Below are 288,358 nucleotides of genomic sequence, written 5' to 3' on the forward strand. Positions count from 1 at the left end.
CTTTTATTAGCAGGCCTCTTGCACAGAGTGGGTCCCTTTGGCTACATCCTGGCAGCGAGAGATTTCTAGTCCCCAGCCCTCATAGCCTGAGCGCCTAACGAGTCCCTTTTCGGTGCACCAGCTGGTCTGAAATTTTATAGTTCTTACTTCTGTTGAGCTCCTTCCCTACCAATTCATAATCTAGTCCAACTTGGCAGGCAGAGTAAGAAAAACAGTCTGCTAAACCTGACATTCATCACCCCTCCTCAGAGCCACTATCATTATCCTCATGATGATTGGTGCAAGGCAGTCAGCTTCCATGGCAAGAAGAGCATTACCACCCTCAGGAAGGGCAATTCCAGGTTTTATTGGAATTATTATTTGTTCCAACATGGTTCCTCTTAAAACATATTTTTGTAGGTCCTGTGATTGTGGCTACTGACAGTTTATCTGAAAGCATTTTGTAAACTGTGATGACATATTATACAAAGGTAAAATGGAATGGATATAAAAGTAAAGAATTAAGTTGTATTTCCTATTTTTCTTTCTCCCCAATCTTTTCAAAAGTTACTTTTTGATTACAGAAATAAAAAATGAATATATTCTCCTGGATTCATTTTTCTTCTGGCTGGAGTACATTCTCTGGTAGGTTTTCCTTTGTTCTTCTCCTTTCTCCACCAGAGAGTGTCTGTGGATAATAAATTTTCCTGAGAATTTATTTTCATCTCCAGTGTTAGTTTGGCTTGTTACGGAACTCTAAGTCCAAATTCATTTTTCCTGAGCATTTCTAAGCTATTGTTCCATTATTTTCTTGAAACTTCTGTGGTTGATCTCACTCTCACTCCTTTGTAGACTCTTTTAGCACTGTCTTTTCCACCTTGGTGTTCTGGAGTTTTATTATGATGTCTCTATGTGTGAGTTTATTTTTTAAGTTTATCCTCTTTGATACTGATAGGCTCTTTCAATCTGAAGGCCCACACCTTTAGTTCTAGGATGTGGGGTGGTGAGGAATAAACCAGAAAGGTTAAATTGATGTATATAAAAGTTCTGAGGAGGAGAGAGAAGTGGCTATGTGGCCTGAACATTGGGCAGAACTTTAAGGGGTTCTAGAGAGAGTGAGAAGAGTAGGTTTGGAGGAGTTTGTCAATGAGGTGAGGAAAATGTCCTAAGAAGATCTTTAAGATCTTTGGATATACATCAAGAATGTACTCCCTTCTTTGGTGTTTTACTTGAATTGCTGTTAATTATATTTTTTCTGTGGGACTGTTTTTCTGGGATTTGATGCTGAAACTGAACCATAAGACTGCCTTGGGTTAATATGACTTATAGAAGACATGATTATTTTTATAAATTTTTAAGCAAATATCTTTGTTTCATTCTGTCTCTCTCTCTCCTCTCTGACCTTCCCCCACCCCGTACATGCCACGGTTTCTTCTTTTATATAATGAGGAAATGAAACTAGATGCTCCAAATTCCTGCCATTTCTCTGTAACTCTCATTCTCTCTTAATCATCCTTCAACTACCTACCTAAATATTCCTTTTTATGACGAATAGCTTACAAGAGGCATAGGCAAATAGTTTGTCCCCTCATTCCTGTAATCTAATTTGTCACTCAATGAGCTGTCCTGAATAGATCATACATTTGGACAAACGTGGCAGAACAGCGACCAAGCTTACAGCAGGTCAGGACCGTTGGCTTAAGGTCTGGTGTACGAAGCTCTGCCGTCCCCCGCCTCACCGCCCCACCCCCAGAAGCTTACTATTCTAGCCTGAGGAATTCATTCCATAAATTCTCTCAGTCCACCCATTGGAGTTTGTATGTGGCATACAGGAGAGAGGTTTAGGAAAGGCTCAACCCAGAGTATCTTTGAGCAAAGGAAAAGCAGAAGATGCAAACAAAATTATTCTTCCTGAAACATAATCATTGGGTTGGTTTTTACTTACCATGTGCATGTCTTACCTTTTGCAAAGGACTACAGATAGTTATTAAACGTTTAAAAATATGAGGAATGCAGGTGTTGACATTGAGGTTCCGAATTCTCCTAGGAGATTTGGATTGCATGGGGGCCGTTTCTTCGACTTCTAATATACACACTAAAGTGTTTGATGTGAAGAGACAGTAAGAGAAGAGAATGTAATCTGAATTACTCACTCTCCTAACTAAAAGGTAATTAGGGCTTGAGTAACCCCAACTACCACGTAGCCTCAAAACCCCTGACAGATACAGAGCTCCTCATTGATAGATGCTGGCATTCTCACTAGCATGTGAGACAGGCCTAAGTAAGTACGAAAGCAGTATATCCTATTAATATCGTTTTGATGTGTCATGTGGCCCTTTTCAGATGACTCCATACGTAGCAATTGAACTTTGGTAGGTGGATGGCTGGTGGTCTTGAGTTAGGGCCAAGATGGGAATAAACTCTCAAGTACTGGAAGCCCATCGGGGTCGGCTCTGCTGACCTCCGTTATTCTAGACTGAGGAATTGTTCTTCAGAGATTCTCTAGGACTCCCCACTGGACTTGATTTGTGACATAGAGGAGAGAGATTTGGGAAAGGTTCCAACACAGCACTGATAGTCAACCAACAGTAGCACCTTGGAGCAAGTGAAGGCAGAAGATGTGAACAAAATTAAGCTCAGAGTCTTCTGAGAATATAGGGCGGGCAGATGAAAACGGTCCGCATGGATCCTCAAGGGAATCAGGCATTTCTTCAAGCTGCCATCAGCGTTTCTTCTTTTCTGGAGTGCAGGGTTTCCTCCTCTTTGTGTGCGACCAGTGTTCCATCTGTCTCCAGAGACGGGGATGTTTTCCAAATTATAGATATCCCCCTGCCTTCCTGCAAAAGAGTGACAGTGTGAGGTTTTTAAAACTGCATTAAGAACCATGCATTTACTTTATATTTTCAGGATTCTGTATTTTCAATTTTTGGTTCATCTATAATTGTGTCTTCTCTTTCCTACATTTTCCTTCATCTTCCCCTCTACATTTATGTTAAACAATGAATGCTCTATACATTTGCAGGTATATACTCTTCTGGAATTTGGTACCCAAGAAGAGAATTCAATTTTAAGGGGAGAGGTTCTGAAATAATCACTACCCCTTGTTTTGAAAATTTAAGTTTTCATATAATAGCATTTGTACAAGCTGGCCCACCTCTAGAGAAACACGTGATAAGTATCTAGCAGATGTCATGATGTCATTACTGCAAAGTACTCCCCTTAAAAACCCTTCCATTTTCACTTCCTCTGGATTCACTGCTTTAATGGAAGAGCCCGCCAGGGTGACACATACACTTTGCTTGTCAAAGTGTGGTCTGTGAGGCCCTGCCAGATGGTCTCCTTCAGAATAAACGCTTTCAATATGATAATATTTATATTTGTGTTTCTGGCATGAATTAATAATTTTCTCATGATATTTAATAAGAAACAGATTATTTCACTTCCAGCTCATAAAACCCCATACCTTTCTTTCCATTATGTCTGACGAGGGTTATTTTTTTCCTGTTGGTGAGTTGGCAGCAGGCATGGGGGGGAATCACTGAGTTGTAGCTCTTTTAGCCCAGCTGAGTGGTGTGCATCCCGGAAGGGTTGGAGACCCACTGCTCTCCACAAAGGTGGGGTTTGCAACGCATCAGAAAATGACAGTCAGGGTAGCGTGAGACCAGGGCTCCGACATAAACAATCACGTTTAAGCTTCAGGATTTACCCCTGAGGTCTAATCTTCTGGAATTTGGTGACTGAGCCTGTCCTCTCTGGCCATATATATCACGTGGTTTTTTTTTTTTTTAGTTGGGCTGCACTGCATGTGGGATCTCAGTTCCCCGACCAGGATCAAACCTGTGCCCCCTGCAGTGGAAGCGCGGAGTCTTAACCACTGGACCATCAGGGAAGTCCCCCCAACATGTCGCTTAAGAGACCTATCATATTCCTTTCTAAGCCTTCATCTTTTCACACTGGAATCCTTATTATTTGATCATTCTGGCCACAGTAGTGGGGGGTGGCTTTCCATCCCTTGACCATTTTTCTTTTTTTGCAATTCTCCAGACTCTTGTATTTAGGAGAAGTACCACTAAATTTCACCCATGCAGCCCTTTTCCTGCAGATGTCTTTGACTGACAGAAACTGGTCCAGGCAGATAGCAAGAGCAGGGATGGTGTGAAGACAGAGCACATGCACTTCACAGGATGAATTATACCAAAAATGATGAGGAAAATTGGTTTGAAGCACGGCTGGGATTGTAAGGTCAGCAGCTTTCTCTTCTCTTCAAAGGACTGTGAAGTAGGGATGGGGACAGGTTAGATCTCCCTGAGAGGGAAGGGATGGTTTGACATCTTTGGGCAAGTACGAGGCATGCATGATTTTTTTTTCTTTCACTACCAAACTTCATACAAGAGTAGACTTTTCTCCTTGTCACCAGCTGCTCACCATCAATTCATTCTTTAACCTGTTGGAATTTGGTTTCTACCCCCAACCTGTCACTGACACTGCATCCTGAAAGATCACCAAGGACCAGCACATCGGTAAAGTCTGTGCAATTCAACCTCGGCCTCCTCAACCTTCTGTGGAATTGCACATGTGGCCCTCTTCCCGCGGCTCCTTCTAAGTGCTATGCTTGGCCGTGACTTCTCTGATCGTTGTTGCTTGGTCTCCTGTGTGGCCTCCTCCCCCTGTAAAGTTGGCGTCTCCCTGGGTTCTGTCTTTGGTGCCTTTGTTGTTGTTGCTCTTGCTGCTATCGTGTAGTCACCCTCGCCGCTGGCTCCAGATACCACCATTGTGTCTACAAGTCTGATCATGAACTTTCTTCCGATCTCTAGAATACCTTCTTCACAGGCTTTTCTACCTGAGAATGTCCTGTTCAGAGAGGAGATTATTGTGAGACACCTCGCAAGGATGCCGAGGACCTGCGCCAGGATGTGAAGAGGGGAAATACAGGAGAGATTCATACAAGTCTTGGCAGATAAAATGAACAGGAATTTGATGGATTCGCGGTCCAAAGCAAGGGAGGAAGAGAAAGGAAGAGGAGAGACAGAAGGAGGCAAAGCTGACCCCAAGTTTTGGAGCTCGAGTAACTTGGAGGGTGGGTGTGCCCTTATTGGTCTAAAGAACACATGGTTAAGGGGCAGATTTAAGGGAGAACATGGTGGCTTCAGTTCAGGATATTTGAACCTACCACATCTCTCTGGTTCATTTTTGTCTCTCGAGTCCTCCTTTTGCAGCGCTGCTAGAATTATCTTCCTAAAACACAGGTCAGATCCTGCCATTCTCCTCCTCAAAATGTTTTCTTAGCTCTTATTAACTAGAGAGTCGTTTAGATGTTCAGGCTCCTTAACAAGGGATTCGAAGCCCTGCACAAGCTGGCTTTGTTTGGTTTCATTATAATCTTCTAGCACAACAGAACCCACCATGCAGTTTCTCACCTTCTTGCTTTTCCTCAAGCTGTTCTCTCAATCTGGAATGCCTTCCCCACTTTTCCCGCCTCTGAGAATCCTACTCAGCCTTCAGATTGCAGTTGGCATGCTCCGTCCCCCACAAAGCCTCCTGTCACCCTGGTTGGAAGTAGTCACTCTTTATTCAATATTTCTATAGCAATTTATGAGTACTTTTTCCTGGTATTATAATGCATTTGTTCAAACGTGCATTTCTTCTATGGGTTGGTAGATGTCTTAAAGCTAGGGAATGTATCTTACTTTATCTCTGTTTCTTACCAGCTGCCAGCACATGACTTTCCGCATATTGGTTGCTCACTTAATAATGAATGAAAAGGAGAGAAATTGGTCAAGGTTAGAGTGGAAGCGGAGTCTGGGGTTTGCGGGGAGAAGTGATTGGTCGGATGGGCTTGGGCTTGCTATAGAACATGGCAACTGGGGTGGAAACTCTGGGTTGTGGAGAACAGGTGCAGAGAATAATAATGAGGGAGGCGGTGGATTATGGGTAATGTGAGGAGCTCATATTTAAAGGCAGGATCCCGTGACACAAGATCACATGTAAACACAATTTAGCCTTCCTCACAGGCAGACACGCCAAATTGTAAAGTCCTTCATCAATGGGAAATTATTATTCTGCCCATTTAAAAAGACACATTGGCCTCTTTGCATAACCAAGATTCCTGCATATTCAGTGATTGCTGCCATGTCTATTGTCTGATGCCATAAAGAGACGGGACCTTGACCGATAGTATGGTGATGACCCATTGCTATGCCCGTTTATTTAATTGTAGAAAAGATGGGCAAGGGCATATTCTGATTAACGAGATTTCTTTGACTCTTAATTATTCTTTTCATATGTTACTCTTTCATCAACCTGTATTTATTTTCAGCAGTACAAAGGAAAAATGAAAAGTACTATCTTTTAATATTGTGAATTCCAGAATAAGAAAATTCATGGTCTTCCTTCTGGATGCTCTCACACAAATGCATATCTATAATGTTTATATCTGTACTGTGTGTGTTCTCTATGCAGTCTCTCTATGTTCTATGTAACCACGCTTAGCCAAATCTTCCATTAGTGAAAGGACTGCCAGTTGTGGGTTAGAGATGGAAAGAAACAGGTGAAATATCTGAATATTTCAATTTTCAGTCAGTTGTTTTCCATGAGGACAGATACCTCACTGTTCAGCCCCAGGTTCCCCTGGGAGATACAAGTACAAAGAAAATGCCAGGCGAATGTAACTTTTTTTTCCTCAATGAGTTCCGGCTACCAACCCCTTTGCTGGACCTGCATTCACGAGAAGTTGGGACCTAGGAGAGCCACCAGGATGCCTTTTGCTTGGGCTTGAGGTGGCCACCGAGTCTGGGGGATGGCCCCTCGCCGCTGGCCTCGTTCTGGGCTCTCACGGGGCTCTCCCAGGTCAACGAGGCTCTCTGAGGTGGGAGACAGCCCATGTCCCTGTCAAGTGATTTCCCCTTAATCAAGTCCTAGAAGGGCTCAATCTCGTTAGAGAAATCAAAAAGCAAACCCCAAAGGAGGGAGGATTCTAAAGAGACTGCGCCATACAGGTGAGAGGGCCTTTATCTGCTTCTCATATGCCACATCTTCCCTTCCGTAGCGCCAGGACCCAACACTGCCTTGTCTCTGCCCAGCTCCCAGTGGAGGAATGGAGAAGAGCTTCAAGCTAACCTAATAGGTTGGATGTGTAGCCAACGTTGGTTTAGAGGCTAAAGTGACGCCAACCTTTAAGCCAAATATGACCATTTTATAAGACACCTATTGTTCTGCGTCTCACAAACTCACCTTATGACTCCAGCCTTTGCTGTAGCCACCAGCTACGGTCAGGTGGGATTGACAGCACCTTCCCTCGGCTTCACCAAGCAGCTCTTGCTTTCTGCCCCACTGGCTTCTTGGCCAACTCTGTGGCTGTCTGTGGGGACCGACTCAGCCACTGCAAATCATGGGCAAAGCTGGAAGTGCAAGGGAGTTCACACTCTCTGTGGCTACTCTGGCCACTTCTCCCTTCTCTCCCTTGGGCTGTCAATTCTGAAATACATTTACACAGCTCCGCATGAGGTTTCCCAGACGGGTTGCATCCCAGTTGTTCACAACGATGACTAGCTCACCGATGTGCCCTGGGATTGGCTTTCCCCTCTTAACTTGCTTCACTCATCTACTTTCCCACCTTTATCTCTGGAATTTCTTTCCAAAATAAATGTCAGCGTTCAGCTTTTTAGTGGAACCCAGAAAAGAGAGAGAGAGAGAGAGGCTACAAATGCTGATTAAACCCATTGCATGGAGAATGTTCTAATAGACATTCTGTTTGAAGTGGGACATAGGGGAAAGGGGACTTGATGGTCTCTTTTTTTTTTTTTAAGATTTTTTGATGTGGACCATTTTTAGTCTTTATTGAATTTGTTACAATATTGCTTCTGTTTTATGTTTTGGTTTCTTGGCCACGAGGCATGTGAGATCTTAGCTCCTCGACCAGGGATCGAACCTGCACCCCCTGCATTGGAAAGCTAAGACTTAACCACTGCACCGCCAGGGAAGTCCCTGATGGTCCTTTGTAATACACACTGAGAAGTCTGTAGACCACTAATTAGGAATTGCAGTTAAATAAATATGAGAACACTGAAGCCAAGTGATGGCATCTCTTATCTAGAAATCTTTGAGACTGGAGAGACGTCATTCTGGAATTCAGGCTGGAGGATGCCTAGATAAATTCCTCAGGTCCTAGCCCAGTGTTTACTCTTTTAGTTTTGCTTGTCTGATGACGGGGACCGATCAGTTATTTTCCTGTGTCTCTGTAAGACACATGGAGCCTTTCTATTCAATGGAAGCACCTGGAAGCTTTGATAATGTGCTTAGAGTTCTTGGGCTGAGAGTCCGTCTCAAAAAGTGGCAAAATGAGAATAGTGTCAATATATTCTTTCATTATGTTAAAACTAAAATGTCTTTCATGACCTGTTAAAAGAAACCATTTGCTCTTCCCCAGAAAAACATCTGAAACATGGTCGGCAGGAGCTTAGCGGGCACAGCTGCACTTGAGGAGGTTGGAAGCAGGTGGTGGGAGAAGGAGGGTGCAGAGTTAGAGAGATGAAGATGGGCAGGGCAAGACCTTTCCATCCCCGCCTGGCTACCCGCAGCTCATCTCACCAGATTAAGTACCCATAGTTTGGTAACATATGTTTAAGCCACCCTCGAGATGACTACAGGCAATCCAAGCATGATGACTTGGTGTTTAATCAGAAGAGACACATTTTAGGCCTCCCAAACTCTGAAGTGGGCAAAAAAGTATTTTTAGTCATTGTTTTCTCCCTTAAGTCTGTTGTGGCTTGAAAATGTTGAGGTACCATTTTTCGCTATAACTGCCCTGCAAGGATTCTGCTTTGCGACCACTTTTGCTTCAAAGACTACTGACTTTTGCTTGTTTAGAAAGAGTAGTGGAATCTGCGTATATTAGATGTTATCTGTTAGGGCGGAAAGGGGTCTTAGAGACCATTTAGTTCAATCTTTCTTTTTATAAGGTGCTTTCGAGTCAGACTTCAAACTCAGGTGATCAAACTCCACGGGAATGTCTTTTGTGGTTGGATAACATTATCTGTAATCCAGATATTCTCACTAAATAGGGTAGAAAGCCACCTGTAGGGGAAAATAATTTAGAAGTATGAACTGAGATAGATTCTGTGTTCTAGTTCTACAGTTCTATTGAAAACTGACAACGAATTAACTATACTTACCTTAACTCCATCAAAAAAGGAATCCTAAGGGGATACAGCAATTGATTTTCCTTTTCTCCTTTGCAGCTCCTATGAACATGAGCAGAATTTACATTTTCCTCTTTTACAGATCCAGCTATCAAGAAAGAATGATGGGGCTTCCCCGGTGGCGCAGTGGTTGGGAGTCCGCCTGCCGATGCAGGGGACGCGGGTTCGTGCCCCGGTCCGGGAAGATCCCACATGCCGCGGAGCGGCTGGGCCCGTGAGCCATGGCCGCTGAGCCTGCACGTCTGGAGCCTGTCCTCCGCAGCGGGAGAAGCCACAACAGTGAGAGGCCCGCGTACCGCAAAAAAAAAAAAAATAAGAAAGAATTATGAAGGGGAGAACTCCTACCTCATAAACAAGAGGCCCTGATTGATAACCTCATATCATTCAGACCTTGGACGGGAGAAGAATGGGCCCCTAGGTCCCCAGAGCCACATTTTATTTACTCCAGGGCCTGCGTGATGGGTATTTGCTTTCGTAGTGAATTGTAATTACTTGCAAAATAAACCTCACTTTGAGTGAGATTCTTGTTTTGAGAGAGTTCTATAAGTCAAAGAGTGTTGGCTGGGGTCTCTTGAACATCTGTGGTTGACGGCTCCTTGGAATGGAGTCCGAATCCCAAGAGTATTCTCTGATCCTGCGATTTTGCTCACAGGTTCTAAGTCACCGTTGGGAAAGATTCCAGCTTTACATTCTCTGAGTGAAAAACTGATGAGATCTTGTTTATTTTGCACGAGCCCCCTGACCGTTTATGTCCCACTTCAAACAGATGAAATCACTCAGCTGCTGTCCCTTTCCGTCCCTCCCTCCCCTTTTGTATGAGCTCCTCCCCACGGACTGAAAGCACTGAGGTGACTTGATTCTGTGTTTTGGCCACTAAGGAGACGTGCCTTCCCCTGCAAGTCCTTCATGAGCCCCACGTGACCTTTGGCAAGCGAGGGTTCTAATGTGACGCCCTGACTGTGGGTATGGATGTACCGGTGCTCATCAAGCCTTGAAATTTCTCCTTGTTCCCCTGTGACCAGCACTGCGGCTCTATGAAACGGTCAAGGATGGTTTCTGGTGTCCGCCAAATGGGGCCAATCAGCCGTAGAGACGTTATAGAAAACATGGCCTTGAGTCTTCGCTTACAGTCTTATTTATTTAACAAGACAGTAGGAAAAGTATATATGATCTGGTATTAGATTCAAACAGGGGCCGCATAACTGCCTTGGAGTCCACATGCAGCGCTCTCTGGGTAAGTGAAGGAGGCGGATGAGGTCTGTCTTCTCATGGATGGCTCCCATCCCAGCCACTCCTCAACGCCACTGGAAGCCCATTAACAGGGGAAACAATTGCCAAACTGATGATTATTTTCTTTCTACTTCTGGCTTTTTTCCCCCAAAGGGAAAATGTGAGGTAGGTGTGGAATCTAAGGGAAAAGAATACGTACACAAGATGAGATGCCATGCCTGCTGTAGTGCTAGCAAAAAGCCAAGAAGTCTGACTCACTTTAATATTTTCAATAAATACCAGCCATCCCCAAACAAAGTGAGTATTTGAATCGAGTGAGAGAACTTGATTCAATCACTTAAACACAGTTACTGGATGAACAAATGAAGGGGAGAATAGTGTCTGATAAGTGACTGGCCATTTTCAAAGTGGGTTCTCCTACATTATCTCATTTTATAAAAAGCAAATTTGATCTTTGTGAATGTTAGAGTGAAGCAGTTCATAATTTCTTCCAACAAGCCAAAGACGTTATACTTAGAAGCATGCAAATTGTGAACCAGGCAACGTATTCTCTTTTGCTCCTTTGTATGTTTCACCGGCCATCAAGGATTCATGGGGAAGTTCTCTAAGGGACAGAACTTTAAAATGGATTTAAAAAAAAGTTGTTTCAATGTATCAGTGTGCTTTCTCACTCTCTCTCTCTCTCTCTCTCTTTTGGGCTGAGTTTCTTTCTCTGGTACCTTCCTTTGAATGGGGAACTCTTACTTGCATTTGGATAGATTATTATTTAGCTTGCAAAGCATATCATTTTCCCCCTCATTACAGTCTCACAGTTGCCAGACTTCATTAAGACAAATGGAATTACTCATCTGTTTTCCCCCCGCTATGGCTATGGGGTCAATAAAATGCTGTTAAGCAGGAGAGGGTAAGGCTGGTGAACACTTTTAAATGTCACTAAGTATTTTCAGGAAGGAGCCGGCCTGCAGCTGTACTGATTGATGGATTTGCTCTCGATCCTAATGGCCATGAGTGATTTACATAATACCAGTTTGCATGAGAACCATGGTTGTTCAAAACTTGCATTTTGCAATAGTTATAACTAGTAGTGGACACTTCCTGAACGTATCTAAAATACACTGAAATGTGAAAATCAGAACAAAGCCAGACAAAACCGTGAGATTAACAAGTAGCCAAGGATGGCACCCAAGAAAGAAAAAGAAACAAGAGTATAGCCAACCTTTTTTTTTTTAATTAGAGTATATTATACTTCCAAACTGGATACACTAGAAATTGGCAATGCAACATAAGATGCAAAGGAATATACCAGTTACTGTCAAAATGACCCTGTACAGCCTTGTAATGCAAAAAGCTTTATACAATACAAATTTTCAGTAATGTACATAAACCTTGACAGTATGATCATCTGAACGTAATATGAGGAGTTAAAAAAAGGAGAGAAGAAAGTGCTGAGAACTCTAACTGCATTACTATATGGAAAAATAAGCTAGCTTTCATTGAAGAATGCATAGTGAAAACAGAATTGAAGTTAGTTGGCAGGTGACTATCTCAAAGACATTAGTGTTCTACACGGAAAGGATATCTATGGAATACATCCTTCCCTGAGTATCAAACTGCAAACCAAATTCAGGGGTACATATTACTTCGGTGGAGTCTGAAAAATGCTGTAGATTTTTCTTTATTAATAACAATAATAATAATATAAAAAGTCAAACAAACTCCAAACACACCTTTTCTCACTCAGAAAACTTTTATAATTTACCAGAAAGATTGATGACTCTTTCCAAAGTGCTAAAAAAGTTGCCCAATTACATTAAGCATGACTAAGTCATTCAAATACAAGTTCAGTGGCAAGCATCTGAGCGGCAATTGTCTCCTTCCGACACCCTTCTTGATCTTGAAAGTTTCACCCTAGGACCTCGTATTGCACAAGTGGCATGCTGTAAAATCCGCAGTTTTAATTGTCAGGGCCACCCTTCAGGTTTTTAACCTGCTGGTGCTCGCGTGGGATTCGCCCTCCTGCCAGCCTCTGTGGGATCACCATGGCCCTCTTTCCTGTCATCACTGAACTTGTAATTGTGAAAGCACATGATTAGCCAGGTGGCACATTCTCCATCGTATGGGAAAAAGGACGTGACTTTAAAAAAACCAATCCACCCATAAGCCCGGTATTCTTGGAGTGTATCGTCCATAACTGTCTATAGTGTCTTTTACTGAGACATTGATTACGGCAACGTTGAATGACGTTTCAAACGTGGCCAAGAACAGATGTCTCTGCTGGAAGATGACCCAGGGTACGGGAGCTTCCTGCCCTAGCTGGCTCAGCCTCCCTGCCCCTGGAGACATCTCCTTAGTGTAAACAGGTTGCCAGGGCTGGATGACTGGCAAGGGAAGTGTAGCACACCTGCTAGGTCTGGGGGAGGAAGGGTGGGTATAAGGGAGGACCATGGTGTGGACAGAAGACTTCTGGACTCCTTCCTGTAGAACGGTACCAATTTCAAGGGGAGCTTTCAGTGAAGCAAACTGACTAGAGGAAGAAAATTAGGGATGCTTTTATTTTCCCCCGGTGGAATAGATGAAAAAAAAAAAAATCCCAACCCTAGGATAACACATGATGGAAAAACAGCAACGCAGTAAGAAAGCATTCCTCCTGTACACCAGTTCTTCAATAGATAAATAATATATAAACTTTTATATTCCAAACTTCTCATTATTATACAAAGCACATTTCTTCCTGCTCTTCAGCCTGTTTCATACTGGAAATTCTGTTGTCTTAAAAAATACAAGCCATTAACATGTTTAGCCAAAGATGCTTTTCCTTTTCTTCTTTTTAAATCACCCATTACTTTTTAAGAATAGCAAAGGGCTGTACAACCAATCCATATCTGCTTCTTGCCGCGATAAAGTGCTGCACATAAGTTGCCATTTTAATGACCACAAAATAAGAGCTTTAAATAAGTATAAAGTTAGCTTCCTAGCAGGTTATATCTACCAGGTGTTAACAAAATGGAATACAGAATTATTAATAACATGGAGAATACCGCTATAGCCTGACGATCTGCAAACACAATGGAAACGTCTCAGGGGCATAAACTGAACGGTAGGACAAAACAGCACCTTTTTGTTGGGTCATTATATGTCAAAGAGGTTATGACAAAAGTTTCAAACATACAGTCTACTCTTTCCATAAAAAAGGTACATTTTCTTCCTTTTATTTTACTTTTCTTTTTTGCAGATGAGAAACAAAAACTAGTGCAAGACCAAAAGCACTGTGCAAAACTGCCATTTCTTTTTTAGTCTGAGCATTTATACCCAGAATTTATCCAAACCCCTTTTAATCTCCTTGGCTGGATTTATCAACCATAAAAATTTTCACTCATACAGTTTTTCTTTTCCTGCAAACAAATGGTAACCACTGACTTAATACATCACATACATATATATATATATAATCTGCCCTTAAAAAAATGATGCACTGTGTGTGTGTACCATACACACTGCATACGTATGGACACACACACAAAACACACTTAAGTTTTGTGATGTCGGCTGCAGTGCTGCAAGCTATTTCTCCCAGATGGGGCTCTCAACGGCTCGCATCTTCATAACCAGAGATGCGCGCACAAGGTCTCCAGGACTCTGTCGGAAATCTCAGGCAGCACTGAGATGTCTACCATTCCTTCGTCGCCTTAGCACCAGGCCCTACCACTCTGTAGCCACAAGATAGAGAGGGAAAGGTAATGAAGGAGCTCGGGGTGCGACTGTAGTGGATGAACCACCCAGGAGGGCCAAGAACGTTCATCCCCGTGAAAGAAGCCGGTACGAAGGATGTGCAAATGTTACGGCACACGACACACGGCTGTCTCTTTCCAAATCCACAAACGCCCACACGCCCCATTCACCCAACAGAAAACAAAATGCACCGGTACAGAAGCTTACAAGTGCTGATTGCTATTAAGGACACTCTCTTTAGGGTTTAACAAGACGAATTTCCTTTCAAAGTACGGAGAAGGGCTGAGGGTGGGAGTGTGTGGCTGGGGAGGCATGCCTCTGAAGGTAGACGGATGCAGTAGGTCACCTCTCTGAAGATTGGATAAAGCAGCTTTCAGGTCAATGCAATAGGTATACACACAGAGCCAATTCTCTATTCCTCACTAAAGATATACAGTACACGTGGTCAGACCCGGGCGGGTCTGTAGGTTTTGCAGCAACGTACACCTGCTGGGGTTGTGTTTAAGTTTTGTGAGTTTTGTGTTTTTGTCTCTGTCTCTTGGTTTTTGGTACAGAGCCCGGCTGCCCTCAGACAGTCTCCGCTCTCTCTCTCAGTCCGAGATAGGCGAGGAAGGAGTGTTTGGGGGACGGGATGCTGGGCGGCGCAGTCTGAGGTCGGGGAGGGTGGAATGTGAGATCCAACTGGTTCTTGGGGTATAACATCGTCAAGGGAATGAGATGGGCGAAATCCGAGTTCCGGTACTTGTCAAAGCGCAAAGGGGAGCCATTCAAGGGCAAGGCCTTGAGTGCCAGGTTGGGCTCGGAGCCGCCGCCACCACCGCCGCCGCCACCGCCACCGCCGCCGTGGGCGGCCGACAGGGCCACGGTCTGCAGAGCCTGCGAGGCGGACATGACCGACAGGGGAGACAGGAGGTGGCGGGCGCTCCCGACCACGAGGAGCGGGGCCCCGGGGCCGGCGGCTTCCTTGGGGGCCGGAGCCGGGCCCTTCTTGTCCTCCTCGGGGCTGTCCGCGCTCTGGTGCTTCTTGACGTGGCGGCTGAAGACGAAGGGGTGAGTGGTCTTGAACAGGCACTCTTCGCAGCTGAAGGTCTGGCGCGGGGCGTGCTTCAGCTTCTTGTGCAGGTTGAGATTGTCCTTGCGTTTGCAGCTGTAGCTGCACTGGTCACAGTGGAAGGGCCGCTCCCCGGTGTGCACGCGCACGTGCTCGATGAGCTTGTTGGCGGTCTTGGACAGGTAGCCGCACTGGTCGCACTTGTAGTGGTTGCCGAGGCGATGCTCGCGGGTGTGCGTCTCCAGCTCCAGCTGGTTGGCCTTCACCGTCTGGCAGATCCGGCACTTGTACTCCATCTTGTAGTGGGTCTTGAGGTGGCACTCCATGGCGGCGGGGCGGTTGGTGGAATAAATGCAGAATGGGCACCTGTAGGCGGGGGGTGGGGGGGAAAGCAAGGACAGGGGAGGGTCAGCCACGCGGGCTCGGCGGCCGCCCGGCTGCTCCCCGCCTCACCAGCCTGCCCTCGGCCGCCCTCCCAGCTCCGAGGCCCGGCCTGCCCCCTGCCCAGCCCGGCCCTGCCGCCTCCTGCGGGGGCGACGAGGACCCTCTTCTGGAGCCGTCCCTCGGCCTGCTCGGGGTCTCCTGGCTGCGCCCGCGGACGCCGGCCCCCAGGAAGGGGAGCAGAGCCAGTGCGGGAGGGGGCGCCCGGCTAAGCTGTTCTCCCCTCCGTCCTCCCCGCCCGGCCCCTCGGAGCCCTCCCCGGCCCCCCCCCAGTGGCCTCGGCCGAGGGCTAACCCTCACGACCTCCCCTCGAGATGGGAGCAACACAGAGAATCGACTTTTCATGCACCACACCAAGCACACGCAGAAAGGCTAAGAGTTTTGAAGAACAGCTTATAGGGGGAGAGCTACCTCCAGCAAACAGAAAGTCGTAGGGGTCAGAATCGTGCTGATGAAAGGGTGGTTAGGACGAGAAGGCCTGGGTGTGTGTGTGGGAGTGTGTGTGTGTAGATGCAGAGACCTGTGCTCCTAAAACCTGCCTCCTACAGCCCTGGGGTCTCCATCAGGGAAGGCAGGGGAGGACCAGGGGTGGGCTCGGCAGAAGGAAGCCCACCCACCAGCCCGGTTAGGAATGGGGGATGGCGGGAGGGAGGCGACTGCTATCTGGCGCTCGAAGACATTATTAATGCATTATTAATGATTAATGTTATTACATCATGGAAATAATCATCATCCAAAGGGATCATAAACTCTCAGCGGGCAGGACCGTATCCCCCTTTTCTTCTGCATTCTCTGCAGTGCTCGGTAGAGTACTCAGCACATGGTGGGCGCTGATTCATTACTGGACTGGTCTCTGCAAGTCATTTAGGCGGAGTCTGTCTAGAAGGGACGGTTTCAGTCCCAGCTCTGCCACCTTATCGGGCTGGCTGTGCCCTGGGACAAAGCCTGGGTCTCTCCATCCTAGGCAGTGAGGCTACGCTACCCGCGAGCCTCCCGGCTGTCCGGAGGGGCGGGGAGAACAGAGAGGGCAGGTTTCGCTCTGTAGAAGCTGCCGGGCTCGAGTCGGTGGCTGATACGCTAGCTGTAGCCTGTGTGTGCTCTCTTTACCAAAAGAATGCAAATGCAAAAGTGGCTGCCTCGGCTCTGGCCTGGCACCTGCAGGGCAGGGCCTGGGAGGGAATTGTCCTCGGAGGGTTTGGAGAGGTTTTCAGCAGAGCCCAACACACCCAGTGCCCGTGCGCTGCGCCTCAGCACCAAGCCCGCCGTTAGCCTCGGAACCTCAGCTCACAGAAGAGTGCACACGAGAGAAATATAAAGCCCATTCCCAGGTCAGGTGCACACACAACCCCTACGCCAAGCTGGGCCTTACCTAGAGGAGTCTGAAACTCACCACTGTCCTGAGCTACGGCAAAAGAAAAATAATAGTATAATCTTATTTGATCTGCATTATGAACAGGATATAGAGTACAAGCAGTCCCATCACAGAAAAGCAATTTAGACATCGGCAGTCTGTTTCACGTTAGGGACATTTCTGTGACCCACGGCTCAGTCTTTCCTTCGCTGCTCAGGCAGAGTGCTAAGGGTTTTCCGTGCTCCCGTTACTTATGGTAAAGACACTCTCTCAGGCAAATTAGAGCTCTGATACGGCCAAGGGAAAACAAAACAAAACAAAACAAAGACTCACTGTACAGCCAGAAGGCTTTAGCAAGTTTTTCAAAGTATTCTTCTACTTGGTCATCCTAGAACATAAACTATTACACAGGGGACCATTAGTACTGTACGGGAAGTGTCTATACCCGCAAAAGCATCAGCGTTCACTCTGCATCCTCCCCAGTGGGTCGGAGGCTCGGGACTCCTTAGGTCCCCGAAGAAAGGGGGCCTAACTGGCAAAGCCACAACTGGCAGGGGCCGCGGGTAATGGGTGTGACTGGGCTTCTGGGCAGGGCAATGAGTGTTAGTCTAACCACGGAAATACATGGCTTTTTTTTTTTTTTTTAAACATGAGTACACAAATATTTAGAAAGGGACAGTGGGAATAAACCAAATCAAATTCCCAAATAAGCTCGTGCTAGGCATTTCCCATTTACTGGTGGTCGGGAATGATAATCGCCCCTCCCCCATCCCACTTACCCACCCCTCCCCCTCCCACCTAATATCCCCAAGGGTGAAACAAAATGGGATCCAACAGTAGGTGCTGCTCCTCTGGGCAAGTTCTTGAGGAGGGTCCCCCTGACCCCGCAGGAGCCCGGGGAGTTCACCCTGCAAGGAGCCCCCCGGACTCGACTCCCAGGCTCCTTCTGGGTCTCTCCACCCCTCACCCATTCAGGACAGTCATGCCACTTCTCTGGCAAGTTGTGAGTTTCAAAGATAAAAATGTTAAAAACAAAAGGTTTTTTGTTCTTATATTAAGTACAATGTCAGTTTTCATTCTTTTAATAACAGGATCATTTCAGCTAAACATGAATAATTAGGCTTTGAAAGTGGTATGTCTTTCTGTGCCCAGTGACAGATGCTTTTCTCTTTACTAGACCATGAGTGCCTCCTGAACAGGGACTCTGATTTCAGAACCACTGGGAAGATTAAACTCTGGTTGTGCTCGGACGTACATTTCCCGAGGGTGGAAATTATGTTTTATTCCTTGTTTGCCCTTTAGCACCTATTATCAAGCCAGACACACAGTGCATTTGATAATAACGGATGGGTCTCTCTTCAGACCAGAGGGCTTGTTGCAAATATTGGTTAATGATGATGCTCATTGTCTAGGTCTTTGGGGATCTGTGGAGAACATGTGACCGGAAATGTCAGATCTCACGAAGGCTACACCAGGGAGATCCCAATGCCAGCTCCTGGGAAGGCGTAAGGCATATGTGCAGGAAGACACGAGGCACATGATCTTTGCATGAAAAACGGTGCCTCTTGCCTGTTCACACTGGCAAGGATCCGATATTTGGGGGGTGGGTGTGTGTATGGGGTAGCTGTAATGCTTATTTAAAAGACTTGCGGCAAATCATCTAAAAAACAGAGGATGAAGTGCAGTGTCAGTGTAATGATTTATACCTGGGGACACTAACCCCCAAGTCCCTTAAAATCAAGTCTGAGTGAAACTCAAGCAGTGTAGGATGGGTCTACCCTTGCGTGCCTGTGCCGAGCTGCTTCAGCAAGTCGTCTTGTGAAATGGATTCTCCGGCTGATATCTGCCAACCTCCTGGGGGGCAGATCTAATTCCTATCCAGCTAAAGGCAGCAGAGGTGCCTGACTAACCACCCCCCATGCCAAGTCCCCCTTCTGCATGACCCCAAAACCTTCAGGGGAGGGGATGGGGTAGGGATGGGGAAAGGGTGTTTAATAAACAACACAGTAAAAGGTTCTGTACTTGCTTTCCTTACTTGAGCCCACCGGTGGGGACAGTGTGGCATTTCTTATGCTCCAGCAGCTGTTCGGGGGTCTTCATGAACTTGTGGCACACGTCACACTCAAACATCCGGGTGATGAGGTGGATCTGCAGGTGGCGCTCAAACATGTTCTTCGTCTTGCAGACAAAGTTGCAAAAAACGCATTCGAACCCTGAAAGGACCGAGGCTGGGTGTACGGGTGCATGGGGCAGAGGGACAGGAGGGCAGGAGTAGGGCAGAGGGACAGGAGGGCAGGAGTAGGACAGAGACCCCCCACCCACCAGCTGTACCCTTCCAGGCACCGTTCCCTGCATCTCCGGGCTAAAAGGTGTTAAACATACAGCTTCAGAATCAATGTCACACTCCCCATCTTTCCACCCCATATACAGATGCCAAGCAAGCCAAAAAGCACACGTAAATTTTAGATGCTACGTACTATACTGTTCCCAGGCCTAATATCTGTTTTCCAACATCACTTCTGTCAAGGGCTTATTCTCAAGACTGGGTCATCCCCCCCAGAGTGGGTAGGGTTGAGAAGACCAGCCCACCTCCTCCCTTACCTTTCTCTGGCTTTTCCTCACTATTCAGTGAGGGCTGGCTCCCAGGCACGACAGAGATGACCAGCAGGTTGTTTCCGCTCTTGTTTTTCTGGGAGCTGTCTGAATCGTCTTTGCTGTTGGCTGAATCACTCAGAGCTGAGAGGGAGGATGAAGAGGGGCTGTTTGATTCACTGGGGGTCTTCCTGTCTTCCCCTGAAAAATGAAACAAACAAACCCAGGTCTGTTATTTAGGAGATGAAAACCCTAGAATAATAGCAATTATGGGTGGGGGATTTGGGGCCTCATGTCTACATCATCATTCAGGGAGCACAAGCTGAGGTTTCCAGCTCTCCCAGTGCTGGATCCCAGGTCCCAGTCACCTATGGTGATGACACTTGTGGTTCTCGGGCCAAGAGTAGATATTCAGTTGGCAAGTGTTTATTGGCGTCTTATAAGAATTAAAATAAAATGACAACAATAGCTAAGATGAATGTGTTACCAAGTTCTAGAAACTTTAGATGCGTTAAATAGGTTATCATGCTTTAAATGCGCTATCTCATTTTCTCCTCTCAAAAATCCAATGAGGCATGACTATTATCACCCCCATTTTACAGACTAAGGAAGGGAGGCACAGCCAGGTTAACACGGCCTTGGTCACGTGGCTAGGAAGTGGTGGAGCAGAGATTTCACTAACGTCCATACTCTTCATCAGGGCACTGGACTCTCCCTCAAAACCAGGAGTAAACAAGTCAAGAGGCCATTGAAATCTAGTGTCAGGAGACTTCTGCTACCATGCAAGATGGAGTGTCAGAGACGGGATTTACCATTGCTATTTATCAACTGACAAAAAACAGACAAAATTTATCAAACAATAGTTTTCACAACATTGGACATGAGGCAATAAAGAGGAGTGACCCCTGAGAGAGAGGAAAGAAAACAGGCAGGCTCTAGGTTTAACCTGCTTCCTGCCTTGAGAGATTTTACTTTCCAGACTGCAGTACAGGGTTGGGGAAGGGCCTGGCAGACTCACTGAGTTGAGGAGATAGAGCTGAGGGTCTGAGGAGATTGGACTTTGCAGGACAGAACACCAGAGAGGAAAGAGCAGCACAGGAGAGGAACCCGGAGACCTGCAGAGGGTCCCTCAAGGACATTCAGCAGAGTAGGGGTCAGAGCATGTGTGTGAGGAAACTACCCAAAGCTAGAGGGAAAAAAGCCATCTGAAAGGCTTAGAGAACAGTGTCTGTTTCCACTGGCCAAATTAGAAAAACTTATAATTCCCAAGGCATTGAGTAGAAAACTGAGGAAGATCTTTGAATTGTGGGTAATGATTAGCCCTCCATGGAGCACTGCTCCAGACCTGCCTAACAAATCATAAAAGCAAGACCCCAAAAAGGTCAAAGTTGCCAAGTAATTAACTGAATCCTAAGACAAAGGTCAAGACTATTTATAGGGATATAAAATGTACAGCACCTGACAAGGTAACAATCACAATGTCTGACATCCAAACGAAGATTATCAGCATGCCAAGAAACGAGAAAACACAACCCAAAATGAAAAGAATAATCAGCCAATCAAAACTGACCCAGAACTGACAAAGCTGTTAGAATTTGCAGACAAAGACATAAGAGCCGTTATTGGAACTGTATTCCACATGTTTGGAAAGTTAAGTAGAGACATGAAAGATACAAAAAGATCCAATCCAAATTTCTAGAGATGAAAATTACCATGTCTGAGATGAAAAATGCACTGGATGGGATTACCAGCAATTTAGACATGGCAGAAGAAAAGATTAGTGAACCTGAAGATATAGCAATAGAAATGATCTGAAATGAAACACAGAGGAAAAAGAATCACAAAAATGCAAAGGGCATCAGTGAGCTATGGGACGCCTGCAGGTAGCTTGATATAAGTTCAACTAAAGTCCCTAATGGGGTAGGGAGGGCAGAAAAAATATATGAAAAGGCCAAAATTTTCCCCAATTTGAGGAAAACCACAAACCCACAGATCCAAGAGACACAATGAACCGCAAACATAAAGAAATCTATACCAAGGGACATCATAATCAAAATGCTCAAAATGAGTGATTAAAAAAAAAAATATCCTAAAAGCAGCCAGAGGAGGAAAGCTCCTTTACGTGCAGAGGAACAAAAATAAGCATGACAGAAGATTTCTCACTGGGAGCAACGCAAGTGAGAAGTAGTGGAGTGACGTCTTTATAAAGTACTGAAAGAAACAACTGTCAACCTGAAACTTTATACGCAGTGACGATATATTTCAAAAATGAAGGCAAAAGAAAGTCAAAAGAATTCATCACCAGCAGACCCAAATTACAAGAAATGTTAAAAAAGAATTCTTCAGGCAGAAGGAAAGTGACACCAAATATAAAAAAATGGATCTACACAGAAAGAATGAAGAACACTGGAAATGATAACTGCATGGGTAGATAGATGAATTTTTCTTTCTATTTAAAATCTCTTTAAAATATAATAAAAGTAATTTTGTTTAAAAAATAATAACAAAGTATTATAAGGTTTATAATAGGTAAATGTATGACAACAATAACGTAAAGGCTGGGAGAGAAGAAGTTGTTGTGATGTTCTTATACTACATATGAAGAGGTATAATATCACTTGAAGGTAAACTGTAATAAATAAAAATGGACATTATAAACCCCAAATAACTGGAGAGCTATCCATTGTAAATGTTCAAGAGACTCAGTATTGTTAAGACATCGATTCTCCCCAAGCCAATTTAATCCAATTAAGCCCATAGTTTTAGGCTAGGGTTGAAAATGTAGGGAGACTGTGCTTCCATTCCCTTCAAATCAACCAATTAAGTAATCTAGTGATTGTAAACTCTAGAAACAAAGTTCCTTTATTAGGAGATTAAAAATATAAATCATATTTTATATCTAGGCATAAAAAATCCAGAAGTAAACAAAGCTGTAATGGTGGCTACATCTAGCGTATGAAATGATCAGCCTTATGCCTGTATTCTCTTATTTGGGTTTTCAACATTTTCTGGAGTGACCATAAATTACTTGTCTAATTAAAAAAAGTTTGTAAAAAGAGGACGGGAAAATATTTACCGGCTTACAATGTTTTCAAGTCCAGTTCCTGTCAGAGCTGCACTTATGCCCAGAGCATCCAACCCTTACTTCAGTTGACAATTTTAATTTTCCTTTTTATTTTCCTTTTTGGGCATGCCCCACGGCATGGCATGCAGGATCCTAGCTCCCCAACCAGGGATTGAACCCGCGCCCCCTGCACTGAAGCTCGGAGACCCAACCACTGGACTGCCAGGGAAGTCCCAAGTTGACAATCTTTAAGATCTTGTTCCTTAGCAGAAGTGAACTTGGTTCCTGGACAGACAGTAGGTGATCTCACTTACTGACCCACGAGAAGGGATGGAACACGCCTTTAGGATACATTCCTCCCTTGGTAAAAGGAAAGCCAGCACCATGATTGCCAGTCTCTTATCTAAATATTGAACCAGTTCAGTCACAGTTTGTAGACAAGTAGAATATTTTCAGTGGGGGCCCTGAGTCCCTGACATTGCTTCACCAAATCCATCCTCTAAGACTAGTCTTATTAACAGAATATTATGAGTGATTATTTTAAATGAGTTCTTAGAATTAAAACAGATAATTTTAATTACCATCTTTAAGAATAGCTTCAAGTACCCTCAGGCTTACGGCACTGGGGAGAGCTCCCTAAATTAATAAATGTATAAATATAGAGGTGCCGCGGCAAATGCTCTGGGCTACAGCATGGGGAAACAGCCCAGCCCACGCTCTTTATAATCCCTCATCTACACAGCTTCCTCTCCCGTCAGTTCACATCTCCCCTCGCTGTATCTGTAGGGAGTGAGCCAGGGTGCCCTTGTCAACCCAATCCAAGGCTTACTGCAATCCAAGCCATCACTGATTTTCAGCATCGCAAAGATTTTTGGTGAAGGACACCTGTGCACAGGTAATGCAACCTCAAACACTGGGACAGCCAATTGAAGAGAACGTTAAAACCCTAAATATTTCGTAATTTAAAATGACACAAATTGAGAGATTGAGACCAGAAAAAAGTACCCACCCTCTTGCTGCCTCAATACAAACAGCATTACATTTTTGGTGTTCTTTTTTTATTTTTGAAAAAGTAAGCATTTTTACTTTAAAACTGTTGTTGTTAACTGCATAGTGGTTAAGAATAAGTATTTAAGACAAATATCACATGATATCACTTATATGTGGAATCTAAGAAAAAGGGTACAGATGAACTTATCTACAAAACAGCAGTAGAGTCACAGATGTAGAAAACAAACCTATGGTTACCAGGGGATAAGTCGGGGGAGGGATAAATTGGGAGTTTGGGATTGACATATACACACTACTATATATAAAATAGATAACTAATAAAAACCTGCTGTATAGCACAGGGAACCCTACTCAATACTCTGTAATGACCTATATGGGAAAAGAATCTAAAAAAGAGTGGATATATGTATATGTATAACTGATTCACTTTGCTGTACACCTAAAACTAACACAACATTGTAAATCAACTATACTCTGATAAAAAAATAAATTAAAAAATAAAGAATAAGAACTTAAGATCCAGAATACCTGAGTTTGAATGCCATCTGTTCAACTCAGTAGCTGTATGACCTGGGACAAGGTATGTACTTTGTGCCTCAATTACCTCATCTAAAAAATGGGGACAATAGCAGCACCTGCCTCATATGTTTGTGGTGAGGCTCAAATGGGTTTTTACATGCAAAGCACTAAGGACGATGCCTGGCTCATGGTAAGCATTATTGAAGAATATATTATTATATTATAAACTATAACATATAATATTTATAAAATATAATAATAATGATAACTAACACTTTGTATTTCCCATGCTGTTTTATATACCTGGCAGACAGTTGGTGCTCAAAAAATTTATGAAAATAATTATGAATTAATACTTTTAAATGATATTATTATATCCATGGGGTAAACTTATCCTACTCTACTTATTTCCTTAAAATTGCATTTGAAGTTAAAATTAATATTCCACTGGCTGGTTTTTTTTTTTTTCCCCCTACAGATAAATTCCCAGAAGCAGGATTACTGGGTCACAGCGCATTACATTTTCAAGGCTTTTGGTATATACTAATTAGTTTTCAAAAGTTCTACCACTTTGCAAGGCCATGGCCACAGGCGGATCAGCAGCTTCTGGTAACAGTGGGTAACATTATAAGACGTGCTCCTAACTTAACAGGTGAAAGATAAGCCACTTTTGAGTTTTAGTTTGACGGCTAGCGAGGTTGAACATTTTTCCTGATGTTAGGTCATTAGCTTTTCTTTGTTTTATTGTGACTTGACTGTTCATGTCCTTTGTGAATCCTTTAATTGGAGACTTAAAGTGTTTCTTACCAGTTTATATGAATTATCCATGTTGTAAATAGATTAACATTTTGTCATTTTTACAAACACATTTTTTTTCAGACTGGGGGTTTGTCTTTTCCTTTTCCTTCTCTTTTGCTTTGCTTTTGCAAACAGGAGAAATTTTCCTGTGTCAGATCTCTCGATTCTTCTCCTTCGTGATTTCTTCTGTCACTTAAGCTTGTACAAATCCTTCTCACTCTGGAAGTTTGAAAAATATTCTATTTTCTTCAAGCCTTTCTAGGGGTGATGTGTAAACAGGGATTGGGTAAGTCATGTGGCATTTATTTTGGTGTCAATGTGGCGTGACATACAGATGGTTGTATTTTCCAAATAGCTATTCAAATTCCTCAGTGCCATGATTGCAACATTTAAAGACTGCAGCAAAATTTGCATTTAGGAAGCACCAGAGGGAATATTTTATCTTGCCGATGTTCTCTGCAGGGACAAGGAGCCGTGGAGGAAGAGGGGAAGGGAGAGTCACTGAAGAAACACTAAACAGAGGACAGTTCCTCAGATACCCGCTCAGCACTTCATTCACAGGGTGCCTCGGGTAAGAGTAGCCAGTAAGGAAGTATGAAGAAGGATGTGGATTCTAAGAGAGACTGAGTAAAAATCTGCTGTTCATGAAAGCTCATCCCGTAGATCACAACTTTACTAGGTAACAAGAAAGCACTTCAGATCTCCTAGGGTACTGAAATAAAAGATGCCCATTCCTACGACAGGTAAGGCAAATGAGGGAACAAGGCTCACAGAATTAGAGAATCTCAGGCCTGTCTGGCATCTCCTACTCATTAAAAAACCTCAGGGAACAGATGGAGGCCCAGAGAAGTTAAATGAGTTCTTACATTCCCAGAGCTATTTACAGTAACATGGGGTCTAGAGCCAGGATCTAGAATTCAACGTGTGCTCTCCTCCATCCCAAGTAACGTCTTCCACATAGAGTACAGGCAAACCTCGGAGACATTGATGGTCCGGTTCCAGACCACAGCAACAGAGCAAATATTGCAATAATACAAGTCACATAATTTTTTTTGGTGTCCCAGTGCGTATAAAAGTTATGTTTACAGTATACTGTAGTATATTAAGTGTGCAACAGAACTATGTCTAAAAAAACAATGTACATAACCTTAATTTAAAAAGACTTTACTGCGAAAAAAATACTAACCATCGTTTGAGCCTTCAGCAAGTCTTGATCTCTTTGCAAGAGTAACATCAAAGATCACTGATCAGAGATCACCATAACAAATATAACGATAATGAAAAAGGTGGAAATATCGCAAGAATTGCCAAAATGGGACACAGAGACATGAAGTGAGCAAATGCTGTTGGAAAAATGGCACCATTAGACTTGCTCGACGCAGAGTTACCACAAACCGTCAATTTGTTAAAAAAAAAAACCCAAACCTGCAAAGCTAAATAAGGCAAAGTGTAGTAAAGCGAGGTATGCCCGTATATACGTAAGTTAGTGGACTCTAAGGTCAGGCAAGGGCCACGTTTCAGTAGTTTTCTTACTTGGCGTGCACATGTGTGTGTAGATGTGCTTGCACACTTATATTCATTCACTGGATGAAGGCTTACTCCCCACCTACACTGTGCAGCCACTGCTCCAGGTGCTGGAGACACAGCAGTGCCTTACATAAGCTCCTTATTCTCAGGAATATATATTGTTATCTATATTATATCGCATACATACTGCTTTATATCATAACTTTGCAATTACACAGCTTACTGATTACAGATGTAGGCTGACATACTTTGGGTTAAATTCTAACCTCAAAGCAGCAGCTAAATACGAGAAACCCAAACTGTGGGGCCATAAGCTTATAACTGGGGGTCAGCAAACGATAACCCTTGGGCCAAATCTAGCCTTGAGTTTTTGTAAAGCAAGTTTTAGTGGAACACTGCCATGCCCACTCATGTGCATATCACATAGGCTACCACGCCCACTCATTTGCATATCACCTACCGCTACTTTCCATCCAATGGCAGAGTTGAATTGCAGTGACAAAATCTGTATGGCCTGAAAAGCCTAAGACAGTTACTATCTGGCCCTTACGAAAACCTTGCTAGCACCCCTGGATTATAAAATAGGATAGAACCTTATTCCTTAATAGCAGCAGCACTAAAGGCTTCTACTGTGTTACAAAAGAAACTTCTTCAATGCATTTCACTCTGGGCTCTCTGTGCTAACAAGCAAGAATGTTCTTCCCAGCTAGAGCAGGGGTCCCACCATATCAGAGGGAACAAGATCTTCACCGTGTTCCCTGTGGCAATTAGGAGGTCAGTGACTTTGCGTCGGTTGCTTGTGAATGTGAAGTTTCCAGTGATGACAATTAAGTGGTTCTAAGTCCAACATCTTTCCAGCCATATGTTTTCTATAGTTTCCTTGAGGTGGGGTGGAGAGAGCTGTGGATAGGGGAGGGAGGAGAAAAGTTCTCAACTGGGTTTAGGCATACTTTGGGGTGGAGAGAGTTAGAAGAAAGGAAGTGTAGCAGACAAGAGAAAAAAAAAATCTGAAAGCCAGTGGAAATAGAAGAGAGGCTGGCCTTTCCCTCCACTGGCTACTCCAGAAATGCTGAATTTCATTTGTCTCCACGTGGGTTTCCCAGCTCACCCGCGGCCCACAGTGCTAACATGGTTATGGTGAGACAAGTGACTGTAAAAACGGCACCTCCTCACTCAGCATAACGGTTCTCTGCAGACCTCCGAGTCATAGCTGCTCCACTTACTGACAAAAGCAAGCGTTTATTGCTGCTGGTACCACGGAGCCAAAGCGGCCAGTAAAGCACAGAGAGATGCTTCTCGGCCGTGCACATTGTCAGCACAACTGCCAGGGAATTTCCCCTTCCCGAATCCTTCAAGGGCCGAGGATGCAAGGGGCCGATCCACCGCCCAGGGCTGGCAGCCAGCAACGTGAGCTCATGACTTGTAAGCAAAATGCAGGGGGAGCTCCTCTTCACTGTCACTTAATGACGCCACGCTGGTGTCATTTGTAACCATTACTTGGGAGAGGACGATTGCGTGGTGAAGTCCAAATGTTAACATCATGAAATGGATGAAGTTCACCAGTATGGCCGGAGCTTTATAGGAAAGGAAAAGTGCTGGCAAAGTCTTGGCTGCAGGCTAGAGAGCCACTGAGTTGTTTCAGGAGAAGCTGGCTTTCTTTGCCCCTGAACAGAGCCGCCATGCATCATTCTGGAGGGGGCCAGGGCTGCAGTTTCAGGGAAGAGGGGCAGAGCCTGCAGAACTAGGTGCACAGGGCTCTGGCCCCGCAAAACAGAAAGGGGCAGCCCTCTGCCCAGGGTTGCCTGGGGCTGTCAGAACAGCAGGGTCACAGAGAGTGGCTCTAGCATGAAAGTGTTCTGGTCTGAGTATCTGGAGTCACTTCCTGGTTGTAGACCTTGGAGAGAATACCTGACCTCTGTTAAGCCTCCGTCTCTCACCTATATGGTATGCCCACGATGGTACTGACCCCGGAGGGTTGTTCTAAGGCTTCAATGAGATCTGGGGCACAAAGGTGCAAGCCTGGGGCGTCCTAAAAGCTCCATGACTGTTACCTACAATGACGATATCAGGATGAGGAACAAGCAAACAGCCCTCGCCTCTCCACCGCACCTGAGCCAGTGAACCTGTCAGATGGGCGAGGCGTAAGCCGGGCCAGGCAGTGGCCTTGTGGATACAGAGGGATGTGGCTCTGCTACCCCGAGAAAGTCCCTCCTTCGGGAAGGAAGTGTCAGTGTCGCATGGCGATGAGGACGCCCATGCCAGGTGGGGCGGCGGGGGACGGAGAAGAGACGGGTGAGAAGGGCAGACAGGGAGGGTCACCTGTGTGCTTGGTGCCGATGTGCGCCTTGATCTCCGTCTCCTCCATGGTGACGAAGTCGCAGGCCGTACAGCAGATGGAAAACATCCACTGTTCCTTGTCCACATGGAGTGACATGTGGCTGACAAACTGGACGTTGAGCTCCGTCTCAAATCCGCACACGTGACAGCTGTACGGGACGAGAGAAGAGTGAGCTTCTAAATGGAGGCTACCCAGTTGCACACGGTACACTCCGAAATCTGGACCTTGACACGTGTCTTCCTCCCACCAAAGGCTTTGCGTTAGAAAATTCCTCCACTTTCTGGGACACCTCTGAAGTGGTCACTGTGCCAGACAGGCTAAGTGCCAGCATGATGTAACAATCCCATTCATGCTATAACTATGCTAAATAACCATAAAGTTAATTAAAAATTACAGATTCCAGATGCTGTACATTAACCTAACTGACTCCTTCGGGCAAAGAGATGCGGGGCAGCCTTGCCAAGATATGAGCAGAGCTGGTGCGCTGATACACTCGGGCAGGATTCGAGAGCAAGCCTGAAAACTCGGGATTTTATAGCAAACAAACCAAATATTGATTCACGGTTGAATATGGAAGAGAAACATACCATTCCAGGTACTAAAGGATAGCACAGCCAGGGGAAAGTATGCAATACGTCCAGGGCTATTCCCTCAGGGTTCTCAGATTCATTTCTCCTTAGGATAATTCTCAGGAAGCAGCGAGGTGCTCAGTGACAAAGGTGGGCGCTTCCCAGCTGCCCAGACCTCACAGCTCATCACCCCTGAGCCCTGCCACTCTCTGGACTCCGCTCCACAAAGCCACCTCTAAGACCTCCACCCTTTTAATTAACTCTCCCAGGGCCACCCAAGCCAGGAAGGAGGCAGTGCAACACAGGGTTCAATCCAAGCAAAGCCAATATTAAAAGGAAGCTCAGCCCTGTGACTGAGAAAAGACACTTTGTCATGTGTGCCCTCGCAGATGGGCAGGGAGCGTTCAAGAAATTCTGGGCAGCCTGGACCAGCAGGTTCCACTGGCGGCTCACCTGTAATAATAAGGGTGCTTCTTCCCATCACTGCCTTCAGAGGTGACGGCGCTGACGATGTCCTCGGTGTCCGTACTCACCAGCTTCACCGAATGGACGGTCAGGTGCTGGTTCAGGTTTGCGCGGCACTTAGCAGCATACGGGCACAAGTGGCATTTGTATTTTCTTTCCTCTGGGGGAGAAGGGACAGGAAAAAACCCAAACCACTCTCAGAAATGAAATCCCAACACCTTGCCAAAGACCACTTAAGGGTGTCAGGAAAGGAGGGTTCAAATCTCATTTCCAATGGGGACAAAGGGAACACTTTGGAATTTTAAATATCTAAAAAGTCTTCACATGGCAGGTCGCTTCTGCTTTCAGACTTTCAAAGATGAAAGAAAGTTCCGGGGCAACTGGACCACCTGCTTTTTCCTGGGTACCTATAGGCCCCTCTTCCTGATAACGTGAGCTCCATGCAGGCTACAAGAATAATTTGTGTGTGTGTGTGTGTGTGTGTGTCCAAGCCCCGACATGTGTCAGTCCAGGGTGGGTGCTGAGCTGAGGAAGGGGATGTGATCAGCCTTCCCAGGACTGGTGTATAAGAGAAGCCCCTCATTCTTCCTAAGCTCCAGGCCTGAGTTAGCCAAGAAATAAACACTAATGACATTAAAGGGACTCCAGATGACATAACTTAATTGGAAATTTTCATGCTACAGAAATAAAATAAAAAAACTTTAGTTGATTTCTTAATAGAAACCCTTTCATAAAACTGACGATGTTTCAGGGCTGTTTCCAGAGTGGCATTCTGAATTCATTTGATTAATTAAGGAAATTAAAGGAGCAGGCTTTGCTTTTAGGTACAGATCAAGGTAACAGATGGTAGCAGAGGAAGGAAAGAACAACTTCCTTTTCTATCCTTAGTTCTGAATTTGTAATAGTGGGCTCACCTTAAAGAAAACACCTGTCTTATCTACTTCACGGGAAAGAGTGTGGAAAAAAATTTGTCTGCAACAAAATGTAAGGCATCATTATTGTTATAGGTGGTCCCCAGCATCCGAGGTGCTGGTGGCCTGGGCTTTGCGGGGTTGGGGAGGAGCCCTACGGTACAGATAGAAGAGAGTCTTTTCTTTAGAATTTGTGCATTTGTATTAATAAGTGAGGTTGTTAAGTTTTGGTGTTAAGGTTATGATTTCTTCATAAAGTGAATTGTTGAGCTTTCTTTTCCTATCATTTGGAAAAGTTTAATAATATCAGAATTTCCTAGTCTCAACAAGTTAAAAAGAACCCAGTTGGGGGCTTCCCTGGTGGCGCGGTGGTTGAGAATCTGCCTGCCGATGCAGGGGACATGGATTCGAGCCCTGGTCTGGGAAGATCCCACATGCCGTGGAGCAACTAGGCCCGTGAGCCACAACTACTGAGCCTGCGTGTCTGGAGCCTGTGCTCCGCAACAAGAGAGGCCGTGATAGTGAGCGGCCCGCACACCGCGATGAAGAGTGGCCCCCGCTTGCCGCAACTGGAGAAAGCCCTCGCACAGAAACGAAGATCCAACACAGCCAAAAATAAATAAATAAAAAAACAAACCAATGAACTGACATTAAAAAAAAAAAAAAAAGAACCCAGCTGGGAAAGTTTCTGGACCTGATGCTTTTATTAATAGTATCTCCATCATCTTTCCAAATTCCCCTTTGGTAACTGATTTACTTAAGTACCACCACCTCCCCCCGACCCAGCTTGGGTCAATTTTGGAAATTTTGCTTAAATTATCTATGTCTTCTAAAGTTTTCAGTTTTTGTTTTTTTTGCCATAGAGTTGCCCTTATTCTCCAATAATTCTTTAACAGCATCTGTATTAAGAATAAGCCTTCCCAACCTAAATGTCCATCAACAGGTGAATGGATAATGAAGATGTGATACATATATACAATGGAATACTACTCAGCCATAAAAAAGAATGAAATCTTGCCATTTGCAGCCACATGGATGGACTTGGGGGGCATTATGCTTAGTGAAATAAGTCAGACAGAGGAAGACACATGCTGTGTGACATCACTTATATGTGGACTCTAAAAATACAGCAAACTAGTGAATATATCAGAAAAGAAGAAGGCTCACAGATATAGAGAACAGACTAGTGGTTACCAGTGTGAGCGGGGAGGGGCAATACGGGGAGGGGGAGAGGGAGGGGGAGGTGCAAGCTGCTGGGTGTAAGATGGGCTCAGGGATGTACTGTACAGCACAGGGAATAGAGCCAATATTTGGTAATAACTGTAAATGGAAAGTAATCTTTAAACATTGTATAAAAAGAATTAGGCTTCCTTTTTCATTGCTAATTTTGAATATTTCAGCCTCCTTTTCATTTCCCTTTTTTTTTTTTTTGCTGTACGTGGGCCTCTCACTGTTGTGGCCTCTCCTGTTGCGGAGCACAGGCTCCGGATGCACAGGCTCAGCGGTCATGGCTCATAGGCCCAGCCGCTCCACGGCATGTGGGATCTTCCCGGGCCGGGGCACGAACCTGTGTCCCCTGCATCGGCAGGCGGACTCTCAACCACTGCATCACCAGGGAAGCCCTCTTTTTCCTTTCTTAATCAGACTTAAAGTGATTTATCTATTTTATGGTCTTCTTCCTAGATTTTGTTCTTCTACTAATTCTTTAATATGAGTGCTAAGTTCCTTTATTTTTGTTTTTCTTCCCTTCCAATTAAAATGTTTAAGTCTATAAACGTCCCGTGGACCAGAGCTGTAGCTATTCATTCCAGGTTAAGGATGAATGTTCCCCTTTCATTCCTCTTAGATGTCTGGAATTTGTGATCCTTTCCTTTGATACAATTAGGACATTTTATGGATCCTTGGTTATTTTAAATTTCATTTAAGTATGCTCAGAGAATGTGGCTTATAGAACCTCTACTCTTTATTTATTTATTTATTTATTTTTTTGTGGTACGCGGCCCTCTCACTGTTGTGACCTCTCCCGTTGCGGAGCACAGGCTCCGGACGCGCAGGCTCAGCGGCCATGGCTCACGGGCCCAGCCGCTCCGCGGCATGTGGGATCTTCCCGGACCGGGGCACGAACCCATGTCCCCTGCATCAACAGGCGGACTCTCAACCACTGCGCCACCAGGGAAGTCCCTACTTTTTATTTATTTATTATTATTATTATTTTTTGCGGTATGCGGGCCTCTCACTGTTGTGGCCTCTTCCGTTGCGGAGCACAGGCTCCGGACGCGCAGGCTCAGCGGCCATGGCTCACGGGCCCAGACGCTCCGCGGCATGTGGGATCTTCCCGGACCGGGGCACAAACCTGTGTCCCCTGCATCGGCAGGCGGACTCTCAACCACTGCGCCACCAGGGAAGCCTCCTCTACTTTTTTTAACATGTGAAAGTTTTCTTTGTGGTTAAGTATATGACTAAATTTTGTCTTTAGTGGTTTAATAGTTAAGATTAAAAATATTAAAAAATATATATATAAAAAGAAATTAATCTTGCCATACTAATACTGTCTTGCTTTTTTTAACTTTGTGTGAGATACAAAACTTTTATTTTCTTTACCACTTTGTTTTGTGTTTCCTGTAAATAAGACACATTTGAATTTTTAACAAGGCTGATCTACAGTGTAAAAATTGAAATAGTTCATTTTTTATTTTCCATCTTGCTTTTTGTTTGCTATTGATTTTACCTCACTTCTTATTGTCCTTGCTTATTATTGCTGCATTGATTAAGTTACTATTTATTCGGGTTTCTGCTTCCCAGCACTCAGAATCAACCACATTTCTCCATTATTATATGTAAATAAAGACAGAGACTGTTTCTCCATCAATGTGCTCTTTTCCCCTCTCCTTCCACCTACCGCAATGAGATGAAGCCAATAAGATGGGGTGCAGCCCCATGCCCTGCACCCTCAAGGTGACAGCAATAAACTCCTCAGAGTTCAGAAATTTTACCTGAACACACCTAAACATGTGTATCTTTTCTCATCAATCATCCTTGAACTCAATTTCAATACAAATAAAAAACCCTTTCCAGAGGCTTATTTGAACATGCCAGGTAAAATGGCTTGAAAAGGTCCGGATAAAAACATTTCTACCACTTCCTGATTTAATTCTCTTAGAGACACAGCTTCCTGCTCATGGAGAAGCTGGTGGTCCAGGGAGGGAAGGCCCAGCAGGGAGACCCTGACTCACCTGTGTGCAGAGACAGATGTCGGGACAATGTCTGCTGTCGGCCAAATACTTTCCCACACACGTCACAGGGAAAAAGCTGGTCGTTGAATTTCCAAGAGGGCAACCCATTTCCTGCCTCGAGGACTATCTTTTCTGTTTCTGGGCCAAAAGAACAAAGCAGCGTGAGGAATAAACAAGGCAACGTGAACACATTTCAGTTTAGTCAACATTCAGGACTTAAGCAAAGACTTCCTTCTGAAGAATGTGGCTGGTAAACTGCAAGTATTGATAAGTCCAAGTAACCTCTGGTCTTCACGCTCAGCTCCTGTCTCTAAGAAGGCCATTCTTGAAAGCTGTGGTGGCACATGGATTCCAATTTTAGTCAGGTCTCCCGTGGTTTCTCTCCTTCCTCACTGAAGGTTAGTGGACCTAACCCTCCAGCAGGTTGACAGCTTGGTTTAGCACTGTGCTCGGTATACAGTTGGCACTCCATAAATAGGTGCTGAATGAGTGAATGGTTGAGTTGCATGTTAAAATTCCAGAAATGCAGACTCTCGCCACCAGACAGTAAATCAAGGGGGCCGAAGCTCAGATTCTGATGTAAAAATAGATGCTTCCATCTCTTGAAAGGAAATACACTTTCACTGCCCTTTATGAAAACAGGCTTTGCCCTATTTTCTGGGTTGTGCAGAATCCTTAATGAGGAACTTAATGTTACACAAACTCAGGGATGACAAGTGCGTACTGCTGGCTATGGTCTGAATGTGTGTATCCCCCTGAATTCATATATCGAGACCCTAGTGCTCAAGGCTGTGGTTTTTAGAGGTCGAGTCTCTGCGAGGTGATTAGGTCATGAGGGTGGATCCTCATGAGTGGAATTAGTGCCCTTAAAAAAGAGGCCTCATGGGGCTCCCTAGCCCCTTTGCCACGTGAGGACACAGCAAGGTGTAGGCAGTTTGTGTCCTGGAAGAGGGCCCTCACCCGACCATGCTGGCACTCTGATAGGGCTTCCAGCCTCTAGAACTGTGAGCAATACATTTGTGTTGTTTATAAGCTACCCAGTCTATGGTATTTTGTTACAGCAGCCTGAACGGACTCAGACACTACTCCACATAAAACTCCCTAATGCAAGAGTACACAACCAGAATTTCCCTCAAAGTCTCATCATATTAGGGAAAATGACGAGAACCACAAGGTCTTCTGTACCTAATTCACAGCCATGAATGCTCTAAGTGGGCGTTAATACCTTCTCCTGTCATCTTAAAAAGTTTTTATTTTCTTGTCATCATTCATTGAGTTACCTTTAATTTTCTCACGCTTATTTCTTCTCCCTGAACTGTAATGGATTCTACAAACATTCCTTCTACAGTAAGATAAGGAGAGAGATGACAGACTACCAAAAAGAGGGAAGGGGACACTTCCACGAGGACACTTGTCTGGGCCACTAATAGGGCTTTTGGCCTCAACTCTGAAGAGAAAGACAAATAACTTACTGAGTCAATATCTTGTCCTTTACCTCAGTAAATTCTTGTGAATGTTCCTACAGCACGGTAGTGCTTTATAGAACCGGATACCACATGGAAAGAACTTTTCATAAAAACCAAGCAGATGAAAACATTCAGACCACTGGGCAGAGACAGCATCAGAACAAAGAATTTGATTTCACACAATTTGGTTAAAACTGCTTCCCATATACAAATACAGGCTTCCACCTGGATCTGGGTGAGTCAACTGGATCAATTTTCATTTGAATTCAGGCTTGCCAGATAGTGTGATCTCAGGAAAGAAGTAAATACGAATGTATGTTTGGAACGGGGTGGGGGATTGATGATGAAATTGCAACAATGTTTGCTGTGAGGCACCTGCCAGCAATCCTAACACTGATAAGACACATTTATCGATTTACCTGTGTTTGTTAAACGTAGCTTTTTGGGCCTCAGAGAGAAGAGCTAGTCTTCTTATTAGAGTAGGAATGTGTGACTACAAATGTCTTCAGGGGAAGGGGCGGAATTCTGGGGGAAGGAAGGTGAAAAGGGAGGTACAGGGCTCTGAGATGTGCAGACAGGAACCACTCTCAGACGACTGCCCTTGAGTCCAAGCCATGGGCATTTCCACCACATGGCTCAAGAGGGTATTTTAGCAGCTCCTTTGAAGTGTGTAATCAAAACAGTGCTTCAAAGGAGGATGATAGTAATAATTATAAGGAGAGATCAAGAGGGTACAGGGTCTTCCAATACATTCACAACAAGAATGAACTAATTGGGTCACAGACTGCAATTAAAAAGAAAGACATCTCTTAATAATATTAGTCACACGCTTGAGACATTGAAGCATCATGAAAAGTCCAATTCCCTCCAGTGGCCTAGAAAATGGTTCGAACCATGAAGGCTGTGCTGCGGGCAAGCAGAAGGCCCACCTGCAGCCGCGGAGGCAGGAGAGGCACCACGGGGGCGGCCAGGCTTGGTCAGCCACACCCCTGGGGCCTGGACCCCAAGGCTCACCCCGCTTGCTGTCTGCATTTGCTACGGCCGCCCGTTGTCATTTCACACGCAGGAGCAAGGCAACCCGGCCATAGGAGCCTCATCCCAGAACACGACCTTGAAATCACAGCGGGGTGAGGCTGGAGGTGGAGGTGCAGGGGCGAGAGGGGAATTATTACTGCCTAGACAAGTACTAAAGTAAAAGGCCTGCTCTTCTTTTCCCGGAGCTGAAATGGAGCTCAGCAGATGCTACGTTCTCCCACATTTCCTGGAGATGGTGTCAGCCACATGCCATGGGAGAAAAACACAGAATTTTTTGATTCTTCCTGTCTCTGTGTATGTACCACCAAAAGCTGTCCATCTGGTTCCAGAGTGATATCTGAATGTGATGGACACCCAGCAAGGCCAGGCTTTAGAACGACCACAGCCTGCCTTGTGGAAGCTGGACTGGCCCCATCACCGTGGAGGGCTGCCAGCTGGGACACCGGCTCTCCAGGAAGCATTCTGGAAGACAGCAGCGCACTCTGTCTGCAGCTCTGGAGGATCGAAAGTTGCCAAAAATACTGAAAACTATTTAAATTGTGAACCTATTGATAAATGTTTATAAAAACAGATGCGTAGGCCTGTACTAATCTCTAGGCGTTAGCAATACAGACTAAGCCTACATTAAGCAAATCACTGCACGGACAGTGGCGAGTGTCCCCAGGGTGTGCATCTTAAAGCTCAATTCATAGTCACAGGTACTGTTCTCCATCTCCGTCTCAGAGGAACCGAATGCACTGGCCTGGTTACCTCTGCGGTCACATGCTACAGGTTTAACAAAAAGATATCACGATTTGATCTGTGTGTGTGTGGACACTGTGAAAGCTAAAATTGCCATATTTTAATGTAAAGTTTTCCTGTTCTTTGATTTTTGATAAACTTTGGAAACCAAAAAAAAAAAAATAAAACAACAACAAAAAACCACAAAGACCTCAAAGATCTTTCTGGAATCCCACTGCCTTAACTGAGTCATCATTACTCACCAGGACTTGCAAAAGCCTCCTAAAGAGCCTCATGGGTACCATTCCAACAGCCCCTCTCTCAATTCCAATAGCCCCTCCTCACGGGTTCCAGAATGATCTTTCTGAGGCCCAGGTCAGGTTATGCCTCGTCCTGTGTTCTAATGGCTTCCCCAGGCCAAACTCCTGTGCATGGAGCCTGAGGTCCTTCATACTCTGGCTCCAACCATCTCCCCGCTTCAGCTCCCCACTTCACCTCCCACCATCCAAGGGCTCCGCGGAGTGAGCGACTCGCCTTTTCGGGAACAAGCTAGGGCCTTTGGAGTCGTCAGTGCTTTTGAACCAAATATGCCCCCCCCGCCAGCAGCCACTCCCCACCTTGGCACCTCTTTCTGCACACAAACTCCAGCTCATTTTCAAGCGCTATCTCAGACTGCATCTCCTCGGTAAAGCCTTCCCCAGTTCCCCAGGTAAGGAGTCGTTTCCCATTCTCTGTCCCAAAGCACTTTTATGAATACTCTATTGCACCACTTTACCTGTTATATTATTTATTTACGTATCTTCTATATTATATGCTTTTTTTTTTTTTTTTTTTGCGGTACGCGGGCCTCTCACTGTTTTGGCCTCTCCCGTTGCGGAGCACAGGCTCCGGACGTGCAGGCTCAGCGGCCATGGCTCACGGGCCCAGCTGCTCCACGGCATGTGGGATCTTCCCGGACCGGGGCACGAACCCATGTCCTCTGCATCGGCAGGCGGACTCTCAACCACTGCACCGCCAGGGAAGCCCTATATGTATCTTTTTAATACGGAGTACCCAGCAAGTCCAACATGCGGTGGTGCTCAGTAACGATGTTCACTGGCCTCCTCTTCCTGTTCGAAGGTGACTCATTGAAGGAGGGGGTTCTGCAGGATTTATTTGTGCATCCTCGGTATGGGCACAGTGCCTGATACATAGCAGGTGGGTAGTAGATAGTTGCTGAAGAAATGAATGACTGAATGAAAGGATCCAAGTGAGGCAGGGAATAAACATTATTCTTATTTTATAGTGGGAAAGACTGAGCCCTGGAAATACCATTAGTTAAGGCTAATGGCCAATTCAGGGTGAAAAATAAGGCTGCTTGCCTTCTGAATGGTGTCTTAACTCAACCCAAGAACGGTGATTTTATGCTTTTATTAGTGGAAATGTTTGCAGTCCTGAGCCGTATCCCCAGAGGTCTTCTGTCCTTACTTCCTCCCAATAACAAGCCACAGGAGTATTCTCTTCAAGACAAATTCTGTGGCAGATGCTGTGTTTTGATTAACCCAATAGTCATTCTCAACTTTCCTTCTCCCCTGTCTATTCCCACTGTACAGGCAGCTGGGGTGGTCATGTGCTAAAATTCTGACCAATGAGAAGGCTTTTGCTTTCCTGACAAAGAGAAATGTAGGCTTGGTGTTGGCCCTCTTCTCTCTTTTTCTTGCCTTGATCACAGAGGAAATGCCTGGGATTATGGAAGCCATTTTGTGCATATGAGACCTGAGGATGAAAACCAACCTGCCAAGGATGGAGGAAGGGAAAGATGGGAAAAGTCTGGGTCCTTGATGGCATCTTCCAGTAGCTGAAAAAATGGCAGAAACTACCGCTCTGGACTTACTTCTTATGTGAGGAATATAAACCCCTGTTTCTTTCAGCCACTGTTAATTGGGTTTTCTCTAACTTATGACATTCTTAATTGAAACCCTCCTATGGTTACTCTTGGTCTTGGGACTTTGGAAGTTAGGTCTGGCCTTTGACAAGCTTTATTCCAAAACACCTGCATCCTGTGAAGAACTCTCCATGTTCACTGTCAACAGCAATAAGTTTACAGACATCTGAGCCCATTTCCATCTTAATTGTCTTTTGTTCCGCTCAAAAAACTTAAAAAGTTTCTTTTAAATTATTAAGGAATATACTTTTTAAAAACTTCTGATTGAAGCATAACACATCACAGAAAAATTCACATAACACTAACTCCTTTTCAATCAGTCCAAAGTCACGAAAAATTTTGGAATATAGGTATTATTTTTTTTAATTTGCTCTTCTTGGGCTTCCCTGGTGGCGCAGTGGTTGGGAGTCCGCCTGCCGATGCAGGGGACGCGGCGGGTTCGTGCCCCGGTCCGGGAAGATCCCGCAGGCCGCGTATCGGCTGGGTCCGTGAGCCATGGCCGCTGAGCCTGCGCGTCTGGAGCCTGTGCTCTGCAACGGGAGAGGCCACAACAGTGAGAGGCCCGCGTACCGCAAAAAAAAAAAAAAAAAGAAAAAAAAATTGCTCTTCTTCATCTTTATTCCCATATCCTTTAATATTTGTTTCATTATCTTAAAAAGATGCAAATGATTTTCTTCATTTCTTTTATAGCAAAATACTTATTTAATGATTATATATTTTTTATACAGTGTCTCAGAGGGTTCTGTCTCCTACAAAGCATTTTATTTCCCTTTATCCTCCTATACTTTGATTCCTGAGATAGCCATAAATTTTTCCCATAAATTCCTCGCTACTTGGTACTATTTCATTAGATGTTTTTCTCTCTACTTTTCCACTCACGGTCTTTGCTTTGAATGCCATTTGGGTCTTTGCCTCTTCTTTAAATACATTTTTGTTTTAAACGAAGTAAATAGGTGTGCAGGAGCAAGCACTTTTTTTTTTTTTTGTCAGTACGCGGGCCTCTCACTGTTGTGGCCTCTCCCGTTGCAGAGCACAGGCTCCAGACGCGCAGGCTCAGCGGCCATGGCTCACGGGCCCAGCCGCTCCACGGCATGTGGGATCTTCCCAGACCGGGGCACGAACCAGTGTCCCCTGCATCGGCAGGCGGACCCTCAACCACTGCGCCACCAGGGAAGCCCCAGGTGCAAGCACTTTTATCCCCTACAGTACAGTCGGAAATATGGGAACAGGGCATTTGGAAAGTCACCTCATCTTAGTGGTCCCAATGCAAGGCTCTTAGCTCCTCCCCTTTTTGGTGAACTGAGGCCCCTCATTCATAATGGTGAGGCCCAATAGCCAAGAGACAGGATGCCAAACTCCTCCTCTTGTGACCTAGTCATCCAAGGGGAAAGGTCTCATTTCATGCACAGATCCTGGGAAGATGAAACCCATCCATCAAGTATTTCTCCAAAAACTTCCATGAAAGAAACCCATCTGGTACATTTGCAGAGGGAGCTTCATCAAACTCTACGTGACAGAACATTGGATCCAGTAGAGGACTCAGCTTGTTTTTTGAATCCAACTCCTTCATTTCCATAAGGATGAAACCGAGGTATAAAATTCCAGGACCTCTTCCACCTCAGTGCACCCCACAACCTGTACAGGGTTGAATAATAGAATCAAGGTTTCCAGAGTCACGAAGGCTCCCTCCTGCCCCAAACCTTAGTTCAGGGAGGAACCTGAAGGATCGTCTTGTTCAATGTTCTCTTCCTACATATAAGGAAACCGAGACCCAGAGGACTGAATTGATGGCCCAGGTAACCTGGCTAGTGACGCTGGGAGAGGAGAGAGCAGACCATGGGTCTCACTGACGCTCCTCCAAGCCATATGGGATCACTGCCAAAGGTGACCACAAACAAGGAAGGGACTTTTCTTTCTCCTCTTGTGTTTTGGCCCTGAGTTTAATTTCTTGGTTACAAGTGGACATGTGTAGATTTAGCAAAAATTCACAGACACTAGAATTTCTTTCCGTCTCTCTTCTTGAAGGTGTCAGCCTAGAGTATTTCCAGCCACAGAGAAATTAGAAACTGTAATATGTCATGAAGTAGAATAAGGAAGGAACAAGAGGAAGATCAAATGGGAAAATCCTAAAAGCCAAGCCCCTCTGAGGTAAACTAGTTATTACTACAGAAAGTTCCCTTGGGCCTTTCATTGACATTTGGGGAACATTTTTGTTAAACAAACAAACAAACAAAACGAGGGGCAAAGGAAAGGACTTGAATTTGCTTCTTCCGGTTTTAACATCTTTTAGCTCCCTGACTGGTATATCATCTGGCTTTGTCGCTGTGTTTTGCTGTGTGAGAAGATCCCTGTATCTCCTGCCAAAATAATCCTCTCAGAGAATCATCTCTCAACCTGACTTTGGCAAGAGAAACGTGGAGAGAGAAGGCTTTATTTGGTTAAAGCCATAAGCAAAAGATTGGCCAAAATGTGACCTCAACACATAAATAACTGTCCAGATTGACTAAATCTGCATCAGCTGCTCAAGGAGGAAGAGGCTTTGGGGCCACATGGGTTTTCCATTATGACAGATGGTATTTTGAATCTTTCCTTCTTTCATCATCAAGCCTGGAGAGTTTCGAGGCGTATCGCAAATGAACTTCTGAAACCCTCGGCATTTAGAGTCAGTACTCTTCTATAGGGTTAAAACCTAGCCAATCATTTCCAGGCAGGGCGTGTGATTTTTCTGGTTAGTCCTTTCCCTGCTGGCTCTATCCTTTGGTTTCAGGGGCTTAAGACAAGCTGCCGCCCTCTGAGGGCTGCTTGTGAGTTAAGGAGTCAGCTGTGGTTTAGGACTCTTTGGGGGTTAATATCTTTGCTCTAGTGTTTGCGGTTCTATATCCTTTACAAATTCCTTTTCTTTTTAAGGGTCACTTCAACTTAGGGGAATATGGCAGGTCCTAACACAACTCTTAGGTTCCCTATGACCACCTCTCTGCAGGTCTTAGTGCAACCAAATTCCCCTTTAAAGACCATTCCAAACACTCTGCCAAAATATAGGATTTTCTGCTGGTTAAGATGTCAGATCAAGGAACAGCTAAGATCGCAGATTTTAGTAAGAGTCAATCTGTGCTCAATTAAAAATAGTGGGTAGAGATTTTTAGGCATAAAAGAGTTCACAGCCTTGATCTTTTTTGGCCTCATTTCAAACTTTAATGCTTAACATACTTAAGCATTAAAGTCCATGCATAGGTCCAAGAAGTATTTCTCCAAAAGTTTTCATGAAATAAATCCATCTGGTAGAATTTGGGAGGGAACTCTATTAAACTCTACTTGACAGAACATTGGATCCAGGAGAGGACTCATCTTTCTTTAACCCTAACTGCTTCCCTTCCATGAAGATGAAACCAAGGCATAAAATTCGAGGACCTCTCTCACAGCAATGCACCCCACAACTTAAAACTTACACAGGGTTGAGTAACAGAGTCAAGGTCTCCAGAGTAACTACATCTCCATCCTGCCCCAAATCTCACCTCAGGGAGGAACCTTAACAATTATCTTGTTCAATGGTCTCTTCTTATTCAATACATATAAGGAAACCAAGGTCCAGAGAATGGAAGTAACTGCCCCACAGTCTCACTCAAGCTCCTCTCAACCATAAGACTTATGCCGTCTACAACCAACATGGGTTTGTGGAATTGGTTATTAGTAAACATCCTGGGATCAACTTAGAAAAAGTCTTATGGCATTTTTGGCATAATTCTGGGCAAGAGTTAGCCTCAAAGAATCCTTACTAATGGACTTTTAATTTGGTAAAGAACCATAAGTGTTTTCTACACCTGCTTTTTTTCATTTAAAATCAATAGAAGAAAACAGAACCTGGATTCCTCTGGTAATGGAAAATGGCTAGGACTTGGTACCCCTAATTCCAGTGAGGCTGATCACATGAGGATCTTAGGGAACTTCTCTAAGCATCCAAACAGAGAGAGTCACTGGCAGAGTTTAGCCAATAGATGTCTGTCATCTCTGTATAACTTCAACTTAACAAGAAATCCATTGGGAATTTGGATGTTGCTTCTATATTTTCCCTCTACTTGTGCTTCCAAGATCAGTGGACCTTCAATAAATGCTTACTGAATAAATGAGACAGTCACATCACCAAGATCATGATTGGTGAACTAAATGGCAACCAAATTTTACATTGCAACAGGGAAGCAAACTGACAATATTGATTCAGGAGTGACATCTACAGGGCTTTGGTTATTATCTTGCCACTTACATACACCAGTAACCACTTCTCTTCTTAATGATGATGGTAAGATTTAAAGTCTTAGCAAATGCCCTCAGAATGTCCCAATGTTGAGAACATTTATAAATCTTTGTTAGAAAACCATTAGGCCTGGGACCTGTGTCATTCTTATGTCTTTGTGGCAGACGCTGCTGATTACTTACTCAATATCCAACAGAGTGACAACTTTTTTCCTTAGGGTAGCACTGTGCCTTGTTAAAAATCATGCACTTCCCTTCACAGCTTCCACTGCTGTTAGGGCCTTGCCCTGAAACATAGTTCTGGCCAATGAGATTCACCCCATTTGGGCAGCATATCTCCATTATGCAAAACAATATCAGAGTTTCTTAAAAGTATATTAAGGATTTAAGTTTAATTAGGTCCCATTTGTTTATTTTTGTTTTAATTTTCATTATTCTAGGAGGTGGGTCAAAAAAGATGTTGCTGTGATTTATGTCAAAGAGTGCTCAGCCTATGTTTTCCTCTAAGAGTTTTATAGTGTCTGGTCTTACATTTAGATCTTTAATCCATTTTGAATTTATTTTTGTGCATGGTGTTAGGGGGTGTTCTAATTTCATTCTTTTACGTGTAGCTGTCCAGTTTTTCCCAGCATCACTTATTGAAGAGGCTGTCTTTGCTCCATTGTATATTCTGGCCTCCTTTGTCATACATTAGGTGACCGTAGGTGTGTGGGTTTATCTCTGGGCTTTCTATCCTGTTCCACTGATCTATATTTATGTGTTTGTGCCAGTACCATACTTTCTGGATTACTGTAGCTTTGTAGTATAGTCTGAAGTCAGGGAGGCCTGATTCCTCCAGCTCCTTTTTTTTTTTTTTTCCCTCAAGATTGCTTTTGCTATTTGAGGTCTTTTGTGTTTCCATACAAACTGTAACATTTTTTGTTCTAGTTCTGTAAAAAATGCCACTGGTAATTTGATACAGATTGCACTGAATCTGTAGATTGCTTTGGGTAGTACAGTCATTTTCACAATATTGATTCTTCCAATCCAAGTACATAGTATATCTCTCCACCTGTTTGTGTCATCTTTGATTTCTTTCATCAGTATCTTATAGTCTTCTGCATACAGGTCTTTTGCCTCCTTAGGTAGGTTTATTCCTAGGTATTTTATACTTTTTGTTGCAATGGTAAATGGGATTGTTTCCTTAATTTCTCTTTCTGATCTTTCACTGTTAGTGTATAGGAATGCAAGAGATTTCTGTGTATTAATACTGTATCCTGCAACTTTACCAAATTCATCAATTAGCTCTAGTAGTTTTCTGGTGGCATCTTTAGGATTTTCTATGTATAGCATCATGTCATCTGAAAACAGTGACAGTTTTACTTCTTCTTTGCCAATTTGGATTCCATTTAGACAGCCCTCAGAATGGGAGAAAATATTTGCAAACGAAGCAACTGACAAAGGATTAATCTCCAAAATATACAAGCAGCTCATACAGCTCAATATCAGAAAAACAAACAAAACAATCAAAAAATGGGCAGAAGACCTAAATAGACATTTCTCCAAAGAAGACATACAGATGGCCAACAAACACATGAAAGAATGCTCAACATCACTAATCATTAGAGAAATGCAAATCAAAACTACAATGAGGTACCACCTCACACTGGTCAGAATGGCCATCATCAAAAATTCTACAAACAATAAATGCTGGAGAGGGTGTGGAGAAAAGGGAACCCTCTTGCACTGTTGGTGGGAATGTAAATTGATACAGCCACTATGGAAAACAGTATGGAGGTTCCTTAAAAAACTAAAAACAGAACTACCATATGACCCAGCAATCCCACTACTGGTCATATACCCTGAGAAAACCATAATTCAAAAAAACACATGCACCCCAATGTTCATTGTAGCACTATTTACAACAGCCAGGACATGGAAGCAACCTAAATGTCCATCAACAGAGGAATGGATAAAGAAGATGTGGTACATATATACAATGGAATATTACTCAGCCATAAAAAGGAATGAAATTGGGTCATTTGTAGAGACATGGATGGACTTAGGGAGTGTCATACAGACTGAACTAAGTCAGAAAGAGAAAAGCAAGTATCGTATAATAACGCATATATGTGGAATCTAGAAAAATGGTATAGATGATTTTATTTGCAAAGCAGAAATAGAGACAAAGACATAGAGAACAAATGTATGGATACCAAGGGGGAAAGGGCTGGGGAGGGAGGAATTGGGAGACTGGGATTGACACATATACATTATTGATACTATATATAAAATAGTCAAGTGATGGGAACATACTGTACAGCACAGGGAACTCTACCTAATGCACTGTAGTGATCTAAATGGGAGGGACGTTCAGAAGGGAAGGGATATCTGTATGTGTATGGCTGATTCATTTTGTTGTGCAGTGGAGGCTAACACAACATTGTAAAGCAACCATACTCCAATAAAATTTAATTTTAAAAAGTATATTAAGGAGATAATGCATAATTAAAACCATAGGCTACAGGTACAGAGGATTTACCATTGTGCCAGGCACTCTATTATGCATGTACACATATTATATTGAAACGTATAATGGCACTATGGTTAGATACTATTGTTACCACTTCCATTTTACAAAAAAAGACGTATCAGGCTCAGGGAGGCTGAACAATGAATTCAAAGTCACGCAACTGGTAAGTGACAGTCTATCCCAAACCCAAGTCTGACTCCAAAGCCCAAACCCTTAACCATTCGTTACATGATACTACTGTACAAGATCAAAGCAGAAAATCCAAGAGTTCTGATTTATCTCACCAAAGACAAATTTATCTGCTACAATCTCGATCTGTTCCAATTTAAATTTTCCTATATTCACCAGCCATGAAGAAGAAGCATCCGTGATTGCATAAATTTAAAGGAGGCTTTACTGGGGCGACCCAAATGCCTACCCCAGGACCTAGATGGAGAGAGAATGGTGGAATTTGGAGCCCGCCAACTCCCTTCTCTTGCCTGATTCCTCTCGGGTCTCCTCCTAGGTTTTTACGCTGGTGGGTTGCTGGATATCAAAAATCTGAGCACCAGTTATGTAAATTTTAATTAAATCCTTTCAGGTCAGCTTTCATTGGTCTTAGAAGAAGCCCCTCTAATGACTGTTCTTTCAACTTTTCCCAGCGAAGTAAAAGAACAGGCATTCAAGTGTGGAGCTACCCCATGACTGTATTAGGTAATGGTGAATCTTTAAATCAAAAAAATTTTCTTCTACAAATTATTATAAAGTATGGGCACATATGAAAACACCTTGAGGGAAAACACTACCACTCCTTGGGCGAATGGGAGAATTCTCTCTTTTTCCCCTTGTAAATTGCTGAACTCGGTGCTCCATATTTATTTATTGAATAAAGGAGGGGATGAATAAACTAAAAGCAAATCACCATTGTTAAAAAATTTAAACTTTATAAAATATTCTAGACTGTGAAAATTCAGACCTTCTAAACTAACTTCTAAAATACTAAAAATGTTGATGTTCATTTACTTCTAATATTATATGATGTGCTATGCACCACACCTATAGAGTATTTTTAAAATATTTAATATGTTTCTTTTAAAATTCAAGTCACAGTCATTTCCAAATATTATTCAAGTAAGCCCCTAGGGATTCTGTAGTTCCCTTCACTGAATTGGAATCCGCTGGTATTCTCAATTATTCTAGTTCTCTTTTCTTATGGACAAGCCTTGATCATATCATCCATTCCTTTAAAGATTTCTAAATTTCCTTAAAGCCCTTATCAGCTCCCAGACACTGCAGTATTCTTGAGTGACTACATCCAGTTTCAAATTTTCAGTCTTCTCTCTCTGTTTCCTAATCTATTGAATTCTGTATTAACAGAAAATATAACTCTTCCAGTTTGCCTTTCTCTTGACCTTGGGTTTTAGCACATTATAAAATTTGCAATAGTTGACGGTAGATTTAACATTTGAAGGCAACACTCATCACAAATATTTTTCTCCTGGACCCAGAAATACTATCTATTTGATTAAGCTGAGCTGTATGTTTTTATATGGTGAAGATTTCTGCTTGTTGGTTTCTTTAATTATTTTTCCCCAGGTAGGGCACACCAACATGGGTTTGGGACATACCTTGTTAATATTTTCCTATGAAAGTGTGTCTGAATGATTGGCAACACTGATAATTTGTTAACAACAATAATAAGTAACACAGCTGGCAAACATTTTATTTTTAAAATAAATAAAACAGGCCATCTCCACAATAATATTATTGTCAATTATTTGAATATCCACGTACTTTCTTTAATGGGGGAGAAACCTGTGGATTTAGATGTAGCTGAAAGAGGAATTATACATACAAGCAGTTAAAATTTACTTAGCACTTATGTTGTTCTAGGCACTGTGGCTAAGTCCTTTACTTATATTATATCATTTAATCCTCAAAGCAACACATTAAGGTTGGTCTCACTGTTATCCTTATTGTACCGATGAGAAAAATCAATGCTCAAGACGCTTAAGGAATCAGCCTGTTCTCACACAGCTGGTAAGAGGTGGAGCTGAGATCTGAACCCAGGATCCCCAACCTGGAAGAATATGTACACTGGCTTTCCTCATACTGCACGTAACACTCGGTGTGTCCATGGGATGCGTCACCCCTTTTTTGTGAAGGATCTTTAATCTCTGTGTCAAAGTAGAAAAAGGCTGATAGCGGATTTGGGACTGGGTCCTAAGGAGGCCAAAGTTGTGTGTTTAATTTTTCTCTTTCCTAGATGGCAAGTGTCGCTGCATTTTATGGTTTCAGATGAAAGTATAACCTTATCAGCTGCCTTAAACACACATGTCCCTGTTAAAGAACAGAAGGTAGCTACAGCACGGAAGGTTTAATGTAAGTTTAATCCTACTCCAAACACATATCTTATGGACAAGGAGTCTGAAGAATTGAACTTGAATATGAAAGTTAAGGCATTACTATTATCAATATAACTAAATGAAAACTCGAAACCACTTCTATTTAATCATTTAAGGTTAGAGCAAATAGAGGATTTTCAGCTTACAAACCAAAAATGCAAATATCCAGTAGCCTAAGGATATGTTAAGGAACAGTAAATACTCAGTGATACAACTCCAAAGTAGCTGAGCGAGAGGAGGAGAAATCTAAAAAAAAAAAAGATGTTTTCCTTCCATTTCAATTTTCAAACTGAAAAGGAAATCAAATAAATTAAATACAAAAATATCAGTGCAATATTTTGGTTACAAATCAAAATAGAGAAAGATCAAATAATAAATTTGGAAGTGTGGAGGCACAACCTTAGTCCATAGTGGAAATGCAATATATTTTAACTATATGTCCTGTATTACTGAAGGTTGTATGTATGTATCTTTCTCATATATTCTGACTTGGTCATCTTTTTTTTATTCTTTAATTTTTTTTTATTTGGTCGTGCCACACAACATGTGGGATCTTAGTTCCTCGACCAGGGCTCGAACTTGTGCCCTCTGTACTGGAAGCATGGAGTCTTAATCGCTGAACCTCCGGGGAAGTCCCTGACTTGGTCATCTTTGAAAGCATCTCTTCCTAGCTTCTTGTTTTACATAGATCTTAAATATAATAGACAATCGATAAATATTGGTTGATTTGATTAAAATTTCACTAATTATAGGCAAAGGAGAGAAAAGCATTGATGCATGATATATGTAAATTAATGTAAACCACTTGCAAATAGATAAGGCTGAGAAGTCCTAGCCTGACCCATGTTGCACCACTGCCTACCCCATAACAGAAAGTTACTACCTCAAACTATGATGATGGAGGTTCAACTTTCTTTGGAGACTTCGCCTCAGAAGAATCTTGGCCTCACCTTCTGTGAACCAGGGAGAACTGGGAGAAGGCTTCTATTACTGCTTCTAATTTATAGAGAACCTGAGGTGTGGGCCAGCTAATTGCCTGCCTGGAGTCATACAGTAAAATCCAGATTGGGAGTGAACCAGTCTTAGCTCAGTGCTCTCCTCACCTCCTCTCCCTGCCTCCCCACAGGCTGAAGTTCAGGTGCTTAATCACACTACCTACCAATGGCTTTGCATAACTAATCAGTCTTCAACCTGTACACTGCCCTATAGAACACATACTACAGTGGAGAACAGACGTCACCATGATAATATCATTTTCTATTTCCCAGTTTTGGCATACGCGCATCTGTAACCTTAACGTTGCATGAACAAAGATTCTTACATTTAATCTTAATATGGGAACTCACAAATGCTCCTCCCATCGGAATGCCGCCATATTCTGATTTCAACAGTGTATGAGCATATGATTTGCCTCAAGGTCCTTTCAGTGTTGTCTGAGATGAAAATGTGGTCACAGTCTAATCTCACAGGACATAATGTCAGGTGAAACTCCTAGAGATCTACATTTCTCATTTAAAAAACGTACACATACCCCAAACCCATAAAGGCCAATGGGAAAGCTCTTTACCTGTCAAGACACAATTCACAGAACTATTTCTACCGTTAAGGAAACCAGTAATATCTCCAGGAGAACAGAGCACTGAAAAATGTCAAATCCCAAATACTGGTCTGGCGGGTAACCATGGGTAAAAAGCGAGTTTCCAAAGGCTTTCAAATGGAACGGCACACCTCTTTCCTCTTCCAAAGTAAAGGTTTAACCAAAATGGCAAACTCTGATACCTAGACTAAGCCTACTCACCATCTGTGCGTGTCAAAGGATGTCAGAATCACTGCTTATGGGGAGTGACTGCGTCTGCTTCTCTCTCTGTGTTACTTATAGATAACATAACCCTATTACTTAGGCACCAGGATAATCAGAAGTATGCCCTTTTAACCCAATCATTTTTGCCCTAATTGATGGAATGTGGAAGAGCTAAATCTGATTTGACTAGGTTCATGTGTGGGGGGCAATGGGAACGATTGAAAGAAGGGAAGTGGAAGCAACCGTCATTCTTCTGAAATTCTTTGCTCTATCTGCTCAGCTAGAGTAGGGTGTCTTACACCACTGACTACTCCACTAAGGCTTCTAATTCCCCGTCAGTGTAATTTGGAGCCAGTCAGCTAACAAAGCATATAAAAATATGTAAAAGAGAATTGGTTGTTGACTCTGGGCACCCACATATTTGGCCCACATGCTTAAATGATCATGTCTCTACGTGGAGATAAAATGGCCTGCTGAATGCGGTAATAAGCTCCAGTGTGAACCACCCTTTGGGGCCTCAGTGTCTACCCTGTCAAAAGGATCCTCTATATCCAATGTCCTCTTTATCTTGTTAAATCAAGAAGGATGTAACCACTGGATTCCACAGGGTAGAAAAACTTGCCATTTGCAACCATGCAGGGAAGAGACTCTTAACTTCGTTTCCCTACTTCAATTATCAGCTTGAAAGGAGGTTCTTTATCCTTTCAAGTGGAGGGCTGTTCAAGAATAAATGTTCCAAAAATAAATATGGATACACGCAGATATACAGATACATTTTCACTTGTCTGTGCGTATAGTATCTCTGGAGGGATGCCCATGGAACTGGTAACACTGGTTGAGTGGCGGAGGAGGGGAAAGGAGGGGGAGAAGAGGGAGAGGGCAGGAGCAGGGAGTAGTGAAGTGGTGGTGGGGAGAAGGGTGGGGGGATACCTTATTTCATCAGTGGCAAATCGAATTTCTAACCAACTGTGAACATTTTTTTTTTTTTTTTTTTTTTGCGGTACGCAGGCCTCTCACTGTTGTGGCCTCTCCCGTTGCGGAGCACAGGCTCCGGACGCGCAGGCCAAGCGGCCATGGCTCACAGGCCCAGCCGCTCCGCGGCATGTGGGACCCTCCCGGACCGGGGCACGAACCCATGTCCCCTGCATCGGCAGGCGGACTCCCAACCACCGCGCCACCAGGGAAGCCCCAACTGTGAACATTTAATATCATGTCTCCGTTTACCCTCTTAACACCTGGGCAGGAAATATGGCGGCAGCACCAATAATAAAATTTGCTACTGAGAGCTAGCAATGCATCAGGCGCTCTGTAAAGTACCTGAAGAGAATTATATCATTGGCTCCTCCCAACAGCCTCTGTGGTAGGTTCTGTCCCCTTTTCACAGATACTGAACCAAACCACGCATTCTGGGGGTGTCCTCCCAAGTCAGGGCAAGGTCAAAAGGCAGGAACCGTGTAGTGTTTGATCAAGAATTTTGGTCTCTTAGGGGCAGTGGCCCTGAGTCACACAATTCTGGGACCACATTTGCAACAATTATTAATCAATGGAATCCTTATATAATAGCTCAAAACAAAACCCAAATGTCTTGAAGAGTATCCCGCAAGCAAACCATATCTGGCTCAAGCCACGGTGTGCTGGGTACGATCTCTGTACTGGATAACAGAGACCCTACAGACCAAAGTACAGATCTTGCTTTTAAAGGTAAACTCTTTGCCTTTAGGTAAAATTATTGTGGAAAGCTTCACATTTGACCTTTACAGACACTCCGTCTACTGCTTTGATATAATAATAGCCAGAGGATTATCTTTTAATCAAGTTACAACTGTTCACCTAGTGACTCACATCAGTCTATGCTTCGTTCCAGTTGGCCAAGGAGAGGTTTGTGAAGTCCTTGAACTTTAAGAGATTCACAGCGGCTACCCCTGCCCCAAAATGCTCCATCACAGGAAAAGTTCTTTGTCCCCTTTTTCTCTGGAGCTTGTTCACCAGTAAGGCTATTAGCCCTCATTCTCCCATGTTCCTTCTATGCCTTTCTGTTTCCTGTATCCATTTATTTTAAAAAGAAAGAGAAAAAGAGCGGAATCCTTCTGTTTGGAGGAACCTGCACTCTAGGGCTTGCTTCCTTAAGTCCTGAATAATTTTTTAAAGTGTTATACTGTAATACGCTGAGTTTTAAGAAACCAAAACTTCTATGGCAGAAATGGAAATGATTTATTCTGGAAATCGTTGTTGTTGTTGTTGTTTTTTTTTTTTAGGGTTGGGCATCATTAGCTGTTGTATATTCACATTGTTAAACCCACACGCCCTCTTGAGTGCTTAAAGTTTTAGCCTGCCTAGTAAATATTTTGATACAGGTCAGTCTAAATAACTTCCATTTCAGACTTCCCTGGTGGCGCAGTGGTTAAGAATCCACCTGCCAATGCAGGGGACACGGGTTGGAGCCCTGGTCCGGGAAGATCCCACATGCTGCGGATCAACTAAGCCCGTGCACCACAGCTACTGAGCCTGTGCTCTAGAGCCCACGAGCCACAACTACTGAGCCCAAGCACCTAGAGCCCGTGCTCCGCAACAAGGATGAGAAGCCCACACACTGCAACGAAGAGTAGCCCCCGCTCACCGCAACTAGAGAAAGCCCCTGTGCAGCAACAAAGACCCAACTCAGCCAAAAAACAAACAAACTGAAAAACCTTAAAAAATAAATAACTTCCATTTCCATGCGATTGGGTGAAATTGTTTTCTTTACCATTTTCTGTTGATACGATAATAAGAATTGCTATAATGAGTCACCATCATTCTTCCTCACTGAATTTAAGAGTAAATGGATGTAGAATCATCCATTAAATTTTATGTTGTAAGGACCAAAGGGACTTTGAGAAGAAAATCAAGACAAATGTTTGTGTACTGGAGTATGGCTGCCCCCACTAACTCTATATTCACATCAGAGTATGTTATAGCCTATGGAAAATACACCCTGCATTCCATAAACAATATACATGATTTGCATTTCTATTACTTCATATAGAGGTAAAATACTAATCTGCTTTCAAAATTTATACTAGTAAAAAGTAGGAAATGACCTAACAAAGAACATGTGTGTCGTAGGGGCCAAACTATATTATCACCCGCAGAGGATTTGCTCTAATACACACACAGATACGTATGTACATTCATCAGCTTTAAAAATGTTCTAACCTTGGTCTTCCCTGGTGGCGCAGTGGTTGAGAGTCCGCCTGCCGATGCAGGAGACGCGGGTTCGTGCCCCGGTCTGGGAAGATCCCACGTGCCGCGGAGCGGCTGGGCCCGTGAGCCATGGCCGCTGAGCCTGCGCGTCCGGAGCCTGTGCTCCGCAACGGGAGAGGCCACAACAGTGAGAGGCCCGCGTACCACAAAAAAAAAAAAAAAAAAAAAAAAATGTCCTAACCTTAATTTTAGTGATGTGCTCAGAATTCAGGGACGGATATCTGCTGTACGATGTTGACACATGAAATACTGTAGAAAGCATGATAATTACTGCCATTTGTAGATCTTCTGAGTTGCAATGTTTTTGCTGTGAGTTCGTGAATTCCTTTACTGAAAAGAGTTACCTCGAGTTTAATGAAATTGATCGGATCAAAGCAGAAATCTCTGACATCTGCAGAGAAATCCACAGGTAATTGACAAAGCCACAGAACATTAGTTGTCTACTCTGAATTTCTAGCTTGTCCACCGATGTGACTCCGATGTAACGTGCCGGCAGTCTACTAGTTCGTGAGCTGGCTCAAGCCCACATCAATCCTGGTCAGCTTTATTTTCATCCCAAATCAAATCCCACGTTTTGATAACTTTATTGGGGGTGGGAGCTACGACTCAAAATTAGGTCAAAGCAACAAATCTGTATTAGGATTTTAAAACCAAATGTAATTGACAGACATGTATGTGTTTACTAAGTTAAGGTTCAGATCAGCAGATAGGAAATCAGCTAGTCGGGAGCAGGGATCCACCACAATGATAACAGTGTGTAGAAATCTTAGTAGGTCACTCTGATGGGCACTGGTCTGAGTGCCTTATGTGTATGACTTCACTAAACCTCACCCCAAGCCTGTGAGTTAGGTATTACTACCATCAACAATTTACAGAGGAGGAAATCCAGGCACAAAGAGTGGAAGGAAGCTTGCTAAAATCGACTCAGCTGGCAAGTGGCGGAGCTAAGATTTGAACCGTGGCAGTTCAGCTCCTGAGCTAGTACTGCCCTACGTGTGATTGAGGATTGATGTAACAGAGTGAAATAACGAGCCATTGTAGACATCATCACAGTCTGTGCCCTCTATCCTGACCAAAGGCCAGCTGGAATCATTAAGCAGTCTTTGGGTTCCTTGACCTTGAATTAACCGAAGACAAGATATCTGAAGCAGAGGCTGCTAGCTGTCTTCCCACACGCATGCTTTTCTTCTTCCTTTAATAAAGGAACCCCTGAGGTTTTGCTGGGCACATGTCTGCCCAACAAAAAAACTTTGTCAGTCTCCCTAACAGCTACATGTAGCCATGTGACTAAGTTCTAGACAATGAGATGAGCGGAAGTGATGTGCACAACCTCTAGTTCATGCCCTTAAAAGGAGGGCCATGCCCTTGACTTTCTTCTTGCCTTCCTGCCGTTGAGGATGTGGGCGTGATGGTGGGAGATGGAGCCGCCATCCTAGGTGGTGAAATGGAAGCTATATACCAAGGTTGGCAGAACAAGACAGAAGGAACCTGGCCACCCTGGGGCCACAATAACAGCCCCAGATTGTTCACACTCTGGCTGACATATCAGAGAGAAATAAACTTCTACCTTATTTAAGCCACTGTTCCTTTGGCCTTTTTTACAGCCATCAAAACGTCATCCTAACTGATACATGTAATTTTTTTTTATCATTTAAAGTAGGCTCAGGTACTTCACAGGGAATAGGACTCCCGTTCCATAATGCATATCCTCCATTTCCTGAGATTTTAAGAATTCATGAGCAAGGTTCTGTTCACGTTTGATGCTTGTTTTTCAGGCCACTGTTATAATGAAAGAGTGTCACCTTTGCCCAGTTGTCTACTATGAAACAAGTGCAAGTGTTCATAGAGCTATTAAACAACAAAACCCTAGCTTAGAAACTTGAAAAATTTCCAGAAGTCTGTGTTTATACACAGTTGAAGCAATACCACTTAATTTGTATATCTGGTCTATGACTTTTAGTTTTCAACATGCCCTTTAGGTACACACCCGCCAACAGCTAAGGTGGGGTTTCTCAACCTCAGCACTACTGACATCTGGCCCAGAAAATACTTCGTTGCTGGGCCTGTTCTGTGCATTGCAGGATACTTGGTAGCATCCCTGGCTTCTAGATAATAGGTGCCAGTAGTACCTGCCCCCTGGTCATGGCAATTAAAAATATCACCAGGCACTGCTAAATGTCTCCTGCGGGGGACAAATCAACCCCAGTTGAGAACCGTAGATCTCATCCAGCCTAGGTTGCAGATTTTGAGAAAGCAGACTAGGACTTTAAATTCTAGCTGGGACACAGACAGGTAGGTCCTTAATATACCTTCAATGATAGTGGTACCCTGGTGATTACCAGGGGCAAGGAGCATGAGCTGATTCTTAAGTTTTGAATTAAGAAGTTCACTGAGCTTTCGATAAGAAAATTCACAAGGCAGTAAAAAAAGTCATAGGCATAATTCCAATCACATTTAACTATTAGTCCAACTTCCTCTATCCAAGGTTAAGATGGAAATAATTGCCTATGTGAAGTAAAAAAAAAAAAAAAAATCCTCCATGTCTGAATGGGATTCTTTTGTAGAAACTCTAATGACAGAAGAAAATTTGACCCTTTCAGAATGGAGAACATTGCCCTATTAAACTTCCAATTCCTTTAGCCTTTCTATGTTGTGGCACCATATTTTTCAGACATTTGGACACTGAATATGTGTAATAAGTGAGAATTATTTGCAGGTATCTTCAAATATGTAAGCCTTTTTAGCCCTACCAGTCAAGTTCTTCTACCTTAATAGCCTTCGCAATACTTCACATACATATGGACCTATTTTTAATTTTATTTTATTTTTCATTGAAGTAGAGTTGCTTTACAATGTTGTGTTAGTTTCAGGTGTTGTATCTATTCTTTTTCAGTTTTTTTTCCCTTACAGGTTATTACAAAATATTGAGTACAGCTCCCTGTGCTATACAGTAGGTGACAAATAGAAACTTTTCTATGTTCCACGGAATCAGCTCATTCCAAGCAAATAATATCTTCAAAATCTCTTTCCTATTAGAGAGAGTGAGGAGGAAGTGTACTGTAAAAAGATACGTCAGGCCCGTCACCTGTCCTGAGATGGGGCTTCGGGGGTGAGGTGAGGAAAAGGCTGTCACCTTACATTTCTTTCAGATCACTGCACTCATTAGGAAGGTCCCCAGCACCTTTGGCATAACTAATGATTGTCAGGGCGTGGGAAGCCAATCAACTTGATGTTCATTATCATCAACAGAGCAGAAGTAATACCCCAAGGGTGGGATGAAATTTCATTGTTTTAATTGAGAGAATTCTCTCTTTGCTGATTCCTGGAGTGGGTGGAATCCAAGACATATCTTTTTCTCCCTTTCAATACACATGCTTTAAAAAGCTTAGCTGATTACTGTAATCCATCATTTCCAGCAACCGAAAAACTCCATTATTTCAATCTGAGCCTTTTACCATTCATGGGGGAGGCGGAGGAGTGGGGGGAAGGCAGGAAGGGTGATCTGCTATTCATAGGAAATTATTTTTAAAAATGGGAACTAAAGGCAACATACTGCGGAGAGGGGGTCATTCAGCCCTGTCTAACACACTGAATAAGAATCAAGGATGGACACTGTCACAGCTACTTATATGCAAGAAGGTGCAAAACCAAAGACTGGTTTCAGATACTAAGGACTAGATTCAATTAATGGCTAAATGCAGAATTCAAAATTTTTCTTCTATCCTTTTCCTCCCACTTAAGTTCACTTTGCCATTATTTTAAAATTTTGAAAAGCAATCTAGAGACATTTGTTATTCAATGAGATTCACTCACATGCAAAACATCATTACTTTCCAGTTCCTACTGAGATACAAAGACCAATAGTACCAGACCACTCTGGGAAAGGTTTGGTTTCTCTTCTGTTTTGTTTGTTTTTAGTACAGTGGGGCACAGCTTCAAAGGTCTGGCTCAGGAGTGATCCAATCATCTCAATAGGATGGGAGTTTGGATCCGCAAACTGTTTGGCACAAACCAGCCTGTTGAGTCAAGACCGAAGGATTTGGGACTTCCCTGGTGGACCAGTGGTTAAGAGTCAGTCTTGCAATGCAGAGGACGCTGGTTCGATCCCTGGTCGGGGAACTAAGATCCCATGTGCCGCAGGGCAGCTGAGCCCGTGTGCCACAACTAGAGAGAAGCCTACACACGGCAACAAAGAGCCCACGTGCCTCAACTAAGACCCAAGGCAGCCAAAAAAAAAAAAAAAAAGACTAAAGGAGTTGGCACCTAGTTGGTCCTTCTTGACTTTGCCAGACGGGAACTCAAAGGAGGAGAACACTCCCGTTATCCTTATCGGTGAGCCCAGTGATGATAAAATTGCTGGGTGTGACCCACCAGCAGATCATGAAATGAACTGGGCTCAATCAGCACTTTAAAAAAAAAAAAGGTGAAATAAAATAGGATAGACTAGAAAATACCAGACATGGTACATGGTGAAGATTGTGTCATTTACCTATCTTAATCGATCAACCAACCTATCTCTATATATTTTACACTGTCATTTAACACACATATACATACACGGTTGTAAACACATGAAACTTACTCTGGGTTTCTGTCCAAAAGTTTGAAGGCCACCAACTCAGTACACGTTTCCACCTATTTTGTTATGATCAAGCATTTTACGAGTCCAAGTCTATTAAAACCAATACATAACATAGCTGCACATATCTTTTTCCTTGTGCATATTTAAAATTCTTTCTTTAAAAATCTCTTTAATCCCATCAACCTGAGCAATTGGAAAACAAAACAAAAAAGAGTCCAAGCTGGTTACCACCTTCAAGAGGGTAAGATAATCACTTCTTTGCTAGCGGTGTACTGGGATCACTCTCGTTCTTCAATTGCACAAATAAAGGTAGTCGTGTTGGAATTCAGCTGTTTGCAAAAGGATTTAGAAAGCGTCATGGATCTAATCTGAGAGGAGTTGATAGCATCACCTTGAGAATGTCAACCACACAATCTGACCTATGAGACCTCTCTGTCCTCCTTCCGAGTAGAGAGAAGTTTTTCCAGTTGATCAAAGGAATCCTTATGAATCAGTGTATATCACTCCCCAAGACTCCAAGACTGTACTAGAGACAGCAATATCATTTAGCTTGAGCCAGTAATGATTTCCCAAAGGTCTAACTGCAGCTTTATCCCAGCTCCCCAGTAAAATGAAAATGACTTAAATGTATTCAGTGCGCTAAGCACACAGGAACATCCTGGTTGGGTTATTGATGCACACACACAAAACAATCCAGTTTCTCAAAATGTATGCAGTTTTTCTCAAATTCATTTCCCTTTGTTATTACTTGTTCTAACCTATGGTGTGCTACCCTGAAAAGGGGCCACCATGGCTAGGGAACAATGAGTCAATTAAGAACTTTCTAACTATGAAATCTCTTAAGTGGACATTTCTATTTAAAAGAGCAAAGCCCTTAAGTCAGATGGAGAAAGACAAATATGGTATGATATCACTTATATGTAGAATGTAAAGAATACAACAAACAGTGACTATAACAAAAAAGAAGCAGACTCACAGACATAGAGAACAAACTAGTGGTTGCCAGTGTGTGTGTGGAGGGGCAACGTAAGAGTGGAAATTAAGAGGTACCAACTACTAAGTATAAAATAAGCTATAAGGATGTACTGTACAGCATGGGGAATAGAGCCAATATTTCATGATAACTATAAATGGAGTATAACCTTTAAAGATTGTGGATCACTGTATTGTACACCTGTAACTTATATAATATTGTACAGCAACTATATTTCAATAAAAAAACAATGCTTTAAAAAAGTAAAGTAGCAAAGCCCTTTTAGAGATTTTGACCAGTTTCTTCCCACACGCCAAAAGAAAATGAACACACACACACTCATGAGTGTAAACAGATGTAAACGGACCACTTGTAAAGGTTTCTCTTGTCTCCACCCTCAACCCTTCCCCCAGTGAATTCTGAAGCCTGCATCACCCTGGAGGAAACTGTAATTCAGACTCACTCTTCAGCTCAATATTAAGTAGTCAACCTCACAGCTTGCCAGCAAGAAGTGGACTGCTTTTCTATCACTGAATCTTATTATCTCATTCCCTATCTCAGCAAACTGTCTCTGAACGACTCGGCTGAAAAATTGTATGGTAACAGGTCTAGTCTAGACAATCATCTACTCTATTCTGGTGGTTGGAAAGCACTTAAAACAAAAATTTAGCCAAACAATGTGTTTATATGATGCAAGTCTCAAAAAGTCTAGGAAGAATCTCCATTGCCTCAGATATTACAGATGACAAAATATTGTTAAAAAGGGATTTCAACATTTGAGGATTGCTGGAGAGAGGTGGGAAGAGGCACATATTTAGCGGGAAGGTCATCTCGAACCTGAGCTTTTTTTTTTTTTTAAAGGGAATTCCTTTATTTTTATTATTTATTTAGTTATTTGTTTATTTTTGGCTGTGTTGGGTCTTCGTTTCTGGGCGAGGGCTTACTCTAGTTGCGGCGAGCGGGGGCCACTCTTCATTGCGTTGCACGGGCCTCTCACTGTCACGGCCTCTCTTGTTGCAGAGCACAGGCTCCAGACACGCAGGCTCAGTAGTTGTGGCTCACGGGCCTAGTTGCTCCGCGGCGTGTGGGATCTTCCCAGACCAGGGCTCGAACCCGTGTCCCCTGCATTAGCAGGCAGATTCTCAACCACTGCGCCACCAGGGAAGCCCGAACCTGAGTTTTTGATGGTTTAGTACTTGGTCGTGTTTCTGAGAAATTTCCTTATTAAGTGCTATTTCCTTGAATGCGGAAAGGCACCCTCCCTGCTCCACACACACCCCGAAAGAGTCATATTATGTACTAGCAAATATAAGCTCTTCTGCTTGTCAGTAATGTATGTAGGTAACAAACATTTAGGATTTCTGTTGTAAATAACGGATGTTATTGTCTTACACAATATAATTTGGTATAACATTTGTAAAGAACCATCATTAGTGGTTTTACGACTGTACATCACCTCTCCAATGGCAGAACTGGCAAGACACACACATACAATAGCCTCTAGGCATGCTTTGTGAGCATCTGTTTGAGTAATTTGCAGTTTTTATTGGTGAATTCACAGTTCCCTGACATAGCTCTTTATAAATAATGCTGGAGCAATTCTTGGTGAAGCTAAATTCCTCTTTCTTATGAAGGCATTCTCTTTTCTACAATGAATTCTAAATAATGGATTTGTCTTGTCATTTTAAAAAAGAATTCTGATTTCAAATTCTGTGAGTTTCCAAGCGTTTTATTATTATTGAGTTTTGTAGACTTTTTTCCATAAACATTCAGTTAACTATCTAGATAGTCATTTTAACTGATTAAGAAAAAACCCAAAACATTCAACTAAACATAATAAAATAAAAATATTTTGGGCTTCCCTGGTGGCGCAGTAGTTGAGAATCTGCCTGCCGATGCAGGGGACACGGGTTCGAGCCCTGGTCTGGGAAGATCCCACGTGCCGCGGAGCAACTGGGCTCGTGAGCCACAACTACTGAGCCTGCGCGTCTGGAGCCTGTGCTCCGCAACAAGAGAGGCCGCGACAGTGAGAGGCCCGCGCACCGCGATGAAGAGGGGCCCCCGCTCGCCACAACTAGAGAAAGCCCTCGCCCAGAAACGAAGACCCTACACAGCCAAAAATAAATAAATAAATTTATATATATAAAAATATATATATATATTTTTGAGTTTTTAATTAAAAATTTATTTTAGTTTTAACAAATTTTTATTTTATTTTTTATTGCAGTATAGTTGATTTACCATATCGTGTTAGTTTCAGGTGAACAGCACAGTGATTCAGTTTTATACACACACACACACACACACACACACACACAGTGATTCAGTTTTATACACACACACACACACAAATATATATTCTTTTTCAGATTCTTTTCCTTTATAGGTTATTGCAAAATACTGAGTATAGTTTCCTGTGCTATACAATCTCTCTTTCATAACTTAATAGTAAGAAGAATGAAATGAGATAAACATTGGGCAATATTCACCACCAATAATTAATTATTACAGGGATTGCACAGATTCCATCCACTATAAAAAGAATATCCAGCAAATTAAATTAACTTTCTCTGCCTCTCTTATCTTTATTCAGGGCCTCTCTGTTTCCATTAAGCCTTTCAGGGGACCTTATTAAAGGCTTTAAAGATTAAACAAGAAGTCAGATTAACTTTTTAAAATGGAAGTGAGATTCTGTCATTTCTCTGCTCCAAACATTCCAGTGGTTCCTAGGATACTTGCAGGAAAGCCCAAGCCCTTGCTAGTCTCCTCCAGCCTCTGTAAGCTCTTCTCCCTCCCTCCCCTCCAGCCAGCCACTCTTCCTGCTGTCACTTCCCCAAGCCAAGCCCATCCTCCCCTCTGGGGCTTGTAGTAACTGCTCCCTTTACCCAGAACTGCACCTTCTCAGGGAGAACTTTCTCTGACCATCCTACCTTTGATGGTCCCTTTCCAACCCCCCTTACATAGCTTAGTTTTTTCATGTTATTAAATAATATAGAAATAAAATTATATATTCCATAAAAATATATATTATATACTTCTACAATGTTATTATATATGTGTGTGTATATATTATATACACACTGTATAATTATTTGTATATCATCTGTCTCTATCTCTAGCACATAAGCCCCATAAGGACAAGGACTTTGTTCTGTTCACTGTTGTTCCCCAGACCTAAAAGGTACTCAGCGTATCATAGCTGCTTCATAAGTGTTTGTTGAATGAATACATAAACTTCCTTTTTACCCCAGGGGTACATACACCTCATAATAGCTCCTCAGACTGCTCATCAAATACTTAATGCTCTCAGATCCTTTTATATTTAATCCCCATTTCATAGGATCTCAATGTCCTCTGACGCTAATGGAGAAGAATGAAAATTATCTAAGGGGCAGTGAATCTGTAGTCACGAAGATCGTTTTTCTAATTGACCTCTTCTGTTAGGAAACTAAACAGATGCAACAAAAATGTGAATGCTCATTTTACTTCTTGATAAAACTACTGAAAACATTCTCCATCAGCAGCTATTATTTTGTTAATTATACCTAAGTGAATGATATTTATGAGACCAATAGTGCAATGTAACGTACAAAGGGCTGTTCTATTAAACACCGTTTTCAGCGACCAGTTAAATAAGATGGTGTGCACTTCTTCTCCAACAGCTGGTGCCCTAAGATAAATTTAATTCATTAATCTCCCTTGTAAGGTTGAAAATAAGGAACGATCCTCAAACTTCAATCATTCCTCAAGTGAACTTAGTAAGTAGCCAAACTGAAATATGTACTTAAAAGACTACGGTCATATTTGTATCTCATATGAGGATTTCACAGCCCTTTGTTAATAACTTACAGGATACGTAATTTAAAATTTTTGAAACAACTCTACCAATATTTATTCATTGTAACACAAGATGTTTGGGAGCCTTGGACAAAGGCCCATCTTGTGTGTGACCATGAGAATGACTATAGTGCAACTCAAAGCATCATGACTCTTATCTTTCTCCCTTAACAAACTTACTCCCTCTAATAAATTTGATTTTTTCTTTATAAGTGTTCCATGCTCATTATAGAAAACTAGAAGAACACAGACAAGTGGGGGAAAAAAAAACCCCAAACCACAACGACAGTTCCCATCATTACCCAAAGACAACTGCTATGAACATTTTGGTGAACTTTCATTTTATTCCTTTTTCATGTCCAAATGCCTTTAAAAAAAGACATTAATTACTATGAAAGGCTTGTAATCCAAGGCAAGTCTTAGTATGACACCAGTGATGATATTTTTAAAATACCACATTTTCGAGTGATAAAAGTAACAGTTGGGAGATAGACCGGAGTGCTTTAAAAATTAACATTTTTCATAAAAATGAAAAACAATTTGGCCAAAAATAGTGTCAAAAATAACTTTCACATACCGAAAGCATGCCTACATGTTAAAAGCATTTGCAAGAGTACACATTTTTTTTTTTCCTGAGTAAAATTTTCCCCTGCTTTTCTTTTGGCAAGTACCTACACAGTACATACAAAATTAGTGAGCAAAAAAAGTAATTTGTATGAGTCATCTTGCCTTTAAGACAAAACAGTTACCTCAAATCCGCATAACCCATTAATTCCTGCCTCCACACTCCAGCAAAGATTGACAACCAGAGTTTGGACCTAATCTTTTTAATTAATTAATTAATTTATTTGTATATCATTCTACCTCTGGGTTATCTGACTCCCTAATTATTCTGTTTCCTGTTCCTATAATAGAGCTGATTTCCCTGATAACCTCACCACTGTTTTTCCTGGGACCTACTGATTCATGAATCTTTCAACTGAACATCCCAGAGTCTAATTCCATTCAAGTTAAAAGAGAAGCAACTGATCTGAGTGACTCATTCCTGGATACTTAAGGCAAGGACCTAGAATTTGCAGATGGATGAGTCATTTTGACTGGAAAGCCCTGCATCTACCTTGGGAAGAAGGTACCCAAGGATGAATATAACAGAGGATGAGGAAATCATGAAGGCAGTAGTTGCCAATCAGCGCAAGACGTGCGAATGGCTGGTATCCCTTAGTCTGAAGTGCTTTGATACCTTAAGATAGGTTCTACGTTCCAAACATCCCTTACAAGACTTTTTCCAACATTTTCATCTCTTGCAGCTGAAAATATCTGCGTTCACTTTTGTAGGTCTACCATTTTTTCTGGGGTCACATCTGAACATGGTTCTGTTGAAGTTGGTCTCCTTGTCCAAAGCTCCAGGCATTAACCTCATGATAAAAACTTCCAAGTGGTGTCAAGCATTCAGTATCAGAACAAACAAGATAGCTTCACCTTTGTTCAAATGATGTGTCTGATGATAAAAATAATGCATGTTTATGGTAAAAATGGAAGTCCATAAAATATAAGTAAAAGTCACTTGAAATCCTAATTACCCTGAGATAACAGTTAACATTTTTATCCTTCCTGATTTTTCCCCTGTATGCACACAGTTTTACAAACCATGCGGTCACACCATTCATGCAGATTTGTAACCTGATTTACATTCTCATGAACTGTATGAAACACTCATTTAACTCTGGCCTCTAGCTGGGGGAGTTCACCGAGGGAAGATGGCTAAGAATCATTGCTTTATCCATATTTTTAGCAGTTCACTTAATTTAGAGATTATTCATTAGGGCTCCAAGTCATCATATGAATCATAGAACGATGGATTCTAAAAAAAAAAAATTGATTTGAACAATAAGTATCTCACTTTACTTTTGATAACTTTAAAAAATTATAAAAGTGTAAATTAATGGTAAAAAAATAGAACAAAGGATACAAACTGAAAAATGAAAGAACGCCTCTCATTTACTATCCCTCTTCTCCCAGTCCTCTTCACTCCTGTGCTAATCACTGTTCAGAATTTATCTGTGGGGAAATTATCTCCACACATGCAAGCATTTTGTGTGCACATAAAATGTACCACCTCTGGCTACCCTGGTGGTGCAGTGGTTGACAGTCCGCCTGCCGATGCTGCCGATTCAGGGGACGCGGGTTCGTGACCCGGTCCGGGAAGATCCCACATGCCGCGGAGCGGCTGGGCCCGTGAGCCGTGGCCGCTGAGCCTGCGCGTCCGGAGCCTGTGCTCCGCAACGGGAGCGGTCACAACAGTGAGAGGCCCGCGTACCGCAAAAAAAAAAAAAAAAAAAAAAAAGTACCACCTCTTTAAAAAATATATAAATGGGATCATGTCACACATATTGTCTGTAGCCAGCTTTTTGTTTTTTAAAATCTAACAATATATCTTAGACATCTTTTCATATAAATTCTCAAAGATCTCCTTTACCCTTTTTTAATAGCTCTGGAATTTTCCATCGAATGTCCTATGGTTCATTTCACCAGTTCCCTACCTATGAACATTTAATTTGTTTTCATATATTTATGTGGAGAGCACAGCCTTGTCCATACACCTTAGTGTTGCTTGCTCAAGTTTATTGGTAGATTAAATTCCTAGAATGGGACGTGAAGGTTAAAGTTCACAAAATAACAGGGAGCACTGTATTTCTCTGTAACTTAGAGAATTCATTTCTTATTGACATCTTTAGTAGAATATTTAACATAGGGCTTGCCTCATGTAAACCCCACAATGGCTCACGATAGAAAAAGAGAAGGAAAAGATGGGGATGAGACAGAGTGCCCTGGAGAAGACAGGTAGCTGAGGGCAGAAACGGCTGTGTATGTGTGGGAATCTCCAACTCCAGGGGGCTCATCTCAGTTGATTCTTGCAGAGGTGAGGAGAAAGGTGTAAGAGTAGGGAGGGGTGTAGCCTGACAGCTGTAGAAAACTGTTTCTCTCTTCAGGTGTAAGAAACAACTGAGGAAGTGTCAGAAAATTTGGGGGACATTTCCCAAGCAAGAGGAAAAAGCCATGTATCATTTTTTAATAATTTGCAAGAAAAAAAAATTTCCCTTTCATGGGCTGCCCAAATTCCAGAGAGCTTCAGGCCTGAATTCAAATCTGTCTCACACAGTTTCCCCTTAGTATGAATGAAAGACTCTTATGTGAACTTTTGCCCTATTTGGATCAAAATATAACACTGTCTCTCAATAAAATAATTTACATTAAAAGAGAAGCTTATCTCATAAAGCGGTTGGCTCACGGATGGGAAAACAATTCTATCTGAAATAATTCCAAACTTTTTAATATGAGACTAATGACGTAGGGAATTTTATGCCTGGGAAGTTTTATTATTATGCATGAAAATCAGTATTGGGTTTTCACATTAATTCCCGTGTTAACCTTTCACATCAAACCATCTAGTCTTCTTGGACCTCCACCTTCCACTCTCTGCCCTCAGAAATTTGTGGCAGTTAGATCTATACCTAAGGTGAAAAAAATGAACACAATAGCCCTGCAATCTTTCTCCTGTCAAGCTTAACCGTTTAATTCTAAAAAGACAATTATGTCATGGCAGTTACCCACATTAGCTAGGGAGACCAACTGTATTTGAAAAAAGCTTTATTGCACACCTTACATTTATAAAGAGGTCCATTTTAACCTACAGTCAAAATCGGATCTGTGTCATAATCAAAGTCTCATCAGATATCTCTTAGAACATTTAACACTAGCTCTACAAACAACATAGTTGTTCAACAATATGCCTTCATCCAAGATTGATGAGTGATTACACTTGGTGGTGGCTTCTGGGAGATACCATGGTCAACAAGGCAGCTTATGCCCACCAAGGAGTTTACAGCTAAGGGAGAAGGCTGATGCTTAAATAAACAGGAAATTCTAAATACCCCAGGAGATCAAAGGAAGCAGCACCTAATCCAGTTTTGGAGTGGAAGGGGAATGCAGAGGCTATTAAAAAAGAAAACAGAAAAACAAACCTATAGGGAAAGACTGCAGGTGTCAGTTAAACTTTATCCTGAGGGTAATGGGAAGCCACTAGGCCTGAGAGTGAGATGATGAGATATGCCTTCTAGAAAGATTACGGCTGCAGGATGGGAAGACGGGACCATCAGGGGTGACACTGGAGACAGGAAGACCTGAGAGAGGCCACTGTTGTAACCCAGAGGACTAATGATGGAGACTCGAACAAGCTTATTGGCAGTTGGGAAAGAAAGGAAAACGTGCATTTAGGAGAGAGGTAAGAGGCAGAATCGTGCAGGGTAACTGGTTAGAAGTGGAAGGTGGAGAAGAGGCAGTAATGGAAAACGATGCAGCAAATACTGTCATTCCTGCCCCCTCTCCCGCCATCGCCTTGCCTTTATCACTTCAGCACCTGCCTTCCCACTGCCAGCATGTGCCAACATTTGCCAAGGGCTTCCTCTGGCCATGGGAGCCTGCTTTGACCACCTGTGTAGTAAGACCAGGGTGTTGGGGAATTGACTCTCCTGGGAGAAGCTTGAATCTCACCTCTCTCAGTCCCTCCAGTAGAAAGTTCTGAGGTGTGTGTCCTCCATGGCTTCCCAGAGTCCCCCAGTGACATTAATCTCCAGTTGTCTACATAGGTAACCTGTTTGAGAAGGAACCTTTTGTTGACTGCCTGCCGTTCCCTGGCCCGCTTTCCCGTCCCTCTCCCAAGCTTTCCTGGTCTTGCTTCCTACAAAACTCCTTGCGTAAATCCTTGCCTTGGGGTCTGTTTCTGGAGGAATGCAAACAAATGGTATCGAACCTTATGATTTGTGCCATGGGAGGCGATGATGCTACTCAGCAAGGTAGGAAAAAAAGACAGAGCAGAGGGTTTTAATCAGTTTTAATTATTTGGGGAGGGGAGGGATGGAGACAGCAGGGGTCGGGTGGGGAATATGTTTAGTTTGGGACCTGTTGAATTCAGAGAACTTGCGAGACCCCTGTGCGGGACGTCTCAGTAGAACTCCAGAGGAGGACGTGAGGAACCAGGGATCTCATGAAGCCAGTGCAAAGACTGTCCATACTTTTGCGCTTCTAATTCACACCTTCCTTTTCTGGATGATAGATGGAGAAGAGAAATGGTAAGGACTTTGCTAAAGGAAACACACTGCATGAGAGAGAACAGCCCCTAGCTGAAGCCCTGACAGTCATTCCAACAACCACATGGAGGAAGGGCTGTGGTGTGACGTGGGGCAGGGGTGTCTCTCTCACTGCAGAGAGGTCCCCGTTGGGCCTACATGTGGGAATACAGAATGGATCCGTTTGAATGAAAAATAGATGGTCTAGTCTGTAAGCGGAATGGCTTTTCTTTTTTCTACACTGGTTACCGGAGGGCAGTTGCTGCCCTGCAAAGGAATAAACACAAAGAAGAAATTGCATGAAATGAGAATATGTATCTTTGATAGCAAAGGAATGGAAGAACGTATTGTATATACAGAAAAGGCCTTGTAGTTTGAATTAGCCGGTCCCAAACTGAAGCCAGGGTCACCACATGGCAATTTTCAAACAAATATTCTCCATCGTCCATTACACATACTCAAGAATTTGACCTTTTACAGCACTATTCATTCTCCAGGCATCTCAATGGTCTCTGCAAAAGTAAAAACACAACCACAGGCACCGCAGAGGCCTTATAAATGGCGTGCAGAAAATTTTATGTTCTGCTCACAGGAAGATATCAGGCCAGGGCCGAAGTGGTCACAGCCTCAGGGACCTAACCTGAGAAACACCTGAGAAACACAGTCCTCAAACTGGAGTTTTTCTTTTCCTGTATATTTTATTACAAGATATTGAATATAGTTCCCTGTGCTATAAAGTAAGTCCTTGCTGTTTATCTATTTTATATATAGTAGTGTGTATCTGCTAATCTCAAACTCCTAATTCCACCCCCCTTCCCCTTTTGTAACCACAAGTATGTTTACTTAGCCATAAAAAAGAATGAAACAATGCCATTGGCAGCAACATGGATGGACCTAGAGAGTATCATACTAAATGAAGTAACTCATTCAGAGGAAGATGAATATCGTATATCACTTATACATGGGATCTAAAATATGACACAAATGAACTAATTTACATAACAAAAACTGGCTTAAAAAAACACTAATTTATTTTATTTATTTATTTTTGGCTGCATTGGGTCTTCATTGCTGTGTGCCGGCTTTCTCTAGTTGTGGCAAGCGGGGGCTACTCTTCGTTGCGGTGTGCGGGCTTCTCATTGCGGTGGCTTCTCTTGTTGCGGAGCATAGGCACGCGGCTTCAGTAGTTGTGGCTCGTGTGCTCTAGAGCGCAGGCTCAGTAATTGTGGCGCACAGGCTTAGTTGCTCCGCGGCATGTGGGATCTTCCCGGACCAGAGCTCGAACCGGTGCCCCCTGCATTGGCAGGCAGATTCTTAACCACTGTGCCAGCAGGGAAGCCCAAAAAACTGGGTTTTTAAAAGGGCTTTTGGATGTCACCATTTCCCGCAAAGTACAAACACGAAAGAGTTGATGATTATCTTCAATACCAAGTGACTCAACCCCGGTGCTATCTGGGCATAGATAAAGGGACTTAGCACAGCGACCACAGTTTTGTCCTCTGTCTTCGTGGCTTTCCACAGATAGCTCAGGTGAGGCATCTAAACTGGAGATAAATTTCTCCTCTGGAAAGGTTACCACAATTAAACCCCTTCAGTATGTGAACACCACAACCGCTGGTCTGCAGAGACCTGATTAGCCACATTTTTGAGAAGGACTAACTTGGACACGAAGACCTTTCTCTTCAAAGAATTTTTAATGGAGTCAACAGCTCCCCTTTGGAATTCACCTACACTCTGACTGAGACCAAACTAGTCTGCTGAGGGACAGATGGAACTAGTTGCGAGCACATCATTTTTAGCCTCAAATAACATTATCTGGGTCAGGAAGCTGTGTAACAACAAAAACTTCTCCCTCTAGTAAACAGCTGGACAGACTACATAGCTCACCTTTTGTAAGTACATCAGAGAAATGCTATAAGCAGTGCAGAATACTTTCCCAATTTGAAACAGAACGGGAATCAGAGATATCAACCTATATGTCACTTAATTCGGGGCAATTTTGTGCTACAAATGGAAATGTTCCTATAAACTAAAAATTGTCTACTTGAAAGACAGCTGGCGTCATCATCACTTTCGGTCTCTGAAGTGAAGATGCACTCGTATTGATGGCCTGGAGGTGGCCACGTGGCATCGAGACCCACCTATTTGTGAATAAGACAGTTACCCTAACACAGCTTGATGAATTTTCACAGAATTACCCATGCATGTAATCAGCAGCCAGATCAAGAAATGAAATGGTCCATCTTCCCAGATGCCCTTCTTGTGCCCGCTTCTCAGTCACTACCATCCCCAGTACTGTCCTTCAAGGATTAAGTCCCTTCCCCAACTCTTAGTGGGTGTGGTAGAATTTCTAGTAGACTAAACTGCTGTTCCCCTTACCAGCATATAGTTTTAGCTCCACAAGGAAAATAAAGAAACCTGAGTTGAGGTCACAGTACCACTACAGATGGCAGTTTTTGAAAAAGAGGGGATGTGGAAGAAGCTTGAAGCTCTTCTATTCTCTTTCTGCTGGAAGCTTAGCTAGGGCTAAACCCGGGTTCTCCTGATTCCCAGTGGAGAACTTTTCCTTTTCCATCGCTGATCAGATCACCACTCACTTCAGTGTTATGTGTCTTATTTAACCAGGAGGTTTTAACCAGGTTCATGAAACTATTTCTATGGCTCAGACAATCCATTAAAGGTTACTGAAAAGCGGGCTTCCCTGGTGGCGCAGTGGTTGAGACTCCGCCTGCCGATGCAGGGGACACGGTTCGTGCCCCGGTCCGGGAAGATCCCACATGCCGTGGAGCGGCTGGGCCCGTGAGCCATGGCCGCTGAGCCTGCGCGTCCGGAGCCTGTGCTCCGCAACGGGAGAGGCCACAACAGTGAGAGGCCCGCGTACCGCAAAAAAAAGGTTACTGAAAAGAAACATTGTTTCTTTAAGTTTCTTGACTGAAAGAAACATTCCAAGTGACTATGATTACTAGATATCGAGGCATTAAGGGAAGAAAGAAAAGAATTAAAAGGCAAGAGGACAAAATTAGCATTATATTAATAAACAATACATTCTTATCTTGTCACTGCTTTGAAATATCTTATTTAAAGGACTATTTTTTATTCCTAACTAAAAGAAGGCCATCCATCAGTAATACTTCAAATGTCAACTGGGAGTACGTATGGGCAAACCCTGGAGAGATGTGCTTCTTTGCTGGTGACGCATATCTGACTTAGGAGGCAGTGTGACAGGGCAGAAAGAGAGAAAATGCACTGTGGAGTTCTGGGTTTGAATTCATGGGCTGCCACTCACCAACTGGATGATTCTGAACAAGTTATTACAGGCATATCTTGCTTTATTGTGCTTCGCAGATATTGCTTTTTTTTTTTTTTTAACAAATCGAAGGTTTGTGGCAACTATGCCTTGTCAGATGATGGTTAGCATTTTTTAGCAATAAAATATCTCTTAACTAAGGCATGCATGTTGTTTTTTAGACATAATGCTATTGCATACTTAATAGACTACGGTATGGTGTAAACATAACTTTTATACGTACCAGGAAACCAAAAAATTTGTGTGACTCACTTTATGGTAATATTCGCTTTATTGTGGTGGCCTGGAACTGAACCCACAATATCTCTGAACCCATGAAATCTGTAATGTCTCCGCAAAAGGTACAAACTTCCAGTTATAAGATAAATAAATTCTGGGGATGAAATGTACAGCACAGTGACTGTAGTTAACAATACCACATTGCAGGTTTGAAAGTTGCTAAGAGAACAGATCTTAAAGGTTCTCACAAGAAAAAAAATTTGTAACAATGTGAGGTGATGGATGTTAACTAGACTTATTGCAGTGATCATTCTGCAAAATATGTGTATCAAATCATTAGGTTGTACATTTTAAACGAATACAATGTTATATGTCAATTATATCTCAATAAAACTGGAAAAAGGGTATTAAATCTCTCTGAACCTCCATTTAGTCACCTGTAAATTGAGCATAATTCCTATGTCTCAATGGGTTGCTTTCAAAATTAAATGAGATGACACAGATCCCGGGCCTGACAATTTAGCAGGTCCTTGATAACTATTAACTTCCTCCTCTGTACAGGATGAATCTGTTTAATCAAAAAGGAGCTTAAGCCACAAAATGATACACACCAAACAACACCCAATGTTCTACTGTTTATCCATGACTTAGTCTGAATTTTCAAAGAATCTGCTGTGTTTGAAAAAGGATTGAAGAAAACACTTTGCTGTAATCCAGGAAAGCTTGGTATGTCTCTCTCTCGAGATATGAGTCGGGAAGTCTTAACATAAACAAAGGTGACATGCACATCTTTTAAACCCACTGCCTGAGAGAGGTCATTCCTATCTGGGCAGCTGCACGGCAGGCCAAGAGTTAGTCACTGGTGGCACTCTAATGCAAGGCACCATTAATTTAGATTTCAGAAAAGTGTATATGACATGGTACCACTTGTATTACAGTGATCGGCAGAACAGATAGAGGAAAATGGATCAAGAATTGGCCTGGGGACAAGGCAGACCATTCTAAACGTGCCTTTTTATTTAACATCAAACCTGATTGGCATATCGAGTCTTGAACTAAATTTTGCCCATGTTCTTCTTGTTTGGATGTTATGAACAATAACAGCAAAAAGAGTTTCTTTTTTTAAAGGGAGTTTAGCAAGTAATGGGTGAAGGGATTTACAAATACAATTGCTGATATGTTTTACATTGTCTGACTCTAAGCTCCATCTGAAATAACAAACAGAAGCATCGGTGACTCCAAACACCGTGAAAGAGTTCCACGGAGACCTGCATTTTCCTTCACACCCGCTCTGCTTGTGTTTTTGTTTTTTGGCTTAATACAGAGCAAACATACTGTGACTTCAAAATCATAATAAAACAGAATTGAAGCTCCACACTGCTTAAAAGCAGTGCCGAGACGTAAATCCTTCTCTTAATAGCCTTTGCTTCGGAAAGACGACGGGAAAACAGAAATAGCTGCAGGTACATGGCAATGGGTCTACTCCTTATACAGAACTGCCCTTCGTGCCCTGAAACACACCTGACCTCAGAATCTCTCCTCTATCAGTGTAAATCTCTTACAAAGTGAGACAACTATAAATTAGACAAAGTACATTAAATTACACAGAGTCTGTAATTTTATCTCCCCCATAATAGGAAATCTCTTTTATTTCTTTTGTACAATCACCCACCAGCCCCGGCACTAGCCAGGGTGCACTCAGTCATCTATTCACGGCCTTCAGGTTATTTTGTCCTCACATCCCTCCAGCAGACGATGACAGCAGCTTTTAACTCATTGTTTTATTAAGGATTCCTGGTGTTACCTCCGCCTAAGACATTCACAGCAAGTAAAAATGTTAGGTCTTGGCTCGTGAGCATTTTTTGGTTCACAGGAAAGTCAGTCTAGAAATAGTGGCAACAACCGGGTCCAGGACACCGCGAAGCTCTGTGTTTATTCTGTTTCTCTGGGATGGTGGCAGCTGTGTGTCTTAGAGACCATCTGCCGAAGGCAAATGCCTAGTTAACAGTGCTATTCTCAATTTTTCCATGATCCGTGGTGCTACCACCTCTCCCCAGTTTGCTCTCTCCCACACCGCTCGCTTCGTGCTCCACAGGCCTGAAACACAATCACAACCCACCGCGAGCGTCGCTTCGGCCTGGAGCTGCCAGGCCTTCAACGATACTCTCACGTGGTACGCTCCCCTGCCCCGTGGTCTCACTCCAAAGGCGAACGGGAGAGGATTTCATCCCACTGATACAGGTGTATAAATAGATACCAATATCTATTGTTGAATTAATGCTGTGGGTTCTCAGCATTTGCAAGGGCTTTCTTGGATCGTAACTAGGCACATTAAACCTCATTAATTACGGTCTCCACTAGTTGGGACTCTGAGATCATTCTCCAGGCTGACATTTTTCTTGACATGATGTGTGGCAAGAAGTTTGCTAAGTAAATAAAGAATGGAAATAATATTTTAATGGTGACATTTAAATTACCCAAGAGAAGATGTCTAAGGATGCTGACGCTTTGATTTATATACTAACAACAAATGATTTTCTGCCTAGTCACTAAAGCCAGCTATCTCCTTCCTGGCTTCCCCATTTCTGCACAGCCACCATAGGTCCCTACTTCAACCTGCTGATGACAAAGCTAACCAAACTAGTCAACTAGCCCATTTCCTGCCTGTCCTATCCCCGTCCTCCTTTTCTCGAATCCAGGCCCTCATTAACGATGCTGTCGTAGTACGAGAGCATCTGCCTCGGACAACTCGTTCTTGCCACATCGTCAATGATTCAGAAATCTGCTGCCCACTTGGTCTTCCGAAATCTTCTATGGGAATTTATGATTCTTATATCCTAGAATCTTAAGATCTTTGGCTTCAAAATTTCTTTGTTCCCAGCGCTGCATTTAGCAGAGTCCTGGAACAGACGTATGTTCACCGTATCTATCTAAGACCCCTGGGGCCTGATGTATTTTGGGATTCATACTTTTTCTGATTTCAGATGATAATATGGTGCATAAGGTATTATTTGATGTAACACTCCGATGGGCCTTCGTAATCAAGCACATTGATATTTCTGCAACAAAAATGTATGGATTTCATCGTTGGCATAATGCATAAAGGCTATAAATAGCCTCCCATTAGGTTTTGCCACCAAACAACTTATTCAAAAAATTACAGGTTTCAGAATTGTGGGTAAAGGATTGGGGAGCTTGAGTAGGTAGTACACCATGGCCGTTTATCACTGCCATTAACATGTCAAACACATGTTTTCTTGAAAAGTCTCCGTACTGCAGTCTTTTGTTAGTTCAGATTGGTCTTCTCCACAATTCGTCCAAATTATCAAGGTTTTCCTTACAAAATATATCTTCGGATTACGAGAACTTTGTGATCACCAGATTGTCCTTACCGCTTTTAATTTTTCTAATTTTAACTCCATTTCTAAAGCATTTTTACCTTGCTTGCTTTAAATAGGCCCTTTTTAGTTGTCTATTTTGGCAAAATTTAAATCTAGTCATTTTGCCTATCCTCTGCCTAAAGAAAGGCTTTTTCAAGAACAGAGACTGATCACCCCTCAAGAATGGTGCATTTACATTAAAAAAAAAATCCCGGTTATGCTGACTTCTCCCCCCAAAATAAGAGTTAACTTTTTAAGGGTGAGTTTATCTAATTTGTAATAAAAGTCTGTGAAGTGCATCATAGCAAGTTCCCCACCCGACAACACAACACACATAGTTAAACATATTACTTTTTGAGGGCGAGCTGTAACTTGACCAATAAACCCTTCGTAAAATATAGCCAAGCCGCACATTAAGCCAGCAGTGCAGGGTTTCTATATACATCACGGGATGCTTGGCTGTATGGGTCACAGCATTCTGACAGGCAATTACTAGGCAGTTATTTTGACATTAGAAAGTCACAATCCATCAACTTAACAGCAGGGTGATAATTTGGGGAACAGGGAGATGGTTATTCAAAAAGACACTGTGGGAAGTAAACAGCAGTTCCAATAGCCCCTGTCTGAGAATGAAGGCATCAACTAACCAGAATTTCTTTCCACCTCCAGAACCAGGTATTATGTAACGTGTTTTTGTGTAAGCATGTTATTTATGGGGTTTGAATAGAAAAGCCCTGCCAGGCTAACAAGGCTGCAGGTACCTGGAACTCTTTGGAGATGAGAAGAAATGGATCTGCCATCACAAGACTAAAGAACGACAAAGAGTGGCCTCTTCCCCACTGTTTGTCACGGACCACTTCCAACGACCTGTGACATCCACAAGCCAGTATCTCAGAAGATGCTCCTTGGCTCTTTCTGAATCGTAAAACACTCAGCTCTGCAGCCGTTTGCATCTGTGACACGGGCTCCTTGCGTGTGAGGGGGACACTGGACTTTATTCTTGCAGGAATTCCTGGCCAACAACCCTGCTGTGAGCCCCTCGTGCACACATGTGGCCTTGGTCTCTCCTGGACACGTGAACGGGTGTGGAGGCCACCAGGAGCCTCTGAAATTCTCTTAGTGACTGGGAGCTGAAAGCTTCCTGGCAGCTGGACGGGTGGCACTGGGGTGGGGGAGGGGTGGGAAGGGAGGAGAGACTCCAGGGCAGGGGTTCTCAAACGTTCTCATTTCATGACCACTCTGAGATGCACATGTTAAGTCCTGAGGGATGGCCATGCTGTTGGTAAGGGGACAGCAGGCACGTCTTTCTTTCTGCTCGGGAAGGGAGCAATGAAAAAGGAAGCGTGGATAGGAAATTGTGCATTGAGGCTGACGTGGCAAAAGGAAGTGGTAGATGGATCTATGCGGATCCTCTCAGAACAGAGGTGATATCTGGGTGGCAAGACTGTCGTAACAAGCTGTGTTGCTGCCATGGAAACCGAAGTGCTCTTTGTGGTGGCCCACCCCCAGGGTCATGATCTTCCCGGTCTGCGACTAGCGGTCTTGCCACCGCCCTCCTACATCTTCCTGGCTGCCTGCCTAAAATACTGACAACGTGGAAAGCAAATTATTTCCAGGTTATACTTCGCTATTTCAAAGGAATTCACTCTGCGAATGAAACATCAGCCGATAAAGAACAATAAGCCCCCCGCAGCGGAGAGCTTTCTTACTGTCTGCTTTTTCTTTTAACAAACTTTTGTGGCTATTTAAATTCTCTCTCTTCTCAAAAGCCTAGCTTCAGATGAGTAACTTCAGCCTATAAACTGAACCAACAGTACCTGAGAATCCACGCATTCCAGAAAAGTAATTTTTAAGCAACCATTAGTAGAAGCAAAATCGACCATGTTTCCATACCTGGAGCTGATATTCTTCCGTGAAGCACAGATTCACTGGGCAGCAGGTCTTTTGAGTTGGAGGTGAATGGTGATTGTCTAAAGGTATCTTCTGAAAAGAAAGGGCTGGGGGTGGGGAAGGAGGAGGGAAGTTTAGTAAATCAAAGTTATTTAAGATACCCAGAGCATCTGGCCCCAAATACATACGTATACACAAACAACATGTGGGTCAACGTATTTTTAAAATGCTGTTTAGAGACTATAAGATTGTGCTTAAAATGGAGAAAGAGAGACTATATTACATCAGACAAGTACCATCTGCATATTCTGCCGCTTGGTTGTATACTTAAGGTGAACAGATGAAACAACATCTTTGATACGTTGTTGAACCCACTGTCAGGACAGCTGAGCAGTAAATTTTACTTTTGCACTGTAGGATCTGGGAGGGAGTTGTGCCTGAATGAAGACCAAGCACATGTGTCAGATCAGAAAAGCCTGTTTTGGAGGTCTTTCCAGAGTGGTGACAGGTTTGCCCCAGCTCGCCCACACTGTGTCACCTGACCCCTCAGGGACCCATGGCACCCGTCCGAAGGGCAGATGGCTGGAGTCAGGGTCCGCCGAGCCGATGGAGACAACTCGCTGGTCCCCACGGGAACTGAGTCTGCATCCTACAACTGTCTTGGTTTGGAAGGAGTTAAAGCCAGCTAATGGGGCTGCCAGAAGGGACCCCGGGGAGCACTTTCATTTTTCAAGAAACTGAGGCTTTGACTTGAGTGATTCTAAGCTCCCCTAGTGACTCAGTGAGAACTAGACACCAGACACCCAGGCAGGGTTTTCCCCTTATACCACAGCCATAGTGAACACAAACACTTAGGCTGCTTTTAATCAGCGGATTTTAACCCAGTCATAGCCTCCATCTCCCATGCCTCTAAAGAAAACTATATTGCGATCACGTGTGAGAATACTGGAATACACAACAGAGTCCAACATGCAGCACGGGAAGCCCTATTGCTGTACAACAGAGCAAATTTCACTCGGTGCACAGGTGGTGGAAGGTTCATAGGTGCCAGCAGTGCAGCCCAGAGCTAGCAGGAAGCCACCAGCACGCTGAGGCTGGAGAGACAAAAGGCAGAGGTAAATGGAGCCCAGGGAACTGAGGTCACCTGGTGGAAGCTGGAGGCAAGGTGAGCCTGCCCAGCAGGGAGCTGGGACCACAGAGGTGCAGCCGTAGCAGGAGGCAGACAGGAAGGTCAGGGAGGGAGGGAAATACCCCGCCTCTTTCTTAAGCCCCACCCCCACCACATCAAAGGCTCTGATTGGCTGAACCTTCCCGGAAGTCAGAGACGTACAGCCTGCCGGATCGGCTTCTGCAAAACTGCAGATGGGGGAAGGAACAGATCTGGGGTCACGCAAAACTAGGACTCCCATGACTGGTGCTGCTTTTCTAAACATGCCAAGAGGCTACCGGTTACTGTTATTAAATATTAAAAAGGAAAGATTACGATAAAAATGGAAGACATATCCATCTTTTAAAAATAAAACACACAGTTAACTGTATAGTTTCACATGACTCAGGCTAGATTTGATGCAACTTTGTGTGGCATGCTTTCTGGGTTTTTTTCGTATTGTTTCTGATAATAAAATTTTAATCATTACCCTTTCCTCAGACTGTTTTATCTCTTTTTTTTCACACACACACACTGTATTTTATTTTTACAAGAGATAAATAAACTGACACCAAGCATTGTAAATGGATGACCACAACAGAAGCAACAATGATTGCAATTACCAAACACGAAACACACCCATACTATGTCATAATATTGACATTCAGTCCAGTAATCCTCCACTGTAACAGCTCCTTTACTTTGCAGTGAAAACTGATTTGTATATTTTTTGCCTCTGAGTCCTTGTGGGATTTTTTTTTTTATACAAACAGAAAGGTCACAAAAATTATAATCCTCATCAGTTCACTCAGTCCTATGTAATTCATTTTTTTATCTTGATCTTTTGTTAGCACCTTTATGAATTCATCAGTTTTCCATTAGAGTTTTAAAAATGTGTGGCATGCTTTTTATTTGTATCTTACACATAAAACAATTTAAACAGGCTTAAAAAGTGAACTGGCTGTAGGCTAGTCAGTGATGGGGAGTGGGGAGACACGTTGTTTTGTGCCAAACAACTCAAAACCTGCAAGTGATACAAAACTCGTGAAAGGATAAGGCAAGGCAGCATGGAGGCTAAGAGAGTGCACTTGAGAGTGGGCAGTTCTAGGTCCAAACTCCAGCTCCACCACTTACGGCTGTGTGACCTTGCACAAATCGCTTAACTTTTCTGAGCCTTCATTTCTTGTCTATAAAGTGGGATGTTAATAGCATCTATACCCACTCTAGGAGGACTGAGTAAGATGGTTCATGGAATGTGCTTTTCACAGTGTCTGGCAACCAGTAAGTGCTCAATCAGCATAAGCTGTTTTTATCTGTATCTCTGTCTAGCTCAAAAGGGAGCATAAATTAATCAACCTTTCCTCACGAGTCGACAAAAAGGATAGAGTTTCCTTGCAGAAAATGCATGAAGAAAAGGTCACTCTGATATTGAAGGGTCCGTTGACCGCTGGAGAGATTCGGTTAATTTCTAGCTCTTCCACAAAGAAAACTGTTTAGAATCAAAGAACTTCTAAGGAGGTAGAGCCCTTGGAGGATTGTTGGTCAGACCCAGAGTGTGAGATTTCTCGAATCCCACCTCCTTAGCTCTGAAGCATCTATACAAGGTGACAATGACATCCTCGTGTTTGAGTGGACAGTTCACATGGGAACCACCCCCGGCTGGCCCAAGGGCACAGGGTAAACGTCAGGCAACGGGCCTTTGGTTACCCTGGAATGACGCTAGAATCTGAGAGTTCAGGAAGCTCATGGAACTGTTTGGTCTGAAATGTGGAGACTTCCTTTGGGGACACCCAGATCCCCTAGAGAGGCCCCCTAAGGTATCTAGGAATATCACCCTTCTTGCCACAGAGAAAGGTGTGCACTGCCCTCCTTCCCTCAGTTTCACAGTAACCATTTAGTGAGTGCTTGGACGTGCTAGGCACTGGGAACATAACGTCAGCAAAACTGGCTACGGCTGCAAATGTTAAGAGGGCTCAAAGACCTGCGTGGCTACCACAGCTAGACTAACGCTGTGGAAGAGAGGGGAGTGGGGTCGCAGCGCGGGCCTGGCCAGGAGCGGCTTTTCCTGCAGAAGCCACAGCTGAGCTGAGACCTGAATGGAGAGCAGGGTTGTCAGGGTTCCCAGTGGCTGGGGGAAGTGTCCCCTGCACAGTGAGAGGACACAGCCAGTCTGCGGAGCTGGATGAGGCTGGAGTGCCGGGCAGGGTGGGCACACCGAGTGCAGGGATCCCGGCTTTGCCCTAACAGTCCTGGAAAGCCCGGCGGTGTGTTCAGTAAGGCGGGGACTCAGTATGATTTCAGTTTCAGGAAGCTCTGCCCGGTGGGTTGGAGAACCCAAGGCAGGTGGCCAGAGCAGCAGTCCATATGGGACGTGGTGACTCTGGTGGCCAACACTGCAAAGCGGCAGCGACACAGGCAGATTGAAAAATAGTTTAAGAAATAGGGCAGGTAAAGACCACAGGTATATTTCCAACCAACCCGAAGGTTTCCAGGTGAACCAGGCAGAGGCGGCCACGCTACGTGCTGGGAAGAGCACCCTAGGTTTTGCTAGCTCTGCATCGTCACATGTTCTCTTCAACAGGTTTTCACGCACATGCGGAGTGAAGCCCTATAACCATCTAGCCGCTCAGAAGAAACGGAGGCAATCGCTGAGGGAAACAACATTGCAAATAATTTTCTACCCTGGAGGCCAGCTTTCTCCTGTATAGAAAAGAAAAGATTTCTCCTGAAGAAGTGGAGAATTAGAAGGGAATCAGGCTGGATACTAGAAAAGCACAAAAGGACTGGCAATGTTAGGGGCAAAGAGTCAATGGAGAAACTTTGACAAGTCAAAGCAGCTTTAGACTGGTGTAAGTTCTTATCTATAAAGAGAAGATACTACGTTAACAGAGCATGTCTCAGACCAGACAGCCCGCTGCGATGCTCCGCGTTCGGATCCATTCACGCTGGGAAGGGAGAGTGCAGGGGTTTAGCACTGAGTTTGGAGTCAGAAGGATCTGAGTCTGAATTCCATATTGGCCAGTTAATGGTGAAGTGATCTTTGTCAACAACCTCCCTAGCCTGTTTCATCATTGGAAAAAAGCTTTTAAAATACCATCTTTAAAAATAAATAAATAAATAAAATACCATCTTTATAGGGGAGCTGTAAAGGGTTAAATAAGATATTTCATGTTAAAGTTCTTAGTACCTCATACATGCTCAATAAAAATGGCAACCAACACGTGTATTGCTTACTAAGTATCTGGCCCTGCTCTAAAGGGCTTTGTGTATATTAACTCCATTGGATCCTCACAAGGACCCTCTATAGGGTGTTGACAATTACTATTATCATCCATATGTTGCAGATGAAGAGACTCAGGTACAGAGAAGGTAAGTAGTTGTCCATGCCCGTGGGCTGAGACAGGATTTGAACCCAGGCATGTTGGCATCGCATTTTGCACCCTTGCCCATTAATCTAAGCTACACTGCCTTTTGCTTGGTCTCTTAACATCTAGGGAACACATGGACAATACAAAGTCATGGATCCTTCTTGGAACGGACAGAACAAAAGGAAGAGACAGTGGAAGAAGGGAGGGAAGTGGGGTGGGAGTACTGTTTCAGTACGCAGGATCCTAGGTCACCAAAGAAAGGCTTTTTCAATTGAGAAATAGAAGATGTGAAAAATGATTTGGTTATCTTTAACTTTCTGCCTGTGTTCTGAGAACAGAAGACGCTGTACTTATAACTTGGCCCCAAGCACTGTCATTCTCAGAATGTGGAGACGGTCATCCTTAGGTCCCCTTTCTTTTCCTGTGCCTCACAGGGTCTGTGAAGTGCAGAAGCCCATCTGCTCTCAGAGGACGTCCAGCTCTGTGGTGAACAAACCGGCCCCTCGTTTAGGCCACAGGGACTGTGGGTGATGGGAGAGGGTGGTGGGCAGAGAGGGGAGGCCCCGGAGGTACCCGATTCAGGATGAAGCGGGTCTGCACTTTTCAGGGAGGAAAAGAGTCAATGAACTGCAGATTTTACGACGTACTAGACTCTGAAGCGTGTGTGTACTGTCCTTCAACTGCTTAGATAGTCACCAATTCTTCCAGGAAAAAAGGAGCAAGTTTGCGAATGCCGCATGGTTCGTGCTCCCTGACTCAATTTAGTCATTTTAGTGTGAAGAAGCCCCTCCACCAGAAAGAGAGCTTAGGAAGTGGAAAAGGCAAAATCTGTCCAGAAAATGATTTATTTCTAGTCCACAGTTTTCGGTAAAAAGTTGGTAGAGAAGCAGCTTGACTAATAGCTAATGGCGGAAGGGACTGTCACTTATTCTCATTTAACAAAATCACCACCTACCACAGTGGCTCCCCTTTGGTCCTGTACAATGACAGGCCACCTGAAGACTAGCTAACTCGTATAATCGATAAATACTCAGACACAGCACCTGGAAGATGTTGGTGTAGACTTAGAACTGCCAAACACCCCCATTACTTTTCCTGCCTTTTGTTACTTGGAAAAGACAAAATGTTTATTTATTCGAGTTTCTTTTCTGAATAAAAATGAAACGGACAATGAATGCGTATTTTGATTTTTCTCCTGCAGAAAATCTAAGGGTTAAAATATGAAGGGGCACTGGTGTCACAGTGACTGGACAATTCCAGGCATTGGATGGCATGCGCTGTGAGGTCAACAGCTCAGCGCTGCAGAAAGAAAAGATTTACAATAAATAATAAGAGTCCATAAAAGATTATGGCTCTAAATAGGGATACATTTTGCTAACTGCTGACTGTGGCACAAACATTTCCACCTTTAACATCTGAGTGACGACAGGGAGTTCGGCTTCCTGCAAAACAGAAGGCCCATCTACTTACAAACCATCCCCCCCGGGGTGCCACCACTGAAACCAACACGTTACGGGAATTCTTGTTTTGATGGCAATAGCAAAGCAGAACAAGACAAAAAAGGAAAAGAATAAGGTGGACATAGTATGTAAGAGAAAGTTAAGAAAAAACAACTTTATGCTTAGTAGTGGCACTATAATTTAAAAGGAACACCAAAGAAGAAATCATTTTTTTTTTCCTTCTAAAAGACAATAACTTTTAGGACTGAACTTGGGGATGGCAAATAGAAAAGAAAGATTAAATAAGACAAAAAGACTTTGCTCTGCAATGAATTTGTCCTCAGACTCTAGAAAGATCTACATATTTCAGAGTAGAATGAAATTCTAGTAAATGTAAGCGTTTCGGGCAAATCATCCTGAAGTGATATTCTGACTTCAATTCGCACGTAGACAAAATTTTCTTTAATCAGTAAAAAAGATGGTGTTTTTTTCAAGTAAAAGTACTTAATTATTTATTCAGCTATGTATCATATAACATAACAGGGCTTCTGGATTTTTTTCTAAGAGCTGGTTAAATACGTCCAAAAGAATGTTGGTTAATTTTTATTTCATTTCTTTTTATTTTAAGGAAATTTTAAGACCAAATTATCTGACTTAGATATTTCGGAGAAGCTATATATTGCGGAAGGAGAGCCACAGCCCCCTTCTGGGGTGGGAAAGTTCTGTGGAAGCCAATGTTTTCCCTCTGCAGCCGCTACCTGCCTCCCAGCAGACCCCAGCCCCTGGGCCACCGCACCAGATGGCCATCTGTCCGTCCTGGTAACAGGACTGCCTCAATCTCTACTTAGCCCCAGCTCTCAAGTCAGGACACTGAAATAATTGTTTTCTGTATGGATGTATCAGGTTAATTTTTTTAAGAACTGAAATTCCATACATTTATCAACAACCATTGTACTGACCTCTGAATCACTTAGACCCAGGAGTGACACATTGCATTAACATTTTGAAATAAGCAGGAGGCGTTAGTCAAGAAAACAATCCTCTATGCCGCCAAAAGCCTCAAGCAGAGACAGGCGACAGACTAAATTCTTCCAAGAATAAATCTCACTCTAGTCCCAAGACTTTCTGACTACACGTTATACGAATGTTGCAGATTGAAATGGATACAGGTAACTTCCACATGGGATCTCCAGGTATACATCTTGCAACCAAAGGAAATGAGAACAAACCGGAAACATTGTCTTTGAACAAAACTACACCTTGCTAACAATAACAGGTTATAGTCCTTGACACAGAACACAAAGGGTTGCGGTTTCCTTTTTTTTTTTTTTTAAAGCTTTTCAAACGTATCCAGATAGGATTATTCGAAAATAAGGAACAGGGGAAATATTTGGATTAGTTATAACTATCTTCTCAAAATTTCTTCAAGTACTTTAAGGTCAGAAGAAACTTTCTGAGAAGCTGTACTAGCTTGCATGAAAATATACTCACAACTGAAAAACAAACACACTTTATTTTTAGATATTCCATTTTTTAAAAAAGATCAAATAACATTATTTCAAGTTAATTTTCACGATTAATGCAATTTTCTTTAGGTGGTGCTTATTTTTTTCTCAAATGTTACTGTCCTTGGGTATTTGCTAATAATTTGTAATAGAATAATGGATGCTGACTCTTTCTTTTGTATATATTTACATATCTGTATGTTCTGAAACATATTTATAAATCATCGTATTTGAAATATATTAACTGCTTAGGTCTATCGATTTTTGTAAAAGGATTTTGAGCTCTCTTTGCAACCCGGGTAAGGTCCTTTTGCTCCAGTATAGAGATCTCTATGTGTCACTGCAGACAGCAGGTGGTCATCCTACCTGCCCGCTTGGGCCCTCATTTCATTTTGGATGAGATTGGGTAGCTGCTTCTTCTGAAACGGGCCCAGATATCAACATTTTAGATATAAAAGTCAGTGCCAGTTTCCCTGTTAACTTTCTTGCAGTCAGTTAAAAAGGTGATCTATAATGAAAGAAAACACAGCTTTAGTGGCGCTCATGTATACTGTCCCTCCCGAGGACCCCTACTCTTGAATGATTTTATTTATTTACTTTTTTTAAATTATTTTTAATTTTGCGGTACGCGGGCCTCTCACTGTTGTGGCCTCTCCCGTTGCAGAGCACAGGCTCCGGACGTGCAGGCTCAGCGGCCGTGGCTCACGGGCCCAGCCGCTCCACGGCATGTGGGATCTTCCCAGACCGGGACACGAACCTACGTCCCCTGCATCGGCAGGCGGACTCTCAACAACTGTGCCACCAGGGAAGCCCTATTTACTTATTTTAATAAAAGAACCCTGGGTGGCAGCTCAGGGGATGTGGCGGTGCAGCAGAGTGCTCGAGATTAAAAACAACTGCGAGTCCCTGACCTGAGGACAACCCTGAGCATCTGAAACAGCAAGTTCCCTATTCAAGCTTAAAAGGGACACAACAGAGAAGCCCTCTCATGACCCCAGGGGGCTAGGCCTGGAAACCCAGTCATCCATCATGTTGGGGACACACATTTTCAAAGAAAGAAGGACTGTAGTGGGTAAAGCTTGAATGAATCGTTATACACTGGCAAGCTTCAGCCGGGGCATTTATCTACAAATTGAGACTTGGCATTGCAGATTCAGTGGGTTTCTAAATGGGGCTTGTGGGCAGATGGAGAACCAAGGTCACTCCATCATTCGGCTGCACATATAGGCACCAGATTTTCTTTAGTTTTTGGAGGTCATAAGAAAGCCAAGATGTGCTTCTCCTCCTAATTGACAAGGCTGTACACTTGGTTGGTGCTGATCAAACAGAACCTTCTTAGCAATTAAAAACCAATCGAATGTGTTGTTAATTTGTAAGGTATACAATGGTATTGCAGAAAATGTCCTTATTTTTTAGAGAGATATATATCAAAGAATGTGGGAGTGAGTGTCATGTCAGGGATGTGATCTAAAATATAAGGAAGAAAAGATTGGTGAAATAAGTGTAGCAAACATTTGTTCAGTCTGGGTGGTGGGAATATGGTGGCTTATTGCATTATTCCTTTCACTTTGTTTTAAAATTTTTCGTAATAAAAAAATCAATATCAACAATCAAATAAAAAGTTCAACCCAGACAAACCACCATACAGAATAATAAGTGACGATTAAAAAAATACAAGGAGCTTCCCTGGTGGCGCAGTGGTTGAGAGTCCACCTGCCGATGCAGGGGACACGGGTTCGTGCCCCGGTCCGGGAAGATCCCACATGCCGCGGAGCGGCTGGGCCCGTGAGCCATGGCCGCTGAGCCTGCACGTCCAGAGCCTGTGCTCCGCAACGGGAGAGGCCACAGCAGTGAGAGGCCCACGTACCGCAAGAAAACCAAAAAAGAAACCAAAAAAAAAAAAACCCCAAAAGAACAAATAAAAATGTCTCTTCATGAATAAAATGCTTGATATCACCAGGAATCAATAAATGAAAAGGTTTTAACTATAAGATATACTTTTTAACCTCCCAATCGGTAAAAAAAAATTTTTTTAATGATAAAGCACAGAGGCCTTTAAAATATTCTCTCATTAGCTTCTGGTAAAATTGTAGATTCAACCTTTTTGAAAGTCAATTAGACAATTCATAGCAAATGCCTGAAACCTGTGAATGCTTTCTTGAGTCAATTTATCCCAGAATTAGCAACAACTTGAAAAACAAAACCAAACCAAACCCTTGATATCCAATAATAGGAGACGTATTAAATAAATTATGACATGCAAATATGAAAAGAATAATATTGGGTTATGTTTACTGACATGGAAAGAAATTCTTAATATATTACTAGGTAAAAGAGAACATTATAAAACTGTATATATAGTAGGATCCAGTTTTGATAGGAAAGGATACATCTATAAATAGATAAAAATTCAGCCAGGATACACATCACCAGCTTAGCAGTGGCTGCTTCTAGGTAGCAGGATTGATTATAAGTGGGTATTTTTTCTTCTTTATGTTCTCCTATATTCTCTGAAAATAAAAGTTTGTTTGTTTGCGGTACGCGGGCCTCTCACTGTTGTGGCCTCTCCCGTTGCGGAGCACAGGCTCCGGACGCACAGGCTCAGCGGTCATGCCTCACGGGCCCAGCCGCTGCGCGGCATGTGGGATCTTCCTGGACGGGGGCACGAACCCGTGTCCCCTGCATCGGCAGGCAGATTCTCAACCACTGCGCCACCAGGGAAGCCCTAAAAGTTATTTTTTAAACTTAAAACAAATGATTAAGATTTACTGTTCAGTATCCTTTATTTTTTAAAGACTCTTAGTCTTTTAAAGAGTAATCTGAAGGATGATATAATTGAAGGCAGTTGTAAAAGACACAGGCGGGGGCAACTGTATCTAAATTCTGATCCCATTCATATCAGTCAACTTCAGTTGCAGAAGGCTGAGAGCCACGGAAGAAAAACGCTGTTTAAAATACTGTAGAAGAAAAGTAGAACATTTTAGGGAGAATTCATTTGGGTAATGTTTTTAAATTTTCTTCTCTGAAAAGTACAGATGCCTTCTATTTAGGGCTGTCCTAGAGGCAGGCCAATCCGTACAACCTAACACCACGTTTTCAAGGAACAATTCCTGTTGCTGCAGCTCGAGCATTCATCCACCGCGGAGCCAGGAAACTTCTCAGGACAAGTAGCACAATGCCAGGTCTTGTCGAGGGCGGCTGCGGCCGGGAGGCCAGACCTCGGGGAGCTGGAGCCAGGCGCAACCGCGGAAGTGAACCTCCACGTCAGGATCCGTGAAATGTCAGCTCGTGGAGGGACCTGGATCTCCCGCAGGAATCTGACTTTGTACATAAACGAGGACAATGGGCTTCTGCCGAGGCGAGCAGAGCACAGATGAACTAACTCAGTCTTCTCTGCAGCGATGCGAGACCCTTTGTCCCGTGGAAGTTGAAGGTGACCCCAGTGAAATGTGGATGGGCCCTGGCCTGCTGCATCATCCACCAGGGCTTTCCCTGCTAAACAGAGGTCAACCCTGGAATATTGGAGATATTTCTAGTAACAACCATGGAGACACCCTTGAGAGAAAATCCCAGATTAGAAGAAGCTGGCATCTGAGCCACATGTCACACGTCACCTGTGCATGACCTGTCAAAGGAGGATGTCTACTTACAGAGGCTTACACATTTCTACCTCGTTCCTGACTGTTCTGAGCTGCACAAACAGATGGAACACAGTTTTAAGCCAGCAGAAATAAAGGTGGGAGAACCCAGGGAAATGAAGAAAAGAAAGGCACAGCCCTCTTTAGATCCTTGAAAAGAAGATTTAAACTCTTCACAGTGACACCGTATTAAAGAGTTCCGGAAGCACAGTGTCTCAACTATAACCATTCAACGTAGAGGTCATGGGTGGGAGGAACAACGGCAGAGCGTGACACCTACAGGACAATGGCGTATAGAAATAGAGAAAAGTACTGAGGAAAGTTTGGTGTGATAAGAAGGAAGAAATCTCAAATGGCAGCAATGCACAAAGTAGTTTGAGGCTGTATGTATTTAAAAAAAAAAATCCACTGTTTAAAGGATGAGTTTTAACTTCTTTGAAAACTCAAAGATAAGTTGAGAAGGATTGACTGCCAGTGAAAAACTCTCCAGTCAACACTTGTGTCAGGGCAGCTACATACAGTGGTGCAGGCTGTGCACTGCACAAAGGTACCTTACTGGGTGGGTGGGGGGGGGTACTTAACATCACAGACAACAAAGATTTACATATTTATTCTGTCAGTATTCCAGTAGATGGCAGTGTCTTGAGCAAAGGCACTTTTAAAACTTTTCAATGGCCCACCAACCAGCTTTGACTTCACCAAAAAAGCACTGAATGTCTTAACTGGAGGGATTCCATGAAATTAGTAGCAATTTCCATTTTTTAGAAACAAAATTCTGTGCCTTTAATTTTAACGTTAGAAAATATAAAGGAAAAAAAAAAAGAAAATATAAAGGGTAAAGAGACTATAGGGAGAGCTACTCCAAAATCACCAATTTCATTTGCTCTGTTTCCTGTTTATTTTCTTAATTGCTTCCATCTAATCCAGTGTTCTTTATGTGTAATCTTTTACTTCTTAAGGTAATGGAGCATGGTTCTCTTATGCCTTCTAAAAAATGAAAAGGGGAAATTGCACAGATTGAAGCCGCACATCACGCTCGTACAAATTTGTGCAATTTCTATTACTGACTCATAAATATTTAAGGACAGGCACCCAAACAATCACACCGGAAAATTCTATATTGGACACTTCCAAGTACGTATGTCTTTTAGTAAACTCTGTAAGTGTCATTATCTAAATCACAGAAAAACATTTCAAATTCTGAAAATTGGGCAAATTAAATATTGGTCGGCACAGCATGATAGGACTCTACCTTTCTGATTTTCCCACTTCTGCTTTCTGTCTAGTAATGGAGAAAAAAACCAATTCAGGTAAATACTTCCTTGCTTTTGGAATAGAGCAAGCCAGGTGTGAGAAGTTTTTCTTATAGGCCTGCAATCTTATAGCCCCATGGACGCTGAATTATTAATGGGGAAGAGAGAGAACAAATAACCAAGAGAGGGTTCCTGGCAGCCACTGCTTGAAGTTCATGGTGTTACACAACATCGAGCATGTCCAATTCACCTGCCAGGAGCCATCTGATTCTTACTCTAGGGTTCCATTTTCCTATTTCGATCTTATCCAGCATCTGACTGGGTGATGGTCCATGTCAGAAGATGTAGATCTTCTTTTTATTCCATTAAACTTTGGGATCTGGTTATGATATCATGCCTCATATATTTTCATCTACAAGTGATCATATTAGCTGGTTATCTGCTCCCAGCAGAACCTAGGGTTGTGCTGGGAAAGGAAATCGAAACATCAAGATTGCATTAGTCTCTTAAGCATTCAGTCCTTCTGTTCTCATGGGACTGGGCGGACCTTCTCCCCATCTCATTTGTCAGGTAGAATGGCATTAAGAATGCCACCGGCTATCTCAAAGGGGACGCACAGACTTCTTTACACTTAGGTTGAATTTTCTAGACTCTAAGGTTAAACAGGCAGACGAACTGCCGTTTAGCATTTATAGTGAAGCTCCAGCTGAAGGACTGATTCAATGGAGGTGCTCCTAGGAGGGTACAGACAAGGGTGGAAGGAAGGGAAAGGTCAAGGCATTGGTGAGCAGGACCATGGGACCCAATCATCCCGGCTGCTAAGTAGATTGATTTCTCTGCCTGGCCACATGGGATACCCTGGTGGATGGTTTTCTCTTTTACTTTTGGGAAGATGATCCTAACTGAAGCAGCTGAGTCTAAGCTCTTAGGATAATTTTTTAAAAAGGTGTTCTCAAACCAGTTCTTCCAATGATGTCTAGGATTTGCTTCAAAATAATCTACGGGGAAGAAGAACAAAAGGAAGGGATGGATGAAACATGAATTGCTAATTATTTAAACTTGATCATGGGTACATTCTCTATTCTTGTATCTGTTTGAAATTTTCCATTGTAAGAGTTTTTGAAAAATGAGGTCAAGAGCCAATGATCCAGAAACTTGCTAGTTATTAGTTTCAACCCTTAGCTTTACCTAGAACTTCTTTTAAAAAATGGCTAACGGGGCTTCCCTGGTGGCGCAGTGGTTGAGAGTCCGCCTGCCGATGCAGGGAACGCGGGTTCGTGCCCCGGTCCGGGAAGATCCCACATGACGCGGAGCGGCTGGGCCCGTGAGCCATGGCAGCTGAGCCTGCACATCTGGAGCCTGTGCTCCGCAACGGGAGAGGCCACAGCAGTGAGAGGCCCACGTACCGCAAAAAAAAAAAAAATGGCTAACAAGGAATCAACATCATTTTCTCTTTCCATCTTATAATCGAGGAATTAACAAACAGCAGAATGGCCAATGAACAGCTGTGACGAGGGAGGACTGGATGAGGACAGAGGTGCAGTCATCAGCCCTTATGGGATGGGGAGTTACCTGTACGCATATCCATGGGCTTCCTGTTGCCTTGGTGCCCGGGCATGGAAACAAGCACCCCCATATCTCATTGGTAAGCACACATTGGAACTGCCAGACACAGAGTGTTTCACACTTGGGTTGCTACACTTTTTCTTCATTCTTGTGTTTGGCATAAGAGTCAAGATTAATAATGATTAACAACAGTGGGGAAAGTTGTGGGTTGATAAAGGACAGAGAGAGAATTGGAGAGAATCCGTTTCTTTTTTCAGCATCGCACATCTCTTTTCTCCTCTGGTTCCCCTGGATCTCCAGATCCCAGAGGCAGATCTCACTGAGTGGAAGGGCTCAGGCACCCATCAGCATTTGGAAGTGCCTGATCTCAATACTGCGCTGAGGCCGGCATCCAAGGCTGCCCTTCACAAGTCAACTGTCTTAAATGTGCCCAGCAACTCTGAAACATGGACAATTCCGAACTTTGATTCCCATGATGAGCCATCGCTCTGGACAGTCAGCTTCTTCCAGGAAATGAAACGTGGGAGATCTGATAACTAACCAAACATCCCACTAAGGACTTCAAAAATCTGGAGGTATGGGAAGTTGGGGGCTCGATGTAAATCTTTCTGGAAAGTATCACAGATCGTACCTTAAAACATAACCCCATTAGCTGACCTTGTGCAGACCTCTTCCAAAAATAAGAGTTTCTTCCGAAACGGGAATCAAAAAAGAAGAGAGTTGGCGTTTTTTCCCCTTATTTCTGCTATCGGTTAACTCGGGTTAAGGAGGATTTCCTGGCACAAGGCAGCTTGATTCTATTCCGCCTGAAGTAATGAGGTGAGAAGGTAAAAAGAGATCTCTTTGAGGAGAGGCTAATTGGGCAAGTTGCCCGCTCAAAGGAAAAATAAAAACACACCAAGGATTTTGTAGAAGAAAAATAAACCAAGAAACCTATAACACGGATTTCTGCACACCACACTGTAGGGGTGGGGAAGCTCATAGGAAGCACCTCTTGTGTTGCATTGGGCAAAAGATCTGATTTGGATCTCTTCTTACGCATAATCTCCCAGCAACAGGAGAATTTAAGGATTGCTTCGTTTTTTGCCAAATGGCTAAAAAAAAACCCCTCTCTTCTACCCTGTAATTATGCTTCAGCTCCAGCCAAGGCAACCGAGGCTAGGAGGTATTGTACATTTCACTTGTTTGGGGCTAGTTCAAACCTCCTCTTACCTCGTCCCAGAGAACACCTGAAAAGCATAATAACAGGGTCTCGCAGCATACCTTTCTGCTAGGTAAATATGATCGTGTAATCTTAAAGATCCGGCAGAAAGCCTCCATAGGAGATGGGGCTGGGGTCCTGCCCAGATCCCCTTGACCGCACTGGTGCACTCACCCCGCATCCCCAGGGGTGCCGGCTGCTCGTAGTGAGAACTGCCCTCCCCGTTGGAGCCCCCCCCTCACCTGGCAGGCTACACATCCCCTGATGAAGTCAGTGGATAATGAGGGGGGACCAAGAGCTGGCCCCCTTACCTCAAGGCGGGATTTACTCTGTGGTGCAATTCATGCTCCAGAATTCTCTGCGGGAGACAACCTGCCCTAGAATCCTTGCTCAGCTCCCCTTCCCTCTCCAGCCCCATCCCATCCCTGCAGGTCCCTCTGAGAGCACGCCCTCCATAACACACCCGCACAGGGATCCCTGTCTCGGGCTCTGCTTCTGGGGAACCTGACCTGTGACACTTCAGGAAGCCTAGGGAAGCAACTTAAAATGGACACCTCTTATTTTTAATCTGCCGTCTTTCGATGTCTACCAATCTGGCCCATTTCATGTGTTTAGACTCACGAACATAAGCATAGATAGCAAAAAAAAAAAAAAATAGCCTTAGGATTACATGGAGAAGGCTGCTGGAATCTATAGTAGCTCACATCTCCTATTTGGGCATCCAACTGAACAAAGTCCCCTCTCCATCCCCCAGACCCATTTCCCAGCACAACGCACAGACCAGATGGAAAGACTCATTCCCCATCTGCGTACTTGTACACGGAGGCAAGCCTAACACCATGCTTGGGTTAGAGTCAGGTTCTGTCCCTAATACTATATGAACCCTGTGCGACTCTGTTTTAATTACTGTTTAATATTTGATAGTCCCAAACGCCGATTCACAGAGTTAAAAAGAAGCAAAGACTCGCGTTAACGGTGTTCAAATGAACACCGTTCATGTGCCCGGTGATGGTCCGAGGTCGACTCATATCACATCCAAAGGAAAAACACTGTTGATCTTCCGTCGCAAGAATTAAATCACAAAACCAAGCAACGGCTCCCAGGAGGAAGAATCTAAGTTTGCTCAGGAAAGTGAAGTTCCTTGACTTAAAGCCTGCCAAGGGGGAGACTGCCTCTCCCCTGAGCTCCCTTTCCACAGAGGTGGGTCTGCACTTGTTGGCACCTGCCTGCAACAGTTCAGGTCTGGGTGGTTACGAGCCTCAGGATGGGTGGCAGTACTGACCCGTCCTTTTCCTTTCAGGCGGCAGACTGATGGGCAGCCCACCCTGGCTGACCTTCTCTTAAACTGCCTTTGGCAAATGGAAAGCTTCCTTAACCTACAGTTGTTAGTGATGTCAGCTTTCCTGCAATTTCTGAAAGCATTGTCTTTCTTCTGCTTTTTACATTTTTGCCCTCCTAACAATGCAGTGAGTTAAAAAGCTGGGATGTCCCTGGTGACAAGTTATCAGTCCACAGCTGCAAAGCTACTTAGGAACACAGTTCAACCTCGGTCTACCCACCGACTGAGGCTTTCCTGAGATACAGACCCAGCTCCCAAATACAGCCACCCACTTCAACCCTCCGGTCAGGAAACTTCTGTCAAGAGGATAATATTGTCTACTTCACACAATCATTGTAAGGAATAAACAATAATAGCATAAGGAAAACTCTCCAGCAAAGTGATACATTTAGATGTTTAATAACTGTGAATGGCCTTCCCCCTTGGTGTCCTTTGCGTTTTGTGTTGTTTCCACCAACCAAAGTTCAAACATAAAATGATGATAAAGGGGTGACTTTTGAACCCAGTGGGAGAGAACGGTTTGAGGAATGTTGCTCAAACTGTGACGTGGGCCTCAAGGCCCCCAGAGGGAGTCTTCCGAGGGGACTCCACAGTGGCCTACCTGGTGGTCGTCCGGATGGTGTTTTCTTTCGTGTGAGTGTGCTCTTTGCTCACCTTCTCTGTAAAGAGAAAGGATGAAACAGACACCTCTTAGGTTGTTCTGACTCGATTTGTGTGTTTAAGACTGAAGCAGAAACATCCTCCACATTCCTCTTTCTCTGTTGTGGTTTTCTTTTGGTTTCTTTTTTAAACATTCAAACCATTCCTGTCTTACTGGTAAAGACAGGCAACAAAAGCATGTCGATAGCATCCACCAAAATAGTTTATTAAAAACCAATCAAAGGGAAAGAATTACTAACAAAGTACAACTGTGTTGTCTGATTTTCATCAGGCCTCAGTAAGTACATGTCCACACACACACACACACACACACACACACACACAGAGATGCACATAAAGATAGTTATTTCTCTTATATTTTTCCCCAGCTGAAAATGTCTGCTTTTCTCTGATTCAGCATGAAAACTGCAGTTGTTGCAACTGTTCCGCTTCTGACTTGGATGACAACCTTTAAGCATTCTGTATTGTCAGGCCCCTTTGTGAGACGGGATATAAAAACAAACGTAAGACCTCTGGGTGCGAGAGTCATCGAGTGCACATTCTGATAAATGTCACAGGGGACAAAAAGTATCATTAGACAAGAGGAGGTAAACTCTGTCTTGAGGTCTGAATCTACCAGCTGTCAGAAATTATTTAATTAGCTTTCAGGAACACAGAAGTTGACCTCTGGTCTTCCCCGTCCAGTTCAAACGTGAGCATTCTGCCCTGACGTTCACAGCTCTGGGTGGCTTCTTTTAAGTCTCCAGAGGAAACCTGGCCACCTCTACAAGGGTTTCAGATTTCAACAGCAGGGCAAGTGAAAAACTCCTAATCTTACGGATTTGGGGGACAATTTTAAACAAAGATATACGCTGTCCCGTGTTTTTTAACACTGGTCTGAAGCTGCTGTGTGCATATTTGCGTGGACAATTCCTTTCTGTCCGTTCAACAGTGACAATGAGGGTGAATCTGGATTCACAGGCAGTGTTCTTTCAGAGAGCAGGAAATCGGGGCTAAATGACTTGCTTGAGGTCACCCAGGCAGTCAGTGACAGCGCCAGGGTGAGAACTCTCAGACACAAAGTTTTTAGCTGATAGTAGACCATGATAATGTACTGCTAGAGACAGAGACTTTTTTCAAAGAATCACACTGGCCTCACTCTTGCAGATTTGAACTGCTAAATCATTTTCAAAGTTATATTGTTTTTAGAGATGCTTTCAGCCTGTTTTTTTTTTTTTTTTTTTAAAGCAAAGCATCTTGCATGTTTGGAGTTTTTTGGAACTTGCAAAGATCTATGTGGCCTATTCAGTTTACTGACTTAACTCTTTCCACCTCTCTGAGCTCTGCACAAACACAGTCCTTGTTTGAGAACTCCGAGGCTGCCATTTTCGGCACCGACTGATAACTTTACAGCTATGGGGGCGTGTCATGAGGCCAACGAGAAGGTGAGCTATCACGATGCCTTGCAGATTCTAGCTTCTTTCCTCTTTTCTGGTATTTTTCTTAGGGGAGAATAATGAGGCATTTAATGGGTGTTTTAAATCTGTTAGCCATAACAAAACAGAGTTTATCAAATATCAGTAACAAACTCTACGGATGCCTGAATTTCAGTATGTAGGCCAATGCTTGACCAAGGACAAAGTATCTGTATTTCTATTTAAGTCTGAATCTTATATGAGTCTCTTTCATCCATCTCAATCACATTCAAGCAATAACGGCACATTAAATTTGACAAAGAGCCTGCAGCTTGAATGAGGTGATAAAGAGAACAACTTAGGTTCTAGAACCCTCACCTATTCCATCAAGACACTTAGCTGAGCTAGAATAGGTGATTCCTTAGCTTTTTAATAGGTGATCACTTAGCTGATTCCTAAACTTTGACTTCTGAGTATTTGAAGTAGAAAAAGTTGGTTTACAGGAAATGTTCTACTATGTTATAGCTGGAAAAGAGTCCTCACAGTTTCATCTTTTGCCTTCCCCTTTCCTTGATTTTTTTTTTTTTTGGCAAGCTACCGTAACATCTCATTAATTCCGACCACACTAATTTGGAATTCACAGTAACTCAGTCACTGTTGGAGTAAACTGAAGTTTATCTTTTGCACATTAGGAAAACAAAAAAAAAGGCTGTTAATCAGATCAACTGCTAAACAAAATTAGAGGTGAGACGTTTAGTCCAGGCAACAGGGACCATTTGCACGCAGTTGAATAGGTTCCAGTTTCAAATGATTCTTAACTATTTACTAAAGAAAGTCTGGCAGGAGTCCTACCTGGCAGCCTTTGATGAACTCTTCGTTTGAGAGGTCGTATACACGTTAAAGTAACAAAATGGATTTCTGTCTAAAAAATCCTATAATGCTGGTGTTTTCACTTCGTTAGAGTGGCTTTCCCTCCAATTAGTCCCCATTATTGACTTTTTTTTTTGTTTTCCTCGAGGAAACGTACCTGACAGTTGAAAAAGAAGCTCCGAAGCCATCTTCACAGAGATGTCCTGACTGAAGAGGTTTCTCTCTGGGGGGACTCTGCTTTCTGGCATCTTCTGTAAGGGTTCAGTTTTCTCTCGCCCAATTAAAGTGCTATAGCCAACACTGCGGCTGGGTGATATTGAGGCCTGCGAGTCCTGGATGTCCACCTCCATGGGTTCCTCTTTGATCTTCACCATCTGAGTGTCCTTGTAGCTTTCCGCTGCAAACAGGTGAATGAAGAACAAAAACGCCAGAGTTTCTTAATTCTGAACCAAACCCAGTTTCTAATCACAGAGAGAGCTACGAGGCTTGAGTCAGGGAGCAGTTTAGAAGACAGCGCCGTGGCACACTGGAACACAGTTTGAAAAACTTCTACTTTAATCGATCTGGTTTCCAGAAAAGGAAGGAACCTGAAGCTCAGAGAAATCAGGGGACTTGCCCAAGGCCACACAAACGGCAACAGAACCAGGCCTGCTGCTACAGATCTAGAACCAGGTTTCTTGACCAAAGTCTCCCAGTCACTCCCACACACTCCTTCCTCTCTGCCATGATGCTTCCAGGACTTACAGAGGACACAGCGAATATCGGTCCTTGTTTTATAATGTACTCAATTTCAGTGAATCAGTTAAGAGCCAGCATATTCATACTATGATTTTCTCCCTCTATTTTGAAAGCTCTGATCAATGTTTTTTCTTTCTCTTCTAGGGCACCTAAATTAATAAAGGATAAATAGGGTTGATTCAACTGAGATGTTTACACCTTGCTGGGAGCTAGTAATCCTCAAGACCACCTAGGATGTTAATTGCAGCGCAAGGATTAACACTTAGAAAAACAGCGATCTTACAAGTTATAATAACTGTTCAACTTACTGACTGCTCTGGCTTTAGGTGTGGCCATTGAACGTTTGGTCTTTAGTTTGAAACATACGTTTACTTTGCAAGGCTGGAGTGTCTTTATGTTCATACATTCCTTAGAGCTAATGAGAGAACATCTTGGAAACAAGGTGGGACAATTAGCACATTAATTTGGGTCACTTTAAAATAAGGCCACACTTTCAAATTGGTAAGCATTTATTAGTTATTACTATGTCCTCAGCATTCTGGAAAACACAGAAACCAAAAAGGATCTGATAGATAGACAAGACAGACAGATAGATAGATAGGGTAGTGGGTTGAATCGTGGCCCCCCAAAACGATATGACTATGTCATAACCCCAGGAACTTGTGAATGTGACCTTATATGGAAAAAAGGTATTTGTAGATGTGATTAAGGATCTCAAGATAAGATGATCCTGGATTATCCAGGTGGGCCCTAAATCCAATGACAAGTGTCCATATAATAGACAGAAGAGGACAAGACACAGACACAGTGGAAAAGGCCACGTGAGGACAGAGACAGTGCTGTCAGACTGACTGTCTGTGTCTCCCCTCCAAATTAATATGCTGAAACCTAATCACCAATGTGACGATATTTGGAAGTGGGGCCTTTGGGAGGTGATTAGGTCATGAGGGAGGAGTCCTCAAGGATGGGGGTTAATGCCCTTATATAGAAGACCCCGGACAGCTCCCTCACCCCTTCCTGCATGTGAGGACTCAGTGCAGAGATGCCCGACAATGAACCAGGAAGAGGGCTCTCACCTGACCGTGCTGGCACCCTGACCCTCGACTTCCAGATGCCAGAACGGTGAGAAATACCTCTCTGTTGTTTACAAGCTACCCAGTCTGTGATGTTCTGTTACAGCAGCCGGAACGGACTAAGAGAGACTGGAGTTTTGCTGCCACAAGCTAAGGATTGCCTGGTGTCACCAGAAACTGGAGGGAGTGGGGAAAGATACTCCCCTAGAACCTTCAGATTTCAGACTCCTGGCCCCCATTTCTGTTGTTTTAAGCTACGGAGTTTGTGGTAATTTGTGACGGATGGATGGATAGACAGACAGATATAACTAACTATAAGAGGCAACATAAAGCAGGCGCCGATCTTGGGACAGTTAGGAGATACGACAGGGGAAATCTCATTGCTGTAAGCTGGGTAGTCAGAGAAAGCTACGCTCTCCTTGCCAAGGATGAGACAGGTGAAAGTCAAGTACGTGCGTACTTTATTGATTTGCAATAAAGAAGACAGTGGAGTACTTTAAATTAAATGATTAAAATTAATGTGGTGCTATCCGTAAGATCTCATGTAAGAAGTGTGCTAATTGTGCTTTTTTTCTTCCTGACATATTACACATGCTTCTCAGAGAAAACGACTTGTTTTTTGTCAGCAACTAAACTTCAGGCAACTGTTATATTTAATTTAAATCCTTTTCCCCTCCCTGTATTCCTGCCAAGCTGTTTTTTTCTTTTTTCTCTGCATGTCTGTGAAGCTCAGAAAAGCCAAGTCCATTGATTCAATCATGCTAAAAAAAAAAAAAAAAAAGAAGAAGAATATAAAGCTTTCCAAGTTACATGCCTGGCTTCTCTGCCTTTATTTCTAGTCCCTGATTCTTTCCTGAGTACTGACGACACCCCCTGTCCACGTAGGGATTTGGGGACCTGACAGCCATCCTGACCTTCCCTTAGATCACCCATAGGTGCAGTCACCCCACACAGTGCCCTGTTTGTGTACCCTCAACCTACTTAGGATTTGGAAAATAAACAGTGGGGTCAGTGTCACAGGTACATAATGATGTCTCTGAACCTTGCAAGTCATTCCAAGGCCTGAAGACAAACACAAAGGGATACTAGAAAGAGATTCATTTTGTTAAAAAAATTAAAATCTCAACAACATAAAAAGAGCAAAGCTAGAAAGAAGCTCCATTATTTATATCCCCCAAACCCCCTTTCCCCCAGCTTTGCCCCTGGATTAAACACCACCTGGCTCCCTGGTGGCACAGGGGTTAAGAATCTGCCTACCAATGCAGGGAACACGGGTTCGAGCGCTGGTCTGGGAAGATCCCACATGCCGCGGAGCAACTAAGCCATGCGCCACAACTACTGAGCCTGTGCTCTAGAGCCCGCGAGCCACAACTACTGAGCCCACATGCCACAACTACTTAAGCCTGCACGTCTACAGCCTGTGCTCCACAATGAGACAAGCCACCGCAATGAGAAACCCGCACACCGCAAGGAAGAGTAGCCCCCGCTCTCCGCAACTAGAGAAAGCCCGCGTGCAGCAACGAAGACCCAATGCAGCCAAAAATAAACACATTAATAAATTAATTAAAAAACCCCAAAAACCAAAAAACCCACCTGGCTATTTGTGCCACCGGATTTAATGAAATCTGTTTTTAAAAGCTACTTGGGATAATTTCAAATATGACTTTCCATGAAGTGCTTTCTGCTCTTCCTATGACAACTCTTGACTTTTCAACTATGCACAAAACACTGATCACTGAGTGAAGTAAGTCAGAAAGAGAAAAACAAATACCACATGCTAACACATATATATGGAATCTAAAAAAAAAAAAGTTCTGAAGAACCTAGGGGCAGGACAGGAATAAAGACGCAGACGTAGAGAATGGACTTAAGGATATGGGGAGGGGGAAGGGTAAGCTGGGACGAAGTGAGAGAGTGGCATGGACATATATATACTACAAAATGTAAAATAGATAGCTAGTGGGAAGCAGCCGCATAGCACAGGGAGATCAGCTCGGTGCTTTGTGTCCACCTAGAGGGGTGGGATAGGGAGGGTGGGAGGGAGATGCAAGAGGGAGGGGATATGGGGATATATGTATATGTATAGCCGATTCACTTTGTTAGACAGCAGAAACTAACACACCATTGTAAAGCAATTATACTCCAATAAAGATGCTTAAAAAACCCCCCAAACCCTTTAGCATTTGTAATCTACCCGACAGACTCCAGACTCACCGAGAAGACTTTTCAAACTGACATCTCAATGGGCAAGTGAGACATGATTCAATAAATATTTTTATAGTCCTTGCTCTTGTATGCAATAGCGTCATTGCCAAGTGTTTTCTTGCCTTTTTTAAAAAAGCAAGTTTCTCAACCTCAGCCCTATGGACATTTGAAGCCAGATACTTCTTTGCTGTGGGAGGTTGTGCTGTGCACTGTAGGGTGTTTAGCACATCTCTGGTCTCTACTCTCTACAAACGAGGAGTGCCAGCCCCCTAGCTGTGACAACTACAAGTAACTCCAGACATCGCCAATGTCCTCTGGAGGGCAAAACCACAGCTGTAAAGTTTTTGCCACACTCTTGTTTTCACCCCTTCTCCTCTTCCCGCCCCCAATTAATCAGGACCCAAGGCAAAGCAGAAAGAGGCAGCTCCTCCTAAGTTCCAACTTGGTTGATCACCATCTCAGGCCAGTTGGCCGAGGATGCGGGAGGCAGCTGACTTGGGAACAGAGTTTCTGCTACAGACCCCACTTGGTCCCCAGGCCAGCTCACTCCCTGTTGCCTGGGGCGTCCTAACATAGCAATGGTTGAATACCTCACTCCACTCACTCTTAGCTTTGACTCCCAGGCCACAAATAGGAATTCAACTCCAGTGGGCTCTACTGCTACTTCAAGAGAGAACCTGGCATGTGGGAAGAGATGAGAGAGTGTTAACAGTGCCTGATGCCTGGGAGGGGGTGTAGGTGACTGTTTACTTCAACGCTTATTTGTCTTCTGTAATTTTTCTGTGATGAATATGGATATCTTGTCATTCACCTAATTTTTTTTTAAAATGGAAAACACATACACCCATAAAAAGATGCTCTTTCCTCTTTAGAAGTGTACAGAACAGTGTGCATGTCTGGTAGCATTGGAAGAGTTGGTTCGTGGCTCCAACAAGCCCTATTCAAACTCTGCTTGGCAACAGAAGGGGAAGAAAGCAACAGGAATGCCATAATACTGTTTTCTTTCCTGCCTTCATAAACACAATATATATTAGCTATCAAACTGGATTATTTCATTCATCAGTCACTTGGCCATTCTGTAATCTTTTTTCTTTTTTTTTTTTTAACATTTTTACTGGAGTATAATTGCTTTACAATGGTGTGTTAGTTTCTGCTGCATAACAAAGTGAATCAGCTATATGTATCCATATATCCCCATACCCACTGCCTCTTGCGTCTCCCTCCCACCCTCCCTATCCCACCCCTCTAGGTGGTCACAGAGCACCGAGCTGATCTCCCTGTGCTATGTGGCTGCTTCCCACAAGCTATCTATTTTACATTTGGTAGTGTATATATGTCAGTGCCACTCTCTCACTTCGTCCCAGCTTACCCTTCGCCCTCCCCGTGTCCTCAAGTCCGTTCTCTACGTCTGCGTCTTTATTCCTGTCCTGCCCCTAGGTGTAATCTTTTATCAATGTCTACTATGTACTCAGAACTATGATAGATGATTCATGGGATTCAGAGACAAGTAAGACAAGGTTCTTGCCCTCAAGCAGTTTAAATCCAAATGAATGTATGATCAAGACAAGTATCAACAGCCCTCTCACACAAGAAGTGAAATTAAAACACAGTGTGGGAAGAGGGGTCGAGGAAGACCACGGACCAAAGCACAAAGGTGGAATTGTACTCGACCGGGGGCGTCCAGGGAATAGATACCACACTGTCCGTTCGGCTGGAGCGCCAACGTTGAGAGGTGGCGCTGGCTCCGTGGGTGAGCGGGACTCGTGAGGTGTCAACGGAAAAGCAACTCTAGCTTTGTCTGCCGTTGTCTCTTTAAACCTGCCTGGTAGGAAAATGTTCCTCGCCTGGTCCTGGGTGAAATCTCAGTCAGGCCCATAACCCGATAATTCTTAGGTAATACAAAGCCTTACAGCCCTTTAAACAGCAAAGGAACGGTCTTGATTCGGAATCCGGAAGGCCCAACCCCACAGGTTAAGCCACAGTTCAGCCTTTCCGCGAAGGTGATCCCAGCTCTTCCCTGGAAGGGCCCACAGGTCGCCTGTGACTGGGGGGAAACAGTGGGTTCTGCAGCCTCTCCTTGTTTTCTCACACCTTCCCCAGCACTCTAGCTGCCCTTCCTGAACCTACAACTGGAGAAGCAGGAGAGGGGAGGGGAGGCAAAGCTCTTCCCTCGCTGACCTGATCTAGAATGGTTTTAGCCGCTGGAGGCAAGCAGACATTTCTCTCATGGGATTCTCCCATCGGGTCTTCGGAGACCTTTAACCTGGCGGTGATCTCTCCCTGCGCCTCCTTTACCTGGCTGACCGGCCTCTAGCCTGGGCTCACTGATTTCCTACACCACCTGTGGGGATCCACCTGTGGGCCTCCATCTCAAGGCAGGCAAGGGTACCCTCAACTCTCTATGCAGCACCCCAAGACAGCATTTAAGACAACACCCCTGTTGGCCCACCTGTGGGAATCTGGTCCACACTGGGGCCTCCTTATTTGATCACACAAAAAGGGTGAGTTCAGGTCCCATGCAGCCCAGCAGCCTCTCTCTTCCACTCAGACACCAAGGCAATTTGCCCTCTCGATTCCCCAGGCTGACATCAGGCACCAGGCCACCAGGCTCCCAACTGAGGAAAACATGGGACAAACTTCCCGGATGATGTCCCTCAAGCCATGCTCTCTAGATTTGCGATGAGAGACTGGTACCCTTTCCTCCATCCCCAGTACCCTGCAGTGGGGGAATCACAGACCAGTTCTCTCCAAAAATCCCCTTGCCCAATCTTCAATAACCTCTCACTTTTATACTCTCTCCATTTGACCACGAGGTCCAAGAGGTGTGTGTGTGTGTGTGTGTGTGTGTTCAAATCTATATAACATAAGATGTATCTTTTTAACCATTTTTCAGCACACTGTTCAGTGGCATTAAGTAATTCACATTGTTGTGCAACCTTCTCCAGAATTTTTCACCTTCCCCAACTGAAACTTTACCCATTAAACACTAACTCCCCATTTCCCCCCTCTCTCAGCCTCTGGCAACCACCATTCTACTTTCTGACTCTAGGCCAGGAGTTTTTGTATTTTTAAAAATATTCTTCATGTGGTAACCTTGGTGCCGAAGCCAGATCTTCCATTTAACATACTGTTTAACAAAGAGCGTCAGATTATATTCCAGAGAAATTACACTGGAGAGGTAGGTAAGGGCAGAATATGGAAACTAAGATGCTGGGTCCAGAAGCCTGTCCTGAATGGGGAGCCGGCGGGGACCCAGCCTTTGGGGGGGTTTGCTTGGAGAAGCAGCATGATCAGATTACATTTCAGAAGGACAATCTGGCAGGGGCACTTGTACGGGATGAAGGGACTGGAGGAAACGGAAACGGGGCTGTTGATGGGGACTTGTAGTAATCCAAGCAACGAGATGCTGAGAGCCTGAACTAAAGGTCATGAGGGTAGAAAAGACTCACAAGATATTCCAGAGGTTGAATGCAGAGGCACTGGTGGTGGACCGAATAAGAGTCTGAATCAAGAATGAAGAGACCAATGTGAGAGTAATTGTGAAGAAACCTTGCGTATGGTCTGGACAAGGGAGAGGTGATATTAAAGGAAAATAACAATTCTCTGACTTTTAAGCCTCTGAGATTTGGAAAATGCTATCAATAAGAGTAGAAAAACAGAAAAGTTCGGTCGGGGAGAAACATGAAGGAAGATTTTCATATCTATTTTGGCTAAGTATCTGTAATTCCTGCAGGAAGTAGAGGTCATGATGGCTTAGAGGCAGTAAGATAAGAATCACTAGTGACAGACAGATTGGAAGTCATCTGAATCCAAGGGACTGGGTGAGATCAGCAAGGGAGGTTGAGTAGAGAGCGGTGGATGGGGAGGAAATGTTACCATTTACTCCTACAGAGGAGGAAGAAGAAAAGAAGCAAGGACAGGGACTTCCCTGGTGGCGCAGTGGTTAAGAATCCGCCTGCCAATGCAGGGGACACGGGTTCGAGCCCTGGTCCGGGAAGATCCCACATGCCACAGAGCAACTAAGCCTGTGCACCACAACTACTGAGCCTGTGCTCTAGGGTCCGTGTGCCACAACTACTGAGCCCGTGTGCCACAACTACTGAGGCTGTGCTCTAGAGCCCGTGTGCCGCAACTACTGAGCCCACGCACTTATAGCCCATGCTCCGCAACAAGAGAAGCCACCGCAATGAGAAGTCTGCGCACTGCAACGAAGAGTAGCCCCCGCTCGCCGCAACTAGAGAAAGCCCGCGCACAGCAACGAAGACCCAACGCAGCCCAAAAAGAAAAACAAATTTTTTTTAATTAAAAAGAAGCGAGAAGAAGCGGAGAGGGAGTGGTCCAGCACAGCAGCTGTGTGCATAGAAAGCCAGAGAGAAGGGGGGTGAGGGCAGAGGCACAACCCACTCCTGCCCCTGGGCTCCTGCACCCCTACAGTGATTCCTTAGTTCCTGCCCTATGTAAAAGCCCAGCCCCACTCTCCCTGCAATACTGAACTACGCCAGCTGCCCGAATACGCCCGGCCATTCCTCATCTTATTCTCTCTTAAATACCCGGATAATTCCCTATATAGATTTCAAAATAACTTAGACGTCTCCTCTCTGAGCAGCCTTCCTTTATTTTCATCAGATGACACCTTTCCCCCCTCAGTCCTACCTCTAGATTGCTCAGATCTTGCCAACATTGTACTGCGCTGCGGTTATTGTCTACAGATTTCATTTCCCCTGTGGACTGAATGCTCAGTGACAGCCTGGTTGTGATTCATCTTTCATCCCCAGACTTTGCACATCTGATGCGATTAATAGCTGTTTGTCACATGCATCACCTGAGTCAGAACACACAGTAGGTGTGCAATGCTCCTCTCCCTTCCCTGACTGCCGGAGACACTCTGTCTGCTGCAGACACTCACGTATGCTATGAACTTGAAACAAAATATGAAAGGATGCAGCATTGGCAGTGGCACTGAAATAAAAAACAAACATTGGCCATTCTCTCTCTGAACTGCCATCATGATCCTGAGCTGGTGTTTCTGAATAACAAGAAGCTTAAAAGAGCCTCTAGAAGCAATGCCAACAATGCCATCTGGAAACAATTCACTTTCTAGAGTGATACCCCTGTCAATCAGATAAATTAAAAATCTTTTATCTCCAACTTGCCATCCTGAAAGATACAAAGTTCTGGGTTGGGCACAAACACATGGTCCAGGTAAAAAAAAAAAAAGATTCCTGGAGGTGTCGGGTTCATTACTTAACACTTTGTGAATGACAATGCAGGTCAAAAGACCAAGTAAAGGGAAACAGATGACCAGGAACAAGAAAAGAGACTGCATGGTAACACCAGCCATGGCAGTGCTTGGCTCACCGCTGGAATCTGATGAAGGCGAGCTGCTGTCTCCCTTTGCTTTCTCTTACTTAACTTTGTCCTTGCTAAAAACAGCTGCTCCATACTCTGTAATAACCTATATGGGAAAAGAATCTGAAAAACAATGGATATATGCATAGGTATAGCCGAATCACTTTGCTGTACACATGAAACCAACAGAACATTGTAAATCAACTAGACTCCAATAGGAAATAAAAATTAAATAAAAAAAATAAATACCCTTCGGACAAAGAGCGCATGAAGAGTTGGGCTGGGTTTCCTGGGTGGCACAGGGAAAAGACCGAGCCCCAGCCCTGCTCGAGCAGAAATGGAAATGTTATTTCCCAGAAGTCTCATGCTCTCCATCATGCTTTGCATTCTCAGAGAGCAGCAAGGTGGGAGTGAAACAGCCTCTGGGCAGCCACGCCCTCACCCTATAACTGGGGCTGCGTCCCCAGTGCAAGGCACATAAACACAGTTCCGTTCTTGTTATGAAAATTAGGAACCTGATGCATAGATGCTGAGTGTGATTCTTCCTTCCCTCTCTCTTCTACGCTGTCTCTCTTCAGGAGCCATCACATGGAACAGAAGGACATGCACATTGAGACAGGTCTGGAGTTCTTTAGAGGACTAGATTGGTACATGCTTCTGCATGGGAAGTTATATATTAAACTTCATTTGTCTGAATGGATAAAGGAGATGTGGTACATATATACAATGGAATACTACTCAGCCATAAAAGAGAATGAATTAATGCCATTTGCAGCAACATGGATACAACTAGAGATCATCATACTATGTGAAGTAAGTCAGAAAGAGAAAGACAAACACCATATGATATCACTTATATGTGAGATCTAAAGACACAGATGAACCTATCTGTCCACAAATGAACAGAAACAGAATAACGGGCATAGAGAACAGACTTGTGGTTGCCGGGGGAGGGGGCTGAGGAATGGAGAAGGAGGCTGGGGTGAGCAGATGCAAACTATTATATATAGATGGATAAACAGCAAAGTCCTACTGTACACCACAGGGAACTATATTCATTATCCTGTGATAAACCATAATGGAAAAGAATATAGAAAAAAGAATGTATATGTATGTATAACTGAATCACTTTGCTGTACAACAGTAATTAACACATTGTAAATCAACTATACTTCAATTAAAAAAAATAAACTTCATTTGTCTCTGCAGTGGTCCTTGGGGAGGTAAAAGGAAGGAAGGAAACCCATGCCTGGGGCTTATCCACGGCAGCTGCCACATTCCAGGAGAGGCAACACAGGCTCCTACTGTCCCTATTGGACACATCGGTCATCTGTTCCTGGGGAAAAAGAGAAGAAACGCTCTCCACAAAAGAAAACAGTGGTGCAGCAGTTTTTCTCTAGTTTTCCTAATACACAAGAACTTTCAAGAACAGCATTCCACTGCCTCTTCTTGGAACAGCACAATGGGAGACATTCTCCGGAATGAATAAAATGCATGGTCTCCGGACTTGAGGGTAACAGGCACAGCTGAGGGCACAGCTGCTAAATGGTGTGAGGTAGGGAATTGAATTTTTCCCCCTCAATTAAAAAAAAAAAGGAAAAAACAGTATTTTTCAACAGAAGAACCTTACAATGACCTCCACTACACACACACACACACACACACACACACACACACACGCACACGCACACACACACATTTCACCCAGAACTGCACAGAAGGAACTGAGCAAATCATGAGACCAAGCCAGTATCTATGAGGAAAACACGCAAAGCTCTACACAAACTTAAATAATTCATTAGATAATTAATTGATTAATTAAATCAGACCATCTTTCCCAGGTGGTGAAACCAATCTGCACAGTAATCTAAACATTAGGAGAATCTTGTTTAAAATGATGAAACGATGGGTCTAGGTTTTTTGTATGCTTCTTCCTTCTTCTCTTTCTCTTTCTCTCTCTCTCTCACACACACACACACACACACGCACACACCCCACATTTTTTATTCCTATAACAATTTCAAAGACATTTTATCAGAATTGGCCCTTTGAATTGGATCAGCAAAACCATAAGAGAACTTGCATTTCCCCTCTTTATCAGTACACTACCTGGCAACTTAGGAAGGAGAATTAACAAATGTCTGAAGAGTGAGCTGTGCACACTAGAATTCACAATTAAGTGGACAGGGGTAAGCAGGAGGTCAACCCAGAAAGACAAACTAAGGAACACCCAGTGTTCCATTTTATTAGCTGTTCTGTGTCTGCAAGGAAAAATCTGCCCTAAAACAAACAAACAAAAAAACAACAGAACTCAAACTTTAAAGATCATAAAGAGTGAGTGAGACCTGGAAGTTCACTTTCAGGGATCCAAGAAACATATCATTTTCCATCAGAGCAAAGCACTTGAAGTTTATTCTTCTGAGCATTCTTCAATTAGTCTTCACCTCCCTGACATCAGCAAGCAACGTAAGAGGTCCTCGTCTGAGATAACTCAGCTGGGCGTTTGCCAGTGTTTTCAGACTGGCCATAAAATGGGACCCAGAGCTGCAGCACAAGTTCTGGAATTGATTCAGGGTATGACACTGCCCAGGGTTAAACTACACAGGGGGCTCCCTGACGTAAAGGAAGGTCCCTCAGACCGGCCATGGGGAAGGTGATCACAAGTCAGAATACGTCCATCACACATAACAAATGCTGCCTTCAATTTCACTTTTGTCCCAAGGACAAGAATTAAAATCCTTGAGTCACTGGGGGCTCCGGGAGATCAGCTTCTCCAACCAGCAGACGACGTGGAGGGGTCCAGTCATTATCTGTTGAACTCTGAGTGTCCCGGTGTTAAAGTAAAACCTCTCCCAATCGTCTTGTTTTCTTTTCATTTGATGATTTCACGAGGAATTAGCTAAAGATGTGCATTTAAACTGTAGGTCTGCCATTTGGTAACGTTCCAAATGATCTCATTTTTAAAAAATTAACCTATTTTTCATCTAACGTCCAGAATATACTCTTCTTGTCTCACATTAAAAAAAGAAAAAAAGAAAGAAAAAGGGTCAATTAAAGTATCTGATCTAAGCCTAAAGCGATTTAACATCATTATCCTTTGCCATTTAATAAATCTAAGTCCTGTCCACCTCATCTGTTGTGATTAATAGGCCTTTATATATCTTTCTATGAACTTGAATGCAGGAAGGGTGGGGGGTGTGTGTGCATGTAGATTTTAAACAGAACTTCTGAAAGATTCAGCAGAATTCCTGCTGACATAAAAAAATGACCAAAAAGCAGGATCCATCTCTGTCCGGTGATGGGTTGGCCATTGCTTGATACTCAGGGAGGAAGAGGGAGTCTTTAATGCCCAAGGAAAGGAAGGAGCAAATGAAGAGTTTTATTTCAATAACTGAGAGTTTTACCAGACTTTTAAATATTTTCCACTAACAGATGGTAAAAGGGCTTTAGTATATGCAGACAAGTTTAAAATGCTTTTCTTAGGTGGTGCTAAATATTACTGAATCGTGTCCCAAGGATATCTCTGTTGAGAAGCCCTGACTGCTTTTCTTCCATCGGTCAGTGTTTCCAGCAGGCAGGGAAGGGCTGGTAAGATGGTGCAGAGAGCAGAACACTGCATAATAACAGAGACTGGGACCCAGGCACGACCCAGAGTAAGCACGGGCAGCCGTGGATGGGGTGGGAAGAGAACGCAGGCTCACGCAGGAGAGGACACTGTCTAGTTCACCTTGGTGTCCCTAGTGCCCCAAATGGGGCTTAGAAAATAGTAGGGGCTCAATAAATAGTGCTGAATGAATGAGTACATGAACGAAAACAACAACAACAAAAAGAAAGACCATAAAGAAGAAAAGGAAAGCTATGATGAGAAGTAGAGAAGAGCTAAGGTACAGAGTTCATTTAACCCCCTTTACAAACTTTTGCCAAAAATCAAAGCCCTCATGGCCAATGATACATGAGCCTCTGCTTACGGTGGGGCAACATCCTTGGTACCATGCCTGTGGGAAACCTTGGAGTGGGGACCAGACCATGTGACGGTGGGAAACGTTCCCTCTGGGCTCTAATTCCTCATACTTCTTGGAGACATGGAGTACACGGATAGTCTCCGAATGCATTTTAGCTGGGTTTCAACCTTCTTTTCCAAATGTTTGAAAAATCAAAGCTACTTGCAAGTAACGTAAGTGACTCATCTCAATGTCCCTTCCTCTCTCTGTTCCTGTGTCGTCTCTAGTGCAGGTGGTGAAGAGTGACAAACAGTGAACCAGGAGCATGGGGACAAGAAGGCGGGACCCCTAAGTGAGAAGTAGGCCCTCATGCTTGATCTCTCCCTGTTACACATGGGCTGAGGACTTCAGCCCTGGGCATCTCCAAGAAAGCTGAGGAGTCACGTAGGAAAATCTGTCTAACATGAACAACGTTTTGTAGGTGAAACTATGTTATACAGTATTAGGGTGGAATAAACATACACACTACAATGTATAAAATAGATAACCAGCAAGGACTTACTGTATAGCAGAGGGAACTTTACTCAATATCTTGCAATAATCTATAATGGAAAAGAATCGAAAAAAGAATAGGGCTTCCCTGGTGGTGCAGTGGTTGAGAGTCCGCCTGCCAATGCAGGGGACACGGGTTCATGCCCCGGTCCGGGAAGATCCCACGTGCCGCGGAGCGGCTGGGCCCGTGAACCATGGCCGCTGAGCCTGCGCGTCCGGAGCCTGTGCTCCGCAACGGGAGAGACCACAACAGTGAGAGGCCCGCGTACCACAAAAAGAAAAAATAAGTGCAGAAGAAAATTATCTACATAACACACAGTAGGTTGGCTGTAAGCACTGATGGCTGTAAGCACTGATGAATCCCAAGTGAAGATTTCTGCCACTATTTAAAGGTGGAGTGAGGCACAATGATTCTGCTTCCAAGGTAAGTCCCACAAATCACTGCCATTTCACCTTTAGTCCCATTAATCCTTCAGCTCTGCTAAGGGTCTCTCTCCCTCTCGACCAGAGGGCGATTAAATATACATTTGGCAACGTGGACGTGGACCACAGGAAGCCTCCAGAAAGGCTGTCCCCCTGATTGCTCCGACTCCAAAACAGTAGGAAGAGTTTTGGTAGCGACAGGAGACAAGCAAGTGTGTGTGTGTGTGTGTATGTGTGTGTGTGCGTGTAGCTGGGTTTACGGGGCTAAGGTTGGCAGTCAGAGGACATAAGGAAACACATTCGTGATGTATTCTTTAAAGAGTGATCCTCACCACTTGATTCTGGACATAAGATAAGAGATGGTGGGTCACACGAATATTCTAACATTGCCCCCCACGTCTCCAGCTGTGGAGATAAGTGATACAAGCATGTGGAAGCCATGAGAAACCAGGAAATGTGCTCGAATCCAACTGCAATCCCATATTTAGAAAACAGGAAGTAAATCAACTCACAGCACGAACTCAAGATGGCCTCAAGATGGGGAAATGGATACATGGGTGGAGTAAATAGAAGACTTATTAGGAAGAAGACCAAGAATGTCATAGGTCCTCACACTTTGATAATGAGAAAATACCACTCTTCAAGCCTCCATCTTCCTATCAGAGTAACAGAAGTCAAAAGGGAGAAATAGTTCTCTTCAGGAAAGTTTTCCATTCTTGGGCTAATATAGACACTCCCCGGCCCAATGGAAATGGGTTCCATCAGTCTCACCCTGTGTGTATCTTCCGGTGCTCAATGTGGCTGATGAGCCCGAGTACCATCACCCAGTTGGGCTCCAGGTGGGATGTGGCCACTCAGCAGCAGACAGAGGATTCCCTTCTCCAGAGGTAGGGCTGTGATACCAGCCTGTAGCCAGATGGGCACAGAAACCATGGGGTTTAATTATACATGCAAATGTTCCCCTTCTTTGACATGGATAAGTTAAAGGTTAATATGGCAATGAGAAGAAAAACCATCGTGGAATGAGAATGTTTTAGATCTCTCACTGAGGAAAATAATGACCGTGCTCTCCCTCACAAGACCGTAACTGTGGTAATATATAGCCAAAGAGTCTGAGGGTAGGGTAGGAGCCATAAAAAGCAAAGAGTGGTGTAAGAGATTCTAATGCAGTGACAAGATGCACAGCTTCTACCTGGCAGGGAAATTTGTCCTCTGAGAGAAAAATGGAACAGAATGTTTGACTGGTTACACAAATATTTGCATTCACACTGCAATCGGCTCCCTCAGAAAATAAAGCTTCTTGTTAAGAGTTGTCACCATCAAATAGTACTTACTAATGGCCTCTCTGTGCTACTGTTTGTGTCATGTCTGTAGAAATGTTTTTTTTATTTCTATCAGAAAATGACACAGGAATACAGGAGACGGGCACGCTAGGCCAACTGCGATCACATCTCCTAGGTGCCATTCTCAGTTATTTTGCTCAGTATTGTAAAGGACCTGGAACCCCTTCACCACGCCCAACCCCACCTTGCACCCCTTGCCTTACAGCCTTCCATGCCCCAGTCCAGCCAAACAGAAACGGCATCTGTAATGAAGCTGGAGCCTATGAAATTCCTTTCTGAGCTTTTGCCTGGTTTCTGAAACACAGGCCAATACAAATTTTTGTAGCTATATTAACCTATGTGCTCTGCACCGGGGAGATGATAGTAAAACAAGAGCCCTTTTGAGTCCGGCCTTTCTGAGGCCCAGGCCTCATTGTGGGAGGTGAAGGAAGCCAGGTCAAGAAAGCAAAAGGGTGGCCAAAGGGTGAGGGCTCTAAGGGGAAAAGGAGGCGCAGAGGCGCTGGCCTGGGGTGTGAGCCCAGAGAGCTCCCCGGGAGGTGTGGGAAGCAGAAGCCACCGCTCAGGTATATGGGCTCGGGGATTCGGAAGCTGTGTGTGGAATCCCAAAATAAGTAGAAGGGGGCTTACTAGTCAAGGAGTGAAGGTAACACCAGTTATGGTGGGAGCTTCTGTTAGAAGCAAGTCCCCTCTTCTTGCTGGGAAGAGAATGGCCCTTCCAGAGCTGCATACAGCTATTTCCCACTCTGTCCTGTCTAAACAACCAGATAAATAACACCAAGGTATACCCTCTGAGCTTAACAAAATCTAGACCTTCAAGAAAGGAATTCTCTGGATATATACACAGGTTACATTTTTATCTTATTAAAGTGATCTATTCCGTTTATGTAAGAGTTTCTGCACTCCAAACATCTGCAATTCTCACTGAGTTTTCAAGCGCTAAAAAAAAGAGCCTAATTGCTTATTTATGATTTAACTCCCCCAGTTATGGGTTGCTGTGTGTGTGTGTGTGTGTGTGTGTGTGTGTGTGTGCGCACACACACACACACGTATATCCTGAGAGTAGGTTAGGATATATATGGCAATGACAAAGTGATCTCCTCATTAGTTGTAAGACCACTGTTGGTTATATTCATTAAAAGTCATTTAAAAAGTGGACATATGGATATCCTTTGCCATCAGCTGAAGTACAGAATGCTATAGCAAAAACAGAAATCAGGGAGGTCAAGTTAGCTTTCATAGGCTTTATATCTGAAAACTAAATATGGTGCTAATATACATAAAGACAGGTTTTCATGTTAATATTAAACAAGTCTTCATTTTTTACCCAATTTTTGGAATTATGGAAATGCGATAATTCCTTAATTATCACAAGCAACAAGCAACAAAAGGAGAGAGAGATAAATTAAAACCTTTTGAGCTGCAAATACCATCAAGAAAGTGAAAAGACAACCAGCAGAATGAGCGAAAGTATAATATTTGCAAATCGTACATCCGATGAGAGACTTACATCCGGAATATATAAGGAACTTTTACAACTCAAGAGTAAAAAGACAAATAACTCAATTAAAAAGTTGGAAAAGAACTTGAGTAAACATCTCTCCAGGAAATATATACAAATGGCCAATAAGCACATGAAAGTATGCTCACCGTCATTAGTCATCAGGGAAATGCAAATCAAAATCACAATGAGATACTAGCTCACACCCAGCATGATGGCTATAATAAAAAAGACAGACAATAACAACTTTTGGCAAGGATGTGGAAGAATTCAAACTCCCGTCCATTGCTGTGGGGATATAAAATGGTGCAGCTGCTTTGCGAAACAGCTTGGCAGTTCCTCAAAATGTTAAACGTAGAGTTACCATTTGACCCAGGAATTCCACTTTGAGGTATATACCCAAGAGAAACAAAACATATGTCTACACAAAAACTTCAAATGTCCTTATCAGCAAAAGTTGGGCAACAACCCGAATGTTCAACAATGGATGAATGGATAAACAACATGTGGTATATTCATTTTATACCATGTATAAAATTAGTATTGCATTATTGGTATATCCCTTCCAATAATATCCGATGGAATATTATTCAGCCTTAAAAAGGAATAAAGAACTGATGCATGTTACAACATAGATGAGCTTTGAAAACATTATGCTAAGTGGAAGAAGAGACTTCTTGGGTAATTACATTCATATGGAATGTCTACAATACGAAAATCTATTGAGAGGCAGTAGATTAGGAGCTGGGAGAGTATTTGGTGTAGATGGGAGGTAAAGAGTGAGTGCTAATGGGTATAAAGTTTCTTTTTGCGGGGGATGAAATGTTCTGTAATTAGATGTGGTGATGTTTGCACAACTCTGTCAATATACTAAAAACCACTGAACTGCACACTTTAAATAGGTAAATTTTATGGTATGTGAATTATATCTCAATAAGGATGTTGAGAAAGTGGGATGGTATTTAAAAAAGCAGTCTAGAAGTCCCCTCTGAAACATAACTATCTGAGATATGTATATATATATATATATATATACATCATTAGAAAATTAGAGTACAGGGTTCAGTAGGTTTCTCCAGGTGCTCAAAAAAAGCTGAAGTGAAAAAAAGCATTTTTCAATTGCAGACTGATTAGACTAGGCCATTTTGACATTTTCATGCTTTCAAATTCCTCAGCACCACCTATTTGACAATGGGATAAATAGACAATATTAATTAAATAAAATACTTTTTTAACTGATGCTTCTAAATTACTCTTTAACTCTTTTATAGTTGGCTGACGTGTCCACCTGTTCACTTTAGGAGTGTGCTCTACTTTCCACCGTAAGCAAGCAGAATCACAGGAACTAGGTAAAACGAGGCCTCCCATGTTCCTTCCACCGTCCAATTAAATAACCCGTAAGTCTGAAGCAGGGAAACGGGAGATGACATGAATATAAACTGAAGACACCTATTTTCCATCCTTGCAGATAATTACTGAAGTCATAGCTTATAAAGTTTGATAGACTACGATTTTCCAAGGGAGAAGTATCAAATAGAACAGTGAATAGTTTGTGCCCTGAGAACTTATTTAGCTAAAATCTCTACTTTATCTCAAGGAATTCTTTAGAATAGCAGAGTCTCTTGTTGGGGCTGAGGGCGGGAAGCTTGTCCCTCCTAGAGGAATGCACACGTTGCCCAGGAATAATCCTGAAATTTAACAGCAAAGCACATGGGAAAAAAGCAGCATTATCTGAGGCTAACAACCATCGCTATCTTGATTTATTAGGTACATGTGCCCTTCTAAAAAAGGTTCCCAGATACCATTATTTCCTAATAAATGAAAAAGAATCTCCACTGAAGACAGATGATTCTTTTTAAAAGGCAAAGTGTGCATTTAAGAGAGCTTTCTTCTCTGTCAGTTTCAACCCAAGGCACTCTGTTTTGGATGGACCAAACTTATTTCTCTAATTAACCATTTCCTCAGCACAATGTTTCTCAAAACTTAGCTTTCAGAATCACTTGTAGGGTCATAAAGAACTCGAGAGTTTCAGCTGGGTCCACAGTACAGCTCAAGAATTTGCATCTCTATCACTTCCCCATCTTCTCCAACTCATGCTGATTCTGCTGGTCTGGGGACCACACTTAGAAGCAGGGCCTCAGCACATACAGAGTTGCTGCTGGGTAGGCTGAGTCCTGGCTGGGCCGTCTTCTCCACCAGAAAGGAAAGGCAAGCATCACCCAAAGGCCTAAACACATTTACATTCAATATTTAAATAACAGCAATGACCACAATCTGCTCCTCGAACTTTTGGGGTTCAGACATATTGCTTATCTTCCTGGTCTCACACTACCCTCACTCTTGCCCATCCAAGGTGTGTTTCTGGGGATTCTTCTCCTCCCAGCAATCCTACATGACAGCAGCCACGTCTGCTCAACATGCCCTTATTCGTAGATACAGTGGAAGTTTCCACTGGTAGGCCACAATTGGAGCTGAGGCAATCAGCTGGAATTTGGGATTGGGACTAAGAAATTTCTGTTTAGGGACTTCCTTGGCGGTCCAGTGGTTAAGATTTCGCCTTCCAATGCAGGGGGTGCAGGTTTGATCCCTGCTCAGGGAGCTAAGATCCCACACCTCTCACGGCCAAAAAAGCAAAACATAAAACAGAAGCAGTATTGTAACAAATTCAATAACGACTTTAAAAATGGTCCACATCAAAAAAATCTTAAAAAAAAAAAAAAAGACATTTCTGTTTAGCTGCTCTTTTGAACAGGGGATATACTCAGAAGCCGATGGCAACTGTCATGTTCCACCATGTGGGCTGGATATCAGAAAACGTCCATCTGTATGTGCAGAGAAGCAGGGATGAGCAGGGACCTCCTGGGCTCCATTCGGTCTTCCAGTCCCTGGCTTCAGTGGAGGCCTGACACCCTGCTGCATCCCTACCTTTGCGTTCATTCCAGAAGTTAACCCCAAACCTGCACCTTCTATTAAATTCCTCTTTCCTGCCTAAACTAGCTGGAGAGGATGTGTTACTTACAACCAAAAGGGCCCTAATTAAAACTGTTAACAAAGTCATTCTCTGGGTACCTTTCCTCTCTGCTTCAGTTCACCTCGGAGATTGAATTCACCTTAAAACTTCATCCTAGCCAAGTTACCTGCTTCTAAATATCTCTGCACTAAAGCCCTTTCTTACGTAGGTGATTCCCTGAACCCTACATCACTATGTATTTCAAATCCAGGACCTGCCTGGATTCCTCTACAAGAGGCAATTATAATTTATATTTCTCTCCAAGACTAGGTGGGAATAAATGAATATAAATCAGCAATGAATATAAATCGATGCACTTTCCCTCTGTGAGCACAGAAAAAGGAAAACCCATAGATGTGTTTTGAATCAAGGTCTAATGTGAGGTTTTATTTACCATGTTCGATCAATTTAAATGTTTAATTTTTCATTAATGTTTCTGAATAGCTCCAGCTTTCCAGCTCCTTATTTTTTGTGGGATTCATCTTTTTAAATGGCATTCTTATCTACTACTTCTTGGTTCAACCATACATGTGGTACATTTTATATATGCACGACCGAGGTAGAAGAGGGCATTTCTTTGTTTCTTTGAGCGTAGCTACTTCTCTTTTTTTTCTTTATTGAGGTATAGTTGATTTACAATATAGCTACTTCTTTTAAAGCACAACAGAGACAGAGCAGATAAAACTTTGGGTCACTTCGAGCATTACGTCATATCTATGATAACACATTTGTTCTATAAGTTTTCAAAGTCACTAGACGTTGCAAAACCAGAGATTAAGACTGACTTGATTCTCTTAGTCTGTCTGATGTTACCTAGCCTCTCTATTGGACTGCAGGATCTTGGCCTCCTTAAATCAAGCCTTCTGGGAATTATCTTTGGCAAATATACACTTAGCAGAAAAGTCTGATTATCTTGGCTTTCTCATGTCAAGGAACAACAGGTAGTCCCAGACACCCAGTGGTTTCCTTAGAGTGGGTTGCTTTCTTTATGGTAATCAATTTACTTGGCCCAGCTGTCAAGCACTTGACTGCCCAACTGACAACTGGAAATAGGAAGGAAGAAACCTCAGATTTTCCTAAACACACAGTTAATGAAAAATTTCACCTGGTTGTTAACGCATCTGTGTTTTCCCCATAAAACATAAATGTTAATTCGGAAAACAATATGCCTACAGAGGCTTCTCCACCTAGGAAAGTTTCACCTGATATTTGACCTGGCCATGTGCCCAACATCCATCGTGAAGGAGTTAACATAAATGAATTTAAAACCGGAAATGAGGCAGCCAAGTTGTTGACTAGTTTCCTCTTGTTAATTCAAGGAAAAGACTGAAAGGGCCTAAACTACGACAGGTCGTAGCATTGAATCTCAAGGAAATAAGTAAGAGAGATGAAAAATCCTCTTATTCCACATGGTAGCTATTCTTTGGGTCAAAACTGAAAGAAGGAAGAAAAATGTGTGAGAATACATGGGACGTACTTTTCTCACCTAGCTCTTCCTAACCATATGGATTTCCCCCAGCAGGACAGAAGACCATAAATGAAAATTAGCAAGGCAGGGACTTCCACCCACAGGAATACCTGCATCAGGGCTTTGGGGTATTAGATGGGGAGCAGCCCTGACTACCTGCACAGATGCTTTGAGAAACTCATGACTACTCTTGTCTATACAGAGACAGGAAATAGCATGGAAAGGGGGGCTTGAAGACACTGACAGGTCCTTTCCTCAGATGGCTTTCAGGGCATAAACATGGAAATTGTTAAAATTATAACTTGAGGAAAGACAGCATAGGTGTTTTTTTCCTAACATCTTCCTTCTTCCAAGAGCACCGATCCACCCGTGATTAGAGACCCTAATATCCACTTTAAACCTAATAAAGGGTGAGTCCCCTTTTACCTTGCGGCTTCAGAATGAAAAGACATTTGTTTTTTTTTTTAAGTCACATTCCTATTTTTAGGGCTGACTTGGAAACTTCTTCGCAGTTTAGTGACCACAGTCTGCTAGACTGTCGAAGTATGAAGTTCCAAGGGCAAAGCACTGATTGAATGAATTCCATTGCCCTGGATGACTTCTGACTAGACCACAAGCATCTAGAAGGTAGGGTCTGTGATGCATATTTCTTTGACCTAAGTCAAAGCATACGGAATACTGGAAAATTTTTTCAGGGCAAAACAATAATTATCTAGGTCTTCAAACAAGTTTTCATTTCCACAGCATGAAGCAGGGCAGATGCCCTTTGGAAATACGACCATGTCATCCATTCAACTATTGCCTTTCTTGTTTTGTTTTTGTGTTTTGTTTTTCTAATTTTTGGTCACGCCACACACCTTGCAGGTTCTTAGTTCCCTGACCAGGGATGGAACCCGTGCCCTCGGCAGTGAAAGCGTGGTGTCCTAACCACCGGACGACCAGGGAATTCCAGATTCAACTACCGTCGAACCCCACAGCACGTGTACTCACTAACACCCAACATAAGCATTTAGAAGAGCCATTGCTGACCACAAATATCATTAAATGTGCATGGCTGCTTAGCTATATTCTATTTTGGGAATCTCTTATTACCTAGGAAATGATTTCATACTTCATTGTCTCAAACTGCATCATCCAAAAGAACCAAGATAAAATGTTTTCCTTCGAGAACATCTTTCCTGAAATCTCATTATTGCACATCATCTTTTGGTGCCACCCTAGTTTCCTCTGCTCACCATGCTGGCTGCACAGTAAACTCTGAAAGAGAAATACTGCACACTGGAATCTTACCACCAGGAGGGGATAGGAGTCACTGTTGGAAGAGCGTGAAAGTCTATGTTATGGGAGAAGCATTAGAGAGCTGTGTAACCTCTCTGAATTGACTGGAAAACCAACAGACAGATTACTGTATGTCACCGAGACCTTTTGACACAGGGGGAGGGTTCAAAGTATGTGGGCTCGAACATCATTTTTTTCAACTTGCAGCTTTTAGCAATTAGCACGATCTTGCTAAAACTCCCATTTACATAGGAGAAGCTGCGTTATCACTGCGAAGTTTAGAAAAATGGGGCGACAAGGTAACAACGGTATTATGCTTTATCTGTAACAAATCATGTCCCCCGGAGGTTCCAGTGTATTTTAAATTAACGTCAAAGGAAAGAATTCTTCACCCCACCAAATGGCAAATACAGGAATTTCAACTGTTCTAATACAACAACCCTAAGTAAATAATTATTAATTTCTTACTTTCCAACCTACTGGTCGACCAGAAACACAGAATTGCTGATGAAATTACACTGGGAAGGAGTCTCCCTAATACATATCTTGCTTTCATCCTCCAAGCACACCAAGTTACAGAACTGAAAACAGCTTTTGATTCATATTAGTATTTTGAGTAGAGTCTCTAAAAATTATTTTTAAGCAGCAGCGAACTAAGGATGGGATATGACTTGGTAAGTACTATTATTTACATAACTTTTCTTTCCATGTTCTTAAAGTCATACCTTTGAATTTTAAAACACACTAAATTTCTATCTGTTCTGAAGGGCATGGGGCAGATAGGAGACTGGGTGGGAAAAAATCCAAAATACATGAATTTCAAATTATAACCCATTTTGCCAACATTTGATAGGCTGAAATGACATTTGGATACTAATACAAATTATTTGTTTGCCTTAAGAACTTAGATTAATTACTGTAACATTCCATTATGAGATTTTTCTATTTCTAAAATCTTATTGCTATTCTATTGGTACAGAAAAATATTTTTAATGGTTCTTAAAGAATATAGTACAAAAACACCAAACAGTGCAAGGTCCTCTATTAGGAAAGAATGGCTATTTCGATCAATTAACAGAAGTGCTTTGAATGTCATTAGAACCCATTTAAAATTATGACCTACAGCATCTTAGAAAACAGCACTGTTTTCCAACAATTTGCAGGCATAATCAGGAAAGGGGGAGTGTATTTAATAAGACAGGTACACGGCTAACATCCGCAAACAAACTCACACACAACACAGGAATTTTAGCCAAGTAATCCAATCATTCCTGAATTCACTGCAATAATGTGATATTGCCGCCATCAGGCTAATTATAACCCATGCAGGAAGCAGCCCAGGTGGCTTGCAAGTGATGGTATCAGAATGTGAATATTTTAGAAGAAATCAAGTACCTGATAGTTTCATGAGAAGTTCAGATGCTGCTTTGACTGACATATCCCGCCTTAGTACGTTGCCCTTTGCTTCCTGGGGCTTAAGTGTGTCCTCAGAGATGCTCGGGGCTGGTACTTCAGACTCGGGGCTGAACACATAGTTGGACCGAGGCAACGTGGCACTTAGAGCCTCCTCTTCCTTAGGCTCCTCTTTCACTTTAAAATTAAGATTCATGGGTTCCTTCTGATTTGCAGCTGTCAAAAGAAGAAAAGGATTACACACATATACCTGTATGAAAGGCCAGTCCCACTCTTAGCTGCTCCCAACTTAATGAAGGATGTAATGCATGATCATATCTTGCTAACACAGGAGGGACCACAACCCAATCAAAATAGGCTGAGCCCTGAGCACAAAAATACAAGTCACTCCATGAGCGTGGGACTTAGAAGAGTGCGGGCTTCTGAATCTTCGGAACCTATCATATTTTAGGAAGTGCTGCCTCTACAAAGTGTTTGGGCATTTTCTCTGTGGTTTCCAGTGTCTTCTTTCCTGTATACGCTGCTGCCTCTCTGACCTATTAGCACTCTCCCTACCTAATCCTATTATAGAATAATGCTTTCAGACAGTTATTCTGCCATAAAATATCGAATATACACATGAGTCAGGGGCAAAAACCAAAGCAAAAACCTAGAATGCGGTGGTCAGGTGAGGATGGAGAATTTGCCAAAGAGAAAAGCTCAGAATGGAGATATAACACTTTTGCCTTATTATAAGCTGATGCCACTGTCCCACAAACAGTGGGGCATGCACCTGTCATTGTCTTTCTGGTCACTGTCTGTAGCCCAAGTTATCTCCGAGTCCACAATGGGCGTGTTTAAGAGAAAAAAATTTTATTTTGGAATAATTTTAGATTTGCAGAGAAGTTGCAAAGAGGGGTCAGAGAGTTCCCAGACACCCTTTACTCAGCGGTCCCTAAAGTGAACACCTTACGTAACACATGGAGCATGTGTCAGAACGAAGAAATTCACATTACTAGGATCTAAGATCCAAATTTTATTCAGATTTCACCAGTTTTTCCACTAATGTCCTTTTTCCATTTCTAGCATGGTTGGCTGGTGTGGAGTGTGTGGTCAGGGCAGAGCTAACTGGCCTATTATGGGATAGATTCTTTCTGTGGCTTGGCTACACCTTACCAGCCCTTCACTCACTGAGCTACATACTACTTCCTGGTCTTTCTTGGGAAAAACCAAGAAGGAAGACTAGCAGCCGCTTTTCCCACTTGTCACTTTCACAGCCATCTTGCCCCTTTAAAGGGCCACATAGTAGGACCTTTAAGTTGGTTGATTTAGGTGTGCTGGTATTTTAAGAAACAAGATCTCATCCTAATACAGAGTTCTTAGAAAAGCTTCTTAGAATGAGCCTTGGGCTTCCCTGGTGGCGCAGTGGTTAAGAATCCACCTGCCAATGCAGGGGACAAGGGTTCGAGCCCTGGTCCGGGAAGATCCCACATGCCACGGAGCAACTAAGCCCGCGCGCCACAACTACTGAGCCTGCGCCCTAGAGCCCATGAGCCACAACTACTGAGCCCTCACGTCGCAACTACTGAAGCTCCCATGCCTAGAGCCCATGCTCCACAACAAGAGAAGCCACCACAACGAGAAGCCCGCGCACTGCAATGAAGAGTAGCCCCTGCTCGCTGCAACTAGAGAAAAGCCCGCGCACAGCAACAGAGACCCAGTGCAGCCAAAAATAAACAAATAAAAATAAATAAATAAATTTATATATATATAAAAAAAGAATGAGCCTTAAGCCCACTCTTGCTTAACAACAACAACGACAAAAAGGATGAAAATAAAGCCCCAAAGGGTACACCTATCAACCCCCTGCCCACCATCTACCTCCAGCCAATATATAGACACAAAGTCCTTTCTTTATACCTTACGCCCTTCTAAGAATGTCCCTGCTGGAGTCACAAGTTCACACAGACCAGCATATTTGGGAACTGGACCCCAGAGGGCTAATGGTGACACTTGGACGTTTTACTACCAGAAAGATGAAGAGCTGAGACTAGAACCCACGTGCACAGGCTGCCCACCCTGTGTCCCCTGCCTAGCTCCACTACACCACTCCTCCATCTCCGGTCCCTGTGTTATAACAACACCTGAATGGAACTTGACCTTCAAGTCTTTGCTAAAATACCACCTTCTCAATGAAGACCGCGACCATCCTGATCAAAACTGCGACACCCACCCCACAGTACCCGCAGTCCCCCAAACTCTCTTACCCTATTCTAATTTTCCTTTTTTTTTTTTATTTATTCATTCATTTATTTGGCTGCGTCGGGTCTTTGTTGCGGCATGCGGGGTCTTTCGATGCCGAGCATAGGCTCTCTAGGTGTGGCACGTGACTCCGGAGCACGTGGGCTCAGTAGTTGTGGTGCGCGTCTTAGTTGCCCTGTGACATGTGGGATCTCAGTTCCCCGACCAGGGATCGAACCTGTGTCCCCTGCATTGGAAGGCAAAGTCTTAACCACTGGACCGCCAGGGAAGGCCGTAATTTTCCTTTTTACCCAAAATACTTATCACCAGACAACATCTTGTTATGGATTGAACTGTGTCTGCCCCACCTCCCCAAATACAAATGTTGAAGCCCTAACCCTCACTGGGACTGTATTTGGAGATAGGGAGAAAATTAGGTTAAACGAGGCCATTAGGGTGTGGCCCTAATCCAATATGACTGGTGTCCTGAGAATAAGAGAGACACAGAGGATGTGCAAACACAGAGGAAAGACCATGTGGGGACAGAGCAAGAAGGAAGCCGTCTTCAAGCCAAGGAGAGGCCTCAGGAGAAACCAAACCTGTCAGCACCTTGATCTTGGACCTCCAGCCTCCAGAACGGTGAGAAATACATTTCTATTGTTTAAGCCACCCAGTCTGTGGTATTTCGCTATGGCAGCCCCAAAGACTAATCCATACTACATAATTTTCTTATTTATTATGTTATAGTCTATTCCTTCAACTCAAAGGTAGGCTTCATGAAGGCAATAATCTCTGTTTTAACGCTGATGTGTCTCAAGTGCCTAGAACTGGGCCTGGCACGTAGCAGGAGCTCAACATATATTTGTTGAATAAATAAAATAGGTTGGTCACAAATCAGTGACATCTGTTGGCACTCCATTATTACCTGTGGTAAACAAAAGCTACGAATCCCAAAATATTCCACCAAAGGCAATCGGAAGTGCTTTCCTCAAGTCTGATCATGAGATTGGGGATAAGACCTTCCAGATAAAGTTAAAAGCTCTGCTACTACACCACAGCGCTTACTGAGGTGTCTCTGAATGATCACTTGGACTCTGGAATTACTAAAGGAGGAACCCAGAAAAATCTCAAGGAAAGTGCTGAAAATCTAGCCCTCTGGGGACAGTGCCATTAGCATCTGAGCCCAAGGGAACAAGGACAGTCTCTAGAGCAATCTTCAAGCATGTATTTTGGACCTCTACAGAAGGTAGCTCCCAAGAGGATTCTGTTTATCTAGCACATTTCTCCCCTTTCAACCACTTCCAGAGGGAGGGAGTCGTTGCTGTCCACCTCCTAAACCTTCTCTCACCCTAAGCCTTTCTTCCAGAATCCTTCATAAAACCCTTTCCAAGAGCATCCTAAGTTAGTCACGATAGAGTAATTAAATGGTGTGCTGTCGGGGACTTCCGTGGCGGTCCAGTGGTAAAGAATTTGCCTTCCAATGCAGGGACACAGGTTCCATCCCTGGTCGAGGAACCAAGATCCCACATGCTGCGGGGCAACTATGCTCACGTACCACAACTACTGAGCTCGTGTGCCTCAACTAGAGAGCCTGCATGCCACAAACTACAGAGTGCACGCTCTCTGGAACCCATGCACCATAACTAGAGAGAGAAAACCTGCACACCGCAACTAGAGAGAAGCCTGTGCGCCGCAACGAAAGATCCCGCATGCTGCAACTAAGACCCAACGCAGCCAAAAAAATAAAGAAAATTTTAAAAAATAATAATAATAAAAAAATGATGTGCTTTCTATTAAGTCTTTAATTTTGATTCTTTGGGTAGGAACAATATAAAGTGAATGGTTATATATTTTTAAAAATGCTTCAGGCTTGCATCTTTTATTTTTGAAACTTTAAAAAATTCTAAGGTGAGCCTAGGAAAGAGATAAGAAACTACTGAGGCCCTAGAGGCAAATCCTAACTGCTGGAGAGGGCAACCATGAAGCCAATGCTCTCTGAAGATATGAGTAGCTTCTGGGAGCATTAGTCAGAATATGTGCTACATAAGACTTAAGAAAAAAAAAAAAGATATTTGGCATTATTGGTACAACCCAGATTTAACAGAACTGTAATAAGACACTTTTAAAAAATAATAGGCAAGCTGTATGTTGCTGTTTTATAAATTTGCAAGGTACTTCATACCGGGTTTTCATTCTGACAATGTCAAGAATGGCATAAAACCAGTCATGTGCTAGGGAAATGTAAATATGGTTAATGACATATCAAGAAATATCTGGGAAACACTCATTTGTCCAAGTTTTAGTTTCCAAACATTTGGATCTAAATAGATGATGTAAAAATAGCAATAAGAAGGCTACCCTGCTTTTTTTCAATTACCAGAAATATTTACACTGAGAATAGTGCATAAAGCCCTATATTTTAAAATTAATATGACTGCATAATTGCCATCTTTTTTTATCTTTAAAAAAATTGTTTTTCTACAGGGAAAGGTGAAACTAAAGTTGTTTTCTCTTTGGGGAAATTGCTAAGAGAAAAGCAGTAATTTATGACTCACTGCCTGGTCTTTACTTCATTCTTACCACTAACAAGAAGATCTGTGCACATATGGAATTCAGTTTGTAAAGGACTTTTCACAGCAAGTACCTTGACTTCCGTTTATGTATCGTCAAGCTTCCAGACACTCCACTTAACTCAGTGAGGAAGTCCCACTAACCAAGAGGTCCCTTCTCTCACTGTTCAAACATTTTGCGACCTGAGAAAATTATGATTAAAAATTATGTACATCTGTAAGTTCATGTGCTCGATGGAGTTGGGCTGCCATTGAAAGGAAACAAATCAGCTTTTTCTAAATCAGGATTTAGAAAGGATTCAAGACAAAGGCTAATATGGGAAAGGAACGGGAAAGCCACTGGGATAAAATGATTCCAAGTTTCTAATTCTAATAGGCCAGCATTAATGAGTTGTAAAAGGAACCCGTCTTTCCGGCGAGGTGTCCTCAGTACACTTCGAGATTCTGTCTAAGCCCCTCTCATCCCCACCCCCAGGACAATGCTGTATAACTTCCTTAAAGACCATTATTTGCTTCAATAACGCACACAACTAGCATTTGAATAGTTATACAGGAATTGATCCTTCCATCAACCACAGGACACAGGCATTGTTACTACCTTCATCTTGCAGGGGAAGGAACTAAGGTCCTAAGAGGTTAACAGACTGACTTCTCCAAATCAGAGACACTGGACTTCAGGGCTTCTGGCTGAAAATGCACCCAAGCTCTCTCCTTTCTCTCCAAGATAGTCCAAGCGCCTTTAAGAAGGAAACTAACTCAAGCAGTTGCACTGTGGGCTCTGGGCAGAAGTGATACGGTGTGAACTAAGTATCGTGAACGAGAAATGAGGAAGGGTGGCGTGTAACCTGAAGGAAAGGCATGTTTTCTGGTAGGGAAGAATTTTATGAAGATTTAAGAGGGTGGAAGAGAAAGCAGGGACTGCGGCATGACTGTTCTGCTTTGTCTGTTTCCTCTGGGGAAGGAAAACGACACTTTCCTTGAGTTTAATAAGACCGAGCTCTCTTTCAGTTCAGAGTCTGCTGAACTGGTACATGAAAAAGCTAGGCCATTGAGAAGTTTACTTACTAGCTCCCCCTAAAGCAGAGCCAATGACCCTTGGACCTGGAACGGACCGCAGATTTGGTGGTTTTCAACAGTGTCCCAAGGAACCAACCCTAGGATAAGCTTCTGGGGTTCCAATAAATGTCGGTTTCCAATGTAAGCTTTTAAAATTATTGAAACTAATTTAAAATTTTAAAATGTGGACCCTCAGCCCTGTTATATATAAAATGTCAACTCACTGGAAACCACTGATGGGTTAACTTGAGTTAACAAGTTAATTCCGTTTTGTGTATCACTTGTGATGCAGTTCTCCCTGCCTCTTAGGAGTGGCAGAGTTCTAGTAATGTGTCATTAATAAGGAAGTGCTTGGCTATACACTAATCTTTCCAAAAATTCAGGCCTGTGCATGTTAAAACTGTACAGTTATGGTACGACTAGGGTCTATAGGTATGCCTCAAATCAGGCTTTCTCAACCTCAGCACCACTGACATTCTAGGCTGGGTAATTTGCTGCGGGTGACCATCCTGCAAACGGTAGTACGCTTAGCAGCATCCCTGATCTCTACCTACTAGATGCCAATAGCACTGCCCAGTCGTGGAAACAAAAGTTTCTCTTGACATTGCCTTACTCTCCCCTGAGCACGCCTCCGGTTGAGGACCACTGCCTTAAATTAGGTGCCAGGGTAGTTTCAAGTGTATCTGCTTTGGTGAAGCTTCTGATCGTGGCTAACAGCCACACAGAAATATGTAGATATACACATATTTGGTTCCGTTATTTATAGAGCACATAATATGGGCCAGGGAGTATGCTGTTTCCTTGGATTAATTTATCTGATCCTCTCAACGACCCTCTGAAGTAGTTACTATCATTATCTCCATCTTGTGGGTGAAGAATCTGAAACTAGCAAGATTAAATAAACTTCCAAATAACGGTTAACTGAGTGATAACCAAGTAGCTGGAATAGAATTATCGATGGCTTTAGTACCTGCTGAAAGTTTGGGGTGCTTTTGTCTGCCCTTTATTATGATAAGGAATAAGGGCAATTGCTAAATGTTGTCAGGTTTGAGGCAAAAACTTTTTATTATTGTACTCTTCTTTCAAGCAGCTGAATACATTTAACTAAAGGGATCCTGAGATTACAAGGTGAATTGTTAAAAATCTTATCTCATTTGCCACAATGTCCCTGTGTAAATGGTATTTCTGGAAGCTGCAATCAGCAAAATAAATTTAGAAATACACTAGATGCTTATACTGCTGTAAGACCCCATCTTAACATAACACTAATTTCATGTGTGTGGGAGTATCACTTAGCAACTTTTTTCTAATTGCTGGACTTTTAAAATAAATAAATATAATACGTGAGAACCTAAAACTAAAGTTAAATTTAAAAATACATTAAACTACATATTCTTCGTGTTTTGTATATTGAGTCTGCCCTTAAGATTTTGTTTGGAAAAATATGGGTTTAATGTTTGAAAACCAACCAACAAAATGAAAACCATTACTGTTTTCCACTCCCTTATTTTACAATAAGAAAACACAGTCTCAGAGAATGCTATGACCTTTTTAAAACCACACAGCTCATTCATGATAGAATCAGAATCAGAGCTCAACTCTCCCAATTACAAACCAGGGCTGGTATAACTACCCAAGGTCCCTTGTAAGTGTATGTAAGGATGTATGATCCGTCTGGGGACCTGGGATTTTTTTGACAACTTGATGCACTTGGGGTGAGAAGAAAATAAATTGCCTTCGGAAATCATAAGGAAAGCCGAGATTTCATTAAATAATAATTAATAACAGTGAAGCATATTATATTCAAATAGAAAGTTTAAAACATTAGCTAAATATTTTCAAACCTTGCTCTCTCATAAGGTAAACTACTTAATTGGCCTTAAGTAGTTTTATACTTAGTGTTTAGTGGAGTTTTAACCATCTTATATTTCTCATTATATTTCATTATATCTTGCATCCCCACCTGAGCTGATCCTCGGTCACACTTCAGTGTCTATGTCTGCAGACCAGGGCCGCGCAGGTCTCCTGTGACAGCTACTGAGATTATAGACATAGCGACAAAGGGAAGACAAAAGAGCCTTTGGAGCAGGGAGGGTAATAACGATAAGCAGCGCCACCGAACTTTAAAATAAATAAATAAGGCTTTTCTCCATGAACGAAACTACTAGAAGCCGCACACAATAAGCAAGAGCAGCTATCTGCTGGAATCCACTTAACAGACAGGATATCTCCCTTGTCAAAAGCAGGAAGGACCAGTCCTGGAAAACCGATCAAGCCTCTAGCCGGGAGGAGACGGGAGAGAAAACTGCATTTGAAATTCACGCTATTAACACATCCAAAGAATGAGCTGTAGGAACAGCCGTGGAGTGATTTGCATGTAAGAACAGCTTGAGGTGACTTGAGACTGGAAAAAAAGAAAACCTAAAGATTGGATCATATATTTCCAACACTCTTCAGGGAAGTCGGTGACCATCTGCCCCAAATGACATCTGCTCTTGATCGTTACACTTGTCATTTTAAATGACTGTACTGACATTCTGGTTCATACATTGGTATTTTAATGCGTTTTTGTCTTTGTGGAACACCCAGTGAGTCTGAGGCACTCTGGGCATTGCAAGGAGACTGCAAAATGGTCCTCATGGTCCCTTCTGCCTGCAAACCCACCCCTTTTGCCATCTGACTCCACGGCTCTTCCCATCAAGAGGTGGAGCAGATTATCCCACCCTTTGAATCTGGGTTGAAGTGGCTGGAGTTGGTCACTGGAAGGTGGTGGAAGTGATGCCGCTGGACCAGCTTTGAGCCCAGCCTCCTGGAGCACTTCTGCTCTCTCCTTTGGAAGCCAGCTGCCATGTGGGCGAGCCCAGGCTAACACACTGAAGGATGGGACACCCTGGGGGACAGAGAGAAGCCCTCCCACCTGGGACCCACCTAGACCAGCCATGCCCTGGCAACCTGGCAAGGTGCTGCAGATGGATGAGTCAGCCCAGAAGAGACCAGAAAAAGCACACCGGTCAGCCATGCCCAACTGCCAGTTCCCAAACTCGTAAGCTAAGTAAATGGCTATTGTGTTGAGCTGCTAAACTGTGGACCGGTTTGTTACTTAACTCCCTGTGTGACCGACTCTAGTTCCTAGATTTGGCCCCAGAAGCTGAGGTCCCGGCCAACGCCAAGGTGCTCACACCCTTTGAGGCTCCCTTTGAACAGCCTGTTTTCTTCCCATGGACCACCTCTTTCTTCCGTACTCTTTATGGCACTAGGAGCTGGTTGTGACTTTGTAAATCTTTTTTTTAAAAAGTTAAATCTTTATTTATTTATTTTTGGCTGCGTTGGGTCTTGGTTTCTGTGCGAGGACTTTCTCTAGTTGCGGCAAGCGGGGGCCACTCTTCATCGCGGTGCGCGGGCCTCTCACTATCGCGGCCTCTCTTGTTGCGGAGCACAGGCTCAGCAGTTGTAGCTCACGGGCCCAGTTGCTCCGCGGCATGTGGGATCTTCCCAGACCAGAGCTCGAACCCATGTCCCCTGCATTGGCAGGCAGATTCTCAACCACCGCACCACCAGGGAAGCCCTTTAAATCTTTTTTAAGTGAAGTAATACCACAACCTCCGAAAACCTGCCTCCCAGAGTATATATGACTAATGGAATACCTTTCTTATCATCTACCACAGAATACATTGTGGATGATACAAAGATAAAGACATTATAAAGGAAACATCATCCCCTGCCGCTGCCCCTCCCTCCCCTTAGCAATCTGAAACATAGTTGAAGAGGCAAGGCTAAGACACAAGCAGTAATGCAAGGATCAACTTGGATGTTAAGATTCTAAGTATCATTGGAGCAGGCAGTAGCGGTGGATATCACAGCAATAAGGTGCAATGTTGCTAGAAATTCTCTACAAAGATACAGAACCACTGGGGGTCAGAGGCGCATTAAACTAGTTATTTTGTGGGGTTTTTTGGGCCACACCGCACAGCATGAGGGATCTTAGTTCCCCGACCAGAGATCGAACCTGTACCCTCTGCAGCGGAAGCGCAGAGTCCTAACCACTGGACCGCCAGGGAAGTCCCTAGTTATTTTGGTTTAAATAACATTATTAATTCTTTTTAGAACCCCCCCCCCCCATTTTACCTAACAGGAGGAAGATTTATGGAACTCCATGGTTCCAGTGACCGGACTCCTGGAACATGAGGGAAGGCAGGTAAATGGAAATGGGGGGCAGGGGGAGTGAGTACCAGCTGGTGAAGACTCAGCATTTTTCTTGAGAGGAGTGGGGATACCATTACTCAGGAGAAGGAAGCCAGGCAGGGGCACAACCTGATGCCAGAGGTATCAGAAGAGTCCATTAACACCTTGGAAGCCTGGCGGAGGGGAGGGAAGGTCCTGGGGTGGAGGAAGCATCCGGGAGGGAGCTGGTGGGCCAGGAAAGGCCGCCCTCGAGGGATGGATTGTGGGTGTATTTTGAAGACACACAAAAATTTAACCGGATTAGTGACTGAATTAGCATACATTAAAAACGATGTCATGGTTTGAAGCCAAGGAAAATAAACAGTGAAGCAGACGGAGGTCAAAAGACAGTTCACTCAATTGACAAAAAAAAAAAAAAAATTAGGTAATAGCTTATTAAGTGGTTAGGAGCCAAGCTTCACAGTTAGGCAGCGCTGAATCTCTGCTCTATCCCTCGGTCGCCGAAACCTACTAAGCCTCAGCTTCCTCATCTATGAAATAGGTTTAACATTAACAGGGCTGTTGGGAGGGTTAACTGAGAAATTACATCAAGTTGTTGGCACCGCCCCTGGCTCACTGGAAACCCATCTGATTAGTAATAAGGTAAGGCTCAGGATAACAATAGTAGAAGTTGTAACAGCAGTAACAACAGTAGTGAGTGGAAGAAAAGGTACTTCTGAGGGAAGGAAGAAAATGACCTGGATTCAGTTGTGCAGAAACAGAGAGTTTGAACAATTTTCCCAAGAGTCTATCAAGATTAAACAACCACTGTGCGGACAATTCTGGAATGAGATGAGCTCTATCCAGCACGGTGAGGAAAGAAACGTCTGGATTCCAGTGGCAACCCTTCTAACACTACTGACTTCCAGTCTTGGTTTCCTCAACTACATGCTTGTTACGAGCCATTGAAGACACACTGTAACTGGCTTTACTGTTACTACTCTATCTGCACTAAGCAATGCCTGAAAAGCCCACAAGTATTAGCACAACTTCCGGTGGCATCTAACATACGACGTTCAGAGAATGGCTCCCTTGCTGGGGACTCTGACTCTACAAACACAAGGGCAGAGAACAGAGCCAACTTCCAGTTTCACCACTTCCTTACTTTGTGATTTGGGGGAGGGGATGCTGGAGCCTGGCTGCCTGGATTAGAATCCCGGTCCCACCATTATTAGCTGTGTAAACGTGGGCAAGTTTCTTAAGCTCTCTGTTTTCATCTGTGCAATGGGAATACCAACAGTATCTTCCTCTCGGGTTGCTATGAAGTTCAAACGGGTTAAACGGCAAGGAGCAGGCACTATGTAAGTGGTTGTTAAGGAAAAATCATAAACAATGAGTCAGTGTCACAAAGTCTCCATCCCTGGAGGCCTGAGCACGTGAGTGTGTCACTCCAGGTCCCACTTTCTTGTTACGCCACCTGCTCCCTTCTGTGACTCAGATCAGCCCTCAGCCCGTGGAGGAGCAAGTCACTGAAAAACAGGAAAGAGTCACACTCTCCCTCTCATACGGATCACCCACCAGGTTCGGTAAAACCCAGGATTTCAGTAGGACATTCGGGCTGCCTCACACATGAGGGCCCACAATGTGGCTTCTGATGCCAGGAATTTTAGTCAAGTGATCAGTGAGTGCCCATCATGAGAAAAGCCAGGCAGGGTTAGAAAAGGGCCCAACTGAAGATACAGAGGAAGACTGCCAAAAATAAACCCACTGCGGGAAGGCACACTTGGGCGTGGGGAGGGCCCCAGCTAATGGCACTAAAGCCTGAGGGCGTGAATGGCAGAAGGCCAGCACTTCCTTGGTAGAAGGATGCTAAGATGTCTGACAGAAAGCCAATCAGAGCCACCCGGTAATAAGGATGCCTAGTTAACGGGCATCTCCCGGCCCCCTCCTTCTTCAGCAGCACAAACAAAGGTATCACAGGATAAGGAGCTGCCCTTTACAGACAAACCGTAACTACAGATGCATAACATTATGGGAAAGAGATGGAGGTGGCAGAACAAAGGCCCACGGGAAACCGCAAGATACAACACAAACATTCACCAGCTCCCCTTCGTTTATTCAAGAGAACCTTTGCCATTTTACCGCTGAGCTCCTAACACATTCGAAACAATTCAGCTTGGACCCATCTGCAAGTCACTGTTTTCCGAAGTCCACCTCTCATGGTTAAGATGTTTCGGCCCCAATTTTATGAAATTAATAGAATATGGGAGACAGGATACATTTTTTGGGCCAGTTTCCAAACTAAAAATAGTTGAAATGACTTGTTTCTTTTATTTTCAAAAAACCAAGTACAAAAAGATAAAAAGATATTCCCAGCCAACAACTGAGGTGCCAAGTTTCTGTCAACTGCTTGGTTCTAATTTGGAGAGTTAGACTTAAATGTGATATCTTGAAAAGTGTAGTTTTCAGAAAGAGAAATGATGTAAGCCCACAGCAGGCAACTTTTAATCAGGCGTCTAATGATGATACTCCCAGTTCCTAGATGTTCTAGATGAGTCTCGAGACTTTCTAATTCTAACTGGAGAACATCAAGATGCTTCTTTTAATTCTCCTGTCATGTGGCTCCACGAGGCAAAACATGGGGCTGAATGACCATGACTCACCCAGGCCTCCAGTTCATGTTAACCTTGACCTATAGTGAATGCCTCAGACCCATCCCAAACCACCAGGCACCTTTTCATGGTCTTGGATAGAAAGTGAGGGAAGAGAGTTGCACTGAAAAACTATAGGTGCACTGAAAAAACAACAAACACAAAAGCAGGTACCAAATTTATCTTCCACATCAGTGGTCCTTAGTCCTGGCTGCATTTTAGAATCGTTTGAGGATTTTAAAGAAAACACCAATGTCTAGGGACTTCCCTGGTGGTCCAGTGGTTAAGACTTTCACTGCAGGGGGCGCAGGTTCAATCCCCGGTTGGGGAACTAAGATCCCGCATGCCACGCAGTGTGGCCAAAAAAAAAAAAAGAAAAAGAAAACACCAATGTCTAGGTCTAGGTCCTATCCTAGACCAACTGAATCATAATTTCTGGCAGTGGGGTTGGACCCTGGCATTTAAAAAAAAAAACAACTCCCCAGGTAAGTCTAATGTTAGTCAAGGTGAGAACTGCTACTGGATAAAGGAGAGAAGGCACAGAAACAGTAGGAATTTAATCTCCTCTCCCCTGCATAGCCCCAGTCACGCGGCTACTGAATCCCTTGCCCTGACATGCGACAGTCTGCATCTGCCTTTTGGCTCTCAAGAAAGATCGATGCAAACATGCAGGGCTGCGGCCCTCAAAGGCCTGCCTCCTAGGCTGAAACTTGGAGCAGAGTTTGCAAAATTATCTTTTCCAACAGTCCAGAAAGCCAGCAGCAGGGACTGTCCCATCCCCTTCCCTGAATCAATTATGGTGCTGAGCCTGGAAAGCCTTGGTCCTAGGGAACAAGGCTAATCTTGAAGGACGAAGGAATGTTAAGTGTGGGCTCAGGCAGAAGAAGAGTAGACGGTTCGGGGAAGGGGTTTGATTTCACAATCACAGACACTAGGAAACCTCAAAACGGGGGTAGGGAGGGAAGGATTTAGAGTCCTTTTAAAAGAAGATTCCAGGGCTTCCCTGGTGGCGCAGTGGTTAAGAATCTGCCTGCCAATGCAGGGGACGAGGGTTTGAGCCCTCTGCTGGGAAGATCCCACATGCTGTGGAGCAACTAAGCCCGTGTGCCACAACTACTGAGCCTGCGCTCTAGAGCCCGCGCGCCAGAACGACTGAAGCCTGTGCACCTAGAGCCTCTGCTCCTCAGCAAGAGAAGCCCGCGCACCGCAACGAAGAGTAGCCCCCTCTTGCCGCAACTAGAGAAAGCCCATGTGCAGCAACGAAGACCCAACGCAGCCATAAATAAATAAAATAAATTAAAAAAAAATAGTAAGCATCCTTTACACATTTATAAGGTTTAAAAAAAAAAAAGAGGATTCCACCAGTGATTTTTAATCCAGTGGGAGCAAGAAAGACTCCCCTTAATCACCAAGCAAGAAAGAATCAAGTGTTTTCCATCTCTCTTTTGGAAACAAGAAGGTATGGACACGCTTGAATTTGCCACTGTGCTCCGGTTCTGCAGACTGTGATGTGGCTGGCACAGAGACTCCCAGCCCCCGTGTCCACAAACAGCTGCACCCTAGAGTCCCAGCAGGTGCACACACAGAGCCCAGCTCAAAAATTCATGGCAAGAACAATGGCGCCGTTATGATGCCTAGGGACAAGGCCTGATGCTAACCCGACATCTGATAAGGGAAAGAGCTAGAAACTCAGGCACAGCTCCCCGGGGTCTGGCCTTGTGGTCCCGGGATCACAGTCACAGACACAGCCAGGTAGAACACCACAATGACGGGAGCTATCAATTCTAGAGCCTGACCCACGAGAGAGTGAGTGGAAGAAAAAGAAATAAATAATGCCTCCCCACCTCCGGAAAATGTATTCCTTTCCTTTTCCCGTGGGCTGCGTTGCCACTGTCACCAAGTTTACATTTACATCCAAATACGCACACACACAAAAAAATTACCAATGCATCTCACTCCCCGGTGACTTTGTAACAGGTTGCTAGGTAACAGTGCACACAAGTCAGGTTTCAGGACCTCTAGTAAGCCACCATAAAATAGCTGCGCAGGCCTTTTGCATAAACAGCGTGCATTTGTTATCTGTTTTCTTATGCCAACTGATCAGTCAGTAAATACTGCGACTGCCAAACCCGTAAACAAGTCCCCATCAATAGCCGACTGAGAAAACAGATCACAGTATAAGGCCTGGGTGCACAGTTTTTCACCCCAACCTACCGACTGGCTTCTCCTCTTGTGTTTTTCCTGTCTGCAAGCCTGGCTCCCAGAAGCCACAGGCCTTATCTTGTGCTCCCTGAGACTGGGTCTGGGGCTAATTACAGCCTGATGCCGGGCACTCACAGCTGAGCTCAGCAGGAATTGTGTCCCATCAAACCTTCCTCCACCCCCACTCACCTTCCTCAGGATTAAAAACTTTCTGGAGTCCTGGAGTAAAGGGAGTACCCTCTTCCTAAGAGTTACTAACCCCATCCTGAGTTTCCCCTGTCTGCTAAGTAAGGAAATGTCCCCGTTTGTTTCTAAGCTATGCTAAGTGAATATGCTATTGCATTCCTTGGGAAAGTGCTAGAAGAGCCCAGAAAAGGAGCCCCTTTTGCTCTGACATTGGTGGGAGAGACCATCAAAGAAGAACCAGAGATCTCCCAGAAGTGAAAACTAAAGGATCAGCAGCGAAAGGAAAACCAGAAGCCTGAATTTCCCCCACGTTTTCAAAAATGTTTAAATACAAAAAGCAGAGTCTCAAAGATCACACGTCCCCCTAGGTTGGGATACAAGAGGAGAAGACAAGGGAAGACCATTCTTCACTGCCACGGTTGAATTTCTGACACCCGATCATTTCCGGTGTAGGACGAGCTCACTCATCTTGCAGGGTGGGATGCCTCCCTGTAACATTTCCATCTCAGTTCTTTCTGCGGTGCCTCATTTCCATCCCCTGCCTTTCCTCATTTCTCCCAACCAGCGCTGTGCACTCCTGAGGGGCAAAGACCTGGGGTGATGGGGACATTCCAGAAGACCTGACTGAAGTGTCACTGAGCAAAGGGACTTCAGAGTGAAGCAGAACCTCGAATTCACCTGGCGATGACATTTAGTGAAATGCAACTCACAGTCCATTTAAAGGAAGGTGGTGACCAATTATTCTCCATTTAAAAGGGTATTGTCAATCTCCAAAGAGCTGAAATGGCATTTGGAAATCATCCTGGGGACTGCCATCTTCACTGAAAGATAGAACCAATTCTCAGCCGACCTTTCCCCACCCTCCACATCTCTTTTAAAATTTAAAATCAGACATTAAAAAATATAATGAGTAGCAGCACAGACCCACAACATGTTTTCTCATTCCAAAATGTCAGGAAAAACAGCGCTCCCTCAGCATCTCTACACCCCCTCATTCAACTCCACAACTTAAGGAATTGAGGGGAAAAAAAAGAAAAAAACTAAAAGAAACATCATGCATAATCTGATGGTGAAAGCGATATCAATTAGTAATAAGTTTTGAAAACATACTCCATCTTTTTTCTAAAAGGCACTGGGGCAGTTGCAAAAGAATGTTTAAAAAAATTTTTTTTGTTTTAATTACACTTTACATGAGGTACCTGGAGTACTTATGTTCATAGAGACAGAAAATAGAATAATGGTTACCAGGGGCAGAGGGGAGGGTGGAATGGGGAATTCTTGGTTAATGGGTGCAAGGTTTCAGTTTGGGAGGATGAAAAAGTTCCAGAGATGGATGGTGGTGATGATTACACAGCAATGTGAATGTACTTAATGCCAAAGAACTGTATACTTAAAGATGGTTCAAATGATACATTTCATGTTAGGTATATTTTACCACGATAAAAAAAACTTTCCATTAGAGAAAACAAAATTTAAAGATAATTTTATCAGTTGCTCAAATTTTAAAACTCTATAATTCCTAATAGTAGTCTCTGTGTACATGTCCTTTAAAAATCTTTTAAATCAAGGCAATAAAGAACTTGAATAACACAACGCGAGATGACCCGTACAAGCACTTTAAAGAACCCAACGGAGAGACAAGTTAAAATGACTCAAGGTCACACAAAGAACTGTCACCAACCTGGCTCACGCTGTGGCCTGTCCCCCACAACAAGAACTCATAAAGGGGGAAAACCAGAAAGAAATCAACAATCCCTGTTGTTTTTAGACCCAAACCACAGCCATGCCTACTTCCAAAGGACTGCAAAAAACAAGTCTCAAGGAGAAAATGTATGAGCGTGCAGACAACTGGAATCTCAAGTGACCTTGAAATCACTTAGTCCTACCAGCTCATTCTATAGATGAGAATACTGGTAGAGGGATAGAGAAGAGAGAGAGAGAGAGGACAACCCTCTTCAAGTACCTGACAGCTTCATGAGAAAATCAGACGCCATCTTAACAGAGATGTCCTGGCTGAACAATGCGGACGCACTGTTGGCTGCATACTCGGAGGGCTCTCTCAGCTTCGTGTGGTTGGCCGGCCTGTCGGTAGCATTCAGAGTAAAGGAGGTTGGCAGGCCATTATCTTCCTTGGGCTCCTCCTTCACCAGCAAAGGCGAGACGCCAGCCCCACCCTGGCTAGTCCTCTCTGGAGTGCTGGACGTCATCATGGTCCCCACTAGCTCTGTCCCTCCTCCTTCCCTTTGCTGCCCCAGGCAGGCACTGTCACTGAGGTGGGGAGATCCCTTGACATCGGGGTCTGGGATCTCCTCCTTCACCTTGGCTTCTGTCCTCAGGAAGTGCTGATGGCAACGCATGTGGAGTTTCAGGCTGAAGTGACGGGAGGAAGTGAAAGGGCAGAGCTGGCACTGAAAGGTCTCTCCCCGGTCCTGGTGCTGATGAACCTGGCGGAGAAGCAAGAAGAGTGAGCTAGCCACCGTGTGCTGATGCAAAACGCCCTGCTGTACATCCGCGCTACTCAGCAACAATTTCCTCACGGTACAAAGGGCCGGCCCAGGGAATCTCATCGCTAGAGGAGCACTTCATTATGTGCTTCAGGTCGTGAGGGCCATCCCTAAACACAAAGCAGGTCCACGCAGGTTAAGAATCCATTAGTAAAGCCATACTCACGACTGAGGATGCTGTCTGCCAATGGAGGCCGTCTGGGGTAGAATCCTCCTAATATTCTAGTCATCCCATCTCGGTTGATGTCTTCAGAGAAAACATTATAAACCCAGCACAATTTGAACTTACATACTTACTAGTTGGGGGTCAATAGAGGTAACCTGTCAAGTAATATAAATACACTGCAGGGACCCAATTATTACCACCCAGAGAATTAGTTACGTTTTGCAAACATAATTTCCATTTTCAAAAATGCTTCTCTAGGTAATTAAGAATGTGGAAAATAATGCCTCCAGGGTATTCCCATTTCATAGACAGAGAAACTGAGACCCCAAAGCACGTGGCTAGAGCAAAATGACATATAAAGGAAGAAGAGGGGGACAAAAACCAGGGGTTGATGCCCACCAAGCTGTCTCAGCAAGATGGAACCAGTGTTTCCAAACGTGGTTCTGTCTGCAATGAAAGAATGCAGACTTTTAAACACAGTTCCAGCCTGGCCTGCACAGTACCTGTAAAAATGGCTAGAAACCTTTTCTTTACTTCCTGTCACAATCAAATTTAGTGCTTGAAAAAGTGAGGAAATCATTGCATTGGCCCGAGCTGGCAGGTGCTCATAAGCTTGTAACTTCCCCATTCATCTCTGCCAGTGTACTTCAGGGCTGACCTGCTCCACCCTGCTATTTCAGGACTGGCCCTCCCTTGAGTAGAAACTGCCAATGGTGGAGATTTGGGCCAAGAGATTTGGGGAGCTGTGTGATTTTGGACAAACGAGTGGTTGGAATTCAAAACCCAAGTCAAACCGACCTCTCATCTTTGAGCGGTGATCTAGGCAGGATTTGAATCCAGGTCTAAGGAAGGTTAAAGGTTAAAGATTCCTTAATCCACTGGGCCACCTGGCCCCTCTGCGCGGGCTTCCTTTCCAAGAGTGCAAGTTTTACTACAGCCGTTTATGCGTTCTGAGTGCAATCCAAAAGCATTATTCACCAGCCAAAACATACTTTTAAATAATGTTGAGTGACCAACAAAAGCAAAGAAATTAAAAGTTAATGGTGAGATCCTGTCGCTACAGCACCCCACTGTGGCTTTTTGAAAAAAACAACAGAAGAGATTCTGGGTCCCCCAAAGCCTGAATTTCTCCACAGAAATAACCGTATACACTTAAATTCAGTTACAGCAAAGCCGTGCTCATTAAAAGGCTTCCCCTCTGCAACCTCGGGAGGGGCTGGAATGGGGGGACACACAGTCTTGGTCACCAGCTGTTAACTGTCTCTGTTCTTTCTCAACAAAGGGACTTCACTCTGGAGCGGAGCAATTCATTTACTTTCTCACTCACAGAATCGGGAAGATTCCCCACCCTCTCCTCCAACCAGTTCACACAGGAGCAAGCACCTTGCGGGGGGGGCCTCAGGTCACAGCCCCAGGGGACCCTGACAGGTGCCAGCCACAGCTCGCCCCGGAACCAAGTGGCAAAGGTCATGAGGCTGAAAGCTTCCGGCGTCCCTGGGAGCAGTGCGGTGGGGCAGATTCCATTTCAGGAGTGTCCTGACATCTATTGCCCCGGGAGAGGACAGGAGCTAATCCAAGAACAGAAGCTCCGGAGGCAGCTTCTGGAAAAAGGAAAAGGACAGAGCCCGTGTTCTAAAATCAAACAGGGAGCCCTGGATTCAAAAGCGTCTGTGCCCAAGTCCTGTATGCGGTTCCTCTTCCACCCGATACTGGCCTGGCTGTATTTAGTGGCAGAAAAATGAGTGACCGTTGAAAAGAAAAACAGTGGATGAAGTGTTGACGGTCACACTTAGAATTTTATTAGAGCTAGACCTTCCCGGAGGGGCGAGAGCTCGCATTTGGCCTTGGAGGGAAGGCTCTCCCCTGCTCTCCCGACAGAAAGGGATCATCTGTACTCTCTTTAGCCCGACATCGGCTTAAAATCCCCTCTTGGTCGGCTACTGTCAAGAAACACTTGACTAAAGCGTGTCATTCTTTCCAGGTCCCGTAGAGACCTGCTTTCTGCAGGTCATCCTTCACAGAGAGAGCCTGTCACCACCCCCAAGAGGTGGGAAGTATAAGGGCTATTGCATCACTGGGTCTACCTCCTGGTAGCAGCTGGACAAACACGAGGACACTTCGGGAAACATCTCCACCTCACTGAGGGGACAAGGCAGGCCGGGAGGGGGCTTACCTAGGAGTCAGCTCCTTAGCTGGCAGGCCTGAGACTAGAAAAAGTCGGCGCCCTGACCCTTGCCTATTTCTTGCCGTTTCTTCACCCATGTTCCCGATCTCAGCCCTCCTCACCTTCTCTGTTCAATTTTAGCTTATGAATTCCGCATTTAATTCCTGTACGCTCGCTCATCCAGGAAAGTTGTAAAAGACTTAATGGAAATCTAAGATAACCCCGAGGAAGCTGGAGGCATTTACAAGCTCCTTCCGCAGCAAGCCATAAAAACATTTGCGTGATATATGGAGGAGGAAAGGCAGGCTTTCAGAAAATTGTACAGTGCCTGAACCCAGTAAGTACTGTAGTTGTTGAACAAATAAAGTAGAATCCCGTTCTTCCTTAGGTAGCTTTATGTAATCAATATAGAAGGATACAGATTAGGATGATAATGGTTATTTCTGCGTGATGGGATTAAGGGCCAGTTTCAGATTCTTTTTATCAGTTTTTCTAAATTCTCAACACGAAAGCTATGTCATGAAGAGAGAAAAGCAATAAAATTTAGAGTAATTCTTTCATGCCATGTCATCGATTTATTTCTAAATGTAAATATATATTCAGATGGCTTTCGGATAATAATTACTACAGTAGCTGCATTTATTGAGTGTTTCTCCATGCTGGGCATCATATTAAGTGCTTTGTATCTGTTATCTCATTTAACCCTTATAACAAGTCCGTGAGATAGATCGTATGATTATTATCTCCACGAGTGGAAACGGAGCCTTGGAGAGGTTAAATGATTCACCCAAAGCTCCGCAGCTACTGAAAGTCATGGAACCGAGATTCTAACTGAGGTGTTTTTTTTTTTACAACACAGTTTGAGATCCTAATCTATAGGCTATACTGCCCCTACTTCTGAGGTAGGACTTGTTTTAGAAAATCTATCCATCTCGTAGCCTCTGGTGCACAGAGCAAAGAATATGTATTCCTAAGGCCACAGCTATTATGTTTCTCTGTAGACTATGTTTTCAAAATCTACCAAAATGAAAGTATGCCTCATCAAAATTAAATCATGAATTCTTTGATCAAAGCAAGAAACACGGGCCCATAAGTGAGGTGGAGAACAGAAAAGAAAGCGGACACCATCTGATGAAATTAAACTTGCATAAGCCCCTCTCACACTCCCCTCCTCAAAAGCTCAACAGGTTAGGACACCATGAGTTTGAAGAAAGTAGTCATTTCACACCACTGCTTTATTGTACTGGTTATTGATTTGTTCTGAAAGCATTCTAAGACCCCACGACCCACAGAGCCCTGGCTGCTCTCATCTGCAACGCTGTCATGGCCGACGGTCTGTATCATCAAGGCACCCAACTCATCTCCCTGTAGTTTCAGGGTCAGTAGTTCTTGCTATTGAAAACCCAGTTTGTTTGTTTTTTTCCCATGCGTTTATAAATAGGTTGTTTTAAGTGACCCTGAGCTGAAAACAGGCTTACAAGGTGTCAGGCCAGATGCAAGTTTTCTGCTCACTGAAGCTTTAAATTTGCCAGAACTGATTTCTAAACACAGAGTAGGACACAGTAACAAAAACAAATTTTAGTTTTAAAGGCATTTCTTTGGAAGGCTCATCCTGCTAATCAAATCCACTTTGCAGGTGTAAAATACAAGATTTTACGCTGGGAAGAGTTGACAGAGGATGAGAGGGATGCAAGTAAAACACTGAGTCAGCTCAGTAAAATTCAACCAACCAGAACCCCTGGTTAAATGGATTCTGAAAATGAAGGGCCTGCTACTCCCTGGAGACAAAGGCAAATGGTAGAAAACAAATTATATCATGGCTTTAATTTATTTTTTTAATTTTCCAAGCAATTTCCTAAAGTCAGTAGAGGTTCTGTCTGATCATACATTTTTAGATCCACAATTCTAAACAGTGATTACTGATCTATTCAGAAGGATAAGACTGCAACATTTTGAAAAAAGCAAATACCTCAATTATGTACACATGCTCTTACGGCAGGAAAGTAAACGCTTTATAAGTAATGTCAACAGTGAGACAATATTGCAAACATCAGTGAAAATGATGGTTATTATTATTAAGGTGTTCAACAATAGCTATTGAAATGAAATAACCACCATTGAACACTTCTGTGTCAGATACTTTGCTAATACCTCCTTAAATATTAATGATATCCCTTCCAGATGAACATAATCATTCCCACTTAACAGATGAGAAAATTAAGTCTAAAGACTCATTTGCTCACCACTTAGCTAGTAAGTTATACAATAAGATTTAAAGGCAAGCCTGTCAAATTCAGAAGCCATGCTTTTTTGATCTCTTGGGTTTCCTCTTTGCATTCCTTAGCATTAATAGGGTCTGCTAAAAAGACTGCTAGATGACTAAGTTTCCCCCCAGCTCACATAAGAGTGACACATAGTCTAGTCAATTCCCTATATGCTCATTACAGGCGCAAGCCCCCCAGTTGCTCCTAATAGGACACTGAAAACAACGTCTTTAGATGTTTGCTAAGTGTGATCCCGGGAATTATGACGGCTCAAACATTGTCAGCCTCAAGGGGACTCAGTTTGTCAGGAGTGGCCCTCAAGCCTCCCACAGGGTGAAAGTTAAAGCCCAGGTGTCTTTCAGTGTCCTCACGCTCCCTATAAGATGTCTCTGGGTGTGTAAGCTGGACGGCAAAGCAACAGCAGAAGAGGGCATTCCTTCCAGGAAGGGGGGCAGGTCCAGCAATCCTTCCTGAGCCCGTCTTTCCCTGCTTCTTGCTCTTCCCCAACTTTTCCACCTAGTGCCCCAAAATGCATCACCGTGCAAGGCCAGTTAGGCTGTTGCTTCCCAATAGGAAAGGACGGTTCTACACTACGTATATTATTTGGATACTGAAGCTGCTCTCTGCTTTAAGTTCTGGGTTGTCAGATGGACTTGAAGACGCTTATAATGAAATCCTTTACAAGATCCTTTTCAATGGGCTTCATTTGCATTGCAATCTACCTTTCAACACGGAGCTCTGGGCATGGATTTGTGCAAGGGCCCGGGCTGTGCCTGCCTCTCCGTGAGGCCCATCCGCAGGTGGCTTACCTTCATGTGGGATTTGAGATTGTCCTTGCGAGCACACCGGAATGGACAGAGCGGACACTGATGGCTTTTTAAACCCGTGTGAATCACCATGTGCCGCTTCCAGTAACTCTTCCTTTTTATAACCAAACCACATATGGGGCACTGGAAAGGTTTTCCGCTTTCCTCTTCTGAAGCTTGGAAGAAGGAGAAAGACAGGAAAATTAAGGAAAACAAACAGGCACATTGCGTCCAGCGCTAATTCACATGCATTGCTCTATAAAGAACACTAAGAAGGAACTGGGGGGCTTGAGGGGGTTTTTTGTTTGGTTTTGGGGTATTTTGGGTTTTTTGGGTTTGGGGGTTCTGTGGGGTTTTGGGTTTTTTTGTTTGTTTGTTTTTGCTTCGTTTTGTTTTGTTTTTTGCCATTCCAAGACTTTATATCTATGAGGAAGCTTTATTACTGCTTTTCTTCAGGTAGAAACCCACGTTCACCTCATTACGTCCATCTGGGTTCCATTTTTTTAGAATCTGATCAACCTGCCTGGGGAAAGCCCTGCTTCCAGAGGCCATCCCACGCTTCGGAGGGCATCTGTCCCAGCTCAGCCCAGAGAAGACTGGCTTCAGAGCCTTTGTTTCCTGAAGGAAACTGCCAGACTCAAGTTCACATCTGAATTCCTGAACTTGGAAAAGGGTAAGAAATAAAGACAAGTCAAATGGGACGGAGAACAACACCACAGTGAAAACCAAACAGCCGTCATGAACCTCACAAGCCCAGCTCCAGTGGAGACAAATTTCAGGCTCCTACTGCTGACTTGTTTAGTTTCGGCTCCAGTAGATGCTGCTGCCAATTTGGCCATCAGGGGGTCTTAAGGTCAGGGGTTGTCACCCTCTTGCTTCTGTCCCTCGGGTGGCCACTAAGATGCACTGCCCTCCTCTGCACAGAGACTGGGCCCCACCACTCACTTTGGGAAGAGCTACAACCAGGCAGCTGCCAATGCTTCCATTTTTCAGGAAATCCAACAAACCAACTACTTCCTCCAAGGAAAGCTGAGATCACTCTCTCCTCCACCAGCCCCCAAGGGGAGGGTGTCCATTGTGACACTGTGTTGCTACACATCTAGTCTATCAACTTATACTGCTCAGGGCCACACTAGCCTCTGCGATTTAGGGATATAGGAAAACGAGTAGAGTTAAGGACTCAGACTGTCTGTTCTTAATAATGAGGAATCAGGAATATTTCCAAACTGATTAAATAAGTTGTAATACGCCCATGAAATAGAACATGAGAAACCATTTTTTAAAATGAACTAGATCTATAGATGCTAATATAGAAACATGTCCAAGCTATTACACTTAGTGGATAAAGCAAGAATTGAAACTATGTATCTAGGGAGATTCTATTTTTATTTTCTAAAAAATGGGAATCAATTGCTTCTCAGACCATTAGGTGAAAGGTTGGTAGGGGACTTTCTAAAGGATGAATCAAGCTGACAACACCTAAAACCATTCATCTCAACAGCACTAAAAATGGGACAGACATTGTGTGCCCTCTGATAATCCATCTATGAAATATTCTTACAAAATATTTAATCAAGCTTCGACATAACTAGTAAATTTACTGGAAATACAGGTTGTTTTTTAGAAATGTTAAACACACCAAGAGGGATGGAATCAGACACATTCAGAATGTGGGACATTCTGTAGGACAGATGACCCAGTTTCTTCAACAAGTAACTGGCATTTTAAGAAGGGAAGAGGTTATAGATGAAAAGACACTTAAGAGACATATAAAGCAAATGCAAGGTGTGAAGCTTATCTTGCTCCTGATTTGAACAAAGCATTATAAAAAGACACTTTTGAGATAATTAAGAAAATACTGATTATAGCCCGGGTGTTCCATAATATCATGTAGCAATCGTTGATCCTCTTAAATGTTGTAATAGTTATCGAGGCTATTTGTTTTTAAAGCCCTTATATATATGTAAATATTTACAAGCAAATGAATATGAGGTCTGGGATTTGCTTTTAAATACTTGAGCACAAAAAGAAAAAAAAGAGGGGAATAGGAAGAATGGGATGAATAAATGAAACAAAAAAATGATATCTTATTTTTAAAAAATGATATTTTATTTGTATGAGAATTGTCTAGAAGCGTACCCAGGAAAACATTAAGCAGTTCATTTTAAAGCACTGTGGATTAAAGGGAAGGGGTCACGGTGGGAAACTTTTGTTTTCATTTTATATTCGTCTGTACCATTTGAATTTTTTAATATACACATTACTTTCATAATTTTAAAAGGAAATATTCCCAAGTGTAAACTTTAAAATAATCATAAAATGTATTCATGGAGTCAACTGAATCTCCACATGCAAAGAGCCACTTAAAATGGATGGAATCAGAAGAGTTCTGGAAAAAAGTCGGGGCACTCCCAAGATGCCGTTTTTACAGGTGTAGGCAATATTGGTTAGCTCAACCAAGCCCCTGGAAAGAGAATCCTCTACCTGAAAATATACCCTTCAAGTCTGGAAATTCTCCTTGTGATGTGTTCCATCACAAGTATTTCCTTTTTTTGATTGGGGGATGGGGTGGGGACTGAGGATTTCCTTTTACTTTAGGAAAAGCACACTTTGCAGAGGTCTATAAACACGCTTTTTATAAACCCACACGAGCTTTCCTGCTGTGTCTCGTTGTTGGTGGCCTCTGCTGACCTCCCTAATTCGGCCTCTCATTTTCTATCCTGCATTGTCATTCCCTCCACTCTGATATCCTGATCACAAAGATGACATGTTGACCAACAGATTTGAGAGAAAAGACTGAATCAGGCCCCTAGGTGAGATTAGTGTCATAAGCCAGAGGGGGGGAAAATGATGACGATGTCTACTTGGGGTTGTAAGAACATCAAAGTAGGCTTCCACTAATTCCCATCTTCAGGAAGTATTTCCTACCGTCTAAACCCTAAAGGGCCTAATTTTACACGATTGTCTGGGAGAGGAGAGAAAAACTGAGATGTCCTCCACTGACCTGAGATTTCCTTGCACATCATAGGAAGGCCATCAAAGGCCATTTACTGACAAGAGGAACACTGCTGGCTTCCCCCAGACAACTTGCTTTGCCTAATGTGATCTATAGGCTTCCTATTTTTTCTGATGCCCTCCCAGCCCCTACCCTAATCACCTATTCGACATAGCAAATGGATCACAGACTACATACACTACATTGAACCCTGCATATTCATATTTCATATAAATATATTTTATTTGGGAGCTATGCTTCCTGAGCTTTAATTAATATCAAAATATATATGCATCGTGCACAAATTAGGGTGTCCTTGGATTGACTGGGAAAAAAGAATTCAAATACTCATACTGAAGAGAAACTAACAGCAAGATAGGTGGTCAAATAGCTACACTGCTGTAACTCTTTGACATTTTTAACTGATCGCTGCAGGAAAGGAAGACAGAAGCCAATGATAAAAGTAACCAGAATACAAAGATCGAGTTTAAAAATTGGCCAGTAACTTCCCCTGGTAATATTTGCATTTTTATTTATTAAAAAAAAATCATATTTTAGTAGGATGCCCTCCACACGTATACGATGTTGTTAACTACTTTAGAGAAAGGCGAAGTAAGGATGGACTCTATTTTGTATGCCAAAATATTTTCAAGGAACGGATAGCTGTAAATTTCACTCAAATTTCGAGCCTAAGGAAATAGGACCACTTCCTCAGAATGAACCACACATTCTCGAGGCAACAGGATTGAAGTGTTCATAATTTTACCTAGTTTACAACTGTCCGATGAACAACTTCCCCCAGATACACCACTAGTTAGTACCACTGCAAACAAAACTAAATTCCACCAAATGCTACTAGACCTGGTGGGATGGATAGCTGCTAATTTGCTCCCTTGGAGAAAACATTTTCTCTTTATAAGCAATAATATTATTGGAATAAAAAGCAATACTAAATGTGTATAAAAGGCCTGTCATGCAGTAAATGGAGGCTATCCGTAGTAGCTATGCTAAGAATAGTAGTGACAATAACTCTTCCCTCCAAAGCAGAACGCTTACCACCACAGCAGATGTAAATTTTTTAAAACTAATTAATTAATTAATTTATTTTTGGCTGTGCTGGGTCTTCGTTGCTGCGCGCGGGCTTTCTCTAGTTGCGGTGAGCGGGGGCTACTCTTTGTTGCAGTGAGCGGGCTTCTCAATGCGATGGCTTCTCTTGTTGCAGAGCACAGGCTCTAGGGCTCACGGGCTTCAGTAGTTGTGGTGCAAGGGCTCAGTAGTTGTGGCTTGCGGGCTCCAGAGCGCAGGCTCAGTAGTTGTGGCACACGGGCTTAGTTGCTCCGCGGCATGTGGGATCTTCCCAGACCAGGGCTCAAACCCGTGTCCCCTGCATTGGCAGGCGGATTCTTAACCACTGCGCCACCAGGGAAGCCCCCAAGCAGATGTAAATTTAAACACTTAACATCACATGAGAAATATGTAGCTCAGGGCTTGGCCCAACATGGCAGATTATTCCTGGAGCCAAGAGGAAATAAAATTCAGCAGCAATCCACTGTGCTATTCAGGTAGGTCCAGCTCAGCCTGTGCAGAACTCTGATGGTCAAATTCAGCTCAGCAGGGGAAACAGAAAGATGGAAAAGATGGAAGGAGAAAAGAAGAAGGGAGTGGAGGCAGGAACTGGCTAGGGCAGAGCTGGAAGTCCTTACCTAGTGTCTCTAGCATCCAAAACAATGCTGGGGACCAAGTACAATTCAGTCATTGTGTGTTGGGCCATAATGAACTTAAGTGGAAAGGGCTGGGTCAAGAGAGTATCAGAACATGAAACATGGGTTGGAAATGGAAGAAAAAGGTCCAGGAAGCTGCCAGTAAGTCCCAGCGGAAGTATGTTAACCCGAGAGCGCATGCCTTTCACAGAGTATGCCAATACACATCTTGAAAGAATGAGTATATAAACCATGATGATCACATACTTATAGAGATGTTCACATACTCATAGCTCACTTATTTTCAAAATGAATTATGGAGCAACTAATGTTAACAATGCATGGAGTGTGACTACCTCATTAATAAAGTACAATGATATATGTCATCTATTTACAATGGACAGGATCTGTCCAAGGCAGAGAGACAATCTTGCAGAAGGTTTGATAGGGAATTTTAAGAAGCAACATATTTCATTCAAAAACAGGAAAAGTTTTATTTTGAGTTGATAGACAAATAAAGAAAGTAAGAGCAAGGAATTTTAAAGCGGGGAACAGTCTTGGAGGATAAATTCCGAGCAGTTCAGTGTACAGTTGAGGAAACTGAACTAAGATTTATGCTTAGCATGGTCCCTCTGCTCATTAGTGGAAGGGTGGGGATGACAGCCAATCCCTTCATGTCCGGTTGGTGCTCTGCCCTATTGTCTATACATAAAAACTTCATTGGGTTAAAAAAAAAAAATCATGGAGGGTTTTAACTAAATTGCTGTAACTCAAGGTAGGTAATTTTTTAAACAAATGTAATTGTTTTGTAGGCTTTGAAATCAAACTTTGCCTTGTTATATCCTAAGTGGCAAGATAATTTGCAAGTGGGTCGTTTCCGCAAACAGACCTTTCCATACACATCGAAGGAGTTTAAGACGCCAGGTGGCCCTGGGTGTGTTTAATCCCTGCACCATCCGTCCCCACTCTAGGCCCACTAACCTACTAGTGCGTATCTCCGTAGGATGAGCCATCATCCTCCTTCCTAGCAATACACATGGATTTCACATCTTTCCATGGAATTTCTTGGGCATGTCTCTCAACTCCTATTTCAGGGAAACAAAACCTATGTTGGCAATGGATGTCACTGGGTCTTTCTGCTGTTACTGACATCAAGATAATCGATGCATATTTTAACAACTGGTAAGCATTCAGTAAAACTAAGAGAGAAGTCTGATATCTTGAAGCAGTCTAAGTTTAAATCACTGGGGAAATATAAGTGAGATCGGTGACAGATAGTTCTGAATCTTGATTAAAAAGTGAATTTTCTAAGGCAGTCCCTCTATGCCATCATCCCCAGATTACGGCTCTAATAACGATGAACCTAAGGGGAGTATCAGAAGAGGTGACCTGACTTTCTGGACTTTCTCTGCTTTTGCAATAATGTTAATAACATCTCATAAACAGGAATAAAAACAGCAGCCAGAAAACCATATCTATTGACCCAGGAAATATTCTTAGCTCTCAGCTATATGAGACCAGCTTGCTTCTAAGCATATTTAAATTTTACTCAGGAAAATAAGATGCTTTGGAGACACTCTCTCGGAAACTCGCCTAGTGATTTCTTTTAACCAGGAGCCTGGCATCCTGGGAATCTTGTCGGGCTTCTACAAGAAACTTTGTCTTTAAAATAAAAACCATTTATTTTGTTCTGAGCTGCAACAGAACAGTAGCTTCAAAGAGAATTGAGTCAATGTGTGACATTTATCTTTAGAGCAAATGGACATGATCTTCTCTCTATCGTGTCCCCTTTCAGAGGAGCAGTGTCACATGTGCCGGGGCGCAGGGTCACATGAAAGAAACCTCCTCCTCCAGTGTCACCTCTCCTTGCAGGGGGAAAGGCTATTGAGTGGTGGACTCTTTAAGGAATTAAATACACCATGACCTGGCAACAACCGAATCCTGTTCAAAAAAGACAAATAAGGGCAGACCTAAAAGACACTTTCTTTTTTTCATGGTTTGGACTTCCCTTGACCTAAAGAAGGTCAAAGAAATGCTAGTGTCTAAATGACTCAAGACAGGACTGGCTTTTCTAGCACATCTCCCTTTGTAACTCCAGAATCAACTTTATGTGCCCTTTCTGCAACATTCTGAGAAACAGCTTTAAAATGTAAAGCCCCACTTGAAATCGGAATGGTGTGTAACTTATTTCTGTGGTTATTATTTGTTTATTTAAGTAGTAGGCAACAGAAACCCTTTCCCTGCTGTGAGAAGTCGGTCCACCTACCTATTTTGAATTAAACTAAGATTTCTTTCTAAAGTAAAGGAAAAAAATAATCACGAGAACTGTTTAGAAGCATGGATGACAGCTCTCACTGCATTCCCATAATGCTTTTTAGGTAAAGTCAAGTCACATCCAAATCCAGCCCCCAGGTGGCCCTGAAACCAACAGTACCATGTGGAGAAAGGGAGAGGAGGCGGCAGACAGAGAAGACCCACCTTCCCTTCCACTCCTCAGATTCAAAAACCAGTGATTCAAGTGACCCCAGCCAAATTATCTCTCCATGGTACAAAGTAAATAACAAAATCAGATATTCTATCACTTCTTAACCCATAATCCAGTTAGGATGCTGGGAGGCGATGACATTCACTTTAAGTGAAAAGTGCACAGAGGCACCCCCTCTCCTATTTCCAGTCCATGCAATAAGGAACAGAACTTGTCCACCAACCTAAATGTCCATCAGCTGATGAATGGATAAAGAAGATGTGGTGTATGTATATATATATATATATATATACACACACACACACACACACACACATACATACACACACACACACACACACACACACACACACAATGGAATATTACTCAGCCATTAAAAAGAACGAAATAATGCCATTGGCAGCAACACGGGTGGACCTAGAGATTATCATACTAGGTAAAGAAAGTCAGACAGAAAGACAAGTATCACATGATATCGCTTATATGTGGAATCTAACTTATTTACAAAACAAATAGACTCACAGACATAGAAAACAAACTTATGGTTACCAAAGGGGAAAGGAATGGAAGGATTAATTAGGAGTAAAGGATTTATAGATACACATCACTATATATAAAATAGATAAACGACAGGGATTTACTGTATAGCACAGGGAACTATATTCAACTTCTTGTAATAACCTATAATGGAAAAGAATCTGAAGCTGTACACCTGAAACTAACACAATATTGTAAAGCAACTATGGTTTAATAAATAAAAGTTTTAAAGAAACATAACTTGAATTTAGGATGCGCCCACATGGACACACAGGGGATCATTTCAAGAGCCCTCGTGTTTCTCTTTGCAGCGATCTTTTCTCTTGCGTGAGTTTTACAAAATGAATGTTTTGTTTTGTTTTGTTTTTTAATGCAATCACTCAGTCAATGGAGCCACTTTGCCAAGTCTTGGACTGTGAACAGAGGCATGTGGAAAACAGGGGACACAGGTCCCTGTCCATCAGCAAAAGGGGTGGCAGAGCCCCATTCTGAGAAGTTCTTTTCCCTCCTCTTTCAGTTGGAACATGTTCATTGATTCAAATATTAAGTGTTTCAGCAACAGAATAAATTCAGTAAAGAAAAAAGAAAAAATCAATTTCGTATAGATCTCCATATTCAATTCCGCTGAGAAGCCTGTGGAGGTATGGGCATGGATTAAGTGCATTTAAACCAAAAAGGAAGCACATCTCATCCCTAGAGTGTAGATCCTACAACGAAACAGGCAAACAGTCTATCGCCCACCCTGGAAGCTCATGACCTTTCTTCCATCTTCACGTGCATCTAGTCACTTGAGTGAAAAGATCACACTTCATAACTATTGCTGGTTACACCCAAGACACTTGAAAATGACAAAGCCATTAGAGTCTGCCGTCAGGAGACAGTTTTATCAGTTCCCTCTTTCCAAGCCTTTAGCCAACTAAAGTTTATTACTAAATTTGTGTAAGCTTTTCCTAGTAACTAATGTCCAGGTGAATTTACAGGAGAAACATCATTAATACAGTTATTTAATAACCAGATGGAGAATACTTATAAAGTGACATTTTACACAGATAGCCATACCTCTCTTTCTGCTGCTACCCCTAAATGAAATTTCTATAAACCAGGAGTGATTTATTCCCTTGCAAAATTACCCCACTCCCTCTGCTTGTCCCCCTTTTCCTAATTTTAGCCATTTTTCTCTTTATTTCCCCAGATGGCGAGTGAGAAGTGAAGAGTAGGGAAACTCAGAATTGATCAACATTCCAGGATTTTACTGACACTTCAGAAACCCTGGACTGAGCAGTTTGGATCACTTAAAGAGTCATAAAAGTTCCACATATCCATTTGCCTAGTTCTGTTCTGCTGTTTACACAAGTTTTCCAGTAATTATAATGAGTGCATATAGCTCACTCAGCAATTTAAATGGAAATTTGTCATAAATGCATCAAACTGATGTTAGCTGTGATTGTTCAGTCAATTATTTGCCATTCTAAGCCCCTGTCATCAACATGGCTGCAAATAATCAAAAGTTGGCTAGACGCACACAATGGCAGCGTTTCTACTGATGAGGACACACATGGCCCACTTCCTGTTCCAGTCTGGCAGGATATCCTCAAGAGACATTCGAAACTCCATATATCCATCTCTGGGGCCCTGTACTTACCATGGGCATAATTTAGAAACAAAGCAGTACAAGAAATGATGTTTCCACTGTGAGGACTCAAGTGACTAAGTTTCTCCCTCAGATGAATAACTGTGAATGTCAAGGCTCTATAAAACGGCCACTTCTCCTTTGGAAAGACCGTCTCCACAAGAAAAACCCATGATTCACATTTTCCACATGCACATTCCTTCAGAATCTGATTGGACTGGAATAAAATAAAGCATTTGCAGGAAATGCTTTGATTACATCTGAATGACAATACTCTTTAGAGTTCTTGTGTGACAAGATATTATGGAAGAACACGATAAGTAAAGGCTTACATTCCACGAAAAATTAATATAAATACTAACATGAAAGTATACAGTGTGGTAAATTAGGGCAGAATAGCTACTGATGATACAAAAGTCCATTTGTCATGGAGGCAGTAGGACGGTAAGCTCTCTCTTGTCAACTGTTTCAAAAGCAGTGAGTTTTTCTTTTCCCCTCTGTTCAGGGATGCCATGCACTCCATGACAAAGGTGTTTTGATCTTCCCCTATTAAATATATCTTGTGTGGACCTAGCCTGAACTTGGTAAGAAAAAAAAAAATCATTTCTATGCAACGGAGGAGTACCGTATGTCTCTAAGATTATTCATTACCTTTCAAAACTAAAGCTATTGGTGAAGTTTTTTGTGTCACACATACATGAAAGAACCCCCTAGGCTGCTTACTTAAAGTATTCCTGCTTTTTTCTTCCTGCCTCAGATCCGATGGGGAACCCAAGTGAAGAAGGCAATGAATTAGATGTTGCAACTGACAGGTTAAAAAAAAAAAAGACTTACAAGATGATGGAAATGAAAGCATCCATACCTGAGTTGGAGGGTTTAGACACTCTTCCCTTAGGAACTGGGAGTAACAATAATTCCAAGGATTGTGGCGGAGGTGGCGGCGGGGTCACTTTGTCTTGCTTCTTCTCTGAAGGCGGTGGCGGGAGAGGGTCCTCAGGCACCAGTGATGATTTCTCAGCCAGAAGGGTCCCGGCAGCCCTTGCTGCGACCTCTTTCAGAAGGGCCGCCGAGGAGGTCATGGAAGCCAGGGAAAGGAAAGAGCTGGCCGGGGGCGGGTGTTCCTGGCCAGGAGTCAAGCTTCTCTCGCTGACTTTCTTGGATAAAGCTGCCAAGGTGGAGCTGGCAGACTGGGAGCTGAAAGGGGAGGAAAAGGACTCAAATCGCATGGTCTCCTCCGTCCTGGTCAGCGATTTGTCCTGCAGGACAGCATTGGCTGCAGCTTTCAGTTTGAGGATGGCTGAATCCGGGGACAAGCCGCAGGTGGTGGTTGAGTTTGGCAACCACTTACCTTGATTCCATATGAAACGGTTACTTGGAGTGTATTGGTCATTCTGTTCCTGCTTCTCTGCCAACTTCCTGGCCAGCACGCTGAGCTGTTGGGCATGGTGGGACGGTGGGGAAAAGGAGAGATTCGAGCCGACATTGACAGGGGACTCCACCCTGCCGTTGGCCGTGGCCGTGGCATCGAGTTTGAGGGACCCGGCCTCTAGCAGCCGCCTCAAGTTGCTGCTCAAGGGCTTGGTGGAGCCCGCGGGATCGTCATCACACAAAGAAGACACGCCGGGGGAGAGGTGATCCGGACACTGCAGTGGGTCTCGCAGGACCTCACCGTCAAGGGCCACCAGCTCCAACGTGTGACTGCTGGGGGTCCCGCTTCCCAAGGAGGTGTCGGGGGAAGTGGACTGCTCCTGGATCCGGTCCTCCAGGGACAGCTTATAGTTCTCCTGGACTTCTCCATAGGATGCTTCCGACGGCGTCTCTGAAGAGTTCCCATACCAGTGTTCTCCTTCACTGAGTTCTCCCTCCGCCTCGTCCTGCCTACTAATATCTGGGGGAATTAAGAAGATCAGGTTTACTCCCAAAGCGAGCAGCAAGCAAGCCTGAAGACACTCACACGGAGTCGTGGACATGCTTCCTCTGCCCTTCCACCCACGAACCACACGAAAGACAGACACAATTTTAGAGCACGTCAGGTGCTGGGTCAGACCGTCTCGGCCTAAGCCTGAAAGGATGCTGAACAGGCCAAGGTAAAAACACACCCACCTTCTACATGTGTTCATCGTTCTCATAATTATTCCAGATAAAGTGAAATGGAAAAGGAGGAAAGAGAAAAATGGATCTGGTAAAGAAGAAACCGCTACTTTCAATGATGGGGGAAACGGGAAGAAGCTTGTACCCTGGTGAAAAATCCCAGCATGACATCTTGAGGATTGCGTGGGAATGAAAGAGGCAGACTGGCAGAAGGAGAAACACAGTGTGATGAGACCCAAGGCAGTGGGAAGCCGCTTCTCCACTTTCTAACTACGAATCACTTCGCTGGCTTGATACAGTAAAATGCAATTAACTTTAAGTTGATCAAATCATGTAAATAAAAACCTGCCTATTAGCTATTATACCAACTTCACATAGTCGTTCTGAAGCCTCCATCATAATAAACATGTGACCATGTTTTGAAAACAGTCAAGTACTATATAAAGATGAGATCTCATTAGCAAACACTATTCACATTCCTGATTTCTTAAAAGGGACAATCTCTCCCTGATTTCTTAAAGGGACAATCTCTCCCTGATTTCTTAAAGGGACAACGCATGCTGCTTGTCTGAGATTCCAACCCCCGACTCGCCTGCCCTCTCAACATGGACAGTGATTAGTAATTTGTTCCCTCACTCCACCCAGAGTCCCCTTTCGTTATTCTTCTATCCATTAGTTTATCTGTCCACCTGTCCACCCTTACTGCTCTCACTGGCCCCCGGCACCGGTCACTTGGGACTCTTTGCCGTTCCAGGAGCACAGGTGAGCTCTGCCACTTTTCTGCCTTTGCTCAAAATATGCCTTTGATCTGGAATGTCTTTCCCCAGAAAACCCGACGGTCCAACTCTGCCCATCCTTCAACAGCCAGCTCAAAGGATTCTTCCTCATGATTCTGCCTAGAACTCTCAGTCAGCATTAGTCTCTCCTTCTCATTCATTCACTCACTCATTCAACAAATAATGAGGGAGTGCCTGCTGCATGTCAGGCGTTGTTCTAGATTGTTCTAGACTGAACAATGTTGAACTAAACAAAGATCCTGCCTTCTTGGAGCTTACATTCCAGTGGAGAAAGACAGATGTTAAACAAAATGAATAAATGAGTAAATCCTACAGTAAGCCAGAGGGTGGTAAGTGTTATGGGAAAAGATACAGAGCAGAACAAGGAGGGTTGGAGGTAAGGGGCAGGAGGTGAGTTGTCATGTTAAATAAGGTAGTTGGGGTGAGGCTTCACTGAGGCGGTGGTGACATTTGAGCAAAGGCTTGAAAGACGCCAGCAGCTGGTCAGGCAGCCATCTCTGGGAGAGGGGCCCAGGCAGAGGGGGTCACTGTAAACGCCCTGACGTGGGAACTTGCCTGGTATGTGCATGGACCAGCAAGGAAGCCAGCGTGGGGAGAGTGGAGTGAGTGAGTGAGTGTCAGAGCAGTAGGACAGAAAGAGAAATAATGAGAGAGACAGAGACAGAGAGAGACAGAGACAGAGACAGAGACACAGAGAGAGAGAGGGAGAGAGTGTGTAAGTTATAAAGGAGGGAGGCCATGCCTATCAATCAGTAGCACATTGTAAACAACTGAAAGGTCTTTTGCATCTGGTGCAACTGGGAACCACTGGAGGGGGAGGGGCAGGGCAGTGACATGCTGTGACTCAGGTTTTCAAAGGTTTGTTCTGGCCGCATGTGGAAGAGAGCGCAGGTACAAGGTGGGAACAGGGAGGCCAGCTCAAGGTGATCGCAGGTGGGGAGAAGTAGCCGGATTCTGTGCATATTTTGAATGCAGACCCAACACTCCCATTTTTTAAATATTGGTGTTATATTACTCTAAATGAACTGTCTGCTACGGACCTATCTTCTAAAAAATTAAGGGGTGGTGTTCCTTGAAGGTGGGGATTTTCTTATTATGTACAGATCCCACATATGCCTAGCACAATGCCTGGTCCCTAGTAGAGTTCCGTGAGGGTTTAGGGATCGAGGCAAAATGCCCCACTGTGCCCAGCTTTACTGTATAACATGCTGTTTCCTTTCCCAATAGAAATAGCTGCAACTACAAGCTAATACACTGATCTTCCCCTGCTCTTTAGAGGAGAAATGTCACAAATGACAAATTCTCTTTCACTAAGTTAAAGTTCTGCAACTCCTTCCTGAGATTCCTTATTAAGTTATCAAGAAGATATAAAATATCAAATGGAATTTGCTGGAAAAAAGCAGACAAAATTGAATTTTCTCTGTTAAGAACAGTCCGGCTCCTTGTGATTTGCCACATTTCCTTCTTCCCATTTGATTTCAACATTTTTCATCTTTCCTGAAAGCGGCGGGACACAGAACGACCCATCTCCCCCACGGCTTCTCGTAGGGACGCTTTTACCAAACACCAAACAGTCAACATCCATTTCAACAATAGGGCTAATTTTACGTTCCTTTGGCAAAGCCCCTGTCTTGATTTCCGATTAAATACCTCATCCTTCAGAAAAATCACATGGGAACCATCTTATAAATAGTAAGAGAGCTAAAAGATTTAAAAATCACTCCGGTAAGAATCCTTGAAGATCTTGTTCAAGGATCTCTCCTTTGATCTTTCTTAACACTCACTATATGAACTAACATAGGAAAATGTATGTTTCAAAAGGCAATACTTGTAGATTACGTTTTTTGTCAAACTAGAGTAGCTCCAGAGAGTCAAGACTGGTCTAGAACTTTGTAGTATGAGGCAATTAACAAGGTACAGAAAATCGGGGTTTTGAGAACCACAAAGAATTACAACCACATCCGTGTCCAGTCTTGTCATTTTACTGAGACTATTAAATACTGGAAAGGTTACCTGGTTGCATCAAAGGCACACAGCTAACCTACTGCTAACACTGGAACCCAAAACCCAAATCTCTCAACACCCGGCCCAAGGCTCCTTTTCAAAGCCCCTGCCAGATGCCCTCTGAACAGCAACTTCTAGAAGGCTCTGAGCAGCTGTCCTCCCACCCCCAGCCAGCTATCCTTCCACCCTCTGGAAACAGAAATCAGCAAGAGAATTCTCAGTGATAAGGACTGTATTTACTCTTTATTTTAAGATAAACCATTAAGAGGTAAATATCCATTATTCCTATACTCTGATCTCTCCATTCCCTCTCTGCCTCTTCTCTGTTGCTGTCGTCAAAAATTGATTTCAAACGCCTGAAGAATTCAACACATCTATTGGCAAAGCCCCAAAGGCAAAGTTTAATTTCCTGCCCCCTCCAGACCCTAACTGAGCAAGAATATTCCCCCTCCAAATGTGCTGAAGCCGGTGAGTGGGTCAAAAACTAAAGAATTCAGGCTCTAATCCCATCAAGCAGTGATAAGGAGATCCAAACGTTCAAGAGTGTTAAAAAAACAACAACAAGGACTTACTGTATAGCACAGGGAACTCTGCTCAATGTTATGTGGCAGCCTGGATGGGAGGGGAGTTTGGGGGAGAATGGATACATGTATATGTATGGCTGAGTCGCTTTGCTGTGCACCTGAAACTATCACAGCATTGTTAATCAGCTTTACTCCAACATAAACTAAAAAGTAAAAAAAAAAAAAAAAAAAAAAAGAGTGATACAAACAGTTGATATCCACTTTTAAAGCAACTTCCTCAACCTCACCAAAACACAGCCCAGAAAAAGCAAACAATCAAACAAAGCATTTCTTAAACAGACCAATTTATGTCCTTTAAAACCCCGGGATATTTCTTAACCATCCATTTCTCCCTGCTTTGCAGACACGCTCACTGAGATACATACACTCTCTTGTGCACTGCAATGAAACTCGGCTACCTAAAGAATATTTTAAAACTCGTAATATTCTATTAATCACTTTTCCAAAAATGCTGCTCCTGAAATCGAGGTTATTCAAGTAATAAACCAGCGAACAATTGTAAGGCATGACCTAGAAGGAGTCAGACCAGAGACCCGAGGAGAAACATCTCCGAAATTATTCTGTCATCACCTGAGTTCAAGCAAAAGGTGGGAGATGCACGCAGAGAAATGAATGCAAGAGAAGTTGGGACCTGCAGAGGTTTAGAGAAGAATCCTGACAGGCTTCGATAAATAGGCTTTCAGTTCATAAAACGGCGGCAACAAGGATTTTTCTCCCACAAATATTAATTTTGTTTCCCTTCTTCTGGGCTGTTGTTCTATTTTCACATTCAGTTTCATTCTCCCTGGTCCAGTTGCGGGGAGCTCCGCTTCAGCGGGGTCTGCACGGCCACCCCCCAGCCCCCCACCCCCACCCCCCGCCCCAAGCCTTTCACACCGCATGATGAGAAAAGGTTCTCTCGCTGGGATGCTCCAATAGCATTCCTGCAATCTAGGGGGTTAATCTGCCGGACATCACGAACTTCAGAACAAGTGAGGCTTGACTTTTGACGCTCTTTCCCAACCTGAGGCTCCCCCCACGCACACACCCCATCCCCCAGCCCCACCCGGGGCTGCGAGGCTGTTCTGTTTCCTGGTCTGTCACCAGCAGGGAACAGTGGCACGTAATCACAGGGCAGCGTACAGGCCACTCTCCTGCAGACGCTCCCCGCACATCCAGCCTCCACCGTGGATCTAACAGCTCTCCTGACTGAGGCTCCTGGGGAAGCCTCCGAACTGCCCGTGTAAATAACTCCTTCCTAGATCCATTATTTTTAACCTCCAGAACAGGAAGCTATTTCCATTGCTATGTCTCTGACAGCCAGGTTCACACTCATTCCTGTCAATTTTACACAACAGTCTGTTTTGGTGTTTTTCCCTTTAAATCAGAAACTCGAAGAATTAAGAATAGAAACGGTGCAATTACAGAATGAGATTATGCTGAATACATTTTGTTTCCATGTGGCAAATACTTCTCCTTTGGGGAAAACAAAACCAAATTTCACTACCTAACACATTTATTTACAATTCAGTCCTCAAGCTGAGAAACTGGGGAACTTGAGAGCCACAACTCTCGCTGCATTTTTTTCAACTCACTTCCCTTTCAGTTTGACGGTTTTAATCAGATGCATTTAATTGGACTGATAGTCAACTCAGGAGGTCCTCATTCAGAAAGATAGGTAGGAGAGAGAAAAAAATATATAAGGAGTCGCCTATTAATTTTCACGCCTTTTGGCTGAGGTGAAAGCAAAGTGGAGATGGAAGCCGAAAAGCCTCACTTCTAAATCTACCCACAAACCATTCCCACCAGTCAGTCCACATGAATCTCACCAGCAGGTATTGAAGAGAACGAGGATTAAGCTCTCAGGACTCGCCTGGATGGAGCTGACTCATGGTCAGTCCTCTGGCAGCCAACACCCTCTTCTTGTGACCACAGGTGTGTTCACCTGGTCCCTAACCTTCTGGTTGATTTTCATCTACAAATCTTCCACGTTTTCACTTTCCACCTAATGCACATCCGTAGCTAAAGGCCACACATCACTATCACTATTATCAGTTATACCTGGATACAAACCTTAAATCATACAACAGACTTTTCCTTGTAACTGTATACAAAAGCAGTTTGCAAAGTTTATGGAGCCGTGTACAAAAGTTATTAATAAAACCAATGCTGATAATTGGTTTAATTCAACATTTACTGAGCATTTACCATGTTCAGGGAACTGTTCTCTGCAACGGGGCGCCTCGAATTTCTAGGCCAACAGTTTGTAATCAACAGGGAAGCCAGGAATGCACAATCCTATGAAACACAATGACTAGTACCATCAAGCAAGAGTCGTGTGTGCGTAAGAGAGCAAATCATTCCAATTGCGCAGGTGGCTTTGGAAATGGACCTCAGAGGATGAAAAGGATTTCAACAGACGATGCTGGAAATTCACTCATAAGAGGGCCCACTCTGCCAGCTATCAAACAGGAAACAGCCCAGTTGTGGAGTAAGCTAATATTCTGGTGACCAATGTTAGATAAACTCACCTAAGGAAAATGTTTCCAGATTCTTCACATTTTAAAAACTCACCGTCTATTGATTTGATAAGGGCAGATTTGACCAACTACCTACCCTACTCACTACTTTGGGGTTTTTTTTTGTTTTATTTATTTATTTACTTACTTACTTGTTTATTTATTTTTGGCTGCATTGGGTCTTCGTTGCCAGATGTGGGTTTTCTCTAGCTGTGGCAAGCGGGGGCTACTCTTTGCGGTGCACTGGCTTCTCATTGCGGTGACTTCTCTCGCTGCGGAGCACGGGCTCTAGAGCGCAGGCTCAGTAGTTGTGGCGCACCAGCCTGGTTGCTCGGCAGCATGTAGGATCTTCCCGGACCAGGGATCGAACCCGAGTCCCCTGCATCGGCAGGCGGATTCTTAACCACTGCACCACCAGGGAAGTCCCCACTACTTTTGAAATCAAACTGTTAGGTTGTACATTCCTGGGGCAGGACTGTGATCAAGTCACTTTTGTATTTCCCCTCCAAGCCCTGCCCGTAGTAGGGGTAGGTAGTAGGGCTTCTCTGGTTGTAAATGACAACCGGGACTGCAGGAAGCCATAGGTAATATTCTTGGTCCCTACATCACTGAGAGGGACACAATGTTGCTAGCACCAGAGAGGGTGTGGAAATGAGAGGGAGGGCTCCCTCTCATTGGCCTCTAGTCTCTTCTCGGAGATTAACATCCTCCTCTCGGGCCACCTTTCCCAGGAGGCTAAAACCCTGGCCGCGCAGGTTCTGGGTTCTCACTCTCAATGACGTACCATGGGAGAAAGGTCTTTCCTCCTCTGATTGACTGCTGCAGGTCATGTGCCACTCCCTGGACCTATCGCTGAAGCTAGAGGGCAGGCTTAGCAATGGCTCAATGTGGGTCACAGAAGAAGCGAGAGGAAAGAGGCACCAGGAGGACAAAAGCAGTGACCTCTGTAATGTTTCATAAAGGTTTAGTATGCTGCACGTCAGGCGGTTTGGAACCCGTTTTGTGATTCTGAGCATAAACTATATCCTCCTTTAGGCCGATTTACTTGCCAATTTTTCAGTTGTCCCTTTGTAGCCTGAAAGCCTCAGCACATCCCCCCACACCGGTTCTGCCCTCAACAAAGAGATCTTTCAGGGGTTCGGGGCTCCAAGTCCACAGTCTGAGTGACAGGCATGGACAGGTAATCGGCTCTGCAGGGCCAAGCCGCGGAGACCGTAGTTACAGGACACCGATGCCCGGGGGCACCCATCCGCTGTCAGCGTGGCCAAGAATAAAATGTAAGAATTGCTAGTTATTTTAAACTGCCAGGGTGGAGAAGACAACCAGATCCCTGTCACCAGTCCAGCTGAGGAAAAGGTGACGTGAGGGCATGGGGAAGTGAGAGGAAGTCTGGAGAGGATAAGCGTCCACAGACTGAGATAGCAGAGCGGCCTCCTGGGTCAAAATGAGCATTTTGCCCACAGCCGTGTTTGCAAATTGTTGTTGGAAGTGTCCACGAGGAAAACAAAGGTATCACAAATTAACACATCGCTCCTTATCTTCAGAGTGAGTTCCAAACAGTATCTAAGCCAGTTTCAATATTCTCATATAAGGTGGCCGGGTCTTCCAGTGACCGAGGAACTACCCAATCTCCTCCATCAAACTGCTCATCTCAACGTGAATGGCAACTACTCCATCCCTGCAGCTGCTTAGACCAAAACGCCACAGCCAGTCTCCTCTATCCTCTTTCTCTCACCACCACCCCCCGTCTAATTCATTTGTGGATTCTCTTGGTTCTACTTTCAACATACATCCCAAATTTTGCCACTTTTCACCATTACTACAACTCCCACCCTCGTATACAGCACTGCACCCTTTGCCTGGACTATGGAAGTAGCCTTTTTTTTTCTTTATACGTCTTTATTGGAGTATAATTGCTTTACAATGGTGTGTTAGTTTCTGCTGTATAACAAAGTGAATCAGCTATACATATACATATATCCCCATATCCCCTCCCTCTTGCGTCTCTCTCCCACCCTCCCTATCCCACCCCTCTAGGTGATCACAAAGCACCGAGCTGATCTCCCCGTGCTATGCAGCAGCTTCCCACCAGCTATCCATTTTACATTTGGTAGTGTATGTATGTCCATGCTACTCTCTCACTACATCCTAGCCTCTCCTTCCCCCGTGTCCTCAAGTCCATTCTCAACGTCTGCATCTTTATTCCTGCCCTACCACTAGGTTCATCAGTATCATTTTTCTAGATTCCATAGATATGCTTTAGCATTCAGTATTTGTTTTTCTCTTTCTGACTTACTTCACTCTGTAGGACAGACTCTAGGTCCATCTACCTCACTACAAATAACTCAATTTCGTTTCTTTTTATGGCTGAGTAATCTTCCATTGTATATATGTGCCACATCTTCTTTATCCATTCGTCTGTCGATGGACATTTAGGTTGCTTCCATGTCCTGGCTATTGTAAATAGAGCTGCAATGAACATTGTGGTACATGACTCTTTTTGAATTATGGTTTTCTCAGGGTATATGCCCAGTAGAGGGATTGCTGGGTCGAATGGTAGTTCTACTTTTAGTTTTTTAAGGAACCTCCATACTGTTCCTGTTCTCCATAGTGGCTGTATCAATTTACATTCCCACCAGCAGTGCAGGAGGGTTCCCTTTTCTCCACACCCTCTCCAGCATTTATTGTTTCTAAATTTTTTGATGATGGCCATTCTGACTGGTGTGAGGTGATACCTCATTGTAGTTTTGATTTGCATTTCTCTAATGATTAGTGATATTGAGCATTTTTTCATGTGTTTGTTGGCAATCTGTATATCTTCTTTGGAGAAATGTCTATTTAGGTCTTCCTCCCATTTTTGGATTGGGTTGTTTGTTTTTTTGATACTGAGCTGCATGAGCTGCTTGTATATTTTGGAGATTGGCAGTATCCTTCTGACTGGTTGCCTTACTTCCAATTCTTGCCCCACTATTCTTAGCCAGCAGCCAGAGTTAAGCTTTTAAAAATATCTCCAATTCCACTACTCCATCCACAAAGCCTCCACAATGGCCTCTCACATTTCTCAGAATAAAATCCAAAACCCTTACCTTGACCTCAAGGCCCTACATAATCTGTATCCCTCTGGCTTCATCTGCTACCACTCTGCCTTGTTAATAAAGTAGGCTCCTGCCTCAGGGCCTTTGCACTTGCTATTCTCTTTGCCTGAAAGCCTTTTCCCCCCAAAAGAGCCACATGGATGATTCCCTTACTTCCTCAGGTCTCCCCTCAAACATAACTGTTTATTAGAATAGAAGCTCCATAAGGGAGAAAGCTTTGTTTTCCTTGCTGCTGTACCCTCAGCACTTAGAATGGTACTCACTGGAGCACATGTTCAAATATTTGCCACATGTATGAATGAGAAAGAAGAACGGGCTTGGGACTTCCCTGGTGGTGCAGTGGTTAAGAATCCACCTGCCAATGCAGGGGACACACGTTCGAACCCTGGTCTGGGAAGATCCCACATGCCGTGGAGCAACTAAGCCCGTGTACCACAACTACTGAGCCTGTGCTCTAGAGCCCGTGAGCCACAACTACTGAAGCCTGCGCACCTAGAGCCCGTGCTCCGCAACAAGAGAAGCCACCACAATGAGAAGCCCACGCAGCACAGCGAAGACTAGCCCCCACTCGCCACAACTAGAGAAAGCCCGTGAGCAGCAATGAAGACCCAACGCAGCCAAAAATAAATAAATAAATATTTTTAAAAAGAAGGAAGAATGGGCTTAATAATCAGAAAGGTAGCCCTTGTCTGTACTGGAAATGAGAACTGTTTTCCAAATTACAAATGACAATTCTATTTTTCTCATGTGAGTCAAACACAGAATAGGGAAAAGAGCCTGTTTTGCAAACTTTTCCACCAGAGCCTCCCTGGTGGCCAAGAAAAGACAACAGTAGCCTAGGGAAACGTGGGACTGAAGCTGATGCCCCCCCCAGGAAGCCCCAAATTTCTTTGAGTTTTAGCTTAACATTTCAAGTGAATTCTGCACTCTATACTATAGCTGTGCTTGTCCTTACTTAATAATATGGGGGTATTTCTCACAAACCATCCAGAAACATTTATTCTCCTGGAAGGTGCACCATTTCCCTCTGGATACCCACCTGCTTTGGAGAAACATGTACCCTATTTGGAGAAGCAAGAATGTATGAAAAGTATGTAGCACACTGTCAAGAGCTCAGTAAGGGGTGGCTGTCAGTGTTACTATTATTGCTATCAGAAAACAGCACTCATCCTGGTACGTCCCACTTCAGAGAGCAAAGCAGAAGCCCAGAAGGTAACTTCCCAGGATGATACAATGGACCCGTAGGATATCAAGAACTACAACTCTATTTGTTGAAACTGAATTTTGTTATACGTATTATTTTAGAGATGGAAAAGACCTGGAGATCGAGTTCATAGGTCTAGCCTCTAGGCAGAGGCCTAGAGAGAGCTGGTGATATGTCCGAGGTCCCATACTGATTCACAAAAAAGATGGGACTTGAGCTCAGATGTCCCAAAGCAGAGGTCAGTGCCTCTACTACTAAATCGCTAAGTGATCATCGCTGAGTGACTGAATGAATCCTAGAATGAAGCCTGGAACACTGCAGGTTCCCAATAAACATTTGTTGAACGAGTAAACAACCATGTATAAGGCACTGGAAAGGTACCTGTTTCTATATCGGGTGTTTTAATATTCACCAGCAAATTTGATCCTCACAGTAATTTTACGTGGTAGACTGTACTCTCTTCGCTTTACAGACCAGGAAACCAAGTTTCCAAAAGGCTTACTTAATATACACACTTAGTGACAAAGCGAGGTTCAAACTCATACCTTTGGAATACGAGTAACCTGACAAAAAAGTCATATTTCAGGTAATCAAAAAGTACCGAAGTACCTTGATGTAGTCAGCATATTTTTATTTTGTTTTGATGGGATTTAAAAATGCATACATACTCAAACAGGATGTGTGAAACGTAATCACTATGTTTGTAACATGATTATTATGTTCTGAGATGTGTCTCAGAAACTCAGAAACTTTCAGCAGCTTGCCTCCATATTATATAGCCCCAAGCAATGGTATTTTAAGTTACTATTCCTACTTTAATAGTCTTTTGACTTCTTTTTTTTTTTCTGTTATGCCCTACACAGAGTCCCTTCCTTCTAAATTTGAAGCTTTTTTGTCTGCCATAACTGAAAAAACAATCACCAGGCTTATTAAAACTGTGCACACTGAAGATGAAAACCAAGTGTCATAGGTTGAATTGTATCCCCCCAAAAGACCCCCAGTACCCGTGAATGTCATCGATTTTAGAAATAGGATCTTTGTAGGTGATCAAGTTGAGATGAGGTCATTAGGGTGGGCCCTAATCCAATATGACTGGTGTCCTTACAAAAAGGGGAAATTTGCACACAGACACAGACAAGCCATGTGAAGACTGTAGTTGTGCTGCCACAAGTCAAGAAACTACCAGAAGCTGGGAGAGAGACCCACAACAGATACTTCCCTAGCACCTTCAGAAGGAGCATGGCCCTGCTGACACCCTGATCTTGGACTTTTGGCCTCCAGAACAGTGAGACAATACATTACTTTCGTTTGACCTTCTTTTGAATCATGGGAATACACTATCTATTTGCTTTGCTTGTATTAAATTATTGCATATAATTGTCATAGGAGCTTATCGATGAAGAATAATTATTAGAAGACATTTTTTTCTGTCATTGAAGCCATCCAGTTGGTGGTACTTTGTAATGGCAGCTCTAGAAAACAAATACACTTACATTTGAATGAAGGCCTGAGACTTTTTTCTGGGGTTGTTCACCTCTGAATTCTAAACCATAGCCTCAGCTGGTACTGTAGTTTTTGTATAAGCTGGGTTTATTGCACAAAACTGACCACCCTGCCACTCAGTGTGAAGTCGCCTGAGGCTGCAGAGATTACAGACTAAAAGGTTATTTTTGCTTCTCTCTAAACTTTAGCCAAATTTCTGTCAAATGTAAGATTTTGAAAAAGACATTAAGCGAGAGAAGTCTTTTATTATTAGAGCAACTTAGAAATCTCCAAACAAACAAACAAATCTATCTATCTATCATCTATCTATCTATCTGTCTATCTATCATCTATCTATCTATCTATGTGTGTCTATATGTACTCATCACCACATATGTTGTAGCAAATTAAAAAAGAGGGGATACTTGAAAATAGAGTATGAACCCACTGGCCAGAAAGCCAATCGAGAGACCCAAACAGGACTGGTTAGTCCACAGATTGATTCCTTGATGGTTAACCCTTTCAGGCACCTCCATGTATAGAATTTGTCCCCTCAAGCAATCAGTAGTAAATTTACCATGGCTACCATGGTGTTACCAGAAAAATTGTCTGCTAAGGCTGATAAATAGGTTGATCATCTGCTTCCTTGACTTTTATTTCCTCTTGCATAAATGTTTTCATCCCAACGTTACCAATACCTGTTCTAAGATGAACGATAAATTACCAAACTACTGAAATCACCAGGAAATTCTTAATAGATCAAAAAAGAACTTAATAACAACAAAAAGCCGTAATAACATAATAATGCACTCTGTAGTCTAAGAACAGCCCTCTATAGAGAGATAAATGGCTACTTAGTAAAATCTTAGCTTATACATAAAATGATACATTTCTTTGTGGGCACATTTACCAAGTGTTGACAGCAGGCACCTTGGAATGAAACATATCACAGTCATAATTGTTCTGACTGCCACAGAAAAGTTCACACAGTAAGCCCTTTATTGACTAAAAATACATGTATATCCAGAAGGAAAAGAGCCTTAGGGGATAAGAGATTTAGCAAGGGAGAGGAAATTGCTTTTTATTTAGTGATTAAATACACATAAAACAAAAGCTGCAGAGGAAGCAGCTCCTAGCTCCCACATACTCACAAAAGGAGATGGTGCTACGGAACTGTGGGAGAATATTTCTTTGGGTTATGCATGAGAATCCATGACACCAAAGAACACCACTCACAAGGACAACCCTAACTCAAAAGTCAACTTTAAACACTGACTTAGGCCAACAATTTTAACCTTTACTGGAACCAGGCTTTGTGCCAGGGCTGCTATCTAGGGGTCAAATGTTCTCTTATTTGTTCTCTCCCTTTCTTTTCCCTGCCCACCTTCTGGCATACACATACGAAGTCAATGATAGAAGGGCAAAAGACAGTGGATACAACAAAATCTACAAGCAACCAACAAACCAGGGCAATTCCACGGGCCAGAATACCCTGGAGCTGGATTAAAAGCCCCTTAACAACCCAGAGTCCACCGGTTTCGTCCACTTAATTCTGTTTGAAGAATTCCAGGGGTGATTTCCTTTCTTCCCGGACTTTCCTCAGGCATGCCCACTCAGGGTTTCACTAAGAAAACTTTGCTAAGTCTTTCACCTGAAAGAAACCTGGCCCTGTTTTCTAGTTGTCTGTCACCAGGAGCAATGCTCCAGAGAAGAAAACACCGATTCCACTTCCCAACAAAGCTCAGTCCTTCTGGAAATGCATCAAGTGATAAGGCTGAGGTCAGGGAATATGTCTACTGTTGCTTCAGATGAAGGTTCAACCCCAAGGTAAGTGCTCAACAACAGTAATAAATCCCTCTGACGCACAGATATATGGCCCCAAAATGAGCCTGGCCGTTTCCCGGGAGTGACCTCTGACATTATTCGTATGTCAGCTCCTCTCGTTGTTAAACTTTTGGGAGTCTGTAAGATGCCCCAATTCTCTATTTGAATAACCACACCACTTCTTTTTCATCTTCTAGAACTTAGAACTCTCTGCAGCCCTCTGGCTGCAATATTCTCCCACATGTTATAAGAACTTAGTTACCTAGCTTATCCTCCACCAATAATTGGTATTTGAAAAGGAGGATGAAAAGCTATAGGGCCATTTAAAGCTTTCATTTGAAAAGCTTTTTGATATAAATATTCTCAACGACTCAGGCTTTGTTTTCAATCTACGTGGTTTGAAGCTACTTAGAAGAAAGCCAAATTCTTTTGGTATTTCCACACTAACGTCAATAGTAGTGAATCCTGTAAAGCAGGGTCAGCAATCTTTTTCTGTGAACGGCCAGACAGTAAATATTTTAGGCTTTGTGGTGCACATACGGTCTCTGTCCCATATTCTTTGTTTTTTTTTTTTTTTTGCCATTGCTTATTTTTTTTTAAACAACGCTTTAAAACGTAAAACCATTCTTAGCTCAAGGGGCTGCACAGAAACAGGCAGAAAAATAGGTACTTTTTCTTTATAGTCAAAGCAGAATGGTGCTTAAAACAATACTGGAAATTCGGACAGATGGCAACAAGTTTCATCACCATCTTCTTGATCCAGCCACTTCTGTGAGTCACTAAGGACCTTGGTGCCTCAGTTTCTTCATCTATAAGGGGGTTTAGAATAGATCAGTGATTTATAAACCATATCCTCAAAAACCCTAGGACTCCAGGGAAGGTCACGGTTCTGTGGGTCCATTTATCTTTCACCTCAGCACACGGCTAACCTGCAGCCCAACTTTGATCTTATCTATACAGGAGTGCTCTCCTTAAAGACAAGGGTTCATTAATTTTTTTCTTTTTAGTTTTAAAAACACTGCATTAGATGATCTCGGGGATCTTCCTGGTGTGCATCCTCCACGAGTCTATTATTGGATAATCGATCCTTTTCCAATCATTGTATTGGGAAATGTCAGGTAGATAGGAAATGATTTTTTTTAAATATCTTTATTGGAGTATAATTGCTCTACAGTGGTGTGTTAGTTTCTGCTTTATTACAAAGTGAATCAGCTATACATATACATATATCACCATATCTCCTCCCTCTTGCGTCTCCCTCCCACCCTCCCTACCCCACGCCTCTAGATGGTCACAAAGCACCGAGCTGATCTCCCTGTGCTATGTGGCTGCTTCCCACTAGCTATCTATTTTACATTTGGAAGTGTTATATATGTCCATGCCACTCTCTCACTTCATCCCAGCTTACCCTTTGCCCTCCCGTGTCCTCAAATCCATTCTCTACATCTGCGTCTTTATTCCTGTCCTGCCCCTACGTTCTTCAGAACAATATTTTATTTTTTTTTAGATTCCATATACATGTGTGAGCACACAGTATTTGTTTTTCTCTTTCTGACTTACTTCACTCTGTAGGACAGACTCTAGGTCTATACACCTCACTACATATAACTCAATTTCATTTCTTTTTATGGCTGAGTAATATTCCATTCTATATATGTGCCACATCTTCTTTATCCATTCATCTGTTGATGGACACTTTAGGTTGCTTCCATGTCCTGGCTATTGTAAATAGAGCTGCAGTGAACACTGTGGTACATGACTCTTTTTGAATTATGGTTTTCTCGGGGTATATGCCCAGAAGTGGGATTGCTGGGTCATATGGTAGTTCTATTTTTAGTTTTTTAAGGAACCTCCATACTGTTCTCCATAGTGGCTGTATCAATTTACATTCCCACCAACAGTGCAAGAGGGTTCCCTTTTCTCCACACCCTCTCCAGCATTTACTGTTTGTATATTTTTTGATGATGGCCATTCTGACCAGTGTGAGGTGATACCTCATTGTGGTTTTGATTTGCATTTCTCTAATGATTAGTGATGTTGAGCATCCTTTCATGTGTTTGTTGGAGATCTGTATATCTTCTTTGGAGAAATGTCTATTTAGGTCTTCTGCCCATTTTGGATTGGGTTGTTTGTTTTTTTGATATTGAGCTGCATGAGCTGCTTGTAAATTTTGGAGATTAATCCTTTGTCAGTTGCTTCACTTGCAAATATTTTCTCCCATTCTGAAGGCTGTCTTTTCATCTTGTTTATTGTTTCCTCTGCTGTGCAAAAACTTTTAAATTTCATTAGGTCCTATTTGTTTATTTTTGTTTTTATTTCCATTTCTCTAGGAGGTGGGTCAAAAAAGGATCTTCCTGTGATTTACATCATAGAGTGTTCTGCCTATGTTTTCCTCTAAGAGTTTTACAGTCTTACATTTAGGTCTTTAATCCATTTTGAGTTTATTTTTGTGTATGGTGTTAGGGAGTGTTCTAATTTCATTCTTTTACATGTAGCTGTCCAGTTTTGCCAGCACCACTTATTGAAGAGGCTGTCTTTTCTCCATTGTATATTCTTGCCTCCTTTATCAAAGATAAGGTGACCATATGTGCATGGGTTTACCTCTGGGCTTTCTATCCTGTACCATTGACCTATATTTCTGTTTTTGTGCCAGTACCATACTGTCTTGATTACTGTAGCTTTGTAGTATAGTCTGAAGTCAGGGAGCCTGATTCCTCCAGCTCCGTTCTTCTTTCTCAAGATTGCTTTGGCTATTCGGGATCTTTTGTGTTTCCATACAAATTGTGAAATTTTTTGTTCTAGTTCTGTGAAACATGCCAGTGGTAGTTTGATAGGGATTGCATTGAATCTGTAGATTGCTTTGGGTAGTATAGTCATTTTCACAATGTTGATTCTTCCAATCCAAGAACATGGTATATCTCTCCATCTGTTTGTGTCATCTTTAACTTCTTTCATCAGTGTCTTATAGTTTTCTGCATACAGGTCTTTTGTCTCCTTAGGTAGGTTTATTCCTAGGTATTTTATTCTTTTTGTTGCAGTGGTAAATGGGAGTGTTTCCTTAATTTCTCTTTCAGATATTTCATCATTAGTGTATAAGAATGCAAGAGATTTCTGTGCATTAATTTTGTATCCTGCTACTTTACCAAATTCATGATAGGAAATGATTTAAAATCCTATATTGAAGTATTTAAAGGAAAAGCAACAAAAACAAGAAAGACATCTTATTCTAAGGGGCCAGATGTGCTTATTTAGATTTGTGGAAATCCACCAGATAGCCTTATCAGAGGGTTCCCAAATGCCACGCAGGCCAATGAGAGTTCACTGTTGTATGTCTCTGCTTAGGGCTCTGGGAAAAAGCAGGATGGTTTAGCAGCGGACAGAGCACTGAGCTCAGATCCGGAGACCTGGGTTCCAGGTTGAATTTGGAACTTACCAGGTATGTAACTCCTGATGTTTATTTAACAAAAACTGGACGGCCTACTAAATACCAATCCATAGACTGGATGTTATGACCACAGAGATGAACCAGACAGTTATGGGACACTCCCTCCCATTACTCAGATCCCTTGTCTGTAAAGTAGGATAATAACACCTGCTCCCTCTCCCAGGCCCCGTGGTCCTGCAGAGATGGCAAGGATTGTGCAAACCGCCAAGCACAGACAACACTGAACTAGACAACTACAGATTCTCCTCATTTTAAGTACATAACATATATGAAACTTCAAGAATTCACCCAGTTGATAAAATGAGGTGACAATAGGTTTTGCCTAACCAAAAAAACCACAACATTTCTAGAACATGAAGCAGCATGGCAAAACAGAAAGGGCACAAGCCTTGACACCAGAAAATGCCACTCGAATCCCACTGTGCCTCCTACTAGACCCTACCAACATCTACAGGCCCACTGTCTCATGTGTAGAACAGGATATTAATACCTGCAATTTCATAGGGTCATTGTCAAGGTAAATCAGAATTATGTAAGTAAAGTATTTGGCATATAGAGTTAGCACGTAGTGAATATAGTTTTCCCTTTCTCTCCCTCCCAGGCACCTAGAAATCTCAGATGAGAGAACAGTGTATTTTAAATAGCAGAGCTTACCTCAAAATTGTTGCTATTGCTACCCAGCTCTATATCATAATCACCTCAACCAAAAAGGGCAGGAAACTTCTGGTTGTTATGACCATGGAATCCAGATGCAGAATATGCCCCGTCATCAGGAAAATCTTACAGTCTTGGCACAGATTGAGGACAGACATGGAGAGCAGCAGCCAGTAACAGAGGGGAGACTCTACAGTCTGGAATGCCACAAACTTCCAACCACAAAAGTGCTCTCTGGCACTCAGATTGTGGTACCCCCCTGTGGTGCAGGCCATGGCCCCTGTTCTTGTCGGCAAGTCTCCTCCAGAAGCACATGACTTTCTCCAGTCATCGCTAGGCCACATCCATGGGAAGGTTCGTGGCACTGTTCATCACCTCCACCCATTAAACAATTCAGGCGAATCGTTTTCTCATTTCTGAGAGAGGAAGATAGCAGGAGATAGTCCCCCAAGTCCTTTCTACCCCTATAACCCTGTGATTCTGTGACCCATTCTTAACTTCTCCATTCGTTCATTCAACAGTGTTGATGGAACACCTCCTATGTCTTGGATTCTGTGACCCATTCTTTCATTCATTCATGCATTCATTCACTCATTCATATATTCAATAATGTATATAGAACACCTCTTATCTTTGATTCTGTGACCTGTTCTTAACCTCTCCTTTCATTCACTTATTCAACAATATTCACTGACCACTTACTATATACCAAGTACTGTTATGTGCAAGGATGTACAAAAACGAGTAAGAAATAATCCATGCCCCAAGCTTATAGTCAATAAGGACATAGACGAATAAGCAATTATAATGTGACATGGGAGGTATTATGAGAGATCCATGGGAAACATGGGAGGGGATGCCTAATATGCCTAATTCTGGCTGGGAGGGGGGACAATGATGGGGGGAGGGGAGGCAGGGAAGGTTTCTCAGAGGACTGAGTGTTGAAGGATAAGAAGAAGGTTATCAGGCCAATCAGATGGGTTGAAGACATCCCAGAAGTAGGGAAAAGAATATGCCAAGGTAAGGAGATAGAAGCATGGCGGTCTGCAAAAGAGATCACTCAATATGACTGAAATAAGGGATATACAGGAGGGCATACAGGAGGGATATACAGGAGGGCAGAAGAAAGGGGGCTCAAAAGATGAAGCATCTTCTATACTTTGCTAAGAATAGCAAACTTTATCCTTTCAGGGAATGCCTAAAAGATCCTAAATGAGGATTATCTGGATTACATGAGTCTTTTAGAAAGTCTACAGTGTAAAGACTGGATTATACAGAGGCTGGGGTGGGGGAAGAGGAGATGAGACTGAGGCAAAAAAGATGTTAATTCTTAGGGGAGAAAATAACAACATAAATGAAAGCAGTGGTGGGGAGGGTGCGTGATGAATGCTAGAGATATTTTGGAAGTAGAATTAAAAGACTTGGTGGTCCATTTGATGTGGGAGGAAAGGAAATGGGTCGCATGTAGGATTACACCCAGGTTTCTGACTTGGGTCGGTGGGTTCATGAATGGTGGGGACAGCAGCCCAGAAAGGGATCACAAGAAGACCAGAAATCCTCCCAGCTCCCCAGGCCTGAAAATCTCAGGCATCTCCGTACGCAACAATACACTCTCCACAATAAATCATGCTGAACCCGTGGTATCCACAGGAGTTCTCCTTCTCTAAGGGGGTACCAGGAGGTCACAGGATGAACATGGACATCTTCATAGATCAACGTTTGGACATATGTATTTGTGGGGACGAAAAGTAATTTAACTGCTAAGTTTATTTAAAACAACACATGTTATAGAGTAAAATGCCTATTTTCAACCAAATTTGCAGATGGAACAAAAGACTTTGAAGATACTTCAAAGAAACCTCCTAGAGGCTGAGAACCCTTGCTAGAGAAGGGTCCCCTGCCTTTGGGGTTCTTCAGTGCAAACAGCCACAAAGTGCTACATTGTAACATTATCAAGCAAAGCTGAGGAAGCACAAACACCAAGACTTGGCATTCCCGTTCCCGTGCAGGCACCTTGGAGAGGTGGTTCTCAAAGTGTGGTCTGTGGACCCCCAGGGGTCTCTGAGACCCTCTCAGGGATCCTCAAGATCAAAACTGTTTTCATAGCAATACTAAGATATTATCTGCCCTTTTCACTCTGTTGACATTTGCGCTGATGACACAAAAGTAATGGTGGGTAAAATGCTGGCACCTTAGCTCGAATAGAGGCAGTGGCACCAAAGCATCCTAATAATCACTGCCCTCTTCACCACCACACACTCACAGTAAACACACACACACACATACACACACACACATACACACACACAGAAAACAAAACAACCCTGCCAGTTTCACTTAAGAATGTCTTTGGTGGGGGACTTCCCTGGCGGTCCAGTGGTAAGACTCTGAGCTTCCAATGCAGGGGGTGTGGGTTTCATCCCTGCTCATGGAACTAGGATCTCACAAGCCGTGCAGTGTGGTCAAAAAGAAAAAAATCAGGGCTTCCCTGGTGGCGCAGTGGTTGAGAGTCCGCCTGCCGATGCAGGGGACACGGGTTCGTGCCCCGGTCCGGGAGGATCCCGCATGCCGCGGAGCGGCTGGGCCCGTGAGCCATGGCCGCTGAGCCTGCGCGTCTGGAGCCTGTGCTCCGCAACGGGAGAGGCCACAACAGTGAGAGGCCCGCGTACCGCAAAAAAAGAAAAAAAAATTATATATATATAAAAAAAGAGTATCTTTGATGAAGCAGCAGTAGAAATTATTAATTTTATTAAAGATTGACCCTTGAGTAAACTTTTAAAAAATATTAAATGTAATGAAATGTGTGCAAAAAGCACTTCTGCCACGACTGAAGTACGATGGCTGTATCTAGGAAAAGTACGTGTGTGATTGAGCTGGGAGCAGAACCAGCAACTTTTTTCTTGGAATATCACTTTTTTTTTTTTTGCGGTACGCGGGCCTCTCACTGTTGTGGCCTCTCCCGTTGCGGAGCACAGGCTCCGGACGCGCAGGCTCAGCGGCCATGGCTCACGAGCCCAGCCGCTCTGCGGCATGTGGGATCTTCCCGGACCGGGGCACCAACCCGCGTCCCCTGCATCGGCAGGCGGACTCTCAACCACTGCGCCACCAGGAAGCCCTGGAATATCACTTTTAACTGATAAACTTTGGTCATGCAAATTTGGGTATTTGGCAGGCAATTTCTTGGAAATGAATGAAGTAAGGTCGATACTTTAAGGAAAAGCTGACAGCATTTGTAGCCAACGATAAAATTCAAGCTTTCAAGCAAGAATTAAAATTTTGGAAAACCCGTACCCTACACTGTGAACTTGACAGTTTCCCAATAGACTTTTCAAATAAGACCAGTGTTGACATTAATAAATTTTTTATACTGTATAATGAAATGTTTCAACATTTGGTAGATCTACAGAACTTAGTGAAACAATCCTTTCCAAATAACTCACGTGTGATGGTACATACATGATGATCCATTCAAACTGCAGTATAGACCAGTAGGTTTTAATGAAACTGAATACAAAAAATTCATGGAAATGGTTTCAGATTCCACATTACAATGAACTAAGCTAAGGGATAGCTTTAAGAAGCTCCCTCTTTTTGAGTCTTGGCAAAGTACCAAAGAATAGCCATAATTATCTGAAAAGGCTATTACACATCTGTGTGAAGCCAGATTTTCTTCCTATATTCCATCCAAAACAACACGCTGCAATTGACTGAATGCAGCAGCAGATATGATCATCTTGTCAGACGTTAAAGAGATTTGTAAAATTATGAAATGATACCACTCTTCTCACTAAAGTTTTTTGGAAAAAGGTATTTTTCATAAAAATATCCTATTTATAATGAACAGATAATGGGTTATAACCATTATTTTTAACAATAAAAATATTTAATTTCTTTTTTTTTTTTTTTTTTCCAGTACGCGAGCCTCTCACTGTTGCGGCCTCTCCCGTTGCGGAGCACAGGCTCCGGATGCGCAGGCTCAGCGGCCATGGCTCACGGGCCCAGCTGCTCCGCGGCATGTGGGATCCTCCCGGACCGGGGCACGAACCCGTGTCCCCTGCCCCGGCAGGTGGACTCTCAACCACTGCGCCACCAGGGAAGCCCTAATTTCTCAATTTTAATCTCTGTTATGCTATATAGAGATGGATACAATGCATATACACAAAAGCTCTTCGAAGTCCTCAATAACTTTTAGGAGGTCCCAAGACCAAAATATTTGAGAACCAGTGTCTTAGAGAAATTTTCACTCAGGCCAAAGAGATATGTACTTGTATGCTCACAGCAGCACTCTTCTAACAGCAAAAAGTAGAAACAAACCACACACCCTGTGGTATGTTTCTACAGTACAATACTAGGGAGCAGTGAAAATGAATGCACCACGGCTAAATGCATCAACATGAATACATCGCACAAAGGTAACAGTTGGATGAAAATCCAAGGTGCGGAATGCATGTTATTTGCCAACTTTTTAATACATTTATATTTTTATAAATTTCAAAGACAAGTGAACTAAATATGGTAAAGCTATAGAGAAAAAGCTAGAGGAATGATCAACAGAAAATTTAGGAAAATGGGAACAGGTAGCGGGAGAAATTAGCTAGCGTTGAAATCTGTTAGATTGGGCAGTAGGTTTATTAATGTTCGTTTAACCATAATGCTTCATTATATATGTATGAATGTTAGATACATTATTTTTTGTAAATGGCACATACTTTGCAACCTCCAAAGGGAGACGCTGCATTAGAGCTTTCTTTGCCAGAGGAAACCAAAGACGTACGGAAGGGGTGGTTGGAGGAGGGGCAGGGACTAAGCCCTGGCTGAGGGTCTGCAGCACCGGCCCCAGAGAACCCCATCACTGGGGCAGGTCTCTTCTCGGACACCTTCAGTGGTCACAGCCACTGCCATCCATCTACTTTGGTTTTTCAATAGCCCTCCCTACTTAAAAAGGCCATTTCTTCCTTCAGGCCATCATCCTCCATCTCCATCTACAGCACAATGAAAAACTACCAAATTTCACTGTTGATTTTGTGCTGTATCCAAAACACTAAACGTAACCAGCAGAATCTCTTATCGCCTGGGCCAGCTCCTACTACATTTTTCCTACTTCCTATCCTTACATCACCAATATGCCTGCTCTGGCTGAACGAAGTTCCTTAGTGTCTCCTGCCTACTTCTGGTTTATTTCAACCTCTTTTGGCTAATGTTATTTCTTCTGCTTGGAACGTTCTTCTCTCGTCTCAAGATCTAAATCCATCACATCCTTGAGGATGCTTTAGGTACCAATCCTCTCCAAGAATCTTCTACCCATCACTCTTCCTCTGAGTTTCCTCAAACCTTTACACACCTAATTCATATATTATTGTCTCGTACCTGTTGGCATATTGATTTGTACTTATCCTCTGTGATTGTTTCGTGTCAACATTTGAAAGAACTGTCAGCACAGACTGCATTCTATACAACTTTTATGAGCCAGGTAAATGCTCAAAACTTTTTCTTAATGAATGAGCACCAAGCAGGGACTCCAACCCTCAGCTGAACAAATCCTCACTGCTCTAATGTGTGTCGACATCCACGTATCCTTATTCCCAAAAGGCTTTCAACTCACCATACTGAAAGATGTTCTCTCCCCGCTGTAGGAGCAGATTTCCTGTGTTATAAGAGAAACCAAGCAAAGAAGCATTTGCTCGATAGAATTCTCAACATTTCTGCACCCCGTCTCACCCCCTCTTTACTTGCAGTCCTTAAAAACATCACCCTTGACAGCTGGTGGAACCAGCTTCTTTGTAAACAGAAGATCTTCTGCTTCATTTGTGGGCAGTTTTATTTATTCAACAGGCCCTTATCTTAAGAAACCAAAGTTATCTTCCCTATAACTTCTACCCTGTGGGTCCTAGTCTCTGTTTTCTGCTCAGCATTTCAGAAATCTATGAAAATACTTTTCAAGCTGAATTTTAGTTATTTGTTTCCATCTCCTTCTCTGCCTGCTTGGCTCTGAGATCCTTGTGAGCCGGGACCATGCTCCGTTCAGCTCCACAGATCCTTAATCCCTGGCACAGAAACACTCAGTTACTGCTGCCTGAATGAATGAATGGATGGATGGATGGGTGGATGGATGAATCAAGTATCAGTTAGCAGACACAAGGTGAGAATTTAGGATGAGTGACAATTCAGAGTAAGTTTACTCCCTTCTTCACTTGACAGAACTTCATATATTTCAATGTAGCTACCATGCACAATTTTTATCCACCCTCACTTTTTTCTTCGAATTAAGTACTCCCAATTGCCTCAATAGTAAATTCCTCACATGATGATTTCAAGAGCCTGCAACATTCTAGTTGCCTCCCTTCTGGTGAGCAGTTTATCAATGTCCCCCTTTAAATCAGGGCACTCAATCTGGGATTCACTATTATGCATGTGATCTAATCAGTTCACAAGGCCAATGTTATCACCCTTGTCCTGAATTCAGTACTTACATTAATGTAGCCAACTCTGCTGAAATGCATCCATTTTTCAAATGATGGCTGAATTTTAAATATTGTTTGTTGATTAATAGCAGTTATCTCTGGGGGTGTAAGTTGGGAAACGAGACTTTCACATCTTACTATAAATATTCCTGCATTGCTTTAATTATTTATACTAAACATGCACTCCTTTTGTCATTAAAAGCCAATATAGATTTTTAAGAATAAATTAATAAACAGTTAATATCTGTGATTTCCATGGTTCCAGTCTCATGGAGTACACAAGTCATATTTAAAATATGTATACTCTCTACTACGTATAAAATAGATGACTAATAAGAACCTACTGTATAGCACAGGGAACTCTACTCAATGCTCTGTGGTGACCTAAATGGGAAGGAAACCCAAAAAACGAGGGGATATATGTATACGTATAGCTGATGCACTTTAATGTACAGCAGAAACTAACACAACATTGTAAAGCAACTATACTCCAATAAAAATTAATAAAAAAAGAAAGGAAAAAAAATAATAAAATAAAATACATGTATTCTTTTCTTCTCTTTTGTATATATTTCTCATCTATCAACATGTATTTGAGTAGCCACTGGCACACAGCACTTCTAACTGTGATCTAGCCATCCAGCCAACCCAAGTCCTACTTCTAGATTATGAAATTCCTCTCTTCCTATAAATGTCAGAAAGCAGTTCTCTATAATTTGATTTCCCTCTTTCTTAAGGTCAGATTAAAACCCAGTAAGTTATTATTGGAGTTTTGCTTTCCCCTAGAAGGGAGAAATCCTATAGCACATTTCCGGAAAATTTCCTGAAGCATAGGGTGTCCCACACTCTGTTTCCTTCCAAATACAGCTGTGTTTCATGCTCCAGAGAGGATTGTTGGGTTAACAAGTAGGGCCAAACAAGCACAGAATAGAAAACAACTCACAATTCTAGGCCATTACATGAAGGCAGTGTTCTCCACGTGGAGCACATAATTCAGACCCCAGAAAGTACATCACTGCATGTGACTCTATTCTATGACCCTCTGCTTAGTCTAAGGTCAAAATAAATCTCTGAGGAAAGAAATATGATTGGTGGCACAAGTTTTTGTGAATCACAGGGCAACGTATGTGTTCCATCAGCACCTAGGGGGCCTCCTGCAGTGGAGGGTCTGAGAGGAGGTGCAGGTGGTGAAGGTATATCCTTCAAGCTTGAGACCCCGTGAAGGTTTCACAGACCTCAGAGCAGCTCTGAGCCCAGAGACCCGCCCTTCACAGGGCTCCAGCCTTTCAGAGTACTCGCGCCGGTGACCTCTCAAGCTGGTTTCTTCCTCCCTGTGGCCCAGTTTCCAGGTCCGTCCAATTGGTAAGAGGAGGGGCTCTTCCCTGCCTGCCTCACAGGCAGATGGTATCGACGAAAATGTTTATATAAGCATTATATAAAAAGAAGGTGTGGCTAATGTACTGTTACCCATTTTACAGGACGGCACTCCGCAAGTACAGAGAGGCCAAGTGACTTACCCAAGGTCACAACGCTAGTGAGAAACCCTGGTGATTGTGGTGGGAGAAGGTGACAGAGAAGACTAGAATCTGTGTCTCCTGCTTAGTACAGGTCCTTCCCTGAACCTCTGGTTTCTGATCCGGAGGAGTTGGAGTCAATTATTCAGATCCATGAGCTATTTTTAAAGGTTTTAAGAGTTTAACAGATTCTCATCAATAAGCTGCCCAGACTCAAAATCATGCCTTTATTTTTGGCTGACATGGCATCAGCCCAGAGTGGGAGTTCTGGTTAGTTCAAGGGTCCTCAACTCTTGCTACCCATTTGTATCGCCTGGGGAGCTTTTCAAGGATGTCCATGCCCAGACTCCGCTCTGGGCCAATTAAGTTTAAATATCTGGGGGGTGTTTGCATTTTTAAAATCTCCCAGGTGATTATAATGGGCTACCAGGGTAGAGAACCACTGGGTTGGCAGATTATGATCAGAAACTGAGAGGCAACGATAGTTGTCACTGACTGATTACACAGCACAGTTAAAGCAATCGTACTGGGATCCTTAGTTGAAAGAAATTCCAAAAAAAAAAGAAAAGAAAGAAATTCACACCTCGGGTGTCTTCATGTGGCCAGCATTTACTGTGCATATACTATGTGCCAGACACGAATCAAAATATCTACACGTATGAACTCACTTTGTCCCCATAGGACCTACGACGTTTTCCCAATTTACAGATGAGAAAACAGGCAAACTGTAGAAACGTGCCAAGGTCACAGCCAAAATGTGGGACAGCCAGGATCGAACTCACGTGTCTAGCACCAGGATCTTAATCCCGACCGCAGACAGATTCCTGATACTGTCATAGGATGTGGTTTATAGTGCCCTAGCTTCAGTGATGAATTAAAAGATTACAGAATATTGGGGAATATAGAACAGTTTCTAATCCAAACGCCTGTGGGGGCTGGGAGATAAGACACTTCACGGGGGTGGACAGATGTACATGCAGACGGGGACACGGCAGCCCAGTGGCAGGAACTGTGGCAGACTGACGAGCACATGCCAGGGAAGGGAGACAGCCGCCACCGACGGCAGCAGATTGTTGCCATGTGGGGAGGTGGCCTGGTGCTGCTTGCTCGTCCAAGTTTTCAGAAGAAGCTGGAAATCTGGATTTGTATGTGAAACCGACCACTTCCAAATGCTGTCTCGAGTTTTTAAACATACTGTATGGGGCAAAACATATCAGTAGGCCACTAGCTTGTGACTTCTAATATCATCCACAACACACACACAACACACACATACAACACACACATACCCCAATCCTTCTTTTAAAATTCTTGAAAAATAGATACATGTATATGTATAACGGAATCACTTTGCTGTACACCTGAACCTAACACAACGCTGTTAATCAACTATGCTCCAATATAAAATTAAAATTAAAAAGAACCCTAAATCATCTAATGTTCTCTTGGTTTGGTCCTCTGCAATTAGAAACAGCAGACCCTGTCTTTCCTTCTTTCTGCGCAAAATGTGAACTATTACCTATGGAACACATAGAAAACCCAATGGAAATTTCCCCTGGGTAATTTTAATCAGTGGACTGACTGGTAAATCAATGAATAAATAAACTTTTATTAAACACTTATTTTCTCATTTGAATCTCAGTGAAAGTCTGGGAATGTGGATTTACTATCATCACTTTACAGTAAAACCCAGTCAAAATTCATATGATTATTACACAAGTTAGATATAATTCAGTCAAATCATACACACAGAGGAACTTATTCCTCTAGTAAAAGTCTAAAGTAACATTGTTGGCCTATGAAACAAGTACTTGTCAAGCCCTATTATATAGCCTTATAAAAGAATTTTACCATATCGTATTATTACTCTATGAGATACATGGAAATTCTTTTTAAATAATAATAAACACAGACATCACCAAAAAGTTCTGAGTCAGATATGCCTACAGTGTAATCACAAACTAAGCAAATGGAAACATTTCATATACTTAATAATAGCTAATCTTTCTTGAGCTCTTTCTACAAAGCAGCCACTAATTAGGTATGGCTTTGTGTGTGTACATAATATTGACATTTATTTAGGTATTCAATTAATACGTACAATATCCCTATGATATAGGGACTGTTATCACTATTGAAAGATGAGGAAACCAGAGAACAGGGAAGTTAAGTAATTTGCCCAAGGTCACACAGCTAGTTAGTGTCAGAGCTCAGATCTAAACAGCTTGGCAGCAGAGCCTGTACACTGGACCACTACTCTATGACCTTAAAAAGCATGTACGGTCTCCGTTTTTTACTTAAGATGTACTGTATACAGTAGACATAGTGAAAAGAGGGCAAAAATCACATGATATTTTCTCTCTCCTTACAAAACAACAACAAAAACTTTTAAAAATACACCACCAAAGGAAACCATAAGCAAGACAAAAAGACGACCCTCAGAAAGGGAGAAAATATTTGCAAATAAAGCAACGGACAAAGGATTAATCTCCAAAATATACAAACAGCTCATGGAGCTCAATATCAAAAAAACACAAAAATCTCAATTAAAACACGGGTGGAAGACCTAAATAGACATTTCACCAAAGAAGACATACAGATGGCCAAGAGGCACATGAAAGGATGCTCAACATCACTAATCATTAGAGAAATGCAAATCAAAACTACAATGAGGTATCACCTCACACTGGTCAGAATGGCCATCATCAAAAAATCTACAAACAGTAAATGCTGGAGAGGGTGTGGAGAAAAGGGAACCCTCTTGCACTGTTGTGGGAATGTAAATTGATACAGCCTCGGTGGAGAACAGTATGGAGGTTCCTTAAAAAACTAAAAATAGAACTACCATATGACCCAGCAATCCCACTACTGGGCATATACCCAGATAAAACCATAATTCAAAAAGAGTCATGTACCAAAATGTTCATTGCAGCACTATTTACAATAGCCAGGACATGGAAACAACCTAAATGTCCAACGACAGATGAATGGATAAAGAAGATGTGGCACATATATACAATAGAATATTACTCAGCCATAAAAAAGGGACGAAATTGGGTCATTTGTACAGATGTGGAGGGACCTAGAGTCTGTCATACAGAGTGAAGTAAGTCAGAAAGAGAAAAACAAGTATCATATATTGACGCATATATATGGAATCTAGAAAAATGGTACAGATGAACCTATTTGTGGGGCAGGAACAGAGACACAGACATAGAGAACGGACCTGTGGACACAGAGTGGGGAAGGGGAGGGTGGGACGAATTGGGAGATTAGGAATGACATATATACACTACCATGCGTAAAATAGCTAGCTGGAACATGCTATAAGCACAGGAAGCTCAGCCCGGTGCTCTGTGACCACCTAGATGGGTGGGATGGGGGGTGGATAGGAGGGAGGTCCAAAAGGGAGGGGATATGGGTATCCATATAACTGATTCACTTTACTGTACAGCAGAAACTCACACAAAATTGTAAAGCAATTATACTCCAATAATAATAAAAACAAGTCAATAAATAAAATATACCACCAGACAACCCAAGACACTGGCACTACGTAACTTTAGAAAAATCTCTCCCCCTCCTCAAGTACAGCAGCTTGTTTCAAAAGCACAGATAAGCAGGCTGCTGCTGATCTGTCGTGGAAAAGACCATCTTCCCTGGGCTTCTCCGTTCCCCTTTGAAAGCCAACCTCTTCAGAGCACTCCAAACGATTCATCCCGAGACGCACATTTCTCTCACCCTTCGTCTTTTTCCCTTCACAGCTCACTTCTAATGGGGCTCTAACCACTTTTCTGACCCATGGAGAAATTACAGGAAAGAGGGAGAGAGAGAGAGAGGGATTATTTTGGGGTTGGCTTTTTCAGGCGCAAGCCTCGGAGAAGGTCCACACATTCCTTCCTTGCTGGGAGATAGAACTTGGCTGAATTTGGAATTTCTTAAAAACAGAAGCAAGAGTACCTAAGCCTTAGTCACTTAAGAACTCGAGGGAGCTTCAGTGGTAGAAGTTTTTTAACAAGAAGGGAAGGGAAGGCTGGAAACAATATCCTTTTTAGGCACACAGAATCTGCTGCATTTACTATAACTCTGGGTCAGTCTGTGAAAAACAGAGTGGCTAAAGGCCTCATGCTGATTTCAGACCGTGGGCGTGTATCACTGTACATTTTATAAAATTAGCTACAGGGCAGCTTCTGTGTATGTGTGTGTGTGTGTCTGTGTGTGTGTGTGTACACAGGCAGTGAGGCTGACTTTTATAAAATAAACAACGATATGCACCCATGCAGCTAAAGATTAGTATCAAGCCGGTCTGATTTTAATTTATGAAACTACCTTGTAGCTACAGTGATTCTATCCCAAGGTGGGTCCTTGGGGAATGATAAAGCCGTCTGAGAGGCCCCTGCTTCAGCACCTAGACATATATACTATTCTCTAATATCATAAAAATGTAATGTACAGATGGAGGAGAGAAATACAAAACTTGCTCCTAAACAGAAGGGGGAAAGCAGCTAGAAACTTCAGCCCATGAAATCTCTTACCTATTTCTAAGGTTTGTGCTTTGCACATTAGTTTCTTATAAAATATGATGAAAGACATTTCAGCTACCATAAACCATAAAGTATTTTGTACACATGGCCCTAGATGGTGTGCATTACTGAGCTACACCTAGAAAGTAGGAAATAGAAAAGAGCCCATCAGAAACAGGACACAGCATCTTCCCTGACAATCTGCATCTCTAAAATGTGATTCTAGAGTGCCTTTACTGAGGCCAAAGCAGTAACGAAATCTGATGGATAAAAAACCAAAAAACAAAACCCCCCCACACGTCTTCCCATCACTAGGCCTGGTCTGGATTTCTTTCAGATAAGAGGAAACTCAAAATCTACTCCTTCACCACAAAGCTCATGGTCTTGTAAAAACCTTCTGCTAGAAAGCCTTTCATGCCCCCAAAAGTCCTATTTTGTAGGTCACACTCTCATTATCTTGTTCTGCGATCAGTCTGATTAAATTATAGAAAATTACTAACACATCACTCAGAATAGAGAGATGAGCTCCAGCCTGTTGTGTTTGTTTTTCGGTCCTCCTGTCCTAATACTCCAGCAGATATTTAAAAAGGAAGAGTGGAGGAGAGACGAGGCAACTTCAAACGAGGAAAGCGAAAGGATATATTAACCTCCTCCCAGGACTAAGCTGCCCTCAGCTTTCACAGAGGGCATTACTGACCAGTCACGGAAACCAAGAGAGCTTTTTCCACTCTGACAATCTGGGCTCCACCATCATTTCCTTCGCACCTTACCGTCTTTTGAGTCCAAAGACACCACTCTGCACGAAGTGACCAGGGTTAGTGCTACCGGACGAGTTTTTCTCTTCCGGGGAAACGAAGTCATTCAGACACAATCTGAACTACCGGGATTACTAAATAAACTGCTTTACCTACACACTTCGAATCTGGTCTTTCCTACAAGGACATCTTGACATTAATTAATTAATCCTTGTATTGTAAACCAACTTGTGACCCCAGGAGAAGCCTGCCTGGTTACTCCATCAGTACGACAAGATCCCTTGGCTGTTTCCACAGCCTTTTTGTCCATCTAATTTTATAAGCCTCGCGAGATCAAGACTTTCCACACCTCCCTAGGAACTCTCCTAACAGGCCATTCAAAGACTCTGAAAACTCAAATGCACAGCAAGCTCTAACACTGGCCGAAAGCTGTCCAATTTCTACTTCCCCAACGTGATTTATTAACACCTGGTGCAGGAGACTTGTCAGTTCACACCAGCTGTGTCATCCCCAGAGCGAGATGGCAACACGTAGACAAATTAAAAATCAATTTTTTTATTACAAACTATTTTGCAGCATTAGAAGGAAGGCGATTTTGAGCTATCTTCCTTATTTTAACAGCAAAGCTCAGTGGACCCTACTTACTGTATTAGGAATACATGGATTTCTTTCAGGAGAACAGATAGACACTTCTGCCCAGCATCAAGCTTTGTGGTACCCCAGAACCATCCGAATTGAAATACTTTTCTATTTCAGATTTTAAAAACTTCCCCATGGTTCCTGTCCTAGTCAGGAGGTACTGTCTGGTCACTGAAAAACTTTAATAAGAATAAGTAAGGGAAAGGGTTCAATCTTCTACCTTCTGTCTTTCAATAGACATAGAAAGACCCATAAAAATATAAAAATAAGGGATCCTGTCTCTTTTCAGTCATCTTGTTTCCCAATTTTACTAGAAAGCAAGAAAGAATTTTTAAAGTTTTGTTCATGCCGAACACAATAACCTGTTCTGGTCTTGACCCGCAACTGAGTAAACAGTGAAAATACTGGAATAACAAAACAACTGTTTTATGAACTTTTCCTTTGTGCTCCCCCTCGGGAATAGGCATCGGGCAGCTTTCCAATGATAAACAGAAGCGAATCTAAACTCATACCCGTTTAGGGGTAAGTTGAAGCTAATGAGGAAATCTTAAAAGTGCTGATGGTACCGATGGTCAAAGGTTTTACAGATGCAACAAACACACCCCTTTCCCTCTCCAGTCTGTGATCCCAAATGGAACGATGTTCACAAAGGGCCGAGCCCCGGGCCTGGCAAACAGTCACCGTATCAGTTTCCCTCTCTTCCTCTTTCTCAGGCTGACAAACATTTTTAAACTCTGCAGTTCGGGATTCTGCTAAAGATAAGCACATCGTATAGCTCCAAGGACCTCTAGGACATTTTTTTGGAACATGGTATCGGACCCCGTTAGTGGAAAGAACTTTTGTAAAAGAGCCATCAATTGCAGCAGAGTCGTATTTAAATCCCAAAATGATAATTACTGCTCTAGGCCAAGAAATAAAGGCTTTAGTTCGAATAATAATTTTGAAATCCACTTCTCAAAAATAGTTTAGGTTTAACACCCTTGGTTGGGGGTCACCTCCGAAAGCTAGCGCCGCTCGCCTTTTTGATTGGCAGCCAGTAGGATCACCATTCAATTCTATAGGACAGTCCATTTGTTTTTCTGCATATGTATGAGGCCCACATAACAAAAACAAACACACACACACTTACTTCAGAGGCCCAGGAGGAAAGGACTGTGTAGAATTTTAAATCAGAAATCTAACGCTTAGGTTAGTAGTGTCAGGTTAAAGGCTCGCCCATCCCCAAAGCTAATTCGGTTCTGAACAGTCCCATGGGTGTCTAGTTGAACAGAAGGAGCTAGGAAACCTTAGCAGAACGAAGCCCAGCCTGGGGAATTGCTGGGACTCCGTGCCAGGGGCTGAGGCTCACCCCAGACTTGGTATCAGATAATACCAAGTGCTAGTCTGGATTTCCAGGACTAATCTACTGGAGGGTGGAACTTCCAGGTTCCCTGGTGTCTGTGCTATAGGGTGGGAGGACTGTGGGCTTTGGAGGTTCCCCACTGTGGCTGGCTAGTATCATATTTAATAACACATAGAGTTTATTAGTAGCAATGGTTTATGGGGGGAGGGGTACACAGGCAAGGGGGGGGACCTAAGAGGAAGTGGAAAGCATCCTAAATTTTCTAGAGATGCAGTTATCACAAGTTTCTTTTCTTGTATTCTAATTTGAACTTCTTAAATGGGTTTACAGGTTCTCTAAATTCTAAAAACGTTACATCAATAGTGGCTCTTAAGTACTTGTGTTTACTCAGAAGGCTTTTTGGTTTCAAAAGCAATGCTCCCCATCTCATTCCCCCTCCCACCTTTCCCACCCTGAAACCCACGCATATCACTCCTTTCTTTTATGGAGAAATGTTAAGTCGGCCCCTATATAACTTCTTAAAAACTCAGGATGACAGTCTATCAGAGCAATCAACTCCCAACGCTCTATATTTTAACTTTGATACAAAACGGTTCTCCAGGGAAAGAAAAATCCGGCCGCCCCCCCCACCGCACACAAATAAACAAACAAATAAACAAAGAACTTAGCATTAAAACTGGAATTTAGGGCTACAATTATATTCTACATTAAATACAAATTAACACTAATTTGACCAAAGTCCACCCCACTGCAAGTTCTTTCAAGACTCACTCAGCACTTAGCAAGCCTTGGGTTACTATGTCTGAATTGCAAAATACACCATTTGCCCAGAAATTGCTCTTAGCTCAAATGCAAACTGCTCACAAAACATGTGTAAACTATGCTTAAAACAGGCAGCACACATCCACAAAAATCCATTCAAACCAAAGGTAAGTGGAGAAAGCTTCACAAATTAGGCTTCTCTTTAAAAACCGGAGGGACTTTTACAGTGTTTCCAAAAGGTTATTGCTTTTTACTTCAGTAAAAGTGGCTTTATGTGACTGAGAGAAGGAGTTGATTTTTTCTTTCTCTTTTTTTTTTTTTTTAACTTGAGTGGATAACAGTATTCAATTAGAGAACAGGGTGGGAGAGACCACTCTCAAAATATAACTTAATCACCAGGCCCCAGCGCACTGGAGAGGCCCACCAAAACACACGAGCTAAAATGGAGCCTGAATTTCCTCTCAGACGGAGAGGGTAGTCGCACGAGGTCAGGGTCAAGGTCAGCAGCAGGGCAGGCTGCAGCTGCCCGACTGCACTACCCACAACGGGAGGGAAGGCGTTCCATCTCCGTCACAACCGAGCAGATAAATCCCTTCTCCCCTCCTACCCTCCCTCTCACCCCGCCAAGATTTTTTTTTAAGAAGAAAGGAAAATGACCAAATAACCTCACCGCCCTGGTTTTCGCACACAAGCTCATCAGCGCCCAAAGTTGCCATCTAAGGGCAAGTTCGCAGAGAACACTGAAGCCCATTTTGTCCGAGCAGGGCAAGCCTCCCCCGACGCCCCCCCAGGATTCCTGCCTCCTCTCCCTGCCCCCAAACGCCCCCGAAAAGAGCTGGGAACTGCGGCCGGCCGGCCATGTGCACGCACACACTTCCACCAACTGCTGCGAGTTTTCTGTGAATCGCAGCGCGGAGCCTCCCAACTCGCCCTCCCCGACTCCGCCGCCTTCTCCTTCCTCGCACAAAATTTCCCTACACACCCAGGCGCCTGCGAATGATTTTATGTGCATATATATTACATATGTGATATTATCCTCAGAACCTCTAGCGGGCAGGCGAAGAAAGGACTGCACAGGGGCATTTTTTTTTTTTTTTTTTAAAGGAAGGGGAAAAAAAGCACAACCCAAGCCCTGTGCGTCGACTCCTGCGTACCGGGAAGGGGAAAGAAAGAGGAATGTTTGCGGAGCGGGCTGCCTGCGAGTGCCCTTGCTCGCCACTTCGGCCGCGGCCCGGGTGACACGGAGGCACGGGGGCGCCCGGCCCGAGCCACCCGCGCCCCCTGCCCGTCCCCCGGGCAGGCACCGCCGCGGAGATTTCGCGAGGGGGAGATCGATCGCGCTGCCTGTCTGCAGCGGAAACGCACACGCTCACACACAACCCCAGCCCGAGACACCATAACCTTAACCCTTCCCCCACCCTCCGTGAACTTCAGGTGACCGACCACGTCGGCCTGACACCCGGGCGGGCGGGCGCTCCGGCTCCGCTCCCGCCCCCAGCCCGGGTTTTGCAGGATCGGGCTCCAAGCAGCGCCAAACCGCCGGGAGAGAGGAGCAGTGCGGGGGGAGAGAAGAGAAATTGACCCTCCGTCTCCCCCGACCCCTCCCTCCGGCGCCTCCGGCGTCCCCTCCTCCCCGTCACCCCGCCCCACGCCTTCTCCCCTGCCCCCTCCTCCCTGCATTCAAGGAGCCGGGCGGCCCCGGGGGATATTTTTAGTTGCTTCTTTCTCCTTCACTTTTAGCTTTAGCAGCATCTCGGAACACTCAAAGCGGAGAAAGATTGGGGGGGGGGGGTGTGAGCTGGAGAGGGAGTGGGGGAAAAGTTAAGAGTCTCGCAAAGAAAAGCCGGAGGGAGGGCGGAGAGGGACCAGGGGCGCGGGTGGAGGAGGGGAAGGGGACCGGGCCGTGCCGGCGGTGTGTGTCTCCAGTTGGTGTGTGGCTGCAGCCGGGGAGGGCTGTGATGCACTTTAGTCCTGGACTCTGCTCAGGCTCGCCGGGGAGGGGGGTCTGAGAGCCCGAGTCTCGCCCGGCTCCGTCTGCTCCGACTGACCCCGCATTTTATTGCGGCCAGGAGCCCTGCTCCTCCCTCCCCTCGGCTCTGCAGGGACCTCGCGCGCCGCGAGCCGCCCTGCCTCCTGCCTCCGCCTCGGCGCAGCTCCCGCACCCCACATCCGCCCGCCGCTGCCGGGCCTCGCCCCCAGCCCGGCCGCCCCGCGCCCCCGCGCCCCGGCGCGCCCCCTCGCCCCGGCGCCCGGGAGCAGCCGCCCGGCGGCGCGTGTGTACCCGTGTGTTTGTGTGCGGTGCCCCCACACCCTCCCAGCCGCTCCCGCCTCGCCCGCCCCCGACTCCCCTCCTCCGCCGCCGCCTCCTCCACCTCCGCCTCCTGCTCCTGCCGCCGCCGCTGCCGCCGGCGGCTCCGGGCCCGACCAGCCCCGGCGCAACCTTTAGCCGGAGACGGACCTCTCCCTGGATCCCGTACTCGGCAGGCGGCCGCGCGCCCTCGCCCCGACACCCCCAAACGCCATGTCACGGCCCCCAGCCCTCCGCGCGCCCCGACCCCCGCACCCTCAGGCACCGGGATCCGCAAGGAATTTCTTGTTTAAAAAGATTCCAACCTCTCCCACCTCCCCTCCACCCCCGATTAAAAAAACCCCGGCATCCACACTACTCCCCTCCTCCCTTCTTTTGCCCCCTCCCCCCAGCAACCCGGAGTGAGGAGGGGGAGGGGGAGGGAAAAGGGAAAAAAGCCCGATCTCAAGGAAAAAAAAGGGGGGGTGAGAGAAAGAAAGAAAAAGAGAGAGAGAATAGAAAGGGCACGGGGCTGATCATCACCAACATGGCTGCCTCAGCATAGACCTAAACGAGGAGTAACCCGGGCTGTGTCTTTGTCAGTTTCACCTCTGTAACCCTAAACTAATGCAGAAAACAACGGAGGAGGCTGCGGAGGGGAAAGAGGAGAGGGAGGGCGAGAAAATGGCACGAGAGGAGGTGGAGAAGGGATGACTTACGTGAGGGAAGGCGCTTGGGCTGCTCCTGCTTCCTCCTGGGCATTTTCCCCCTTTTCTCACATTCTCCTCCTTGGTTAATGTGAGATCAAATAAACCCCCGTGGGGGCAGAGAGGCAGACACTGGCAGGAGCGGGGAGGTAGTTGGGGGGCGCGCGGGCGGGCAGGGGGAAACCCCTTCTCTCCGGTGTGTGCAATGGGTTGAAGCTTGTTTCCTGGAGCCAGAAGAGGGGTTTTCTTCTTTTCTTTCCTTTCTTTTTTTTTTTCCTTTTTTTTTTTTTTAATTTTTTGGTCGTGCACCTGGCTTGTCCCCGAGCGTAATATTCTTCAATGGAAACGGATCTAATAGGTGTGAGTGTGTGTGTGTCCTATGCTCGCGTGTGTGATGGGAGGTATAAATAAATGAGTGCCGGTGCGTCGGTGTCTATGGCCGCGCTCTGTGTCTCCGAGCCCCTAACACTAATGTCGGGATCAAAGGGCAGCGGCGGCGGCAGCACAGCTCACAGCTCGCTCTCTTGCTCTCTCGCTCTCTCTCTCTCTCTCTCGCTCTCTTTCTCGCTCTCTCTCTCTCTCCTCTCGCGCTCTCTCTCTCTCTCTCTGTCACACACACACACACACACACACACAGAGGCACAGACTGAAGGAAAGAGCGAGAGCTAGACACACACACACACACACACACACACACACACACAGCAAAGAGGAAGGTGCCCTAAGGCTCCCAGGGCGGACTCAGGCTGGGATTTGCAACCGCTCTGTCTGGAAAGAATGGGGGGCGCGCGTGCGGGGGTGGGATGGACTTCTTCAAATTTATCCCGCTATTCGCCAGATCTAGGGGGGAAAAAAGTTTTTCCCACTCTTGAAACAACGATTATTTCATTATTCTTACTGATTTTTCGAGAGAAAATAGGTTTCTCTCGTAACTTTCTTTTGTTGATTAAACTACATAAATTCTTCAGGGTTTTGGCACTCAGAGAATTACTCTCTCACACATTCACCTTAAGTCTGTGGAGGTGACAGTCTTCCACGCACTCTCCAAAAACATTACAATAAAAATAACAAAAATAAAAATTAAAAAATAACATATGGTGACATCAATAACTAGGTTGATGGAATAAGTGCCCCGTTTTGGAGTGTCCAGTGGAGTTAAAACTGGAAAAGGCTGCCTAAATGAAAATTACAGCTCCTTGACAAAGGGGGAAAAATAAGATTAGGTCACCCCTGATGGTCGATTTAACTGCTACATGATACTCCTTCGGCAATCTTGACTTCTGAAATTTACTTTTTTCCCTGCTTTAATACAGGTATGTGAAGCTTACCCTGAAGCAATTCCAGTTTGCATTGTGAGTTCAATATAGCAGTTTTCATTAACTGATACATACTTTCATTACTTTACAAATCACACATCTTTCTTCAAAGAGAGACATAAAGGGGAAAAATAGAAAAGGACGGGTCTCACTCCAGCACAAAAGGTACTTGGTGAAAGAGGACTGTTCTCTTTGTGACTTGCAGTCATTTGGATAAAAGTTCACTCAGAGGTTGTTAATGATTTAAACTCCAAAACCTGCTACTATAATTGAAGTAAAAACCAGTCTGAAGAAGAGTTGTTTCATAAAACTCTCTTTGTAAGAGAAAACTTTGAACTTAGCCGCATACATTATATGTCATGAGTCAGATGTAGCTAAAAAATAAAAAAGGTGCATTATTTAACTACATCTTCCCTTTTTAGCTTTTTCAGACCTCTGACTCATCATCTTATTATGTTAAATATTTTCTTAGAAATTTTAAAATAGACTTTTTCATCAAAGAAGGTGGAGGCACGGCAGAGATACAGAATATTAAAATGACACTCCGTACGCTTACACGGGTAGCTAATGCCTCTTTGAGGTTCTGACTGAATTATCACACCTGGAGTGGTGTTCAAGACAGTCATGGGGGTTAAATCCCTACACACCCCCTTCAAAAATAACAATAAGCTTTCGCATTGCACACTTTCATTGGAGAAGCTTAAAGAGTGTTATATCTCCCAAAAGATGTTTTTCATTGATAGTGAAATCTCAGGGTGAAACCCTCTGTGCCACTCCCCGGAAGGATCTAGCTTCCCAGTGACAGGTAATGCTATCTGACGCAGGTTTTGAAACACCTGCTTGAATTCAATCTAAAACCAAACAGAGAGCAGTCAAGTTTGAAATGGAGCATCACGCTTAAACCAACTCTTCCTTGAAAATTGGCTTAAGTAAACTGGTAGTTAAGTTTCCCCGAGTTCTAATTTGAAATAGAACTACCTTCCAACTCAGATCAAACTCAACTGGTGGCATGATTTTGACTACTGTCAGTAGCATTGGACGTGAAATTAGTGTATGAATGATAAATCAGAGCCTACCATTCTAAACAGAGTCATTGCCCTGAGTGTGTAGCATCTTTAAACCTAACACAAGGTCAACAGAACGGCCACAACACTTCACCATCGCTCCCTCAGAGCCTTTAGCTGGGATATGGAGAACTATTACTCTGCACAGATACACCACTACCTTTTCCTGAATTGCTGACTCTTTCCAGTGCTTAGTACACTATAATTGAAAACACACTTTAAGGCTTTCTTCAAAGTAGAGTACATTTCCTGAAACCTTTTAAAGGCACGCAGGCAAATGCTGTCGACGTTTAATTATACAGGTGTTCTATCAACAGCCAAAAGCATTTTTAATTGAATTTGTTCATACCTCTACGTCTTTCCAAAAATTATTTGAAGTAGTACACAACAAGAGAAAATGGAAATAAGGACAGAACAACTTCTGTTTCAATCTCAGCTTGGTATCTCTCTCTGCTACAAAGCACTCTTCGAGGGCACTGGCATCTCACCCTTGATGCCTAGAAGTTTAGGGAACACAAGCTAATTTTAATGCTAGACTAACCTAAAATATTAGGAAGATAAATAGCTGGAGGTTGCTACAATGGATTTCAAAATCGAGTGGATAAATGATTTGGGGAATGCGTGCCATTTGGATGCACGTACCCATGAACTTGGATTACTGTTGACCGTAGTCATTATTGTGGAATATTCTATTTGATTCACCCCCATGGCCCAAGCTTTTGAAAGCATATTTTATCTTAATAATTATAGTACTCTCTCCACCTCCATCTCCGTCACCTCTCAAATGTAAGATTAAGATAGATTTTCTCAAAATTATATATTCTAAGACGATGTGTCATAAACCCTCACTCTCACAGGATTAATTCTATCCTTTCCCAAGTACCACTAAGGGTGGTAGACAGGGGAGCCCCGCCCCCCCTAGAATCGTGTGGGCTCTAGAGGGGTCCTTGAGGTCAAAGTCTTTTCAAAATATTATTTGCTATTTTATCTGTGTTGACACTGCACTGATGATTAAAAGCAATGGGAATAAAATGGTGGCAACTTAGCAGCTCAGATCAAGGCAATGACACCAAAAAAAAAGTATTAGTAGTCATTCTCATCTTCGCTTAAAGAAAGAAAGATTCATTTAAGGATATCCTTGATGGAGCAGTAAAAATTATTAATTTTATTAAATCTCTACCCTTGAGTGCAAGACTTTTAAATATTCTTCGTGACAAAATGTTAGGTACATAGAAAGTACTTCTGCTGCATACTGAAGTACTTCGTTATCTTAAGGAAAATCTCTCGTGAGATGGTTTGATATAGCTGCTTTTTCCATGGAATATTATTTTTACTTGAAAGAAAGACTGACACGCAAACTATGATTATTCAGACTTGGGTATTTCTCCAAAAATGAATGAAGTGAGCCTGGAACTTCCAAGAAAACAATTGGTGGTATTTTTTGGCAATGATAATATTTGTAGTTAGAAGTGAAAATTAGAATTTTAGATAACTTGTATCCATCACTTGTGACTTTAACAGCGTCCTGATACTTACATATGTTTCTGATGAGATTCATAGTGATATTAATGAATGTGACTTTTTGATATTGTGCTGATGTTTTGGAAGAACTATGGAGCTCAATATTTTCCAAATGACCAATACATGATGTTACAAAATCATGCTGTAGTAAACATCTACTTAAAGTACAAGATAAACCAGTGGATTTTAATGTAGGAGTGTAAAAAGTCATTGACGTGGTTTCAAATTCCACACTGTCAGTAACTTTTAAGAAATTAGCACTCACCAAGTTTTGGTGGTATGTCAGAGAAAAATATCTACAATTATCTGAAAAGGCTACTAAAATGTTCCTCCCTTCTTCCAGCTACATATCTGTGTGAGGCTTGATTTTCTTTCTGTATGTCTTTAACCAAAGCAACATATCACAACAGATGGAAAGCAGAAGCAGGTATGAGAATCCAGCTTGTCTTCTAGTAAGCCAGACATCGTAGAGGTTTGCAGAAATGTAACCCAATGCCACTCTTTTCACTAAAGTTTTTGTTTTGAAAAATATAATTATTTTTCATAAAAATGTGTTAACTTGTATTCATTATTGTTATTTATATAGGAATTAATAAATAAATATTTTAGAAATTCCACAGTTGTAAGGTGTAATGCAGTAAACATCAAGTCGTAACCCACATAAACAAAAGTTCTTTGGGGACTTCAATAATTTTAAGAGTATAAGGAGTCCTGATTCCAAAAAGCTTGAGAACCACACTGCCCTAGAAATAAAGAGAAAAAAGAACTTCTATGGGTGTTTTACTAGTCTCGAAATCCAATTGTAAATATTGGTACACTTCTCAAAAAATGAAGCCCACTTATCTCCAGGAATGGAGAGTTGGTTTTGTGTGTCCCAAGATTGGCTTCTCTGATGAGATTCCTTATGAGATGCAGAGAGGATGTATTATTCAGGGTTCTTCAGAGAAATAAATATTATTCATTCATTTATTTACTTATTTACTATAAGGATTGGCTCATCAGGGTATAGAGGCCAAGAAGTCCCATGACCTGCCAACTGTCAGACAGAGAACCAGGAAAGCCAAGAGTGTAGTTCAGTCCAAGTCAAAAGGCCTGAGAACTGGGGGCGGCTAATGGTGTAACTCCTGGTCTGAGTCCAAAAGCCCCAAAACCAGGAGCTCCAGTGTCCAAGGTCAGGAGAAGAGGAGAGCTCAAGGAGAGAGGGTGAATTTGCCCTTCCTCCACCTTTTCTATTCGGGCCCACTGTGGATTAAACAATGCCCACCTTCACTGGTGAGAACAATCTTCTCTACTCAGCCCATAGATTCAGATGCTCATCTCTTCTGGAAACACCCTTACAAACACACCCAGAAATAATACCAGCTATCTGGGCATCCCTTAGCCCAGTCATATTGACACATAAAATGAACTGTCACAGAGGGCAAGTAGGATATTCACCAAGTGCTGTTGGTACAGGCTGTCCAGCCACGTGGAGAGGCTAGTTCCTCTGACCAGAGGGCCCAACCCTCTTCTGACCTCAGACCCCTTAGAACAATAAGACCAGCTCTCTCTCTTTCCCGGGGCCTGAGCTATCAGCCTTGAGAGTTAAAACAGGGACGCTCTTAACCCCCAAAGCCTTCCACGTCTGACATTTTAAATAATGAGTGCCTGTCCCAAGGCAGAGATATGGGTCTGCCATCTCTCCCGGCCTGGACCTCATGTGTTGTAAATCAGTATCTGGTGACGATGACCAGCCATCATGTACAGAGGGGGGGAGGCTTTTGCTGTCATCTGTACATGTGTTCTTAGGAGGCCAGGGCCTGGCTGGGATCTGCAAGTTTTTTCACAACTTGGATTAACCATGATTTCAAAAGTTGCGGATGGACAAGCTTGTGACCTGACCGAGAACCTGGCAGAGGTAACGTTTCTGGGCATTTTGGAGGTCTTCCATCCAAACCCTTGTGCTTGGGATCTTTCCCTTAAATTTCTCCCCCATAGCTCTTCATCTCAACACCATCTCGGAGTACAGGTGGTATTTAGATTTGGTAAGTTCCTGATCTCCAATCTCGATGATCTATGTTTCCCTCACCTTCCTGTCAGCTGAAATGATTGGATCACTCAGTCCCTCCTTATTTATTCCAAACTCGAACCCCAACTGAGTCTTAAGCTCCTGTCTCCCAAGCCTCATTTGCTGGTATTCTTAACATCTCTATCAGTGTAGCTTCCCTGGGCCTTGTTTTTTTATCTACATGGATGAAAAACTCCCCTAAGCGGCAGCTCCCACTTTCATGCATTTTTCCAACTGATTTTGTCTGGTCTCTTAATGTACTTCTTTGCTGCCTGACTCAGTCACCCTCTGACCTGCCTCAAATCATACTGCTCTCTTCTTGCAAGACCCCTCATGCCTTGTGGCTTCTCTCACGGCCCCTCTCTGGCTCTGATTCAGTGTCTCTACAATGTCTGTCTTTCCCTTTCTTGATTCTGCTCCCCATCTTCTTCTCCCACTATGGGACACCCACCCAGGGCAACTTGGTAAGGTTGTTTATCCAACTCACAGGTCAAGCAACTCCCTCTTTAGATTATAGTGCTGTGTGGCTACAAGAATTACCAAAACCAGAATGATAACAACACACCCCGATTCATGACTACCGGTGATCAGCAAATAAAATAGGAACAGAAACCTATCAAAAAGCTTTCTGTGGATTTCCCTATACTCTTTCCTCCATGATTCCTATCTCTGTGGTCTGTAATCACACCAATCTGCCTCCATCCGTTTTTTTTTTTCCAGATTTTGTGTAGTTAGATATCTCATGAGAGGAAAGACCAAGTTACCCTGAGCTCCAACTGTGTCTTCATGGTTATTGAGCAGTTGGCTATGCCTTTTCATTGGATTACAAGTCCTTTTATATAAAACAGCAAATGATAATGCCATGGGAATTAGCTATTGTATGCTCCCCCTCTTACATCACTTAATCTTGTACTTTAATATTTTTAATAAAGAGGGAAAAATAAAGCTTCAAATTAGAATCACAGAACTTTATGATCAGAAGGTACCTTGCAGATCACTTAGTTTAGTCCTGGTATTTCACAGACGAAGAACTAGAGGGACTGAAACGTTGGGTGATTCTTCTAGCTGAGTTCTCACTAGTGACTGCTATTCCAGAAAATTAGAGCTCAAACATAGGATAATGTGAAGGTATATTTGTGCATTCTATTGGATTTAAGTAAACCTACCAGAACTTAGAAACATTTGATTTAGCAACATACAAAATGAGAGAACTGAGTGCCTTTAAATATTGGACCTGGAAAACTCAGCGTAGGTTTGATATTATTTTACTAGCTTCTGGAAGGTTCTTTTAAATATGAATAAAGGGTAGTTATGGGGACTACAAGAAACTTTTTTAAATTACAAAGAAAAATTCACAAATCGTAGCGATAGACTCCATTGAGAATATACTGTTGATAAAAAATTGGAAATCTTCAAAATAAAAGCAGAGCATAAGAAGTATTACACTTCTAAGCAGAAACATTGCAGACATTTCAAAATCAAATGTTTATACCTTCATGAAAAGAGTGCTTATGAAGCCCAACTTCAGATCCCATTCCAGTGTTAGCCCGTGGTACACTTGGCCTTGGCTAATTGTCTTACAGAAGTCTTTCAGTGAGGGTCATAGGTATCTTGGAAGGAGGTCAGTGTACCAGTGCAAATCTATTACCCTAAAAGCAGAAACCATGAGTCACCAACCCAGCACCCTAACGGCAGGTCAAAGGGTCGCTTTCACATTGGAAGAACAGGTTCTCTTACAGCAGCAGCTTCTGAAACCTCATCCTCCCTCCACGTTGCATTCAAGGACAATGGGGAAAGTGGAACTTCAGGACCAGAAAAATACCTACTAATTGCTCAAAACAACAGGAAGAAACAGAAAGCCTAAACCACAATACACACACTTGTCCTGGCATCTGAAGCTCAACTGGTTCAGCAAGTGTCCTCTCAGTAAACAGACTCTGGTGAATGGATTAACAAGTTCGTGTGGAGTTACACTCTGACGGAGGAGCTGCACCGGGACATTGTATTGTGGGAAAGCCAGGGACTCAGGGAACTGGCTGCCATACAGCTCCTGGCAAAGATGTCCTGAAAAACAGACTACAGGCATCGCAGGAATTACTGAATTTCCAAAGGTCATGCCTCTAGAAATTTGCACCCCAGGAGGTGCAAGCTCTGTTTGTGCCAGGTTGTTTGAGAGAAAGGTTAGGTTGTTGATGGCTTTTTTTTTTTTTTTTTAACAGATTCCAACTCCTTGGAGAATTTGCTTCTTTGTAGGGTGTCCATGAGAAGATTTGTTGTGCATTTTGCATAATGTAAATATTCTGTCCAGCAGTATTTCTGTCTGAGATCAACACAGTGACATATGACGAGGTCTTTGACCCACTTCTTTTTTCACTTAATGGCTGGGGAAACTGAGGCACACCCAGTTAAGACCCTGCTCAAGGCCCCTTTCACCTGGGGCTATGGACATTATAATTCGATGACTAGTGTTCTCCTTCAGCCCCAGTTATCTCCCTCCATCAATCCAGCAGAAACCCGAGGAACAGATGGGCTAGGCGTCATGCCTTAGAAGCCAAGAGACTCCGGCTTTTTTTTTTTTTTAATTGAAATATAGTTGATTTATGATGTTGTGTTAATTTCTGCTGTACAGCAAAGTGACTCAGTTATACATATATATATACATTATTCTTTATATTCTTTTCCATTATGGTTTATCATAGGATATTGAATATAGTTCCCTGTGCTCTACAGGAGCACCTTGTTGTCCATCCATTCTATATGTAAGAGACTCTGGCTTTTTGTCTAGGAGAGAAGGGGTAAAACAGATGCCCTGGTCCTCTCTCCAGGAAGTGTTGCTTCCGGTTTCCTGAAGGACAAGTATGAGCTCCCACGTAGACATCCATTGTTACATTATTAAAGAGAGCAAAGTCATCTCTGCAAGTAACCAGAATGGAGACAAGCAGTGCCTTCACTGTGCCTTGTTGAGGTCGCACTGCGCTGGCTCTTCCACCTTTGCCTCCTCCATTCTCCTCCCTCCCTGCCCTATTCTGAGCCCTAGGAACTGACCTCTAGTGACTGCATCAGGCAAGCTCTCTGGCTGGCTTGATGTACAGCTGGGCCAACCAACAGGAGGTACTTGTGGGAGGGAAAAGAGTAGGAGGGCAGAGGGGTAGGGATATTTCTTCATTCCCCCTCCCTGCTTTGATGCTTTGTCTCTGGCTGTGACTCTGTCCCTCCATGAATACAGCTTCTGAGCATAGCTCAGACATCACCGGACTTGGGATACACTATTTCCTCCCCTTGTTTTTTCAGCCTTAGATGTGGTAATGGCTTTCCATCATTGCCAGTCTCCGGATGCCTCATCAGCCCTCATTTATTCCCATGACCTCACCCACACCCCAATAAGTAGTCCCTTGGTTAAGGGCTCTTCATTTGAATCATCTGAGGTGAATTTTGCTCACGGCCCAAACGTAGACTGATCCAAGCTCCTTTCATTCATTCGCCAAATATTTAATGAGCGCTTCTCTGTGCCAGACACTGAACAAGCCACTGGGAATGCCATAGTGAGCAAACAGAGATATTATCCGTGACAGTGTAGAGTTTGCAGAACTCCAGGGCTTATTTTAGTTAACACTTCTTTGTTATTTCCCATGAAACTAGGAGGAGTTTTTTTTTCCTTTAAAGTATAGAAATTCTCCAGGCCAGCCAAGAACTCTGAGAACAGGGAACAAAGCTATGTGAGAGGTAATAATAAGCCTTGACCCAATATTAGACACATAATTAGTAAATGCTATGGACTGAATTTTGTCTGCCTGAAGTTCCTATGTTGAAGCCCTAACACACAATGTGATGATATTGGGAGATGGTGCCTTTAGGAGGTAATTAGATTTATATAAGTTCAGGAGGGTGGGGTACTCAAGATGGGATTAGTGCCCTTATAAGAAGAGACACCAAAAAGCTCTCATTTTCTCTCTCTGTCTCTCTCTCTCTCCTTCTTAGGAAAGGCCATGTGAGGACACAGCAAGATGACAGCCTTCTGCAAGCCAGGAAGAGAGTCCTCACCAGAACCTGAGCATGCTGGCATCCTCATCTCAGACTTCCCAGCCTCAAGAACTGTGAGAAAATAAACTGTTGTTGAAGCCACCCGGTGTATGGTATGTTGTTATGGCCATCTCAGCTGACTAATATAGTAGATGGAAAAAAAAAAAAGAAAGAAAGCAGAATCAGTTGCCCAAAGGAAAGTCTTTTGCCCTCACAATCTAGGACCATCTCAGTTCCACTCTCTGAATAAATTTGGGGTGACCTAAACAAAACTGCCAAGTGGGTGATGTTTTTCTCCAGGACCCATTCCTTACATCTTCTGTCTTTTCTCCCACCCCCACTTCCACATATTTGGTGCCCGTTTACCCTCTCAGCAGTGCTGCTCCCTTTAGCGCCCAGGAGTACCAATTGCACTGCCCACCAAACCTACCCTCTACTTTTTTTGTTTTTTTGGCCACCCAATGAGCATTCCAGATCTTAGATCCCTGACCAGGGATTGAACCCGTGCCCCCCTGCAGTGGAAGCACAGAGTCCTAACCACTGGACTGCCAGAGAAGTCCCAAAACCTACCCTCCCCTGACAGGTGGAGCCCATAGTCTTTCTTCATTCAAAATATACCTGCTTCTTTTTTCCCCCACCTCCCAAGGTGTCTTCATGTTTTTATTCCCCGCAAAATGATAGCCAGTGGAATAATGAGAGCTGTTCATTTTTTTCTTTTTTACTGTCTGCATGATTAAAATATATTGTCATAATTAAAGATTTTTTTGAATTTAAAATTTAAAAATTTTGAACAGTTAAGTATATTAGCTACTCTATGCCAGTGTCTTCAGCAGTACAAATAGCTTTTACTTGTGTTTTTTCCAATAGGGATACACATAAAGTAGTCTGAAAGTACAAGATATCACAGAATAAACATGTCTGTCTTTCTGGAATGCTCCTTTCACTCAAATATTTGCTGGCGGAGAGTTATGCAATTTAACTTTTAAATAATTTAAAGCATACTTTTATTAAGATATATTTGGATATACCAGGTGCCTTGGTTTTTCTCCTGGAAAGTGGGGGTAATGACAGCATTGTCCTTACCCTAGGACATTGGCTTGGGATTTAAATGAATCCAGTGTGTGAAGCCCCAAGCACAGTAACTGTTCCTGATGGCACAGACTATGCTATGAGGTCCAAACTCTAAGTGCATTTTAAGTGAAAATGCAAGGTCTCAAAGAAATGTTTCCCGGAAACCTCTTCAGGCTCTATCCCTAGATTCCCGGAGGATGAGTTTTCGTTTTCTTTGGCTACTAGTGGAAAAGTTTGAATATATTACCTCTGCTTTCTAGACTCCCCATGCTTTATCCCAGAGCAGCAACTTTAATAGCAGGAATTTTAGGCATTGTGGCATTCATTCAGTTATAAATTTCACTTATAAAACATTTATTGAGGAAAAATAATTTATTGAGGTTTTCAATAAAAGATTTGATTTGTTTTAAACCAACCTATTCTCCCTCTTCCACCCCCATCGTTGTGCCCGAAACAAAATAAATGACCCAGTATTATTTGGCATTCATCTGACATAAATCATAACCCACATTGGATTACTTACAAGTCTACGTTATAGTCCTATGGAAAAAGTATATTTCTGAATGAGGACTACCCTTTCCCTTTTAACACTTCTCTTTGTCTAAAACAGGTAGGCAAACAAAATCTAAAAATATAATATCAAAAATAAAATTTATTTTATAAACCTGGACTTTCTCTGAATTCAGAGAAGGAATGTTATACCAGAAAACCTTCCCAAACCCAAACAAAACAAAGCCCACATATACAAAGTTTGATAATGTTTAACCAAGTCTTAGGTTGGAATCTTATTCTTGAAAGAACTAAGGTCACAAGACAAGTCCAGTTGTCTCCATGTGCTTTGAATGAATGAATGCTTTTAATTATACACTATTTCAAGTACCTGTGTCACTCTATTAGTTACAAAGCATTCAACTCGCCACAAAACATATGCAATAATTAATAATAATAACATTGAATGCAGAGTAATGGCTAATATCATCCTAGGCCACCTATGCTTTGGGTATACAGTATGATAAAGGAACCATGGTCCCTGCTGTCATGAAACAAATATAATGACAAGTTACTGTCCTTTTAATAAAAAAGCTCTAATGGTAACACCTTAGGTTTTAATCCAGTTACTTTTGTTTAAAAATCAACAAAACAGGGCTTCCCTGGTGGCGCAGTGGTTGAGAGTCCGCCTGCCGATGCAGGGGACACAGGTTCGTGCCCCGGTCCGGGAAGATCCCACATGCCGCGGAGCGGCTGGGCCCGTGAGCCATGGCCGCTGAGCCTGCGCATCTGGAGCCTGTGCTCCGCAACGGGAGAAGCCACAACAGTGAGAGGCCCGCGTACCGCAAAAAAAAAAAAAAAAAAAAAATCAACAAAAGAAAATAATTGAATGTATGAACCTCAGGAAAAATGATAAATGTGATAAAATCTCTTATTTCAGATGCTTTGGTCAAAGAGCTTGTATCTTATTGAAAGTTCTTTAAGTACATAAATCACCTAAATTCACAGTCCATTTATAATTGAGAGGTTGTCTAAATGAACAGCAGGGTCTGGGAGTGGGGAGTGGGTTGCACACAGTTGAACAGAGCAGTGAGGCCACCTCCTGTTTCTCCACTCCAGGGACTGTGGACCCTTTCTCACATGTCTTCACATCTTTTAAGAGAAGCAGGAAATCTAAATTTTGTTGTGAAATCTCTAAGCAGGGGGACATAGATACCAAACAAATTACATCGTAGGTCAAATCTGTGAATCACCAGTTTTCAATCTCCCCTTTATACATACATAACTCTCAATAAATCATTGCAGCTCATACATTGTTCTTATCTTATGTACATCAGACCAAAAAATAAATAAGGCCCTCAAATACCATGGTGGATCACAGATTTATACACTCTCCACATGGGGAGTGGGTTAGCACTCACCTAGCCTAACTTCTGATTTGATCATCCCAAATAATGAGGAAGACTCTATCTAACTGGACAAAACTCACTGTGAGATAGTTCTTTTGTAGAGTCAGTCAAAATCTAGCATTTCGCTCACACTCATTAGGATGGTTATTATCAAACAAACAAAATAATAAGTAATGGTGAGGAAGTGGAGAAATTGGAACTCTGGTGTGAACGTGCAGCCACTGTGAAAAACAATATGGCGGTTCCTCAGATAATTAAATATAGAATTGGCATTTGATCCAGCAATCCCACTCCTGGGTACATACCCCGAACAATTGAAAGCAGAGACTCAGCTATTTGTACACACAGGTTCATAGCAACATTATTCACAGTGGCCAAAAAGTGGAAACAATCCAAATTTCCCCTGATGGTTAAATGGCAGTGTATACATACAAATGGCATATTACTCAGCCTTAAAGAGGAAGGACACTCTGACACATGCTACAACATGGAAGAACCTTAAAGACATTATGCTAAGTGAAATAAGCCTGACACAAAGGGGTATATATCGTATGCTTCTCCTCATATGGGATTCCTAGAGTAATCAATTCATAGATACAGAAAACAGAATAGTGAATGCCAGGGATTGTGGGGAGGATATTGTTTCCTGGGTACAGCCTTTCAATTTGGGAGGATGAAAAATTTCTGGAGATGGATCATGGACGATATGCACAACAACGTGAATGTACTTAATGCCACTGAACAGTACACCTAAAATCGGTTACGATGGTAAATTTTATGTTGTATACATTTTACTACAGTAAAACATGTGAAAAGAAACCTAGCATTTCCACTCCCTGTTCTTTCTTCTGCCTTCTGAAGCCATACTGCACAGGTCTGCCCTTTTACATGACTATTCTCCAAATATTGGCAGAGAGCGGCCCTGGTACTTCCCAGATTCCCTTTTTACATCTTTGCTACTTTCCCCTGGAGCCCTTCCAGTCTCTCTGGGCCCTGCACCCAGGCCAGAACCTAGTGCGTGTGTAAAAGGTGGAGCGGGGAGGGGACGGGGGGCAGGAAGATTACCACCCCTGATCTATTGCAGTCTCTGGGAGGCTGCCTCTGAATACATGACTCAAGTGATTTAGGTTTTATTTCATTTTCTTTTGGGCCTTGGAAGTTGGCTCACTTATTTGCAGATGCTGGCTAACCTCGAAGGGAAGAAGCAGAGAAAAGGAGACATCCAGGACTGTTATTCCCTGATCAGACATTTTCAAAGCCCATGTATAAGCAATACTTTAATTTGTTTCTGAATTCTGGGACTGCAGCTTGGATGGATTTGCATTTTCACTGCAAATTAACTTGCAGTTGAAAAAGGCCCCAAAGGGGGCTTTCTGGGTCATCCGTGGACTTTGCTTTCTAGAAGCTGTGTCCATCAGCAACCAGATGAGCCTCCAAGAGGAGGGACACTGAAAGATGCCACAACAAAATTTGTTTTTCCCTCTACACCTTGCCACCCCCTTTCCTGGCACTTTCAGTACTGAAAGATAAAGGCAGTCTTGCAAGTTTAAAAGTTGAAATTTCCAACAGGCCTCCTCCTCCCCTTCGGTCTCAATAAAACCAATTGTCATCCTTCCTGTAAAACCCTCCCTAACCGTAGAATACAGCGACTTTTAAAATATTATTTCTAATTTGCTATTTGCCCATCCAGGAGAACGTAATAAAAAGTGACTTTCTAAAGACGCTCTGACAAAATCCGTGAGCCCTTTTGACCTCACAGACTTTAAGGCATCTCAATGTATTTCCTTCTAAGAAGAAAGGCGGAAAAAAGGCTTCCTCGCTCACACACAGCCCGCTTTGCAAAGGACCTTGAAAGGTCTGGGGGATGCTGGGAGTTCCCAGCTGGCCAGCTCAGGCTCCGGTTCCACTAGGTCATGTTCAACGTGAGTGTGCACACGAGAGAAGGGAGGTGACCTCAATTGTCTCAACAGGATGTAGGACAGCACAGGGGCGAGGCAGCAAGTGGCCCAGGCCTTCGCTATGAAGAGCTTTAAATATCACTGGTATTAGTAAATGAGCAGCTACAAGCAGTGTCATAAACTTTATGGGTTCACAACACACTGTGACAAATCCTTCTTGAAATATTGGTTGTGGCTGAGGGATTCCTGAATGTGCTGGGTACGGACACAACGCAGATGAGCCAGCAAGAAAGGTCATTTGTCTCTCAGCCAAAGTCCATCCCTGGGCAGAGGCATTATTACTTCTTATTATTCACTCTAATGACAGCAAGACACGTCTTTATGGCATTTGAATATTGCAAAGTACTTCAACGTCATTCTAAGTTATTCTACCCCACAATGAAGCCGGTACAAGGGCAGAAGGAAAATACCAAGCTTAGACGTAGCAGAGGCTGATCTCAAGATTCAGGTGGAGTTGGTAGCCCATAAGAAGTCGTTGGTGAAAAGTTAAGAAGTCGTTGGTGAAAAGTTAAAAAGTCAATGAGAGCAGCTTTCTTGAAATGGCCAGAAATGTTCAATGTTGCAATTGCAGACTTCAACAAAGTGTCAAAAATTCTGAGCGTTGGAGTTTTTGCTTTGCCTCTCCTTTCCCTTTTAGCCATTCACTCTGCAACTCCCAACTTCAAGCCAGGACTCGAAACTCTCCCTGCCTATTGACCTAACCTACCTCTCTGAACTCACTTCTGGTCCCCCTCCCTCCGCTCAGACATGTCTGGTCACATAGTCTTGCTTCTCTTCCAACAAGCCCAGCTCTTTCCTTCTTCAGGGCCTAAGGTTGCATCATGACTTTTGTGGGCACGTTCTTCCATTAAAAAAAATTCAGATTATATTTTATGACTGTGTTGGTAGAAGGATGAATGTATAATGTTATACATTAAAATAGTTCCTTTGATCTGAAAGTTTATGTTTTCCTTCTGATTTTAAAAGGAATTAAGACATTTTCACGGGCCCCTAAAAGTATTGTGTCCCTGTGTCTACTGGGTCTGATGGAGAAGTCATCCTTGTCAAGGTCTTTGCATTTGCTGTTCCCTCTGCTTGAAATGCTGTTCCTCTGGACAGTCACACAGCATATAACCTCAATTGCATTCATGTTTCTGCAAAAATGACATTTTTTCAGAGAGGCTTTCTCTCATCGCCTCATCTAGAACAGACCCCACACCTCAACTTCTGCCGATCATCTCCATGCTTCAACTCTGCTCTACTTTTCTTATAAGCATCTGACAACATATTAGATATTTATTTATGTTTTACTTGTTTGTGGTCTGTATCCCCCACTAGAATGTAAATTGTGTGACACTAGGTATTCTGTTCCCAGGGCCTAGCACCGTGCCAGGCACACAGCCGACGCCCAGAAATGTTTGTCTATGTTGAATGAATTTGTGCCTTCTTGATTTCAAACACTTTGTCATCCAATACAGAAAGAAAATTAATAGTGAGCATGAAAGGAGAAGGAAAAGGCTTTCTTGATCAAATATCCAACCTTACAGAAGATCTTAGAAAAGCTGGGCACGTGCTGGGATCGCCCAGCTCTTCCACGCAGGCCCTCTGCTCTGGGCTCTCCATAGCCTTGTACATTTCCCTCTCCCGATCACACCACCTTGTTCTGTAATTATGCATGGTTGCTGAAGCTGAGGTTTTCATCCCTCATGCTGCCTCCTCCTCCCCTCCTCCCCCTCCTGCTCTCCTTCCTCTTCTTCTTCTTCTCCTTCTCCTCCTTCTCCTTCCTCTTCCTCTCCTCCTTCTCCTTCTCCTTCTCCTTCTTCTTCTTCTTCTTCCTCTTCTTCTTCCTCTTCCTCTTCCCCTTCTCCTCCTTCTCTTCCTCCTTATTCAATTGCATTTTATTGTGGTAAAAATACTTAACATGAGATCTACCCTCAATGAATTTTCAAGTGTATAATACAGTATTATTAACTATAAGTGCAATGTACAGCAGGTTTCTAGAACTTATTCATCTTTCTTAACTGAAAATTTATGCCCATGGATTAGTCATTCCCCATTTCTGTCCTTCCTCCACTCCCAGATTCTAGCAACCACCATTCCACCATCTATACATTTGCCTATTTTAGACCCTCATATAAGTAGAATCATGCAATATTTGTCCTTCTGTGACTGGTTTATTTCACTCAGCATAATAACCTCAAGGTTCATCTGTGTTGTTGCATATTGCAGAATTTCCTTCTCTCTGTTTTTGTTTTTTTTGGGTTTTTTTTGGCCACACCATTTGGTTTGTGGGATCTTAGTTCCCTGACCAGGGATTGAACCCAGCCACGGCACTGAAAGCACTGAGACCTAACCACTGGACTGCCAGGGGATTCCCCAGAATTTCTTTCTTCTTTTAAGACTGAATAATATTCCATTGCATGTGTATACACACTTGCTTTATCCATTCATCTGTTGATGGGCATTTAGTTTGCTCCCACGTCTTGGCTATTATAAATCACGCTGCAATGAACATGAGTGTGTACAAATACTTCTCTGAGATATTATTTTCAATTCTTTTGGATATATACCTAGAAGTGGGGTTCCTGGATCATATGGTAGTTCTATTTTTAATTTCGTGAGGAAATGCCATACTATTTGCCATTCTGGCAACACCATTTTGCAATCCCACCACCAGCTTTCAGGGGTTCCAGTTTCTCTACATCCTTGCCAACACTTGTCATCTTCTGCTTTTTTTTGAACATAGCCCTCCTGAAAGGTGTGAGATGATAGCTCATGGTGGTTTGGATTTGCATTTCCCAGATAATTAGTGACAATGAAAGTCTTTACATGTATCTGCTGGCCATTTTTATGTCTTTTTGGAGAAGTGTCTGTTTAAGTATTTAGTTTATTTTTTATCTGGGCTATTGGTTTTTTTGCTCCTGAGTTGTAGGAATTCTTTATATATTTTGGACATTAATCCCTTTCAGACAGTTGGAAAATATTTTCTCTCATTCCATTGGTTGCTTTTTCACTTTGTTGCTTGCTCCCTTTGCTGGGCACCTTATGACTTCTTCTTCTCAGTACTCAATTTATTGAGTACTGAGCACTCAATAAATTGTTGCTGAATTAAAAGTGAATGAACACAAAGGAGAGAAAGATACAGAAGATTCTGTAAAAGTGTAAAGAGCATATGCTTGCTTATGCTTATGCTGTAACATTAGATTGCACAGAATTAACGAAGATGGCTTCAACAAAATGGGGACATTTGTTGGCGGATGCGAGAATCATTTAGTGTGCAAAAAAAAGAGAGCTTATAAATATCACAGATATCTAGAAACAGGTCTCTGGAATGATGCTCAGAGTAGCAGGTGTGACTCTTTTGGTTGCAAAATTCTCTCTTAAGGAAAAAGGAGACCTAGTGGTTCTTTGAAAAGTCCGAGGATAGGTTTACTTCAGGCTTCCTGGATTCTGATGTCTGCCAGCTCACTGGGCTGTGCTGCTGTCTTTTCCCAGCCCCTCCTCCTACTGGAGTGGTTTCATGGCAGCCTCCAGATTGCAGTAAAATGGAGGCACTGCTCCAACCTTTTTGTCCTCTCAAATCCAGCATGGGAAATAGGAGGGGCTTTTTCTCAGAAGTTATCCCCGAGGTCTCACTGTATTTCATTGCCTTTGGTTTGGCCATTTACTTACCTTTGGCCAATCACAGTGCCTTGGAGGAGTGTGCTGATGTCCTTAGGCCTGGGTCACCTTGTGGAGTGACCCGTGGTGTGGGGGAGGGTGGTAGGAGTGCCCCTGGAGCCACAGGGAGCAGGGATGAGTGCCCTGGGGCTCCCCAAACCGCAGTTACAGGAAGTAGGGTGTATGGACGCTGAGTGGCCAAAAAACAAATGTCCACTACTCTTGGCTCCAGAAAGAAAGTGTAACGGATTGGTTTGGCATCAAAGGTCAGGACTTGAACTAAGAAGTTGCAGGGAAGTATTCGAAGTATTGGAATCCCCTGGGACAATGAGAAAAGATCATTAGCAATTGTGGAGGAAAAGTAGATTCCCTTCCTCACAATTCCTGCACCCTGTCATCTAAACAATTCTTATGATCTAAGGAGTGAAGAGGTAGAGGTTCATTTTACTGAACCATTTCAAACACACACACACACACACACACACACACACACACACACACACACACACCCAAGACATTAATTTTGTTTTAAGCCGGCTTCGACCTTGAGACTTGGGTGTGGGTGTGAATGGGGAGTGAATTACCTTTCTTCATGGAAGGGAAGGAATCTTTCCCCGGGGAAAGCTGCTCTATAGACCGAGTAGGTGGTTTTTCTACAGCTGCTTCTGACCGGATTATCTTAAGTAAGTCATATCCATGCCTTAGAGAGGTTGGGTCAATGCCAGATAACTTTCTGCCTAGACTTAAGTGTTAGGCAAGAGAGTTTGGTAGATGTCTTATTTTATTTATTTTTTTGAAATTGAAATATAGTTGTTCCAGGTGTACAGCAAAGTGATTCAGTTTTACCTATCTTTTTTCAGATTCTTTTCCTTTATAGGTTATTATAAATATTGAATACAGTTTCCTGTGCTATACCATAGGACCTTATTGTTTATCTATTTTGTATATAGTAGTGTGTATATGTTAATCCTAAACTCCTAATTTATCCCTCCCTCCCTTTCCCCTTTGGTAACTGGTAGTTTGTTTTCTATGTCTGTGGGTCTATTTCTGTTTTATATATAAGGTCATTTGTATCATTTTTTTTTTAGATTCCACATATGAGTGAGAGCATATGATATTTGTCTTTCTCTGTCTGACTTACTTCACTTAGTATGATAATCTCTAAATCCATCTGTGTTGCTGCAAATGGCATATTTCATTTCTTTTTATGGCTGAATAATATTCCATTGTATATGTGTACCACATCTTCCTTATCCATTCAGACATCTTATTTTATTACGTCTTATTTAGTAAAGAGAGGAGACAGATGTTCACCTAGGCCCCCTCGTAGTCACAGCCCACTCACACAAGCAAACCTGCCTTCTTCCAGTTTTATGGTGCTGGAACCAGAGGGGCAAGAATGTTCATGTTTCTGGGAAGTACGTCAGATCATAGGCTGCACAGAATTGAGAGGTCCACTCACCTCTCCGCCTGCTCTAAGGCAGAAGGCTACTGAAGACCAGGTTGAGCAGATAGACGTGCCCATGTTCTTCTCTTCAACACTGTGAATCGTTGTTCCCACTGAGTAACAAGTTCTATTGAACCATAATTGGTGTATTTTGCCTCTTAGGAGGAGAAGGAAAAACACAAAACAAAATAAATAAGAAAATATTTAATTCAATTCAGATTGCAACCACCCTATTTCCTTGCCGTCCTCTTTTTTTCCTAATGAAAAAGAAAAGTGTACTTTCTGTTCCAAAGTTAAAATATTGTAAAAGCAGCAAAAACTAAAAATCAGTAAGTGTGTTCCTTTTAGAGAGTGGGGTGGGGGTGAGGTGCCAGGTTAGGAGCTGTGCTTTCTGCTGACCTATGTTATAGAGTAAGAGAGCTGAGTGTGTGTAAAATACTTGGTAATCCTTGGGCTCAGGTGTGTAACCCAAACAAACAAACGAACCCGTAAACCTCTGAAATAACACAGTGTTAGTTCTGTTTTGTTTTGGCCAACAAAAATGTCGCAGAATGTCTTACTTCTTATACCTCCTTCCTTTACTTAAAAGAGAGAAAGCGAGCGAGCATGGTTGCACCACGCGGCATGCAGGATCTTCCTTCCCCGACCAGGGATTGAACCTGTGCCCCCTACAGTGGAAGCTGAGAGTCCTAACTACTGGACCACCAAGGAAGTCCCCCAGGATGTAAAATCTTGACACCAATCTGGATCAGATAACATCCACCATCTCTCCCCCCTTGAGTGGATGAATTCAAGCAAGAGCAATAGTTCCATCTTACTTGCTAATGTTCAACTTCTTCCCTCCTGGTATCCCTCTTATATCGCCCTAGACAACACTCTCCCAGCAAACCTCTATTCCCACCTCCATTAGCAGGATTTCAGTACTACTGTTTACCCAACGGCATCTTTCTGCCATCTGCCTTTTGCCATGAGGAATCTCTCTATTTTGTTTACATTTTTAATTTGGTCCCTTATTCATCAATGCAACCAAAACCTGGGTTTCTGTCATGATGCAATTCTCTTACTAAATTTCTCCAGCTGAAGCCACTCTTCTTGCTCATGGGCTGAGAAGAGGGGATCCCCTCCCTGAACTCTGCTAATTGCACTCAGTTCCACTGCTTTCTCTTCTGAAGTCTACCATTCACTTATGCCAGCCTCTTTCCATCCTTTCTGCCATCATGTCTCATCCTAGAGAAAGCTTCCTTCTTCCCCAGTGACTTCAGATCTGTGTTCCATGGAATACCAACATCCATTGGCATTCTGGTATTCGCGTTAATGAAGACAAAACCCTCCAGGCTCTTGACCTCTTTGGCTCTGGGGATGATAATCTCCACTCGGCCACTGATGTGGTCTCACCTTAACCTTGGACTTCATTGTCATGTAGGATGTTTCTTTCTAAGCCTTCATGATAGCTAGCCTCCAAAAATGGCTCCCAATAAGCTTCTCTTCCCCGTAGGTTCAGGCTGACTTACACATCAAGAAGTATAATTTATTTCTCCTTCCCTGGAATCTGAGGTGGCATTGAAACTCATTTTGGTAAAGAGAGTGTGGCCGAGGAGACATCGGCATCTTCTAAACCCAAGCCTTAAGACACCTGGCAGCTCTTACTTCCTCCCTTCAGGGAATCAGCAAGAAGTCTGATTACTCTGAGACAACTATGTTGTGGGGGAGCTCAAGCTAACTATGTGAGAGCACATGTGGAGAGAGAGAGGTTGGGCCAGTCCCCAGCTGTTCCAGCCATCCCAGCTGAGGCTCCAGACATGTCGGTGAAGAAACCACCGTGGACACTTCCCCAACCCAAACTGCGGAAGCGTGAGAAATGATATACTGTTATGGTTAAAGCCACTAAAGTGGGGGATGTGCTAAAAAAACAAATTCAATGGAGTAAATTTTAAGGATTGAGTTGGGTTTTTTTTGCACAATTCATGACTTGGGCAACACCCCATCTAGCAAGTAGAGAGGAGCTCCAAAGGGTTACAGAAAAGGAGAGGTTTTTAAAGGCAACACAAAGAAGTCCTAAACAAAAAAGATAATTTCAGGCTTAGGTAACTTACCTACAGGGAACAGAAGGGGACTATGTGGCAGATGACCTCATCCTCCTTTGGGGGCTGGAGAAGGCCATGTGACAGATTACTTCATTGGTGCTGACCAGAAAATTCCTGACTGAGCAGTAAGACTGCATTTCTGGGGGGAGGTTGAAGTTTCAGTTAGGTTAGGTATGAAGCCCCAGTTTGGTGGCATGGCCGAGCATAACTGACTCCATTTTGGGCCTTTGGTTTTCTCTTTTTTTTTTGCGGTACGCGGGCCTCTCACTGTTGTGGCCTCTCTCGCGGAGCACAGGCTCTGGATGTGCAGGCTCAGCGGCCATGGCTCACGGGCGCAGCCGCTCCGCGGCATGCGGGATCTTCCCGGACCGGGGCACGAACCCGTGTCCCCTGCATCAGCAGGTGGACTCTCAACCACTGCGCCTGGTTTTCTTTTTAAGGAGTGATTTGTTATGTAGCAATAGACAACCCACACCATCTTGAATTGTGAAATTTCTCTCTAGTCATATTCTAACCCCCCAACTCTCCCTCAGTTTCATTCCTACGGAACATCTCAACTGCCAGTCCTTAGAGTCCTTCCTGAAACTCTATGACACTGTTGTAGCTCCAACCTATCTCTCCTTTTCCCTCATCAACACATTTCTTGAAAGAGTTGTCTGTTTCCTGACATTATTTCCTCATCACATACTCCCTTTTTGTTTCAATCTTTCAAAAATACTTACTGAGCACCTACTGCACACACTCTTTAGGGATATAATAGCGAATAAAATAGATAGTATCTCTGCGCAGCCCTTATGAAGATTACATTCCTGAAGAGGGAGTCACAAGGAGACAGAAAATAACAACAATGAAAAAAAGAAAACTTATAATGACAGGTGGTGACTTGCGCTTTGGAAGAAAAGCAGAGTTAAGGCAGAGAGGTCAGGAGTTTGCCTCTGTGAGCCCTGAGTCTGTCTCCTCAGCTCAGTGTTTTGCTTGGGTTTCCCGCCAGAGCCAGGGTCCAGTAAATATCTCCAGGCAGAAAGCTTGGGCTCCATTGGGCTTACTCCTCCTAGGGATGACAGTTGCCCAGTGTCCAACTGATGTTGATTCATACGTTTCGTCCAGTTTTCTAGTTGTTTATGGTGGGAGGGCTAGTCTGGTGACCAGTTACCCCTTCATGCTCAAAAGTGGAAGTCTTGTGGCTTAAATTTTAGAGGATGGCTCTGACTGTTGTTCTCACTACCTGCTATTTTCTGCCCTGGCTGTGCTGGTTGAATTACTTTCTCATCAGCTCTAGCCACCAAATCCAGTGGGCTCCTCTTAGGCCTCATCCTTTCATTAGCGTTTGATTCTACTGGTCACCCTCTCCTTCCTGAAATCCTCTTTTCTTGTGGCTGTCATAATGCTCAGGGTTATTTTTGTTTTGGCTTTTGTTTTTACAGTGACACTCCACTTCACGTGCTCATTTGAATACATACCAACTTCCCCCCTTGACTGCAAGCCCCTTGCAGCAGAGACACGGAATGTTCATTTTTGTGTACCAGGGCTAGTGTAGTACTCTTGACTCCAGCAGGGTTCTCAAGGAATGTTTATTGAGTGAATCTGAAACCTAGTCATAAAAGACAGTGTATAAGAAACACTGTCGGTCTGAGGGGCACAGAGCCGGTTAGAGCTTTCTCAGAGTGGCTAACCTTCCCTGTAGGCCCAAGTGTCAAACTCTCAGTGCTAAAACTGGGCAAACCAGGGTGATGGGTCATCCTAGCACTTCCCAACCTTGTCAAGTCATGGCACGTGGAAAATGGTTATCTTTTTAAAGCATCCTGGAGTTGATGGGTGAGACCAGCCTTGGCAGGAGATGGCCTGGGGACTCTCAGCTTCTCAGTCTTGCAGGGCCCCTGGGAGGGTCACAGGGACCTACCAGCTGAGCAAGGAAAGCGTGTGTGTCCTCAACAGGCGGACAGCCCTGCTAATAGCAATTCCAAGGAGGAGGCGGCTGGCTGGCAGGATGGGGCTGAAATTGGAAGGCTTCCATTAGAGTCCTTACTCAGCCACTCATCACTTGTGAGCGTGGGCAAGTCCCCTTACCTCTCAGAGATTTAAAAGTGGGAAAACAATAATACCTATTTTTTTAGATTGTAAGGATTCAAAGGAAATTATGTACACAAGAGCATTTTGTATACTAAAAATTCCATACCGATGTTATTTCTTATTGTTGCCTCTATTACAGAATATGAGTTTCTAGAGGGAAAGGAGCTAGTGGAAAGGACAGAGCCACAGAGAAAGTCTTCAGGATCAAGGGGGACGGGTGAGGCTGGAACACAGGAAAGGGCACCATCTTTCCTGAGATAGGAGGAAAAAAGAAGAGAGGAAAACATACTGAGGTGGGACACGTTAATGGGGGGCCGTTTAAATCTAACCACTTTGAAGTTCTCAGGAAAGTTAAAAAAAAGTGTTGTTTGTTCAAACTTAGGTGACACTGGGAACTGAAGGCCCCTGAAGAGGGTTTGCAAGGACTTCATTGTTCTTTTTTTTTTTTTCGGACGCGAGGCATGTGGAATCCTAGTTCACCAACCAGGGGTCGAACCCGTGTCCCCGGTAATGGAATCACAGAGTCTTAACCACTGGACCACCAGGGAAGTCCCCTGGAATGACTTCGTTTTATTAACCCACGTGTGATGGTGGGTGGCAGAGGAGGGAACTGGGGCTGTTTGTGGGGTAGGTAGAAAAGGGAGACCCCCGCAGGCCTTCACATGTGGGCGGAGCAGGGAGCAGAGCCTGGGAAGAAAAGCCATGGACCGAATATAATCATCTTATTTTCTCTACTTTCGTTCATTTCCTCAACTTTCTCATGTCCCTTCTTTTTCCCTCCACTGACCATAATAGAGGCAGTTTTAAAGACATTAGTCTTATGACTTGTATTTATCGAACTCACTATTCCTTTAAAAGCTTGGAAGTTGAATGCTTTGTCTTCCTCTCTCTCAGAAAAAGAAATTAATAGTGATAGTGTTTTCATTTCCATGCAGCCAGTAATGATTTTTTTTAGTGGACCCTTTATTACTCTTGTAAGGGAAAAAAAAATCTCCCCACCTTGACTATTCCTATAATGGTTAAAGTATGTGGCATCAATGGTTCTTCTTTAATATTCATTTACCACATGGAGTGCCGTCTTCAACTTTTATTTCCTGGGCAGCATTCTTTCTGGAGAGGCAAAAAATCTCTCTTTTGACCATCTTTCCCTAGATGTTAAGGGCACACCATGGTTAGATCCTCCCAAAGGTCATCTGCCTTGTAGTCTGTCCTGTAGCCAGTGCTGTCCTAGGAAGAGGAGGGTTTAGGTTCAACAGCTGTTAAGCACCACTGTCCCAACTCTGAGTACACTTTGAGTGGTTGTGATGATTCTCATAAATACTAGATTTCCTAAAACTATTGCTTTGGTTCTCATGCTGTAATTTCATTTGTCCCTATTCTCATGACCATGACTGCACCATTTATTTATTACGAATACCTTCACACAAGCACACTTTCTCATACGATTTCTGGAACAATCAGGACCTCATCGCTGTCTTTGGCCTCCAACAAGCAGAGGATTAACCCTCTGCCATCTCTCTGTTTATTGAAGTCTAAGCCTAGAGATCATTTCTGAAGTTGAGTTTACTTATTTGGCTTTGCTGTTTGAAGTTAATTTATGACATGGCCCAACTAACTTATCTCCTTACCAGCCCACAGCGGTTTAATTTTGCAAAGTGGCAAGGGAATAGTATGTAAGTACAGAATGGTCTTAGGCTTTCAAGTGCTATATTTATCTTTCTTCCTATGGCTTTAAATATCAACCATCAAGTCAATAAGCCACTATTTGGTATTATTATTCAATATGCAAATGTGTCTTCAATGAAATGGGCATTTCGATGGCCATAGATTAAGTCAAGCTACTGGGTTATTTGTTGAATTCCACATTTACACAGAAAATCAGTTCAAGACATTAATTGTATGGAGTTTCAAAATACCCAAATTCAGATATTTGCATAAGTCTATTCAGTTTAATCCATGACTCTCTATCAAGATCATATTCCATAGGAATCTCATTTGGTATCAAAATGAATGACTGTCAGAAAGTTAGACTAAACTTTTCTCATTGCAGTGCATTTAGTCTACCATAATACAGACAGTTTTAAAACTTTCTCCTAAGAATTTGAAGACTCATAAAAAAATTTGTAACAACTTTGCCTCCTCTTCCCATTATTGTTTGGTGCAATCTTCCAATGTCCAAGTGAGCCTCCTGCTTTTGTGGAGCAATTGGAAGTCCTATTTGCTGTTTTGCTCTCCATCCCAATTCCTGCCATCAGCATGGGTTACGTCACTGACCAGGTGAGGATCCATTAAACACCCTACCTCACAGCTCCTTAATCTCTTGTAGGCCAGTGACCTTGGTCTCTCTCTCCCCAAATTTTTACCAACACCATCTTCTGGACTTCGTTAGCGTCAAGGATCACCCCACCTCTGAAACACCACTGTTCTCTTTTTAGACTACAATCTCCTATTCTTTCGACTCTAGTTCTCATTCTGTACCTTGCAAGGCTCTTTTCTCAGTCTAACTCACTAATGCCACTTTCTCTATTTCTTACCATGCTACTGAAAAAAGAGGATATTGATTGTAAAATACATCATCATTTTACAACCACTAGGGAAAATAACGATGCCAATTAAACAACAGCACAGTGAGTTCTTACGGCTTAGAAAAATTTTTAATATTTATTGAAAGAGCTTTTCTAGACTTAGGCATAGTTTTTATTATATATCACTCTCGTGCATCTATTAGTAAGGGAACTTGACTACAATAGTGTCTGAATTTTCTGAATCACTTTTCAAAGCAGAGTCATTGATACCTATGGTTTGCCACACAAAATCTTCCTCTGTGTTATCCCCAGCATTGGTGATGTAGCAATTTTTAAGAGAGAGAGAGTGCCACTATTGTCTCTGTATTTTTTTCCAAGACAATGACAGCCACTCTGCAAGTTTTGATGCTGACATATTATTGATCTTACCAGAAAGTATCAATGGAAGGTTTTTTGACAATTCTAAGGGCTTGTATTTCTTCCTCAAATGGTCTTCAAATGATTTGTTGACTGAGATGTCAAGGAGATGCCATGTCCTGTCATGACACCAGAAATAACAATCATATCATTACTTTGTAGCAAGCTTCTCTTTAACTGTTAATATACAAGTCCATGAAATGCATCAAAAGCTAATTATTGGGTGGGTTATGTGAGGTTCATGGAGGGCTATTCCAGATGACATTTAGTGATTTCTACTTCTTTCTTTCCCTGTGCCCTGGGGGGAATCTCTTTTGGCCCAGGGAAATCCCCTTCCCTTAACTTTGAGAGGACCTCTTCTGTCTGTGAATTCCTTTCCCCTTTAAGCTAAGCCTGTATTTTACATTTCCCTTTTTCTTTCTCTTCCCTTCCCCTCTGTTCCTTTCTTTTCTATGCTCTTCTTTTCTCTTCCTTTGTTTTCCTGAACAATTTGGTCCTAAAGCTGTTAGGTGGGGCAGAACAAGGTAGGTGTCTGAACCTAAGGTAGGGGGTGTGTGTGTGCCCCAGAATGGGCTACAGGAGCCTGAGCAGGGTACTCATGGGGGCAGCCTGCAGCCAGTGTCATAGACTGAGCCAGGTGAGGAGGACACCCGTGCAGGGGAGGGCACAATAGGAGAGCTGGGGTTTGCGTTACACATGGTAGACTGACCAAACGTAACCAGAGAGCCAGGTTTTTTACTTTTGGATAATGGACTTACAGATGTGGAAAAGGAGAAAATTAGAAGGAACCCAGTGCCATTACACTGGAATCAGCAGTATCAATATGTGTCAAAAAATGTGAATAGATTAACAAAGTAGAGATACAGGGAATTCCCTGGTGGTCCAGTGGTTAGGACTCAGAACTCTCACTGCCGTGGCATGGGTTCAATCCCTGGTCGGGGAACTAAGATCCCACAAGTCACGCGGTGAGGCCAAAATTAAATTAAATTAAATTAAATTAAAAGTAGAGATACAAATGTGTGTGAGAATGTATATATGTTTGTGTGTGTGTGTGTAGACAGATATGCACAATGCACAAATATATTCCCTAGTTCTGTACACTGAGAGGGCCTAGAACACTCCAATCATATGAGCACATCTAGCTCCCAGGATGTAGCTTCTAAATATTATTCTCCACAAAAAGGGACCAAGGATCCTTAGAGAAATGACTGATTTCAGGGCTGGTAGGGAAAGTACAAGATGAGTCTGGGATATCTTAATTTATGCCAGAAATCAAGGAGGTGTTTCAAGAATGACACATCCTTGTCCAAAAGATACAGAAATTAGCCTGAAGGGGCTGCCACTGGCCAAATCTGAGATGGTTTAAGCACATCCATAAATAATAACAGTAATGGATTATAACCAACTGGGTAAAGAAATCATGAATCCATTCTGATATAAACTAATGAATGAAGAAATTGAAAGTTTGATGAGAAATAGCAGGTGTACTTATTCATTACATAGGGGAAAAGAGTAACTTTAAAGTGAAGAAAACTGACAGATACCACCTTAATCAAGCGATCAAAGCAAACACCACCAGTAATGGGATAAACTGAAATCATGTACCACCTGATAAGAGGCAATAAGAAGAAGGTAACATCACAGTGATCTTCCCGCCAAAGACGCATAACCTGAATCTAATCACGAGGGAATAACAGACAAACCCAAATTGTGGGACATACAGCAAAATAACTAACCTGGAATCTTCAAAAGAGTCAAGGACAAGAAGTCCAGGAAAGAATGAGGCCCAGTTCCAGGCTGAAGGATGCCTGACAACTAAATGTAGCCCAGGATTCTGGACAGGATTCTTTTGCTAAAAACGATTGATGGGACATTTGGCAAAACTTTGCTGAGAGTGGAGGAATAGATGGTAGTAGTGTTGCAAGTTAATTTCCTAATTTTGTGGTTATCCTCTGCTTATGTGGGAGAATGTTCCTGTTTGTAGGCAATACCTACTAAAGAATTATGTATTCTTTACATAAGGTGATGGGGCATCAGATCAGCCACTTAGACATAATTAGTAGGATTAAAGGGGTAAAAGGATTTTTTCATTTGTACTGTAATTACAGCTTTTCTATATGTTTGGGATGTTTCAAAATTAAAACAATAAAGAGAGAGAAAGAAAAATATTGCCACCTGCTTCAACCCCAGGTATTTAAAATTGCGTTTATCTCAAATAGAAATGACCACTCTTCCAGTTTGTTCTTTTCCTCAATTCTCAATTTTGGTTATGGGTATTTTTACCTAAGTGTTTACTAAAGCTGGGAACCTTGGAATCATTCCTAATGTCTCCTTCTCTCTCACTCCCACATCCAAGCTTTATCTCTTCTGCCTCGGAAATATCCCTCAGTTTGAATTGATCTTTTCCACCCCCATTACCACTACCTTGGCCTCCTTCTTTGTCCCTGACATCACCCACCAGTCTTCCTGCTTCCAGCCTCTCTCTTCCACAGCCCTGCTGGCAATGATCGTACTAAAAGGGAATCTTTTCATGTCATCCCACTGCTTAGAAACATCATCTGGCTGGCAAGGGCTTTCAGGATAAAACCTAACATTAGTAGAGTAGTTTTCCAAGCCTTTGTCAATCCCAACCAACCACAGTCATCTTCTCTCCTATCCCTCCTGAAACACTGCCGCCAGCTACCCATACTTCTGTACCTTCTCTAGACATACCTGCCCATCCTTGACTTTGTGTTTTTATGGATGTTGTCCCACTCCCTAAAATGCTTCCTGTGCCACCTTTAAAGTACGGGGCATGAATTGGAAGGCCCACACACTGAACCTGGCCCCCAGAATATTTTGCCTCTCTCCCCGCTAAAAGGGGGGACGCGCATCCATTACGTGGGGAACTTCATCTGCAGCTCATCACGAAGCCATCCACGTGGACTTCACACCTTCACCTGAGTTGGATCTTTCAACACTCATCTCTTTTGAAGCCCTTCCTGACTTCTCCCTCTTCAAGCCTCCGTTCATCACCCGAAAATAGCACTAATCACATCATCCTGAGGTTTCTGCTGCGTGTTGCTCAATTCTATGGGCGTCTCAGCAAGAACTGTGGCACCAACCTAAATTCTACGGAGGGAAGTCTACACAGATATTGGGAAACACTAGATAGGGGTTCAGAAGTGATTTGCTCCTTACCTGGAACATTGAGGAATTCCAAAGGTATAATACGGAACATCCCAGATCATACATCTTTTAGAGGAAACTTCCAGAGGGAAGACTACTTTGAAAATTTCTTTCATCTTCTTTGGGAAAGTGGTGATCCTAAACATTTGGCCTGGATGGCAGATTTTGCCTAATTATGCCTTTTGGTGAGTTGTGAAGGAGAATGTGAGCTTTTTCTTAATTTTGGTGTTGGCTAATTCCATTTCTGTTTCAGGTCTGCCGGCCTTTGGACAGAGAGAAAGCAGATGAAGAAGCATTATCTCTGTATATGATTATCCCCATCCGGCAGGGCAGCAAACATATTTCTGTTACAATAATTAAAAAGCCTTTTTGGTTATCTGAGTCAATATCAAACTTTGGCTCCCATAGAAATGAGCAAAAGGATTTGCATGATTCCACCAATCCTATGTGAATGTTTATTTTTTGCTAATTTTTTTGGATTTGAATTATGTTCTCTCACAACACATTTTTAGAGGGTTTGAGAAATTAACAAGCACAACAAGCAGACGGATAGAAATGCAGAAACGACAAAAGTACTCACCACGTGTATTCCCTGGATGCATTCATAGTTCTGTTTGCTCCCATCAGAAATTAGAACTCATAAAAGCCAGCCACCAGCACAGGGATGGCAAACGGATGCCAGACACATGTGGTTCCCTTTAAGAACTGTCTTCTGTGGGGTGTTCTCTGTGCTTCTGACAGTCCTATCTGTGTGTCCAATTCTCAGATTCCTTAGACGAAAGCAGGCTCTTTTCCTTCCTGCAGTGGGTAAGAGGGAGATGGGCTGAAAAGAGGACGGGGGCGTGAGAGGCTGCGGCTTTTGTAGTCATCAGGGAGTGACACTCAATTCCTAAATCAGATCCCTCGTCCATCTACGGAGAAAGCCATAAGTTGCTAAGTCAAATTCTGGGGATGGTCAAAGTTAGCAAACTCTGTTTCTTCATTTCATTGTTTTCTATTGGATAGAGTTGGTAGAAAGTTTCAATTTCTTGAAATCTAGAAACAGGGTTTTAAAAAATTCATTATGTGTAATTAGGGATGGTGGTGTTAATCCCTAATTATGTTTCAGATGGGACAATCTGTATATAGACATTTTGGTGACAAGTGGGCTTACTGGTTTAAAAATGTTGAACTCAGAAACATATAATAAGCCTTGTCTCCTAATTTGTTTTTAAATTACCACCAAATTTGAATTTGTTTTATATATATATATATATATATATATATATATATATATATATACACACACACACACACACAGTCTACATGTCTAGCTGTCTAGATGTCTCTGCCTAGACCCATATATTAGGACCCTTTTAACCTGTGAACATGGGGGTAAATAGCATGCCTCTGGCCAACCTATCTGGTTGCCTTCATTGATGTTCTATAGACTCCAGTTCTGAGATGCCATCACATGCAAGATGTACCATCAATCTAGTAACTTTTCAAGGGGAAACACCCCCATTACATTTAATATGCATTGGATTTTATGATAAATCCTTATTTTAGAAATTTGGTTAAGTGGCAGGGAGAAGGAAGGAGAGATGTGTCTTAAAATGGGGGTAGAAAAATCAATACTTGGAGAGAGTTTGTTCTTACCAAATTGGTTCAACTACAAAATAGCATAAATTTTAAGGACATAGAAAGATCTCCTAGAACCCGGTGGCAGGAAGTACAGGAAGACTTCATAAGAACCAGGCAGTCACTGGGCAGTAAGACTCAAGTGCTGGTGAGGTCTTCTCTCTGCATGTCTCTCTAGTTCTTTCTGCCAACCTTCCCATTTACCACTCCGAATTTCTGCCCGCCCATCATTTCAGCTTCGACTTTTCATGGTGCCAAATTTGGACTCCATCTGACTGATTCCTGCTGATCAGAGACTTATTCTTAAAGTGTTCCAATATTTAATAGGGGGAATCAGATTGGCTCAGCTTCGGTTCGGTATTCTCTCTTTGTCCAATCAGGTTTGGCCATGGAGTTGGGGTCACCTAATAAAAACAGAGGCACATAGACTTACTTCATCAAGGTATGGGTGGATCTAGGATCTCTAAATATGGGAGGGGAGATAATGATTATCATTGCATGAAAATCATGGATGTGTAAGGAAATTTTCAAATCCATAGATTTTGGAGATAAATGAAAGGTGGTCATAAGCACCTTGGTTTCTATGTAAAAATAACCAAAACAGTTCTGTTTACTGCTCACCTAACTAGTGCCGATTGTTTTAAAATGTGAAGCTCCATCCTCTAGGCTATAAGCTAGATCCTCTGATATCTAAAGTGTCAGATATTTAAAACTACAGGACTCTGGGTTTATATAATATACAATTTGTGTGACACACTCTCTTTACTTAAGTTTGTCATTTTAATGCAAAACATAGAGTGAAACAGGAATTTTCTTCCAGTGCTTGTGGGAGTGCCAATTGTCTGAATCCTTTTAGAAAGCAATTTGGAAACGTGTATGTATCAAGAACCTTAATGGCTCATAACTTCATTTTGAATTTAATTTGAGTCTTCTTTGAGCTGGTCACACAGTTGGTACTCAATGAAAGCTTGTTGAGAAATTACACTTGGCCCTCTGTATCCACGGATTCAACCAACCAGGGATTCAAAATATTTGAAAAAAATTCTGGAATGTTCCAAAAAGCAAAACTTGAATTTGCTGTGTGGACACTATTTACATTGCATTGGATATTATAAGTAACCTAGAGTTGATTTAAAGTATACAGGAGGATGTATATAGGTTATGTGCAAATACTATCTCATTTTATATAAAAGAAATGAGCGTCTATGGGTTTTGGTATCCGAGGGGTTCCTGGAACCAATCCTCCTCCGACACTGAGGGACGACTGTTGTTTACAGTTTATACATCGTATCCTTTCACGCTTTTCTGTTTAACTGGCCTTACTGTGTACGGCATATTGAGCTTATGTTTTAATGAATAAAACAACATTTGCGAGAGCAGGATAAATGTGTGCATGCAGTTTGGGCAATTGAATCTAGATCGCATGAAAATGGAGCTCTGTGCTCAAGTTGGCCTGTGAATACAGGTGTCCAATGTGAGCTTTAGGATGTGATGATTGAAGGCAAACTTGGGGAAAGGGCACTGATGAGAGGTTGAGGTTTTATTATGTCCACTCTTGAGTGAAATTTCATCATCCCAGAGTTTTCTTGGTCTGGCTCAACTCACTTTCACGGGCAGCCAGACCTCAGCACCTTACCCACCGTGCAAAAGGCCCGTCTCTTTCCTTCGACACTGGCTCTTTGTCAGCAGCTGGAGAGAAGGCTGTGAAGTAGACTATTTCTTCAGTGCTATAGGCTTAAGCACTCCTCTCCTGTTCTACTCTTGCTTCCACGTATTTTATGGTATTCCACCTACACCATCTTGCTTCTGTGGGATTTTCACTTACAAAGTCTTCCAAGAATGAGATCATGTGTTTGTCCTTCCGGGTTAATATGGTAGATCTTTTTTTTTCTTCCAGTTTTACTGAGATAAAATTGACATGTAACACTGATTCCTTTTAGGTGGACGACATGATGATTTGATATATGCATATACTGCAAAATGATCACGATAAGTTTAGTTACCATCCATCACCGCACATAGTTACAATTTTTTTTTCTCGTGATAAGAACTTTTGACACTTACTCTCAGCAACTTTCAAATGTACAATACAGTATTGTAAACTATAGTCATCAAGCTGTGCATTATATCCCAAGAACTTATTTATCTTATAACTAGAAGATAGATCTTATAGATCTTATAGAAGACAGATCTAGTTATCTTATAACTAGATCAGGTCTTATGACCTGATTCTCGGCAACCTTTTACAGAATTGCACAAGGGTGGTCCCTGATTTTGGAAAGAATTTGTCATCACACGTTCTTGTGCACCCAGCAAGGTGTAGATCATTCCTTGTTTACTTTAGGACTGTTGTTCCCAAGGCAGCAGTGGAGATTGGTGAATGCCAAGATTCTGCTTCCTCATTACAGACAAGTTCGGCCAGATGCCATCTTTACATGTGGTTTGCCAGAAGTGAGACAAATCTAACTTGAAATCCCCATCCTTCTGGGTATGCAGACATACAAATGCATGGTAATAACATTTTCTGTTTGACATATTAAATTTAGATGTTTGTGAAATAATGTGGAAGTCATCACTGAGTAGAAGAACTCAGTATGTGACCGTGAAATTACTTAAAATAACTTAAAAATTCAGTATTAACTGACTCAGATTTTTGATTAGGTTTCTGAGATTCCAATGAAATCTTTAACAAGATCTGTCATGAGAAATGCCAGCTGCCTCTGGCAGGTTTGCATGATCTATACTAAATAACACTTTGCTAAAGACCACTAGAGATCCCATACACATACTTCTTTTTTCATCAAGATTCCCATGTCTTTATGTTATAAAAAAAGCCAGTTAGATTGGGGGATTGAGGAGAATTTGGGAAGAGGAGTAAGGAAAAGAAGACAATGATTTTTTTTTTTTTTTTTTTTGCGGTACGCGGGCCTCTCACTGTTGTGGCCTCTCCCGCTGCGGAGCACAGGCTCTGGACGCGCAGGCTCAGCGGCCATGGCTCACGGGCCCAGCCGCTCCGCGGCATGTGGGATCTTCCCGGACCGGGGCACGAACCCCTGTCCCCTGCATCGGCAGGCGGACTCTCAACCACTGCACCACCAGGGAAGCCTGACAATAATTTTACCTACAGTGGTTTTGAAATAGAAGTTCCAAGAAGACCCCTGCCAAACATCAGCATAAAGGTGAGTTGGTGGAGTTCAATTTACACTCAGTGTTTAAAGTGTAATTCTAACTCCTTTCCTGCTAAAATTTGTATTTTCTAAGAATTAATGATAGAGTGACAAGATGACCCTTCTGGTCTCCAGTTAGTTCTAGACCTTAGTGTACAGAGTCCTTTTCTCCCAAGGCCAAGGGGTAATTTCAAGTTTAACTCCCCATTCCAGACACTTTAGGGCTCCAGGAAGCCTTGGCCTTGTGTCCCTTTGTCCTTGAGTTCCCACAGAACGGCAGGCAGATCTGTCTACTGGGTCACAATGCAGAATGTTAGCCTGCCAGAAAGGCAGGGAGACTTCTATTAAGATTTCTATCACCCACCTGTTTTTGTTGTCAACTCCTAAGTTCAGCAACAAAGGGGAACTTTCACTCCGTGCCTGCACCGCATTCCTTCCTGGAAGTGAGAAAGCCGTTGGCATTAGGACAAGAGGAGCCCGGCTTCCCTTGAGTCTTGTGATCACTAAAGGTGTAGCGGGTGACCAGAGAGCTTTCCCTGGGAATCACTCTGAGGCACTGAGGCAGATTTGAAACTAGTCCCTTATTGTGCAAGGTCAGGAGAATAGCAGTAGCTGACGTCAATGCCAGCTGCACGTGTGAAGTACCCTCAACCCCACATTCTGCATTAATAGTCATAGAGAAACAAGTCAGAATCTCGCATTTGGGATGCCATATTTTTCAATCCTGCTCAAGTAAATAGTTTTGGAGAAGGTAAACATTTCACTCTTCCTGCCAACGTTAAGGCATTTCAGTTTCTCCTTTCTGGTGGATACAGCAAGAGACAAAGGAAGTGCTGGTATTCAGCCTGGACCGTGGTTAAACATCTATACTTAATGTCATTACTCTGTCACCAGGAAAAGTCGTAACAGAGAACATTGGATTTTTATCTTAACTGCTTGGTAAACTACATAAATACTTATAATCCAAATAGAGATATATTAATGTATACAGCTACAGAGGGGGTTTGGGGGTTTCTGTTTATTTTGTTTACTTCTTTGACTTCAACCATTTTTCATATATAATATTTTATACGTGGATATAAAGCCACCTATTTTTGTATGTGAAAGTGTTTATTCTCTGGAAAATTTTAAATGGATGCTTTCCTGAGTGTTATGTTTTTTAGCAGTTTTTCTTTGTAAGTTTTCTATTTTATTCAGCAGAGGAGAATTCAACAAAGTTCTGCAAAGCATTGTTGAACTTGCAATTGGCTGTGATTACATTTACAATGCTTACTTTCTCTTCAGTTAAATGCATTAAATACTATTGTTTCAATGGCCCTTGCTGTGTCAAACTGTTATTTCTGGCATTTCAATATAAGCATGAGGTCAGGAAGAATAGAGAACACCAAATAAATTTCTCAGCAGGAATTCCAGCTTCCTTTCTCCTATATGTTCAGACTTCTGATTTCCAGGAGGAAAAAGGGAAATCTTCTAGGCAGATAAAATTTCTGAATTCTTCTATCATTTCTGCTCATGGCTTTAAGAACACTAAACGTATGGTATTCTATGCCATAGCAGATAGTTTTGTATAGTAGAGGCTAACTAACTATAATTCTTCTTGGCTTCTACAGAGCCAAATAAAAATTCTAAAATAAAATGTATTTTAAGTCCTCAACTCATACTCTCTCTGAATCCTTTCTTATGTAATTCTCCTACAGGAAAACCTATCACCACGACATCTCATTTCCAGAGCTCCCATCGACTGGTGCTTTCCAAACTCTGATGTCTGAATGTCTTTAAAAATGTTTAATCTTCGTCACACGTAAAACAATGTGGAGCAGTCTGACATTGTTTGTCTTTGTGTGGTTGAAAAAATGCAAAAATAAATTGTTTGTATGGTGCTGAAAATGGAGGTTGGGATTAAATTGACCTCAGGTTAATGATAGGATGAAGATCAACTGTCAAGTAGCAAGAAAACGCTATAGTCTTGGCAATAATTAATGTTGAACAATGATTGGAGTTCAGATTTTTGTAATGAGAGATGATATGACGTAATGAGAGATGTTCTGACTGTCCAGAGGTCAATGTGACTTGATTTCCTATGGTTAGGGGTAAATAAGGAGGACTTTCTAGTAAAAACAATGTAACTGGATACAGTGAGCCTGCAGTGACCCAAGGTTCATGGGAGATATTGTTAGTATGTATAAAGAGTTTATAAAATATGTAGCAACCAATATTTTATGGAATTTGGTGCCTGATGGGGTGCAGAGCTAGGGAGGTGTATATCTAACTGTAGGAAACAGACCAAGATTACAGTTTCCGGAGTCCCCACGTGTTGGCTATTATCCTGTAATTCTAATGAATCTTTTCTTGAATCCTTCATTTTCTGAATTGCACCATTCTTCTCATCATATATCATCAGTTGTCCTTGCTCTGATAATGTGTTACATCACTGTATCATTAAAGCAACAGATGTATTAGAGTAATACATTATCAGAACAAAGCACTCTGGTGGTGATGTATTTCATAAAAGATGGCTCTATCTTGGGCAGAACAGGTCCGGAAGCAGAGTCAGTTCAACAAGACAAAGGTGAGTCCATGGCACATGTTCGTTGGCACCTAACACTCAGTTCCAGTTGTATGTTGTGACCCGAGTATAATGCTCATTCTTATTTCTGTTGGCCCATTGACTCTTCATCAAAATCCTTGGGTATGGTGAGTCTCATTTCTGAAAAACAGAGTGGAGTGAAAGTCTTCTGTGAGAGCGGATTGTTTGTAGGCAATGGACTGCCTACACAGAATGGCAGCTGTATTTGTTTTCCCTTCCACCTCACCATAAGCATCATTTTCCTTCAACACTTTATCAAGTCCTTTAACCAGGACAGGTGCTTTCCAAATCAAACATTTGGTCTACAAGTAAAGAGAACAAGTTTACAAGATGCTCAATGTCTCCAGAAAAACTAAAATAGAAAAAAAAAGGTAAAGAGAGAAAACCAATACACTTCCTCTAAGATGGGCATATGTGAATTCTGCCACAAGTGACCAGAGAAATGGTACCCAGATGGGAGCAAATATGGAGAACTTCAATACTTGCTTAGTGCACTTTTAGATAAAGATGGATTTTTCTTTAATAGTTTGTCTTTCATCATCTTCATTCTCACAATAATTGGTTTAGGAACTCAGGATATGGGGAGGGTTGGACCAGAAAGCCATTCAAATCACATTTGGTATGTTGACATGTTTACAGGCAGTTAGGGCCATGGCTGGTACCACCATCAGTGCTGGGATTTTTTTTTTTTTTTTTTTTTTTTGCGGTACGCGGGCCTCTCACCGCTGTGGCCTCTCCCGTTGCAGAGCACAGGCTCCAGACGCGCAGGCTCAGCGGCCATGGCTCACGGGCCCAGCCGCTCCGTGGCACGTGGGATCTTCCCGGACCGGGGCATGAACCCGTGTCCCCTGCATCGGCAGGCGGACTCTCAACCACTGCGCCACCAGGGAAGCCAGTGCTGGGATTTTTATGGCAAAACCCCACTTGCATTATTGCTGTCATGGTACAGAAATCAGATTTTTTTGTTCACCGTTACCCTTTGCAGCTACTAGGCTTGACTTGCAAAAAGTTCAAGGAAAGGAACAGAATATGTATAATACCTCAGAGGCATACTGGCTAGAAGCTGCAACTGATGGGAAGTTTCCATTATTCAGGGTGTGAGTGATGGGGGGGTGGGTAATACTCTCTAGGTACTGACCTCTTCCACCTGAGTGAGCCTGAGAGAAAGGGTTATTCATTTAAATTCTTTCCCTTGCAGAATCCTCTCAGGGCTGTGAGATTCTCCATCCCCTCTCTCCCCCACACCATTCCAGGAGAAAGCAGTAATCACCTCCTACTAAGAGCCTGTGGCAGCAGTCAACACCTTGAGAAAACAGCCACAATTTAGAGAATGGCATCTCATAAGGGGTTTCCTTTGGCACCTGAAGGAAGGATTTGGGAGTGTCCAAAGTGGGAATATATGTACTTGCTAATGTGGTTTTACCGTAATTGCTGTGACTCTTTGTCACATGACCTTTGCCTAGCCCCTTGGGGTGAGATGTTTGTTAACTGGGCATTTTCTGAGTGGATGACTTAGATGAACAGATGGATTAATCCCTTAATGGCTTGACTGTCTCTCTGTAGATTACAAGACATCCCAGGAGAGAGGAGTAGAGGGAGAGAGCCATTGTTTTACTAATTCTAGTCCCTTGTCTGGAAGTTACAGAGCAAAATACACAGGAGTTCCATGCTTGAAAGAGAAAGAACTTTGAGTAGGACTCATTGGAAAATGCCAGCCTTAAATAGAAGACACAGAAACAGGCTTGTGAGAAGAGACAATTATCTCCCACATGAACTTGGGTTCCATTGTGTGTGTATTTGCAGCGACCTTGCCACTGTCATTTACTACTGGATGCTATGAGAAATAACTGAGTTCCATTCGTTACATTTCAACAGAATAGACTCAGTCCCCACAAGGGGACTGATACATCCAGTCTCTGAGGCACCATAGATTAATTCATTGATTTTAAATATTTTGCAAAGCGTACCCATCAAAAGGCTAGAAGCATATATCCATCAATTAAGAATTAAACAATCAAGGCAAAACAGGACACATACACATACGAACTCAACCATGCCATCCGTTACTATGAATAAGCCATCAACAGGAGACCAAGGAAAGACAAATAACTTACATCAGGCCTGCTAGTGAAATACATTTATCAGCCCACTTAATAAATGCTTTTTTGACATTTAAGAGCCTGCTTCTATGTGGTCCTGTACCAAGAGAGATTTACGCATACATACTGTGTACATTCTCAGAACTTATAGTCTAAGAAAGAACCGAACAGTCCACTGAGGGCTCCGTGGCATCTTCTACTAATAGGAAGTTATTTTAAAATATAACAAATTAATATGGTGGCCTTTGGGGGTTTTCCTTACATCATAATCTGAATTTGGAAGATAGATGAATGAGAAGATAGACAAATGAGAAGGCTCACATCAAATGAGTATGCAGGGACTCACAGATATGTCTAAGGGGAATGTAGATTGTTTCCAACTTCTGGGGCAATTTGGCAATGCGTAGTTAAAGCCTTGACATTGTTCATCCTCATTGGCCCAGAAATCCTACTTGCAGGAATTTATTTTAAAGAAATAATCATGGAGTTTGTAAAGATTTAGCAACAAGAATATTCATTTCAGCATTGTTCACAATAGCCCCCATTTGTGAACAGTCTAAATGTTCAAAAATATAGGATTCTTTCAATCTATGATAGGATACTCATATAGTCAAAGCCTATCGAGTTCCTAACAAAATAATGAAGAACGATTAATGACATTATAAGATGAAAGAAGTATGCTGCAGAACAATATTACTGAATCATCACTTTGTGTTAAAAAATTACACACACAAATTTACATATATGCTCTGACTTCTGTGTTCATGTAGACAGCACAAGACTGCAAGGAAACACAACCAAATATTAATAATGACTATCTCTGTGTGGTGAAATTGTTGATGAATTTCATTTTATTTTTGCCTACTTCTTGTATTATCTTCATTTCTGAATTGAACTATTTAAAACTAATAAAAATGTACTAAGGTAGGTGAAAACAAGTGTCAGTATGGCTGGGGAGGGGAGTGCCAAGGAGAAAAAGTTGGAGATGGAGATAGAAGCTAGAATAACCTTGAAGGCTAAGCTAAGAAACAAGACATTTTCTCCATATACAGGGCATTTTATTGAAGTTACGTAAAATTGAACAAGTGCTATGTAAAACATTGGCAGTCTCACCTTATGTTCAAAACTGAAGATAATTGGAATCTCCCTCTCCCCCCATTAAAAACCTTCATCAAGAATCAAACACTAGGGCTTCCCTGGTGGCGCAGTGGTTGAGAGTCTGCCTACCGATGCTAGGGGACACGGGTTCGTGCCCCAGTCCGGGAAGATCCCACGTGCCGCGGAGCGGCTGGGCCCGTGAGCCATGGCCGCTGAGCCTGCGCGTCCGGAGCCTGTGCTCCGCAACGGGAGAGGCCACAACAGTGAGAGGCCCGCGTACAGCAAAAAAAAAAAAAAAAAAAAAAAAAGAATCACACACTATCAGCACAGGGAACTCTACTCAATACTCTGTAATGGCCTATATGGGAAAAGAATCTAAAAAAGAATCTAAAAAAAAAATCTAAAAAAGAATCTAAACAAAAAAAGAAGAGTGGAGATATATATATATATATATATGTATACATATATATGTATATACATATACATGTATATGTATATACTTATATATGTATACATGTATATGTATATACATTCACTTTGCTGTACACCTGAAACTAACACAACATTGTAAATCAACTATACTCCAATAAAAATTTAAAAAAATTTTTTCTCACCTGTAAAATGTGGATAATAAAGTCTTGAGAGTTTCATGAGATAATCAGGTAGTTGAAAAAGTATCTCAATAAATGAAAATATTATTTATTTTCCTCAAAAGAAAACAAAACAAAACAAAAATACCAAAAAAGAATCACACACTATCAGAGGTGGCGTGCTGAGCTGTCGGGATGCTGTGTTCGCTGTGTGGTCATGGGGCGGCAGCACCTTAACCAACATCCTTTGTAAGTGCCCGCTGAACCACAGCTCTTTACCTGCATGCGTGTCTGTGAGAGACCTGATGGCTTCTCCTCTGTTATTTTAACATTTACTGCCATTATAATTTAAAATTTTCTTCATATCCAACCTATAATCCTGTAACAAGGTCACTCAAGAGTTCATTAAGTGGTAGAGCTGTAAAACACTCAGGAGAGTCAAGGACTTTGGTACAGAACTTGGATGTGCTAAATCTCCATTGAGAAGGCCAGACAACTCTCGTGATGTTCTGTGCTGTTAATTTAAGAGAGAGCACTTCAAAATATTAGAGAAAATACAGGGAAAATAAAAAGCAGTCTTAAAGCAAATATACATTACCACGTTTGCAGATTTATGCACTTCAAGATTCATCCCCCTCCTGCATGCACTTTATATTCAGTCCTGTGGGAAAAGCAGGCTTGAATTATGTAAGTTTTGAATTATATGAGGTCTCCAGGAGTACATTCTTTGCATGAAATGTAACCATCTTGCGCAGTGGGGATGGGGTAGGTTGAGGGTGGTGGCGGCAGAACGGAAGGCAGAGGGGACGCTGAAAAGAGGGTGACAGGAGTATAGGGATTTAGAAGCTCAGAGGGGGAATTGGAGGGAAGAGAAGATGGGGGCTGGGAGACAACTGGGAAGGGGCAAGAAGGAATGAAAAGTGACTCAAGGCACTGGAGGAATCGATTTACAGGCATCACGTGGCTTAACTTTCACAGCCATGAGATGTTATTTCTTCTTGGCAAGAGAGAAAAACAAATGGAGACCCCAAAGAGGCTTGCGTGGAAAGACTCTTTTATTTATTCATCAATTTCTTTTTAATTCTTTAATTCTATTATTGTCGTTGTTGTTGTTATCTCACGGCTTGTGGGACCTTAATCCCCTGACCAGGGATAACGAACCTGGGCCCTCGGCAGTGAGAGTGCGGAGTCCTAACCACTGGACCACCAGGGAAGTCCCTCTTTTCATTCTTTTGAATGCTCTAAAATGAAAATTTTGATTATAAAAGTAACGCATGCTTAAAAAGAACTTTAAATATTGAGGAAGTATTTAAAATAAAAAGTGGAAGTCCACCATCAAAAAACGTCTTCGCCTCCCACAATTCAATTCTGCTCCTTAGAAAGAACTGCTATTAATGGTTGAGTTATGACCTTCTAGACACTTTTACACATGCAAAAAGATCATTCTATACCAGCTGTCTGAAATCTGCTCCCCCCACCCATCTAATCATAAGCTGTGTGTACTGAGATATGAACCACCTTATCCTTTTTCTTTTTTTAAATTAATAAACTTTATCTTTCAGAGGAGTTTTTGGGTCACAGCAGAACTGAGCAGAAAATACAGCTAGATCCCATATTGCCCCCAGCCCCACACGTGTACAACTTCCTTGACTATCCACATCCTGAAGCACAGTGGTCCACATGTTACAATCCACAAACCTACACTGATACATCGTTATCACCTGAAGTCCACAGTATATATTAAGGTTCACTCTTGGTATTGTACCTTCTGTGGGATTGGACAAATGTATAATGACATGTATCCACCGTTATATGTTATACAGAATAGATTCACTGCTCTAAAAGTTCTCTGTACTCTGCCTATTCATCACTCCCTTCCCCCAGCCCTTGGCAACCTCTGATCTTTTCGCTGTCTCCATAGATTTGTCTTTTCCAGAATGTCGTGTAGCTGGAATCACACAGGTTACAGGTTTCCCTTGTATCCGAAAGTAGTTCCTATGAAGACTTTTGTAAGCTGAAATTGTGTGAAGCAAAAAAGCATTTACCTTAGGACACATCTTGCTAATGGATGCACAAAATAAATTGAGATGAAACACAGATGCTCACAGACACAGTTCAAAGCAATGATGGCTTGTTACTGAGTTGCTGAGTGTGGTTCCTGGGAAGGAACTTGTTTGCTACAAAACAAACGCAGAACGCTATTTTCGCTTTTCACTTTTCTTCATAAAAGTGAAAATCCTCTTCGGATTTCTTTCTGTTAGTGAAAGCAGGTACTAATGCAGGTCTTTCATAAAAATGAAGTAGCATACAGGGAACTTTCAAAAATGAAGGAGACCTGTACAGCCTTTTCAGATTGGCTTCTTTCATTCAGTGATATACATTTAGGGTTCCTCCATGTCTTTTCATGGCCTGATAGCTCATTTCTTTTTAGCATTGAATAATATTCCACTGTCTGGAGGTACCACAGTTTATTTATCCATTCATCTACTCCAGGGCGTCTTGGTTGCTTCCACGTTTTGGCAATTGGGAATAAAGCTGTGGGGACTTCCAGTTTCCGGTTCCACCTGTAAGGAGCTTGGAAGTTGCCGCTCTTACCTAACAACAAGTAAAAAGCTGAACAGACTACAAAATCAGCAGTTCTTCTTGGATTCGCTAGGGAGGGGAGGACACAGAGCAAACTGCTGCCCCCAAGACTGGAGAGTCAGACAGGAGAATACAGGAAGTTGTAGCGTACTGGAGCAGAGACTCCCAATGAACTATGCGCCATGGGTCGGAACACCTGAACTGTAATTGGCAAACAGTTGGAAGTTCAGAAGTTAAAAACTCCTGGGGCACCCAGTCATGAGGAGACTCCCACAATATTCTGAGTTATATCTCCAGGAACTTGACCAGATTCCCACAATAAATATCAGAGAAAAATCTCCTCATGCTTCTTGCAAAGGGAGCTGGGAAAGGAACCATTTTGAAATAATGCCAGAGACCTCTGTTCTTCTTAACAACCAGATTCGGGAGAATCTGGTTAACCAGAGCCTAATCGCCTGGGGTATCATCAAAGCCTAACTGATCTGAGGAAGGGACATACCCCACCCACTCTAGCCATCCTGACACACTAAGGGGGGAGAAAAAACTGAGACATACTTGTGAAGTGCACAGTCCAGAGGCACAGGCTCACTAAAAGACTAAAATCTAATCAAAGGACTATGGAATGCTTCTATGTGTATCTTTATATTTCAAGTGGGTTTCTTGTAGACCACGTATAGTTGGGTCTTGCTTTTTGATCTGCTCTGATAGTTTCTGTCTTTCAATTGGTGCATTTAGACTACTGACATTCAAAGTGATTATTTATAAAGTTGGATTAATAGCTATCATATTGTTACTATTTTCTGTTCATCTTGTTTTTTGTTCTATTTTTATTTTCCATACTTTTTCTGCCTTTCGTGGTTTTATTTTTTTTTAACTTTTTAATCGTTATTTATTTATTTATTTATTTGGCCGTGCCGGGCCTTAGTTGTGGCACTCGGGATCTTTAGCTGCAGCATGTGAACTCTTAGCTGCAGCATGCATGCTGGATCTAGTTCCCCTACCAGACCGACAAGGGATTCAGCCCAGGCCCCCTGCATTGGGAGCTTGGAGTCTTACCCACTGGGCCACCAGGGAAGTCCCTGCCTTTTGTGGTTTTAATTGAGCATTTTATATGATTCTGTTTCTTTCATTTCTTAGCATATTAATTGTACTCCCTTTTTTTAAAAACTTTTTTAGTGGCTGCCTTAGAGTTTGCAACATACATTAATAACTAATTCAAATCCACTTTCAAATAACATTATACCCCTTCATGAGTCATGTAAGTACCTTATAGTAACAAAATAATCCTGATTCCTCCCTCTTGTCCCTTGTATCATTTCTGTCATTCATTCACTTCTATATAAGCATACATAAGCACATATATATGTAAGACATATACATAAGCATACATAATCAAATATATAGTTGCTATTATTATTTTGAACAAACTTTTATCTGCTAAGTCAGGGGTCCCCAACCCCCGGGCCATGGACCGCTTCCTGTCCGTGGCCTGTTAGGAACCGGGCCGCACAGCAGGAGGTGAGCAGCAGGCGAGCGAGTGAAGCTTCATCGGCCGCTCCCCATCGCTCCCAATCACTTGCATTACTGCCTGAACCATGTCCCCTCCCCACCCCCATCCTGCCGTGAAAAATTGTCTTCCACGAAACTGGTTCCTAGTGCCGAAAGGTTGGGGACCGCTGTGTTAGATCAATTAAAATTAAGAAAAACAAAAGTTTTATTTTACCTTCACTTATTTATTCTCTGATGCTCTTCTTTTCCTTATTTAGACCCAAGTTTCTGACCTATGTCATTTTCCTTCTGTCTGAAGAACTTTTTTTTTTTTGCGGTACATGGGGTCTCTCACTGTTTTGACCTCTCCCATTGCGGAGCACAGGCTCCGGACACGCAGGCTCAGCGATCATGGCTCACGGGCCTAGCCGCTCTGCGGCATGTGGGATCTTCCTGGACCGGGGCATGAACCCGTGTCCCCTGCATCAGCAGGCGGACTCTCAACCACCGCGCCACCAGGGAAGCCCCTGTCTGAAGAACTTTTAACATTTATTGCAAGGCAGGTCTACTTGCAACAAGTTCTCTCAATTTCTGTTTGTCTGAGAAAGTCTTTTTTCCTCCCTCACTTTTCAAGGATAATTTTACAAGGTATAGAATTCTAGATTGGTGGATTTTTTTCTCTCAACACTTTATTTTCCTCACCTCCTGTTTGCATGTCTTTTGAACAGAAGTTGGATATAATTTTTATCTTTGCTTCTCTATAGCTAAGGTCCTTTCCCCCCGCTCTGGCCTCTTTCAAGGTTTTTTTCTTTATCTTTGATTTTCTGCATTTGGAATATGATATGCTTAGGTGTGTTTCTTTTTTGTATATTTTGGTTTTGTTTTCTGTTTGGCATATATTCTTCTTGGTGTTCTGTAAGCATCTTGGATCATGGTTTGGGGTCTGATATTAATTTGGAGAAAATTCTCAGTCATTATTGCTTCAGTGATTTGTAAGGGCCTAATTCGCATTTTAAATTCCTTCTGTTTAACACATCTGGGTAGTTTCTGTTTCTAGCAATGGATCCTACTAATTCCAAAACCTATAAAGCATTACCTGCTAATACAAGATAGTCAGGGTGTCTGGTTCTAGCTCCCCAGGAACAATTATTTAGTGAGATAAGGATCCATGAGCAAGTGATTTACTAAGGAAGTTCTTCCAGGAAAGGCTAATAAAGGTATGGGAGAAGCAGGCAGGGGAGGGAAAGATACCAAGCAAGCATGGGATCTCAGTAAAGACTGGCAGAGGGTGGTTTCCACCAATCCCATTGAGGAAGTTATGCTGAGTGTAGGGTAAGTGATACCTCAGAGTTGTCTTGCCCCCAGGCAAGGGAGATGGGTCTCTTATTCCCACCGCTGTCAGTCATTGGTTAAGAGCTGCCCCAGGGGGTGGGAGTTTTCAGGCATTTCCAGCTCTCTGTACTTGTGGGCAATGTGGTTCCAGTAGCAACGCTAATCCTCCAAAGAAGAACCGCTGGTGCTGGCTGTTGAACGTGACAGCACATCAAAGACAAGAAGGGTGACATGGTAAGAAGGGGCTTGAGGGGGTCTGGGCAGTGCCCAGGGCTGCACTGGGCTTGTTGTTAGACTGGGGCTGAGATTTTGGAGCATGGGCAATCCTCGGGTATAGCTGGTTCCCTTTTACCTTGGTACAGTTTAGGAGTTAATCGTAAAAACAAAATTGATGTCAAGGGGACAACATGAGCCACAAAGACAAGAAACTTGACTCAATCTTTACTTTTTAATTAGTTAGGATTTTCTCAGCCATCGAAGTTTGTTTGTCTTCTGTTTTGGTCTCACGAACCATTAACAAGTATTGGGCATCTGCTTTTATCAAGACACTCTTAGGTGTTGGGGATACATAAAAGATGTAGAACCCAAGCTCACTGGCAAGGCCCACAGAAGTCATCATGCTTCAGCCCTGCCTTCTCCCACTGTTCCCCATTTCCCTGTTCACATCCGGGCTGCAGTCGCATGAACTTGTGTAAACAGTTAGAATACGTTGCTCTTTTCCCCCAACTCTATGACTTCTCATCTGTCATTTCTTTATATTGAATACCCTTCATTGTCCATTTTGCAGTTTCTTACATTCACTAGGATCCAGTTTATGGCAGGTGCTTGGAATGGACCCAACCATGTTCCCAGTTCCTCCTCCCTTGTTCATTTCCCCTGTAAACGAGAGAGATGGTCTCTTCCGCAGCCTCCTTGGTTGCCATGGTTGGCCACGTACTCAGTTCTGGCCAATGAAGCAAAGGGGAAATCTACATCCACTTGGGAGTCTTGGGAAAGTTTCTGCTTTCTGATAAAAAGGACAAGCACAAGAATAGAGCTGCTGGGGCTGCCTCTTCCTCTTTCTTCCTGTCTTGATCATGGGTGGACCCAATGCTGGAGCTATTAAAGTCATTCTGTGTCATGAGAAAACAAGCATGAGGGCAGGCAGAGCTGATAGATGGAAAGAGCCTGGGATCATAATGGCAACCAGGATCTCCCAAGCTACAACCGATAACCACACATCTCTGAGTTTCTTGATATATATATATATTAGACTTCTATTTGTTTAAACTAAGGGTTGGCCAATTATGGCCCCGGATCTGATTGCCGGTTTTTTTCTATTATTTGAAGCCAAAGAATTCTTAATTGAAACATGACTGAAGGATCACCTCTTCTGGGATCTTCTTCTGCTCCTCCATGCTATTAATGCATTGTATGTCTTTATAAATTATTTTATTGTTCTTATCCCATGGAGCTGGAATAGCTGCCTAATTCCCTCTCCTCTAAGCTTTGGAACTGTGACGGGGAGAGCCTGCGTGTTATTCATCCTACATATTTAACATCATTCCAGCCCCATGCTCCATTCTCAGAAAATGATTGTTGAATGAAGGAAAGACATAGTGTCCCCTCTGTGGTGTACACTGAGGGCTGCCTCCCCAACAGCCAAGTCATCTCGTGGCTGCGGTGTGTGTGCTTTCCAACATGCTCGATGCCTAGTTTGGTCGCTCTCCCTCCTCCTTCATTCCCCAAAGCACCATGACCATCAGGCTGTAGGGTAGAGCCACTCACAGTGAGAGTTTGAGGGTAAGGGATGAAGACTTTTAGCACAGCTCAGAACAGGAACGAACTTCAAATGAAGTTCCATATCAGACATCATTGTCTGAAGCTCTTCAGTGACTGCCATTGGGGAACCTCACACTGGTTGTCTTTCCTTTCTCGCTGTCTTTCTCTTGCCCTGGAGACCTCCTCTTTTTCTCTCCCCTTTCCCCCATTCTAGAGCTTGCTACCTAAATATATTAACCAACTTAACACTCAAGAGCTTTCCAAGTGGCCTGGATTTACTTTTGGTTATCAGTGGTATCTAGCTAAACAAAAATGCCCTCTATCTCTGATGACATTCAGCAGAAGTTCTGAAATTCATTTTTCTTCTACTTCCTTCAATTTCTTGGGCAGGGTTTCCTGCAGTCTATAATCTGTGCACTAGGGGGTGGAAAGTAGGTGGAGTGGTTCTTATTCTTGTGACAGTGGGGTAAAAAATGAGATGATTTATTCTAGAAAGGAGAAAGCTAAGAAACAATTTAATAGGCTTCAAGTAAAAATTTTATTAGTATCTTGAGAGAGGAGAGTGGTAGCTCTGATCATCTCAGATTTATGAACAACACTGAAATGCATATGTTTGCACACTTGATTTAGCTAATTTTATAATGAGTTGGCATTCACCTGCTTTTTGAGAGTATACTAGCTGAGTCAGAAAAGGAGATGATGCTACGGTAATGTGTAGGATGGAGGGGGAAATTTACCTAGGATTTTTTTTTAATGCCACAAAGTGGGTAATTAAGAGTTAACTCTCCACAAAAAGAGATTATATAACCATTCTTCAACCCCAGGAAAGAGAGAAGTGGGATGGGAGAGGGGGAGAGGAGCAGAGGGAAAACACAGAGGGCAGGAGCTAGCTGTTCTATCTCTTTATGCTTGTGGAGCTAGAATTTCCGGCTATCTCTGCTGAGGGTCTCTCCTGTCCCCTTAAACAAGAGTTGCAAAGTCTTTCCATGCCAGCTTGTGATGGCTTAGTTCCCTGCTAAAACTATGTATCCAGAAAGTGGTAGCACAGTCTAGATATATATAGCTTACTTCAGCCAAGGCCAGTGATCCTTGGAAAAGCTTCCACTGTGCTTCTGAGGACTAATCAGAGACCAAGTTATCTTGTGCTCAACTTTCCCCTTACTTCCTCCTCAGTGTTGTTTTCCTGAGGATGGCACAGAATGACTGCACAACCAGGGGAGGAGGAAAAGGAAGACGCTCCACTGCCCCACAAGAGGAATAGCAGTGACAAAAATCTTGGGTTGCAGGGATACTCATTACAGCATACTCACTACCTCCACCCCAAGTGTCTGCCTGGTTTATGAATGATCCAGGCTCCACCCAAAATTCAGCTTAGCATGGCCCTGAACTTGACTCCATCCAAGACAGTAGGTTTTCTAAATACTAAAGAATTAAAGAGACAAAATGAAGGTTTCTTTGAGGAAAGGGAGGCAAGGGGATTAGGTAGGTGGGTGCAGAGGAGGGAGTGTGGGAACCGCGTGACGCACTGTGATAAAGGCTATCATCCAGGTCCTAGCTTTGGTTAAAGGTGGTGGGCTCCTAGGTGCTTATGATATTATTAAAAATAATTATTTAATCAACTAAGCAAAAGCAGGTTATGCATGACCTCCAAGGATGACAGTGTCATGAATCAAGGATTATGATCAATCTGATTCCAAGTTCCCGAGAATGAAAGGGGAAAAAGATAGATACTGGTTCTCTCTCATGGCACTATTCCTGGCCCATAGTTTAAAACTTCAAATTATTATTTAAAAACAAACAAACAGAAACTTCAAATTATTGAAAGGGATTTAGGAGGGACAGGGGCACTGTTGATTGTGGTGGGTGATCTCATAATGAGTTCTGTGGATATGCATACAACACAATCCCACTCGATCCTGGCAGAGTCCATGGATTTGGTATGAGAGCCCTTTCACTGATGAGGGAACTGGAGCTCAGGGAGATTACACGGTGTGCTTGAGGTTGCACCAGTTAGGAAATGGTGTCATTGGGTTTGAAACCTGGGTCTGACTCCCAGACCCTGAACTTTCCCTCTGCTGTACCACACAGCAGTCCAGGGGGCTGTGGAGAGCGAGGCTGAGTACCAGCACTCCAGTGGGTCCCAGCCTGGTGCCAGGTTAGTGGACGGTTTTTGTACTTTGATAATGATCTTTTAATAGGGTGAAGCACAGTAACAATAATCCTACTCCATGCCGTGGACTGGCTCAACATACCCAGTTTCCCAGAAATCGTTTTTTTGAGTACTTAAACTGCTTTTTCTGGGAACCACATTTTATGTTTCTAATACTTAATAATATTAAAATCATGCTACATTATCATCTGTTAACCAAAATGTCAAAAAACAACAGCAACAGAAAAGCTCTAGCAAAGCCTCAGAGTAGGCAGAAGTCACTCCTAGGACTTGCAAGGAGAAAATATGGTGACAAACGAGGCTGGGTACACAACACAAGTCATGGGGCTTCTAGGCACAGGGCTCACAACAATGTCTTAAAATAGCCAGTCTTGAGTCCTTAGTGAGTTCTGAAATCAATCTAGTAGGTCTCAGTCAGTATTTTTTTTTTAAAGAAAAAGAATAGAATAGAAAATAGAATTAATCTGTATAGTAAGGGTAAGTATAGCTTTATAAGGGTTTTTTTTCGGTCATATAGGTGTGTGCGTGCTTTTGCATGTGTGCACACGTGTGCATGTATATGCATTGGGTGGTGGACTTCTTACTGGGGGTGGAGGTCATAGAAGGCCCTTCTGTGTGAGCCCCTCAGAGCATTAATGAACGCCTCTGAGGGGTTAGCGGGAAGGGAGCTGAGAATATACCCTGATCTTGTGGGCTCACAGGAAACATGAGCAGGCTCGTATGCAGGATGTATATCCATGACCTGTGTTTTGCAGGGTTAGAATTAGATATCGAGGCGAGTCATGAATGCAGGCCGCTGTAAAGCAGATGGCACCTGGGAGAATTTAGCACACACATAGTCAGCGAGAGAGTTGGGCTGGACATAGCCATTTGGACCAAGTAATTGCATGAGTTATAAGAGGCTAGAGAATTGCAGGTCCTTAGAAATATTGTGGCTTCACTGCTACCTTACTGCCTACAGATAACGTTGGGAAAGAACGTCTCCTATTATGAGAAGGAATGCCCCCTACTTATTATGGACAGTAGTTATTTACTACTCCTTTTAAGTGTATAGTGTATACTGGTTTCAGGATGCCTGAAGATACCAAAATCCATGGAGGCTCAAGTCCCTTATATAAAATGGTGTAGTATTTGCATATAACTTACACACATCTGCCCATATACTTTATTTTAAAAATTTTTATTTATTTATTTTTGGCTGTGTTGGGTCTTCACTGCTGCGCACGGCCTTTCTCTAGTTGCAGTGAGCGGGGGCTACTCTTTGTTGCGGTGTATGGGCTTCTCACTGTGGTGGCTTCTCTTGCGGCATGTGGGATCTTCCCAGACCAGGGCTAGAACTCATGTCCCCTGCATTGGCAGGCGGATTCTTAAGCACTGCGCCACCAGGGAAGCCCGTCCCATACATTTTAAATCATCTCTAAATTACTTATAATACCTCATACAATGTAAGTGCTGTGTGAATAGCTTTAAGTACAATGTAAATGCTAGCTAAATAGTTGTCATCATGTGGCAAATTTAAGTTTTGCTCCTCGAAATTTTCTGGAATTTTTTTTTTTAGTATTTTTGGTCTGAGCTTGGTTGAATCCGTTGATGTGGAACCCGCAGATATGGAGGGCTGACTGTAATTTAAGACATGTATAGTTATCTCTAAAATGCAAACAATAACAGCAATAACTCCCATATTTATTGTCTACCTGGTGTCAGACACCCTCTTAGGTGCTCTGTCTGCATTATCTTTCCTCCTCTCAGAGTCTGTACAAGGTTATTCTTGTAGAAGTTTTACGTATAAAGGGACAGCAGCTATTGGTACTTCCAAGGGTTAACAGGAAGCTGGTTGCCATGTACAAGCTCACAGGATGCCATTAATTTGGTGGCAGGTACCCATTCTTTGGCTCTGCAGGCTCAGATGCCCACTTTTGTCAGCAACCTGTGAGTCGGTCTCTCAGACACAGGTCATGCCGTCTAAAGCTCCCAGAGGCGTGGACAACCAGAATGTCTGTTGATTAACTTATGATGAGAATAACTGTGCCACAGCCTGGACCACCAAAGCAAGCATAAGTATAAACATGGGAACTCAAAACCCAATTGAAGCTTGCTTGGTGAACCTGGAATTAGACAAGGGCACAGGGACTGTATAGCACAGGGAACTCTGCTCAGTATCATGTAACTACCTAAATGGGAAAAGAATTTGAAAAAGAATAGATACATGTGTATGTATAACTGAATCACTTTGCTGTACACCTGAAACTAACACAACATTATTAAGCAGCTATACTCTGATATAAAAAAAAAGTTTAAGAAGTAAAGATAAAAATAAACAAAAACAAACAAAATGAATAGCAAAAAAAAAAAAAAAGAAGAAGAAAGAAAGAAAAAAGAAAAGAAACAGAAAAGGGGACGGGGTAGGGGTGGGAGGATTGAATGTTATCAGGTCAGAACGGCCTGAAGCATCTCTTGGAGGTGAGGGTTGCCAGTCCTCACCCTGCACTCATGTAGGGTGAGAGGAAGAGGCCCAGGGAATGTCTAAGAATCAAAGCAGTGCCTGTCTCTTGAAGCCCCCAGGCTCCAACTCACCCAAACTGGCAGGGCCAAACTGACTTACCCCTCCATCCCCTGCCCTGCGCCCCCAGATGCATCCCAAGAAGCTACGGCAAGAGAAGGTAGAAGGCAGCCTAGTGAAGACGTGAGGCTCACGGGTCGAGGCTCAGGAGCCCCAGGGCTGGGCAGGCTGATCAAAGAGAGCAAAAGAGTCCGAGGTGCAGGAGCTGTGCCCTGACTCTGTGACCCCGCCCCCGGGCACACGAGGCCAGGAGTTGATAGGCTGTCCTGAGTCTGGGTAACTCCTCCTCCTTTGGGGAGGAAAGAAAAAAAGGGTGGAGAGAGCGAGCGCAACTGTTCCCTGCAATAGTCTGCAAGTTGGATGGGTGATCATCTATGAGCATCAGATGGCAATACAGGAAGGGCAATAACATTCATAGCCCCAAATGCGCAAGCCCAAGGCCTGGACTGCCTCTTTCCCCCGAGTTATTCTTAGATGGATGCTGTGAGCTTGGGATCCCATGAAGGCACGGCAAGTCAGATTTGTTAACTGTCCTGAGCACAGTGCTTAGCAAACTCTCAGAAGGCAAACAGAGCGCATGAATTTGCCTCTCTGCTCTCTCCTTTTCCTTCTCCCATAGTATCCAACACGACTTCAAATTGACCGCTATTCCGTTAGCTGTGTTAATATCGTCCATTAAGTTACTATGGTCAATGTGATGGCTTTGCACATCTCTGCTCCATACAATATATATTGATGTTTAAAAAACTGAAGTATAGTTGATTTATAATGTTGTGTTAATTACTGCTGTACAGCAAAGTGATTCAGTTATACACACACATATATACCGCCTTTTAAAAATTCTTTTCCATTATGGTTTATCCCAGGATATTGAATATAGTTCCCTGTGCTCTACAGTAGTTGATTTTGTTGTTTACCTCTTGGAAAACAATCTCATTTTCCTTCATTCCTGATACCAATTTCTTTAGGGGGACATTTCCCTGCAGCTGGCAAGCGCTTACCATCTCTTGCCCATTCTATAGTCACCTAAAGGCAGAGGCAAAGTTATGATCCAAGGACACAGGGAAGAAAAAAATTACTGGATGTACTGTTTCAGCCACCCCTGTTAGATATTTGTGTTTCAAGAGAACGCATCAGAGAAACCCAAGTCTTCACAAAACTGCATTTTCTCTGCCGCCTGCAGTAGTCAACTTGCCCAAGAGAGGAAACTGTTTCCAATTTACACTTGGTAAAGGGCACCTTCTGGAAAATTTCCTTTGAGGCCCAGAATGTAATCTTACCTAGAGGTTAATACTTTTATTGCAGCTACTCCTTAGCCTGAGTAAGGGAGCAACGCTTCCTCCGCCACCCCTTTCGTAATGTCGGTGAAAAGAGACTCTGGTGGGGTTGTTGCAGACGCAGCCCGGCGGATCCGGTGCAGTTACATCGGCTGCCTGAAAGCAAAGATGCCAGTTCCAGCTACTTCAGCCCCAAACCACTAGATCCGGTCACCAAGGAGATGAGCGGGGCGAAGGCGGATGTCTCTTTGCCTTTTTCTTCCACTTCCTGTTCTTCCACTGCTTCCATTGCCTTCAAACAAGTTACCCGGGCTGCCGGCTTCCTTTTCTCTTCTCTTTTCAAGTTCTCAAATGACAGGATAACTTTCAAAACCTTTGTTTCTCTCCTCATTCCATCCACGTCCCGTCCCCTCAGCTACTCAAATGCACGAAGTTCACCATCCAGCTAAGGAGACAGTGCACTTTTCAGGGTCAAGAATGTAGACCCGGAAGCCAGACTTCCTGACGCTGAATCCTAGCTACCTCGGAGAGTTATTTAATCTCTTGGTGCCTCAGTTTTCACATCTGTAAAGTGGCCTCATAGGGTTATTATGTGAATCAAATGAGTTAGTATGTGAAAAGTGTTTAGAAATGTTGCTTAACACATACAAGAATGTTTGCTGGGGGAAAAAATAAAATCTGGGGGGGAAGAATGAATAGGAAAATGAAAATGGGTCTCAGAACACGAACCATATTCCACACCTAGAACACGAACCATATTTCACACCTTGTTCCTTTGATTGAGGACAGGGGATACCCTTATACCTAACTCTGTATCTGTTCTTTTTATGAAAGCTGAATTCAGTCCAAAAGTATTTGCTCATTTTCTTTTTTTAATTTGTTCATATTTGCTACCATTTTCTTTTGCCAGAATGACAAATCTGGCAAAATGACATATCTCTTTTGTGAAGAGATATCTCTGGCCAGTTTTTTAATGGTGTTAATATTAATGACTATTTTTTATGTCCATGTGATATGTAACCTAAATGACTACATTATATAATTCATGTCCCAGGTATGGGGAGAAAAATGCCAGGATATTATGGGGAAGAAAGAAGTAAACATCACCAACCCACCAGTAACATCCCCCTCCTCCCATATTCACTTCTTAATTACAGAACTGTATTTATGTACATATTTAGATAATTACATGTTTACATGTCTTGTCTCCCCTAGATCACAAGCTGGTGTCTGTTCCATATTATGTAGTCTCAGTGCTCAAAACAGCGCTATATTTACCTGTGGGTGTATAAGTACAATTTGCTAACAAACTGAGGTTGTTGGGACAGATCAATACAAACATACCATACATCAAGCAAGTTTTATAAATATAGAGTCCATCAAATTTATGAGTTTTAAATGACAAAAATGAAAGGAAAGAATTAAAATGAGAGTGGTTTGCATTTTTCTAATCACATTTTCTCCAGAAAAATCTGGGAGGCAATCTTAAACATACTTTTGTTCTCATATGCATACAGAAGGGATATATATATATATATTCATGGTGTATATATGTGAGTCATATATACATGTGTGAGAGAGATACATGTATATGTATACTTACACACACATACACACACACAAACATAGTTACACACACACACCTACCTAATGTGTGAATTAAGCAATTGAGTCGGTTCACCCACAAGGAGAAAATCATGATAGCCAAAATTACCTTAGAAAATTGCATATATATATCACTTGGGGCTCCATCCTTGGAAGATTAAGAAAAAGAAGGGTTAGCTTCATTTGTTTCTATTTATATGTTCTTTGTGACCTTGTTATCTTTGGAGCCCCAGAGTCTAGAGTCTCATGTGAAAGTGGGGTCCATGTAATGGGATCCAAAAAATAATTTTTCTTTTTTTTGTGCACTGAGATTTATGAGCAGTCAATGCTTTTATTTTTTATTTATGTATTTTTTTTGAAAAGTAAATGCTTTTAAATGCAACTTTATAGTATAGGTATGTGTATGTGTGTATACATACATATACATATATGTGTGTATACATACATATACATATATGTGTATGTGCACACACACACATATATACATATATAAGTGTGTGGTATATTATATTTTAAATTTTCTTTTTTTCTTTTTTTTTTTTTTTTGCAGTACATGGGCCTCTTACTGTTGTGGCCTCCCCGTTGCGGAGCACAGGCTCCAGACGCGCAGGCTCAGCGGCCATGGCTCACGGGCCCAGCCGCACCGCGGCATGTGGGATCTTCCCGGACCGGGGCACGAACCCATGTCCCCTGCATCGGCAGGCGGACTCTCAACCACTGCGCCACCAGGGAAGCCCTTAAACTTTCATTTTTATTACTTCATTTCATTCTTACAATAAACCTGTAAAGCAAAGTTTCCATTTACAGATCAGGAAGCTAAGAACGCTGAAGGGATTTGCTCACAGCTGGTAGGTAGTGGAGCCCTAGGTTGGAACAGGAGAAAGCTTACATGTTGATGCTTCTCCACTAACAGTACTTCCCGAAAGCTCATGAAATCATGATAATGAAGGAGCTTTTGAAACTATGGATCTATAACATCTTTTTATAGCATCATGTGGTCACAAGACTGGAAGGCCCTTAATTAAATCCTCCATTTACAGAGGGGAAAACGGAAGCTCAGATATGCCAAGAGACTTAGCCCAGGTCATCCCTTGTTGATGGAAGGACTAAGAGAGCAAGTCTGCCTTTCTACTCCCAGCCTTTTCTCCACCCCACCTCCTTTGCCTCAACCAAGGGGCTAGATCTCAGAATGCAACAAGACAAAGCCTTCCTTGATCAATAGTAAGACTGTAATGCTAAGAAGGAATATTAACAACTCCTTGGAAAATGACAAAGAGCATGCATAGCTAATTTATGAAGGAAGGTGCGTATATATTTTTTAAAAGCTTGACTTACCTTGTAAACTAAGAAATGTAAATTAAAAGAAAAACCATTTTGACCCAGTTGGCGAAGACTTTTTTAAATGCTAATACTCATTGTTCTGAGGGATGGGATCTCACTGTGACAGACGTTCTCTTAGCTGGTGGATGTAAACCATTTCAGTCTTTCAAGAAAGCAGCTGAGTACTGTGTATCTAGAACCTTAAACATGGTCGAGGCTTTGGATCTAGCAATCCAAATCCTAGGAAAATTTTCCAAAGATAATCAGATACGTGGCCAAAGGATATTACTCACACCATTATTTATAATAATGAAAAATTGATAATTGTGTATATTCCCAAGTAGAATGGTTTAATAAATTAGTGTAAATTCATGTGACGTGATATTATGCAGCTGTTAAAATCATTGTTTTGAATATTATTTGATAATCTGGAAAATGTTTATGCTATGTTAAGTGAAAAAGAGAATCCAAAACTGTATATAATCTGATTCCTATTTTATTATCAAAAGTGTGTTGAGAAAAGGGCTGGAAGGAAAGCAATTGGAAGTTAACATTTCTGGATGGTGAGCCTTGAAATGTGCTCTGCACATAGGAAGGTGTGCAATTTTGTATATGTGTTACTCGAATGAGCAAATGAATGACTTGTGGGATTATGGATAATTTAAATTTTATTCTCCATAGTTTTTGGAGTTTTCCTGATTTTATAAAATGAGAATGCATTCTTTTTATTATTATAAAAATGTATCATTATAGAAAACTTATAGTGTGTTGACACTGAACAAGACAGGAAAAACTAGTTTTTTTGTTCAGATCCTTCATTTTTATTGTTTTCCAAAAATTCAGAATATGAGGACTCAACATTGGCTCGGTGCCCTTTTCACGGAGAGGCTGGACGGATCCCTTTAAAAATTAGTTTGCTCTCCATTTTTACCTAGTGATCCTGGTTGATATAATTTCTTCTTTCAAGACTGTCTGAAGACAAATATCATATGGTATCACATATGTGGAAACTACAAAATAATACAAATGAATCCATATACAAAACAGAGACAGAGTCACGACAGAGAAAACAAACTTATGGTTACCAAAGGGTCAAGGGAGGGGGGAGGATAAATTAACAGTATGGGATTAATGAATGTAAACTATTAGACATAAAATAGATAAGCAACAAGGATTTACTGTATAGCACAGGCAACCACATTCAATGTCTTATAATAACCTACAATGGAAAATAATCTGAAAAAATATAACTGAATCACTTTGCTGTACACCTGAAGCTAACACAATACTGTAAATCAACTGTACTTCAATTTAAAAAAGACCATCTGCTGAAGAGCATCCTTGTATTAGTCAGGGTTCCCCAGAGAAATAGAACCAATAGGAGGTGATATAGGTATAGGTATAGATGATACAGATAGAGAGGTTTTTTATTTTTAATTTTTTACACAATTTTTAAAGGTTACTTTCCACTTACAGTTATTGCAAAATATTGGCTCTATTCCCTGTGCTGTACAATACATCTCTTAGCCCATCTTACACCCAGCAGCTTGCACCTCCCTCTCCCCCTCCCCTTGTTCTCTAGAGATACAGAGATTTATAATGAGGGATAGGCTCACATGATGGTGGAGGCTGAGAAGTCCCACGATCTGCTGTCTGCAAGCTGGAGGCTTAGGGAAAGCAGGGGTGTCATTCCAGTGCAAGCCCTGTGGCCCAAGAATGAGAGCAGGGCGCCAGGGTGGACGTGGAGGTGATGGCATAAGTCCCAGGCTGAGTCTGAAGATCTGACAATTAGGGACACTGATGTCCGAGGGCAGGAGATGGATATCCCAGCTCAAGCCAAGACAGCAAATTTGCCCTTCTTCCGCCTTCTGTTCTATTCAGGCCCTCATCAGATCAGGTGAGGCCCACACACACTGGCGAGGGCGATTTTCTTTCCTCAAGTCTCCTGACTCAAATGCTAATCTCTTCTGGAAACACGCTCACGACACACTCAGAAATGATGTCTTAACAGCTATCTGGGCATCCCTTAGCCTGGTCCTGTTGACATATAAAATGAACCATCCCAGCCCTCAGAATTAAAATCATTATAAAAGGCTCTTTCCAATTTTGCAGAGATTTTTGTTTTGAGGCATAACTTTTAGACATACCCAAGGCTTGTATCATTTCCACACGAACAGAGACATGTATATTCCAGAGCGCAGAAGGTAGTTGGGGCTATGACTGTGCTATGGGGTCTCTATATACCGACTGTCTTGCATGGAAATAGGACTTTTGATCTCAGGCTCCTTAGTGTTATACGTTAACCAAGTGATTTTCCATGTGCTAGCAGTCACAGTGGGAACTCAGTGTAGGGCTATGGGTGGCTCAGCTCAATCTATTTCTTGTTTTTGAAAAACAATTCTAATCTTGAAGCCTAGAGCTGGAAGCCAGTTGGGTTATATACATACAAGGGCAGCCCAATGTCTTTCCATGTTATTGTTTCTTTAGAGAGTAAAAAATAAGTCGCTGTGTGTCATTACCAAGCATGGGCAAATTGGGGCAGAAATCATAAAAGAACATATCTCTTTAGTGAGACCCATCTCCTACTTATTTTTTATACTTTAGTAATTTTTCATAATCTTTCAGAATTTAGTAGGGCAGAAATGATCCCCCAAATTACTAGCAGATTATCACTGACTTTCTTGCAAAGGCAAATGGAGAATTTTAAATTTTTACTAGATCTGGGGTTTCAAATTGGGAAATTACTGAGGAACTAAGGGGAACCTATGGACCTGTTCCAAGCAGAGAGATTATATTAAAATAATTCTGACATTAAAAAAAGAGAGAATCAGTTACACGACTGAATCAGATACATGGCTGAAGTCAAATAAGACATTCTCATGTCAGCACATAAAGGAAGATTCCACTTAGTTCCTACTGTCAGGGAGTCAGTCCATTAGAACTTATTGAATATTTTATAAGTAATCGAGCTATTAAGATTATTTTGAACAGTGAGGTTATCTGCCACTGCAGGTTATTTAAAAATCTCTCTCTATAAATTAGCTAAATATGATATTGAGTTTGTTTTCTATGACCATATATGTAGGAGTCAAGCTGAGAACAATATAGAACATTGTGCTTGACCCAGTCATTTAAAATGGAAACACGTGGGACTTCCCTGGCAGTTCAGTGGTTAAGACTCTGCACTTCCACTGCTGGGGCAAGGGTTCCATCCCTGGTTGGGGAACTAAGATCTTCCATGCCGCACGCCTGTGGCCAAAGAGAAAGGAAACACATGAGAATGAGTTAGGCATCTCCAAGCCACAAACACTAGCTAAATATATTGCTGCTTTATTTCTGATCAGAAACGAGCTGTCTTTTGCATAAATGGTTACCTGTACAATCAGAGGATGAAAAAGTTCCCTCTAATGGAAAGAGTACTCACTCTGGGCAAGTCTCAGCACTGAGTGGTTTACCTCAATGACTTGTCAAATAATGAAATTGTCCACTGTGATCATCTGTCCTAAAGGCCTTCTAGATACTTACTCATTTTCTTTTAACTTCCAAATAAATTTTTGATGAGCATCTCCTAGGTGCTAAGTGCTAGAGGAAATAAATAATTAAGCCATGACACAAACCCTAATTCTGTCCACAGTGTGCTTTCTCTCAAGTCTATAGGAGGACCACACATCCACTCAAGTAATTATAATCCAAGAAGAAAGTGTTCAGTGTAATTAGTAGAAGACAAAACACAGTACCTTCGAGTTACAGCTGCGGGAGTTTGAAGGAAGGAGAGATCATATTTTAACCGGGTTAAAGCATTAAGTTATCCAGGAAGATCACCAAAGTGACGAGGATTAGATTATTTTATTGATAAATTACTACAATATTCTATCATCTTCAGCAATGATTTCTAAACACTTTTGATTGTACAGGCCACTAGTAAGTAACATTTTGAGTAGAAACTCTCAAGGATGTCTATTTATATTTTGTTCTATACACACATTGCTGTATTTATATATGATGCACATCATAGCATACACAAAATAGATGTTTTCAAAGGATGATCTAAGTTGGAAATTAACAATATTTGAAAATATTTATTCATTTTTATTCGTGACATGAATTTTTCGCTTGAAAATGCTATGTTTAATCAGTGCAATGTGTTTGAATACGCTTCATTATTTTTGAAAATTGCGGTTTGACGTTTTGTGATACAGCAATTCAAAGGTCTCCTTCTAAGTTCAGTTTGTTTTCTCATTGGTTTTAATGGCTGTCACAGTTGAAAAAGACATTTCACAGATGCAATAGAAGCTCGATAGATACACCTAAAGTGAAATTTAGGTGCATGATGGTAGATATCCTTTCATATTTCTGGTAGTCTCCTGGATATTTTTGGTTTGGTGGGAACCACTTCTTGTTTGGTACCAGCAGATCGTCCTGATTTTTCCTGTGTCATGTAGCTGAAGAAACCTTGTCTTAGGACCACAAACGTCAGCTCTGCCTTTACCTGGTTTGATTCTGCGACACATCTTCAATCAGAAGAGTGTTTTTTCTTTCCCCTGTAATCTTTTAAAGTTTTTTGTATATTTTGTGAGGCTAGTTTACATAAAATTAGATACTATGATCTCTAAATCCACTTAACTGGCGTAAATAAACGTCCATGTGTTGCCAGACACTGGAAGCAGTGGGATGCCACAGTCAGTGCCCACAAGCAGTGAAGCCCCTACTCTTCCGTAGAAAGGTCCCCTCCTGGGAGTGAGGTCTGACCGTCAGACATCTCTACTTCGTGTCATTGCCGCTGTCAGTCCATATATTGAAAATTCGGAAGGCATATTTCCCTTTTTGGTGGGGGCCACGTGGCATGGCACGGCACACGGGACCTTAGTTCCCCGACGAGGGATTGAACCCTTCCCCCCTGCAGTGGAAGCACAGAGTCCTAACCACTGGACGGCTAGGGAATTCCCTCCCTTGCTTTTTTGTTTGTTTTTGTTTTTTGCGGTACGCGGGCCTCTCACTGCTGTGGCCTCTCCCGTTGCGGAGCACAGGCTCCGGACGCGCAGGCTCAACGGCCATGGCTCACGGGCCCAGCCGCTCTGCGGCATGTGGGATCTTCCCGGACCGGGACATGAACCTGTGTCCCCTGCATCGGCAGGCGGACTCTCAACCACTGCGCCACCAGAGAAGCCCTCCCTCCCTTGTTTTTAAGATACTCGATTGTGAAGTGTTCTAACATTTTCTTCTCACAATGCAATGACTGCTCTGAGAATCCAGTGAGGGGCACCCCACTTTGGAGAACTTCCAACTATTAGACAGGCTCTCCGCTCCACAACAGAGGCAGGGGACAGGTGACCTAGACACCCAGGATGGAGCCCCAAAGTGGTGCTCTTTCCCTGGTCAATAAAATTCCAGGTGTTTACAAAGCCAGATAACCATTATGTTGCAACTATACCACTTGTTTTTGCTTTGGGGACCCTTTGGATGAAATGAGCCGATTGATTCTGTCCTAATCTCCAAGTCTCTTGAAGTCTTAAACGTGTGTGGGTAGAGTCATTAGACTGATGGATTACAGCCCTGCTCCGCTCTCACGTCAACCGTGCAACCCAGAACATGAGGTTCCTATTTGTACATCATCGGCATTGGGAGCTTGATAAACAGTTTTAATACTAAATGCCAAATATCTGCGTTTGTAGATCTATCAGACAGATGGTCTATGTTGTTCTTTTCTTACTTCTCAGACTCAAAATGAAACACTGCCCTCTCTAGGATGTCACTTACTCTGAGGATGCCCCCGTGGCTCAGTCTCTGGGGGCCCGAGACCTGGGCCCTTCCTGCTTCTTCAAAGGCTGGACAGCCTATGCCTTTTGCTATGTAATACTTGTCTCTGATCAGCCCCTGGGCTCTAGCTGTGTCCCCCCCAGCCCTCTTAACTCCATCAGGTAGCTTTGGTTTGGCCTGAGAATGTTTGTATGAAACCCAGTTCAAATTCAGTTAGATAAGTTGTTTGGTGTCTTCCAAATGGGCACGACACCTAGATCCATGGTTATTAGCTTTTGGGGGTCATCAACTCCTTTGAGGAGGTATGCAGCATTTAACCAGAAAAAATGCACAAACATTTTGCATAAAATGTTTGCATAAAAATTTCAAAGAGGGGTACTTTATATCCCTTCGAAGTTCATCTTAAACTAGGACTGTTTTTAAAAGTAAATTTACTGAGGTACTTCCCTGGTGATCCAGTGGTTAAGACTTCGCCTTCCAATGCAGGGTTCGATCCCTGGTTGGGGAGCTAAGATCCCACACGCCTTGTGGCCAAAAAACCAAAACAGAAAACAGAAGCAATATTGTAACAAATTCAATAAAGTCTTTAAAAATGGTCCACATCAAAAAAAGCTTAAAAAAATACTTTATTAAAAAAAAAAGTAAATTTACTGAGTTGATGTCCTACAAACCAATTGAGTTGAACTAATGTTTTAGGCTTAAAATTTTTTATTGCCATTTTTTCCAATGGCTTAGCTTTAAACAGTTATAAAATGTTTATGGTATGTCTATTTATATTGCCTTGAATGGTTAAGTACTGTTCATTATGGCATAATGTTTCTCCTTAAAGACATAGTTACAAAGGTCCCTGCTTTATAATTTGGTTGTCACTGAAGTCTGTACACAGGCTGCTAATTGTTTACCCAAAATCGATCTCTCCTCTTTTTCTTCACTAAGAGAACCCTGTTTTTGATGGGGATGTCAATGTAACCAGCTGAAACCCTACATTTTCCAGCCTTCCTTATGGACAGAGGTGGCCACATGGCTAGATTATTGCCAATGCCAATTTAAAGAATGTTCCTTAAAAGGGGCTGACTCAGCTGGAATGTGAGGCACTTTCGTCTCCCCTTCCCACCTATTCTTTCTTTTTCTTGCCAAGAATACAGTTATCATGGCTGGAGCTCCTGTAGCCATTTTGTAGCCATGAGGCAACTTTGGGAGTGAAAGCCATGCTCTCTGCAAATGGCAGAACAAGAGACTGAGAAGGAGACAGAGAAACTTATAACCCTGAAGCCTCTAACTAGCCCTGGGCCTCCTTCCTTTGGACCTCTAGTCTTCAAGTTACATGAGAGAAAAAGGAACCCTGACCTTCATCAAATAAATAAATAAATAGGTACGTTTACACACATACAGACACACACACATCCATGCAACTTAACACATTCTTTGACTAATACAAGCCTCATACATATGCACACACTTTTTTAAAGTCTATGAATGTTAAGTAGAAAATTCTTTTTCCTTAAAAAAACTGATCATTTCAGCAAATTCAGCAAAGTCTTCTGAAAATGAGTTATTTGTAATGACCTGTTTGTAAAGTATCATCAAAAGACATATATTAGTGGTTAGCATACAAATGATATTCTTGCAAAAATTCCCAGTTTACAAGTATTCATATCCTTTGATGTCTCCTCTCACTTCCCTCTCCCCCAAGACCTTCTTCCCCAGAATAACCACTTGCATCAGTTTCCTGCTTCTGCTGTAACAAATTACCACAACCATAGTGGCTTAAAAAAAAAATCCCCCATGAATTTATCTTACAGCTCTGGAGGTTGGAAATCCAAACTGGGTCTTGCTGAGTGAAAATCAAGGTGCTGCAGGGGCTGAGTTCTACTCTGGAGGTTCCAGGGGAAAATGCATTTCCTTGCCTCTTGCAGCCTCTAGGACTGCCCGCATCCTTGGTTCCTGGCTTCCTCCCTTCTCCAAAGCCAGCAATGGCTGGTCCAGCCTTTCTCACACCTCATTACTCTGACACTGACTCTCCTGCCTCCCTCTGTCACTTATAAGGCACTTGTGATTGTATTGGGACCACCTGGATAATCCAGGATCATCCTCCCATTGCAGATCCTTAATTTAATCATATCTGCATAGTTCCTATTGTGATGTAAGGTAGTATCTTCACAGGTTCTGGGGAATAAAATGTGGACACACTTGAGGGACCGTTACTCTGCTTACCGCACCACTATTACAAGCTTGGTGCGTATGCATGAAGACTTTTTGGTAACGTGTTCAGTTATATTTGTATTTTAAATATTTTATCAAAATGACATTCCATGCTATTCTGAAACTTGCTTGTTTTCACTTAGCGACATGTAACGTACAACCTTCCACGTCGGGATAGATAGACCCAGTAAGGAAATGTTTTAAAGAAAAGCCTCCTTCTGGAATTTTGAGGGGTTTTTTTTTTTCTGCTGAAAAAATGAAAAGAAGGAAAAAAGATTTTAAGCATCCCTCCTAAGGCTAACTGAAGTGAAAAATGTTAGTGAGAATTTCACAAGAAACATTCTCATCTATTTACATATTACAGGTGAATGTGATATTTCACAAAGCAGTGAATATCCAATTGTGTTCAGTTTAGCTCTGTTGAAATGTTGCAAGCTGTCCACAGTGGGCATTTCTGGTTATTTAACTGCTTGGCACTCCTTCCTCTTGACAATAGCATCTGAATTCCCTTGGAAAATTATCACTTCCTAATGGATAAAGTTTGTTGGGATTAAAATAGTTGCCCACCTCTTAGCCAAGGGTGGCCACATGACCCAAGCTAGGCCAATCAAATATTCCCTCTGCAAAATCCAAACTTTGATCAGTGTGTTATGGACTAAATGTTTGTGTGACCCCCCCCCCCCACACTCCTACGAAATTCGTATATTGGAGGCCTAACCCTTAATGTGATGTTATTTGAAGATGGGGCCTTTGGGAGGTAATTAGGATTAGATAAGGTCATGAGGACCAAGTTCTCATGATGGAATTAGCGGCTTTATAAAATGAGGAAGAGAGAGAGATTCCCCCCTGCCCTGTGCCCACATACCAAGGAAAGACCATGTGAGGACACAGAGAGAAGGTGGCCATCTGCAAACCAGGACGAGAGCCCTCATCAGGACCTAAACATGCCAGCACCTTGACCTTGGACTTCCAGTCTCCAGAACTGTGAGAAATAAATTCCTTGTTTCAACTACCCGGTCTATGGTATTTTGTTATGGCGGCCCGAGCAGCCTACGACAATTAAACCGAAAATGGCTGACTCTCATGCATCATCACAGCAACTCTAAAAAGATTAAAAGCAGGGGTAGTACTCAGTGAAATAGAAAACAAAACCCCTAAAAACCACATTGAAGCAGGTCTGCAGAATCGTATCCAAAACATGTTAAGAATGGTCAGTCCTGTAATGTTAGATAAGAGCTATTTGGTGAGCTCTCTTGCATTTATTCTTGGGGTTAAAAGGTCAGGATAGTCCTAGGAATGGCTTGGGTACTCCTGAGAACACTGAGCTTTCGTAATGCGACAATTTAAGGAGATGTGTTCGCTATTGCCCCGAGAGGTGGCGTCCACCTACCTCTGTAATCTGCAGCCAGGCCCGCAGCGTTGAACAGCTTCAGTCAATGTCTAAGCTGGGGGTGGGGAGAGCAACAGGTAAGAAAAATCCCAGTAAGGAAGCATTGAGGCCTGAGAAATCACTGACTGAGAAATCAAAATGGAGAAGTAATAGAACGCTTTGCCTAATTAGGTAGTGATTTTATAACTATTTGATCAAATAAACAAAAGTAAATGCCAGACATTCATCAGAGCTCTTGGTTGTAAATACCAGAAACTCACTTGATTTACCTTGAGCACAAAAGAGGAATAATGGGAAAGATATTAGGGGAGTTCCCAGAGTAGAGGGAAAAGGGGGACAGCCAAGCCCCAGAAGGCAGTGGAGGCCAGAAGAGGGCAGTGGGGACCTCAAACATTGGAACCAAGGACTTGAACCTTTGTATCACCTGTCTCTGCAACTTGACTTCATTCTTACCGACCAGCTTTCTCCATGTAGTGGAGTTCCATGGCTCTTTCAGGCATCATCACTAGAAGAGAAAGGGCTCTCCCTCCACTCCTATCTCTTCTTGGAAAACCCTGGAGAAGACCTCTAATTGGTTCCACTTCCATAGCCTCTTGGAGCCACCATGAAAGACAGTGGCTAATACATGAAGATTAACCACATTCCTGCCACTATGTCAGGAACAGAAAATCGGGGCTCTGCAATTAGAAGGTCCCACATGGTTGAACTAAAGAAACAATTCTTCCAAAAAGTGGGGGAGTTGTCGCCAGAAGAAGCAATACGTAGTACTAGGTAGACAAAAACAATAGAGGTTCAGGGAAGCCTGGATGGGGGCAACTTGCCAAAGACACAATTTAGGTATTCCATATGCCTATGCGAAGAATGAATCTGAATATCATTTGGTTTCAGAAACTAACATTCCATCAAAAGTGAAGACAAATAAAGTGGGATTTATTCAACAAATTATCTGTATAGTTTAAATTGAGCAGAGACTGTTTATTCCTGACGTCTGACCACTCTCTGGCTTTCTCAGGACAACACTGACATTTTTTTGCTCTCTGTGAATGTGGAGGTCTTAGCAATGTCACTTCTGGAGGGTTTCATACTATGTGCAGGAGATAAAGGAAGAACTACCTTACACTCGCCCCCAACACAGATTTCTTAGTAAGCTACGTTCTAGGGGAAATACTGCATGTGTTACCAAAGTTAACATGTATGAGTCTGTAGAGCTACCCTTTGAAAATGTGTAAAATGCGGAGATGTGTGTGTGTGTGTGTGTGTGCATGTATATGAAAACTCTTCTGTAAAGTGAAAGATAAATGGGCCCTGAGTAACCTAATAGCTCAAACAACTTTTAAAGTAAAAAAGAATACCTATTAAATTTGAATTGTGATGTTTATTTCTCCTGCAAAATGTTGATTTCATTAATCATAGTAGTTGGCCAGTGATAGCAATTTCAAAATAATCCCTTGATAGTTGACAGCCCTGCCAACTCTTTGCATAGTTATTAAAATATTCTTCTTCTTATGGTATAAGTATGTATTACTGCATATTTTTTCAAAGTTCAATTTCCTCATTCTTTATAAACTAGTGAAAATAATGTACTTTAAAAACTGTTCTTGGGCTTCCCTGGTGGTGCAGTGGTTGAGAGTCTGCCTGCCGATGCAGGGGACACAGGTTCGTGCCCCGGTCCAGGAGGATCCCACGTGCACCAGCGCTCCGCGGCTGGGCCCGTGCGCCATGGCTGCTGAACCTGCGCATCCGGAGCCTGTGCTCCGCAACGCGAGAGGCCACAGCAGTGAGAGGCCCGCGTACCGCAAAAACAAGCAAACAAAAACAAAACTGTTCTTCACATTTTTACCATTACTACAATATGTATTACTTAGGCCTATCAACTAAAATGGTATTCTTTTTCTCAATAAAATTTTTTCATAGTAAATAACAAATAAGTACAGGTAGACAAACTTATAATGAAAGCTCAGCATCTTTGTTTGGGCTTCCCAAAAAGTAGATCCTGTGAGAAGGACTGGACTGTGGGTTGTTTAGTTGGTGATCCCAGAAAGCTTGTGGGACGGAGTGGACAAACAAGAGAAGGAAAGGGGGAAAGTCAAAAAGGTGCACTGATAAGCAGACTGCCACTTTGGACAACTGGGGTTCACCACCACTGGGGGCGCTCTGAGGAATCAGGTAGGATATATCCCAGAACGAATCCACTGAAGGGTAGGGAAGTTGGAGCAGTAACCTTCTGGCACTTGAACCTCATTGGTAAAGGGTTGATCTTGGAGCCAAAAAAGGCTGAAAATAGCAGAATTCGTGAAACAAGCCACACTCTTCCCTGTTGTGGCTGGTCCCAAGGCCATCATCTATATCCATCATCTCTCCCCTCTGCCACCTAGTCTAGATTTCCTTTACTCTTAGCCAACACTTGCACTAATCTGACTTGCTTGCATGTAGAAAGACCAGACCATCATCTCTGAGCAGTTGGCCCTGGTTATCTTGCCCGTGTCAAGCCCTGGTTGCTTGAATTGCCCTTTCCCCTTATCACCAAACGTAGAAGCACTAAGGAGTGTCCCAGCGAACCCTCCAAGTTCCAGACATCTTCCTTCCCATCCCCATTATGAAGCAGCGACTCCAACTCTACAAGATAATCAGAGTCAGAGATCCCCACCAGTATAGTAATTCCCATCTTTACCTGCTTATCTGTCAACATAAGGATCCCCCAATCATCAGGGGGGCAGTTATTGTTTCAGATGCAGTGGAATCATTACTATATCCCTAGAGGAAATACCCGCTACTCTATACACATATACTGAGAACAAGGCCTTTGATCTGGAAGAGCCTAAGTTACAAGGATTAAAAACACAATCTTCACTAATGAGTCCCTGGGAGTGTGGTGAATGGGGCCAAATCTACTTGGATCCTTTAATTGCCATTTCTGTGTGTTCCAGATATTAGGATACAGCACATAAAGTGATTATAGATAGTGATCACTGGCTTAACATACATGTTCCATCCTTTAAGGACAGTGATTTGACCATGTAAGATGTCATCCCTATGCTGATTCCTTAGCTGAGTCTTTTTTTTTTTCTGGTACGCGGGCCTCTCACTGCTGTGGCCTCTCCCGCTGCGGGGCACAGGCTCCGGACGCGCAGGCTCAGCGGCCATGGCTCACGGGCCCAGCCGCTCCGCGGCATGTGGGATCTTCCCGGACCAGGGCACGAACCCGTGTCCCCTGCATCGGCAGGTGGACTCTCAACCACTGCGCCACCAGGGAAGCCCCTTAGCTGAGTCTTTAAGAGGCTATTTAAATACTCTCTCAGGCCCCCCTCAAAATCAACAATCTTCTAATAAGTGGGTCAGAGTAGTGTTCTCAGGGTAGTATTATTATTTTTTTGCCTAAAAAGCCAAAGTAGCTCACCAAGTGCTGTGACTCTTTCCTAGTGGTAGTAAATGTGATACATCCTTTTAGATGCAATATTCTAGATCTTTAGGCCTCTAAAATATTTCCCGATGGGGCAGGCTTTAGAAACTTTGCAGGGTTTGTTTCTCATCCTCCAGCATGAAGTATTTTACTACAGCAATCAGCATACTTGCTCCTTCCTAAAAACCAAGTCCAATGATCATGCCGTCATTCACATAATGGCCCAGTATGATGTTCGTCAAGATGACCAAGGTCCTTGCTGATGATACTGTAACAGAAAGGAGGAGAGTTAACATCCTGAGGACCAGGTAGTGAATGATGAATAGAATGCATTCTCTAAAACAACAGCTTTTGGCACTTAGCAGGGGGCTATTATAAAGAAGTTTGCATTCACAAGAGAAAGATAGAAATGCACATTCACTATCAGCATGAAGTATTTTACCAGAGCAACCAGTGCACTCGCTCTTCATGTGCCTTGGCTTTCTTACAACGTGGTGACCGCAGGGTAGTTGGTCTTCTCACATGGTACCTCAGACCTACAAAGGCAATGTCCTTATGGACAAGGCAGAAGTTGCATCACCCTTTATGACAGCCTTGGAAATCACCCAGCATTAGTTCTGCTTCACACTGTTGATCAAAGCAAGTGAAGCCTAGCTCAGATTCAAGGGGAGGGTAATTAGACTCCATCTCGTGGTAGGGGAATGTCAAGTTTGCATTATAGAAGAGCCATTGGGTTGAGGGATATTGTTGCAGCCATCTTTAGAAAATAAAAACTATCACGTCTCTCACAAGAGGAACTCGGGCTATGCTGAGACCTGTCCCTAGTTTTTGGAGTAGAGGCGGTGAGAAGAGGCAGGGGCAGACCTCGAGGTAGACGAGCATCATCTATGAGGCATCTGCGGCAGAGGAGGACTTTGTAGGGTCTCTGGGCAATGGCAAGCTCTTCTCTTCAACTATAAGAGGGTGAGGGACACTTCTAGGCTGGGTGGTTTAGGGAAGTCTAGAGGCGTCAACGTTCTCTAGTATACATCTATCCACATGCCCTCATCCCCGTTCTCAGGGCCCCTTTCCTCCCTACCAGGGCTTTGACTTTTATATAAGAGGCCTGACTGGCCTTTGCCTTCAGTCTACTTTGCAGTTCTGTTACCCTTGTTATTAGGCCTGACTTTTCACAAGTCTGCTTTCTGGCTTCAGGAAATGGGGATCTCCAAGGAGCCTTTGCAGCTTTCATTCTCATGTTGTGAACTGATAACTGGATGATGTAAATGCATCCTTCTCTTTCCTCAATGCTTCTGGCCAGTGAACAAAAGCCAGACACCTCTTCAGTTCCTATGATCACCACATCCTCTGTATCTTTCAGGCATAACACTATTGCATAAACCAAGCATCTCTTTTCACCTTTACCTCATTCCAGTAGACCACAGGTGAAAGTTTGGTAATTGTGGTGCTACAGAGTGCCAGGGTTTAACATCACCCAACTTACCACCACCAATGGGGTCTTTATTAGCTCCATACCATTGAGAATATACTTTCTAGGGTCTCTTCCACTGCTAATTCCCTTAGTTTGAGTTCCTCCAAAATCAGACGTCAAGGCAAGGCCTTGGATACAAGGAATTTATTTTAGAAATGATCCCAGGAAGTACGAGTGAGGGAGTGTGGAATATGAGAGAGGAAAAGGAGAAAATCCAATTGATAAATAGGCTACTACTATGGGCAACTTGGGCTCAGGTCTACTGGGGACTTCTGAAAAACCATGAAGAGTGTCTCATAATAGTCTCACTAAGGTATGGGAAACTTGGCTATTAAGCCACTGATTCCTATTCTTCATTGGGTGAGAGGTGTTGGATTCCCAGAAATTCCAGGATACCTTATGTGAGGGCTGAGCAAGTTCTTGTGATACTGGAGAAAATCCTCAGTCGTAGAGGCAGAATGATACAGGTGCTTGAGCTGAGAACTTTTCAGCACAGTTAGGCAATGTTCATGTTCAGCTACAGGTCAACTCAGAAGGGAGCCAAGGGGATATGGGGCAGGGCATAAAGACTGTCTGCTATGTGCACTATTCAGTAATCCAGATAAGAAATCGGGAGGAAGTCCCTGTTAAACATGGTGGATCGAACACGTGCATTTATCATACCTCCATCTGAAAGTCTCTCTAAAATGACTGACAAGGAATAAAAAAACAATTTTATAAAACCTGGAAGGGTAGGGACTTCCCTGGAGGTCCAGCGGTTAAGACTTCACCTTCCAATGCAGGGGGTGTGGGTTCGATCCCTGGTGAGGGAGCTAAGATCCCACATGCCTCGTAGCCAAAAAACCAAAACATAAAATAGAAACAGTATTGTAACAAATTCAATAAAGACTTTAAAAATGGTCCACATCAAAACTTAAAAAAAAAACAAAAAAAACCTGGAAGGGTAAAGAGAGCAGAAGAGACAACCACAGATAAGACCTAGCCACAAAATGTTAGAAGACAGAAGGCTGGTGGATGAGTGGTAACAAAGTTAACAGAACAGCAAGAAAGTTTGCTTTGTGGTGGAAAATATCAAAAAGCAAATAGATCCCTATGATAAAACCCTAAAAATGCTCAGAAACTGGTAGTAGTTTTTACCTCTATAAGAAGGGGTTCAGGGCAGGGCTGAAAAAAAATAAGGAACTGTAGTTGGACCACAGAATCCCTCTCCTCTCCTGTGCAGGAAGGGACCAACACTAACATCAGCCCAGCTGGCAACAGGAGGTTTAATTTCTGGGGAAATGAAACCAGAGAGTTTTCAGAATGAATGATACCAAGTTTGGTAGAGGACGGGAGTAAGACTGAAAATGACCCCAGAGATCTCCCTTCCCCTTCTGCCACATGAGGACGCAGTGTGAAGACAGCAGTCTATGAACCACGAAGTGGGTCCTCATCAGAAACGGAATCTGCCGGCAACTTGTTCTTGAACTTCCCAGACTCCAGAACTGTGAGAAATAACGTTTTGATGTTTAAGCCACCCATTCTATGGTATTTTGTTATATGGGTGGCCAAAAAGTTTCTTCGGTTTTTAAGTAAAAATAAAAGACACATTTTTCATTTTAACCAAGAACTTTACTGAACAATGTAGTCACCATTTTGTTCCACTACCTTCTGCCATTCTCCTACTGTATTTCCTCTCCTACCCTCCTAAATGACTGTATCTTCTATAATATCTCCTCTCTCACCCTATTTTAAAGATAATGACCTTACTTCCTAATTCCCTGAGAAAATGAAAGCAATCCGAAAAGTACCACTGTTCATCCTCACCACCACATTCACTTGCATCTGTTGGCATACTCTGCCTGTGTATAGACTGTCCGTGCTCTGAGCTAAAATAATCCCTCTGCTTGTGTTCTAGATTCCATCCACTTGCTTGCATATTCCAATAAAGGTCCCTTCTTTCTCCTGTGTCATTAGTTTTCTCCCTCTCTTGGATCATCCTCACCAGCCAACACATGTGCTATAATATCTTTCATTGAAAAATTAAACCCTCTTCCTTATAGCATGTCTCTGCTCCCCTTCAGGACAAAATTTAAAGAACTATCTATGTCTACTGTCTCTATTTCTGCTCTTCCACTTCCTCTTGAATCCACTCCCGTCATGTTTTAACTCTTGCAGCAGATCTAATCAAAGTCACTGATGACTTTGTTGCTAACTTCAAAGGTTAATTCTCAGTCTTTTCTTACCTAATCAACCAGCAGTGGGTCACCCTCTTCTTCTTGAAGCTGTCTCCTGGTTTTCTTTCTACTTACCCAGTCACTCATCCTTAGTCTCCTTGCCAGGTTCTTCCTCTGCTCCCTGATCTTTGCGAGACCAACATGCCCCAGATCTCAGTCCTCAGACCTCTTCTCTTTTCTGTATCCCCTTCACTCCTTTACTGCTGTCACCAATTTTGTCATTATTTATATGCTGATGACCTCAAAGCTTATATACCTAGTCTAGTCCTCTCCCCTTAACTCCGGACTCCTGTATCTAGCTGCCCACTTGAGATCTCCACTCAGGAGTCTAGTAGCTATCACCAACCAAGAAATCCAAAACCGAGCTCCTTCTCTTCCTACAGAATTCTCCATTTTGGTAACAGCAACTCCTTCCTTCCATTTGTTCGGGGAAAAACACTGGTGTCATATCCGACTCCACTCTTCCTTTATCCCACCTACAATCATCCCACCTAAAATCATTCCTGTTGGCTCCACACTCAAAACATAATCAAACACTGAACACTGTTCAACACTTTCAACACCACTAACTAGAACACCCCTGGCTGGGTACAAGTCTGTTATTGCTGGCTGGCTTCCTGCAATCACCCCCTAACTGGTCTCCCTGCCTCTGCCCTTAGCTCAGTCAGTCTTTTCTCAACACAGCAGCCAGTATGATCCTTTAAACATATAATTCAGATCATGACATTTCTCCGCTCAAAACCCTTCATTGCCTCCCCAGCTTATTCGGGATAAAAGCCAAATCCTTATAAAAACCTCCAAAGCCTGATATGATCTGGCCACTGACTACCTCTTGTGCTCCACATCTAACTTCTCTCCCCCTGCAACTTCTGTCCTAACCTCCATGGGCCCTTGCTGTTCCCACCTCTCGCCCCCCGGGCTCTTTACACTGGATATTAATTATCTGGAAGGCTCTTCCCTCAGTGGCACTCTCCCTCACTTCCTTAAGATCTTTTTTTTTAAATTAATTTATTTTATTTTTTATTTATTTTTGGCTGTGTTGAGTCTTCGTTGCTGTGCGCGGGCTTTCTCTAGTTGAGGCGAGCGGGGGTTACTCTTCGTTGCGGTGTGCGGGCTTCTCATTGCAGTGGCTTCTCTTGTTGCGGAGCACCGGCTCTAGGCACGTGGGCTTCAGTAGTTGTGGCACGTGGGCCCAGTAGTTGTGGCTCACAGGCTTAGTTGCTCCGCGACATGTGGGAACTTCCCGGACCAGGGCTCGAACCCATGTCCCCTGCATTGTCAGGTGGATTCTCAACCACTGCACCACCAGGGAAGCCCAAGATCTTTTTTTTTTTAACACTTCAAGCAAAAAGACGAAACAGCAATGCCTTTATGAGACTGAAGCACTACCTACTGCACTAACAAGGCACCTAGCAATGCCTTTAAAAACTTTGCTAGAAAAGATTCTCGATCTGTAATTCTCTACATATCTAGAACATTAATCAAGTTTGAGGGTAGACATGATATTTTAAGGCATGCAAGGTCTCAACAGATTTCCCTTCTGTTTCTTTTTCAGGAAGTTCCTGGAGGATGTGCTCCACCAACATGACATAATAACCCAAGAAAGAGGAAACAGGGCATCCAACACTGAAGAGCGGGAATTCCCAGGGTGATGGTGACCGGAAGTCCTGAGCACTGGCTGCGCAGCCAGCCTAGAAAGATGACACAGGGCTCTGGGAGGAAAGTACCAAGGGGGCAAAATGGAACTGCAATGTTGCCTGATGTATTTCATCATAATAAAGAGAGGGATGCAGTTTTTGAGTTTGGAGGCGATACACACGAGGGTTACATAAAAAGCCAGAGGGATGGTCTTCTGCAGGAAACAAAACAATTGGGCAAGAATGATAAAACACATTCATAATATTCAACATGCCTCAAGTGGTAACAGTTTTTTCATGATTTAATCAAAAATTGTATAATAACTCTGTTGGGAGGATGCAAGAAGGGTGTGGAGAGGAGAGCGGGTAGGGAGAGAGCTAGAGCTTCCACTTTCAGCATAGGAGACTAATACATCACATCTAAAAGTGTAAAAGTCGGGCTTCTAGTGGTTAAGAATCCTCCTGCCAATGCAGTGGACATGGGTTCGAGCCCTGGACCAGGAAGATCTCACATGCCGTGGAGAAATTAAGCCCGTGCACCACAACTACTGAAGCCCACTCGCCTAGAACTCATGCTCCACAACAAGAGAAGCCACTGTAATGAGAAGACAACGAAGAGTAGCCCCCGCTCACCACAACTAGAGAAAGCCCACACGCAGCAACGAAGACCCAATGCAGCCAAAAATAAATAAATTTATATAAAAAAAATAAAACTGTAAAAGTCAAGACACAACAATGGAGCCATGTTACTGAAGAATGTGTAGGTAAATACTGGAAATGATAGCCCAAAGATGTGAAAATGGTCCTCTCTAGTAGAAGAAATCAGGATAGAGGGGGGAGATTTTTTTTCCTTTCTTAAATTGAAAGCCTTGTGATAATTGATTTTTTAAATCTAAGATGTGATGGTAAATTTTATGTGTAAACTTGACTGGCCACAGGGTGCCCAGATTAAACATTATTTCTTGATGTGTCTGAAAGCCTGTTTCTGATGAGATTAGCATTTGAATCAGTGGACTCAGTAAAGTAGATGGCCCTCTCCAATGTGGGTGGCATCATCCAGTCCACTGAGGGTCTGAAGAGCCCATAGGGCAGAGGAAGGAGGAATTTGCTCCTGTTTCCTGTATGGTAGATTGTGGAACTTCTTAGCATCCATAATTGCGAGCCAATTCTCATAATCAATTTCCCAGAATAAATCTATCTATTTATCTATCTATCTATCTATCTATCTAACCTATTGGTTGTTTCTCTGGAGATATCTAATACGTAAGTATAATCATTTCTTTGAGAAAATTAAAATAAAATAAAAAGTAAAGCAAAAACTCCCCTCTCTTCAAATCATACAGAACAGAGAGCCATGAATTATATAAACCATATTTAATATAACTGATATGTAAGTGGTGTAAATTTCTCATAGATGGAAGACAAAGGAAATTATCTCAATGTGCTATAACTCTGTGGGTATCTAATAACTTGGTCAGCTAACATTTCTCCTGTTTCTAGCAAATACATCCCCTTTGTTTTAGAAATTTCTTTTTTCTCCAACCCAAACACAAGCTTTTGGATGTACCTATCAGAGTATCGCATATTATGTACATAGGATTAGGCATGTGACTCAATCAGGACAATCTGGGTCCTGTCCTGGAACTCTCTGAACTGAATAGAGAAAGGGAGCGCTGTAAAGGCAACCCCAGAGCTGCCAGCAGGTATGTCTCCTCCCATGTGAAAAATCCTGTCTGGAACTTCTGGTTTACAGTGTTGCAGGTAAGGAGCTTGGAAGTTGCCACTCCATCTTAACAACAGCTAAAGAGGTGACTAGACTGAACACTCAACAACTCTCCTTGCATCCATAAGAGAGGGGAGGACACAGGGCCCTCAAGACTGGAGAGACAGAGAGGCAAACACAGGTTATCAGGGCTTCCCAGACTCACTAGCAGAAACTACTGCAGGAATCAGGATGGATGGGACCATCTGAGCTAATTGATGAATTGCTGGAGGTTCAGGGTGGACAGCTCTGAGAGTTAAAAATGCCAGGGTATCCAGACATAGGAACACCACCACCCCAGACTTTTGTGGCTTTACCTCCAGGAGCTCGACCAGCTTCTCACAGTAAATAGTGGAGAAAAATCCTCTCATGCTACCAGCATAGGGAAAGAAAAACAAAACCATTTGGAAAACTTCCAGATAACTCTGTCCTCCTTAACAAGGCCTTCCCTCAGGGGAAACTAGTTAGCCGGAGCCTAACCTGCTAGGGAATTATCAGAGTTTAATTGATCTGGGAGAAGAGAAACTCCTAACTCCCACCCAATCTAGCAATTCTGTTCCATCTAAGGGGGATGGAAAAAAATGGAAAAACACTTGTGAAGTTCACAGCTCAGAAGCACAGGCTCACTAAAGACTGAGATCTAATCATAGAACTATAGAATACTTCCCCTCCCCCCCACACTTTATCACAACATTACTGAAGGCCTATTTACAGCAGTTACTCTTACCTAGTATCATGTCCAACTATCAAGAAAAAATAATAAGGCATACTATAAAGGAAAACAATAATAAGGCATACTATAAAAACAACTTGAAGAGAAGGAGCAAGCATCAGAACCAGACATGGAAGGGAGGTTGGCACTACCAGATCAGTAATTTAAAACAACTATGATTAATAGGTAAGGGCTCTAATGGGTAAAGTAGACAGCATGCAATAAGAGATGGACCCTGTAAGCAGAGAGATGGAAATCCCAAGCAAGAATAAAAAAGGATTGCTAAAAATGAAAGACACTATGACACGAATGAATGAAGAATGCCTTTAATGGGATTATTAGTTGACCGGACATGGCTAAGGAAAGAAGCTCTGAGCTTGAGGATATGTCAGTAGAAACCTTCAAAACTGAAAAGCAAAGAGAACAAAGACTAAAAGAAACAGAACAGAATATATATAAGGACTGTGGGAGCAACTACAAAAGATGTAGCGTACACATAATGGGAATACCAGAGGAGAAGAAAGAAAGGAACAGAAGAAATATTTGAAAAAAAATCACTGAGAATTTCCCCCAAATTTATGTCACACACCAAACCACAGAGCCAAGAAATTCAGAGAACACCCATCAGGATAAATGGCTAAAAAAAAAAAAGAAAGAAAGAAAGAAAGAAAAAGATCCCCAAAAGCAAACAAACAAACAAAAACTACATTTAGGCATATCATTTTCAAGCTACAGAAAATCAAAGACATGGAAAAATTCCTGAAATAAGCCAGAGGGGGGAAAATCTTATCTATAGTGGAATAAAGATAAGAATTATAGCTAACTTCTCCTAGAAACCAGGTAAGCAAGAAGAGAGTGGAGTGAAATATTTAGTGTTGAGAGAAAAAGACCCTACCAACACAGAATTACCTACCCTATGAATTTTTGTTCAGAAGTGAAGGACTGATAAAGACTTTCTCAAACAAACACAAACTGAGGGAATTTGTTGCCACTAGACCTGCCTTGCAAGAGATGTTAAAAGAAGTTCTTTAGAGAGAAGGAAAACAATGTAAGCCAGAAATTCAGATCTATATAAAGAAAGGAAGAGCATCAGAGAATAAATAAGTGAAAGTAAAATGAAAACTTTTATAACATATATATGCTTATGTACAAGTGAAATAAATGACAGCAATGAAATAATGGGCAAAAAGGAAGAATTAGAAATAGTTTGTTATTATAAGGTACTTGCACTACCCATGAAGCAGTACAGGGTTATTTGAAAGTTAAACAAAGGCATGATCCATGAAAGAAATAATTAAAAAAATTAAAACTTCTGCTCTGCAAAACACAACGTCAAGTAAATGAGAAGACAAGCCACAGACTGGGAGAAAATATTTGCAAGAGACACATCTGATAAAAGTCTGTTACCTCAAATACACAAAGAACCCTTAGAACTCAATACTAGGAAGACAAACAACATGATTAAACAACAGGAAAAAGATCTGAACAAGACACTTCACCGAAAAAGATATACAGATGGCATAAGCATATGAAAAGATGCTCCACACCATATGTCACCAGGGAAATGCAAATTTAAATAACAATAATATACAACTACGCATTTATTAGAATGGCCAAAATTCAGAAAACTGACAACACCAAATGCTGGTGGGGACGTGGAGCAACAGGAACTCTCATTCATTGTTGGGAATGCAAAATGGTTCAGCCACTTTGGAAGACAGTCTGACTGTTTCTTACAAAATTAAACATATTCTTACCGTATGATCTAGCAGTCATGTTTCTTTGTATTTGCCCAAAGGAGCTGGAAACTTAGGTCCACAAAAAAACCCTGCACATGGATGTTAATAGCAGCTATTCATAATTGCTAAAACTTGGAAGCAACCAAGACATTTTTCGGTAGGTAAATGGATAAATAAAATGTGGTACATCCAAACAATGGAATATTATTCAGTGCTAAAAAGAACAGAGCCGTCAGGCTATGAAAAAGTATGGAGAAAACTTAAATTCATCTTGCTAGATGAAAAGCCTACACACTGCATGATTCCAACTATCTGACCCTATGGAAAAGGCAAAATTACACAGGTGGCCAAAAGATCAGTGGTTGCCAGGAATTGGGGGATGGAAGAGGAATAAATTGGAAGAACACAGATTTTTAGGGCAGCAAAAATACTCCGTATGATACTATAATGATGGATACGTGTCATTATACATGTGTCCAAAGCCATAGAATGTACAATACCAAGAGTGAACCCTAATGTAAACTATGGACTTTGGGTGATTATGATGTGTCACTGTAGGTTCATCAATTGAAATAAAGGTACCATTCTGGTTAGGGATGTGGACAGTGGGGGAGGCTGTGCATATGGAAAATCTCTGTACCCTCCTCTTGATTTTTCTTGTGAACCTAAAACTATTCTTAAAAAACTGAAGTCTTAGATAAAATCCTGTTTGAGGTAGGTAGTAGGCAACTATGACTCCGCCACGCAGAGAAATCTGGGTAAGAGATGAAAAAAGAACCACAGAGTGAGAGAGAAACAAAAGACCGGCAGCATTCAAGTTCCTACTTCCAGTTGTCCCCAGCTACTTGCCTGCATTCCCAGTTTACAAGCCAAAAAGCCCTCCTCTGCTGCTTAAGCTGCTTCAAGTTGGATTTATAGAAACCGCCAAAAACATGAGTAATATACACATTATTCAGGCAGAGGCGGCACCACCAACAAACATTTATTGCTCCCCTGCTAACTGTAGGGCACCATGCTTGACCATGGGTTCACTCTCAAAAAACGTAAGCAATCCAGACACAAAGACAAGTAGAATCTTGCAGAACCTCGATTACAGGTAGCAAGTGGCTACAGAGGGAGGTATGGTAATCCAGGGGTAGGGGACCAGATCGGGAAAGAAGGTGCCCATGGCAGGAAGAGGAGAGAAACGGGAAGTGTGTTCTGGGCAGGGGACAGTGAGAGCTAGGGTTGCAAACTCATGTGCTTACCAGGGCCAGGCATGAAATCAGGCAGGCTGCGGGGGATCACGGGAACCCAGGCTCTGTCTACAAAGAGCTTCTCTGCCCAACAGATGAATGCTGCCAGGGGACAACCCAGTGTTACCAGACCTTCCAGTTTTTTAGGAAAAGTGAGATATCTGAATTTTATTGTGAAATTTATTACTTTTAAATGTTGGCAATAATTTCAAAAAATTAAAACACAGCGTGAGCCAAACATAACATGTCTGTTGGCTGACTCTGGGCTGTGGACCTCCAGTGAGAGACGGATGCTTGTAAACAAAGGCAAAGCGGGAGGAGAAGCACTTCTGTTTGTGAAAGGGAGACCTGGAGCAGATGGCTCGTGTAGGAGAATAGTAGGAGAGTCTGGAGAGTTCGATGGAGCCTTGGACCTGTTAACAGGTTATTCAAGAGAAATGCATGCAGATCAATATTTTAAGAAGATATAGTTAGTAGCTGGTTGCAGAATGGGTCAGACATGAGAAAGAGCAGAGTACTGTTTTATTTAAAGATAGGATTTTGAGGGATTGGTACTTTTGTGTTTTTTATTGCACACTGGTGTCGAAGTTATTTTCATGTGAAATCAGAAGGTTTCAGAAGCAGGACTGATTTCTTTGTCACCTTCTGACAGAGCAATACTGAAATGACAGGTGATTGAGTGGAGAGATGGAGGGGAAGATTTACATTGTACAACACTTGGAGAAGAGTCTAACGACATTCTCACTGTGTGTTTCTATACTCTCCACAAAGTCCTTCTTTGACATCTGGCCACTGAGTCGCCTTCTGTCCCCAGCCCCATCCCCCTCCATTATTATGTACATAATCATCTTCCCAAATAGAGATGTCGTAGCCAATGGAATTGCACCACCCCGATCTCCCTACTAGAGAGAATCTGCCGTGAGTTGAGTTAGTCAACAGCTTCTAGCTGCAGTGCCCTCTGGGACCTGCCACAGAGCACGTGCTGAGGTCAGGCTCTCCACAGGCTGCTCCCAGCCAATCACTGAATATGGCATGAGTCTTAGAGCTCGTCATTTGACCAACATGGAGCCCTTCCAGTGGCCAGTTGGGGCTCCTCATTGTGCTGGCTGAGATTTTCTCAGAGATGCACTTCAGTTGTAACCTGTTGCTACCCAAGCCTCCTTCCTTCCCCATTTCATTTCATGGAGTCAGACTGTATCATGGTCTGAAGGTTCATCCCTGCCTACTCTTGCTTCCTCACCCCTATATCTTTCTTTTGTTCTTTCTTTTTTTTAATTGGAGTATAATTGCTTTACAACGTTGTGTTAGTTTCTGACGCACGATGAAGTGAGTCAGCTATATGTATACATATATCCCCTCCCTCTTGGACTTCCCTCTCCCACCCCATCCCATCCATCTAGGTTGTCACAGAGCACTGAGCTGAGCTTCCTGTACTTTATAGCATGTTCCAACTAGCTATCTATTTTACACATGGTAGTGTATATATGTCATACCTAATCTCTCAGTTCATCCCACCCTCCCCTTCCCCCACTGTGACCCCCACTGTGTTCTCTACGTCTGTATCTCTATTCCTGCCCTGCATATAGGTTTATCTGTACCATTTCTTCTAGACTCCACATATATGCATTAATATATTTGTTTTTCTCTTTCCAGCTTACTTCATTCTGTATGACAGACTCTAGGTCCATCCACCTCACTACAAAAGACCCAATTTCATTCCTTTTTTATGGCTTAGTAATATTCCATTGTATATGTGTACCACATCTTCTTTATCCATTCATCTGTCGTTGGACATTTAGGTTGTTTCCATGTCCTGGCTATTGTAAATAGTGCTGCAATGAACATTGGGGTACATGACCCTTTTTGAATTATGGTCTTATCTGGGTATATGCCCAGTAGTGGGATTGCTGGGTCATATGGTAGTTCTATTTTTAGTTTTTTAAGGAACCTTCATACTGTTCTCCATAGTGGCTGTATCAATTTACATTCCCACCAACAGTGCAAGAGGGTTCCCTTTTCTCCACACCCTCTCCAGCATTTATTGTTTGTAGATATTTTGATGATGGCCATTCTGACGGGTATGAGGTGATACCTCATTGTAGTTTTGATTTGCATTTTTCTAATTATTAGTGATGTTGAGCATCCTTTCATGTGCTCCTTGGCCATCTGTATGTCCTCCATGGAGAGATGTCTATTCAGGTTTTCTGCACATTTTTTGATTGGGTTGTTTGTTTTTTTGATATTGAGCTCAATGAGCTGTTTGTGTATTTTGGAGATTAACCCTTTGTCTGTTGCTTCGTTTGCAAATAGTTTCTCCGATTCTGAGCGTTGTCTTTTTGTCTTATTTATGGTTTCCTTTGCTGTGCCAAAGCGTTTAAGTTTAATTAGGTCCTATTTATTTGTTTTTATTTTCATTACTCTAGGAGGTGGGTAAAAAAAAGATCTTGCTGTGGTTTATGTCAAAGAGTGTTTTTCCTGTTTTCCTCTAAGAGTTTTATAGCCCAGTCTTACATTCAGGTCTTTAATCCAGTTTGAGATTTTTTTTTTTTTGTGTGTGTTATGTGGGCCTCTCACTGTTGTGGCCTTTCCCGCTGCGGAGCACAGACTCCGGACGCGCAGGCTCAGCGGCCATGGCTCACAGGCCCAGCCACTCCGCAGCATGTGGGATATTCCCGGACCGGGGCACGAACCTGTGTCCCCTGCATCGGCAGGCGGACTCTCAACCACTGCGCCACCAGGGAAGTCCTGAGTTTATTTTTATGTATGGTTTTAGGGAGTGTTCTAATTTCATTCTTTTACATGTAGCTGTCCAGTTTTCCCAGCACCACTTATTGAAGAGGCTGTCTTTGCTCCACTGTATGTTCTTGCCTCCTTTGTCATAAATTAAGTGATCATATGTGCGTGGGTTTATCTATGGGCTTTCTATCCTGTACCATTGATCTATATTTCTGTTTTTGTGCTAATACCATACTGTCTTGATTACTGTAGTTTTGTAGTATAGTTTGAACCTGGGGAGCCTGATTCCTCCAGCTCCGTTTTTCTTTCTCAAGATTGCTTTGGCTATTCGTGGTCTTTTGTGTTCCATACAAATTGTAAAATATTTTGTTCTAATTCTGTGAATAATGCCATTGGTAATTTGATAGGAATTGCCTTGAATCTGTAGATTGCTTTGGGTAGTATAGTCATTTTCACAATATTGATTCTTCCAATCTAAGAACATGGTATATTTCTCCATCTGTTTATGCCATCTTTGATGTCTTTCATCAGAATTTTATAGTTTTTTGAGTACAGGTCTTTTGCCTCCTTAGGTAGGTTTATTCCTAGGTATTTTATTCTTTTCACTGTCATGGTAAATGGGATTATTTCCTTAATTTCTCTTTCTGATTTTCATTGTTAGTGTATAGGAATGCAAGAGGTTTCTGTGCATTAATTTTGTATCCTGCAACTTTACCAAATTCATTGATTAGTTCTAGTCGTTTTCTGGTGGCATCCTTAAGATTTTCTATGTATAGTATCATGTGTTCTGCAAACAATGACAGTTTTACTTCTTCTTTGCCAATTTCTATTCCTTTTATTTCTTTTTCTTCTCTCATTGTTGTGTCTAGGACTTCCAAAACTATGTTGAATAAGAGTGGTGGGAGTGGACATCCTGTCTTCTTCCTGATCTTAGTGGAAATGCTTTCAGGTTTTTACCATTGAGAATGATGTTTGCTGTGTGTTTGTCATATATGGCCTTTATTATGTTGAGGTAGGTTCCCTCTATGCCCACTTTCTGGAGAGTTTTTATAATAAATTGGTGTTGAATTTTGTCAAAAGCTTTTTTTGCATCTATTGAGATGATCATATGGTTTCTATTCCTTAATTTGTTAATATGGTGTAACACATTGATTGATTTGTGTATATTGAAGAATCCTTGCATTCCTGGGATAAATCCCACTTGATCATGGTGTATGATCCTTTTAATGTGCTGTTGGATTCTGTTTACTAGTATTTTGTTGAGGATTTTTGCATCTCTGTTCATCAATGATATTGGTCTGTAATTTTCTTTTTTTGTGACATCTTTGTCTGGTTTTGGTATCAGGGTGATGGTGGTCTCATAGAATGAATTTGGGAGTGTTCCTCCCTGTGCAATTTTTTGGAAGAGTTTGAGAAAGATAGGCGTTAGCTCTTCTCTAAAGGTTTGATAGAATTCACCCGTGAAGCCATCTGGTCCTGGACTTTTGTTTGTTGGAAGATTTTTAATTACAGTTTCAAGTTCACTACTTGTTATAGGTCTGTTTATATTTCCTAATTCTTCCTGGTTCAGTCTTAGAAAATTGTACTTTTCCAAGAATTTTTCCATTTCTTCGAGGTTGTCCATTTTATTGGCATAGAGTTGCTTGTAGTAGTCTCTTATAACCTTTTGTATTTCTCTGGTGTCAGTTGTAATGTCTCCTTTTTCATTTCTAATTTTATTGATTTGCATCCTCTCCCTTCTTTTCTTGATGAGTGTGGCTAAAGGTTTATCAATTTTGTTTACCTTCTCAAAGAACCAACTTTTAGTTTTATTGATTTTTGCTGTTGTTTTCTTCATTTCTGTTTCATTTATTTCTGCTCTGATACTTATGATTTCTTTCCTTGTACTGACTTTGGGTTTTCTTTGTTCTTTCTCTAGTTGCTTTAGGTGTAAGGTTAGATTGCTTATTTGATATTTTTCTTGTTCCTTGAGGTGAAATTGAATTGTTATAAACTTCCTTCTTAGAACAGCTTTTGCTGCATCCCATAGGTTTTGGATTGTCACGTTTTCACTGTCATTTGTTTCTATGTATTTTTTATTTCCTCTTTGATTTCTTAGTGATTTCCTAGTTATTTAGTAGCACACTGTTTAAGCTCCATGTACTTGTGTTTTTTTTACAGTTTTTTTTTTCTTCCTGTAATTGATTTCTAATCTCATAGCATTGTGGTCAGAAAAGATGCTTGATTTGATTTCAATTTTCTTAAATTTTCCGAGGCTTGATTTGAGATCCAAGATTTGATCTATCCTGGAGAATGTTATGTGCGCACTTGAGAAGAAAGTGTATGCTGCCACTTTCCAGTGGAGTGTCCTATAAATATCAATTAAATCTATATGGTCTATTGTGTCATTTAAAGCTTGTGTTTCCTTATTTATTCTCTGTTTGGATGATCTGTCCATTGGTGTAATTGGGGTGTTAAAGTCCTCTACAACTATTGTGTTACTGTTGATTTCCCCTTTATGGTTGTTAGCATTTGCTTTATATATTGAGGCGCTCTTATGTTGGGTGTATAAATATTTATAATTGTTATATCTTCTTCTTGGATTGATCATTATGTAGTGTCCTTCCTTATCTCTTGTAACAGTCTTTATTTTAAACTCTATTTTGTATGATATGATAATTGCTACTCCAGCTTTCTTTCTTTCTTTTTTTTTTTTTTTGCCGTACACGGGCCTCTCACTGCTGTGGCCTCTCCCGTTGCAGAGTACAGGCTCCAGATGCGCAGGCTCAGTGGTCATGGCTCACAGGCCCAGCCACTCTGCGGCATGTGGGATCTTCCCGGACCGTGTCCCCTGCATCGGCAGGTGGACTTTCAACCTCTGCACCACCAGGGAAGCCCCCAGCTTTCTTTTGATTTGGATAAAGAAGATATGGTACATATATACAATGGAATATTACTCAGCCATAAAAAGGAATGAAGTTGGGTCATTTGTAGAGACATGGATGGATATAGAGACTGACATACAGAGTGAAGTAAGTCAGAAAGAGAAAAACAAATATCGTATATTAATGCATATATGTGGAACCTAGAAAAATGGGACAGATGAACCAGTTTGCAGGGCAGAAATTGAGACACAGATGTAGAGAACAAACGTATGGACACCAAGGGGGGAAAGTGGCTGGGGGATGGTGGTGGGATGAATTGTGAGATTGGGCTTGACATATATACACTAATATGTATAAAATGGATAACTAATAAGAACCTGCTGTATAAAAAAATAAAATTCAAAAATTCAAAAAAAGAAGTGATCATGAAACAATAAAGCTTTTGTCTCAGAACAATAAAAATAAAAAAGAAAAGGCCTTGGCTGTGGGGGGCGGGGCTTATGCAAGGGTGGGGCTTAGGCATGGCTGGGGGTTTAAGCAGGGGCAGGGCCTATGCTTAGGGCCCACGAGGCTGAAAAAGGCCCTGAGGGGGTCGGGGATGGGGCTTAGACTCAGTGCAACCGGAGGGGCCCCGTACTGCCTTTGGCCTTGGAGTGTGGATGATCAGATCCAGGACCTCAGCAGGCTCCCCAGGGCCCAAGTGGACAGGGAAAATGCTAGGCACATTCTCCCCTGATCCTCTGATCCTGGAGGGTCCCTCTCCATTTGCCTCTACTCTTCTTCCCCCTCCTCCCTCCTACTCCCCTAACACCCACGTAGCTTGAGGAGGCCTCAGAGGGAAGAGGACCAGGCCCAGGACCCCGAAGGCTCCCCAGGGCCCAAGTGGACAGGGAAAATGCTAGGCACGTTCTCCCCTGATCCTCTGATCCTGGATGGTTCCACGCCCCCATCCACCTCTCCTTTTCTTCGCCCCTCCCTCCCTCCTATGCCCCTAGGACCCACGAGGCTGGAGGGATCCCCAGAAGGTGGAGGACCAGGCCTGGGAGCCCAGCAGGCTTCCTGGCACCCAATTGGGCAGAGGAAATGCTAGCCACATTCCCCACTGATCCTCCAAACCCCCAAATGTCCCTCTGGGGAGGGAAACCCTCCCCTCCAGCAGCCACCCCTCAGGGAAGCCAGTCCCATCTGGCCTCTACTTCTCCTCCCCCCTTGCTCCCCCCCACCTCCTAGCCAGTTGCTGGGGGGCTCCTCCCGTTCCCTTGGGTGTCAAGGTCCCCCAACAGCAACTGGTAGGTGCCCTAATTGTGGGGAGATGTGAACTCCACAGCCTCCTACTCCACCATCTTGACTCCACCCCACACCCCTATATATTTCAAAGGTGTTTCTCCAAATAAACCTTTGGCATTTCTAATTCCATCTTGGTGTCTGCTTCCCAGAGGACTGAACTGACACAGTAAGAACAAGGGTTGGTACCAGAAGTCAGGTAGTGAGAGGAGTTTGGGGACTGGATTGTTCAATGTCTGGCTAGCAAGGAAGACACCCACCTCAAATGGAGTGTGGGGTACGGACTGTCTTTGGCACAAGATGGCGGCCTATTTGCAAAAACTTGTATTGGTGGTGACCTGGGAAATCAGGTCACTGAAAGTTATGAGGTTATATTTGGTTATGTTTTGTTTGATTACATTTGATTATATAGATTATATTAAATTATATTTGATTGTTAACAAATGTAACCAAATATACTACATTTGGTTATAATATTTATGTAGTGAGTTTTCATCATATGCAGGAAAGTTTTCCTAGTCTTTGAGAGTATTTTGCTTTTGAGAGTGTTTGGATGGATCAATATTTATTAGTCCATAAAAGAGAAAGAAAGTTATGAGGGAACAATGTGTACAAAGACAATGAACTTGGTAAGATTTTACTATGTTGTCCAATCCTATGCAAAGGGATTATGAAAGACAGGTAAAAACTATATGTAAAAGACCAAAAATATTTTTTTAATGAGGAGGGGATTTGAATAGACACTTGCCCTAAGAAGAGATATAGTGGCAAACAGGCACATAGAAAGATGCTCAATATCATGAGTAATTAGGGAAATGCAAATTAAAACCAGAAAGAAATACAACTATATACCTATTAGAAGGACCAAAATACAAAAATTCAGATAACTCAAAGCCCTGGCAAAGATGTGTAATAACCATAACTCTCATAGATGGCTGGTAGAGATGCAAAATGGTGCAGCCATTTTGGGAAAGTTTGGCAGTTTTTAAATACATTTAAACATACACATTATCATATGGCCTGGCAATCTCACTCCTAGCTATTTACCCAGGAGAAATGAAAATGTAGCCTTTACAGAAAGACCCATGTATGAATATTTTTAGCAGCTTTATTTGTAATCACTTCAAACTGGAACAACCCAAGGGTCCATCTGATGGGAAAAGGATAATCAAATCACGATGCATCCACATAACAGAATACTCTTTAATGATAAAAAGGAACCAACTACTGATATATGAGACAATATGAATGAATCTAAATGCGTTATAGGAAGTGAAAACAGCCAGATGCAAAAGCCCTCATGAATGGTTCTGTTTATATGATAGTTTGTAAAAGTCACAGAGACAGAAGTCAGATCAGTGGTTTCCAGGTGCTGGGGCTGTGGGGGAGAAGACTGACTACAAAAGCACGTGATGAGGGAACTTTTGGAGGATGATAATAATGGTCTATATCTCACCTGTGGTGGTGGTTACATGATTCTATACATTTGTCAAGACTGATCAAACCATTCATCTACATTTTTACTGTATGTAAATTTACCTTAATAAACCTGAATTTTACAAAGAAGCTAAAAATGAAAGCTTTGGATAGTTTACAAAGATGCCCTTGTCTTTGGCAGTGGACACAGCTGAGGAGTAGAGTCAGCACTTAATAGGGTCACAAAGGTAACTGAAGCATCAGGCAAGGCAGCTCTGTTATGCTAAGGTCAGGGCCCTGGGTGAGAAAGCCAGGGACCCTGAAATGTGAAATGGAAACATTTGGTGAATGCCCCCTAAGATTTTGGTTCTGCAAACTCCCTGAACCCTCAGAGCTGCAGATGTGTCCCATCCTCCATACTAAGAACCTCACCAGGCAGGAAGACACTGCAGAGTCCTCTTTCCCTCAATACAAATGACCCCTCAGGACACCATCTCTTCTCCTGGTGCCAGGTGGATAAATAGGGTTCAGTCTCAGCATAACCCTGCTGGGACATGCTGGGTCTGATGAGGGGAGAAAGAGATTACATCCCAAAGGGGCTGGACGAAATACTCAGCATAGACGGGCAGGAGCCAAGGGGAATACTCATTGGATTTGATGTTGAGGGTGTTTGATCGAAGAGGCCAGAATAGGAGACTGGATAAGCAAGAGTTCAGTGTGTTGGGAACACTATCTTGGGACATTGGATTTAACACCTTGTCAAAAACCAAGGCAAATTTGTGGCTTGTGTGGCTCTTAGAAATATGGAGAGAGTGATGACACTACCAGAAAGTATTTACCATGGAAGAGGCTCTGAATAAGCAATTGACTTGGTCAGTTGATGTGGCCAGAATTGACACGGCTGGCCCCTGAATGGAGCAGCCATGGATGCAGAGATGGCAGTTACACATGCGTCCAATAGCATGAACTGCCACGATCTAGCTATGGCTGCCTCCGAACGTCCAACCTTCCAGCAACAGATACTAACGATGAGCCTGCAACAAGGAAATTTTCTTGAGTCATCTTGGTGGCAAGTTGACTTGCCATCCTTCCAAGATGGGACCTGATTCATTCTCACAGTAATAGACAGCTATTCTGGTATGGGTTTGCATTTCCTGTCTACAGAACCTCAGCCTGCCCCACTCTTTGGGAACTGATGGAATGCCCGATCCACAGGTATGGAATCCCACACGACATAACATGCAACAAGAGACCCAATTTACACTAAGCGGAGTCCGTGGCTTTGGGTCTATTGGATGTACCATATGCCACACCATCCAAAAGCAGCCAGTCTCAGAGAACACTGGAACAACCTTCTAGTTACTCAACTTCAGTGCCAGTGGAGATACAATACTTTGTGAGAATGGGTGTCATCCTCCAGGATTCAGAGTATGTTCGGAATCAGAGACCTCTTTATGGAGCTGTGTCCCCAACAGGAAGAATACATGCATCCAGGAACCAAGGGTTGGAAGCCGGAGTATTTTCGCTTCTACCATCATTTCTTATCATCATTTCTAATGACTCATAGGGACATTTTATTTCCTTGGCTGCACCACTGTGGGCTCCACAGGGTTAGAGCTCCTGGTCCCCAAAGGGGTTGCATTCTTGCCAGGAGCACAACAGAGTTCCATTGGACACAAGTTAAGGCTGCTTCCAGGGCACCTTGTGAACAGCAAGTGAGAAGAGAAGTTACCTTGTTGGCAGTGGGTTGTTGATTTTGATCAACAAGATGAGGTAAGAACATTTTTACACAACGGGCATGGGGGCACTCAGAAGATTTACTACCCTTGCCCAATTATACTGTAAAAGGACATGCACAGCAACCCTGAAAGGTATGATCACCCAGGCTCAGACCCTGCAGTAAGGTAGCCTTGATCACATCACCAGGTAAATCTCCTTCACTTGCAGAGGTACTAGCTGAGTGTGAACGGAATTTAGAATGGATGATGGAGGAGGGAGAAAATGAGGACCAGTTGCATCCCCAAGACCAACTTCAGTGATGGGACTGAGGTTCATCCCACTAACTTCCCTCCTCTGAGTTTCTCCTCAGGAAGCAAAGCCCACAGAAGCCATAGAAGAGCTGTTCCTTGACCTCGCAGGAAGACGCAGATGCCGTGGATGAACTGCAGTGGCCACGTGCTCGAATCTCCCTTGGAGAGAGCCTGTTGTAAGGAGTGTAGTTAGTGGGCAGTTTCCAGCTGCAGAACCTTCTGGATCCTGTGCAACATTCACACACACTAAAATCAGGCTTTCGTGAAGGACTGAGTGTGGCAGGGGAACTACAGCCTGGCCATTTCTACCCAATGCAGGACTCCTCTCATGGGCTGTCTTGGCTCTGTGGTTCCTTGTTGGGCTGGTTGAGACTTTCTAAGAGCTTGCATCACAGTGTGAGGCTCTTGCTATCCAACCCTTCCTCCTTCTCTCTTTCCTTTCATTAGTGTCAGTACTACATCACAGTCTGAAGGTTTTCCCTGACCACACCTGCTCCCTCTTTCCTTTTAATAGCATCATGGTAACCCTAACTGAGGGAGGAGTCTCTTCTGTTGGGCAAATGCCTGCATAGCAACTGGACTTCTAATGGGCTCAGGCATAAGAAAGATGGTACTTCCCCCAAGAAATGTCTTGCATTTCTAATTCTGTCTTGGCACCTGCTTCCCAGAGGGAGGACTGACAACCACCTTTCTTTTACTAAAATTAAGAACAGAAAATTAGTATTTCTCCACATTTTAACATCGAGAATGACTAAGTTATTAAAATTGAGGGGAAGATTTCATTTTTGCCAATATAACCATTTATATTTTAAGAAAGAACCATCCCATAAAGTGAGTGCACATGCAGTACATTTGCTCCAATTTCCAGAAGATCCCCAAACAAACAAGTTTTAATCGATTCTTTTAGGTCTCTTCAAGTTTTGTTAATTTCCACAACTCCTTATCCCGAAACATACAAGTCCATTTTTCTGCTCCATAATCTGTTAAGAAAAATTCCAATTTCCGCTGATTGAAAAGGAAACTGCAGCTATGAAAACATAACCTGGCAGCTTTGGAGGGGCTGGCACTATTATGCGTAAATGGTTTTGAGTGTTTTAATTTCATCTCCCAGCCAGGTTTTATGCAAACAGAGAGTAAGGTCTATGCCTTATATTTCATACATCCCTCCCAGGCTCCAGGCACTCTGCCTGTGCTTAACTGGCTTTCAATAAATAGCTATATTTTTTTTCAGTCTTTTGCCCTGCCCTCTTCTCTTTCATCACCACTCTAGGATAATGGCCATGCCTCAGAGGGCCAAATCATTCTTTCTCTTGTTTTTCTTCTCCCAATATGCTTAAATATTTAAAATTATAAGAGCAAATATGCTAACTGAAAAAAGTGGTATAAGTCCAAATATGCATAAAGAAATCATTCCTTAACGCCTTCTAGTCCCTTCCATCCTCACCCCATGGATAAGCAGTGGTAACAGTTTGGTGCACATTTGTCAACATTGTTCCTCAAGCTCATACAGAAATGCAAAAACAGGGGTACTTGTGCGCAGTACGTTTTTTGTTTGAACAACAACAAAATCACATCTAAGCAACCTGAGTTTCTCATTCCTCTATCTTAGTAAGTGAGGCTCTGGCTCATTTTATTTAAAACTACATCATATTCCAAGTTATTGGTAAAACCACAATTTATTCAGTTTGTTGATCTCTGAGTTCTAATGACATTGAGCATATTTTCATACAACCTACAGTTATCTCTCTTCCAAGAATTGCATGTTCATATTCTTTATTTCTTATGTTTAAATCTCTAAGCCATGGGAATCCTATTTTTGTGTATGGTGGGAGCTATAGTGTGAGTTTGTTTTCTTCCAGACGGATGGCCAGCTTGTAGTATCAATTCAAAAATAAATCAATCTTTTACCTCTGAATTGAAATATCAACGTTTCTATAAGTTCTCATATATAGTTGCATTTATTTGGGGATCAATTTCTAATCCATTGATAATTTTTTCTAGTTTAGTCCCCTTTTAATGTTGTTTGGATTTCAATGACTTTATAATATGTGTTAAGATTTGGTAGGGAATTTCTCCCTGTAACAAACCTTTATTTTCATAATTTTCTTGCCTATTCTTGGATATTCATTTATTTTTTTATATGAACTTTTTTTTAAAGATATATGATTTAAAAAAATTTTTTTTGTTTTTTAAAATTAATTAATTTATTTTTTGGCTGGTTGGATCTTTGTTGCTGTGCGCGGGCTTTCTCTAGTTGCGGCGAACGGAGGCTACTCTTCATTGCGGTGTGCGGGCTTCTCATTGCGCGGTGGCTTCTCGTCTTGCGGAGCATGGGCTCTAAGGCACATGGGCTTCAGTAGTTGCAGCACTTGGGCTCAGTAGTTGTGGCTCGTGGGCTCTAGAAAGCAGGCTCAGTAGTTGTGGCACACAGGCTTAGTTGCTCCGCAGCATGTGGGATCTTCCCAGACCAGGCATCGAACCTGTGTCCCCTGCATTGGCAGGCAGATTCTTAACCATTGCTCCACCAGGGAAGTCCCTCATATGAACTTTAAATTTATTTAATCCAGCTTCATAAAATAAGTCAATGTGATTCTAATAGAAATTGCATATAGTTATATATTGATTTTTTATAAGAATTAACATGAACTCTATCCTGTCTGGAGCAATGACATGATTCTCCACTTGTTTAGAAGTTGTTTTCTGTCTTTAAAAATTTTTTTATAGTTTTTTTGTATAGGTAATGTTCTTTATTATTTAAAAAAATCCTCAGCCATTATTGTTGTTATCATCATTTTTTTTTTTTTTTTTGGCTGCACTGTGCCGCAACATGTGGGATCTTAGTTCCCCGACCGAGGATCGAACCCACACCCCCTGCAGTGGAAGTGGGGAGTCTCAACCACTGGACCTCCAGGGAAGTCCCCACATCATCATTTTTAAGAAGATATTTTAAATTTCAAATTGCATCATTAAATATTTAAAATATGTAGAAAAGTATAGAAAATAATATTCAAGGCAACAAGTGCCCTCCTCTCATACTTATTAGATTTTAACATTTTGATATATCTAAGATTTCCTTATTTAACATATAAAAAAATAAAGAATGTGGAGACACCCTTTCATCTTCATGCTTCCCAGAGATGTAATTACTATCCAAAAGTCTGTGTGCTATGCATGTAAACTTTGCTCTCTATCCGTGTATCCTTAAATAATAGAAAATGTTTTTATATGTTACAATAACGGAGATTTTAAAAAATCAGTTTCTATCCATGACTAGTTACTGCTAGTATTGAGAAAGGTCAATGATTTTTATGTGTTTATCTTGACTTGAGATGGTCTATCCAATTTTTTTCATTGTAGCAGTTTTATTAGAATCTTGGGCTTTCTTTGTTCACAATCCTATCACATGCAACTAAATATAATTTATTCATAATTTTATCTTTTCTCATATAATATGCACCAATTGTTGCATTTTCTTTTCTGTTTAATTAGGTAAATGTTCTAAATAATGTCTAGTAATATTGTTCACATTACTCGCGAGGCACAGCTAGATGGTTCACAAAATGTGCTCTCTGGACCAACAGCATCAGTTATCTCCTGGGAATCTGTTTGAAATACGAATTCTTTGGTCTCATACCAGACCTACTAAACCAGAAACTCTGAGGGTGGGACCCAGCAATGTGTGTCTCACAAGCTGTCTGACACACACAAGTCTGAGAACCACTGGTCTGGAGAACAGTACGGAGCTCCATCAGGCTGTTATTGGCTCATCTTTTTTATTCTTTCACGTTTTCTCTTGTTCTCACTTCTCCCACTAGTTATCACCCATTTCTCTTTTCTTTTGCAAAAAAAATTTTCAAAGGAGTTGTCAATGTCTCCAAGTCTTCTCTTCCCGTTCTTTCTTCAAGCCGCAGTAACTACAGTTTCTGCCCACGTGCACTGAGACTGCTCTTGTCAGGTCTGTGATGATCTCTATGTTGCTACATCTAATGACCATCAGCAGAGCCTTTGACAGTGCTGATCACTCCCTACTTTCTGATACACATGTACTTTCTACATTTTTCTCTAGGGCATCATACTTTCTGGGGTTTCCTCCTACTTCCCGGCTGCTCCATATCAGGTTTTTTTGTTACTTTCTCTTTTCCTTCCTGACCTTTAATGTTGGAGTGATCAAGGGTTGAGCACCTAATCCTTTTCTATCCTCCATCTCACTCACTTCTTGGGAATCACATCTGCTCATTGCTTTAAATGTCACTAAGTTTGAGTTGCCCAGTTTAACAAATATAAATACAGGATGGACAGTGAAATTTGAATTTCAGATAAACAACAAATCATTTTTAAATATAAATGTGTTCTAAATATTACATGGGGCATGCAATATTAATTATAATTTTGTTAACATTATTGACATTAATTATTTACATAATCATAATAGTTATATTAAGGAATTAATTACATGTCCCAAGCAATATTTGGGACATACTTATACTAAAAAATTATTTGTTGTTTATCTGAATTTCAGATTTCACTAGGTGCCTATATTTTATCTGGAAATTATAATCTATGGGCCAAGGAACACCCAGATTATATCTCCAGCCCAGATCTTTCTCTAAAACTCCAGAAATCATTAACTATCTACATTTCCACTTTGATGGCCAATGGACAGTTCAAATTCAACATGACTCATACTGTACTCCAGCTATTTCCCATCCCCAGATCTGCTCTACCTGTAGCCTTCCTCTATCCCTGCTGATGGCAATGCCTTCCTTCCAGTCAATTCAGACAAACATTGGGGCCATCACTTTCTTTTTCTCTTTCTCTTACAACCCACATCCAATCAGTCAAGACTTGTTGGGTCTACCTTCAAAATGTATCCAGATTCCAACCACTTCTCACTATCTGCACTCCACTACCATCCTGGTGCAAGCCACCATTATTTCTTGCTTCCAATAGCCTCCTGGTGGGTCTGCATCCCCTCACCCCCCTTTTTCTGCTACAGTCTGGTCTCATTACAGAGACTAAAGGGGTTCTTTCAAAATGTAAGTCAGATGTTCCTCTTCTGCTCAACCCCCTCTAATAGCTCCCTCTCATGCAGAATAAGAGCCACGCTGTTTTTAATGGCCTGCAAAGTCTTATCCACTCAAACCCTTGTTACTGCTCTGATATCATGTCCTATTACCTTCCCCTTCATTTACACTCTTCTAGCCATACTGGCCTCCTTGGTATTCCTTTGTTCATTCTAGATATGTTCCCACCTGAGGGCTTTCTACTGGCTGTTTCCTCTTGTCCAAGATATTCACATGGATAACTTTCTCACCTCCTTCAAGTCTTTGCTCAAATGTCATGTTCTCAGTGAAGCCCAAACTAATCACTAGATTTAAGTTTGTGATTAACCCCTTCCACACCCACATACCTAATATCCCTCACTCTGCTTTATTTTTTTTCCATAGCACTCCTCATTTTAACACAATGTAATTTAAACATTGTGCTTATTAGTTAGTATCTGTTTCTTCTCCCTCACTCTAGCCCAGAATGATCAAGGGAAGCTCCTTTTTTATTTCTGTGAGTGGACTTGCCCAATACTCCTTACACCTACTTCTTTCTGAACATATTTTCTTAATACTAATAAGATCCTTTAATTTAGCTTGGCCCCTCTTCCCAGCAAGATAATACAATTCATTCAAAGAAATAAGGTGCTGAAGAGTTTTGATCTCAGAGGAGGA

The 288,358-nt window shown here is 42.8% G+C and overlaps 1 protein-coding gene across 3 annotated transcripts; it reads right to left on the minus strand.

The window, feature by feature from the left end:
* Window positions 1-12,940: 12,940 nt before the first annotated feature.
* ZNF827 (zinc finger protein 827) lies at window positions 12,941-191,892 on the minus strand. Of its 3 annotated transcripts, XM_004263610.4 has the most exons (15): window positions 191,298-191,891; window positions 153,480-154,505; window positions 143,274-143,446; window positions 137,330-137,810; window positions 120,303-120,536; window positions 96,187-96,426; window positions 93,707-93,764; window positions 76,653-76,756; window positions 34,006-34,143; window positions 29,850-30,021; window positions 28,809-28,975; window positions 19,580-19,771; window positions 19,014-19,191; window positions 16,997-17,029; window positions 15,415-15,552 (listed from the first exon to the last, which is right to left on the minus strand). In XM_004263610.4, exons 1-14 carry the CDS (start codon window positions 191,338-191,340, stop codon window positions 17,014-17,016), a joined length of 3,222 nt encoding a protein of 1,073 aa, XP_004263658.1. In that variant the 5' UTR covers window positions 191,341-191,891; the 3' UTR covers window positions 15,415-15,552; window positions 16,997-17,013. The 3 variants fall into 3 exon arrangements, with proteins under 3 accessions (XP_033258655.1, XP_004263658.1, XP_049564771.1); XM_033402764.2 differs by lacking the exon at window positions 16,997-17,029 and having other exon boundaries at window positions 12,941-15,552; window positions 191,298-191,892; XM_049708814.1 differs by lacking the exon at window positions 16,997-17,029 and having other exon boundaries at window positions 15,424-15,552; window positions 19,001-19,191.
* Between the last annotated feature and the right edge of the window lie 96,466 nt (window positions 191,893-288,358).

The sequence above is a fragment of the Orcinus orca genome, chromosome 4 (genome assembly GCF_937001465.1).
Source record: "Orcinus orca chromosome 4, mOrcOrc1.1, whole genome shotgun sequence".
NCBI lineage: Eukaryota > Metazoa > Chordata > Mammalia > Artiodactyla > Delphinidae > Orcinus > Orcinus orca.

What these genes read in the sequence shown, in the direction of transcription:
- ZNF827 (XM_033402764.2), bottom strand. Translation starts at nt 191,340, where the DNA reads ATGCCCAGGAGGAAGCAGGAGCAGCCCAAGCGCCTTCCCTCAC. An exon ending in GCTTCTTTTTCAACTGTCAG is followed by an intron (nt 93,765 to 96,186) that starts GTACGTTTCCTC and finishes TTCTCTTTACAG; the next exon opens with AGAAGGTGAGCAAAGAGCAC. An exon ending in CGGAAGAATATCAGCTCCAG is followed by an intron (nt 34,144 to 76,652) that starts GTATGGAAACAT and finishes CTTTTGGCCCAG; the next exon opens with AAACAGAAAAGATAGTCCTC.